Source organism: Schistocerca gregaria, chromosome X (genome assembly GCF_023897955.1).
Source record: "Schistocerca gregaria isolate iqSchGreg1 chromosome X, iqSchGreg1.2, whole genome shotgun sequence".
Taxonomy (NCBI): domain Eukaryota; kingdom Metazoa; phylum Arthropoda; class Insecta; order Orthoptera; family Acrididae; genus Schistocerca; species Schistocerca gregaria.
The window spans coordinates 246,047,302-246,328,929 of NC_064931.1; the positions used below are offsets into that span (position 1 = coordinate 246,047,302).

At 39.0% G+C, this 281,628-nt stretch overlaps 1 protein-coding gene and 1 non-coding gene across 2 annotated transcripts; both read right to left on the reverse strand.

Moving 5' to 3' along the window:
* Nucleotides 1-40,268: 40,268 nt before the first annotated feature.
* Trnap-cgg (transfer RNA proline (anticodon CGG)) lies at nt 40,269-40,343 on the reverse strand. Its single transcript has one exon. It is a non-coding gene; the product is annotated as a tRNA-Pro (tRNA).
* A 23,097-nt stretch (nt 40,344-63,440) lies between these two features.
* LOC126298010 (WASH complex subunit 4) lies at nt 63,441-243,329 on the reverse strand. The gene is made up of 19 exons (XM_049989329.1): nt 243,036-243,329; nt 242,761-242,900; nt 230,467-230,632; nt 216,718-216,908; nt 213,460-213,684; nt 203,821-204,066; nt 193,205-193,390; nt 192,940-193,038; nt 182,812-183,045; nt 182,395-182,727; nt 172,039-172,158; nt 163,007-163,172; nt 148,077-148,231; nt 127,624-127,803; nt 112,705-112,948; nt 100,703-100,920; nt 94,997-95,177; nt 92,632-92,825; nt 63,441-63,740 (listed from the first exon to the last, which is right to left on the reverse strand). The coding sequence occupies exons 1-19, from the start codon at nt 243,085-243,087 to the stop codon at nt 63,618-63,620; spliced, it is 3,453 nt and encodes a 1,150-aa protein (XP_049845286.1). The 5' UTR covers nt 243,088-243,329; the 3' UTR covers nt 63,441-63,617.
* Between the last annotated feature and the right edge of the window lie 38,299 nt (nt 243,330-281,628).

A 281,628-nucleotide genomic window follows, 5' to 3' on the forward strand; every position in this document is an offset into this window, starting at 1 on the left:
AAAAGGTAAATATGTTAAAAATAAGAAACGAAAATGTTAAAATACATTTTTAAAATCTTAAACATATAAATGAGCATTAAATATTATCTTTAAATGTTAGATGTAAAAATCAGCTGTGGAGTAATAAATGATTAACGTTTCCTATACCTATTAACAACATATGACCAAGAAGTTCTTAAAAAGGCAATGAGAAATTGAAAAATTAAGGAACAGTTAACAAAAAGAATGTAAAACATGGAAGAAACAACTTAGAACTGAAAATGAAATTAAAAAAGAGGATCATAATGTTATTGAAGCAACTGAAGGCATAAAAAATAAAGTAATAGAAGAACATCAAATTGACCTTCATCATCATCAACAACAACATTATTTCGAAGAACTTAGTGACATACCACCAATTAAACAAAATGATAGAACTTATTCTCTAACTGAACCAGATAACAAGATTTATTGAATGAATATGAAGAAGAGATGATACAAAAAAACAGTTTCAGAAAAGAAGATCAAGCATAAATATTAATAAATAAATGTAAGTGAATGAAAGCTAGTCCGTATCAGCCATTGTAAAAATTTAGTTTTTGGAATAAGACCTATCAGCATATTTTAAATATATTGTTAGAGTTCCAGTGAAATCCGATACATACATTTTAACAGTTAATTATAGGTCATATTAAGCCACAGATGGATTATTGAATTACAAAACAGATAAAAGTGAATGGTTTGAATGAAAACTTTTATGCTGACGATGTATCAGATTATGTGGATATATTTGCCCTATATTCTGATGCGAAGCCGAATAAAATAAAATGAACTACAGGCCATAAACATTTGGTAATAGAACTCATCAGCATTAATTACTCAAAAAAATCAATTAGGGATTTAAACTAAAGGAAAGATGTAAAATTTGAGGAATAAACAGAAAAAGCAAATTGAAGATATTCGGAAGAATGGTGTAAGAGATTAACTTGATAAATTTTCAGCTACTCATGGTGAAAAGTTGAATGGAAGGAAAAATTATCATGATGGCAAAAATGGGAAGAACATTAATTTGAAGAAATATAGTGATTTAATAATTATTAATTTAAAAATGAATTCCTTATTTAATAAATTTTTGTGTGTAATTTACTTCACATATTTTGGAAGTCAGAAGAATAAGGAAAATGATCACTTAATATTTCAATTAATAAATTATGTATTGAAATCCTGGTTCTTGTGGTTCAGGACTAAAATTAGAACAATGATTATGTAGAGGCGATAAAATAATTTATCGATTAGATGAATCTTGTAAAAAATATAATAGTTCTTATTAAGGTAATAAAGTTGCAGAAAAGAAACATGAAGCATGTAAAGATCTTCACTAAACAGTAATGGAAACAATGTATGCTGAAGGTGCTACATTTCGTGAATAATTAGCAGCGAGAGCAATTAGAATAATAATGTATAGAAAACGAATGTTACGACTGGGTTTAATAGTTGGAGATTATAATTTTTGTAAACAAAAAATTGTTTTAAATAAAACTATTTTACTAACGTTTTAAAATTATAAAACTATTGGCTATTTAAAAAAAAGAGAAAACAGGTTCTAGCTTAACAAAACGTGAATGAGAATATCTATCACTACTTTTAGCTACATTACCATATTTATCTAGTTCTACTATGATAGCTGGTAGTACTACTGTCACAGCAAAAAAACCCAGATGGAATCCAAAAAGATAAATACATATAAAAACAAGGCAAGACATAAATTACAACTGCAGTAGTTGTAACTAGAGTAAAAAAATTTGAAAAATCGTATTTAAAAATTAAAAACTTTATTTAAATTTCGGTTTAGAAAATCTTGCTAAACAATGGATAATAAACAAGCATTTTAGGGGCATATTTATAATTGAAGAATTTCCAAATGAACCAAATAAATTTGATTGTGGTATAATTAATTTATATATTTTTGATAATATTGATACTGACTGGATATATTTTATAAAAAAGCAAAAAATATTATATTTGTTTTTTATTCATTTAGTGGAAATGTACTAAAAATTAATGAATTGTTTGCGGAAGATGATTTATATTATGATGTTGAAGGAAACAAAAATTTTTATAAATTTATTTGCTGATATTTACGACTTAATTTTCAAACTACTATAATTCAATTCTAAATGTAATGATGTTTTAAATTTAATAAATGGGCTTTACTGTGATAAAATAAAAATAGAAAATGCAGAATTAAAAAGATTAATAGTATCAAAAATTAATAAAAAGATAAATTGAGAGGTGCTAGAATAAAAAATTAATACAAAAATTTTAAAAAATGAATTACAAAAAGAAAGACATCTATAAAAAGAAAATTCAATTAAATATTAATTAGCTATGAATCAAAAATTAATAGAAAACTTAATAAGAATGAATTAGCAGAAATATTCAGAATGAGATTTAAATTATTCAATCTGATCGTTTAGATTACAATACATATGGTGAAAGATTTAATTAAAAATTAATTGAAAAGTATGTTAACACAGTTGTTTTATTTTGTAACTGTAAAATAATTATATTTTATCATGAATAGATTAGTCTTTCTCTTCTTTGTCTGTTTTATTATTTTAATTTCGTGTCCCTCTGATTACATTTATCTAGAAGAACATACTTAATAAGGATTAAATAATAAGTAAAGTAAATTATGTACCTTAAACAATAGAAATTTTTGCTGGCATTTTATAAAGATTTTAAAGAAATTATGTGGTAAGATCATTTAAATGTTTTTTTCCTTTACGTTTTAGTGCTGGAGATGATACACTTAAATAGCCTGATAACAAGAGATATTTTAGTTAGAATCAAATACACATTACCTAAAAAGGAAAAATTGTCATCGAAAATATGAAAATTAGATTATGTACTGTGAAATACGATCCTAATTATGAAGTTGCATTTGAACAAGATAGATTAAAATTATGCTAAAATACCAATATCTTTCTTTGAATTTCAAACCATAGAATTCGCCTGATTGAGTTATAAAAATAATTTTGAGATGAATATAATAAACCAGAATTTGATGAGCCTTATTTTGTTTTTATTGCTTTCCAAAAAAAGAAACATAATCAATTTATTGATTCCTGATTATTTCCTATATTAAATTACAGAATATTTGTTTAAAGGCAGAGGGAATCAAATTTTTCCTCGAGAAATGTGGAATTTAGATCCACCAAATAATTTTCTTTAAATCTATCTATTCATTCCCTTATTTTAAATGATTAACGAAATTAAAAGAAGATATTGATATAAATGCATATAATTTCATTAAGAATTATCCTATTTATATTATGACACCAAGATTATAATATTGTGGCAAATCAAAATAAAGCTCTAAAATTATGTGCTACTGTTAATGATAAAATTTCTAATGATAATTTAGCTAATGTAACTTTCTATGGAAAGAAGAATTTAGCTTATGATTTTAACATAGAATAATAACTGAGAAGATTTAAAATGTTTATATCCTTTGGTTAACTATAAAATTCATAATTCTCCACCATATGTCTTGCAGTCATACCCCAAATATTCAGATTCTTTGGTAATTGAATGGAAAACTTCTAAAAATAATATGTAAGCAAAAATTTAATCTTCTAATATTTTGGTAAAATTATGAAATTCATAATTCTTCACTATGTCTGTTACCTAATAATAATAATAAAAATAATAATAATAATAATAATTCCCATTGATGCCCAGGAAAAGAATAGGCCTCCAGTATGTTCTGCCAGTCGTAAAACGCAACGAAAAGAACAAACCACTAATAGGGCTAACCCCCCTTTTAGTGTGATTAGTTGGTTCAGGACAGAACTAATGTTGCCTCGGACAAGTGCTGTCATGTTTCGGGATAACGCTTGAACCCTATGCCCGTCCACAATGGCAACGACATAGCTAGCCACATGGAAAATGATTTTAATCCAAATAGAGATATTATGCAGGATATGCTTCCTGCAAACACTCTAGAAGGAAAACAAAGACAGAGGGTGAGATGGTCAGATGAAGTTAACCGACACCTCATGTTCTGTTATTACCAAGCAACAAACTTAGGAACCAACACAACTGGATACAGATGACAAGTATACACAACATTTATTACCAGATACCCAGAATTAAAATGTTTAACAGAACAATGACCAGCTGATCAGATCCGTGTAATAATCAAAAATAACAGGATACCCCAACAGAATTAGAAAGTACCAAACAACAAGTACAACAAATACTGGAACAAAATAATGTGCAATCAGAAGAAGAAGAAAATACAGTAATGGACTCAAACGTCCCAGAGCACACAAACAAAGAACACCACGCATCGATTAAACAACCAGAGGAAAACGAAATCTTAAGACAGCCACCAGAACAAGCACAAATAGAACATGAAGTAACACACACGTGTTAGATATAGAAGAACAATTACAGCTAACAAATATAGAATACAAAGACACAAATACAGACATTAGACCATTCTTGCATAGACCACCAAATAACCCACAAGTTGAACCAACAATAACAACTATCAACAGAATCATACACAACAAAATAAATGAAAATACAACTATGGAAGAGTTACAACTAGTTGTTTATATAGGAGCACTCACTACACTAGACAGAGATCAGAACAAACCAACACACAGAAGAAACCCACAAAACCAGCTTGGCAACACAGGCTACAGTTCAGAATAGAAAAACTGAGAAAAGACATCAGACAGATAACACAATTCATAAGAATTGAAATATCAGACAAAAAACGAAAAAGGTTAGGTAAAATCTCACAACAATAAGCGATAGAGCAATTAGATGAAAAGAAGCAGAAATTACAAGCATTGGCCAAACAACTTAGAAGATACAAAAAAAGTGGAAATAGAAGGAAACAAAACCAAACATTCAACACAAACCAAAAGAAATTTTATCAGACAATAGATAATACACACATTAAAATAGACAGCCCACCAAACATAACAGAAATGGAACACTTTAGGAGCAACATATGATCAAACCCGGTACAACATAACAGGGATGCACGGTAGATATAATCAGAAACAGACACATACAAGATGATACCGCAAATGCCTGAAGTGATAGTTTTGCAACATGAAGTCAACCGAGCAATTAATTCTACGCACAATTGGAAAGCCCCTGGAATAGATAAAATATCAAATTTCTGGCTAAAGAGGTTCACCTCAACACATTCACATCTAACTAAATTATTTAACAGTTACATTGCAGACCCATAAACATTCCCTGATACACTTAAACATGGAATAACTTATCTGAAACCTAAAGATCAAGCAGACACAGCAAACCCAGCAAAATATCGCCCTGTAACATGCCTACCAACAATATACAAAATACTAACTTCAGTCATTACACAGAAATTAATGACACATATAACACACAACAAAATTATAAATGAAGAACAAAAAGGCTGTTGCAAAGGAGCATGAGGATGTAAAGAGCAACTGATAATAGATGCAGAGGTCACATATAAAGCTAAAACTAAACAAAGGTCGCTACACTACACACACATTGATTATCGAAAAGCTTTTGATAGTGTACCCCACTCATGGTTACTACAAATATTGGAAATATACAAAGTAGATCCTAAATTAATACAGCTCCTAAACATAGTAATGAAAAATTGGAAAACCACACTTAATATCCAAACAAAATCAAATAATATCACATCACATCGAATACAGATTAAGTGTGGAATATACCAAGGAGACTCATTAAGTCCTTTCTGGTTCTGCCTTGCTCTGAGCCCCCTATCCAACATGATAAATAATATAAATTATGGATACAATATTACTGGAACATAACAACACAAAATCACACATTTGCTATACATGGATGATCTAAAACTACTGGCAGCAAAAAATAAAAAACTCAACCAACTACTAAAGATGACAGAAGTATTCAGCAATGATATAAATATGGCATTTGGAAGAGACAAATGTAAGAAAAATAGCATAGTCAAGGGAAAACACACTAAGCAAGAAGATTATGTATTGTATAACAACAGTGACTGCATAGAAGCGATAGAAAAAACAGATGCCTATAAATATCTAGGATACAGACAAAAAATAGGAATAGATAATACAAATATTAAAGAAGGACTGAAAGAAAAATATAGACAAAGACTAACAAAAATACTGAAAACAGAACTGACAGCAAGAAACAAGACAAAAGCTATAAATACCAATGCTATACCAACATTGACCTACTCATTTGGAGTAGTGAAATGGAGTAACACAGGCCTAGAAGCACTCAATGCCACAAATATAGAATACATCACATACATTCAGCAACAGAAAGATTCACATTAAGCAGAAAGGAAAGAGGAAGGGGATTTATCGACATAAAAATCCTACATTATGGACAGGTAGACAATTTAAGAAAATTCTATATAGAACGAGCAGAAACTAGCAAAATACACAAAGCAATCACTCATATAAATACATTGGCTACACCATTGCAATTTCATAAACACCTCTACAACCCTTTAGATCACATAACATCAATAGATACAAAGAAAGTAAATTGGAAAAAGAAAACACTACATGGCAAGCACCAGTATCATCTAACACAGCCATACATCGATCAAGATGCATCCAACACATGGCTAAAAAAAGGCAATATATACAGTGAGATGGAAGGATTCATGATTGCAATACAGGATCAAACAATAAACACCAGATATTACAGCAAGCAAGTTATTAAAGATCCCAATACCACAACAGATAAATGCAGACTTTGCAAAAAACAAATAGAAACAGTAGATCACATCACAAGCGGATGTACAATACTAGCAAATACAGAATACCCCAGAAGACATGACAATGTAGCAAAAATAATACATCAACAGCTTGCCTTAGAACATAAACTTATAAAACAGCACGTTCCCACAAACAAGTACGCACCACAAAATGTACTGGAGAGTGATGAATACAAATTATACTGGAACAGAACCATTATAACAGATAAAACAACACCACATAACGAACCTGACTTCATATGCACCAATAAAAAGAAGAAATTAACACAACTAATCGAAATATCCATATCCAATACAACAAATATACAGAAGAAAACAGGAGAAAAAATTGAAAAATACATCCAACTGGCTGAGGAAGTCAAAGACGTGTGGCATCAGGATAAAGTTGACATCATACCAATTATACTATCAAATACAGGAGTCATACCACATAATATCCACCATTACATCAACGCAATACAGCTACATCCAAACACACACACATATATATATATATATATATATATATATATATATATATATATATATGTATGTATGTATATATTATATATATATATATATATATATATATATATATATATATATATATATATGTATATATATATATATATATATATATATATATATATATACAACTACAGAAATCTGTAATTATTGATACATGTTCAGTTACCTAAAAGTTCCTAAATGCAATGTAAGATATACCGTACAGTTAAAAGGATGTCACACTTGATCAAGGGCCGTGTCACTTTCCATTTTTAACCAGACATAATGTCTGAGACAAGAAAGAGAAATAATAATAATGATCTGCTGTATTTCTTACAGTCATAGCTAAAATAATAGTATGATTTTTAATTTCTCTCAGAATATCCATGTTTATTTCCTCATAATAATTCAAAGTTTTTTACAGTAATAAAATAGTGGGGAATTTTTTTAGATTCTTCCCAAACATCCATATCTGTTTTGTGGCAATTCTATATAACATTCTCAATTCCATCATTATGTTTTTCATTTCTCAAATGTCCTGTAATGAAAGATGGCTTAAAATGATATTTGCAGACAGTACATTAAACCTGTTTCTCTCTTGGTTTTTTGTTTCTTTCAACCAAAATATTTTTGTGAAATTTAAATTTATCGCACTTGTTAGTCATATTTTATTTGTTATAATTTATTAGATTTTTGAAAATAGAAAAGGCCTAGAATACAAGATTTGTTATAATCCAGCCTTTCTGCTTAAAGTCAATCGATGCATTCAGTGTCCTTATTTCTGATTTCTGTGTATTGATGTTTTCACAGAGCTCAATCCCTGTTGCAGACTGTTTTAAAACTTCGTTTAAATCGTTAATATCATTTGCATCAGGTTCAATTTCCACAATTCATTTTTTACCATTAATTTCCAGATGCACTTTATTGTTAGCCTCTGTCATATTTGCGATGGTGTTGTACATGTCTCCAGTACAATCAGCGCTATACTTCAATCTGCAATACTTAAATCAAGTGGTGGAAAGTAATTTGCGTGTAACACAGAAGGTCAGTCTTTTAAAGTCAGAGTGTACAACATTACATCCAAACATCAACTGGTGAATGGACGCTTAATGATCATCCTTATACATCATTTGTAAATGTCAATATGAACATGATGTATAGATGACCACACAGAAATGTATTAAAGTCTCGGTAGCATGGAAAATTGTAGAGTGCATGTGTTCTACCTGTGAAGTATCGTTGTAATTCTTCTGGGAGTTGCAGGTCTCCGAATGAGTCGAAATAATAGATGTTATTTGTGTTTCTTTTTTAACATATGCTACCCATTGAGTCCAGGTCTTCCTGCTACTTCAAGTTCACAATTCCGCATTGTCCTGATTTCCACATAGTGTTCAATAATGTGTTTCACATAAACTCACCTCAGAATCTCAGAATGTTGAATTTCTTCATAACGAAGATCTGTACTTGTAAGCGCCCCATCTGGTAGGACTGCTAGGGGCTTTTTTTGTTTATGAAGAGATCTTGGCCTTTCCTGCGTGGTTTCAAGGATAATCCTTTTCCGTTCACTGCAGCCTCCATCATGCAGTTATGTCTTCCAGCCTCCTTGTGTATTCTTGACTGTCCTGGCAATAGCTGCAGTACACCCAGTCAGTGAACTCACCACTGTGAGACCGGCTAAGGCAGGAATTAGTAAGGGAATGATTCCACCTGACATCTTGGGTCCTGGTAGAACTATGTGCAGCTTAATTGATTTTCATTTTCTTGCTTATATCTGCTCCAGGGCGCTTTTAGCTGTATACAACGCTATCATGATACAGTTCATCATGCATCCTTTGGCTGTTATCTTCTTCTTCAGTGCCCTGCGTGCAGCAACCATAACGTGGCTGAACTTCATTCCCAAGCCCAACTTCACTTTAACACACATAGTTGTTTTCAACTCCAAATGATACATTGCGTTGACCTACATCCATATCCCTTCTCTCACGCATAGCCTTAGGTTTATCAGCTGATATTCGATTGGGGGTGTGACGAGCTTTATTTACTGTGTATGCAATATTGTGTTCCATACACATACTGCTTCATCGAGCAGATTTATCCCCTTATCACCTTGTGCTAAATCGTTTTTGAAGTATTGTTCCAAGTCCACAGTAGTTATTTCCAGGAATGTGTAATTCGACTGGTAGTTTGTCGAGAATACCGCCTCCTCCTCTGATGCATCTCCCTTGTTATGCTACTGAGGTAGTTGTGGTCTGCTCACTATGTTATATAGCAAATTGTTACCGTCGATCCAGCTGTTTTATGATGCGAGAAAACCAATCCATTTAACTAACACTGTATTCCCTCGATGCTATATGGCCCTCTATACGAGGTGCACATGTGGTTCTAAGCTGTTCTGTAACTCTTCTGTGTAAAAGAATCCTGCAGTTTCAGTACCACTGGTGTCCTTTAAGAGGGAGGTCCTAGGATACGTTCTGTGCGGTTTGGGAACTGTGAATATCTCGGTTGACCAGTTTGGCACGAATGACTCCTCAAATGCTGTCTTGTGTTTTGAAATGCGTACTAAATCATCCACATTAAATTGCTGTTTGCGCGGATCTAACATTTTAATACGATTGTATACTTTATCCAGAAGTGTATTATCACGAACATTGATTGGTCTGACTTTTATTGTGCGATGTTTGCGTTGATTATACTGTGCAGTTACTTGCAGTTAGATATCGGTCCATTGTTGTGAGCCACGAAGGTTGAATTGCATCCACATTTGGGCTTTCGCTGTTCTGCTCAGGCGTTGCACGATACTCGCCTTCAGGTGGGTGAATGTCGAGTAGTGACGTATTCCATACTGCTCTGTTAGAGTCTTGAAATATTTATTGTAAAACTCCCCGCCGTAATCTGTTTGAAGGTTGTTTGGACTTCGAGTTGTCCCCGCCTGCAGCAATCGCTGAAACACATGCGCGACATTCTTCCCTGTTTTTTCTTTCACGGCTGATACCCCGACAAATTTAGAATGAGTGTCAATATTAAAATATATTTCAATCCGTTATTTACATGTGAATAGTCCCTCATGTCGACAAGATCCGCCTCCCAGAGGTCGGCCAAACCCTTAATCATAACATAACTTTGAGGGTATGCTTTGCATTCTGGTTTGTGCAATTCTCGAACTACAGTCTTGATTTGAATGAGCTGTATTACTGGTGCAGTTGATGCCATGAGCCGTCACAGCCGATCTATTAGCTCACTGGGATCGTCGTAATGTACACTCCTGGAACTTGAAATAAGAACACCGTGAATTCATTGTCCCAGGAAGGGGAAACTTTATGGACACATTCCTGGGGTCAGATACATCACATGATCACACTGACAGAACCACAGGCACATAGACACAGGCAACAGAGCATGCACAATGTCGGCACTAGTACAGTGTATATCCACCTTTCGCAGCAATGCAGGCTGCTATTCTCCCATGGAGACGATCGTAGAGATGCTGGATGTAGTCCTGTGGAACGGCTTGCCATGCCATTTCCACCTGGCGCCTCAGTTGGACCAGCGTTCGTGCTGGACGTGCAGACCGCGTGAGACGACGCTTCATCCAGTCCCAAACATGCTCAATGGGGGACAGATCCGGAGATCTTGCTGGCCAGGGTAGTTGACTTACACCTTCTACAGCACGTTGGATGGCACGGGATACATGCGGACGTGCATTGTCCTGTTGGAACAGCAAGTTCCCTTGCCGGTCTAGAAATGGTAGAACGATGGGTTCGATGACGGTTTGGATGTACCGTGCTCTATTCAGTGTCCCCTCGACGATCACCAGAGGTGTACGGCCAGTGTAGGAGATCGCTCCCCACACCATGATGCCGGGTGTTGGCCCTGTGTGCCTCGGTCGTATGCAGTCCTGATTTTGGCGCTCACCTGCACGGCGCCAAACACGCATACGACCATCATTGGCACCAAGGCAGAAGCGACTCTCATCGCTGAAGACGACACGTCTCCATTCGTCCCTCCATTCACGCCTGTCGCGACACCACTGGAGGCGGGCTGCACGATGTTGGGGCGTGAGCGGAAGACGGCCTAACGGTGTGCGGGACCGTAGCCCAGCTTCATGGAGACGGTTGCGAATGGTCCTCGCCGATACCCCAGGAGCAACAGTGTCCCTAATTTGCTAGGAAGTGGCGGTGCGGTCCCCTATGGCACTGCGTAGGATCCTACGGTCTTGGCGAGCGTCCGTGCGTCGCTGCGGTCCGGTCCCAGGTCGAGGGGCACGTGCACCTTCCACCGACCACTGGCGATAACATCGATGTACTGTGGAGACCTCACGCCCCACTTGTTGAGCAATTCGGCGGTACGTCCACTCGGCCTCCCGCATGCCCACTATACGCCCTCGCTCAAAGTCCGTCAACTGCACATACGGTTAACGTCCACGCTGTCGCGGCATGCTACCAGTTCTAAAGACTGCGATGGAGCTCCGTATGCCACGGCAAACTGGCTGACACTGACGGCGGCGGTGCACAAATGCTGCGCAGCTAGCGCCATTCGACGGCCAACACCGCGGTTCCTGGTGTGTCCGCTGTGCCGTGCGTGTGATCATTGCTTGTACAGCCCTCTCGCAGGGTCTGGAGCAAGTATGGTGGGTCTGACACACCGGTGTCAATGTGTTCTTTTTTCCATTTCCAGGAGTGTATTTACTGTGGGAGTCGATTACTCACTCTTTTGTACTGAATGTCAGTCCCATGAAATATACGTTTTATAATGGATTTGAATTTCACATTGTTTCAGCTGTTTGCATTCTTGTGTAGATCAGTCTAAAGCAATATTTCACAATAAATTTCCATATCTTTAGGCGAGTAATATATAGTTTTTGTGGGTCTTAGGAAAATAAGGTTCAGTAGACTGGGTGTTCTTTGAAACTGTCTATCACCGATCTGTATTGTTTTTTAATTTAAAGTTATAGGCTATATGCCCAACATGTATGATTTTTCATCACTGACACTGACTGTTTTGTCTAGCCTAGCGTCGCTGTGATCGTTAATGAAATCAGCAATAGCGTCATCATCATCGTTGTGGAATTACGCCAGAGTTCTAGAGATACAGTGACTGGTTTAAAGGTTTCACACAGTGTCTCGTCCCGCTTGAAATGCCTTAACCTCAGCAACTGTAACTTCTCTCAAATGGCCTACTGTGCCTTGAAGACTTTATGCTTAGTTGACAACTGGTATACTAATCGAACTTCTGTGCAGCGTGAGATTTTACACATGCGCTCTTCTTATGATGCTTCCCCTTCTAGATAACAGCTTTTTTCCCTTCAGTTAAGTCGCCTACTTTTTTTTCAATGGCATTAACCCGTTCACACAATGTCCCCCTATCATAATAGCTATTTGCCCTTCATTTAAGTCGCTTACTTTATTTTCGATAGCGTTTACCCCTATCGTTCAGTGTATTGTTCAGTCTCATAAGGATATGACAATATGTCTCCAGTTACTTGCACACACCTACAACTTTACATTCGCGAATTTGAATTTTCGTGTCCATGTAAAAGCGAATGTTTTGTCTATGCGCACCCATCCTATCAGACTGCATGCTTGCAGCTCCTGACCCACCGTGAATTATCAAAAGCGGTGGGTGAGACATGGTTGGTAATGATCCTCCAGTACTTGTGGACGCCCTCCGGGGAACGTAACTCGGGTTTGAGTGCCGCACAGTCTCGTTGATGTCAAACTCCACAACATAAGACCCGGGTCAACTTCCATAACATCTCCGGGCTGTGTTGAACGGTGAGGGTTGCCGTTGTGTCAAGGAAGGACGTAAAACTCCCATCAAGGTAGGACGTTAAACGCCCCCAACCCGAGGCGAAAGCAATAGGTGCGTGGCGCAGGGGAAGCTGCATTACGAGAAACACATCATGTCTCTCATGAGGTGCTTTTTTTTTTTTTTTTTTTTCATGTGGCGAGGGCCTCCCGTCGGGGTATACCGTTCGCCGGTTCTTTCGATTTGATGCCACTTCGGCGACTTGGGCGTCGATGGGGATGAAATGATGATGATTAGGACATCACAACACCCAGTCCCTGAGCGGAGAAAATCTCCGACCCAGCCAGGAATCGAACCCGGGCCCTTAGGATTGACATTCTGTGGCGCTGACCACACAGCTACCGGGGGCGGACTCTCCTGAGTTGAGCGCGGTGGTCGAGCGAGAGTATGAGGGTGAGTCTAACGACGACCCCGGAACCCTGCGGTCTTGCTGCTGCAGTTCCTCACGTCCTAGACGACGTTACAAGTCTCCCAACAACCCAATGCGAAAGCAAAGGGTGCATGACGCAGGGGGAGCTACGCAAAAGGGACACAACATCTGTCCCTTCCGGGCTCTGGGTGGAGCGGCGGTGTAGAGTGGGTGTGACGCATTGCTGGCCTTGGTTGTAACGTGCTGCGCCTGCCCAGCGCTGCTGCTCTCCAGATCGCAGGGACAGGCCACCAGCTGTGTCTCTGCTGCCAGTGGCCTGGTTTGCCGTCATGGGATCTTGTCTGAAGTCGGCAAGTGTGCCTCGCGGCGCCTCTTTGTCTTCCGAGGCATGTTCTGCCAAGCCCAGGAGGTGGTGACACAGCCTAGGTTAGGTTAGATGGGTCCAGACTCCCAAACGACTGGGTGACCGGCCCACCACATGAGTAAGGGTGGGTCCTTGGCCGCAAAGTGAAAGCTCGGGCTAGTAGGGGGCGAAGAGCGACAGGTGCATCCGCCTCTCCGGAGTGCGGGGTGCACTTGCCGATTCGAAACGAGTGAGGTTGGCGGTGACAAGGTGCTGAAGGGGACCAGTGTGTTGGCAACAGTGCTTTGAACCCAGTAGCTTTAAGGGGTCCTTGGTCTAGGGGCGAGGCTGGTGGGTGAGCTGCATTTTACTTCACTCCCCCCATGCCAGAGGAGCCAGTCTGGGGTAAGAGACGTGGCTCCCAATCATTTTGCTTGTCTATTAATAATGATGGCTACTGAAGAGACAAGCCAGTCTAGTGCGCCCATAAGGGCTTGAATGCTAGCCCATCGCTCGCCACATGATGGCCTAGGTCAGGCGACAGAGGACACTATAATGGACAGGCACAAAAGGATAACCCAGTTTCTTGATCAGAATATCAAAAACGGGAAAATTAGACAGGCTGCAGTCCAGTTGCATATGCAACTGCCAATGCCAAACTAGAAGGCAAGATCGAGGAACTTGAAAAGGAAAACGAAAGGCTCAGTAAACAACCCGTCAAAACATGGGCTGGCGTGGCTGCACAAGCGGCACCAAAGGTCCAGTCAACGAAGGACACCATAGCTAAGGTCTCCAAACGGTCGGACACAGCGCTCTTTCTAAGACCAATGCCCGGGCAAGATGTCAAAAAAGTCCAAGAGGTATTCACTACTACTGTAAACCCGACTATGGAAAAAATTAAAATCAATAGGGTCAAGGCTACGAAAAATGTGGTCATAGTAGACTTTGCACAGAAGAGGACAAAAACAAGCTACTAGCAAATCAGAAATTGTGCAAGGCAGTTAAGTGCGAGCCACTCCAGAAACGAAACCCACTCGTTATTTTGTATGATGTTCCCATCACACCAACAAATGAAAACTTATGTGAACCCCTACACCAGCAAAATTTAGTTGATATAGATATAAACACATTCATGTAAGACTTCAAACTAAGGTTTAGGACAGGACCCAGGGACCGAGATGTAGTCCACCATGTCGCGGTAGTCTCGGGAGCTCTGTGGAAAAAACTTACATCCATGGGCAAGGTTTACATAGGATTGCATGCTATAAATGCCGAAGATTATTTAGTGGTACCTCGTTGCCACAATTGCAGCGTCATAGATCATACACATAAATACTGTAGGAAGAAGCCAGCATGCTCCAAGTGCGGGGCTGAGGACGATTTAAGAAAAAATTGTATTGGACCAAGCGTCTTCATACCATGTACGCGTAGGGTCAAAAAGACCTGCAGTGCAAGTGGTAGGAATTGCCCAAAATACAAAATGTTGGAACAGCGATTAATTTCCAGAATAGATTATGGCTGATGTTGTCTCTGAGACCAGGACAAACAAGAAAAGAAACGCTCCGAGTAAGAGGAGAAGGGATGCTGAGAGAGCACGCAAATTTAAAGACTTCCTAAAGTCTCTATCTGAGACGAAAGAACGAAGTATAAAATGGTTGACGTATGTATTCAGACCGAGCCAGTGGCTCAGGCTTCTCTGGGTGTCTCCTCCTCCCTCAACCCGGAGCGTAATCAAACAGAGGAAGCAGGAAGATGTGTTGAGTGACCAGCAGCAGAGGGCCGACCAGTCATAATCGAAGGCGGTCAAGCATCAGACAACGGCTCGCGAGCTAGTATGAGCGTCATATCCGAGCAAGGAAGACTTTCACAACTAATACTACAAGACAGCACAGTTACGAGCACAATGCAACTGGAGGTAGCACAAAGACCTATGGGAGCAGACCCGAAAAGGGTATATCCAAACATAGAGTTTGGAGCAGCCGGCTGTTTTAACATGGGCGCTCAGACACGGCGTACGTGTAGGGCACAAATATCATAGAAAGGTCACCTTTTCAGCAATGGAGACTGTGGACAGGATACAACAGTCGATGAATCTCCCCACTGACTTCAAGACCACGCGTGACCTCCTAAAGAAGGTTTTTGAAAGACGAGGGGAAAATTTTGATTTGGAGGAAATTTACATACAGTCTGTCCTAGCAAACGGTCGCATAGTTTTAGATAGGAAAAAGATATGGCCTGATTGTTATCTTCTTACTTACATTACATAATGTCAAATGAGATAATGCTCAGGCAGATTAACACACATAACAGTCGCTTAGTCTTGCAGAAATTGCGAAGGGTGGTGGAGGAGTGGAGGCTGGATGTAATCTGCCTGCAGAAGGCATACTCCCAAGCTGGGCAAATTTCTTTTATGCGTGCCACCTGGCAGGTAATTCACTCTGGAGAAGAGCCAAATGCAGTTGTAATTGCAGCAAATAAGTCCCTACTGGCCACTACCATAACGCAATTATCAAATAGCCACTGCAACGTCATGGAGTTACAATCACCTGTTGGACTTGTGTACATCATTAACATGTACTTCCAATATGGAGATAATTTCGAAGAATTCTTGACCATCTCATTGGAGTTACCACGGCGTTGCGAGGGCGAAAGATCATCATCACAGCTGACATGAATGTCAAATCCCCCCTATGGTACAGTGGCACTAGAGACGCAAATGGGGAAAAGGTTGAAGAGTTCATCATGGTCTCCAAATTAGTTGTGGCAAATAACCAGGGAATCCCTCCACCTATAGTGGTGAATGCGGACTAGTAACAAACATAGATGTTACTCTATCAATACCAAGTGCCATCAGCAACATCAAAAACTGGAAAGTTATAGATCAAGCCGCAACTGGTGACCATAATCTGATTGTTTTCTGCCTAAGTGACGGAGAGTGCCCCTGGAACCAGGGGTGGGAGGTCCAGTACAATTTCAATAAGACTGACTGGGATCGCCTAGCTCAGGAGTGTGACATTCATCCATTACCTGAGGGTGACACAGACGTAGATAGGTATGCCGAAGAACTGGTGGGGTCAGTGGTTAGAGTGGTGAAAGCTGCTGTGCCGACCAGGAGCAGAGTCGTTGCAGCATCCCCATCACCATGGACTGCTGATCTCGAACGTATGTGCCAGTCTGTGAGACGGGCGAGGAAGTACTACCAGCGAAGTGTTGTCTGGCAGAAAAAAATTTTTGTCTGCAGTAATACCGGGAAGCTAAAGATGTGTTCCAAAAAGAAATTAGGAGGTTAGGATTAAAAGCTGGGAGTTGGGGAGTCCCCTATAAGTTGGTCAGAGAAAAGTAAGGTCTCTCGCAGTTCTCTCGGCATCAGAGATGGAGACTGAATGACAGAGTTCTGGCAGTAGACTGCTGAGATCCTACTGCAGACTCTGTTGCAAGATGATGAGGAAAATGGGGACAATGAAATCCAAAGTCAAATCCGCAGGGAAGATATGAAAAGTACACCAATGACACTGTGGTGTACCCCTTTTCGGAGGAGGAAGTGGCGGTACGTATCAAAGCTCTCAAAAAGGGGAAGGCTCCAGGGCCAGACGGTGTAGTAGCGGAGGTTGTACAATTCCTCGCCCCTCAGCTAATAGCACCTCTCGCGGGGTTTTTTAATGAATGCCTATGACTTGGTAAATTGCCGAAAATCTGGAAAAGGGCAAATGTGGTGATAATAAAGAGAGAGAAAGACAAGGACCCTACGGAAGCCTACTCCTACAGACCAATATGTCTCCTGGATATCTTGGGGAAATTAGTAGAGAAGCTACTAACTGACAGACTGACAGCACACAGGATACTGTGCGTGATGAGCGACAGGCAGTTTGGCTTTCGGTCGGGGCGATCGGCGTCTGAGGCAATTGCCCTGGCAGCCGAAGTCTGCAGCTCAGCCCCGCACAAGTATGTGGTAGGCATCATGGTGGGCATCAGTGGCGCCTTCGACAACCTGTGGTGGCCCTCGCTCTTCTCCTGCTTGCGTGAGAAGGAGTGTCCAGGGCCCCTCTATGGCTGTCTGAGGAGCTATTGTGAGGACAGGAATGTTTGGCTATCATCGCCTAGCGGTAAAATAGGTAAAACCAATACGAAGGGGTGCCCCAGGAATCTGTTCTGGGGCCACTCTTTTAGGATGTAAATATAGATCCATCACTAGAGAAATTGCAACTTAGCAAGGACGTGCTAGACGTGATAGCCTACGCAGACGACCTCCTGTAGCCGTGAGCACCTACAACCCAAAGTGAACAAGCAATAAAGCTCTCGCTGAATGGTGCCATGAAGCAAAATTGAAGGTTGCACCACACAGATCCACGTACGTATTGTTGAAAGGCAGTCTGGTTAGAAATCCAACCGTAAGAATCGAGGGAACGGCAGTTCTTCGGCGCCGCGAGGCAAGATACCTAGGAGTTTTAATGGATGAAAAGTGGAATTACACATCACACATAAATACCGTATCGCAACGAGCCCTATAAGTCTTAAGCAATCTCATTAACATAGGTCATAAAAGATTCCATCTGCCACCCAATCTCATCAAACTCTACCACAATAGCTTCTTAACATCAGTAGTAGGATACGGGTGTGGTGTCTGGGCACACAAGCTCACGAGGGTAATGCCTGCCATGACTGTGAGAATGGTGCAGCGGAACATGTTATTACGCTCTGTTGGGGCATATCGAACCACTCCTGGGGGGGGGGGGGCTTTATTGGTGTTAATGGGGAGTGTCCATTAGATATTAAATCCGGGAACAGGCAGCATGGTACTGGATAACTAAAGGGAAAATTGAAAAGACTAGGGAAATTATGGGGGTACTGATAGATGATAAATTTGCAATTAGAAGAAGGGGGAGGAGCTGTGCAAGAATCACGGGAAAATGAAGAAACAGGGAGAAGGGTATTTCGACTGCTGCCCAATATCAGGGAAAGATTAGAGGTGGGGTACTTTGAGCCAAGCAGGTGTCTACTGCACTTCCTCACAGGCCATGGACCATATCCAACGTATCTACGTGGATTTGGTAAAGGGCTACACCAGCGTGTGACTGTGGCGCTCAAGACGGGACACCCAAACACATAATCTATGATTTACCATTATATGATGACGTGGCGAATGAATTAAGAGTTCAACTACCTAACAGCAACACCTATTCCTTAATACGACGTGCTGACACCTTTCATGTATTAAACAGTTTGGCAAAGGAGCTATCACACAAGATTACGAGGGAATTTATTAGGAACCAAAATGGTTAATAAATAAATAATCGGCAAAGACTAAGGTGCACCTGCCCAATACCGCCGGGCGCGGAATGGCCGATCGCCATCACGACCGAGATCCGCCGCGCTTCAGGACCAGCCAGGCAGCCAGCCCAGTGCCAGGGGCACGCCCACTGGGATTAGCTCGGCGGACAGGGCATAAACAGTAGGTTTGTAGCTTAACTGGCACACTTGTAACGCTGAAGAGTAGATTAGCATTAGTGAAGCTTAACAGATTAGATTAAACTTATCCACAGAATTGTGCCAGTCAATAACCAAGTAGAAGCTGCATTTTGTTATTGTATTAACTAAAGACCCACTAATTAGTTTACATGGTGGGTTATTTTATATAGCTATTATTGTATTATATTCATGTTGTTGTTGTTGTTGTTGTCTTCAGTCCTGAGACTGGTTTGATGCAGCTCTCCATGCTACTCTATCCTGTGCAAGCTGCTTCATCTCCCAGTACCTACTGCAACCTACATCCTTCTGAATCTGCTTAGTGTACTCATCTCTCGGTCTCCCTCTACGATTTTTACCCTCCACGCTGCCCTCCAATGCTAAATTTGTGATCCCTTGATGCCTCAAAACATGTCCTACCAACCGATCCCTTCTTCTAGTCAAGTTGTGCCACAAACTTCTCTTCTCTCCAATCCTATTCAATACCTCCTCATTAGTTACGTGATCTATCCACCTTATCTTCAGCATTCTTCTGTAGCACCACATTTCGAAAGTTTCTATTCTCTTCTTGTCCAGACTAGTTATCGTCCATGTTTCACTTCCATACATGGCTACACTCCAAACAAATACTTTCAGAAACGACTTCCTGATACATAAATCTATATTCGATGTTAACAAATTTCTCTTCTTCAGAAACGCTTTCCTTGCCATTGCCAGTCTACATTTTATATCCTCTCTACTTCGACCATCATCAGTTATTTTACTTCCTAAATAGCAAAACTCCTTTACTACTTTAAGTGTCTCATTTCCTAATCTAATTCCCTCAGCATCACCCGATTCAATTTGACTACATTCCATTATCCTCGTTTTGCTTTTGTTAATGTTCATCTTATATCCTCCTTTCAAGACACTGTCCATTCCGTTCAACTGCTCTTCCAAGTCCTTTGCCGTCTCTGACAGAATTACAATGTCATCGGCGAACCTCAAAGTTTTTACTTCGTCTCCATGAATTTTAATACCTACTCCAAATTTTTCTTTTGTTTCCTTTACTGCTTGCTCAATATACAGATTGAATAACATCGGGGAGAGGCTACAACCCTGTCTCACTCCTTTCCCAACCACTGCTTCCCTTTCATGCCCCTCGACTCTTATTACTGTCATCTGGTTTCTGTACAAATTATAAATAGCCTTTCGCTCCCTGTATTTTACCCCTGCCACCTTTAGAATTTGAATGAGAGTATTCCAGTCAACATTGTCAAAAGCTTTCTCTAAGTCTACAAATGCTAGAAACGTAGGTTTGCCTTTTCTTAATCTTTCTTCTAAGATAAGTCGTAAGGTCAGTATTGCCTCACGTGTTCCAACATTTCGACGGAATCCAAACTGATCCTCCCCGAGGTCTGCATCTACCAGTTTTTCCATTCGTCTGTAAAGAATTCGCGTTAGTATTTTGCAGCCGTGGCTTATTAAACTGATAGTTCGGTAATTTTCACATCTGTCAGCAGCTGCTTTCTTTGGGATTGGAATTATTATATTCTTCTTGAAGTCTGAGGGTATTTCGCCTGTCTCATACATCTTGCTCACCAGCTGGTAGAGTTTTGTCATGACTGGCTCTCCCAAGGCCGTCAGTAGTTCTAATGGAATGTTGTCTACTCCGGGGGCCTTGTTTCGACTCAGGTCTTTCAGTGCTCTGTCAAACTCTTCACGCAGTATCGTATCTCCCATTTCGTCTTCATCTACATCCTCTTCTATTTCCATAATATTGTCCTCAAGTACATCGCCCTTGTATAAACCTTCTATATACTCCTTCCACCTTTCTGCCTTCCCTTCTTTGCTTAGAACTGGGCTGCCATCTGAGCTCTTGATATTCATACACGTGGTTCTCTTCTCTCCAAAGATCTCTTTAATTTTCCTGTAGGCAGTATCTATCTTACCCCTAGTGAGATAAGCTTCTACATCCTTACATTTGTCCTCTAGCCATCCCTGCTTAGCCATTTTGCACTTCCTGTCGATCTCATTTTTGAGACGTTTGTATTCCTTTTTGCCTGCTTCATTTACTGCATTTTTATATTTTCTCCTTTCATCAATTAGATTCAATATTTCTTCTGTTACCCAAGGATTTCTAGCAGCCCTCGTCTTTGTACCTACTTTATCCTCTGCTGCCTTCACTACTACATCCCTCAGAGCTCCCCATTCTTCTTCTACTGTATTTCTTTCCTCCATTCCTGTCAATTGTTCCCTTATGCTCTCCCTGAAACTCTCTACAACCTCTGGTTCTTTCAGTTTATCCAGGTCCCATCTCCTTAATTTCCCACATTTTTGCAGTTTCTTCAGTTTTAATCTACAGGTCATAACCAATAGATTGTGGTCAGAGTCCACATCTGCCCCTGGAAATGTCTTACAACTTAAAACCTGGTTCCTAAATCTCTGTCTTACCATTATATAATCTATCTGATACCTTTTAGTATCTCCAGGGTTCTTCCACGTATACAACCTTCTTTCATGATTCTTAAACCAAGTGTTAGCTATGATTAAGTTGTGCTCTGTGCAAAATTCTACTAGGCGGCTTCCTCTTTCATTTCTTAGCCCCAATCCATATTCACCTACTATGTTTCCTTCTCTCCCTTTTCCTACACTCGAATTCCAGTCACCCATTACTATTAAATTTTCGTCTCCCTTCACTATCTGAATAATTTCTTTTATTTCATCGTACATTTCATCAATTTCTTCATCATCTGCAGAGCTAGTTGGCATATAAACTTGTACTACTGTAGTAGGTGTGGGCTTCGTATCTATCTTGGCCACAATAATGCGTTCACTATGCTGTTTGTAGTAGCTTACCCGCATTCCTATTTTCCTATTCATTATTAAACCTACTCCTGCATTACCCCTATTTGATTTTGTGTTTATAACCCTGTAGTCACCTGACCAGAAGTCTTGTTCCTCCTGCCACCGAACTTCACTAATTCCCACTATATCTAACTTTAACCTATCCATTTCCCTTTTTAAATTTTCTAACCTACCTGCCCGATTAAGGGATCTGACATTCCACGCTCCGATCCGTAGAACGCCAGTTTTCTTTCTCCTGATAACGACATCCTCCTGAGTAGTCCCCGCCCGGAGATCCGAATGGGGGACTATTTTACCTCCGGAATATTTTACCCAAGAGGATGCCATCATCATTTAATCATACAGTAAAGCTGCATGTCCTCGGGAAAAATTACGGCTGTAGTTTCCCCTTGCTTTCAGCCGTTCGCAGTACCAGCACAGCAAGGCCGTTTTGGTTAATGTTGCAAGGCCAGATCAGTCAATCATCCAGACTGTTGCCCCTGCAACTACTGAAAAGGCTGCTGCCCCTCTTCAGGAACCACACGTTTGTCTGGCCTCTCAACAGATACCCCTCCGTTGTGGTTGCACCTACGGTACGGCCATCTGTATCGCTGAGGCACGCAAGCCTTCCCACCAACGGCAAGGTCCATGGTTCATGGGGGGAGGATTATATTCATAAAGAATTAAAAAAAAAATATATATATATATATATATCCATGGTGATGCGTATACTGATCTACTCACCCCTTTCTGTGGCTATATACACTATGTGATCAAAAGTAACCGGACACCAGGCTGAAAATGACTTACAAGTTAGTGGCGCCCTCCATCGGTCATGTTGGAATTCAATATGGTGTTTCCCACTCTTATCCTTGATGACAGCTTCCACTCTCGCAGGCATACGTTCAGTCAGGTGCTGGAAGGTTTATTGGGGAATGGCAGCCCATTCCTCACGAAGTGCTGCACTGAGGAGAGGTATCGATGTCGGTCGGTGAGGCTGGCACGATGTCGGCATTCCAAAATATGCCAAAGGTGTTCTATAGGATTCAGGTCAGGACTCTGTGCAGGGCAGTCCATTACAGGGATGTTATTGTCGTGTAACCATTCCGCCACAGGCCGTCCATTATGAACACATGCCCGATCGTCTTGAAAGATGCAACCGCCATTCCCAAATTGCTCTTCAACAGTGGAATGCAAGAAGGTGCTTAAAATATCAATGTAGGCCTGTGCTGTGATAGTGCCACGCAAAACAACAAGGGGTACAAGCCCCTTTCATGAAAAACTCGACCACACCATAACACCACCGCCTCCGAATTTTACTGTTGGCTCTACACACGCTGGCAGATGATGTTCACCGGGCATTCGCCATACCCACACCCTGTTATCGGATCGCCACATTGTGTATCGTGATTCGTCACTCCACACAACGTTTTCCCCCTGTTCAGTCGTCCAATGTTTACGCTCCTTACACCAAGCGAGGCGTCGTTTGGAATTTACCGCCGTGATGTGTGGCTTACGAGCAGCCTCTCGACCATGAAATCTAAGTTTACTCACCTTGCGCCTAACTGTCATAGTACTTGAAGTGGATCCCGAAGTGTAATGGTCTACATAGATGTCTGCCTATTATACATTACGACCCTCTTCAAATGTCGGTGGTCTCTGCCAATCAACAGGTGAGGTCGGCCTGTACGCTTTTGTGCTGTACGTGTCCCTTCACGTTTCCACTTCACTATTACATCGGAAACAATGTACTTGCAATATAATGAAAGGTAAGAAATAAAAAGCGCATACATGGTTATATACATTTTTATTCAGTAATCGTACACGGGAAACACTATGTCAACAAGTTCTTTCTTTATCTTAACATCAGTAGAGATTACAGAAAAAGAACCTTCTTATAAGCACAGAATTCAGCATGTATTTCTCTCAAATTTATTTTCAGCACATTAATTTTCGTTGACACCATATTGACCCACTTTTTGGAGTCATCTATATGTACACTGTTTGTACTTAGATACTCTGCAATGTCTCTATACACAGCTTTAACACAAGGCAGCCATCTGTTCAGTCTTTCCAACACAATGGATAGCACCATGTGTAGACTGAACAAGTTTGTAACAGGGGAGTGTTGTAGATAAATGAATGTGTCATCCGATTGCACACAGGCTGCAGAATCATTGTACACTGTTGTAATGGACAGAGTCAGAGCAGGACAGTAAATGTCCAGAGGAGGACAGCTCGGATGATACTTGGTGGTTAACTGCTGCTTGATGTAGGCTTTTACACGACACCTCTGTAAACTGCACTCTAACACCTTTAGATGCAATCTCGATCTCTATCGCAACATGCCAGTCTCTGTCTGCAGTTGCTTCTATACCAATATGTAAGTGCTTCGAACCACTAATGGTTAAATTATACACTGAAGTGAACAGTAGTGGTGCATAGGGTGTAATTGGTATCTTCTCGTCCACTACATCCTCACTTTTTCCATACAATATCACTGGAATATTCTGCGATTGCGCATACAAAGGGGTCCAGTAGCAACCTGCATCACGCTGGTAAATACTCCTGGTGCACTTCAGCTAGTCAGAGGCTGGCTGGGCGTTTTCAGCCAACAATAAAAGCTGACTGTTCTTCTTTATCTAGCTGACCAAGTGCACAACAGAATCCCAGGGTGCCGCTACTGCTGTGGGTCCTGACAGGCTGGGACACATCATTGTTGCAGACCTCGACAGGTTGGAGGACGTCGCATTCACTGATGAGCAAACGAGAAATACCGTTACAAGCGATAATAACAGCACAAAGACTTCATCTTCCTCCCACAGCAGTAACACGAGCATTAAGGAAAGGGTACTTACTCTTCCGTGGCTTCTTCCTATTCTGCTGCTGCTGCAGCTGGACAGTGCTGGACGATTTCGGCTGGCACTTCTGCTGACTGACTGACTGCACTGAGGCTGCAGAGCTGCTGAGCCCGCCTTATATCCCTTATGTGATCAGCTGCTGCGTTCCTATTGGCTACTGCCTATTTCAAGTGCCTATGGTGATATAATTGTGTTAGGGAGTGCACTCGGGCTTTCCATCCAGGAGCACTGGGGTTTGAGTCATGGAAAGGGCACTGTCATTTTGAATATCTCGCCAATTCCAGGGTGGGGAAGGATGGTGTGGTGGGACATCAGAACTGCGTTGGGACAGAGAAATTCCCAGCAAAATTCCAAATTCCCACCAACATTCGAAATTCCCGCCAAAATTCAAAATACCTGCCAATAGAATAGGTGGGGGAGAAGCATGGGTGAGGCAAGGGGAAGAGCAGGGATGACGAAAATTCATGATTTCATCTGTTGGGAGTGAGGACGTAATTAATTGATCAATTTAATTAATTTGCATGTAAATTTGGTATCAAAATTGTGCTCGTGCTGCCCTTACCCTGCTACTGTATTACCTCTACGTTCAGAACATAAAGAAAGAATATGCAACTGGTTTCTAATTCATAAACTGCATTTGAATGTTACTTGTTTGTGAGAAGATCGTGTTATGCCTCGTGTAAGAAGGACAAACGTCTACCAACACGTACTGGCGTTCGAAAGCGGAAGAATCGTCGCCTATCGTGACTGCAGCCGAGCGAGGTGGCATAGTGGCTAACACACTAGACCCGCATTCGGGAGGACGACTCTTCAAACCCGCGTCCAGACATCCTGATTTATGCCGGGACGGTTCTTTGTAAGAACACGACCGATTTTCTTCCCCATCCATTCCTAATCCGTCTCTAATGACCTCGTTGCTAATGGGACGTTGAACACTAGTGTCCTCCTCCTCCTCCTCCTCCTCCTCCTCCTCCTGCTACTACTCTTTCTCGAGACTGCAGTTCATCGTTCGGGACTATTGGTGTTAGCGTTGGCACGGATCATGCAACTGTTATGCGAATAGGGAATCGATGAGTTCAAGATAGCAATATTCAGTGCTAATCAGGATATCTTACAGTCGCGACATATACATTGAGTCAGGAAGTTGGCTTTTTTGTAGTAAGACAAATGTTTACACGGGCAGTGCGACGACACTTGGAGGAACAGGGACTATGAGGCGGCGACTATTGTTGTGGTTTACTTCGATGCTGCAACAGAGGCCCGCTGACGGAGGTGCGACCAACGACAACTTTGAACACAGGAGTGGCACCACGTCCTCTTTTCAGTCTGGTTCTGGAAACAGCGTCGCGGTGGACGTATCCGTGTGTTTAGGCTCTAAGGACAACAATTGTTCACAGGCTGTATTTGTCATCGTCACACGAGACCATCACCTGACGTGGTGGAATAGGGTGCTATTGGGTACACGACACGATCACCTCTTCTATGCAAAGTCACTAATTTGGACAGAAGACGCTACGAATCTGACATGTTTATGCCAGTAACATGTGCTCTGTCTTCGAGATATCCGTGATTTTATCTTTCGACAAGAAAATGTAAGATCTCATGTTTCCTGCACTGTCCTGACCTACCTCGATACAGAGAATGTTTCACTGGTCATCACGTTCTATAGATCTCTTAACCATTGAAAACATCGGGTCATGGGTTGCAGAGATACCCACACCATCACACGCTAGCCACTACGACTGATATACTGTGGCACAATTGAAACAGTATGGAATGACATACCCATATCTGTCATCCAGGCTCAGTTATCTCGATACCCAGCGCCATTGGAGTCATTCCTGCTGCCGGATGTGGCAGCTCTATGTATAAATGTCGCACCTTGTATCTTCAAAAATCACCTACTGAATTAATCGTGCGTTCTTTCTACTATATTTTATAGGCACAATACATAAAATTTCCTTATTTGCTACGCTTACTGATGTAGAGTACTTCGCATATCCACAAATACTGAATATCCACATAATTTTGGAAACAACTTCATTTGGCACTTATTATCACAACATGTTTTGAAGGGAGGTTTCGCAGAGCGAAATGGCGTCGTGAATTCAGGAGGAAGAAGGTTCAGCTTCTTATTCAGCACTCCAGATGTAAGTAATTTTCTTGAGTCATCTTACGTGAACGCCGGTGTGGTCTACTTGAGAAGGTCACTGCCGATTTCCTAGTGCAATCAGAGGTTACGTTCCGTGTCTAAATACGTAGCTCTTTACGGAAAGCTAAGCCTTGGATTTCCTTTATTCCATCATCTGTAGCCTCGCTCCATCCGGCTTCAGATTGCCTATTTTGCCTTCACTGGAAAGTGTGGTGTCACAACAACGTAACGAAGCTTCATAAAATCTCCATCAAAAGTAGCCTCCAAAACTCTTACAGGAAAATACAGTACATGGGTCACTCGCACGCGGGTCTGGGATGTTTCACAACGAGATACTGCCACTCCACACGGGTTAAATATGCAAAGTACTTAGATGAAATTAACGGGAATGCTGGTAATGATACAGTGGCCAATAAAACCCGTGCAGAAATTCTCCGTAAAGCCTACAAATCATGAGGAACATGTCTAAAAGGGCTATATACAGACAGAAGATCGAATCTCATAATTTCAAGTCCAAACAACTGACAGAACGGAATCTGAAAATCAAAAACGCATGGACACAAGAAAGGCGAAAATCCATAGCGACAAAATGAAGTTTTTGGCAGGTAATAAGAACAAGAAGAATGAAACTACCTAACAACTTTACTTGTTATTTAAAGGGTTAAACATAATAATAATAATAGTAATAATAATAAGTAATAAAAATTTTGACATACACGATCAAATCACTGCTACATGTTCAGCATTTTTTGAAAGTACTACAAGCCGCAATGAGAGTTTTCATAAATCAGTCGATCTGCTCAAAGATATGTTTGATGTCAGCCTAGAGTATTCCCTACCAGTCGCGGATTTAAAGGGGTCTTGAGGTTCGTGAACCCCCTCCCCCCTTCCTACAAAGAAAACTTTTATTAAAAGCGTTAATATTTTTATGTATCTCAATTGCCAACTTTCTTAGATAATTTTCGGAAAATAAACAGTCGAAAAATGACAAGGAATTATACAAAATTACAAGTTATGTTTAACACTGGACATTTTTCAATTGCTCGCTTGAAGGCTAGCCTACATGGTCGAGCTAGTGGACTAACCGACTGCAGAAAGCATTCCATCCAGGAAAAGGAACACTTCCATAGGCTCGTCATACCTATTGCCAACAACAAATCGGATATAGTTCTTAAGTCCACAGGTAAAACCAGCAAACCACAAGACGTTGCATAGAGCAAGGCAGAAAGGAAAAGGCCCTCCATTAACGAAAAAAAGAAACTGAAACACAGTCTTTTCTGACTGTAAACGGGAACCACTTGATGACACAGAATTCCTCCGATGTACATGTTATCATAACCAATTTTGCAAATTTCTGTTGACAGTCACAGTGCTAAATGAAATGTTGATAGTGAAGAGTACTTGCACCCTTCGTATTTATATCGTGTAAATTATTAATCTTTTAAATTATTGTAAATCGATGTACTAAGTTTCAATGTAAGCAAATTATTGCTATTTTATATATTTTACTGCTTTATTAATGAGTTTTAGGCAACTGTGGTGTGTTAAAGGTGGAAGTGACAGTAAGTTATATTTGGGAGATGGAGTCGGGGAAAATAGGAAACTGTGAATCCTTCTCCCCTCCTTACCGAAGTACTCAGTCCTGGATCTGTGACTTCATCCGAAGTTCAGTGACACGTAATGCGGAAGTAGGCAGTGTACCAGATATCATCCATATCCAGTAAACAAAAGCAGAAGGGTTTTCCTGGATGTTGTGAATAATCTGAGTATCATGTAGATAGACAGAGAATAACATAGATAGATAGTTAAAACTGAAAGTCACAAGTAGAAAGACAGGTATGAATGTGTTGTCTAAGACGCCCATCAGACTGCGGCTGACTGTACAAACATTCTGTAACAAACATCACCAGAACATGTGAAACGTTTCTCTCGCCGAACTTGGTCCCACTTGCGGTTGTGGCAGTGGCGGATACAGAAAAACCTCAAGGAGAGGGCGCTAAGGATATCTTGAGCTCCTTATTCGGTGAATAGTCCGTATTTATAATTCTTCGTGCCGAAGGTCCTCTGGACAACAAAACAGTAGAATATTCGTGACTTTTCTCGAAGAAATATCGGACAGAATAATGTATAGAGATCACTAGAATGACCGCGTCTTTTCTCGTATGTGTTAACTATCTATGTACCAGACAGAAAGGTATAAAATACGATGACGCGGACGCGCATGCTGCATAGGAAAGTACAACTACTCGATAACTCGATTCAGTCGAGTCGACTGACGAAAGAAACGAACGAAGAGCGTGCAGGCTGACTGGCGACGGCGCATGTGTTTTGGAATGCGGGTGGCCTCCGCAGCGGGGAGGGGAGGGGGGGGGGGATGCGCACTCTATATGTATCCGCCACTAGGTTGCGGGCAGAGTGCAGAAGTAACACACTGTTGGCAGGGTGCAACGCCCAAGGCAAATTACGCGAAGTATCGCTCCGCAAAAAAAATTGCGGTTATACCGTAGCGGCGCGGCGAACAAAGTAGCGCCGGTGCTACAGTGCGTGTGATTATGGCTCTGAGCACTATGGTACTTAACATCTATGGTATCAGTCCCCTAGAACTTAGAACTTAAACCTAACTAACCTAAGGACAGCACACGACACCCAGTGATCACGAGGCAGAGAAAATCCCTGACCCCGCCGGGAATCGAACCCGGGAACCCGGGGCGTGTGATTATAGTAGCGGTGCAAGTGGAGCGGCGCGGAGCAGACCAGCACAAAGCAGCGCTGAGCGTGTCAAACATGAGTGTTACACAGAGAGACAACCACAGCGTTCTAGTGACTCCGGCTGTGTTCAGCCAACGCCGGCGGCATTCAGCTACTGCTGCTTGTAGCAGTAGAATAACGTTGCTGGCACGGGGACAAAACCGGGGTATCTGCCCCGGGTGGCAATTTCACGAGGGGGGGGGGGGGGCGCCAAATTCATGTTCTTGAAGAAAAAAACCTTGATTCACAAAGCGCCTAGCATCCAGCGCACTTTGGTCTATCGATTATTCATATGAGTTTGAAATGCATCCCTGTTGCTCTTTGAGCATTTTTAAACACGTTCTGAGTTGATTTCTGAGTGAATCATAAGTTGATTGTTGAATGTGTGAATAGCGTACCTGATATCTCTGCCAGGAGAATCCGCATCTAGAACAAAAAAACTTTGCCGAAGACAAAAGGGGACGGGCTATACGAGCTGAGCCGAATAAACCCGAACAGCTGAATGACAATCGCAACTGCTGTTTGTTTATGTGGTTGATTCGTTGTGCGAATGATAAGCATTGTTCTAATTATTAGCAAAATCCATAGATTCAGATTACCAGAGTGGAAATAAACGACTAACATGGATAATATATAAGGAAGATTACATATTATCATCTCGGTGTAGCCAAAAAAATGAAATTTTAGAACCTTCAACATAGCAGCGCGTCAGCAAACGTTGGTTAATATATTAAAAAAATAAAAACCCGCCTCGATTGCGAAAAAAGCACCTAGTGTTAAGTGTTAACCCAGGTTTCGGTGTAGATAACTACACCTTCTTCAGAACAACAATAAAACCCACAAGTGCCTAATAAGACCTTTGTCAATGATTAAATAATAATAACAATAATGTCGTGTGACGAGGTCCTCCTGTGTGGTAGACCGCTCGCCTGGTGGCAAGTCTTTCGATTTGACGCCACTTCGGCGACTCGCGCGTCGTTGGGGATAAAACGATGATGATTAGGACAACACAACAGCCAATCCCTGAGCGGAGAAAATCTCTGACCCAGCCGGAAATCGAACCCGGGCCCTGAGGATTGACAGTCTGTCGCGCTGGCCACTTTTTTTTCGTTTTGTTCGTTATGGTTCGTTGTGTTTGGTCGTTGCGGACGTCACATGACATCCGTTCAAGTTCGTTTTTGTTGATCCTTTCACTCAGTTTTTTTATTACAGAGACCAACCAGCTCTCTGACCGAACACGCTGAGCTACCGTGTCACTCAGCTACCGGGGGCGGATGTCAATGATTAAAAGAACGCCATAGCTATACATTTATGAACGAAAAAGAAAGGAAAACACAAACAGTACATACGTACAAAGTCAAAACCACTGCTTAATTGTGTACGCTCCACCTCACATCGGCCTATGTTCGATGGGCTATGACCCGCCATAAACTGCAGCTACAAACGGTCACTCACTTACAAGCCTGAACCGCTATGTATGCACATGCGCAAGACAAGGGAAGTTACTTGAATGCGCATGCGCATATGAATATGAGAAAGTTTATCCATGGGTCGGGGCTAAATAGCCCATATATTCCCAACTGTGGATCAACGTATATCAAAAAAATGAAATGGACATAACAAGAGACGAGCTAAATAGGAGATGAAACCTAAAAATAACCGCACACGGTTGCTTATGCTAGTGAAGAAACATATATATGAAGCTACCCATGACAACAGGAGGAACTCTTAAAAACTATACCTAAAGCCAGTAGTTAGCCTGAGGGGGGGGGGGGGGGAGGGGGAGGGGCTGCGGGGACGTAATCTAAGGATTTCGTGGTAATAAAGATATAAGGATAAAACGTGAGGTGTTCAACGGGCTAAAGTCACATTCATCGTAAAAGGAAAATGAGGATAAAAAGAAAGAAGATGAACAGCTTGACCAGCGTGACTGTACAAATGCCCATTAGTAGTGCAGCGATCTGGAAAAAAATTTCTGTCAAAATTTCATTTGTTAAACAACTAAAAACCCGCCTCGATTGCGAAAAAAGCACCTAGTGTTAAGTGTTAACCCAGGTTTCGGTGTAGATAACTACACCTTCAGAACAACAATAAAACCCACAAGTGCCTAAGAAGACCTTTGTCAATGATTAAAAGAGCGCCATAGCTATACATTTATAAACGAAAAAGAAAGCAGCAGCTCCTTAAGTCCTATACTCGGAATACCGCGGAAAAGGCATTGTGCCAACACGTAATGACGCCTAACTGGAGACTAAACGCGGGACAACTAAACTGCTAAGTCTGGCAGGGTTAGTGAAATTAACCGGAGAATAAGTTTTGAAAGTGACAGGGATAGTTACAGAATTAGTTATGACAAGGTTGTTTGTTAGAACGAGGAAGGAGAAGAAACGGGGACATCAGACAAATTGTATGGAAGAATATGACGATTCCACATTTATATAAAAATTTCGTACTACTACTACTTTTCGAACTCATACTTGAGAAACTGGAGCATATGAATGAAATGTTTTCTTAACATAAAACTTTTTGCTTGTAGTAGACCTAATAGGTATTTGAAACTTTTACTTCCTGAATTGTATTCTGTCGTGTTATTTATGTAAATGAGGTACATAAAAATGACCATTTGCCCCAAAACAGTTTCGCTTATTTGGCGTGTGTTACAACTGCTGCAATATTAGAGAGGCTTATTTCATTGTATCTAGTAGACAGTGACAAAATACACGTAATCAAATCGAGAAACCACTCCAGTCTTGGGTACGGCTCGTATTAACAGCTTTTTCAATCTTCAAACAATTTCCGAGTATGCAGCCGGATCCAGTCGGCATTTTGCCACGATATTTCGGCCCAGAGACGTCCGGCCGTCATCAGGTGAGCACACAATTACTGAAGAGAAGACGAAATACGCCGGGAAAATTTCACAAGCTTTTTTAAGTATCAGACAACGACATTTTTATATTTTTCGTGTGGCAAAACGTTTGACGCACTTTGATGGAGTAATAGATTCTTTCGCAGAAAGGAAAGCATACCGTACAAAGCTGTAGCAAGTTTAGAGAGAGAAAAATGTTGGGCCTAAGGATTGAAGAAATGTGTAGTGTCTTGATTGTCTCATGTGTTTAATGGTTTGGTTTTATGTTTCCTATATTTAATTTTATATGGCACAAAAGGGAAAGTTATTAGCTAATCGGCAATAAAATGTGCAAATTTTCTGAAGAATTCTTATTCTCCCGATCACAAATAATCCCACTCAGTATTAATTGCAGTTTTTTTTTTAAAAAAAAAAAAGCTGGTGTAGGATGTTACATCGGCTGACTGGGAGCAGGAGAGTCACCACAGGACATTTTAATTTCCACTGTCCTAAGTATAGGTTTGATGGCTTCCATTACAAAATATATACGTTTGAATGCCACAGAGCGAAATACAGCGACGTGCTATAGAAGAATGCTGTGTGAAGAGGCGTGGCACTGCATTTTGGTACCCTCAAACCAAACAACATGTCTCACATTTCCTCGAATATATGTTTCATATATCAAACTCTTCATAAAGATATGAGCTATAAAATGAACATATTTTTGAAAAACCGATTTTTAAAGTTTTTGACGTCCTAGCTCAAATGCTCGAGGGGGAAGGGGGGGGGGGGGCGCCACTATCGAGTTTTTGTCCTGGTTAGGAAATATCGCAGGTCTGGGGCTGCCTTTATGGGCCCAGTGAAACAACTGTCATTACAACTGATTCATTTTGGAAATTTATATGATGAGGTGACAGCAGAATTACAGACTATAAGTACAAAATACATTTAATTAATCTCGTATTTCTTTCATTGTCTTAAAGCGAGAGGCGTAAATGTTGTGAAGTAGCATAGCTGAGAAAAACACTAAAATCGTGTATTACTACGTGTGAAAAAGTTTTCAAAACTGTCTCATTTGGAGAGCACCGTTTGAAGGTCTGTCAAAGTTTCGTCCTTTGTGATGAATGCCTTGCATAGAATACTCGATGTCTACTGTATGTTGCTCATCGATACTGAGAAATCCTTGTAGGTTAGTGACAGGGTTGTTAAGAACACGTACGTTTCACAATATCATCAGCGAATTCTGGTGAAGTTTTTTTGGTTTCCAAAATATGTTCCACTTAGTGCTCATTATACCAGAAGCACATTCTATTAATCGTTGTGACCTGGAAATGTGTTTGTTGAAATATTCATTCCATGGATCTAAAACACATTGAGTGTAATATTTGATGAAGTGCCTTAAGAATGGATATGTCTAGTCCCCAATGAATACAATCCAACTGATGTACTTAGTAGTAGGGAGTCTGACGGTATAGTCAGCTCCTCTTCTTTCATCAAGCGAACTACACTAGAAGAGTAAAACCTATCACCTTCCTTTTCCTTCCCATGTCCCTCACATTGATTATAACGAATTTCCCCTGAGAATCTGCAACTGCTTGTAGTATGATTGAAAGAAAATTTTTATAACTATAAACCATTGTCCCAGAATTTTCTGGACATTCTAGACGAATGTGTTTTCTGTCAACACTATCGACTGCAGTTAGAAAGTTCTGTATGTTACGTAAATCATTAATAGTATTTAGAAAAAGGCACTCGCATGTGGAGTGGCTGGAGGCAATCCCACAACACTCTGGTTGTTGACTCCACAATACTATTGTAAATGTGGTCGTGGTGGTTAGTGTTTAACGTCCCGTCGACAACGAGGTCATTAGAGACGGAGCGCAAGCTCGGGTTAGGGAAGGATTGGGAAGGAAATCGACCGTGCCCTTTCAAAGGAACCATCCCGGCATTTGCCTGAAACGATTTAGGGAAATCACGGAAAACCTAAATCAGGATGGCCGGAGACGGGATTGAACCGTCGTCCTCCCGAATGCGAGTCCAGTGTGCTAACCACTGCGCCACCTCGCTCGGTATTGTAAATGTCAGAGCCACGTCTCGAAAACTACTACTGGTTTCAAGGAACCTGTAACAATTCTCGCTTTATCAGCTACCCATGGTCCTTAAAAATGATGTTATTTCATTAGAAAAATTTATAGTTGCCAGAATATCAGTTAGATACGGACGAGAGCTTGGGACGAAGCGCTTTACATACGATCCAATTTTCTCGAGACTGATGATAGATAACATTATCCTCCTAAGTTTAAAGAATAGTTCAGCATGTTAGCTACATTTCATATGCAGAAACATATGGTCTAACATGCACCAGACGCAAATTCTTAGCGACCCGTATTTTTCAGTGCATAGTTCCGCAATTCTTACAATAGGTTACTTAATTTTGAAATATCACAATAACTATGAGTATTAATGAAATGATAGGCAGTTCATCATGAATTTGATGAGTAAAGCTATGAGATGTACGAGAATTATTATTATTATTATTATTATTATTATTATTATAACGATTGTTCCCCTTTAGGAGAGCGATTGAACTTGAATTCATAACTTCATCTTCGGATGTTTTTCTTCTTTGCTTCCCAAATCCTCCTCGTCCTCTCAAAATGCTCCTTCTTCCGTTCCTCTGTCCATTTTTTACCAGGCTGACGCTATGTTCTTTCCCCAAACTTCACACTTGTGATTTTATGCCGGCACTCGGAGCGATCTTCGAGATATTTATGTTGATCTGCTGTAAATCCCTCTGGACTTCTTTCAGCCATTCTGTGCCACATTTACTCCTTGTTATAATATTGAATAATTTCTTTGCTGCTCTGGAGTCTTCCATCCTGTAGACGTGTGTATAAAATTTGGCTCGGCGCTTTCTGATTTCATCTGTTACTATGTTGATCTTTCTATAGAGTTCGTTTTGTGGTCTCTTCATCCAAATGCCATTTTTGTTGATTGGACCGTAAATCTTCCTGAGAATTTTTCTTTCCTGCTTTTCTATTTCCTTAATTTTTTATTGACCATCAATCACCATTGTTTAAGCTGCATAGATTGCTTCTGGAAGAATCAGTGTTGTATAGTGCCTTAATTTTGCGTCTGTCGAAATGCACTTCTTGTTGTAATGCGTCCATGTTAGCTTGTAGGCCATCTGGAGCTTGGTGATTCTTTGTTCATTGGCAATTCGGTTTAATTCTGAGGACTGTATAGTTTCACCGAGGTATTTAAAATGGCAGACTTGTGCAATTTTACCATATTTGTTATTAAAGGGAATTTATTTTCTGGCTGCCTTTCCATATATAGGGTTTTTTCATAAGATATCTGTAGTCCGGTTTTTTGTAAAATTTAATGTAGTTTTTCCACTGCGTGAATCGCTTCTATTCTGTTATTAGTGATAATTGCAATATCGTCAGCGAAAGCAAGGCACTTGACTTTAATTCGGTTCTCTTTCTTGATACCAATTTGGATACCCTTTACGTGAGGTTCCCATTCCCTGATTATCTTTCCTAGAACAATATTGAAAAGGGTTGGGGATAGTCCGTCCCCCTGTCGGACTCCAGATTTGATTCGAAGGGTTCTGATACTTCGCCCATGAATTTCAGTTTTGCCGTTGTTCCTGTAAGTGTCTGTTCTGTGATTTTTCGTGTCTTTCGGTCGATCCCAAATTCTTCCATGATTTTAAACAGAGTTCCACTGTCCACTGAATCATATGCTTTCCTGAAGTCGATGAATGTAACTACTGTGTTCCTGCATTTCCTCATTTGTAATATTGTCTTTAAGCACCAGATCTGTTCCGCACATGAGCGTCCTTTTCTGAATCCGGCCTGGTATTCACCAATTAGTGCACCTGCTTGGGATTATATCCTGTTTAAAAGCGCTTTGGAAAGGATTTTGTAAGCGACTGGGAGCAGGGAAATTCCTCTGTAATTGTTCATGTCTGTCTTGTCGCCCTTTTTGTGTAGCGGGTGAATTAGAGCGCATTTCCAGTCCTCTGATATCTGCTCCGTTATCCATATGTCTGACATTACATGGTGTAATTTCTGCATAAGTATAGGATCGTTTAGTTTCCAGAACTCAGCAATGATCCCATCTTCTCCTGGTGCTTTGTTATTTTTCAGCTGCTTGACTATCTCCACAATTTCTTCAACATCTGGGGCATGTGAGCCTAGGTGTGTGAATACTGGAGAAGAGAAGACAAGTTTTTCTTGGGGTGGTTCGCAGTTAAGGAGGGAACTGAAATATTGGGCTAAGATTTTGCAGTTATTTTTCGTATTGGTTTCCAAAGAGCCATCAGATTTCTTGAAGCACAAGCTAGGCGTTTGGTATCCCTATAAGTTTTCTCTGAAAGTCTTATAAAAATTTCTTGCATTATTTTTGATGAAATCCTGCTGGATTTCAGAGAGTCTGTTGTTGTCATATCCCCGTTTTTCTTTTCTAATTATTTTTGAGGTCGGTTATTGGGTTATAAGAAAGTTCTCCCAGTTTTCTTCAGTTGTGTGACTGCTAAATTTTTTCCATGCAGTTATTCGGTTGTCGACTGCCTCATCACAGTGGACAATTTCTGGGAAACCCTAGAAGAAACAACAAATAAAGTACCTAGGCACCATGTGAAAATCTTAGTAGGCGATTTTAACGCACAATTAGGGAAGGAAAAAAAATTCAGAGATACCACTGGACCCCACACCAAACACAAACGTACCAACAAGAATGGTGAAAAACTAATCGACTTCTGCAGAAACTTTGGACTTAAAATAATGAGTACCCAGTTTCAAAAACCTGCACATAAATTAACCACATGGAGATCACCCAGTCCTAGACAGGGTGAATACCAAATAGACCATATCGCAATTTCCAAAGAAAACATAAAAGAAATTCAAAACATCAGAACCCGCAAAGGTGTCTTTGAATCAGATCATCATCTTCTCCAAATAAAAACAAAATTCCAACCTAACACAATGCTAAAAAGGCCACCCAAACCAGATCCGGAATATCTGCAACTCAACAAAGAAAAACTCATCACGCAAATTAATCAGAAAAATAAACAGACTGGAATTATTATTATTATTATTATTATTATTATTATTATTATTATTTTAATGAGTGGTTTCTTTAAAATCGTCTGAGAAAGATTGCAGATCGAACGGCATGCGTATATGCCGTCTACACGGTGAAGCGAGCCTGCCGGCTGCCTCATTGCTCCCCGTTCCCGCTATACCTGGGCACGAAGCAACCAAAGACAGCTCTGCCCGACGCGCAGCTACACTCTGCGCTGTTGGCGTCGCTCCACTGTAATCCGGGACTTATTCTGAAGCGTTTTTTGGAGGATCCAGTTTACTTCTCTGCACTGGCACATTATACAATCAGTTTAAACGTCGCCAGCCTCCCTTTCATTCACGAGGCAGGGTTAAATTTCTTGCTACTCCAAAGTCCGGAAGAAAAAGCCCTGAAGCAGTCCAAGCATTTTCACAAAGAATTCGAGATCCGACGACTGGACTGGAATGTGTACACCACTAACTGTTCATACACAGCCTCCAACTGGTTCATAGCAACCTACGCCTGTAATCTTGTCAATAACAGCGACAAAAAAGAAGGTTCAAATGGCTCTGAGCACTATGGGACTTAACATCTGTGGTCATTATTCCCCTAGAACTTAGAACTACTTAAACCTAAGAACATCACACACATCCATGCCCGAGGCGACCGTAGCAGTCGCGCAATTCCGGACTGAGCGCCTAGAACCGCGAGACCACCGCGGCCGGCTACAACAACAACAACAAGAATACAGTTAAAAGTCAATAGGGACAGAATGACACAAAACACCACAGTCAAATTTCTACGGAAAGGAATACACTTTTCTGTCTTCATTGAAAACCTCACCAAGTCCGTCTCATTCAATAGAACAATAACAGCCCAAATAGCTTCTGGGCTCCACAGCTTAGCTCGAGGATTCTACATACTGATGACACCCACAGTGTGTGTTGTATAAGTATGATTTGTTTTTCCCTTACCTTTCTTTTGCAACGGGCTAATAGCCGCAATAGAATATGCAAAATGCTGGAAACATGTGCTGCTACTACTGGTGAAACTATCACTGGTGTAACGGAGCGCCGGCCGCGATGGCCGAGCGGTTGTAGGCGCTTCAGTCCGGAGCCGCGGGACTGCTACGGTCGCAGGTTCGAATCCTGTCTTGGGCTTGGATGTGTGTGATGTACTACGGTTAGTTAGGTTTAAGTAGTTCTAAGTTCTAGGGGACTGATGACCTCAGATGTTAAGTCCCATAGTGCTCAAAGCCTTTTTTTTTCTTTTTCTTTTGCAACGTAGCGAATGCAAACGTATGAGGAGGTAAATGGAAGACCTACGTAAGCAAGCTGAACCATTACAAGCTGCGGTACAGCAGTCAGGGTCAGGAGAAGCTATAATCGTGTTCAATCTTTCTCCAGCACTTCCTGCTGATTTTAGAGTAATTACTTTGTTCAGATGAACTCTGTATTTTCTCCTTCTGATTCACTTTCTTGGCTATTCTTCTGGCCTTTGTTGTAAGACAAAGCTTACGTAGAGATGGCAGTTTTTCAATGTTAAGAGACTTCCCATGCTTCTGATTTCTTCGATTTGGCTGGATATATCCAAGAACATGTTTGTATTCTTCTGGAACTGACTTGGTATTGGCAAGTTGTTTTAACTGTGGTCTTGTGATCACTCCTGGAGAAGCTACACTATTTTCATTGCTTACAGATTTACGTGATTTGTTTGTTTTGCCGCGCAGGATTAGCCGAGCGGTCTCAGGCGCTGCAGTCATGGATTGGGGGGCTGGTCCCGGCGGAGGTTCGAGTCCTCCCTCGGGCATGGGTGTGTGTGTTTGTCCTTAGGATAATTTAGGTTAAGTAGCGTGTAAGCTTAGAGACTGATGACCTCAGGAGTTAAGTCCCATAAGATTTCACATACATTTGCACTTTTGTTTGTTTGTTTCCTGCGACATTTCTTCAGCAATATCTTCTAGGTCCTTCTTAACAAATACTTTATAACGCCGATTACTTACACAGCTCTCGATCCTCAGCAGCAAATTTAATAACGCCTTTCTTCCAGAAAAACAGCGGAGGACATCACTGTATTAATTAGAGATGTATTATCTACCGTTGAGTTGTGCAGTTGGACGAATAAAACATGTCTGCGCACTGCCAGCTGGTTATCAATTTCGTTGGTGGGGCCCAGATAAAAAGAAATCAAAAAATGGCTCTGAGCACTATGGGACTCAACATCTTAGGTCAGAACTTAGAACTTCTTAAACCTAACTAACCTAAGGACATCATACACACCCATGCCCGAGGCAGGATTCGAACCTGCGACCGTAGCAGTCCCGCGGTTCCGGACTGCAGCGCCAGAACCGCAAGGCCACCGAGACCGGCTAAAGAGAAATCAATAAATTTTATAACGGAACTATTCTCTAGTATTGTTATAGAACTTTCATTTGTCATACTGCTTTAATCATACTCGAAAAATAGTAAGTGTGGTATGAAACTTCCTGGCAGATTAAAACTGTGTGCCCGACCGAGACTCGAACTCGGGACCTTTGCCTTCCGCGGGCAAGTGCTCTACCAACTGAGCTACCGAAGCACGACTCACCCCCTGTACTCACAGCTTTACTTCTGCCAGTATCTCGCTGTGAGTACCGGGCGTGAGTCGTGCTTCGGTAGCTCAGTTGGTAGAGCACTTGCCCGCGAAAGGCAAAGGTCCCGAGTTCGAGTCTCGGTCGGGCACACAGTTTTAATGTGCCAGGAAGTTTCATATCAGCGCACACTCCGCTGCAGAGTGAAAATTTCATTCTAGTAAGTGTGGTAGTTATACAGATATGAATGTAATCCACAGACTACTGTAGCTAATAATAAAGAATACATAGAAGTGAACTCACCATACATTTTTCGTTTGTGTGTGTGTGTGTGTTACTTTTGGCAGACGCCATCACGTCAAGAACGTCGAGTGTAATACACAGTTCGTGTTTTTTCGTATCAAAGTCCCGTCAAACGGGGCAGGAGGCGTTGCTGTTACTTCATATTTCAGGTATTCTCCAAGGTCATCATCGGTACATACAACGCATAGCAGTCGATGATTTGTATTTATTTCGACGACAGTGTCTGTAATCTTGGCCGTTTTAGGCACAAAGGCAAGAACCATAATTTCATTAAGTGGACGTCATTGACCCGCTGCTCTTAGTCGATTGCATTGCACACTGACAGACGGAACGGACACCAGAAGGTTGTTACAGTCTTCAAAAGGAGTGTGTGACCGAAGCCAGTTCACTGCCTTCCCAAAATCTGCCTTATACATTGTGCGCGACTCTCGCTGAGTAGTTTGTGGAGCGTTTATTATTGCTTTTAACCACGACACAAAACAAATATTCTGCCAAAGGTTATGGAGTATAAACTCTTTCGGAGTCTATTTTTTTCAGAATAGCATTTTAACACTGCACAATCGATTATTTTAGAATTTATATTTTCATTTTTTGGCTATAATAGACAGCAATACAAACAATTTGACGGAGAAATGAAGCCAGTCGGTCGTTTGGCCAGTTACTACGGTTACAACTCGAAAATTCCAGTGGATTTTTTTGGGACTTTTGGGAGTTTGGTCTGGACATCATCTTGAGCATTTCTGCCAATTTTCAGGTTGTTTATAAAAGTTTCCGGGTTGAGACGATTTTTTGTCTAATTTGACTGGACTAACTGCATTTCATCGAGAGAGAAGGTTATTTGGAGGGTGAAGGCCGCAGCTTGTATTAATAAATGGTTCAAATGGCTCTGAACACTATGGGACTTAACTTCAGAGCTCATCAGTCCCCTAGAACTTAGAACTACTTAAACCTAACCAACCTAAGGACATCACACACATCCATGCCCAAGGCAGGATTCGAACCTGCGACCGTAGCGGTGGCGCGATTCCAGACTGTAGCGCCTAGAAACGCTCGGCCACACTGGCCGGCGCTTGTACTAATGTCATTTCAAATAAACGTAGGTAAATCGAAACGTAAACTTTGAGCTCACCAACACTATGGGGACAAAAGTCATCGGATAGCGATATGCACATATACAGATGGCGGTAGTATCGCGTACGCAGTGTAAAAAGGGACAGTACAATGGAGGATGTCTGACACGATTATGGCTGCACTACGGGAATTAACAGATTTTGAACAGTTTTAGGAGCAAGACGCATGGGACATTCCATTTCGGGATTCGATAGGGAATTCAATATTCCGACATCCAAAAGTGTCAAGAGTGCGCCGAGAATACCAAATTTCAGGCATTACTGATCACGACGGTCGACACAATGGCTAATGGCCTTTACTTAACGACCGACAGCAGTGGTGATTGCATAGAGTTGTCAGTGCTAAGAGACAACAACACTGCCTGAAATAACCGTAGAAATCAATCTGGGACGTACGACGAACATATCCATTTGGATAGTACGGCGAAATTCGGCGTTAATGAGCTATGGTAGCAGAAGACGGACGCGAATGCCTCTGTTAACAGCACGAGATCGCCTGCAGCGCCTCCCCTGGGCGCGTGACTGTATCGGTTGGACACTATACAACTGGAAACCCGTGACTTGGTCAGATGAGTCCCAATTTCAGTTGATAAGAGCTGATGGTAGAGTTAGGGTGTGGCGCAGACCCAAAGAAGCCATGAAACCATGTTGTCAAGTGGTGGTGGCTCATAATAGTGTGTGCTCTGTTTATACGAAATGGACTCGGTCCTCTAATCCAACTGAACCGATCATTGACCGAAACTAGTTATGATCAGCTACTTGGAGATCATTTGCAGCTATTCATGGACTTCATGTTATGGATGGCAATACGCCATGTCACCAGACCACAATTGTTTGCGACTGGTTTGAAGAACATTGTGGACAATTCGAGCGAATGATTTGGCCACCCAGATTGCCCAACATGAATCCCATCGAACATCTGTGGGACATAATCGTCAGGTCAGTTCATGCACAAAGTCCTGCGATTGTACCACTTTGGCAGTTATGGCTGGCTTAAGAGGCAGCATGGCTCAATATTTCTGCAGGGAACTTCCAACGACTTGTTGAATCCATGCCAAGTCGAGTTGCTGCACTACGCTAGGCAGCAGGAAGTTCGACACGATATTACATCTACATCTACGCCAACATGGATACTCTGCAAATCACACTTAAATGCCTGGCAGAGGGTTCATCAAACCATCTTCACGATTCTCTATTATTCCAATCTCGTATAGCGCGCGGAAAGAACGAACACCTACACTATGTGATCAAAAGTATCCGGACACCCCAAAAAACATACGTTTCTCATTGTGTCATACGTCTGTACGCGACATTTCCACACTCATAAATATCCCTAGGTCCACTGTTTCCGATGTGATAGTGAAGGGGAAAAGTGAAAGGACACGTACAGCACAAAAGCGTTCAGGCCGACCTTGTCTGTTGATTGACAGAGACCGTCGACAGTTGAAGAAGTGTAATAGGCAGGCGTCTATCCAAACCATCACACAGGAATTCCAAATTGCATCAGGATCCACTTCAAGTACTATGACAGTTAGGCGGGAGGTGAGTAATCTTGGATTTGATGGTCGAGAGGCTGCTCTTAAGCCACACATCACGCCGGTAAATGCTAACGACGCTTCACTTGGTGTAAGGAGCGTAAACATTGGACGACTGAACAGTGGAAAAACATTGTGTGGAGTGACGAATCACGGTACACAATGTAGCGATCCGATGGCAGGGTGTGGGTATGGCGTATTCCCAGTGAACGTCATCTGCCAGCGTGTGTAGTGCCAAATTCGGAGGTGGTGGGGTTATGGTGTGGTCGTGTTTTTCATGGAGGGGGCTTGCACCCCTTGTTGTTTTGCGTGGCACTATCACAGAATAGGCCTATATTGATGTTTTGGTTCAAATGGCTCTGAGCACTATGGGACTCAACTGCTGTGGTCATTAGCCCCTAGAACTTAGAACTACTTAAACCTAACTAAGCTAAGGACATCACACACATCCATGCCCGAGGCAGGATTCGAACCTGCGACCGTAGCAGTCGCACGGTTCCGGACTGCGCGCCTAGAACCGCGAGACCACCGCGGCCGGCCATTGATGTTTTAAGCATCTTCTTGCTTCCCACTGTTGAAGAGCAATTCGGGGATGACGATTGCATCTTTCAACACAATCGAGCACATGTTCATAACGGACGCCTGTTGCGGAGTGGTTATTCGACAATAACATCCCTGTAATGGACTGGCCTGCACAGAGTCTTGACCTGAATCCTACAGAACATCTGTGGGACGTTTTGGAACGTCGAGTTCGTGCCGGGCCTCACCGACCGAGATCGACACCTCTCCTCAATGCAGCACTCCGTGAAGAATGGGCTCCCATTGCCCAATTAAACTTCCAGCAACTGACTGAACGTATGCTTGCGAGAGTGGAAGCTGTTAAGGCTAAGGGTGAGCCAACAACATATTGAATTCCAGCATTATCGATGAAGGGCGCCACGAACTTGTAAGTCATTTTCAGCCAGGTGTCCGGTTACTTTTGATCATTTAGTGTATATCTTTCCGTGTGAGTTCTGATTTCCCTTATTTTATCATGGTGATCGTTTCTCCCTATGTACGTCGGTATCAACAAAATATTGTCCGCCCCCGGTAGCTGAGTGGTCAGCGCGACAGACTGTCAATCCTATGGGCCCGGATTCGACTCCAGGCTGGGTCGGAGATTTTCTCCGCTCAGGGAGTGGGTGTTGTGTTGTCCTAATCATCATCATCATTTCATCCCCATCGACGCGCAAGTTTCCGAAGTGGTGTCAAATGGAAAGAACGGTCTACCCGACGGGAGGTCCTAGTCACAAGTCACTTAAATTTAATTAAATATTTTCGCATTCGGAAGAGAAAGTTAGTGATTGGAATTTCGTGAGAAGATTCCACCTCAACGAAAACCGCCTTTGTCTTAATGATGTCCATCCCAAATCCTGCATCACTGCAGTGACAATGTCTCCAAATTTCGCGATAATATAAAACGTTGTGCCCTGCTATGAACTTTTTCGATGTACTTACCTATCTGGTAAGGATCCCACACCGCGCAGCAGTATTCTAAAAGAGGACGGACAAACGTAGTGTAGGTAGTCTCTTTGGTAGATCTGTTACATTTTCTAAATGTCCTGCCAATAAAACGCAGTCTTTGGTTAGTTTTCCCCCCAACATTTTTTGTGTCTTTCTTCCAATTTAAGTTGTTCGTAATTGTAATTCCTAGGTATTTAGTTGAATTTACGGCGTTTAGATTTCCTGGTTTATCGTGTAACCGAAGTTTAACGGATTCCTTTCTGCACTCATGTGGATGACCTCATACAATTCGTTATTTGGGGTCAATTGCTAATTCTCGCACCATACAGATTGTTATTGTTGTGGTCTTCAGTCCTGAGACTGGTTTGATGCAGCTCTCCATGCTACTCTATCCTGTGCAAGCCTCTTCATCTCCCAGTACCCACTGCAACCTACATCCTTCTGAATCTGCGTAGTGTAGTCATCTCTTGGTCTCCCTCTACTATTTTTACCCTCCACACTGCCCTCCAATACTAAATTGGTGATCCCTTGATGCCTCAGAACATGTCCTACCAACCGATCCCTTCTTCTGGTCAAGTTGTGCCATAAACTTCTCTTCTACCCAATCCTATTCAATACTTCCTCATTAGTTATGCGATCTACCCATCTAATCTTCAGCATTCTTCTGTAGCACCACATTTCGAAAGCTTCTATTCTCTTCTTGTCCAAACTATTTATCGTCCATGTTTCACTTCCATACATGGCTACACTCCATACAAATACTTTCAGAAATGTCTTCCTGACACTTAAATCTATACTCGATGTTAACAAATTTCTCTTCTTCAGAAACGCTTTCCTTGCCATTGCCAGTCTACATTTCATATCCTCTCTACATCGACCATCATCAGTTATTTTGCCCCCCAAATAGCAAAACTCCTTTACTACTTTAAGTGTCTCATTTCCTAATCTAATACCCTCAACATCACCCGACTTAATTTGACTACATTCCATTATCCTCGTTTTGCTTTTGTTAATGTTCATGTTATATCCTCCTTTCAAGACACTATCCATTCCGTTCAACTGCTCTTCCAAGTCCTTTGCTGTCTCTGACAGAATTACAATGTCATCGGCGAACCTCAAAGTTTTTATTTCTTCTCCATGGATTTTAATACCTACTCCGAACTTTTCTTTTGTTTCCTTCACTGCTTCCTCAATATACAGATTGAATAACATCGGTGAGAGGCTACAACCCTGTCTCACTCCCTTCCCAACCACTGTTTCCCTTTCATGTCTCTCGACTCTTATAACTGCCATCTGGTTTCTGTACAAATTGTAAATAGCCTTTCACCCCCTGTATTTTACCCCTGCCACCTTTAGAATTTGAAAGAGAGTATTCCAGTCAACATTGTCAAAAGCTTTCTCTAAGTCTACAAATGCTAGAAATGTAGGTTTGCCCTTCCTTCATCTAGCTTCTAAGGTAAGTCGTAGGGTCAGTATTGCCTCACGTGTTCCAACATTTCTACGGAATCCAAACTGATCTTCCCCAAGGTCGGATTCTACTAGTTTTTCCATTCGTCTGTAAAGAATTCGCGTTAGTATTTTGCAGCTGTGACTTATTAAACTGATGGATCGCTAATTTTCACATCTGTCAACACCTGCTTTCTTTGGGATTTGAATTATTATATTCTCCTTGAAGTCTGAGGGTATTTCGCCTCTTTCATAAATCTTGCTCACCAGATGGTAGGGTTTTGTCAGGACTGGCTCTCCCAAGGCCGTCAGTAGTTCCAATGAAATGTTGTCTACTCCGGGGGCCTTGTTTCGACTCAGGTCTTTCAGTGCTCTTTCAAACTCTTCACGCAGTATCGTATCTCCCATTTCATCTTCATCTACATCCTCTTCCACTTCCATAATATTGTCCTCAAGTACATCGCCCTTGTATAGACCCTCTATATACTCCTTCCACCTTTCTGCTTTCTCTTCTTTGCTTAGAACTGGGTTTCCATCTGAGTTCTTGATGTTCATACAAGTGGTTCTCTTATCTCCAAAGGTCTCTTTAATTTTCCTGTAGGCAGTATCTATCTTACCCCTAGTGAGATAAGCCACTACATCCTTACATTTGTCCTCTAGCCATCCCTGCTTAGCCATTTTGCACTTCCTGTCGATCTCATTTTTGAGACGTCTGTATTCCTTTTTGCCTGCTTCATTTACTGCATTTTTATATTTTCTCCTTTCATCAGTTAAATTCAATATTTCTTCTGTTACCCAAGGATTTCTACTAGCCCTCGTCTTTTTACCTACTTGATCCTCTGCTGCCTTCACTACTTCATCCCTCAAAGCTATCCATTCTATTTCCACTGTATTTCTTTCCCCCATTCCTGTCAATTGCTCCCTTATGCTCTCCCTGAAACTCTGCACAACCTCTGGTTCTTTCAGTTTATCCAGGTCCCATCTCCTTAAATTTCCACCTTTTTGCAGTTTCTTCAGTTTTAATCTACAGGTCATAACCAATAGATTGTGGTCAGAGTCCACATCTGCCCCTGGAAATGTCTTACAATTTAAAACCTGGTTCCTAAATCTCTGTCTTACCATTATATAATCTATCTGAAACCTGTCAGTATCTCCAGGCTTCTTCCATGTATACAGCCTTCTTTTATGATTCTTGAACCAAGTGTTACCTATGATTAAGTTGTGCTCTGTGCAAAATTCTACCAGGCTGCTTCCTCTTTCATTTCTTTGCCCCAGTCCATATTCACCTACTATGTTTCCTTCTCTCCCTTTTCCTACTACCGAATTCCAGTCACCCATGACTATTAAATTTTCGTCTCCCTTCACTATCTGAATAATTTCTTTGATTTGATCATACATTTCATCAATTTCTTCGTCATCTGCAGAGCTAGTTGGCATATAAACTTGTACTACTGTAATAGGTGTGGGGTTCGTATCTATCTTGGCCACAATAATGTGTTCACTATGCTGTTTGTAGTAGCTTACCCGCATTCCTATTTTCCTATTCATTATTAAACCTACTCCTGCATTACCCTTATTTGATGTTGTGTTTATAACCCTGTAGTCACCTGACCAGAAGCCTTGTTCCTCCTGCCACCGAACTTCACTAATTCCCACTATATCTAACTTTAACCTATCCATTTCCCTTTTTAAATTTTCTAACCTACCTGTCCGATTAAGGGATCAGACATTCCACGCTCCTATCCGTAGAATGCCAGTTTTCTTTCTCCTGTTAACGACATCCTCTTGAGTAGTCGCCACCCGGAGATCCGAATGGGGGACTATTTTACCTGCGGAATATTTTACCCAAGAGGACGCTATTATCATTTAATCATACAGTAAAGCTGCATGCCGTCGGGAAAAATTACGGCCGTAGTTTCCCCTTGCTTTCAGCCGTACCATACAGATCTCTTTTCTAAATCGTTTTGCAATTTGTTTTCAGCCTCTGATGACTTTACTAGTCGATAAACGACAGCGTCATCTGTAAACAACCTAAGACGGCTGCTCAGATTGTCTCCCAAATCGTTTATATAGATAAGGAAACGCAAAGGGTCTATAACACTACCTTGGGGAACGCCAGAAATCACTTCTGTTTTACTAGATGACTTTTTGTCAGTTACTCCGAAATGTGACCTCTGACACGAAATTACGAATCGAGTCACAAAACTGAGACGATATCCTACAAGCACGCAATTTCACTACAATCCGCTTATGTGATACAGTGTCAAAAGCCTTCCGGAAATCCAGAAATACGGAATCCATTTGAAATCCCTTTTCAATAGCACTCAACACTTCGTGCGAGTGAAGAGCTAATTTTGTTTCACAAGAACGATGTTTTCTAAATCAGTGTTGACTGTGTGTCAATAGACAGCTTTCTTCGAGGTAATTCATAATGTTCGAACACAATATATGTTCCCAAATCCTGCTACATATCAACGTTAATGATATGGGCCTATAATTTAGTGGATTACTCCTACTACCTTTCTTGAATATCGGTGTGACCTGTGTGACTTTCCAGTCTTTGTGTACGGATCTTTCGTCGATCGAACGGTTGTATATGTTTGTTAAGTATGGAGTTATTGCTTCAGCATACTCTGAAAGGAACCTAACTGGTATACAGTCTGGAATAGAGACTTGTTTTTATTACGTGATTTAAGTTTCTTGACTACTCCGAGGTTATCTACCCCTATGTTAGTCATGTTGGCAGCTGTTCTTGATTCGAATACTGGATTATTTATTTCGTCTTCTGTGGCAAATGAATTTCTGAAGGCTGTGTTTAGTAACTCTGCTTTGGTAGCACTGTCTTCGATAGTATCTCCATTGTTGTCGCGCAGAGAAGGCATTGTCTCTTGTCGCTAGCATACTTCACATACGACCAGAATGTCTTTGGATTTCCTGTCAGATTTCGAGACAAACTTTCGTATTAGAAGGTATCCCTAAACTTTTGTCAACTCAGTGTATATTGTTGCCTTAAAACTGCCACAAATGCATAGAGATGCTCCAGCGACATATTAATTTGTGCTAGCACAATATTTCATACTGAAGGCCCATAACCAATCATTTGTAATTATCTCGCAAACAGTTCGTCTGCGAACCTATGTTTACTGGAATGTTTTTGCCTCTATTTTCGTATACTTTCACCCGTATCAGTTTTCGCTACTTATTTTGGTACATCCTATATACCAATTTTGCACTTGGGAGCCTTAAACCGATCCAACTAATAACCACTAAAGGTGTGGCTCGTCGACTTGAGGAAATTGGCGTTATCACTTGTTGCTCCTGAAGCTGTTCGATCTCCATCTTAAAACATTATTGAAGACCGGTTGAAACTGGTTCCGCTTTGCAAAAACATGGACAAGCTGATCCGTTCGCGGGTATAAGCGCAGCGTGGCTATCCACGCGTCCTACCCCTGGCTAGAATATTTGCGCATTTTCTTCATACTGTGTATCGAAACTCAAGAATGATATCACGTCAGATACTAGGTTCGGCTACAGTATCTTTCGCGAAGATAGTGAAGGTGGTCAGCGAAAGCTTGGGGTTTCATCAAAATTTGATGCGGCAAGTTTACCGAGAACTTTGTATCCAGATACTAGACTTACTGAATCCTACATATGGAAGCCAAAAGCACGCTAACCACAATTGTTTAATGCTGAAGGGGAACCTGCTACTAGCAATGTTAATATTCGGTTTTTCTTGCATGTATTCTGCTGTCACTGTAATTTGAGCCTAGAAGTTGCTGCAGTCAAGAACACTCCGTTGTGATGGTTGTAGATTTGGCGAAATAATAATTCTGTATGTTTTCCCATTGATATGAGACACTGGACCAACTATATCTAATTGGAATGTGACACATGTGTTTGGGGCTTCCGTTTACTGATTGTGTATTGACAATGTATTGTTTACATACTGCCGGCTGTGCAGTCTAGTAGGACGAGTGTTCCGAACACATGTCACGTGACCTTGCTTACTACAGCAATGACACATCACGTTCTGATTGGGCTAACGTATATGAGATATTAAGTATTATAAACAGGTTGGATACTGGCGCTGGTGATGCTCTAACAGTAGTTCCTACAGACTGTGACGATGATCTTGATATACTGCTAACAGCTACCCAGTATCAGAGCTGGAGATGGGTGGGGTGCACTTATATTAGTGTCACGTTGGGCGAAAATGTTTTGAGATTTCACGACAAATGGTTTTGGTTATCCTAACCAGTACATATTCTGGCTTCCCTCAAACTGAGACTGGATTGACATATGTGCCTGTGTGGTGGGGTAGGATGCGAGTTCGGCTCATGGAGACTATTTTTCTTGTTACGCCAATGAACTCTCCTTCTTTGTGGTTTGTGCTATCATGTACTGTGCATGGACTGTGAAGACGTTGTCAACAATGATGACGACGTAATCATCAGAATGATACCTTTGTTAGGAGTTTAACTGGAGTACCTTTACTTCCTCACTAGTATTTTGTTGAGCGATTACCGATATTTCAGTTGTGTTATTAGCTGCACAGACTACTTCCAATGTGGGTTTGGGCAACTTTAAATTCTGAACATAAACCTGATCACTGATGACCAGGGGAACTACTACATCTCGAATAATGAAATTTGCGTAAGATCTGTTACACATTCCGTTTTTATAGACTGTATGACACAGCTCTGTTTATGTTACGTGAATGGTTACTTAAATGATGTATAATTTGTCGTTTCTTACAACTGTCACAGACACTGCTTTGGGATGTCTAGTAATTACTCACAATCAGATGGAAAAGTAGAAGTCGTCCTTTGTCACATTGGTCTCCTGAAGACATACCACCTCTGTTCATAACGTATCTACTGTTCTGTATGGCTCTGCATTCACTTGTGTGTTTCTCATAGAACTAAGCTGCAGAATCTTCCTACGCTATGGGTATCTGGAGCCCACTACACAGTTCAGTGAGTGTAATGTACGTTCTAAACACTTTCACCCACGAAGTTCGACAAAATCCTTGCACAGCTTATGGGGGTTGAAGACCCCTTACATGGCACTTGGATACACAATTCTTTTCAGGTCGTGGGGTACATTCTTGACCTTAAGGATCTTCCTAACTAACTGGGATCTGTAGCAAGAAGTTGCACAAGGATATTAGAGAGATCTATGATTAATGCTATTTGCACAGTTGCGCCACTTATCTTAAGAGTTCTGAGTCTCGTCATTGATGAGAGAGGGGAAGCTAGTCCCTCATAATTATAAGAATGCTGTATTATGCTGAATACATTTCTGCATGCTTCTAAGCTAGTAGTTTACTGCCTCAGGAAGTTTGTTGTTTGTTAATCAAATATTCCGGTATCCAGTAACCCTACACCACCATCTCCATAAACGGCCATTTCTCTCGTGAAATGAAACCCCAGACTACAACGATCAGGGACTGTTCATATAAAGTATGCTCACAATGAGAGAAGAGCGGTGGCTGTCTAGTTCTGAACTGTTAGAAGCTGGTAGGAGTCAGTCGACTTCGGTCCGTTCATGTTTTGCGTCCAGCTGTTGCCAACCTCAGCAATCTAATACAGAACATTGCGTATGTAGCCATTATGACGTGATTGTTGTGCTGTATTTAGTTCCGTAGTGAAGTAATACACCTCTCGATAAGTGATGAAGCGGTTCCTAGCCCATCACGGGCAACGCCAGAAACTCCTTCCGCTCCACAGAGAAGAGCTACGGGGTAGCACATTATGGGGTGGTGCTAGGAAAATAATAAAGTCGCTGAGCGCTGCGAGCAGGAGAGCAAAAATAAAGAGTTTGTCCACCCTCTCTGTCACCCAACAAGACGAACCATGACATTACACAAGAGTAAGCTTCAGCTCTGTGAAAACAATTGGCAGATTTTGCAAAAATAATCCTGGCAAACCATAAGAAACTTCTTGTAAAAGGAGTTAAATTTCAGTTCAAATTCTTCTCTTTGAGAGTGCTTTGAGACTGCTTTCCGTTTTGAATTAATTTAAAGTGGCCATTTTGCTGAGTGTGTATAAGAATTTGTCATCCAGTAGGTGGCTGATCATGCAGTAACAAAGTAGATTATTCAGAATCCCCCAATCCGTTTTTTATTGGACTTTTATTGCGAGTCCAATAAAAAAGGATTTTCATACCGCTGAAAGGGTTTCCTATTTTCCGAGAAGTATATTCACACCTGTGGTTGCCCTGACTATTTATATAGTCTTTCGTGATATAAGTGACTGTCATCATTATTTTTATGCAATTAATTAAGACTGTATCATGTGACACCTAGAACCATAACCTACACTACTTGTAAGAGGTTTCTGAAAGTCAGTTGTTCCCCTTGGGACCTCTCCTTGATACTTGCAACTACACTAATCAGCCAGAACATTATGAACACCTACCTGAGAGCTGGTATATCCTCCTTTGGCATGGATAACAATGGCGGCCAGTCATGGGATGGAAGAAATGAGGTCCTGGTAGGTCACTGGAGGGAGTTTGCACCACATTGTACATACAAGTCACGTAATTCCCAAAAATTCTAGGGAGGGAAACACGATCGTCATGAAGGGGTGTACGCAGTTTGCAACCAGTGTACGATACTCCTTGGCCGCCATGGTTCCTTCCACGAGCTCCACTGGACCCATGGATACTCATGTAAGTGTTCCCCACAACACAATGGAGCCACCGCCATCTTGTCTCCGTCTCACAAGGATGGTGTGTCAAGGATCTGTTCCTATGGAAGGCGAGGTATTTGTGTCCTCCCATCGGCATGATGAAGAACGTATCGCGATTTGGCAGACCATGCAACGCTTTGGCATTGCGCCAACTTCCAGTGCTGATGGTCATATGCCCATTTCAGTCGTAGTTACCAAATATGTGGTGTTAACATTGGCACATTCATGCGTCGCCAGTGTTTGGTGCACTGTGTTTTCACACACACTTGTACTCTGTCCAGCATTAAGTTTGATGTTAGTTCCACCACAATTCGCCGCCTGTCCTGTTTTACCAGTCTGCCACACCTACGACATCCGACACCTGTAACAGGTCAAATGAATTATGGACATTTGAAAGGTGGTTTGCATTCGTTGTGATGCTCCAACTAGGGCTGTTGAATAATATTGATATTCTTTTCCAAAAGATATGGATATGTATCGGCGACAATTTTTCCTCAGATACATCGATATATCTGTATTAAAACGGATATCGAGTGCCGATATTTTTATTTTATATTATAATTTTTCACAATTTTCGGAAAATATTTTAAGTCGTTCTTTTGAAATTGTAAGAGGACATAATTTTACTTTCACTGTGTGAAGGATTCTTACTACTTTTTGAGTTTCTATCGTGTCCCAACTTTGTCTCTGACTGTATGAAGCAATTATATGAAGAAGACTGCTCTGCAGGGGAGGGGGGGGGGGGGTGGCAGTGTGAATGGAATAACAAGAAACAAAGAAGCAGCACACCACTTGCGTTAAATAACAATTTTTAACGCATCTCGTCGACATTATTCAAAAACAATTGCTGAAAATTATGAACAAAAATATAAATGAGAAGACTGGCCGTTGCAGTGGGCGGAGACGTGCGAGGGGAAAATGCTGACATAATCGGCGCTACCAACAGAAACTGCAACGTTTAGCTTTACACTTGACACTACAAATGCTACGTCGCTGCCGTTTGTAGAAATGAGGAAATAGGCAAGTCAAGATGAAGCGCTCCTGAAAAATTCGATATGTGACGAAACAGGACGATTGACCCATCAGACACCTTTTATTGTGCCACTAACATTGCTGCTACCATTGTTAGCAAACTGGTTATCGCCAAGCTTGAACGTGCATCGATTTCCTTTCGAATCTTGCTCTAAGGGGGATAGACAGGCCCATAGCTTGATGATTTACAGAATATCTAATAATATATCAATACTTACATATACAGCTCTAAAACCAGCAGAATATTTACAATGTGCAGCCATTATTTGAATAGGCAGGTACGTAGATAGATTTTCCGCTGACATATCGATAATTTCTTCCGATACATCGAGAGCTGATAATGTTATTTTTTTCTAAATATCGATACATCGGAGTCCCGTTATTTTAAAATAACAGTCCCACTACAGAGACCATACTCCATAGTCCATTTCATAAGATTAGATTAGATTAGATTAGATTAGATTAATACTTGTTCCATAGATCATGAATACGACACTTCGTAATGATGTGGAACGTGTCAGGTTAATAAAATATGTCTGTACAAGAAATTACATTACACAAAATATTGCATGACACTAATGATTAAAGTTTTTTTTTTTTTTTTTTTTTTTTTTTACTTACTTTATATCTAAAAATTCAGCCAATGAGTAGAAGGAGTTGTCATCTAGAAATTCTTTTAATTTATTTTTAAATGTTAGTTGGCTATCTGTCAGGCTTTTGATGCTGTTTGGTAGGTGCCCAAAGACTTTTGTGGCAGCATAATTTACCCCTTTCTGTGCCAAAGTCAGATTTAACCCTGCATAGTGAAGATCATCCTTTCTCCTGGTGTTATAGGTATGCACACTGCTATTACTTTTGAATTGGGTTGGATTATTATCAACAAATTTCATAAGGGAATATATATACTGTGAGGATCCCTAGATCCTTAAATAGATGTCTGCAGGATGACCGTGGGAGGGCTCCAGCAATTATTCTGATTACACGTTTTTGTGCAATGAATACTTTTCTACTCAACGATGAATTACCCCAGAATATGATGCCATACGAAAGCAGTGAATGAAAGTAGGCATAGTAAGCTAATTTACTGAGATTCTTATCACCAAAATTTGCAATAACCCTAATAGCATACGTAGCTGAACTCAGACGTTTCAGCAGACCATCAATGTGTTGCTTCCAGTTTAACCTCTCATAATAGACACAAGGACAACACACACGCCTGTATGATGCCAAATGGAGGATGTTTGAATAGCTGCAAAAGAGGCGTGTTACCTGTAATGAGAACCTGAGGAAACAGGATCTGTTCGCTTTAATTCAAGAACATTAAACTGCTAAAAAAAAAAAAAAAAAAAAAAAAAAAAAACAAGTGGCAAAAGAGAAAGGCCCCGCGGTTGTCCGCTTGCCGTCGTATTAATGTTCTTTGAATGCAAATAGAACTGGCATGAGCATAAGTAAAACAGTTGCTTCGGAAGCGAAACGTTTCAGGGGAAATATCCAAACAGAATCTGTTTAAGATTGCAAGTGAATCCCTTGTCAGTAACTGTTGATGACAGTATCCTGTAGGAAGGTCCAGCAACTGGAAGAAGATTACAGAGGCGTGGCAGTGTTACCGAACTCGATATAGACGAAACCATTATTAATACTTGTTCTGCTGAATCTGACAGGAACAACAATAATGCATCATGCACAGATGAGGAAATTAATGAGATTGACTCTGTGTGATTTATGTATACTTACAATTCAGTGTTACATATATGAATAGATGTTCAAAATTTTACTCTCTCTCTTTTTATTGCCGTTTTACTACTGCTTCTTTTTAATTCTGAATTGTTTAGGTGAACTAACACGGAGTTGGTAGCCACAAGCACCATCATTAAACATCAAGCTATGAATTTTGAGCTCATTAAGCCGCTGAACCTTAGCTACGCACCTGTCTCAGTTTTTCCTTGCATAGATGTGCAATATGTAGCAATTGACAGCTGTTATGGTGGTGGCTAATAGGTGGTATTATTAGTGCTACTTGGATCATAAACTGTATGTGAGCACAAGTGTGTTATCAGCCCTGCTTGAAGTTAGCAAGGCTTGTTCCAGCCACACTGCCCCTCTACCATTGACAGATGCAGGGAGTCGCTGGGCGGAGCTTGGTCATTCTGCTCCCCGCACCTGTCTCAGAAGTCATTCTTCTTTTGGTGAGCAAACTGTATTTGTATGGTCCAGACTTGTCAGTCACTGCTGACTTTCATGCAAAATCATTTCTAGGGCGTAGTCATGGGGATGACTTGCACGTTTTCATACTCACACAGTCACACTGCAGTTGATTTTCAAAACGTCACAAAAAATAATCACAATGTAATGCTGTCTATGTAACAGAATTAAAAGAACTTGGCCACAAATGTCATTTCTTTATATAACTAATTAATTGATACTGTCTGTCATGCCCTAGAAGCACGATTTTGCAGTGTGTACTGCAGTGTTAATGACAGCCTATGTGTGAGATGGAAATTCCTTGGTCTGGCTTCTGCTAGTCATTCACTCACACACACACACACCACCACCACCACCACCACCACCACCACCACAGAGGTATAGCACAAAAGAGAGATAAAAAAGGTTTGTCATTGCAAACATATTTAACTGTCAATTGCAACAGTACAAAATAGTACATTACAAACTACGTGCATTCCATGGCATCAGGTGACACCCCAAGAATCCACAGTGATGTGATGTGATGCTAGACGGCAGTCCTCTCCAGGACAATGAAACACATTATGAGTTGAGCAGCCATTCGCAGCATGGATGTTACCTGATTGAACAGCACTCTTACATGAAGATTGGTATTCACCATGGAAGGAATGCACAACAATGCCATGAGGAGCTTGTGGAAGAGGTAGGAAATGCCGCCTTACCGTACTGAACAGTTGCTTGATGGGTAGATGCATTCAGTCATGGCAGAGTTGCAACAGCCAACATGCGTCAATCCGGGCAGGCATACAGACTGTTCTCATACCACCCCATGCTTGAAGAATGACAGCACATGGACTCTGCAGGAATTACTGTGCCATACTGGAATTGAGAAAACAATAATCTACAGGATTTTATGCGACAAGCTACACATGTGTAAAGTTGCAAAGCAGATGTCTCATGTGTTAAGAGAAGTGGACACATTACAAAACCTCTTGTATGGACCTAGCATATTACAAGGACGTGGGAGACAACATGCTTGCATGAATCATAACCATTGATGTAGGCTTGGGCCTATGAGCCAAAACAGAACCACCAATCTGTGGAATGCTGCCATTCAGGTTCACCACACAGGCAGAAATGTCATCACAATCCCTTTCCTGTCAAGTTCATGGTCATCATAGCCTATTTTATACCATTTTGTCCTATATGGACAAACTGTTAATACATTGTACTACTGCTGCACTTTCCTATACCGACACCTATGACAGGCTATTTGGCAGAACATCTAATTTATGAGGACAATGCAAGAGCCCATATGGCAGCGTGTGTACAGAATCTGTTCACCTGACGAGGATGGAAAGCACTGGAGCATCCACCATATTCACCAGACTTGTCACCATGTGACCTCATACCAAAACTGAAAGAGCCATTGTGTAGATCACACTTTCAAACACGTTAAGACATTGCACAGCCTTGATGCATGAGATCTGACGATTCACTCGTGGTGAGGCCATGAGTATTAAGCATTTTCCACAGTGATGGAGACTATTTTGAGGGTCTCTTAAGATGTGACATGTTCATATTCCTGCCCAGTACTATTTTGTACTGTTGCAAGTGGTGGTAAAACACGCTTGCAACAACATACTTTTTTGTGTCATGTTACATCTTTATGGCAGTGTGTGTTCATCCCTCTCCCATATGAATAACCTTCCATTTGCATTTTAAAAAAAATTAAAATAAAAGAGGTTCAAATGGCTCTGAGCACTATGGGACTTAACTGCTGAGGTAATCAGTGTCCTAGAACTTAGAACTACTTAAACCTAACTAACCTAAGGACATCACACACATCCATGCCCGAGGCAGGATTCGAAAGTGTGACCGTAGCAGTCGCGCGGTTCCAGATTGTAGCTACTAGAACCACTTGGCAACCCCGACTGGCTTGCTTATTTCAGAATTTTTTAATTCATTACCATTTTTGAGACAAAAAATAGTTCTGATGACTTTTTCAATGATCCTCATACTGTGTGTTCTCAGAAGGCAGATGCATATGTGAAGGGGTTACTATGACCAGCGTTTGAAAGCCCATCCAAAGTCCGAGAGATGGCACCACCGGCCTGTATTAAGGTCATGTTTAGTTAGTAGTATCTTTGGAAAGAACGCACAACATATTGGTATATTTCTTTGTGTTTGGCATTCGTGTGAATCAAGGAAGTCGAGCGATTCTCAAAAAATGGATAAAAAAGAATTTCGAGTGGTGATTAAACATTACTTTATGAAAGGCCTCAGGAAAATAAATAGAAGCTTGATAAACATTACAGTGACTCTGCACCTTCGATTAGAACAGTTTATAAGAGGTTTGAAAACTTTCAGAGTGGCCATAGGGGCACAAGTGATGCTGAATGTTCTGGACCCCTGTGGAGGTTACAGCTCCAGAAATCATTGATAAAATCCACAATATGGTGATGGATGACAGAAGAGATAAGGTGTGCCACATTGCTAGTACTGTGGGCATCTTGAATGAATGGGTACATAATATTTTGCATAAACATTTGGACATGAGAAAGCTATCCACAAGATGGCTTCCGTGATTGCTCACGCTTGACCAAAAACGGAATCGTGTGAAGTGTTGCAAGGATGATCTGCAGCTGTTCAGGAAGAATCCACAGGACTTTAAGCATCGAAACATGGATACATTACTGTACTCCTGAGACCAAACAACAATCTAAGCAATGGGTTACCAAGGGAGAATCTGCACCTCAAAAGGTGAAGCCCATTCCTTTGGCTGGAAAGGTTATGGTGACTGTCTTTTGGGATTTGCAAGGGATAATCCTCAGTGACTATCTGGAAAAGGGTAAAACTATTACAGGTGCATATTATTCATCGTTACTGGACCATTTGAAAACTGAGCTGCAAGAAAAACACCAGTAAATGGACCACAAAAAAGTCCTTGACAATGCACCAGCACACACCTCAGCAGTTGTGGTCGCAAAATTAATGGAAATAGGATTCCAACTCATTTCACATCCACCCTATTCTCCAGACTTGGCATCCTCAGACTACTATTTTTTCCCAAATTTGAAGAAATGGCTGGCGGGACAAAGATTTTATTCAAACGAGGTGGTGATTGCACCAACTAATAGCTATTTTGCAGACTTGGACAATTCCTATTATTCGGAAGGGATCAACAAATTAGAACAGTGTTGGACGAAGTGTATATACGTCCATAAGGAGACTATGTCGAAAAATAAAAAAAGGTTTACCCCAAACACATAAGTAGTTTTTATTTTTGCATGGACTTTTCGAACACCCTCATATGTGCCTATTGTTCAGCATGACAATCCTCCCTTGTGGTCAACTGGAATCTCCACGAGTATGCCTGCCCTCATTTTCCCATGCAGTCCAACTTCAGGCCACTGTCACATGCAAATGCCCCACAAATCTGGATACTGCACAATTTGACCAGTCAAATGGAGACCCACAATGAGCCTCTTTCAAACTCTGTCAGGTGCTGATAATGTCTCACGCCAGTATGCAGCACCTCCATATCATTCACAGTGGTCATTCAAATATCTAATACTGGTAGCACCCCTTCTGTACGTGTTTTTTTTTTTTTTTTTTTTGTCAAGTAGATTACACATTAAGAAATTTAACAATGTTGGCCACCAGCAGTTCTTTTAGTCTCCTCTTAAACTGAACTTTATTAGTAGTTAACTTTTTATGGATGCTGGAATGTTATTGAAAATGTGTGTTCTTGGGTAAAGGATACTACTCAGGAGCAAAGTGACTTTATATCTTCATGAAAATTATTCTTATTTGTAGTACTGATAATGTGAACTGTGCTGTTGGTCTGAATATGAGACACTATTTATAACAACTTTTGTTGAGGAATAAATATACTGAGAATGGTAGTTCTACCTCCTGTTCTTTGAACAGGCCTGTATGAGAAATTCTTGCATTCACATCACAAATAACAAAAATAATGTGTGTTACCCATGTTTAGAATCTGAAAGCTTAATCTTGGCTTGATGAATTACCAAAAAAACCTGAAGAAAAGCACTTGGACACCCTTATGTAATGTGAAATTAATTGCTAGATGTCACGAGAGGTGGACCTGCTGATGTAAAAGGGGACAGGGAGTACCGTGTTGTCATTGAGAGAAACTTTAACAGCACACTGGATTGCTCAGGAGAGTTGAGTGACTGAACATGAACTAGTCATTGTATTTCATCTGAGAAAGAGACTGTAGACATTTCAATCCTTCTAAAGGTGACCAAGTTGACTGTTGGTGATGTGATTGTGAAGTGTAAATGTGAAGCAACCATAGCTAAATCAAGAGCAGGCAGACCTCATGTACTGACTGACAGAATCCGTGTAGCAGAGCGGAGGGCGATTTAAAAAAAAAAAAAAAGGTGCACAAAGCTCCTCAAAAGCCAGACATTTCTTCAGTCAACCTAAGAAAGACTTTATGTTCTGTAAAGAGCAATGTTGCTGGTCAGTGCATGACTGAAAACAAGTAATTAGGAGAAATTAATCACATTATACCCTTTGGAAGTGTGATGGAAACGTTTGGGTTTGGTGAATGCCTGGAGAAGGTGGTGGTATGGTATTGGGGGTTTTTGCATGGTTGCGGTGTGGTCCCTTTATTGTGCCTATGAAAATGCTAAATGATATGAACACATTTTACAGCAATGTGTACTGAATACAGCAGAGCAGAAGTTTGGGAATGAAGGTTGGTTGTATCGTCATGACAAAGTGAAATGGCATAAAGACACATCAATGAGGCAATGATTTGTACACTATAACATTCCTGAAATTTACTGACCTGCAAAAATCCCTATCTGCACCCAATGGAACACATTTGGGATGAGTTACAACCTCAACTTTGCTCCAGATACCAGCATCCAACAGACACCTCATTGTAAGGACCCTCAGAAGAGTTCAAGCTACCATAAAGGCAAAGGGCAGATGCATTCCATATTAATGTCCACCAATACGGTGTCCAGGTGCTTTGATCAGATAGTGTATGCTATCTTTTTATTTTCATATCACCTTTGCCTGACACCTACATGGCCAAAGCAGATTTGTTTCAGCATTTCAACAGTTTGTGGTATACTGTTCCCAACTGAATTTCTCATCAAGTTGCAATACCAATAAGTTAATACTGCTAACCTTGTCGACTGCTTGCCATAATACTTTTAGACGAATGCTGGGAGAAAGCCTCTACAAGTTCTGAATTGTGTACAGTGTGTGTGTGTTTTAAAAGTTTAATGACAAATCATTGGCTAAGAACCATATATTAACATCCTGGAAAATTTCATTAACTGATCTTTCTAAAACTATACTAGATTTACTATTTATAGCCATGTTTTCATCATCTGCTAACAAAACAAACTTAGCATCTGGTAATGTTATTGATGCAAGTTTAGTAATATACACGAGAAAAAGCAAGGACCCTATGAGTGAACCTTGGGTGACACCACATGTATTTAGTTTTCAATGGATGACGGCCAATAACTTAATACAAGACTCTTTCCTGTTAACACCCTTTGTTTCCTACAACAGAGATACCATGTCAATCATTTTTTGGCATTTTCTGTTACATCATAGTGTTCTAATTTACTTGAAAGAATGTTGTGATCTACACAGTCAAATTCCTTTCACAGACCACAGAATATATCAGTAGCCTGTAATTTATTGTCTAATGAGTTAAGTATATTCTTGCTGAAAATGTAAATGGCATACTCAATGTTGGAAACCTTTAGCAATCTGAAACGTGTGTCTGACAATTGTTATTTGTAATTATATGGTTAAGATACCACATGTATTACCTTTTTCTAACATTTTTGAACTGGCTGGCAAAAGTGAAATTAGATTAGATGGGAATTTGACGCTATTTATCTCCTTTCTCATACAGAGCCTTAACTTCAACCAATTAGGAAATCATCCATTTATGAATGACTGGTTACACAAATAATGTATCATGTTACTAAAATTAAAAAGAAACAGTTTAACTTTGTTGATATTTTATCATAACCACTACAAATTTCTTAATTTAAAGATTTTGTGGTATACATTTTTTATGGTATACTGAAGTTGTCTCGAATGGCTGATCTGACAAATTGCATGGCAGCATCTAATTTTAAAATTATCTCCTGCTCCTCACCTCTGGTTCAACATTGCCTCCTTCACTATATCCCATATTGTCTTTATTTTGTTACCTGGTGCAAAAGCTTTTCTTGTAATGTATTTGCTTCAATGCCTGTACCACTTTCTTCAATATTTTGCAGTATGTCATGTAATGAGCTATAGCATCGACACTGAAGCTCTTTCTAAGAGGTATATTGTTCTACAATATGCCTTTATTCTTTGCGTAATCTTTGGCCTTTTTTTGTACACAGACATTAGAACTTAGGGGCAAAAGTCTTCAAATAAATATGTAGTATTTTCACTCATGCCATCAGCACTGTATGCATCTGCATCAAAAAATGGTCACCTGGTCCAATTGCTCATGCTATCTGTTGGTAACATAAAAGTAAGAAGTAAGGTGAAACCCACTGCTTTCCACCCATATCAATAGGCTGAATAACAGTTCATCTAGATACATGAAGATTCTTGTGTGCCCATCAAGTGAGATGTTGATTGAGTGGAGATGTATCAGGATGGCTCCCCAATACATTGTCTGTCTAGTAGTCCATGCCATAATGTGTCGCTTCCATCATCATGAGAAAGGAGTGGTACACATTATTATAGTGGTGTGCATGTCCACAGGTGGCAGTTCAATGTGTTCCGTGTAGAGAGAGTCAGAGAATACTTTGTGGTGTCACTGGTGTGCTCAGTCTCTGCCCATGCCTCATGCTACAGCCACTGACTACCCTGGTAACTGGGAAAAGTGGGTGGTCGCTACACCTGGCCACTGTTTCTGCTTCTGACCATCCTAACAGAAGCTATATGCAAACAGAACTATCACTTCTTAAGGTAATACTTGTCTATGATTTATGCCCCCCACAATGAATGCTACAGTGGCTAAGTAAACTTGCTATACATAAACCAACATGATAAACAATGCTAAATGTTCTATGAGTACCCCTAATGAGTACTACATGCAGAAACAGCAGAATGACTCTACTGGCTGTTGTGTCATGTGGTACACTGCTCCTTGTCATTGCCTATCACCCCACCACTTGTCTTACATTCACACCACTATAGTTAGATGTGTAATTCAGTTGGTAATTAGTGTATTATACTAAAATACAGATTATTAAGTGAAAAGAAAAATTACACAAATCATTATTTCATCTTTAATGCAAACAATACATAAAATTTCTGTTAAATATAAACATACACCAATAATTCAAACAATCATAATTCTCTCATACAATAACAAGAACATTTCTTCTCCCACAATACTTTACAAAATACATATACGACAGTCGTAAATTCTCAGCTAATTCATATTAGCTGTTAACTACTTCCTGACAAAACGCTCCGAGACCCATACTTAACACTATCTTGTTCCAGTGGTACACTGTCCTTCTGAAAGAATATCCTTGCACTGCTCAGGGTATAGTACAGCAGATCAAATTCCTGAAATTAAAAGATGTATGTTAGTCACCTGATGTCAGCAATAAACAACAATTACTTTGAAGATCACTAATTCTCTAACAAATTAAACAGAAGGCTGGGGTCAGAAACTGAATGAAACAAACTTTTTTTTAAATGTTGACTTATTGTCAAAATGAAGTACACAACCTATTAAAATTTATTACAGCCAAGATCACTTAAAAGTTACAGTGTTCGTTTGACTGGTTTCAGCACTTCACTTCCAGCTTGTGGTGTGATTAATTCACTAATAGCTTCATCAAAATAAGTAAAAATTCCAGTTTAGTGGACTTGAGTCTTTTAAATATGTGAGGATATGATGTATTCATTGACATAGCTCATAAGATTTCATGATGTTCAGAATGCTTAACTGGAATTGTTATACAGGATGTGACATTTAAAACAGATTTAAAAAATGTTGTCATAAAAGTTGTTCATCTCGAAGGGGGACATCCAACAACACCAAACTTGGCTGCGCTGCCCCATCCCCAGAAGGTGGGAGGGTGCCACCTTTGAAATTTTAAATACCCCCCCCCCCCCCTCTCTCTCTCTCTCTCTCTCTCTCTCTCTCTCTCTCTCTCTCTCTCTCTCTCTCTCTCTCTCTCTCTCTCTCTGTCTCTCTCACTTCCCTGCATTGTCCTGTGTTATCCTGCGCCATTGCTCAGAGACCAGTAGCAACCAAACTAGGGAATTAGGGAATTACTGTCTTGTGTGCAGGCTGCCATTAACATCACAACACAAATGCTTACATCTGCAGTGGTGGTATGACCAGGAGATTTGGGCTGCTGATGGATGGCATCACAAAGTGTTCAGTGAAGAATCATGACTCTGCACTACACCAGATGTCTATCGTCATCAAGTATGGTGGTGATCTGGTGAAAGCTCCAATGCTTCCAACGTTTTGGAGAGGCACATCAATGTTACTCGTGGTGTCATGGTGTGGGTGCCATCAGGCAAGACTTCAGGTCACAGCTCGTAGTGACTGAGGGAACTCTGACAGCAAAATGGTACATCACAGATATCTTGTATCCTCGTGTTAACTCCCACATGACATTATCGTGGCACAATTTTTCAACTAGATAATGTTTGTCCACACAGGGCACACATGTCCCCATGAGGTACCCTAGTGGCCAGCAAGATCTCCACATCCGTCCCAGACGGACCATGTGTGGGGCCAGTTCAGATGTCAATTCTGTCCCATTGCCAGTATATATGATATCAATGATCAATTACAACATTTGTAGGCGAGTTCATGTGAGGAGAGGATCCAACGTTTTTATGATACCGTTTCCTACCAAACGAGTGCACACATCCAGGACAGAGGGGGTGCAATGTTGTAGTGATAAGTGGGTTCAAACTGGCAAAACCTTTGTAGATTTGACTTAGTTTTGTAATCTCTGATATAACATCACATATACTCTCAACCTGTGAAGTTTCATTTTGTTTCCTCCTCCCTTGTGGGTGCTTCACTTTTTTATGTCATGCAGTGTACTTTCCGCTGCTACACACTATCACTAGTGACTACTATGGATAAGTCCACCAAGTGATATCTGGCACCTGTGAAGAAATATATGCACTGCTTCACACAGTCACTAATTTTGCTAGCATTGTGACTAGTCACAAATTTGTAAAGATCAAATTCAATGTCCCTTATTCCCGTTTCTAGTTTTAGCTAATAACAGAATAACAATAGATTTTATTTAACCCTACTCGCTGAATCTCATTTCCAATTTTCTTCTATTTCTTACAATGGAAAGAAACCTCACAGAGACTATTTTTCAGACCTTGTGAAACATGAAACAAAAGCTACTCTATTCAATTCACAATGTAACTTTGAACAAATATAAAAACTATTTAACGAAGATGGGGTATGTGTATTAAGTCTGAAGGAAACTATTTGAAAAGTGATTGAAAAGCAGCATTCGTGTGTATCCTTGATATCATAAAATTAGTAATTAATAAATTTATGTAACTACATGAAAATCGCCAATATTGGACTGAAAGAAAAGTTCTCAATTGCTGTCTGGACTGAAGAGTATTTTGATAACATGAAGTTGATTTGATGAAAGAGCATTAGATATTTCAATTGTTTGAAGGATATCATATTCACCAGTGACTGTAGGAATTATTTATTTCACAACTGCCATTGCGGCCTTTGGTCTATTTTCAAGTGGTACTGTGAAAGCTAAAAGAATACAGACATGAAATGCAGACAGTATATACAGAACTGCACAAACATGTCATATAGACAGTAGCACATTACAACAACGGGTAAAGTAATCCATCACTTACATTTTGCTTCAGCACATGTCAGACTTTAAAATCCACCATCAAAAATAAGATTTTTCACTGTACAAATACATCAACATCAAACAAGTGCATAGTTCTGTACATTGTGAAATGATGTTAATTAAGTGAACTGTTACCAGTTAACATCCTTCACCTGTATCGCTCAGCAAGGTTCTAACACACTGTTTACCTGTGAACTAAGGCCACTGGCATGAAAATTCATTCACAATTCAGACTATCTGTGCACTGATCAGAGATAGTACATTCCAGCAATAACAACTAGAAGTTTCATATCATAACATCTTTTTACATCTGCTGACAACATACAGCTTTCTAAGTGATTGTATAGTCCCAAGGTACAAAGTGGACAGGACTGGTAAATTTATTTATGAAACAGCCAAGTAAAAGTTTATACATTATCTGCTTAAATGATAGAAAGGAACATGGCATAAGGACACATTACCTTTCCCATATGATGTGGGTTTACTGCAAAAACATTTTGTATAGAAATGTGTGTACCTAAATTTCATAATATGTATAGTGCTTATGACACTGTTATTTGGTAACAGGGAAGAATCATATGCACCCCCACTTTTATTTTCATTTCTATTTTATTTAATTTTAGAATCTGTTATTTAATGTGATGTATTTCACCATCTCTTCATAAATACCATGTGACAAGTTTTGTAAATGCTCCCAACATTTTCTAATGTATTGCAATTTTTATACACAATTACGGTGAATCAAGTGCAGTACCATACATTTTATTTCTGCAGTTCATTTTATCTAAACTGTCTTTCTTGTCTAATCTATTTTAGTAATGCGACATAATACTGTATAATTAATTTATACACATTTCTTGATAGCATTTTAAGCACTTTGGAATTTACTGTTATGTCTACATACATTTTTACAAAACTACATTCCTGATATTAACACTTGTTAAAAAGACATATCCTGTATTTACAAGGCAGTGTCTTGTGATGTAGTATCCAAATTTGTTGTGCTTCACTGTTGGGTGTATTATCAGCGAGCATTTGGTGCATTCTATGTTTTTTCATCAGTTGGAATGTATAAACAAACAAAGTAATATGTTAGATTACTATTTCCATGTTCTGTATGAGTACCCAATTCAGCATGAGACCTTCAGAAAAGTAACACATGTATTTTTATGCTACTCTGTTATAAATAAAATTTCCTGTTCTATTCTATCCATTAACCATGGACCTGGTCATTGGTGCGGAGGCTTACATGCTTCAGCAATAAAGATATCTGTACTGTAGGTGCAACCACAACAGAGGGGTATCTGTTGAGAGGTCAGGCCAATGTTGGTTCCTGAAGAAAGGCAACAGCCTTTTCAGTAGTTGCTGGTGACAACAGTCTGGATGGATGACTGATCTGGTCTTGTAACACCAACAAAAATGGCTTTACTGTACTGGTATCACGAATGGATGAAAGCAAAGGGAAACAAAAGCCATAATTTTTCCCGAGGGCATGTAGCTCTAGTGTGTGGTTCAACAATGATGGCATCCACTTGGGTAAAATATTCCAGAGGTAAAATAGTCCCCCATTCTGATCTCCGGGCAGGGACTACTCAGGATGTCATTGTTATCAGGAGAAAGAAAACTGGCGTTCTACAAAATGGAGCATGGAATGTCAGATCCCTTAATTGGGCATGTAGGTTAAAGCATTTAAAAAGGGAAATGGATAAGTTAAAGATAGACATAGTGGGAATTACTGAAGTTCGGTGGCAGGAGGAACAGGACTTCTGGCCACATTAATACAGGGTTATAAATGCAGAAGCAAATAGGGGCAATGCAGGAGTAGATTTAATAGTGAATTACAAAAACAGGAACACAGATAGCTACTATGAACACATTATTGTAGACAAGGTAGACACAAAGTTCACACCCACAACAATAGTACAAGTTTATATGCCAACTAGCTCTGCAGATCAGGAGATTGAGGAAATGTATGGTGAGATAATAGAAATTATTCAGATAGTTAAGGGAAATGAAAATTTAACAGTCACAAGTATTGGAAAGGGAGTGGAATAGGCCTATTAGCGTCTGGGACACACACATTGTTCTACAGCTGTGGAGAAAATAATGCTCAGAAGGCTGCCATACTGAAATTTAAGCCTGTTGGTGAAAGAATCTATGTATTACAAATGAAAGCCCACTTCTTCAGTGTATCCTTTGTATGTAAGTATGCTCCAACAGAAGGTGCAGAGCTGGAGGAAAAAGATATATTCTATGAGCAACTGGGACAGGAAACAGCAAGGGTGGCAAAGCACATTGTTAAGGTGGTTATGGGGGACTTCAATGCTCAAGGAGGAAGAGAAATTGCATATAGGTAAGCAGCTGGTAAGTAGAGTGTGCATGAAGCTTCTAACGACAACAGTATCAGACTAACTGCTTTTTCCATGGGCAATAACATGATTATTAAAATCAAATGGATGCACAGGAAGGATACAATGGAAGGATACAAGGGAAGTTGCATGGTGCTCCCCAGATGATGTCACAAAAAATTAGACTGATCATGTACTCATAGATAGACGACATGCTTCAGCTATATTAGAAGTCAATAGTTGTCATGGTGCAGATGGAGATAGTGATCACTATTTGGTAAGAATCAAATACAGACAGAGGATTGCCAATTACAGACAGACCAAGGTTTGATGATGCCACATTCAGAAATGATGAAAATACAGAACAACAGTATAAAACTATTTTGACAAATAGACTTAATGAAACAGAAGAATAGGCAGGAGAGGGTACTCAAGAAAGATGGGAAACAGTCAAAGGTACAATACAGGAGACAGCTGAAACTGTACTGGACACAAAGAAGCAACTGAAACCCAGGTCTGGTTTCATGAAGATTGTAGGAGGAAGACAGAAGAAAGGAATGAGGCAAGAAAAAGAATGCTGCAAAGGAGAACAAGGATTACTGCACAAGGAGAAGAGAAAGGAAGCAAATAAAGAATGTAAGAGGAAAAAGAGAGGATTTGAAAAATGGTGGATTGATAAATTAGAAAAGGGAAAGACTGATCAGGAAATAAGGAAATTCTATATGAGGATGAAAGGTATAAAGAAGCAGTTTACTGTAAAGATAAGGAGAGAAATCTGACTGGAGGAAAAGATCGGATTTTAGACAGATGATGGAGTATTTTAGTGAACTACTGAATAGAGAATCTGAAAACGTAGGTGAAGTAGATGCTGGTGGAGCAGGAAGTAAACAGAAAAAAAGAGTATCACAAAGCTGTCATGGAACCAACAATTTAAGAAGTTAAAGATAGTTTCAAGACTCTTAAAAACAGTAAAGCTCCAGGAGAAGACAATATTACAGCAGAAATGATAAAATATGGTAGAGAAAAACTAATAACGGTTTTGCATGAGATCATAGTGGAAATATGGTGGAAACAAAATATGCTGGAACAGTGGAATACAGCGATATTCTACCCTATACATAAAAAACATGACAAAGCCGACTCTGTGAATTACGAGGTTCATCTACAAAGTAAGTTCCGTTTCTATTTATATCTGCGGATGCGCTACAATCGCAGTTCCAAGCATGTGCGGCAGTTACTCTGACTCAAGTAGAAGACATGTATGACATATTCACATTGCTGCTGCCGACGTGTGCTTTGTAGTGCTTCTTTAATGTCAGTTGTAATTGAAAATGCCGCTGTGTGTGAAATAAGATCTGTGATTCGTTTCCTAATGCAAAGAAAGTTAAACCAAAGGAAATTCATCGGCAAATCTGCGAAGTTTACGGACAAAATGCTATGAGTGATTCAATGGTTAGAAGATGGGTCAGAGTGTTCAATGAAGGACGTGATCAAGTGCACAATGAAAAACGAATTGGACACCCATCTGTGGTTACTAATTAACTGGTTCACACAACTGAAGAGAAGATTAAGCACAGCCGTAGGTTTACACTTAGTGCCCTTGCTATGGAAGTTCCACAAATCTCACTATCCCTAATTCATGAAATTGTTACTGAAAAACTGAAATTTTGAAAACTTTGCTCATGTTGGGTACCCAAAATTCTTACTGAACAACACAAAAAACAATGGATGGGCAGTGCACTTCAGTTTTTGACGTGCTACAATGAAGAAGGCGATGGTTTTCTTTCTCGGATAGTCAAGGGGGATGAATTAAACCTGGGTATTGTACGACACCCCTGAAACAAAATGGCAATCAATGGCATGGAGGCACACTTCATCCCCTACGAAGGTTACGCCTAAGCAAATCTTGACACCTCGAAAAGTCATGTGAACCATTTTTTGGGGCAAAAAAGGCATTTTGCTGATTGATTTCTTACTACAAGGCCAAACAATCAATGCACATGATTACTGCAAGACCATTAAGAGAGTGTGCCGCACAATACAGAACAAGTGCTGAGGATTACTGTCAAAAGGTGGTGTTTTCTTCCACAATAATGCCCGACCTCACACAGTGAATGTGACCGAACAACTCTTACGGGAATTTCACTGGGACACGTTTGATCATCCTCCATATAGCCCGGACCTTGCTCCTAGTGACTTATCTCTTCTTACACCTAAAATCTGTCCATGGTGGCCAACACTTCAAAGATGACGATAACCTGAAAGAACATTTTACCACATGGCTGAATACACAGGCGGCAACCTTCTATGAAGAAGGCATACAAAAAACTTGTGCCACGCTATGACAAGTGCCTACAAAATTTCGGAAGCTATGTAGAAAAGTAGTTTAACAGTTGTAGATTTTTGAACAATAAGTATTTTTTCTGTATCTGTACACGTACGTTTTATATAACCAAACTGAACTTACTTTGTGGACATATCTCGTATAGAGGAATTGCACTGCTCTGTATAGTACATAAAGTATTAGGAAAAATCATGGCAGGGCAACTCAGTACATATGTAGAAGAGTATCCAGGTGACTGCCAGTATGATTTCATAACCACTAGATCCACTATAGATCAGATTTTTACTATCAGAGAAATCCTTGAAAAATGTTACGAGTATAACACTGATGTCCACCAGCCGTTCATTGATTACGAACAAGCTTGATAGTATCAAAAGGGGTTACCTATGGAAGGCAATGCAAGATGCAGATGTCTCCAACAAACTAAAAAGACTGTTTTCAATGACTTTGAGTAGAAAAGTATCTAAAGTAAAGACTGAAGGCACTTTATCAAAGGCATCTCAAGTTAACTAAGGATTGCAACAGGGTGATGTGCTATCCACTATTCTGTTTAATGTCGCCTTGGAGAGGGTAATGTAAAAGACACAAAGTGGCAATCCTGGGGGAACAGTGTTTAATAGAGTGATGCAGGATCTTACCTATTCAGATGATATTGATTTGTTGTCGAGGAGGAAACAGGACCTGGAAGAAAACCTTGAAAAATTAGGAAGATATGGAGCGGAGATGGAGTTGACAAATAATCAGTCAAAGACCAAGTATATGTTAACATGTAGAAAAAGGTATAGTGAACGAGAAAGAAGCAAGACTTTGAATGGGAAAGAATATGAACGCTGTGAGAGCTATAAATATTTTGGATCACTGATATCTGAGAATAATGATAAAAGAGAAAAAATACATGCAAGGATTGCAGCTGGTAACAGGAACTACTTTGTACTGATTAAAGTATTTAAAACAAGAAGCCTTAGTAGGAATCTGAAGCTGACAGTGTATCATACAGTAGTGAGACCTGTGGTGATGTAGGGTTCGGAGACTTTGACAATAATGCAAAATGATGAGTTGTTGCAGAGACGGGAAACGAAGATACTTAGGAAAATCTTTGGGCCAATGAATGATAGGGGGTTTTCGCGAATCAGAAATAATAAGGAGATCAGAAAGTTGTACAACAAACCAGATATGATCACAGAAATAGAGAGTAATAGACTACATTGGTCGGGACATCTAGAAAGAATGGTGGAGAGCAGCACAATCAAGAAAGTTTTCAAAGGAAAACCAGATGGACTTCATATGTGGGGCAGACCAAGGACCAGATGGCTAGACAACCTGGAGGACGACCTGAGAATAATGGGAGTTAGAAGGGCAGCCAGCAGAGAAGAGTGGGCAGAGATTGTCCAGGAGGCCAAGGCCATACATGGGCTGTAATACCAAGGAGTAAGTAGGAATGGGGAACTGAAATTTGATAGTATGAAAAGGAAGAGAAAGAAATGTAGTAGGTGAATATGGACTGGGGGAAAGGAATGAAAGAGGAAGTTACCTGGTAGAATTTTGCATAGAGAATAATTTAATCATAGCTAAGACCTGGTTTGAGAATTGTGAGAGAAGGCTGTATACTCGGAAGAGGCATGGAGGCAAAAGGTGGTTTCAGATTGGTTATATAATGGTTAGACAGAGATTTTGGAACCAGATTTTAAATTGTAAAGACATTTCCAGGGGCAGACATGGACTCTGACCACAATTTATTGGTTACAAACTGCAAATTAAAACTGAAGAAACTGCAAAAAGGCAAGTTTTTACAGAGATACCTGGATAAACTGAAGGAACCAGGTGTTGTACAGAGTTTCAGAGGGAGTATTATGGAATGATTGACAAGAGCAGGGGAAAGGAATACAGTAGAGGAAGAATGGGGAGCTTTGAGGGATGAAATAGTGAAAACAGCAAAGGATCAATTAGGTAAAAAGCTGAGGGCTAGTAGAAATCCTTGTGTAACACAAGAGATGTAGAATTTAAATGATGAAAGGAGAAAACACAAAATGCAATAAATGAAGCAAGCAAAAGAGAATACACACGTCAAAAAAATGAGATTGACAGGAAGTCCAAAATGGCTAAGCAGGGATAGCTAGAGTCCAATGTAAGGCTGTAGAAGCAAATATCACTAGGGGTAAGATAGCTGCTGCCTACAGGAAAATTAAAGAGAACTTTGCAGAAAAGAGAACCATCTGTATGAATACCAAGAGCTCAGATGGAAAACCACTCCTAAGCAAAGAAGGGAAAGCAGATGGAAGATGTGCTTGATGGCGGTATTATGGAAATGGAAGAGGATGCAGTTGAAGATGAGAAGGGAGATATGATACTGCGTGAAGAATTTGACAAAGCACTGAAAGAACTAAGTCGAAACAAGGCCCTGGGAGTAGACAACATTCCATTAGAACTACTGCTAGCATTGGGAGAGACAGTCATGACAAAACTCTACCATCTGGTGAGCAAGATGTATGAGGCAGGTGAAATACCCTCAGACTTCAAGAAGAATAAAATGATTCCAATTCCAAACAAAGTAGATGCTGACAGATGTGAAAATGTTTAATAAGTTGCAAAAAAATTAACATGAATTACTTTCAGAAGAATGGAAAAACTGGTAGAAACTGACCTCGGGGAAGAGCAGTTTGGCTTCAAAAAAAAATGTAGGAACATGCGAGGCAATATTGACCCTACAACTTCTCGTAGAAGATAGGTTAAGGAAAGGCAAACCTAGGTTTACACATTTGTAGACTTAGAGAAAACTTTTGCAATGTTGACTGGAATACTCTCTTTCAAATTCTAAAGGTGGCAGGGGTAAAAATACAGGGAGCGAGAAGCTTGAAAAGCTACTTACAACTTGTACAGGAACCAAATGGCAGTTGCAAGAGTCGAGGGGCACAAAAGGGAAGCAGTGGTTGAGAAGGGAGCGAGACGGGGTTGTAGCCTCTCCCTGGTGTTATTCAATCTGTATATTGAGCAAGCAGTAAAGGATCATCATCATCATCATCATCATTTAAGACTGATTATGCCTTTCAGCACTCAGTCTGGAGCATAACCCCCCTTATAACATTCCTCCACGATCCCCTATTCAGTGCTAACATTGGTGCCTCTTCTGATGTTAAACCTATTACTTCAAAATCATTCTTAACTGAATCCAGGTACCTTCTCCTTGGTCTGCCTCGACTCCTCCTACCCTCTACTGCTGAACCTACGAGTCTCTTGGGTAACCTTGCTTCTCCCATGCGTGTAACATGACCCTACCATCTGAGCCTGTTCGCCCTGACTGCTACATCTATAGAGTTCATTCCCAGTTTTTCTTTGATTTCCTCATTGTGGACACCCTCCTGCCATTGTTCCCATCTACTAGTACCTGCAATCATCCTAGCTACTTTCATATCCGTAACCTCAACCTTGATGATAAGGTAACCTGAATCCACCCAGCTTTCGCTCCCATACAACAAAGTTGGTTGAAAGATTGAACGGTGCACAGATAACTTAGTCTTGGTACTGACTTCCTTCTTGCAGAAGAGAGTAGATTGTAGCTGAGCACTCTCTGCATTAGCTTTGCTACACCTTGCTTCCAGTTCTTTCACTATGTTGTCATCCTGTGAGAATATGCATCCTAAGTACTTGAAACTGTCCACCTGTTCTAACTTTGTTCCTCCTATTTGGCACTCAATCCGTTTATATTTCTTTCCCACTGACATTACTTTCATTTTGGAGATGCTAATCTTCATACCATAGTCCTTACATTTCTGATCTAGCTCTGAAATATTACTTTGTAAACTTTCAATCGAATCTGCCATCACAACTAAGTCATCTGCATATGCAAGACTGCTTATTTTGTGTTCACACATCTTAATCTCACCCAGCCACTCTATTGTTTTCAACATATGATCCATAAATAATATGAACAACAGTGGAGACAGGTTGCAGCCTCGTCTTACCCCTGAAACTACTCTGCACCATGAACTCAATTTACCGCCAACTCTAACTGCTGCCTGACTATCCATGTAAAGGCCTTTAATTGCTTGCAAAAGTTTGCCTCCTATTCCATAATCTCGTAGAACACACAATAACTTCCTCCTAGGAACCCAGTCATATGCCTTTTCTAGATCTATAAAGCATAGATACAATTCCCTGTTCCACTTATAACACTTCTCCATTATTTGCCGTAAGCTAAACATCTGGTCCTGACAACCTCTAAGAGACCTAAATCCACACTGATTTTCATCTAATTGCTCCTCAACTAATACTTGCACTTTCTTTTCAACAATGCCTGAGAAGATTTTACCCACAACGCTGATTAAAGGATACCTCTGTAGTTGTTACAATCTTTTCTGTTTCCATGTTTAAAGATTGGTGTGATTACTGCTTTTGTCCAGTCTGATGGAACCTGTCCCGACTCCCATGCCATTTCAATTATCCTGTGTAGCCATTTAAGATCTGACATTCCACTGTATTTGATGAATTCCGACTTAATTTCGTCCACCCCAGCTCCTTTATTGCACTGCAATCTATTGACCATTTTCTCCACTTCCTCAAATGTGATTCTGTTTCCATCATCATTCCTATCCCATTGTACATCGAAATCTGAAACATTACTGATCGTATTTTCACCTACATTGGGCAACTCTTCAAAAACTGTAGAGAGATGGCAAAAGATGAACACAGTACACAGATTCAGAAGGATGCAGGTTGCAGTGGTTACTCTGAGATGAAGAGGCTTGCACAGGATAGAGTAGAGTGGAGAGCTGCATCAAACCAGTCTTTACTGAAGACCACAACAACATCGTTGAAATGGCTGTAAGCACTATGGGACTTAAAATCTGAGGTCATCATCCCCTTAGACTTGGAACTACTTAAACTGAACTAACCTAAGGACATCACACACATGTCTGAGGCAGGATTCAAACCTGCAACTGTAGCAGCCGCACTGTTCCGGACTGAAGCGCCTAGAACTGCTCGGCCACAGCAGCCAGCAACAACATTGTACTCTACCTTATGACTACATCATTACATAGAAACTGTATGCTATCAATAGGTATAGGAAGATGTTATGATATGAAGCTTACAATTGTTATCACTGGATGTACTACCTGTGGCAAGTGCACTGACAGTGTGATTGGTGATTGAATCTTCAAGCCAACAGCCTTAGTTCACATGTAAACAGTGTGTTAAAATATTCATCTGTAGTGATATATGTGAAAGATGTTAATGTTGGTAATAGTTCACATAATTTATGTCCTTTCACTATGTACAGTACTTTGCATTTGTTTGGTGTTGCTGTATTTCTACCGTGAAAAGTTTTAGTTTTGACGATGACACATATACATGTCAGAGTATTTTAAAACCCAAAGTGCTGAAGCAAAAGGCAAGTGATGGTTACTTTCACCATTTTTGTAATGTGCTACTGTCTATATGACATACTTGTGCAGTTCTGTATACACACTCTGTACTTCATTTTTGTATTCTTTTAGCTTTTGCAGTATCACTTGAGAAGGGCCCAAAGGCCATAACTGCAAATGTGAAATAAATCACTTCTACAGTCAATCGCATATATAATGTCCTTTAAAAAATTCTGCATGGCTGTGAAACCAAACAGGAGAAGTTAACCAAACATTTCAATGGTTTTACAAGGAGTTAACTGGATGGCAGCTACTGAGACACAGTTTGCCTTTCCCACTCTTTGCAGAATATGCAACACATTCCACAGCTTCCACCTATTACACTAGAAGTCTTTTTGAAATTGCTACAAAATTGTAGGCTAAAATGTGTATAAAATATAATTAACTGGTGCCATCTTGTCATGCATTCACTGTTTCAGGCATTACAATTGTATAGGATGTTACGACTATAATCTTTGTTTTAAGCTCACATTAAAATGAATGAATTTCTCCTTGAGCCAGCCGCACAAAATGAACATTGATTTCATGAATAATAATAATAATAGTAACAATATTGAGTTTATAGAAGACTTTACTACAGAGAATGGCCAGGGAATGAATTGATCTGGAATCATTCGGGGAAAACCAAATCTGGAATGAGAATTGGTGGACAAGACAGCAATCCGTAGCCATAAAAAAGGTAACACTGATGCATCCTGAATGCCCTGTACATGTCCAGTGAATATGAACATCGTATCTCATCAAGATGTTCTAGTTGCTTTTTTTAACATGCATGTATTTTGTTCCTCTACTTTGTTATCCTAATATAAAATCTCACTCTACTATCAGCAGGAGCAGATTGTGGACAATGTAAGGCCACGGTGGAAAGTTCTTGTGCAGATGATGGACATTTTTTTCTAGGTTTAATTTGCATTAATTCTTTGATATAGTCCTCTTTTAGTTAAATGTATAGCCTTATTTGAATTCAATGTACTAAGTGTGAGGTTTTTTCAGTAAGTCCATAACATTCCTAAAGTGCAATTCTGGATGATTCACATCTATGAGGATTGAAACTAAGCAACACTATATAACAGTGAACAATTATAATAGTAAAAATTAGAAAATTAAGTTCAGTATCAGACAGAGAATACTCTAAAGTCATTCTCTTTAAAATTTCAGAACACTGAAGTAACTATTTTCAAATATATACTGAAAGTACTTATTATTAAAGCTAGAAAAATGAATCTTTATCCATAGCTACAGAATTACAAGAAAGTAACAACAAAATGTGCCACACTTTTACAAACTGAATATTGGTCTAGTAATTTGATAAATTACACAGTTACAATGGTGCTCAACACAGTGGTTTCTGTTTTGAATCCTGGTGGTGAAAGAAAATTTTATGAACGGTATATTGGCGGCAAGGGGAGGAAATGTGGGTATTTAAAGTACTTGATCAGTCGACTTCACTTCCCTGGATAAAGTCCCCCACCTGCCTGCAGTGTCCCATGGCATCTAGGCATAGCCATAGCTGCCGCCGCCACCACCAAACATATATAAAATACTACCACAGCTGCAGCGATGATAGTCCCTGATTTTTACTGCCAGTTATGTTCACTGAACATCTTTCGAAAATATAAAAAAACAGAGTCAATAGCATGTGCACCAATGCACTCCATTAGAACCCAGGCACATCTCACCTGAGGATGTTCAATGAATGTAACTGGTTTCCTCATCTGCCAGCATTCAGTGAAATGGTCTCAGTGTTTTCCAATAGTGTGTGTCCTTGAACTTAAGAAACTGAGTACTGCAAGTCTGTGCCTAAAGGTAACAGGCATCATTTTTATTTGTTGTTTCCATTGTTTGCTGCTTTTAGTATTTGTAGTGTAGCTTACTGCCACCTGCATTGCCACAGTCATGTAGTTCTGAATATTATAAGGTAACCACTCGCGCTACCATATCTCTGTCAGGTGCCAGCTTCCACTCGTGAACTGCCAGAAGAGTAGATCCTTTGTTTTGTCTGAAAGCATGCAGTAAACTAGTGTCTGTGGCAGACTCAATGTTCTTTCCTTCAAATGGGAAAATATTTCGTTGGTGCCAAGCTACACAGGGAAAAATGATGGTTTGAGGAATCCTCTGCCGGCCACTTAATTGTGAATTGCAGAGCAGTCATGTAAGTGTAGATGCAGACGTAGATGTAGAAGCTTGTGTTCGTGTTTTTAAGTTTGATAGCGCAAGTATTTTTCTTAAAGACAGCAAGGTTCATTTTTATAAATTTTTTACCTATTTTCATCCATAACATCACGGATCGCATTGGAAAAGTACAAGCCAAGTTTCAGGTGGAGACTATTTTCAGACCTACTAAGAAAATTAGTGAGTGCCTAAGATCAACAAAAGATGCTCGTCACCCCTTAGCCACCCCAGGGGTATATAAAATTCCATGTAGTTGTGGCAGGGTTTACATAGGAATTACAAAAAAAGAAGCATCAATACACGTTTGACGGAGCACAAAAGAAACTGTCGCTTGGGACATATCGACAAATCGGCAGTAGTGGAACATGTTTTTAAGGATGGAGATCACAAAATAAAATTCGGTGAGACAAGTGTGCTAGCGAGGACGTCGCATTATTATACACATATGTATAGAGAGGCAATTGAAATCCACAAACATCAATACAATTTTAATCGTAAAGAAGGAGGATTAAAATTGGACAAAATATGGCGGCCGATGTTGCATCAATCACATGACAATCAATTGCCTGCAATCGAGAGAACAGACAATAGCCAGAGATAGCTACATATCGACGCCACGTGACGTGCGGTATCGCCCTCTACGATCTCCATATAAGCGGCGACCCCAGCTCCTAGCAGCCAGTTGTCGACTCACCTTGGAAGATGTTCTCCGTAGTTGAGAACGAAACGTCAGGGAGAAGTAGTTCTACAGATTGACCACGGCAATTTAGCCCAGAAGTGTTTACTGATGAAGACGCCGGCTGTGGAAGCCTACACGGGATGATTTTTACCTATTATTTTTATTTGAAATTTAGCAGTAAGAGGAACAGGAAATGTGTATGCTGTATGCAGGCACAGGAGGAGCTCGCCACAGTCTGTGAACTGTTGGAAGATGCTGTTGTTTGTGGTCAGCACTCTGCAGGCCTTTGGTGTAGAGATGGTGGAGAAAGTGTCATGTTGCATGGGACACCTCAAATGTTGCTCGTTCCACTTTCGGGTTCAGCTGAGGCACCTTCCAATGTACTTGATGTGGGGCAGCCACTATCACCACAGAGTGAGTGGCAGATAGTAGTGTATTTGCGGAATTTGAGGTGGAGACTCAGTGTGCAAACTGGCTATGTGGCCTTGCCCATTCACCCACTGAGTGGACAAATGGCCATTTCTACAGCAGGTCTGAGCAGGCACACAGGGAGAGGGGGTTTGTTAGTTATCAGTAGCTCCAATGTTAGGTGAGTTATAGAGCTCCTTAGGAAAATAGCACCCAGGGCTGGATGGATGTATAATGTACACTCAGTATGTCTGCTGGGTGACCTCATCCAAGATTGGAAGAGGACTACCAGCGAATATCAAGGGTGCAGAGTGCAGTCACCTTTAATTTGTGGCTCATGTTGACACCAATGGCACCTGTTGCTTGGGTCCTGAGACCACCCTCAATTCATATGGTATGCTGGCTGAAGTGGTGAAGACTCATAGTCTCACTCATGGGGTGCAAGCATAGCTCAGAATTTGTAGTTTCGTACCCAGAAACTGATCAGGGTCCTTTGATTTGGACCCGAGTGGAGGGTCTCAACCACAGACTGTCAATTCTGTGATGGTCTTGGCTGCAAATTTCTGAACCTGTGTCGAGAATCGTAGGACATCTCTCAATAGATCAGGTGTGCAACATACAGAGCCAGCAGATACTTGGTTAGCAGCGTCCTTACAGAGTACACAATAGTTTGAAATTTTGTCATGAACATTCACCAGTCAATAAACAGAGAGCAAAATCAGATCACATACAAAATAAAGACTCTTTGAATGTTGAATTTTTAACAGTAGATTGCCAACGCATTTGTAACGAATTTCCTGAATTTAACAACCTCCAGGAAAGCTGTCAATCTCAAATTACACTCAGAACCAAGAGCTGGATGAAACCCAAAGTAGAAAGCTCCAAAATATTTAATGAGGCATGGAATGTATATTGAAAACCCAAAGTAGAAAGCTCCAAAATATTTAATGAGGCATGGAATGTATATTGAAAAGCCTAATTGGACAACACAGGAGGGGGGTGTTACTGCAACCGACTAAAGTATTGTGTCAGCTGAGATCAAAATTGAGTCTGACAGCGAGTAACTAGCCTACGTGAACTCATGTTAATCACTGAATATTTTTACTGGCCACAAAATTCTACTGTAGCAGTTTTAGAATCATTCGAAGAAAGTTTATGCTCAGTAGTACAATATTAGTTGGAGTTTACTTTAACTTAACAAGCAGAAACTAGGACATCTGTGGATTCATTGCAGGTGGTAAGAACGGACAGACTTTTGTAGTAGTTCTAAACATGTTTTCCAAAAACTATCTTTAGCAGCTAGTTCGGCAGCTCATACGAAATGAAAATTCATTAGACCTTGCAGCTAGGAACAGGCCTGACATTAATGACAGAGACACAGGGATTAGTGATCAAAATACAATGACAAAGTTAACATCTGCCAAGAAGGCTAGGGGACTATTTATGCTGGAAATAACAGACAAGCCGTTATCAGCATCCTGTTAAGACAATGAGTGGACATCATTTAGTTAAAATAAGATGGAAATATAGCAGCCTTGGTAATGCATGGCTTGTGAGGTATTCCCCTCCTGAGTGCTTCCTGCTCCAACTCTAATGGCCCAGTGACGTTACAGCCACTCAACCAATTGCAGGGATGACCAGCAGTCAGTGGCGATAGTGACTACGTACTCTCTAACACTCTAAGTGTGAATATTATGTGACATAAACTACTAAAACTTTGATTTTTATCCTGTTATCTGTCTCTTACATTGAGCACATTTAATTAACTGCGTAGAAGAAAATCTACTGCCAAATTACATGTTGACCCAAAAAAAGATTTCATTTTAAGAGTGAAGTTTGCAAGTTATGGGTACCTGAATAACTTCAAAAATTGCACCATTTCTTTTTGTTATGGATACCATGAATGGATCTTCTGTGAACTGCACACTTCCTATTGAGGATAACTTCTATGAATACGAAAACTAACTTTCATTGAATTATTAGTGCAAATTATCTCCAACACTAGACATTAAAAATCTTTAAAAAACTCTCAAACTCATGGAAGACTTCATCAATAACAGAAGTAAATCCCTAAAACTTTGCTCCATGTATTTTTATTTCATTCACAGAAACTCTCGGGAAACAACAAATTTTCCTTGTTTAATTGAAATTTAAACAATACGAGTTCATTAATATTGACAATTTTAAACATGGCTGACATCAGCAACAGTAAATAACTTTTCAATATATAAAGTATACAGCCAACCAGTTGCATAAGTTTGATGTAATAACCTTAACCAGGTTTCGATACCACTGATGATATCTTTTTCAGGCGGGAATCCCCTACATGTTTAAACATATTACAAAATAAACTTCTAAAATACTTAATACTTGACAACAACAACAAGAAGAACACAGAACAAAACCGGTACTTACATAAATTACATGACGTTAAAATTGTAAACATATATGATGTGCTAAGGAGCTCAAGTCCATCAGCAGAAAATATTAAGTCCTTCATGGAAACAATAAAAATTGTTACAATAGGTACAGCTTGTTAAGAGAACAGACATTAGACTGGTCATTTGGCAACTAGTTACAATGACAGGTAAACATGGTGTAGCATGCTCCACTTCCTGGGCACTAGTAGTATAAAATGCTTAACTGTATGCAATATGTAACTGTTACAGTAATACATCAGTATGACACATATTAAGATTTATTTGTATGTGATATAAAAACAGGTTGTATAAAAGATACACAAAAAATAAAATATTTTTTATAAAAATGACTATGACAAAAAGAAACAAAAACGAGTAAAGTGATTAATTACAAACACATGCTGAGAACAAAGAATGTACTGTAGCAGAATTTTTTTTATCAAGATTTTACAACAAGCAAAAAGGAGGAGGAAATATTTTTTACGTAAACTATACAAAACAGAATGTGGTACACAGCACCTTCTGTTGTACAATCTAGAAGCGAGTACAGAGTCCACAAAGGATAGGGAGAAACAATGGTTCTGAAATGGAAGTGAACTGAAACATGAACCAACGTATCAAAGTTGCGAGCAGTGGGTTAAAGGTGTTAGAACGGGTGTCATGTAACTTGGTGGGTGAGGACTGGATGCGCAGTAGCACGGGCGTCATGTGACCTGCCGACCAATAGGAGTCAGTCAGCCGTAGCAAGTGCCCGATTTAATGTCGTTCTGTGCGGAGCAAGTTTACGACTGGCTTTAGCATTGTGTGTGGTGCTTTTTCGGAAGTTATTGCAAGGCATTGTGGTAATATCAGTGGAAACAGCAAATATCACCCAGTATTACACAGACAGGTGAGAGAAATAATATTTCGCATGTATCAGTTCTTTAGACAGGAGCTGGAAGCAGCAGTCACAGCTGACAAAAAAAGCATTGCCCAATGTGAATGACGGAAGAAAATTGCTCTTAGAGAGAAGTGACATTGTAGCAGCAAGAACTGTGTTCTTGAGAGAAATGCAAGAGATAAAACAAGCTGGAAAACCACGTATTTATTATCTCGATGAAACATACGTTAACCAGTACCATTTAAGACCACTGTGCTGGAAGACAAGTGAAGATGTCGGTGGCCTGAAGGTTCCTGTGGGAGAATGGAGACCCCTTATTGTGCTGTTTCTGCAGAAACAAGCTTCATACCAGAGAGTAAATTAATAATTAAAGCATCGAAGACGAAGAAATCAGATGACTATCAGTCTGAAATGACCTATGCTGTCTTCAAGCGGTGGTTTGTTTAATAGCTACTTCCGTACATGGCAGTAGGCTCCTACTTCAAATACCAGGAAGGATGAAATTATTTCATGGGTGTCGTCTAATGGAATTCCTCACACAGTGTCACAGATCAGGGCAGAGTTACTCATGCTCGTAAATGCATACAAGCCTAAATACTACACTTACAATATAGATGAACTGGCAAGACAGCATGGTCACCGAGTAATCAGGTTACCACCATACCACTGACACTACAATCCTATTGAGCTGGTATGTGCGCAAGTTAAAGCCCATATCTCAGAAACAAACAGCACCTTTCGAATTGTTGGTGTGGAAAGACTCACACATGAAGCAGTGAACAACGTAAGCATATCTGCATGGGCAAACTGCATCAGATATTCGGAAACACTCCAGGAAGAAGATTTTAAAAAGGAAATCGAAAGAGACTTGGTGATGGAGCCTTTCACAATTAATCTTCACGATTCGGATTCATCTTTATCAGACAGCTAGGATGAAAACGATGTTTTGGGATACCTGAGACAGTACTGCAATGCTGCAGTAAGCATTTAAACATATATTGTAAATCATAAGCAGTGGCGCCGACTTAGGAGGGGCAAGGTACTTTGTGCCCCCACCCCTCTCCCCAATAGTTAAAAGTAGAGGCCTCGTCCCCCCCCCCCCCCCCCAATATTCAAACATGCATTTTTCACCGCTCTCTCCCCCTTCCTCATCCTTTACTGGGAAATTTGTTAAAACTTGCTCATACATTTTTGCATAATAGTATGTAATGATTATGCAGGAAAAAAATACTGATTTTACGAGCTATTGCGTATTTCTTTCTGTTACTCCTCCAACCTCTGCATATGACGAACTGTCGTGACAGGGTTTGCCCCTGCATCTGTACTATTCACACACTTTTACTGTACGGAGGTATGCGTGGAACGAAAGCTCACCATGAACTCGCAGCGCTTTGGCTGCTAGGACAAGCTCCACTTCCTCCCACAGCAGCCTGCTGGCAACTTGTAAAAGAAACTAATGAGCAATAGTGACACCGAATTTGATGGCGATCGCTAGAAGGACTTGGCAACATTAAAGACTCTTCATTCATTTTTGTAAATTCTATTGACAATCACTAGGTACAACACAACACAAATCAGCACCGGCTCCAGCAATTTTGCTGCGCCGTGTGAACATGTCAAGTGCCCCTCCCCCCCCCCCCCCCCCCTTTCGACATAGTAAACTTTTCCCACAATATATTTCACACGACGCCTTATTTTCACATATCACACTCATTCGTCTCTTTGTTGTGAATATGTCTTTAAGTTCAAAGCAGCAGTCAGTGATATGTTTACAGTGCAATACATTTTAAGCCATTTTTGTTAGAAGAAACGTTTCTTCCATAAATCGGAGAACACTGTTTCTGTACCATAGATAATTTTCAGTAAGACGCTTGATTTTATCACATAATTTGTATTTCCAATTTATTCTCACATTCCTTCATTTATGCAAGATGGATTTGCCACGCCCAAAAATCTGCCGCTCTAGGCGATGGCACAGCTCGCCAGACACAATAAACAATGCAAGTCTGTCTATTATTCTTGCCAATGTTCATAGCTTTTTTTTTATTTTTACACATTTTGTACAACTCCATATTTAAAGGCAGACAATTCGATCACAACGCCTTTCTCACAAAGACGTATAGGTATTATTGCGCTCGTCACCTTTCCTGATGCGCGCGTAGTTAATGCGCATCGGTCAGTAGCCGACAATCGAATGTAGCGGTTACGCATAGTGTGGCTACATTGGCGCAGCTGGCTCCCTCCACCACTAACTGCTGGCTGCGCAGAACTCCCCCACCACCTGCTGAGATACGTGACTCCCACTCTAGCTTTTGTCTTGAAACTATAATTTTTCATATAAGATGAGGCCATTGTAACTCACCATATGTCTAAAGATATAAAGTTCTTGTAAGACAAAGTTTCCCATCCTTTCTTCTATCTATGTAGAATTGCCATTTCATCTATTCTCTCTGGATTGTGTCCCAGGTTTAATAAATGCTCTGTGAAAGTAGAATTGTCAACGTTAGCACCTTTCTTCCCTAGCAAGTGTTGCTTACGTTAAAAACCACACCGGTTTGTCCGATATAAAACACTGAGCAACTATCGCAAGTGATTTTGTAAGCACCTTTCTTTCCTAGCAAGTGTTGCTTACGTTAAAAACCACACCGGTTTGTCCGATATAAAACACTGCTCAACTATCGCAAGTGATTTTGTAAGCTCCTGAGCCACATAAAGGGTCATTTGTCATTTTCAAACTACAGATCAAATTTTTTTGTAGACTATTATTTGTGTAGGAAACAACCTTGCAGCCATATTTTTTTAACTAACAGATGCTGAATCCTATATGACACATTACCCAAGCAAGGTACTGAAATACATTTTCCTTCATCAATACCCTAACTCAGAACGTTACCTAGAGTATTGACTCTTATTGGTTTTCGCTTCGAACATTTCTTCCACTAATGAGGGTTCATAACCATTATTAACGGCCACTGTTTTAATTAAATTAATTTCTTTCCTTGGTTTAACTGGTGATAGTGGTGTGACTATAGTGTGATGAATAGCTGAATGAAAGAAAGCTCTCTTATGGAACAGAAGATGTGTTAAATCTGAAGGCACAATCTGTTCAGTATTCATTGCCATCTACTATGGGCAAATTTAGATCCAAATAATTTAGCTCTCGTTTTTCATTTTGTAACTCGCAGGTGAAACTAATTTTCTACATTCCAAAGAGTTGGTTAAGCTCCTTCATTTGTTCCAATGTACACTCCTGGAAATTGAAATAAGAACACCGTGAATTCATTGTCCCAGGAAGGGGAAACTTTATTGACACATTCCTGGCGTCAACTACATCACATGATCACACTGACAGAACCACAGGCACATAGACACAGGCAACAGAGCATGCACAATGTCGGCACTAGTACAGTGTATATCCACCTTTCGCAGCAATGCAGGCTGCTATTCTCCCATGGAGACGATCGTAGAGATGCTGGATGTAGTCCTGTGGAATGGCTTGCCATGCCATTTCCACCTGGCACCTCAGTTGGACCAGCGTTCGTGCTGGACGTGCAGACCGCGTGAGACGACGCTTCATCCAGTCCCAAACATGCTCAATGGGGGACAGATCCGGAGATCTTGCTGGCCAGGGTAGTTGACTTACACCTTCTAGAGCACGTTGGGTGGCACGGGATACATGCGGATGTGCATTGTCCTGTTGGAACAGCAAGTTCCCTTGCCGGTCTAGGAATTGTAGAACGATGGGTTCGATGATGGTTTGGATGTACCGTGCACTATTCAGTGTCCCCTCGACGATCACCAGAGGTGTACGACCAGTGTAGGAGATGCCGGGTGTTGGCCCTGTGTGCCTCGGTCGTACGCAGTCCTAATTGTGGCGCTCACCTGCACGGCACAAAACACGCATACGACCATCATTGGCACCAATGCAGAAGTGATCTCATCGCTGAAGACGACATATCTCCATTCGTCCCTCCATTGACGCCTGTCGCGACACCACTGGAGGCGGGCTGCACGATGTTGGGGCATGAGCGGAAGACGGCCTAACGGTGTGCGGGACCGTAGCCCAGCTTCATGGAGACGGTTGCGAATGGTCCTCGCCGATACCCCAGGAGCAACAGTGTCCCTAATTTGCTGGGAAGTGGCGGTGCGGTCCCCTATGGCACTGCGTAGGATCCTACGGTCTTGGCGTGCATCCGTGCGTCGCTGTGCTCCGGTCCCAGGTCGATGGGCACGTGCACCTTCCGCCGACCACTGGCGACAACATCGATGTACTGTGGAGACCTCACGCCCCACGTGTTGAGCAATTCGGCGGTACGTCCACCCGGCCTCCCGCATGCCCACTATACGCCCTCGCTCAAAGTCCGTCAACTGCACATACGGTTCACGTCCACACTGTCGCGGCATGCTACCAGTGTTAAAGACTGCGATGGAGCTCCGTATGCCACGGCAAACTGGCTGACACTGACGGCGGCAGTGCACAAATGCTGCGCAGCTAGCACCATTCGACGGCCAACACCGCGGTTCCTGGTGTGTCCGCTGTGCCGTGCGTGTGATCATTGCTTGTACAGCCCCCTCGCAGTGTCCGGAGCAAGTATGGTGGGTCTGACACACCGGTGTCAATGTGTTCTTTTTTCCATTTCCAGGAGTGTATATAAACAAAATATCATTTACGTACCTGGAGTAGCACTGAATGTCAAATACCGTAGCAACTTTGCAAAAAATTTTCTTTTAGTGAATTTATACAAATGTCTGCTAGAAAGCCCACTAACAGATTGCCCATTTCAAGCCCATCTGGTTGTTGAAAGTTTTCCATTAAATTCAAAATAGGTGTATTTAACTACCACTTTCAGAAACTGTGTAAGGTCTATAACTTATTCCTTTGTTATATCTTTTTTGAAGTAGTTTAAATTGGTACATTAGTGCACAAATTAATAATATCAAATGATATTAATTTCATCTCTTGGTTACATTGTAAGTTTTTAATTTTATTCACCAGGATCTGACTATTTGCTACAGAATACTTATTTTGGAAGATGTATGATTTTTTAATCTTTCCATGAAGAAACACAGCAAGGGGTACCATGAATTAACTAGGTATTTCAATACCTTATTTAGGTAATGTATTGTAAACGATTCAGCATCTGTTAGGTAAAAAATATGGCTGTAATATTGTTTTCTACACGAATAATAGTTTTAAAAAAAAGATTTAATCCATAATTTAAAAACAAAAATGACCCTTTACGTAACTCAGGAGTTTACAAAATCACTTGTGACAGTTGTCCAGTGTTTTCTATCGCACAAACCGGTATGGCTTTTGACATAAGATATAAGGAAGACTTGCTAGGTAATATAGGTACTAATGTTGAGAATTCCAGTTTCACAGAGAATTTATTAATCTTCAGACACAATCCAGAGAGAATAGAGAGAAGAAAGGGTGGAAACTTTATGTCTTACAAGAACTTGAGATCTTTAGACATATGATCAGTAACCATGGCCTCATCTTACACAAAGAACTATAGTTACGAAACAATTGTCTTACAAGAACTTGAGATCTTTAGACATATGATCAGTAAAAATGGCCTCATCTTACAGAAATAACTATAGTTACGAAACAGAAGCTAACACCTTTAATCCACTGTTCGCAACTTTATGATTCGTTGGTTCATGTTTCCGCTCACTTCCAGTTCACAACCGCAGTATCTCCCTATGTTTTATGGAATCTGTACTTGCTTCCCGAGTGTACACCAGAAGGCACTGCGTACCACATCCTGTTTTGTATAGTTCGTGTAAAGAATATTTCCTCCCTTTTCCTTGTTGTAACATCTTGATAAAAATCCTGCTACAGTGGATTCTTTGTTCTCAACACATATTTGTAAGCAATCATTTTACTCATTTTTGATATGTATTGTCATAGCTATTTTTATTAAAATTATTTTACTCCTTGTGTATCTTTTAAACATCCTGTTTCTTATACCACACACAATGACTTTTTTTTAAAACCTCTAAAAATGTATCAGACTCATGTATTACTGTAACAGTTACATATTTCAAACAGTTGAGCATATATCATGCTACTGGCACCCTGCAAGTGGAGTGTAACTAGTTGCAAAATGTTCAGTCTAATGTCTGTTCTTTTAACAAGCTGTACCTATTGTAACAATTTTTACTGTTCCCACTGAGGACTTTGTATTTTCCACTGTTGGACTTCAGCCCCTTGCTCATCACACATGACACTATTTTAACATAATATAATTTATGTAAGTACCAATTTTATTCCATGTTCTCCTTTTCAGTATGGTCAAGTATTAAATATTTTAGATGTTATGTTTAAACATGTAGGTGGCTTCCTTCTGACAAAGTCACACTTAGAGGTATCAAAACCTGGTGAAGGTTTTTACATTAAACTTATGCACGCAGCTGGCTGGATACTTTATATACGGAAAACCATTAATATCCATAAAACATAATTATTTAGATTTTATATGAGAAAGTGATCGATTTCCTCTGCATATTATATTCATAATTTTCATTACATATTTTGATATTACGACATTTTACCCACAAAGTGCTCCTACATGGTGCGTCCTGATGAATAATGCAACGAAAAGTTAAACAAATTATTCCCTTTTTCCTTAACTGAGCAATGAAGTCATTTTTGCTACCGACCGTACCTGACGCAGCATCTGTACAAACTGCACAATATTTTTTATAAGCACCAATTTTGTCAACATGCTTCTAACAAGGGCGCCCTCCATACTGTAAATCACAGATTTTGATGCATTTCAAATATGTTGTAGAGGCACTTAACCTGAGTATATGGCTATCCAGTTTTATAGCGACAGGCCTTGGATTTTGAGAAAATCAATTTTGAAGTTCATTGCGCACTTTATATGTGCGTAACATTACATATATTTTGAGCAAGTCAGTGTAGCGTAGTGGTAAAGGTTCAGGGCTACCGCTCTGGAGGTACCATGTTCGAATCCTGCTCGTGCACTTTTTTTTTCAAAATCGACCAAATTTTTCAATTTTATTTCAAAGAACATCAACAAACAGTGTAAGGAGTGCGAAATTATAAAGATGTATACAGTTATTAACTTTTTAGAATATTCATTCTGTTTGTGGTTTGCAGTTGGAGTTCCAAATGTTTGTACAATGGTCGCTTCTTGTATTATCTGAAATCAATCTCCGCCCCTTACCATCCCCTCTCCCGTGAATATCATTAGCCATAACAGGAACCCCAGCTCCTAGGCAAATGAGAATGCGAGTTTCATTCCTTTATATTCGCATCTAACTACAGAGTCAGTTGCTCACAAAGCATCTCTAGTGCCATGTGTTAGAAAAATTCTGTGAAATGGAAGAACCAAATGTTTCTGCAGTAGTGCAGCCAGAAGAAGATCCACAAGTAGAGGAGTTGAACGAAGAATCAAAAAGCGAAATCACAAATGCCATTAAATACGCTGAAAATTTACTCTGCAATTTGAATCTTATAATAAATACACCGCCTAGCGTGATTTCTGCCAATTCCATTGCAATTGGCGATGAGATATGGATCACAATAAAGGATCTCGTGGTCAAAAGACAGATCATTATTGATGATGAACTTATAGATTTCAACGAAGAAGATGAATTGGGAGAATATGATGAGAACCACAAACGGAATGAATATTTGAAAAAATTAATAACAATATATGTTTATAATTTTGCACACCTTATCCTACCTACAGCATGGTAGCCCTGAACCTTTACCGCTGCGCTATGCTTACTTACTTGAAATATATGTAATTTTATGGGTATACAAAGTGTGCAATGAACTTCAAAATCTATTTGTTCAAAAACTAAGGTCTGCCACTAAAAAACCGGATAGCCAGGTCCTCAGGGTAAGTGCATCTACAACATATTTGAAGCGCATCAAAATCCGTGATTTACAGTATGGAGGGTCCCCTTGTAAGCTACATTAAAATTTTGAAACAAGTTGTTCTGAGCAATGAAACTAAAGTGAATAACGCTTCAAGTACAGAAACATCGTCAATTATTATGCAAATAAAAATAAGTAGCTTACTAATATCTGTTCGATTAGTACTCTCATCCACATACAAAGAATACCAACAGTGCGCAATTAAATTGCTTAGTTTCTTTTTTATGGAATGTCCCATACAAAGAATTTGACTTTTTACCATGTATTTGTATTGTATTGTATTGAACTGGGGACCTGGAAATGATGGAGAGACTTCGTTCCCACCATAGCCCTCAGTGGTTCACAACTCCTCAACAGGCTACAGCAGTCCACTCACCCCACCGAATCCAGGGGTATTGTGCGGTTTGGCCCCCAGTGGGCATGACACTGCAATGTACAGGAAAGTGCTGTTGCTGAGTGACTGCAGGGTGATACAGCATAACTTTGACGAGGTTTCTATTTGGTGTGATGAATGACAGCTTGCTCTAAATGTATAAAAATTTAAGGTAACGCAGACAAGTAAGGGGGAGGGGGGGCGGGGTGGACTCCTGTAATATTCGAATAAACTGCTCATAGTGTGCTGCTTCCCACAGTCATGTCAGTTAAGTGTCTAGGCATAACATTGTAAAGTGACATGAAATGGAACAAGCGCAGACAGTTTATAGTAAGGAAGTTGAATGGTAGACTTCTGTTTCTTGGGAGAATTTAGAAAAGTGAACCTCTTCTACACAGGAGATATGACCCATTCTAGACTACTGTTAAAGTGTTGGGGATTGCCCACTTGGATTAAAGGAAGACATTGAAGCAAGTCACAGGTGTGTTGCTAGTTGCTGGTATGTGTGATCAAACACACGAGTATTATAGAGGTGCTTCATGAACTAAAATGGGAATCCCTGAAGAGAAGAGGGCATTCTTTTCACAAGACACTATTGAGAAAATTTAGAGAACTGGCATTTTTGGCTGACTGCGAAATGATTCTCCTGCTACCAACAAACATTTTGCATAATGACCATGAAACCATGATAGGGAAACCACAGCTTGTACAGAGATATACAGACAGTCATGGAATAGAAAAGGCAAGAACTGGTAGTACTCCTCCACCAAGCATCATATGATGGCATGTGGAGTACATAAGCAGATGCCGATATAGTGTACATTAAAGAATTATTAACAGCAGCTGAGGTAGTGTTTTAGATACACTTTACCGTATTAAGAGCTGTGGTAGTACAATGCATAGCACAGATAAAACACTGCATTACACTACACTTTACATACACTATCACAGACACCTGCACTAATCAGATACAGTTGAAGGTGTAACACAATATGCAAAGGAAAGCCACTCCAGTCTCTGAGGAAACAAAAATATTTCCAATTAGTTTTCCCCTTGAAGTGAGGGAGGGGTTTTCCAGAAGGAAAAAGGATTCTTTTAGAAAGCAGTTTAGTTCAATACTTAACTTTTCAGGCTAAAATCTCTAACTTTTGGTACCCCCCTCTCTTTTCAGTGCCTTGACTAATGCAATGAAGAGCAGGCTTCCTTTTTACTGTTTTACATACAACTCACATTTTGTTGTTCTTTATCTGTATTCTAAATATCCTGTTATCTATCTATGATTAACATAACATAGTTTGTTTCTTGTGGAATGTAGACAATATTAAGTTGTAAATAGCAGAGAACTAGTTACAGAAAGCAGAAAATCTACATCAGATAATTTGGATACTTGCCAGATAATGTTATGGAGTGAGATCCAAAGTATGCAAAATGTGTGTATGAAAGGGGAAAGGGAGAACATTCAGAGGAAGAACTGAGGTATGGAAAGTGAAAGAGTAGCATCACATATTTTGAATGGTTCACTGAAATTGGTGAATTTTGCATACAACCTACTTTGACATAACTGCACAATCCAAATTTTTAGTACAACATGCAAGAACCAAAAGATGAATTACAAATGACACTAACCTGCTTGTATGCATCAAGTCGTTTTGCTGTCAATGTCATAGTCTGCTGCAACTTTTCATCATCTTTGGAAACCACTGAATTCTCACCTGTAAGTGCTGCTTTGTCTTTACTATATTTCTCTCTTACAGACTGAAACCAATGTAAAGAATCAAACTCCGCGTGCTGATCCAGGAGTTTTAAAATGTACGCTATTCCTATAATTAAAAAAAAAACAACAATATCAATTTTAGGAAGAAATTATTTCCAAATACGCAAAAAATTAAGAAGAAAAGCAAAATTATGGTTTCTGGCCACATGTATGCAGATAGCCAAATAGATGAAAGACTATTGGTACCATCAATTAATGTACTGGTCCTGTTAACAAACCTGATGTTATCAAGATTATATATATATAAAATAGAAAGAAACTTCCACATGGGAAAAATATATTAAAAACAAAGATTCCAAGGCTTACCAAGCGGGAAAGCGCCGGTATACAGGCACAATAAAATAACACTCAAGATGAAAGGATGTGGGTTTTAAGGGAGAGGGTAAGGAGTCATTCCAATCCCGGGAGCGGAAATGGGATTGGAATGACTCCTTACCCTCTCCCTTAAAACCCACATCCTTTCATCTTTCCTTTTCCTTCCCTCTTTCCTGACGAAGCAGCCGCCGGTTGCGAAAGCTCGAAATTCTGTGTGTGTGTTTGTGTGTTTTATTCATTGTGCCTATCTACTGGCGCTTTCCATATATGAATGTTTGTAGCTTCATCTTTACTTTTTTCCCCACAAAACTAGCTAGAACACTGTTACTGGTAACAGGCTAATAATATCAATACTGTACTTAACTTTCTGTTCCAGTATAAAATGTAGGCCACAACGAAGTCAAACAATATTTCACAGTAAACACCATTACTGTATTTTTATATTAACTCATATAATTAACATTTATGAAAACACTCTAGGGAAAATGGTGTTAACTTCCACAGAAGTGTGTCATTTAGCAACCAGAAGTCTCCAAACACAGGACATTGCATGCAGCAGTGATATAGTGTGAAACAGATAAAAAAATAAATCATAGATAGACTCAAATATACAACAATGACATGACATGAAACTGACTATACAATGACTTGCATACACAACTGTCTTAGGAAGCCATCTTGTCAACAGAGTAGTATAAGACAGCAGAAACTGCCATGGATTCATTACATTACAGTATAGCCTCACATGTGTGATTACTATCACATAATCCATCGTCAGCATTTTGTTGCTCATGCTAGGGAATATGATGTCTTTTACAGGTAAATTTCACTTATTGAAAGTCGTGTATGCAATGGCTGGTGTACTTAGGGTGGGGTGTCTTAAGTTCTTTACTTCAATACATGAAATTGTGTCATGTGGAATTTGCAATATTTATGATATCACGAACATATCATCTTGATGAGAAAAACATTATGCTTATATTTCTGTCAATCAAAGCAACAAGATGAATAATCATAAGGATATAAAAAAAACTGTGTTACTACATAAAAAAATTATATGAAGTAGTCACAAAGTATTTCGTTCAAACATGGAATCTTAATTGCTATTCATTGAAATTATAATAGTGGAGTAGCAGTAGCAGTAACATCGTCATCATCATTATCAACAGCAACAATTATTATTATTATTATTATTATTATTATTATTATTATTTAGTTATTGCACCAAGAAGTCTGGCAATGTAAATTCTCAATTTTATTCTTGACCTCTGGCTGAACATATACAATCATTATGGAGCCAAATAGCTACTTGTCCCAATTGTTTGGATGCTGGATAAACTACTTTGGAAGAAACACTTTTTGTTTTCATATCTCAAATATTTTCACACGCACTTGGGTCTTCTTCACTGTATGCTCATTGATCATTAATATTAAGTTTTGTTCAAGCATGCTGAAGTCTTGAATAAAATTTCAGCCCTGAAAATACACAAGCTGCCAACATAGATGATGCAGTAGCTATGGAAACATGTTTGGGCATAAAAACAGAAACCTAAATAATTTTATCTTGCAATGGTACATATCTTCCAGGACCACTTTTGGGCATTTTTTCCACATCTATTGCTTCAGAATTGGCATTCTACAACCTAGTACATCACTTCCTCACAAATTGGCCCAGCTTGATTTTATTGAAGTAGCAAACTCACTATGGTTAATTCCATAACTGTATGATGAATATGAAATGCTTCCAACAAGTTCTTAGAAATTATAGTACAGTGTATTTGTCAAATGTCTGCATCAGTACAGAGTTCAGAAAACAATATTTCAACCTCACAGTAATTACAGAAAATGAAAGGAAACAGAATGTAGTAATTACTATAAGCTTCAGAATTTACAAGGACATACCCATGGCAAAACCATCGTCAGTGAAGGCTGCTCCAACTTTGTTCTTCTTACTCATCTTCTCTTTAGAAGTTATGGAATGTTCAATAAAGTTGATGGTAAGTGGTGGAATTATGGCAAAAAAATTCCTCAGGTGAATGTTTTTTGGATCCCGAAAAGTAGGTGCAAATACATCTACCAGAAGCTAAAAAAATAAAAAAAAAATTACAGAAATAAGAATGTATACTTTATACAAAAATAAATGTAATGGAATGTGGGTAGACAGAAAACCACACTATAAAACACACACATTGAATGATACAAGATTTTGAATTTTTCATCAAACATTAAAAAAACATTTCAAGATATCAAGCTGAGTTGTCTCCTTCATTCCTAAATAATTCTTACTTCTCAGCCAGAACTTTCCATAAATTTCAAGGTATCACTAATTTACTGTGTTATTGGTGTGTTATTTAACCACTATTTTGAGTCTTACCATGCTCAAAAGATCCAGAGGCACTTGCGAACACATATCACACATTCAGCCCACTGATAAATGCTTGTTATGTATTATTACATGATTTTTTTGAGGTTGTTCTGATACTCTGGTACTCACTAAACTACATTTGTTTTATTGCCAAAAATATGCTGCACTCAGTTTGACTCCAGTACAGATATAGTTAATTTCTGAATGATAGTACACTGTCATACTGGATGTTGTTTGTTACATTATGCTATCCTTTTGTTTTGGAATCGCCATTGCCACACAGTTTCTACTGTGTAGCCATTTTCAAGTGAGTATAGTGTACTACAGTAGAGCTGATTGTTATCATTCAGAAAACCTGTTTTGACTATAAAATACAGTTAATTCCCACAACAATCCAAATAGTTCTTTCACAGAGTCAAGTCTAATTTTACATTGTAGTTAAACTCTTTGCATATATTGTTATGAATTTTGTTCTCTCTTCAAACTAATGCATATTAATATACTACAGAATTTTGTGACTGCTGAAATATTTTGGTATTAGCACAACTGATTACATCTTTCAATGATATAGGATTTGTCAGCTTAATTCAAGGAAAATCATCGTCCATACATACGGAGAATAAACACAGATCTTTGGTGAGGAGAGGACCGGGAGGGGGGTTGGGGGGTCAGTAGAGATTTTATTGAAGGAACCATCCTGACATTTGCTTGAAGCAATTTAGAAACACTGCAAAAAACTTAAATCGTGGTGGCCTGACAGAATATGAACCACCATCCTGGAAATCCTGACAGGTTATGTGTAGAAGCAAGGGAAAGTGTTACCACATGTTACACAACAGTCAACAGTGTCTTTCTGCAGTGTGTGTCTGTTGCACATGCTTTGAAGTGTGCATAGAATATTTAGCATCAATTTTTGTGTTTTTAGGTATGGTAAAAAAGTTTAGCCACTGTAGTGCACATTGGGGGTGGCATAAAAAAAGTACAAGTATTACGTTAACAAGTGACTGACAGTTTTTGAAGCATACAAATTTTCCTGGACCGAATCAGAAGCAGAAACACTAGCCAAACATGGCCCTTCCCCCAACATTGCAATTTTCTAGCAATGGCTAGAGTTTGTGGTGTGGTACACAGACAGAGCACATATCTGCCATTAGAAGGTATACCAGGTCTCTCTCTGCACAGAGAACATCAAGTGACCACCTTCTTACTTGCACACCACCATCACAAATGCACTACGTCATTCATTTACAGCCATGTACAATTTACTTGTGTTTATACTGACTGAACAAGTTAGCTCAATAACATGCAAAATAATCTTACACTGACCAATTTGTCTCTCAACACTTTTCACTGAAATGAAATGAATTTGAAGATCAATAGGCAATGCTGCATCATATATTTAATAGTTTTATATGAGGCATTTTAGAAGCACTACTCAGACTATTTGGTAATCAGTTGGATGATGCATCCTCTTCCTGTGATGGAAACGTAAATTAGCAGTTTGATTCTACACCAGAGATGCATTTCAATGAAGTCAAAGAGGTAACACACTTCGACTCTTTCTGAATGAACATTTGTAACTATAAGCAGTACCTGCAGCTTCACACATTTTGTAGTAAGAGATTCAAGAATATTTATTTTGTGCTACAGCTTATACACTACTGGCCATTAAAATTGCTACATCACGAAGATGACTTGCTACAGATGCAAAATTTAACTGACAGAAAGAAGATGCTGTGATATGCAAATGATTAGCTTTTCAGAGCATTCACACAAGGTTGGTGCCGGTGGCGACACCTACAACATAATGACATGACGAAAGTTCCCAACCGATTTCTCATACACAAACAGCAGGTGAGCGGCGTTGCCTGGTAAAACGTTGTTGTGATGCCTCGTGTAAGGAGGAGAAATGCATACCATCACGTTTCCGACTTTGATAAAGGTCGGATTGTAGGCTATAACGATTGTGGTTTATCGTATCGCAACATTGCTGCTCGCATTGGTCGAGATCCAATGACTGTAAGCAGAATATGGAATCGGTGGGTTCACGAGGGTAATACGGAACGCCGTGCTGGATCCCAACGACCTCGTATCACTAGCAGTCGAGATGACAGGCATCTTACCCGCATGGCTGTAACAGATCGTGCAACCACGTCTTGATCCCCGAGTCAACAGATGGCGACATTTGCAAGACAACAACCATCTGCACCAACAGTTCAACGATGTTTGCAGCAGCATGGACTATCAGCTTGGAGGCCACGGCTGCGGTTACCCTTGATGCTGCATCACAGACAGGAGCACCTGCGATGGTGTACTCAACGAAGAACCTGGGTGCACTAATGGCAAAACATCTTTTTTTCGGATGAATCCAAGTTCTGTTTACAGCGTCATGATGGTCACATCCGTGTTTGGCAACATCGCGGTGAATGCACATTGGAAGCATGTATGCGTCATCGCCATACTGGCGTATCACCTGGCGTGATGTATGGGGTACCATTGGTTACAAGTCTCTGCCACCTCTTGTTCGCATTGACGGCACTTTAAACAGCGGACGTTACATTTCAGATGTGTTACGACCCGTGGCTCTACCCTTCACTCGATCCCTGCGAAACCCGACATTTCAGCAGGATAATGCACGACCTCATGTTGCAGGTCCTGTACAGGCCTTTCTGGATACAGAAAATGTTCGACTTCTGCCCTGGCCAGCACATTCTCCAGATTTCTCACCAACTGAAAATGTCTGGTCAATAGTGGCCAATCAACTGGCTTGTCACAATATGCCAGTCACTACTCTTGATGAACTGTGGTACCGTGTTGAAGCTGCATGGGCAGCTGTACCTGTACACGCCATCCAAGCTCTGTTTGACTCAACGCCCAGGCATTATTACGGCCAGAGGTGGTTGTTCTGGGTACTGATTTCTCAGGATCTATGCACCCAAATTGCGTGAAAATGTAATCACATGTCAGTTCTAGTATAATATATTTGTCCAATGAACACCCATTTATCATCTGCATTTCTTCTTGGTGTAGCAATTTTAATGGCCAGTAGTGTACTTGTGTGATATCTGCTATGTCCACTGCTGTAATTTGATTTTTTTAAACAGCATTTTTCATTCTTGTGAATGTACTACTTTTCAGTGTGGATATATGTAGCATAACATCCTGTGAAGTGCTGCTGTAATTTGTCCACTTTCTGCCAACATATACAACCTAACATGAGAAAACATAGAACTGTCAATTATGGTAACAGGAAATAACAATAAAAATATGGTAACACACTATATTATAGGTACAAATGGTTATGCAAGTGTGAAGATAACATGAAGCTTAAAACAACTGCAAGACATTTAGTCTCATCTTTATCTGCGATAATGAGGGAAGCTGAAGAAATGAATTAAAATTTCTGTGGCGGCTGGGACTCAAATCCGGGTCTTCTTGCTTACTAGGCAGAAATGCTGACCATTACACCACTGCAGCAATATTGACCATAGCGCTGCAGTGGTGTTTCATTTTTTCAAAATGGTTCAAATGGCTCTGAGCACTATGGGACTTAACTTCTGTGGTCATCAGTCCCCTAGAACTTAGAACTACTTAAACCTAACTAACCTAAGGACATCACACACATCCATGCCCGAGGCAGGATTCGAACCTGTGACCGTAGCAGTCGCGCGGTTCTGGACTGAGTGCCTAGAACTGTGAGACCACCACGGAAGGCCTCATTTTTTCAGTTTCCATCATTATCGTATATTATTAAAGCAACAAGTGAAATAGATAAACTTATAAATCAGTGATGCTTCTACACTGCATACCTGCTTTAATTCACTTTCAGCTGATTACTAAACAAGTGACTAACGACTACACCAAACATACACAAATGAACAATTTTAATAAACATTGGCCAAACAGGCCAGAGCTTTACTATAAGATACAAAGAACATACATCAGGTACCGCATGAGCAAAATCAGTCTTCGGCCATCACATAACTTTTAATAAGCATGCCAAAGGGACGGTACAACAGAATTTGCAAGTCCTTCATTATGCTAATAAAGGCATATTATTAAATATTTTGGAAGAGATCGAGATATATGTCCATTATAGAGATGAACCGTCAGTGCTCCTCAATGAACAGTTGGATTTTCTAGAAAAACATTTTTATGATCTCTTTGACAAAATTCTATGAATACGTATGTACTCTTTTGTTCGGAAAATCATAGGACCCAGTTGTATCCATGGCAGAAATGTACCTTAGAACAGAATGTAAATGTTTATCACACAATCTTAAACTTCCAATTGGAAATATTACGAAATATGAGTCAATTTTTAATAAATAAGTTTTATGACATATTAAAAAAGTGTATGTAATATTATAGCACTCTGCAGCTGATCATTCCATTATTACATATATCACCAGTGGCAAATAAATTTAATATAAGACAGACGGACTGAATCAAGCAAAGATGTATACTTGCAGTCAAGTCACAACTCACATAGCGATATGATGCTGCAATGCCAAAGACCTTCACAACATCGTTGACTTTGAAACCATTGTGGTAGTACCACTTTAGCCCATAGATAGAGGGCACACTGAGTATACATCATCTGTACAGCTATTTTAAAGCCTTTAATTGATATTTTATACAATATTTAAATAGTTCTATGGTTGTAAAGAAATATTTTATACATAAATATTTTTATGTTATTATTCTACCTTTTTTTTACGATTATGTGAACCTGTTTTACACTGATTGGTTGACGTGAGTTAGAGGGAGAAGAGGTAGGCGGAACATCTTCATATCTGAGCATATGCCCGTCACTTGCTGGCACCAGTTGACATAACAGCAGCTGAGGAGAGTGCTTCACCTACCATCTTCGAAGGATGCCATGGGTATAACAAGTCTTATTGTATTTTATCCTTATAAGTATTTTGTCATATTTTATTGTCAATCTAGTAAGGTTTCTATTACTTTCTAAATTAAATTACAGGTCTGATGATGGTCATGTGATATGACCAAAACTGGTCACCTATGTTCTTGCTTGTAGCATACGTGGTGCGATCAAGACTGAATTTTAAAAAGAAAAATAAATAAATGGTTGCATGACTGACCAACAATTTCGGCAATCTTAACATACAGCAGCATAACAAAGACAGACAAAAAATTTCAGATATTTAAAATTACTTAATCTTCAAATTTAGTTACATTATATCAGAATAATTTGTCACTTGAGAAGATCAAGTTCTAACCTTGAAGTATTCTGTTCCTTCAGCAAAGTTTCTTGTCAAATTACTAATAACTTGATCAAGTCTCTTAGCAGCTTCACAACATTCACGAGACAAGCCTTCTTCTTCACAGAGATCTTCAAAGTTCACAACATCATCCAGATCAGGTATAAAGCTTGTAGCATTTGAGCAGCAATGAAGTCCACCCGATCTTATCATCTGCACATAACCCATAGCATTTCCTGGAGAGCAAATAGATTTTTAAATATCTAATGTAATTAAAAAATGTCTCTCTACACAAATAAAGGAGAGAGATATGCATGAAATATCTCTCTCTCTCTCTCTCTCTCTCTCTCTCTCTCTCTCTCTCTCTCTCTCTTTTCCCTTAACGTATTGTTACTGCCCTCTGTATACAACATGCTGGGTAGCATACATGTTTTGTTTCTTATAAACACTACAAACATTTTTTTACATGAAGGGAATATCCCTTTGAAGAGCCTCTAGGATCAAAATGGGAAGGTTTGCCATTCTGCTCCATTTAATACTTGCTTAGTACTTGCACTACTATCTTGGGTACTGAAAAAGTAACAACAAATTCACATTTCTTCACTAAAGTAATCGTGAAAAAAGAAACTGATAACAAGGAAAAAAGGGAAAAAACCAACATATGTGAGATGTCCTGTAACAGGGTCATTGTTAAAGGGGCTCATGCAGAAACAAAGAGCTACACATTTTATATACAGATCTCACAAGGTATCAAGATTACAGAAGAATTATACAAAATATTGCAATTTAGAAAGCAGCTCACAGTAACTAGCACAGAGGAATTGCGCAAATGATGATGTGATTATTATTAACCCTCTGATTATCATATGCCTTTATCCTCCACATTCGAAATATGTCTAGTCATGACAATTACACGTGCTTGATGAGCCAGAGGGCACAGGACTCTTCTTGCTAAGACATTTACAGACAGAAGTCTGTTATTTGTTGTTATTAGGTCAGAAGTAGTGTAGAAGAGGAGGCAGTGGGGACTGGGATCAGCTAGTGTTTACTTTAGTGTTCACACACTTATGTTCTCAAATGCTCAACACAGTGAAGCTTACTGACAGTGGATGCATAATGGTTAAGCTTATGGACTCATATTTGAGAGAAAAGAAGTTCAAAACCCAATATGGGCAATCAAATTTAGTTTTTTCTACTTCTGAAAATACCTTTTCAAATTTGTATTTGTGCAATATCTCCAATGATATCACTGAAACAACATTAAACCTGTACCTTCCCTTCCTTATGTACTTCAAAGTTCTAATTTCCAGCAATCATCTGCAGACTGAGCATCTTGTCCTGGCTTGTCACTTCCACTTTCATCCTCTATTAAACACTACATTCAATGTGCCATTGGCTCTGTGACCAAATAAAGCCCTTGTGAACCATCAAGAAGCAAACCTGGCTTCTTAAATATCACAGTGATGTCAACACAGTCAGCTGCCCTGTTAGAAATGGGGATGGAAGACTTCACTTGGTCTACTGCTTCATCTTGGTGGCTGAAGATAGCCTTTTACATAGTTGCATAGTCACCTCAGCTGCTGACTAACCACTTAGAGAGGAAAAGCTGGAGAAATACCAACACCATCATCATGTTTTTCACCAAGCAAAGAAATAATTATGTATCTGCAAGACACTAATTTTGCTATTCTTGGTTTTCTTGTCAAAGGGCGCTTGGACATTTGGACATAGTACATACAGGCTGTCCCAGGAGGTAGGGTCAATATTCAGGGATATGACAGGAATAATCATTTGAAGCACAAAAGGTCAAGTAAACACTGGCTCTAAAATGTATATCTCAAGAGCTACAAGCACTACAATATTGTGAAATGAATCTCTTCTTCTGCAAGCTCTTTACTTTCTACATTTTATGAAGGGTATCGTATAGAAGGGGGGAAAAAAGTGTAATAAACATGGGCTCTAAAATGCTTACCGCCAGGACAATGTGCACGTGTGCAGTGGAACAGGTGTTTCACAGTAGCAAAGATGAACAAGTGCTCACAGCATTTGCATTTTTGAGCCCACATTTATTTGATATTTTTGCTTCAAATGATCATTTCTATAATATAACTGAATACTGACCATTCCTTATGAGACACCCTGTGTACAGAAAACACACACACACACAGATCCATACCTATATACCTCAAAAGGGACACAAAATATGATGTAGCTACTATTATTATAACGAAAACGAAGGATCTTATTCTACAAGTGATCAAACCTAAACCTCAGATTCATATGAAACCTCCCATAAAAGTGGTCAAAAAACATACATCATAGAAATAGTCACACATTTTACAATGAGTGGAATTTGAAACAACATCTGATTATCCTACTGCTTACATTGATTTTCAATCTTGTTCTATAATGTTTATACAACAACTGCTGCTATTCTTGTAAAGAGGTTCTGGATGATGTACTTAATAATAAATTTAAAGCTGGAACCTACATGGTTAATGGAGGCTGATTGTAAATATATTTCTTTGTTTGTTTGTTTCTTTCTTTTTTCAAAAGTTGTAAGTAAAATTTAGGATGTAACTCCATTTTTTATGTATTTTCTTTTTTTTCTTGTTGAACACATCTGCATAACTAAATGAATGTTATCAATCTTCCTCTGATATAAAGGACTCGAAAGCAGTCACATGTAAGCATGCAAAGTATGTTCAAACATTATTGATTACATAACTTTGTTCTTATTGTAAATTACTGGAATGAAGATGGGTTAAAAAATCAAGACAGAGCTGACTGTGTGACAGAGATGGTTTTGGCTACATCTTTTCAACAATACATTCTCAATACTGCCTTTAATTCAGCCTTCTCCTCTCAATGCTGTTAAGATTCATGAAGAACGACATGTAGTTTGGATTCTACATTAAACTGTTGGTCCCCTTTCCCTGGTAGGTTAGGAAAATGCAAGTTTTCTAAGTGGCGTTAATTAAAAGACTTGCACCAGGCTGATGAGTCACATGAAGTAGTAGTAGTAATAATAATAATAATAATAATAATAATAATAATAATAATAATAATAAGTATTGAACTATTGAAATTTCCTCTAGCTTGTCTTCTGCTGTAAAACACAAGGGGAACTATTACAGAAAATCACACAGAAATAAAAGAAACAGAGTAGAATTTGGAGCTTTGGAATCATGCTGAGAAATTCCTCAGACTGGGACACATTGCACCAGGTATAGCTGGAGATCCCAAAAAAATATTTACTGATTTACTGAGCTACAATGGAACCCAATAAAAAGTTGGTGGTGGTGGTGGTGGGGGGGGGGGGGGGGGGGGGAGAAGTAAATACTGTGACTGGGAATGCCAAACAATTGTGATTTCCACTGCATAACCAAAGATCTATGCTGTTCTGTTATTCACCAAGTTGCAGAATAAAACAATCAAAACTCCATCAAAGAAACTGCAACAGGTTGTCTAGGGAAGGATGGAAAATACAAGAAAATGAAAACATACCCACAAATGTTCACATGAAAAAGTCAATACCATCAGCATAACAAAAGGAAAATTTATACTAGTAATAAAACTGTAAAACCATCACATCTGTCTGAACACGCTAATCTCAAAACCAGCAGCTGAATTTTCAAGGTGTCCCCAAATGAAACTTGAGTACAGCTTGGGAAAATGCATAGGCTTTATTTAATCAACATTCAAACACACAAAAAAAGACAGATTGCATAATTTAACGTTTTCTCTAAAATAGAGTGCTCAGCTTAGTAGTTTGGATGTTAAATACTTACATCATAGTACTTTAAAGAAACAATAAATGGCACTGTTAGTAGTTTCGTAGTACACTAAAGAACCAACAGACAGCACTGCTAGGTTTTTTAACTCTGTGACAGATGTAGTTTTGGAAGTTTAATGAGACTGAATTATACACCGTAGTCTTATCCTTATGAATACAATACCACTGAATTTACTTGGCTGGGATATATGGATTTACTGAGTTTGCTTTATGTATTAAAAACTTAATGACATTGCTTTGCCTCTTTTGATAGATCTCATTTTTATTTTTGCTAGGAAAAACGAATTTATTAAGTTGGCTTTTTGATTCTGGTGCATACAAATTACATTTTGATTTAGTTTTGTTTATGAATGGTCAGGTCTTTCTGAATATACCAAAATGGCTAAAAGACTGAGGAGTATGCATTCTCCACAGTCCAATGAAGATTGTAAACAGAGACTTGCTATGGCCCGATAACATGAAGTCTTAATTTGCTCATTGGAAATTCCTTCCAAACGTGAGGCACACCATAACTCAGATTTACACAGTCATGCCTTATCTCACTCCTCACTACATATTACAAACAAGTTGTTCGACAATTGAAACTTAATGCTTCATGTGTGAAGCGGGATGGTTATATAGTTTGTTACATATACACTGGCATCCAAAATTAAAACAACAAATGGAAATTTTGCAGGATTATGTTTATTTTGCCAAAAACAGTATAAACAGGTGATAGTAAAGTAGAAACAATGTAAAGAATACAGAATGTAATCAACTGCAACATGCGTAAAGGTAGACAACAATGTTCTTCATTTTTTTCCAATGTAATGGATTTGCACACACATTCTGACAACTGGTTAATGTGCACACTATAGGGTGTTACCACCTCTGGCATCAATACAGATCTTACAATGACGGGACATGCTGCAAATGGTGTCATCAATCTCATATTGAGGCAATAACGTCCATTCTTCCTGCAGAGCTGCGTGCAAGTCTTAGAGAGTGGTTGGTGGATGCTGACATGATGCAACCCATCTCCCTAACACATCCCACACATGCTATATGGGATTCAAATTGGGAGAACAAGCAGGCCACTCCATGCATGCAATATCTTCTGTTTCCAAAAAAACATCAAACACCCGCACTCTATGAGGTCGAGCAGTATCTTCAATCAATAAGAAGACTGAGCCCACAGCACCTCACAACGACCTGCATGACATCCCAAGGGCCCCTCATGGTACTTGACAGCAATTAAATCTTGCTTATTCACTCATACAATTTCATGAAGAGGTGTTTGAGTGGTCGACATGATCCCTGCCCACACCATCATGTTCCACGTGTCCTCCAGATGCGAATCCATCGAGAATCACTCTCAAGACCAAAAAGGGATTCCACTGTGAAAAGAACATTGTCCCACCGTTCAACTGTCCAGGTGGCATGTCGACGGCTCCACCCTAGATGTTTCCTTCTGTGAAGACACGTCAGACGTAAACGGAAAGCAGGTCTCCAATAATAAAGGCCACTCTGCTAAAGCCTTCTGTACACCATTTGCCTTGACACAACATATGCAGGGAATGCTGTGAGGTCAGATGCCAGTCGTAATGCAGTACTAAGGCGGTACTGCCGTGCCCTTACAGCCTAATAACAGTTCACTCTTTCTGATGTCACATGTGGGTGACCCTGTCCTGATCTCTGCAATACAGTTTCTGTCTCTATAAACTGTCGCTTCATTTGAGAAACAACAGAATGATTCACATTAAGTCGTTGTGACTCTCCTGCTTCCATTCTTCCTATGGCCCTCCACAGCAGAGTGTCTTCTCTGTGCTATACTGCACAGTCTGTGACTGCGTACACAGCAATTGTGGGTGCCCTGACGTCACTGCTGATGTGGTTGCCCACTGACCGGAATGCCATCTTCTGTGCAGAACACAATCTTAACAACATGTGTTGATGGTCTCCATTACTATATTGTGAATTAGACATGCGATGGGGAAATAACAGTTTGTTGCTTTAATTTTGGACACCAGTGTATGTTGAAAGATTGTATGTGGGCAAAGCTATGGGCAAGAAGCTCCTCCTAAACTTGTGAACTGATTTCAGCCCAACATTGTACAAGTTACTATGCAGAAAAAATGTCACAAGGGTAAGAACCAGCAACTTACTATTGGGATGGGGGTGATAATGTGGAGCGAAAAAGGGGAAGAGGAGATGGACTAATAGAAGAGTTGAGTAAATATATACCCAGGTACTCAGCCAGTTCAATCTGATATTGACCCCCCCCCCCCCCCCCCTACACACACACACACACACACACACACACACACACACACACACACACACACACGGTTATTGGTTGGTTGGTTTGTGGGGGTTAAAGAGACCAGACTGCTACGGTCATCAGTCCCTTTTTCCAAATACTAAAAACACCCACAGAAAATAAAAACGATCAACAGACGATAAGACAGACGACACAGACAGACACACGGTTATTCCAGCATTCTGTTGGCAAACATTTTTGGTAAATGTAGGGGCAGATCAAATGAAAAAAATCATTACTACGTTCTGCCCTAAGCTACCCCAGCTTGAGCTTGTGCTCGCTCTCTACTGATGTCATCAACCACAGAATATTAAACTACAATCTTCCAGTATTTTTTTTATTTGTTTACAATCCTAGCCCCACACCCCCTCAAAACCACAGGTAACACAGATTCATAAACAAACATACGTACGTACTTGTGTGTGTGTGTGTGTGTGTGTGTGTGTGTGTGTGTGTGTGTGTGTCATTATTAATTATTGTAGCAGTGGTGGCTCAGAAAGATATGTTTGAGAGCTTCTGTGAAGTTTGAAGTTAGGCTAAAGCCAATGGCAGAACTGAAGCTGTGAAGACCGTTCATGAGTCACGTTTGGATACTCTGCTAGTAAGAGGATTGCCCAAAAAAAAGGCTAGGGCCCAACATCAAATACTGGTATGGCACTTACTTTTATCTGTCAGAAAATTTCACAAAGCTGCAAACTGCTGCAGAGTGAAAGATTCATTCTGTTAGGTTTATCTCCTGTAGACAATAACTGTTTTCTTTCACATGCACATCACACTAAAGGGTGACCAAAATAAAAGAAGACCAAAAAGTGTTTTAAGTTTTTCCATGACAATGTAATATAAATAGCAAAACATATAATTAGAAAACCATCCCAAATGAGTTCAAAAATTAGAAAACGTTGCTCAAGTGAAAGAAAGCTTGCAGCAGACCCTGACAAAAAGACAGCACTTTTTAGTAGGTGGGAATTAAGATTTTTTTGTGCTAGAACATTATAAAAAAGGATCTGCAGTTGCTGTTGTGCAGGAGTTGAAGCTTCCAAATAAACCTGTGTGTGCTCCATTCGACAACTGGTTTTTGAAAGAAGTGGTGTTGGACATTTGGATCTTTACTGTTTCATTTCTTAAGATGTGTCCTGGCTCAGCTGGTCTGGATATGTGAGCTCTCAAAAGATGGGCAATTATCATATTTACACATGTATAAAATGACCCTGATTATAAGACCACATCCTTTTTTTCAAGAAGCTAGAGAAAAATTTATTTTCAGTATATTCTGACTAATCAAAATTACAAACTGTTTTACTGACAAAGTATTCAGCCTAAAAAGTTTTAACATTAACTTCTTCTAAAATAATTCCATTTATTGGTTTTCTACATTTTGATAAAACAAGGAGACACAAAATTAAATTGAAAGAAATCATTTACATTAATTTGCAGACTGCTTTCTTTTCTATACTTTTGGCTTACTAACCATGTCAACTGTGGTGCCACTACTTTTAATAATAATAATAATAATAATAATAATAATAATAATAATAATAATGGCACAGCTGAGAAATTTATATCTTCGTTGTCACAAATATTTGGCTGTTTCTTCCAAAATGTTGCAATTTCTGAGGTCATGGTTACTGTGGGACCTAACACAGCTGTTTCTATCTACATACATATTCGATTTCACTTCTATACTGACCTGAGAATGTTTCAATGTCTCTTCCAAACATATCATCTACCCACTGCTCTCTCATTGGCTGCATAGAACCAGAAGCTGAGACACCCCAGTTCGTTCCCATCATGCCTCATCGTCAGCGTCGATAACATTGTACCGTGAAACACATAAGTATGTCACTTGCCCCTATTTAGATTTTTACTGTCTCCTGCAGAAATGGCTACTACTGTTGAGTATTTGTCCAATTTTAATGTCAATTTAATTCTAACTACAAATGGATGATGTTCCTCAAAAGCCAGCGTAAACATGGTTGGCAACAAGAGGTAATTTTCTGCCTGCTCATGGCTCCCCTCCTCGAACTCCTCTAGTTCTCAGCCAAACTGATATCAGTGTTCCCCTTCAAAACTTTCCATAGTGCTGTGCTTGAGCAAATGTGAAAAACAGACATTAATATCTTCTAGGATGCAAGTCATATGTAACAACAGTAACTAATACAGAAATAAAAGAGAGCAATCAGGATTCAGTCCAATTCTCTTACTTTCACTCGGCCCAGGATCTACTGACATCTATTGGTACTATCTTCAACTTGGCTCTTGCACTGTAATTTATTCTCACAACAATTACAGTCAGTTCAATATGAATGATTTCATTTGTCAGACATATCATTCTGGATTAATTTTCCTTCGTGTTTCAGCTGTCACAACAATTACAGTCAGTTCAATATGAATGATTTCATTTGTCAGACATATCATTCTGGATTAATTTTCCTTCGTGTTTCACCTGAATGTCACAATCATGCTGCAAAGCTGGTAACATTTTTACCCAGTATTCTCATATGTGAGCAGCAACTGAATTTCTGATTTGCAACCTACTTAGTAAATCACTGCAATCTCTCACAATCTAATAAAATATTGCTATGGGTTCAGAATCAAGTAATGTTTTCTGAAGGACAACATTTCTTCTTTTGAATGTTCTCTTTATTTAAAAAGCAGAATTAATGTTTGTACACAGTATCCATACATGTATGAGAACTTTTATTGCAAACCTGTTCAAATACAACAGTTTGTAAGATGCTAGAATGTAGTGGTATTTCCTCCTGTGTTTCACAATACTGTCACATATTTTAAGTAGAGCAACAGATTGTTGTAGTGGCTAGTTCATAGTTTCTCACATATCCCTTGCATTAGTGCCGCATAAGTCAAATTTCATGTGACTGCTCGAGCAATGTTGATACTACGTCATGCGCTTTGGTGTATCGGGAGATGTTGAACCTGTTCAAAATTGAGTATAGTTTCCCCAGTGCTGCTTTTCCGAAATTCTTCAAAATAAATCTGCACATGACCTCAATATCCAGAGCTTCATCTGCAAGTGAAAGACTACCCCTATATACTCTATTTAACAATGAAAAATTGTTAACCTCAGCAGCAATAGTTTAATCTGTGAATGTAAGAAATAACCCGGTATTTTTTGAATGACTAATTTGGAAAAAAACCTCAGCTCATAATCAGATAAATACAGTATAACAGTCATATGAACTCTAAGAACAAGCACTATTACACACCATAAAATCCTCCTCACTATGTTGAGCTGCTGGTGCTTGGTTTTAAGATTGACGTTTGGTGCATTATTGCTGCGTCATTTATATTTGGGACACACAATATTCTAAGTCCACTATATAAAACACTTATTTTGACTGAACTCTTGCTACTTGGTTTGACTTCCTGACATTTAAATCCATACTCGATGTTAACAAATTTTTCTTCTTCAGAAACGCTTTCCTTGCCATTGCCAGTCTACATTTTCTATCCTCTCTACTTCGACTAACTCAATATGGGGAGAGTGCATACAAAACATTTAAAACAACAGGGAAAAGTAAGAATATTACTGGTTGCAGTTTCCTAGGACTTCATAAAAGGACAAAGTCACTCTCACAATTAAGAAATGACCTACATCAATAAATAAAGAAGGGCATTGAGTGATTCAAACATACATGGCACACATAGTGTCTAAATTTTCATGTTTCTTTAACAAAATTTGATGTAAAAACCTGATGATTAGGTCAGAGCAGGGTAGGGATTGCCAAACTGAGCAAACTCTTCCTGATATCCATAGGTCAGAAATACACCAATGTGGAGATGCAGACATAAAATGATAGTTAATCACCAATGGGTACGTGGAAGTTTGGCTGGTAAATTAACACATTTGGGTGTGTCTAGTAGTGTGGTTTTGTCCGGTAAAGCTGATGCTGTGTTATGTTTTGGTTTTTGTACTCTATTGCATTTGTTGTCTTATACTGTATCACACTGGAGTCATGGTGATCAGGTACACAAACAATGAGGAAGTCTAAATTCACACTGCTTACAGGGCAGTGAAATGCAACACTGTGGGTACGAGAAAACAATATGTTGAACATTTTGCAATCAGTAGGTCATCAGCAGTCAACACCTTTAGGGATCATTACTTGAAGAAACAGGCATGTTTGCAGCCAAACAGGCATGTACAGGATGGCTAAGAACAGTGAGGACTCTGGAATATGTTGAAGAGGCACTTCAGCATTGAAATACAATGCCTTCAATCACCATCTTAGCAACAACTTGTGAACACCACGTCACCTATCAGTTTACTTGGAATGTCACAAAGGAAAATGATTTCACAATTAATAAAATATTCCTGGCTATTATGCTGTGGTCGAATGGATTTCACTTTAAAATCTGATGATTCATGCCTCGCAAAATTTTGCTGTAGTCAGTAGCAAGCCAGGGTGTGAATCCCCAGAAAATGTCCTCCGCAGATGGGGACAAAACATTGGGTTTAACCACTCAACCACAGCATACTAGCCCAGAATATTTTATTAACTGTGACAATTCGGGCTGTGAAAGTTTTCATTTTACAACAAGGAAAATATTTACATTCTTACCATGGACAAATGATTCAAGCTTTGAAAATACAAGATTATTGAAGGTGAACAAATTTCTGTGCCTGGGTGTTAAGGCAGCATCAGCATCCAAATAACAAGAATTTTCTCTACTTCATGATGGAATTTTTACTAGTGAAGCAGTACTTTATGACCACAGGTGTCACTGGAGGGCACTTGAAAATCACCATTAAAATTAAAAAACAAAAACAATGTCACTAAAAGAGTTTTGTTGAATGTCTATCTCCTTGATAAAATGGACACAATTATTTACAATATTTAGAAGTGGAATCGCTCATACTTATCAAAACAATTCCTCTCCATGTACACCAAAGGTTGTTCAAACAGAATGGTGATATCCCCTATTCTATTCTGGTGGGCAAGTGATGTTTGAATAAAGTGTTTGGGTGTAGGTTGATTCGATGCAGTCGTCTTCGACAATGGTCTCCCTGACAGTCTTATTCAACAATACTGTAGTTTTTGTATGGGGTTTTATAAAAGACCCCATGTATTAAATGATGGTCACAAGAATTTTTGAGGACTCAACAATAATTTGTAGCACGTGTGGGATTTCAAACGTTTGTTTTACGCATCTGATTTGAGAAAAAAGGGAGTTAAAAATTTATCACAGTTTTCTTTTTCACACTGTCTTAGTTCCAACATACTGATCTACTGTACTTGTTAAAATACACTTTCATTCATGTACTTGTTAAAATAAACTTTCATTCATGATCTCTGTACATCACCAAAAATTAAAACAAATCAGTTTTCAATTTTTCTATTAACAACACCGCACCTTATAGCACCACATGCCAAATATCTTACTGCAGTGCAGTTTCTGCTTACTAATTTATGGCCTTACAGTACTTTTAATGTAGATTATGTAATAGTGAAGCTTTACCCAGTAAACATCACAGAAAATTCACATCAAATGTAACAACCATAGATTAGAATTTAAAGTTCGTCTACCTTTAATTATTGAGTTGAAGCCATTATCTATGGCTAATTTCATTAATAATGGCTCTGAGCACTATGGGACTTAACATCTATGGTCATCAGTCCTAATTTCATTAGTAACGTTGCTCTTTATCATAATAGGTAATTGTTGGAGCAAATAAATTTGAATGTACATACTGTGGTGGACTTGTTTCTGATAGTCATTTTATGACTGCAGCTCCGATTTCCAACCTATTGTTATCTGCAAAATTTTGCTTGATTTGGCTATCCCCTATCTGCTATGATAGGTTTTGTCCTCCACTTTATATAAATGGTCAGTATGAGACTGGTGCAAATACAAAGCATGCAATATTTAATATTTTCCTAATTAAATGAAAAAAAACATACTTACCAATATGGCTAATAAGTGTACGGAACTTGTCTAAATAACTCTGTCCATCAGCTGTCAGTCCCAGTTTCCGAATTCCCCTATTGAATTTTTCTGCTCTGTCAAATGGGTACTTTGATTCCAGCTGGTTCTTGTTTTCACGAAAATATCGTATGTCTTTTATGAGGCGTGACTTTATGTGTTCATCGTACATGAACTGGGAAAAAATAAAAAACTTTTTCCGAAGAAACTGATAGGTGAAGTTAACCTGTAATTAGACATTTACCATTACTGAAACAAGATTTGACAGCCTATTATTAATGAATAAATATTTTAAAATACAGTATAACCCCACTTTTATGACCCCGGAATTAACATTTTTCCACCATTTATGACTTTTTTATCGCTCCCGTCAAATTTCCTATGTTCACATTGATAATTCCATGCCAATTTTATGTTAAAATACCTATAATTTTCCAATGACTTGCTCTTCCTGAAACAATGTTCATGGAGAAAAAGCTGACATAATTGACATACCATGATGCAGGCCTGGCACTGGTCTTTCAGCAGTATTTACAAATGTTATGCAGTTAAGTTTTTTGAAACCAGGACGTACTACTCAAAAGGTCTGAATCAGTAAAAGTGAGTATAATATGTGCTCTATTTCTTTCTGCTGCTGACCTCTACTTGGCATGGTGGCTGATGTGAGTAACTAGGTTCATTTGAATAATGACCTGTCACAACACTTTTTCAGTCTCTACTGCGCATGCACAACCTCATGATTGTTGCTGTCTTAATGATAGCTTGAAAACATATTTTGCATGTTTTGTTGTTTGGCCACTTGTAGCTTCAGTTGCCACCTTTGTGTTGTTCAAATAGTGAAATGCTGCACCAGTTAAGTATTTTTTTCATGCTTAGCGAAATACATTTTGAGAATTCTCACTGACAAGTGCAAATATTTATGTATTGTGATGTTTGACACAAAAACTGTGTGTGTGTGTGTGTGTGTGTGTGTGTGTGTGTGTGTGTGTGTGTGTGTGTGTGTGTGTGTGCGGGGAGGGACGCGCGCACATGTGCTTGCGCAATGCATAATGGAGGGCACACAGCACCTTACAACCTCAAAAGGATGACTAGATTACGAGAGTCTCAGATCAGCACATATGTGACGACATACAAAATACTTAGGCAAGTATCTGTGCATGACAATGGGATGAATTCTCAAAAATCATAATTCTAAGCATGAAAAAATACCTAACTGATGTGGTGATTCATTATTTAAATAATGAACAACACAATTTCAAGCTTTCCAGAAACATCGATTCTGATGAACAGACAGTTAAGTCAATGGGTAAACATAGTAGAAAATTCAGATAACCTGCATTCGATAATAAATGAGTCCTTAACGAGTATTTTGATGTCTTTTATGTATATATATTATCAATAAACTACAAAAATGCAAGGGGTTGATCCTACAAATAGCTTTTATTGCTTAAAAAGTTATTTCCCACATTTTACACCATTTTTTTTAAGTCCCCTGAAAAGTGTAGAGTGGGGTTTCACTGTATCTATAACAATGGATGAAGTGCAACTGGGCAAATGTTAACAGACAGATGTAAAACATGCTATAATTAGTATGTTAAAATGGATAGGTGTTGAGCTTAATATATTCAATGTCTAAGTCAATAGTGTCTGTGCAAAATTACTCATGGACACACGAGCTATTACACTAATAAAGACTTTTCTTTAAATGCATTTAAACAATAATTATAAATTGACTATCAATAAAAACTCCATAAATAAGATAAAAGGTCTTAATACTATGGCAACATATATATATAAAAAAAATCTTAAAAAAGTTAAAATCTATGTCCTAGTTACTTATGAATGAGTGCCGATATCTCTTACAAATTTAATATTTGCACCACATTTGCATGGTCTGGTGAGAAAACCATCATGTGTCTTTGGCAAGAGACATGTCCTATAGGTCCATGTTAGGGACTTCATGGACTACAGCTTAGCTCCAGTCACCTCTGTCCACAGCTCCACAGCTGATACATGACACTTCCTCAGCAGCGACACAGTGCTACAAGATGGCACAGGAATGTACATTGTTTAAATGACATGCCTCATGGGCTGCAATATCTGCCAGTTCATTCCCCTGAATTTCACATTACCTGGTATGCTGCAGAATGAGACATCCTTCCCCTGCGATTGAAAATAAAGGAGGGTATTCTGGGTGTAAAGGAAAAATTTTTCTGTTATGTACAGCTTCTGAATGGCCAGCAATCAGTGGATCAGAACAAATGAGAAATTATTTTGAAAGGAGACATTTCATCCGCTCCAGTAAAGTACTGTGTAAGGTTCAGCATTTGTCTGGTATGTGAGGCATCAATGCACATTTTAAAATTGTGGTGGTTACTTACAGTTTCATAAAATTCTATTTTAAAAATGTGGTTTGAAGTGCAGGATTGCTTATACCTCACCAAATTTAAAATCAACCTATATATATATATTATATATTGGCCATGACATCTTCGTAGATGATTGTTGCAGTGTCTGTGTGTTTATGGATTGCATTTTTTCATATGACTTGTCAAGCCAATGCCAGCACGGCATCTCTTACCGCAATTGTCACAAGTGTATCTGGCTGCTGAGGCAGGAGCAGTGGTAGCATTGCGAAGCTTTTTCTGCCTTCATCATGCTTCGACATTCCAGATGGTATATCGTCACGCCACTCTGGTCTCATGCTAGACCGTGCCTCCCATCTGTTTGTGCCGATTCCAAAGCTCTCCAAATCTCATTTACAGGAGTCCTTGAACCTCAATATAGGACATCCTACAGGTCTTTTGGCTATAGAGATCTCTCCAAGCATCACCTCATGTGGTAATCTGTCAGGATCCATACGGTGGACTTGTCCCAGCCAGCGGAGTCGTCTCTGCTTCAAGATAGCTGAAATACTGTTGCCATTAATTTTAGATAGCACTGCTTCGATGGTCACTCGGTCCTTCCACATTACTCCGAGGATGGATCCCAGGCACCGCATGTGGAAAGCATTAAGGCGATGTTCTTGTTTAGCATAGGTAGTCCATGTTTCCAATGCATACAAAAGGATGCTGAGGATGCAAGTTTGATATACAAGAATTTTGTTGGTCAAAGAGAGTTTGTTGTTTTCCCAAACACGTGTAGAGTGTTTGCCAAAAGTTGTCGCAGCTCTTCCAATACAAGCATCAATTTCCTTATCAAAAACCCAAATAGAAATTTATTCTATTCTTGTACTAATTCAGTCAAATAGGTCAGCCTCAGTTCAATGAGATGCTACATTGTATACATATCAAACGGATGTGTGGTTCCTGGATGGCTATGTACTTGCTTGTATGTTATCTTAACAGGTCTGTAGAACTACGCGAGATAAAGCTGTCATCCCAGGAATTTTCAGTACGTAGTTCACACAATACTGATTAGAAATTTATAAACAAAATCACTGAAGAATTATTAAAAAACAAAAAAATTGTGAGATTATACCTGAATAAGTAACATGTTAAAGAGAAAGTTCTGAATTACTATTATGAACTCCTATATAGAATAGGAGTGTGCCACAAGAAAACCTTTCAACTTGAATTTGAAACCTGGGGTTTATCACTCAATTTTCCCAGTTCTGCTGAATAGTGCATTTCTTTCTGTGCAAATCATATTTCTGTCTACTGTTTACTGAATAAGTGTTACAGTTTTTGATGAATGATTTCATATTGTCAACACCAAGTCCCATGATGGAATATATGAAGAAAGAATTCCAAGACACCTGAGCAACGGGCTACGTGAAGTTTGCAAGCTGACTCCACAGATCAGTATGGGCTAAAAATATCCTTGGCGAGTTTGCGGAGTTTCCCCAAAATATGATACCTTAGGAGATAAGAGTAACAGTAAACGAGCCTTGCTGTTTCAGTGTTGGAGACAGTGGAGATTATTAGTATAAAGGAGATAGCAGTATTCAGCTCCTGGGTAAGATCTTTTACATTATACAAGAAACCAAAAAGTAGAAACAGTGACTTGTCAACAGGCACAACCCCTGCACTCTCACCCTCTTTCCAATGGGTTCCCATTCCTCTGTTCTGCTCCCCTCTCCCAGCCCAGTCCCCCCACCCCCTCCTCCCTGCACCATCACTGTCTTAGTGAGCTGCACAAACTCACCAGTGCCAGTGCCCATGTACCACATTCCTACCCCAGTTACATGGTGCCTCTCCCTCACCCAAAAGCTAGCAAAGTTTTCATTCCTTTTTGAGTATATCAACAGCTCAGCACGTCTACAAGCTTATCAACAGCTCAGCACTTCTACGAGCTTATCAACAGCTCAGCACTTCTACGAGCTTATCAACAGCTCAGCACTTCTACGAGCTTATCAACAGCTCAGCACTTCTACGAGCTTATCAACAGCTCAGCACTTCTACTATTTGTCCAGCTGTTCCCTTTACTACCAAATTATTTATATTCTCCCAGAACCTTTCATACCACATTTACACTCCCAAGAAAGATTCCATCTAATCTGAATCCTAAGAATTTAAAACGGTAAACTTCAACTGTTTGACCAGTTTGGGGCATTAAAATTATGTTTTTATGAATTCTATGTCAGAAGTGTATGAATTACATTTTATTGCAGTAAAGTACTAATCTGTTCTATGAGGAACGAGTGATGTTACCAACTACACTATTAGCTACGTCTGCCTTGTAAGCAAGAAGATACAGGCTTGAGTCCCAGCCGCAACACAAAAATTAATTCACTTCTTCAGCTTCCAATGATATCATTTATAATATGTTCAACGTCTTTCACAACAACACTGAATCATATGCAAAAAAACAATTTTTTGGGGCATCTCCATGTTTAGTGGCAGATCACTGATATACATCAACAAAAGCAACAGATCCAGCAGACAACTCCACGGCACTTCCGACACGACCCCAGCCAGATTCAGACTTCTTCCATGTTTGTTGACACTGGAGGACAATGTACTGCTCTCTACTGCCTAGATATGAAATGAGCCATTGTTGACCTTTGCTGTGAATCCCATAATGTTCCAACTTGTGCTTAAGTATTGGATAGTCCACACCATCAAATGTTTTGTTAAATCAAAGAAAATATCTGTTGTCTTCAACCTATTTACCTGTACTGATAAAATTTTGGTTTAACTCATCAGCTATTTACAAGGTGTGATTATTTAATATTTTGTACAACTCTGATTGACCATTAACAGTTTCATTCTCACACAAGAGATGTAATATGTATGTAATATGCTGGGTACTCCCACTCTGTCCTGATACCTATTTCACAACTGACAATATACTTTTAAATTGTCCTGAGAACTTTCTATTCTATTGATGTAAAGCATTGTTTTAGCCTATTTGATGACATTCGACACTTTTTAGTATTGCCTGTAACTAGGCTCGGATTGTCCTTCATATTATGACACAGCTACTGTTTTCTCATACATGACATTCTAATGCCATTAATTCCACAAATTGGTTGCTTATTAGTATTGTGTATCTGCCTGCAATGTTTGACAGAAAATAACTAGCACAGAAAGTGATAAAAAGGTTTGAAGAAATGCACTGTATTTGTTGTTAAAGTTGTCTGTACTGTAGCCTTCTTGTCAAGTAAACCCTTCAAGGTTGCCTTTAAATGTCTGTTTTGCAAGTGGAAGTATACTCTGAATTCTTTGTTTACTACTTTAGCATATAACTCTGCCTCCATTCCTTTTAGTATTACAATCTGTGCATCATGATTTTACATGTCATTACAAATTTTTCTCACATGGTGCCAATCAAACTAGCAAACAATCTATGAAAATACTGTCTATAGTCTTGCTGCTGTTGTCCTCAAAACTAGTTGGAAATTACATTATGTGTACCAGACTACAAGATTCAAGCAAATTCATTAATGTTCTTCTCTACAGCAAAACATTTCAAAAGTTAGTACTGGGGGGGGATTATGTCCTTTCTTAAGAACTGAGCCTAGCACGACATCAAGTCTGGAGAGCAAACTCATGTAGTCTGAATTGGCGTATATGTAAAGGGCTACAATGAGAAGCTTTGCCCTTGAAAATTCAAAAATTTGATTTTTGTAATATGACTACGAAGTCTTTCACGACGGAGTCCTTGCACAAAAAGTTCTCGGTTTACTTGCTGCGTCAAATTTGGATAACATCCCAAGCTTTCAATGACTACCTCCGTCATCTTCGTCAGGGGTAAAACTGACTGTCATGGACCAGTGAGGCTTCCGCTTTTATAAGCAGTGGATGACATCTCATTGGCTAAATGACATCACGGAAAAAACGGTGCATACCGTGGTGCCGGCCTCTGTATCCATAGCTTTCGTTCGCGTGCTTTATCCAGCGTTGCTTGCAGCGCCATCCATTGCAACAAGCGAAGAACTGCAAGGAATGTAAGAAGTCTCCCTTTGTGCTCTTTCTTTATCAATTGTGCGCTTCCATGCATTGCTGAGTGCATAACTGGAGTCTCAGTTGAAATTATTTTCACAGAATCTAATTTCAACTACTTCCCTGATGACAGAGTCCCAATAGTTTGAAGCGTGAGCAAGTAGTCTTGTTTCATCAAATAAAATCTTATATTTATTTAACAAACTGTACTCAGCCACCGCTGATTTTTCTAGGTACCTGTATTTCAGGTGACGCTGATGTTCCATACAGCGATTGGCAACAGTTCTTATAGGCTGGCCCACATAATTTTTACCACACACACAAGGAATGCTGTAAATTCCCGGTACTCTCAGGCCAAGATTATCTTTCACGGGTTGCAGCATTTCCTTAATCTCCCTGGGTGGCCGGAAGACTGGTCTGATTCCCTGCCGGCTCAGGATTCTGCCGATCTTGCTGGTCATTGCACAGCAGGATGGTAGCCGCGCGATGTGTTGGTCCTCTTGATCTGTTTGAACAGCGTCCATCCCTATCCATTTTTTATTAATACCATCGTCAGATGGTTAATCTCGGAGCTGAGATGATCCTTGTCCGAAATAGTCCTTGCTCTGTGTACCAAGGTATTCAGCATAGCTCTCTTTTGAGCTGGGTGGTGAAAACTACGCGCGTTTAGATATAAATCTGTATGCGTCGGTTTTCTGTACACAAAATGTTCGATACTTCCATCTGATTTTCACTCCACCAGCACATCTAAGAAGGGTAACTTCCCATCCTTCTCCACCTCCACTGTAAATCTTATGTTCTGATGTACACCATTCAAATGATCAACAAACTGCTGCAGTGACTCATTGCTGTGTGGCCAGATTAAAAATGTATGGTCAACATACCTGAAGAAGTAGGATGTACGTAAGGGAGCACTTGTCAACGCTCGTTCTTTGAAATCCTCCATGAAGAAGTTAGCTATGGCTGGTGACAGTGGCGAACCCATGGCTGTTCTGTCAGTCATTTCATATTTTCCACCATAAAAAAAATAGGTAGTCGTCAAAAATGTGTCAAAATAATTTCAGTATTACAGGAGAGAAATGATCAGCCAACAGTTTTAACGTATCTTCCAGTGGAACCTTTGTAAACAAAGAGACCACATCTAGGCTGATCATGATGTCATTCAGACCTATCCTCATCTGTTTTATAATGTCAACGAACATTTTTGAGTTATTAATATGATGGCTACAGTGGCCAACTACAGGTGCTAATAATTTGGTTAAGTATTTTGCCAAGCGATATGTAGGAGGCCCAATAGCACTAACAATAGGTATCAACGGAACCCCATCTTTATGGACTTTGGGTAGACCATATAACATGGGTGGCCTTGGTGCTCTTGGTCGTAGATTCTTGACTAGTTCTTCTGGGAGGCCAGAGTTCTTCAGTAGCTCCCCTGTCTTCCTACTGAGTGCTGCTGTGGGATCCTGTTTAAGTATACAGTATGTGGTATCTTCCAATAATATGGCCACTTTTGTATGATAATCGGTAGCATTGAGGATAACTGTGGCACTCCCTTTGTCGGCTGGTAGTACAGAATTCAATGACAGTTTCTCCACTCTGCATACATTGGACTTAGGAGGCTTGGCTGTTGCTAAAATCTGACTAGTTGCAGGCCTTACCTCATCTGCTGCCTCTTCAGGAAGGTGCCGAATCACTTGTTCTACTCCACTGATAATCTCGGCAACTGGTAGCTTTTGTGGAGCTGGAGGAAAGTTCAGTCCCTTACTGAGAACCGAGATTTATATCTAAACGCGCGTAGTTTTCACCACCCAGCTCAGAAGTGAGCTATGCTGAATACCTTGGTACACAGGGCAAGGACTATTTCGGACAAGGATCATTTCGGCTACGAGATTAACCACCTGACGACGGTATTCATAAAAAAATGGATATTCCGATCATGATACCAGATCTACTCTGGTGAAGAAACCAAGGAAGGACACTGTTCGAACAGATCAAGAGGACCAACACATTGCGTGGCTACCATTCTGTGGTGCAACGACCAGCAAGATCGGCAGAGTCCTCTTACCTGTACCATCACTGATAAGCACTGAGTGTGTTTAGCACAACCACATCATTTCAGCTCTCCAACAGCGTGGATATGTGGATGGATCATTTTTATGCAAGACGACACACCTCCACACATTGCAAATCTAGTTAAGCAGCTGCTGAAACACCATTTCGGAAATGCTAGAATTATCAGCTGCCATTTCCCTACAGCCTGGCCATCCGGATCACCTGGTCTTAATCCGTTTGACTTCTGGCTGTGGGGCTATCTGAAAGACGTTGTGCCAACCGCGGTGGTCTCGCGGTTCTAAGCACGCAGTCCGGAACCGTGCGACTGCTACGGTCGCAGGTTCGAATCCTGCCTCGGGCATGGATGTGTGTGAGGTCCTTAGGTTAGTTAGGTTTAAGTAGTTCTAAGTTCTAGGGGACTGATGACCACAGCAGTTGAGTCCCATAGTGCTCAGAGCCATTTGAACCATTTGAAAGACATTGTGTTCAGTGTTCTGATTTAAAAGTTAGCTGTACTGAAGGCACGCATTCTGGAAACACTTTGATCAGTTGTGGAATATGCTGTTTTTCAATTTCAACTTGTTTGCAGAAAACGGTGGACAGCATGTTGAACATGTTTTGCGCCAGTCACATGGAAATAATCTGTTCTGAGTTTGATTGGTGCTTTTTTTATTGTTTTTGCTTTCAGGCAATTAAAATACCATTTTTCCCATCCGATACAATATGACCTTGCCGTGGTGGATGGGCTTATGTAACTAACAGTATCACACCTGTACACCCATGCACAATGAGTAGTACAGTTTGTTTAATGTCAAATGTACACCTTAGGCATTGCTGTATGATTCATTCGTCATTTCTAGTCGACCACTATTAAATTATTGCGACATTTTGTAACTATTTATTTTTCTTCTATCATCCAATACTCCATTGCAATTTGATGTCATTCCTACCAGTGGTGATATTTCTTCAGCAGTCTGAAAGCTTAACTGTAATTATAATCATCCTGTACACCTGAGGATGGCAGTTTAGCTATATTATTAACTTGTAGTTATGGAATGTTGAAACTGAATTTTGACTTCTTTTTTCCTCAAGGCAGGGTTTGTGTATAACCTTAAAATGACAGATCATATCCTTGTAACTATGATGTGTTGTCACAAATCACACCAAAATTGGAGAAAACAGAAAGTGACAAAAAACCTAAGTTGGCAAAAAGCCAGCAAAACTGGTAAAAAAATAGCACCAAGATTTGGAAAAAAATAGCACAGCATTTAGCCATAAAATAAATTGATTTTTCCCTTTCCCTTTCTATTAGCATTTGACCTAATTTAGCTGTAATTCATGTAATATATTGTTAAAATAAGCTTACTACATCTCTAATCTGCTTTCCCCATTTATTGAACTAACTACCTCAAATGAGGATATCTCCTACCTGACTTCAACCTAAAGGTAGGTCTGCACTCTCAATGTCATCACCAGTATTTGTCCTCGAGTGGTCCCAGACAGTCAATTATACTCTCATTTATATGATTAACCAACCATCTCTGCTCAATCCTATTCAGATTTGACTACGTCTAGTGTGGCTTGAGCTATGGATACTCTTAACTGGCGGCATCAAAATGTGTGCCATGTAAGCAGCCAAAGCCCATAAGCTGTCAATGGGGTTGACTGTAACAATGGAACAGCTGCACAAAGTGATTGCTCGTGGTCTGAATTCTGAGTAGCAATCCTATCATAGCAACTGCCTATACAGAATAATAAGCTCGGTCTCTACCAAGAGTGTTCTCAGCCCCTTTCACTATCACTAAGTGATCCTTTTTAGTAAAGTCCAGCCTCTGCACAGTGTCTGGCTATGAGGCTGCCCTACATGTCTCACTGGCTAATGTGATACCCTGGTGGTGCATTGAGTTACGCATTTCAAGTTACTTACATTGTGTTGACTGATATGTGGTGCAGCCATAATCTGACTAAGAATAAATGGATTGTTTGTAAAACTGAAGTAAGTTATGACCTGGCTGGCTATCAAACTCTCTGTTCTGACGTTCAGAATTACCTGTGTGCCCTTTAAGTCAGGCATCCATGTCAAAGTTCTCAGTAAATACATGGCCCAAATGATGTAATTGTGACAGGTTACAACATGATGACACACAATATCTTTCAAATGAAAATCTAGAATCTGTTTCCCTCTTCTGTTCCTTTACCTTTCGAGCAACCACCACAACTGACATGGTGATGTGAGGCTGGCCAATAAATGGAAAATAATAATATTGTCCAGATGGAGGAAGTGCTGCACAGAGTTTATGACTGTGGTCATTACACAGAATGTCCCACAGCTAGAATAAAATACATTTTTCTGGGCAAAAAAAATTTTTTTTGGTTAAGTGTGTTTTAAGCAAACCATTATGGATTTATTAACCGGTAATCAGATAGGAGTAATGCAGAAGTAAGTTTTATATTGAATCAGAAACTAAGAATGTGGATAAGCTATCAACACTATAATGAATGTATTATTGTAGCCAAGATAGGCACAAAGCCCACATCTACCACAGAAGTTTATATGGCAACTAACTCTATAGATGAAGAAGATATTGAAGAAATGTATGACAAAATGAAAGAAATTATTCAGATAGTTAAAGGAGATGAAAATTTAATAGTGATGGGGGCTGGATTTCATTAGTAGGAAAACTAGTAGGTGAATGTAAACTGGGGGGAAAGGAATGAAAGCGGAAGGCACCTGGTAGAGTTTTGAACAGAGCATATTTTAATCACTGTTAAAACTTGGTTTAAGATGCACGAAAAAAATATATGTGGAAGAGACCTGGAGACACTGGAAGGTAATGGCAAGACAGATATTTCAGAAAGCAGATTTTAAATTGTAAAACGCTTCTGGGGCCAGATGTGGACTCTGACCACAATTTATTGGTTATAAACTGTAGATTCACAGTGAAGAAATTCACAATTAATAAAATGTTCCAGGCTATTATTCTGTGCTCGAAAGGATTTCACCTTAAAACCCAATGTTTCATCCCCATCTGCGGAGGACATTTTCAAGGGGTATGGTAGCTTTTTGAATGTCTGACTTACACCCTGGCTCACTACTGACTACAGCAAAATTCTGCTTCTGCGAGCTTCTGCACAGTGGAGTGACAACACATGTTGGCCACTGTCGACTGCTCTTGCTATCATCCCATGGTGAAAGACTGGTACACATCATCTTCATCTTCAGCACTGGAATCCAAATGCCATTCAATTTCACGCCCTCCACCTACCTACTGAAATTCCTGGGGTGTTTTGTAATCTCTATGGCCTCTCTGTACAGCCCTTCATGGTATCTGCTTGTAGCTGGCAGGACTTTAGTCCTATCAAAATGAATGCGGCGGTCTCCTGGCTGCAAAGCATGTTCTGCAACAGCTGATCTGTCAATCTCCCCTCTTCTTCAATTGCCTTTGTACTCTTCTAGTTGTTTTTGACACCCCACAGCTACACAGAATCCTATAAATTCCAGCTTTCTCAAGTGGCTGGTGAGCATCCTTGGCCGATTTAAGGTGATCTTGTATCTTGCGTGTCAGTGTGTAAATTACTCCATTTTTTCAAGATTTTTTTCTACCCAATCAGTTACGTCCTTAAATGGCAGGAAAACTTTTAATTTCAATGGCACTTTAGCATTGCTTTCATTTCTACGTGGTGGTCTTAACACACTATTCACCTCAGTGAACGAATTACCATTCTTGACTAATGTATTGGTGAGATGTTTTAATTCTGTGTCAAGCAGCTCTGTTTCACAGATTTTCCTTGCTCTATCACCCAACATTTTTATGATGCCTTGCTTTTGTTGTGGGTGGTGGATGGAATCTCAGTGTAGGTAAATATGTGTGTGTTTTCCATAAACTGTGTGGCCCAAGCTACCATCTTATTTCTTGGAAACTAGCACATGAAGAAAATGTAACCTTCCACTTGCTGCCTCCTTCATGGTAAACTGAATCTTCTGATTGACCCAATCCAGATGTTTGTGAAAACAATTCAGTTCCTTCCCGCCACACTGTACAAAACAAACATATCCTCCACACAATGGAACCAGATTTCAGTTTCTTGTTCACAGCTTCCAATGCCTGCTCAGCGAATTTTTCCATAATGAAGGTCGCTATAATTGGGCTTAAGAGACTCCCCACAGCGACACCATCTGTCTGACCATAGAACTCTTTGTTCCATTTGAAATACGTGGTTGTGAGACAATATTGTGAGTTCTTGATGACAGCATTATTACAACCATATGTGAGCCAATTGGATTCATATATCAAGAATTCAGCACATTTTATCAGTAAATTAAATGGCATTGTGGTATAGCTGGAAGACATATTAGTTTTGATGTGGTGTCGCCATTTAGTATGGTTCCATTCAATGAAGTGTTGGAACAGATGAATCGGGTTTTTCCTCCAGATTTTGCAGAATTGTTTAAATTTTGCCTAATAACCATGTATTTCAAATGGAACAGTAAGTGAAATTCCTTGCTCCTTAGCAATTAATTTATGACATATATAAATTACTCTAACTACTGTGTGCACTGGTCAAGTAACCCTGCTTTGAGGATTCTTATTGCTGACATTTTGTAACCGAAGATATTTGAGAAAATAAAAGAAAATGCATTTTTTGGTCACTGATAATATTCCTGAAAATAGCACTGACAGTTTTGTTACAGTGAAACCCATTTTGGACATACTGAAGTGGATATTCTCAGAGACAATAACTCCTACTGAGTATCAATCTGTAAATGAAATGAGAATCCCCTTCAAGGGCACGAGCAGGGCAAAACAGTAGGTTAAGTCTAGATGCAAGAAGTGGGGATTCAAAGTGTAGCTATGCCTTGCTTTTTTTGTGGGTGGTGATTGGAATCTCAGTGTAGGTAACTGTCTGTGTGCGTCTGCTCTAGCTCAGTTGGATATGCAACAGTTTTCTGAGATGTCACAAGGGAAAAAGCAGAAACAGTCTACCACAATATGCCCTAACATTGGTCCTACTAGGAACACTATTGTAAGAATGTGCCACGGGTAGAAGGAAAGACGCAGAGGCTACTTTGTGACAATCTGTTCACAACAACCTCACTGCTTTCATACCTAAAGCAAAAGAAAATTCATGTATTGGAAACCACACGGTTGAACAGACTGCAGAGGATAAACCAACTAACAGCAAAGCTCTAATAAAATCAGGTCAAGTTTCAATGTCTACAGCTACATCTAATGACAATGTCACAGTTGTGCGATGGGGGAACAGAAACATTGTCCATGTGGTATCTACCTTTCCTGATATGGCAACAACTGATAAAGTAAAAAGATTGGAAGTGAAGAGCCATGAACACATAGAAATAGAAAGGCCCTGTGCCGTAGCACGCTACAACAAATTTATGGGAAAAGTAGACATGACTGACCATATGGTGGCACATTATCCTCACACTGTAAGAGCAATAAGTTTTATTTGAGAATATTTTTCTCACTTTTATAATGTTGCCCTGGTAAACACAGGAATTATTTTCAGTAGAGCTTCAAGTGTGTGACGAAAGCTTGGCAGACCATCAAGCACCCCTGACTTTGCTCGCCTGAAGAAAAAGCAACACCTTGGATGTTTTGCAGATGGCCTGGATGTTTTGCAGGTATAAGGTTGGATGGAATAGCCCATTACCATGCAAAGAAGGAATGTAAGAGTCCCCTAAGGGCAGAGATAAAAACTGCAAAAGAAGAACCAAATACGTTTGCAAAAAATGTAAAATGCTAGTATGCCCAGAATGTATGGAGTTCTCCCACAATCACTAATATGAACAATTTCTTGTTGGTTGAATTTTGCCTTTATGATATTTCTTAGTTTCTTTATGTATTCCTTCATGTTTATCCTTATATAACCTGCTTTGCACCATGTACACAAATGTGGCCACTTCTTGTTTTCATTGCTAGACAGTAAACTGTTGCATTTGTACAAACAACATATTTGTAGTGTCTTCCTAACATCTGAAATATAGTGTAAAAATGGTCTGAATTGAAATTATTAATACAATTTATCCCTGAAGAGGTTACAACAATGAGTTCAATGGGTCTCCAAACAAAAAAATTATCACTTAAATTAATGACAACAACTCCTAGGTGTTTCCACAAAAGATTAGTTTAACAGGGAACCATCATCCACTGATGACTGTACCCTTATCTGCATGTCTGCACTTCACAGGAAAAAGTTGCTACTATGAATGACACTGATTTTGATGATGAGAAATGAAGTCATATAATTGCAGTCACGTGGATATTGAAACAGGAAGTGCTAACACACAAAAAAACTATTATTAATATTATTACATTACATACTACAAGATTAGCACAGTTTAAACCACTTACTAATGATACAAAATTACACATTTAATTTACAAGTACAATAAACATATTCTTATATTGTTTATGTCAGTTCTACACATGTAAATAATACTCACTGCAGTGTTCATAATTCCAGTCCCATGAGTTCTGATTGAATTTGCTATATGGCGAATGTTAATTGTGTTGAGATGCTTGTTACTGCTCGAATGCTGAATGAAAATTTGATTGTTCAAATTGTACAAGTACTGGCACACAAATTCATTGATGTTTCTCATTATTTCCAAAACATCCAGACCCTGCACAATAAGTGGAAGTTTTAGAAACACTTTTAGAACATATAGCCTGAGGGTTGAAAAATTCATCACATGTTTTTCCAAAGATATGATATTTGTGAGCTTTTTAAGACCAAACTCAGGCCCATCCAGGGAGAAAATGTTTGCTCTGACTATGTTTAATAACAAATAATGTACTTCGGCAAATGATTATATACTTCATTTTAAGAAGACATGATTACATCAACAACTTAAAACATTTCACATTTTGCTGAAAACAAAAATATTTGCTAATATTTTAGAAAAATTATAGACATATTCACACAACTATTTATAAATGAATAAACTGAACTTCATACTATATATTACTTATACATACTTCTAAAGCAACTACTTATGACATCATAATATAGGCGAACCATTCAATAATTGTTCACATTGACATAAATAAAAAATCAACTCTAACAGATCAGAAAGATCTACAGTGACGCGGAGGAAGGGATGTTAAAATGAAGGAAAATGTGTTAGAGAGAATAGGATACGAAATATAGTAAATTAGTAAGCACAGTGCCAGTTCGCAAATGATAGAAGGGACAATGTTCCATATCAAGATTGATTACAAAATCAAAAACAGAAAGAATAGGCAAGGAAAGAATAACAAAAAATGGGGAAAGGAGAGAGATACGGTGCAGGTATGGGCAGGGAGAGGAAGACGAGTATGGAGGGGTCAAACCAAAATACGGAAACATCAGAAACACATGACATTACCATGACCTACACGGTGTAGGAAACCAGATGGCATTCAAAATAGCTTCCCATTGTCTCAGAATGGATAAATACAGGCCCTGTATGGTTTGCAGGTAATCTTATACCCATCTACGTGCAAAATTGAGGGGAAAATCAGGTAACAATGATGGAGATGGATTGTTGTTGTTGTTGTTGTTGTGGTCTTCAGTCCTGAGACTGGTTTGATGCAGCTCTCCATGCTACTCTATCCTGTGCAAGCTTCTTCAACTCCCAGTACCTACTGCAACCTACATCCTTCTGAATCTGCTCAGTGTAGTCATCTCTTGGTCTCCCTCTACGATTTTTACCCTCCACACTGCCCTCCAATGCTAAATTGGTGATCCCTTGATGCCTCAGAACATGTCCTATCAACCGATCCCTTCTTCTGGTCAAGTTCTGCCACAAACTTCTCTTCTCCCCAATCTGATTCAATACTTCCTCATTAGTTATGTGATCTACCCATCTAATCTTCAGCATTCTTCTGTAGCACCACATTTCGAAAGCTTCTATTCTCTTCTTGTCCAAACTATTTATCGTCCATGTTTCACTTCCATACATGGCTACACTCCATACAAATACTTTCAGAAATGACTTCCTGACACTTAAATCTATACTCGATGTTAACAAATTTCTCTTCTTCAGAAACGCTTTCCTTTCCATTGCCAGTCTATATTTTATATCCTCTCTACTTCGATCATAATCAGTTATTTTACTCCCCAAATAGCAAAACTCCTTTACTACTTTAAGTGTCTCACTTCCTAATCTAATTCCCTCAGCATCACCCGACTTGGTTCGACTACATTCCATTATCCTCGTTTTGCTTTTGTTGATGTTCATCTTATATCCTCCTTTCAAGACACTATCCATTCCGTTCAACTGCTCTTCCAAGTCCTTATCTGTCTCTGACAGATTTACGATGTCATAGGCGAACCTCAAAGTTTTTATTTCTTCTCCATGGACTTAAATACCTACTCCGAATTTTTCTTTTGTTTCCTTCACTGCTTGCTCAATATACAGATTGAATAACATCGGGGATAGACTACAGCCCTGTCTCACTCCCTTCCCAACCACTGCTTCCCTTTCATGTCCCTCGACTCTTGTAACTGCCATCTGGTTTCTGTACAAATTGTAAATAGCCTTTCGCTCCCTGTATTTTACCCCTGCCACTTTCAGAATTTGAAAGAGAGTATTCCAGTCAACATTGTCAAAAGGTTTCTCTAAGTCTACAAATGCTAGAAACGTAGGTTTGCCCTTCCTTAATCTAGCTTGTAAGATAAGTTATAGGGTCAGTACTGCCTCACGTGTTCCAGTGTTTCTACGGAATCCAAACTGATCTTCCCCGAGGTCGGCTTCTGCTAGTTTTTCCGCGTTAGTATTTTTCAGCTGTGACTTATTAAACTGATAGTTCGGTAATTTTCACATCTGTCAACACCTGCTTTCTTTGGGATTGGAATTATTATATTCTTCTTGAAGTCTGAGGGTATTTCGCCTGTCTCATACATCTTGCTCACCAGATGGTAGAGTTTTGTCAGGACTGGCTCTCCCAAGGCCGTCAGTAGTTCCAATGGAATGTTGTCTACTCCGGGGGCCTTGTTTCGACTCAGGTCTTTCAGTGCTCTGTCAAACTCTTCACACAGTATCGTATCTCCCATTTCATCTTCATCTACATCATCTTCCATTTCCATAATATTGTCCTCAAGTACATTGTCCTTGTATAGACCCTCTATATACTCCTTCCACCTTTCTGCTTTCCCTTCTTTGGTTAGAACTGGGTTTCCATCTGAGCTCTTAATATTCATACAAGTGGTCCTCTTTTCTCCAAAGGTCTCTTTAATTTTCCTGTAGGCAGTATCTATCTTACCCCTAGTGAGATAAGCCTCTACATCCTTACATTTGTCCTCTAGCCATGGATAGTGATCATATATTCTTGTATCCTAAGTAAACCACAAAGACTCAACAATATTGAGATCTGGAGGCTGTGGTAACCAGGGGAGATGCAACAATTTATCCTTGTGCTCACAAAACCAGTCCTGGATTATGCGAGTTGTGTTAACAGGGACCCTGTTGTCTTGGAACACAGCATCAGCACTGGGGGAAAAACACTGAATGGTGGGATGGACTCACTCAGTCAAACTGATCACATAATCTTTGGCAGTAATGTGACCTCACAGAGTAATCACAGGGCCCATGGAATACCACGATATGGCTGCCAAAGTCATCACTGAGCGCACACCATGTTTCACTCTTTGGATGTAAACTCGGCAGGAAATTGGAAATAGTGTGAAACAAGACCTTCTAACCAGATTAGTTTCTTTCATGCTCCATAGCCGACATTTTATAGTTTCAGCACCATGTTTTGCTGTTGCAGGCATTTGCATCACTGATGGGTTGTTTAGGAATTCCAGATCGTTCTGCACATCCCCACTGATGGGACTCCCTTTGTGTTGTTTTCATGTTGACAGAATTCACAAGTGCAACACTCAAGTTCTGCAGTGACTTTTGCAGCTTATGGATTTCCAGCACACTGGATCAATAATGGGACAGCAAGTTGTGCTGATGAGTCTGATGTAGAAAACAGCCAGAGCTGCAAGCTTCAGTTTTTTATTTATTTTATGACTATAAAATTGAAATTTTCACTTTCCGTGTCGTAGGATATTTGAAAATTGGTTCAGAGAACCCAAAACTAGTCATTAATTAGATAAACTGAATTTTGCAACTTTGGCTGTTTTCTATGTCAATCTTATTTTTCATCACAATCCTCTTTAATAACCATCTGCTCATGATCAGTCAATACACACTTTTGCCTTCTTTTTTCCCCCTGTACATGGCATAAATCTTCGACAGGCTCCCTTGGATACAGAAGCACCCACCATATGAGCATCAATCATTTATCTACATTCAGATTCACCTGGCTCCAACACAATGCCCTCATAACTACACAGAACACTATTCTGACCATGACTGCTACTTGCAACATATTGAGGACATTGCACATGTGCTATTTATTGTTGGCTCTGAGCACTATGGGACTCAACTGCTGTGGTCATCAGTCCCCTAGAACTTAGAACTACTTAAACCTAACTAACCTAAGGACATCACACACATCCATGCCCGAGGCAGGATTCGAACCTGCGACCGTAGCAGTCGCACGGTTCCGGACTGCGCGCCTAGAACCGCGAGACCACCGCGGCCGGCTATTTATTGTTAAATACAACAATGCAACCTGCATACTTGGCTAGTATCTGCATTTATGTTAAAGCATGCATTTCTCATGGTGTTTCCATATTTTTGTCCCACTCTTTTAAATGAGATGAAAATTCTAACCAACAGCAACACAATAGAAGTAAGGGGGAAAGGGTGCTGGGAAAAGGGGAGTCAGGATTTAATATACCATCAACAATGGTAGATCTGGATCACCGACTCTTACTGAAAAGGAGCGGGGAAAGAAGTCAGCCACGTTCTTATCCTAAGAACTACCCTGCCATTTGCCTCGTGACTTTGTAACTGCAAAAACTAAATCCCTGCGGTCAGGTGAGAATTTGAAATGCTGTCCACTCAAATGTAAGTATAGTGTCTTAACCACTACAGTATCTTGCTTGATCAAGGCCATTTGAGGTTTTACTCAGTCCCCTTTGGGCCAAAAAAGGAGGCAGATGAAAGGAAATATTACATGAAACAAGGGAATTTGAGAATTGTAAGCATACAATGATAGGAAAATTATAGGATATGTTCAATTAAACAAAACAGCGATTTACGTTGGTTTGACAACATCATTCAGCAGTTAAAATGGAAAGCAGTAGAACACCAAGCAGCAGCAGCAGCAGCAGCAACAACAATAACAACAACAATAATACGCACACGCCTACAATCGCGAGGGCAGAGAGGAGAGAGATTGTGTAAGCACATAATGAATCAAAAACACACAGTTAATAATGGAAATTCCAAGATGCATAAGACCACCAAACATACTCAGAAAGGAAATGTTGCTCCAGATTACTATGTTTCAATAGCAATGACTGAATGTAGTGGAGTAGTAGCTTCAAGTGAATTTGGAAAACTATTTACAGAACATTTAAAAGGGTGAGACAAATTCCAAAAACTAGAACACAAAAACCAATGAAACCAACAATCTCCTCTCTGTAATATATACCGTATTCACTCAAATTATAAACTGTATAGAAGAAACATTGGATTTCTATAAAGCAAGGAACAATCTAACTTTAGAAATGTATATATATGAACAGGCTATTTGCAAATAGTGACTGAAATTATAAAGAATAAAGAAAAACTATGGGGAATTGAGACCTATAAAATATCGTGGAGTGACTGCCTCGGTGCGTAATATTTACTGATGATTATAGACAGCTGTTCAAAATTAGATCAAAATAAGTTCACTGAAAGCAAATAACTTGGTGTACTGTATTCGGTACAGATGTTCTACCTGTTGGTGATGTGTCCAATTTGTGCCAGAGTGAGAGCCGATCCTGGATTTCCTGCTTTCAGCGAATGGTCGCGTTACCATTAGGGTATCCGTGCATGCCTCCCAGACTGATCCAAACTTGCACTTTACACTGTCTACATCTCTCTACCCTAGGTTTCAATTCCCCATTGTCTTATTCTCACCAACATGGGAATACATAATTAAGCTGTGGGTATTCAGTGATGAAATTAAGAGACTATGGTATATGGATGTAGACAGTGTGACACATGGAATTATAGGTTGGTACGGGAGGTGTGCACATATAGCGTAATGGAAAGGCAACCACTCCTGATAAGCTCAAAATCTTGGTTCAAGTCACAGTCCAGTACAAATTTTCACAATGCCAACAGGTAGAACACCTGTTCCTAATACAGCTGACGACAAGTTACTCGCATTCAGCGAATGTATTTTGATTTAATTTCGAACGGCTGTTAATCGTCATCAATATAAATATAAAAAATATATAGACAGTGACGTAATGTGAGGTGACATAGGGAAACAGTGAGCAACAGGGATTTACCTAGCTCAAACCCGTAATGGGTAGATAAATCTGGAGGATGCATGGGAGACTTCATGCAGGCATTTAGCTTTTTACAAGTCACTTTGTCAAGGATGTATTGTGAGTATCCTGAATTGAGCAAAACTGCCACTGCAAGAGTCATCTGCAGAGAGCAACAACTTATCAACTACAAGAGTCACCACCAGCTACTATGGATTGTAAACGCAGATAGACTGGGTAATGGGTATCAAATCACCTACTCAATGCAGAAAAACACTGGTGAATAGGAATGCTACCCAGAATCATCACTTTCTCAAGGGCTACATGTGCCTTCAGTTAGTTAATTACATTATAGTAGACATCATTTGCACCAATTTATATTTTAATGCTGTGGAACAAGTGAGTTTTTGGTCAACAAATATACACTGAAGAGCCAAAGAAACTGGTACACCTGTCCAATATTGTGTAGGGTTCCCACGAACATGCAGAAGTACAACAACACGATGTGGCATGGACTTGACTATTGTCTGAAGTAGTGCTGGAGGGGACTGACACTATGAATCCTGCAAGGTTGTCCATACATACGTATGAGTATGAGAGGGTGGAGATCTTATCTGAACAGCACACTGCAAGGCGTCCCGGATATGCTTATTAATGTTCATGTCTGGCTTGTTTGGTTGCCACTGGAAGTATTTAAATTCAGAAGTGTGTTCCTGGAGCCACTCTGTAGCAATTCTGGACGCATGGGGTGTTGCATAGTCCTGTTGGAATTTTCCAAGTCCATTGGAAGGACCAACAGACACGAATGGATGCAGGTGATCAGACAGTATCCCTACATACATGTCACCTGTCAGTCGTATCTAGATGTATCAGGGGCCCCGAATCACTTCAACTGCACATGCACCACGCCATTACAAAGCCTGCACCCTGCTGACATGCAGGGTCCATGGATTCATGAGGTTGTCTAAATACCCATACACATCCACCTGTGCGATACAGTTTGAAATGAGGCTTGTCCGACCAGGCAATATGTTTCCAGTCATCAACAGTCCAGTGTTGTCATCGATGGGCCCAGGCAAGGCATAAACCTTTGTGCTGTGCAGTATTCAAGGGTACACAAGTGGGCCTTTGGTTGTGAAAGCCAATACTGATGATGTTTCATTGAATCATTTGTGCACTGACATATGCTGATGGCCCAGCATAGAAATCTGCAGCAATTTGAGGAAGGGTTGCACTTCTGTCGCACTGAACGATTCTCTTCAGTCGTCAATGGTCCCGTTCTTGCAGGAACTTTTTCTGGTTACATTGATGTCAGAGATTTGACATTTTACCGGATTCATGATACTCACAGTACATTTGTGAAATGGTCATATGAGAAAATCCCATTTCCTTGCTACCTTGGAGATGCTGTGTCCCTCCACTCACGCGCAAGAACTAGGCAAGGCACCTGTCTCCAACCGCAGTATCATATTCTGCCTGTTTACATATCTCTGTATTTGAATACGCATGTCTATACCAGTTTCTTTGCTGCTTAAACATATAATTTTTTATTTGTGTTTATAGCTGCATACTGGCCATTTAAACAATATTAAAAATAGCACAGTGGTGTAAATGAAGTAAAAAATGAACATATGTTCTTTGTCTCTATTCATGTTGCAAATGAAACACAAATTTGACAACAAAGTAAACATATTTTTCTACTACAATACACACACTACCAGTGTTTAGTTAAATATTCGTTTTGGGATGGAAGGAGTTGTCCAGAAAAAAATAGTGTTAGTTTAGAGTAAAAACTTGCTTCAGTACCTGTCATATAGCTTATGCCAGACAATACCTCAACCCATCACTTTCACACTGTTTAAGAAACCTTCATGGACGTAATGATGCTTCTGTTCTAGATTACAGTTCACCTCACCTCATTCCTAATAAACACATCGGTGATGCTGTCGATCAAGATCCAACGCTTAATAACTTTCCAGAATTTCGGATGGTAGCTGAGGGGTCACAATTAAGGATGGTTTCCTATTGCTATTAATGTTTTGTGGAGTCTATTACATGACACACTTTGTTGTCATCTGGTTGAAGTGGGTGCTACCCAGACAGATGTATTTGATTCAATTTGCACATAGAAGTATGTGCTTGTGAATTAATGCTGAAAAATAGGTCAGTTTTCATTGTAACTTAATGGTATACAGATCCCCACTGCGAAAGTTTGCTCTATTTATGAGGAATCTGGATTCCTTACTGTGCTGTCAGACAGCAGCAAGCCTGTGGCAACTTCAATGTAGATTTTCTAAGGGATTCCGACACAAAAAATGATCTGGAAACCTTATTTGGATCCCACAATTTGGACTCAGTAATTGACTTTCCAACACAGATAGATAAAGCCAGTAGGACCCTAACTAATAATGTTTTCTTTGCTGAAGCTCAACGTCAGAAAATAGCTGTATACCGAGTAACAAATGCTCTCTCTGATCATGATGCACAGTTAGTCAAGATAAATAACATGTCTCCTTACAGTACAGATACTCCTCAGTGGTTGTTGTTGTTGTTGTTGTTGTTGTGGTCTTCAGTCCTGAGACAGGTTTGATGCAGCTCTCCATGCTACTCTATCCTGTGCAAGCTTCTTCAACTCCCAGTACCTACAGCAACCTACATCCTTCTGAATCTGCTTAGTGTATTCATCACTTGGTCTCCCTCTACGATTTTTACCCTCCACACTGCCCTCCAATGCTAAATTGGTGATCCCTTGATGCCTCAGAACATGTCCTATCAACCGATCCCTTCTTCTGGTCAAGTTCTGCCACAAACTTCTCTTCTCCCCAATCCGATTCAATACTTCCTCATTAGTTATGTGATCTACCCATCTAATCTTCAGCATTCTTTTGTAGCACCACATTTCGAAAGCTTCTATTCTCTTCTTGTCCAAACTATTTATCGTCCATGTTTCACTTCCATACATGGCTACACTCCATACAAATACTTTCAGAAATGACTTCTTGACACTTAAATCTATACTCAATGTTAACAAATTTCTCTTCTTCAGAAACGCTTTCCTTCAGATTGCCAGTCTACATTTTATATCCTCTCTACTTCGGCAATCATCAGTTATTTTGCTCCCCAAATAGCTAAACTCCTTTACAACTTTAAGTGTCTCATTTCCTAATCTAATTCCCTCAGCATCACCCGACTTAGTTCGACAACATTCCATTATCCTCGTTTTGCTTTTGTTGATGTTCATCTTATATCCTCCTTTCAAGACACTGTCCATTCCATTCAACTGCTCTTTCAAGTCCTTTGCTGTCTCTGACAGAATTACAATGTCATCGGCGAACCTCAAAGTTTTTATTTCTTCTCCATGGATTTTAATACCTACTCCGAATTTTTCTTTTGTTTCCTTTACTGCTTGCTCAATATACAGATTGAATAACATCGGGGAGAGTCTACAACCCTGTCTTACTCCCTTCCCAACCACTGCTTCCCTTTCATGTCCCTCGACTCTTATAACGGCCATCTGGTTTCTGTACAAATTGTAAATAGCCTTTCGCTCCGTGTATTTTACCCCTGCCACCTTTAGAATTTAAAAGAGAGTATTCCAGTCAACATTGTCAAAAGGTTTCTCTAAGTCTACAAATGCTAGAAACCTAGGTTTGCCTTTCCTTATTCTTTCTTCTAAGATAAGTCGTAAGGTCAGTATTGCCTCACGTGTTCCAGTGTTTCTACGGAATCCAAACTGATCTTCCCTGAGGTCGGCTTCTACTAGTTTTTCCATTCGTCTGTAAAGAATTCGTGTTAGTATTTTGCAGCTGTGGCTTATTAAACTGATTGTTCGGTAATTTTCACATCTGTCAACACCTGCTTTCTTTGGGATTGGAATTATTATATTCTTCTTGAAGTCTGAGGGTATTTCACCTGTTTCATACATCTTGCTCTCCAGATGGTAGTGTTTTGTCAGGACTGGCTCTCCCAAGGCCGTCAGTAGTTCCAATGGAATGTTGTCTACTCCGGGGGCCTTGTTTCGACTCAGGTCTTTCAGTGCTCTTTCAAACTCTTCACGCAATATCATATCTCCCATTTCATCTTCATCTAGATCCTCTTCCATTTCCATAATATTGTCCTCAAGTACATCGCCCTTGTATAGACCCTCTATATACTCCTTCCACCTTTCTGCTTTCCCTTCTTTGCTTAGAACTGGGTTTCCATCTGAGCTCTTGATGTTCATACAAGTGGTTCTCTTATCTCCAAAGGTCTCTTTAATTTTCCTGTAGGCAGTATCTATCTTACCCCTAGTGAGATAAGCCTCTATATCCTTACATTTGTCCTCTAGCCATCCCTGCTTAGCCATTTTGCACTTCCTGTCGATCTCATTTTTGAGGCGTTTGTATTCCTTTTTGCCTACTTCATTTACTGCATTTTTATATTTTCTCCTTTCATCAATTAAATTCAATATATCTTATGTTACCCAAGGATTTCTACTAGCTCTCGTCTTTTTACCTACTTGATCCTCTGCTGCCTCCACTACTTCATCCCTCAAAGCTACCCATTCTTCTTCTTCTACTGTATTTCTTTCCCCCATTCCTGTCAATTGTTCCCTTATGCTCTCTCTGAAACTCTGTACAACCTCTGGTTCTTTCAGTTTATCCAGGTCCCATCTCCTTAAATTCCCACCTTTTTGCAGTTTCTTCAGTTTTAATCTACAGGTCATAACCAATAGATTGTGGTCAGAGTCCACATCTGCCCCTGGAAATGTATTACAATTTAAAACCTTGTTCCTAAATCTCTGTCTTACCATTATATAATTTATCTGATACGTTTTAGTATCTCCAGGGTTCTTCCATGTATACAACCTTCTTTCATGGTTCTTAAACCAAGTGTTAGCTATGATTAAGTTGTGCTCTGTGCAAAATTCTACCAGGCGGCTTCCTCTTTCATTTCTTAGCCCCAATCCACATTCACCTACTATGTTTCCTTCTCTCCCTTTTCCTACACTTGAATTCCAGTCACCCATGACTATTAAATTTTCGTCTCCCTTCACTGCCTGAATAATTTATTTTCTCTCATCATACATCTCATCAATTTCTTCGTCATCTGCAGAGCTAGTTGGCATATAAACTTGTACTACTGTAGTAGGTGTGGGCTTCATATCTATCTTGACCAGAATAATGCGTTCACTATGCTGTTTGTAGTAGCTTACCCACATTCCTATTTTCCTATTCATTATTAAACCTACTCCTGCATTACCCCTATTTGATTTTGTGTTTATAACCCTGTAGTCACATGACCAGAAGTCTTGTTCCTCCTGCCACCGAACTTCACCAATTCCCACTATATCTAACTTTAACCTATCCATTTCCCTTTTTAAATTTTCTAATCTACCTGCCCGATTAAGGGATCTGACATTCCTAGCTCCGATCCATAGAACGCCAGTTTTCTTTCTCCTGATAACGACATCCTCCTGAGTAGTCCCCAGCCAGAGATCCGAAAGGGTGACTATTTTACCTTTCGGAATATTTTACCCAAGAGGACGCCATCATCATTTAATCATACAGTAAAGCTGCATGCCCTCGGGAAGAATTACGGCTGTAGTTTCCCCTTGCTTTCAGCCGTTCGCAGTACCAGCATAGCAAGGCCGTTTTGGTTATTGTTACAAGGCCAGATCGGTCAATCATCCAGACTGTTGCCCTTGCAACTACTGAAAAGGCTGCTGCCCCTCTTCAGGAACCACACATTTGTCTGGCCTCTCAACAGATACCCCTCTGTTGTGGTTGTACCTACGGTACGGCTACCTGTATCTCTGAGGCACACAAGCCTCCCCACCAACGGCAAGGTCCATGGTTCATGGGGTAATAATTTAGAATAATTAATGACTTCATGACAAATTTTTTTAAGACTAGTTTATAGGGGATGACATGGGATGTAATTTATAATGAACCAAATGCTAACATAAAATTTAGTCTATTCCATTATAAATTCATATCATCATTTGAAAATAGCTTTCCACATAAACTAATCAGAAAGGACACTAAACAGCCAAGTAGAAAACCATGGATCCCTAGAGGGATTAAAGTATCTGGTGAAAGGAAGATGGAAATGTCTCTTTTAGCAAGAACAAGCAGGCATGCTGCAATAGTTGCACACTAGAAAAACTTCCAACAACAGACTTAAGGTTATATGAAGTGCAGTGGAATGAGATAGGACAACCAGCCACAGAACAAGACAACATCACCACTGAATTGAATGGAAGGGCTATAAATGATAAGACACAGGTAGCAAATGCATTCAACAATTATTTCTTAAATACGGTAGAAAGCATAGGTAGGAACAGTTCAAGAACAAAATTACAGCACTATGGTGAAAATGTGTTTTACATAAAATTCAATCATATGAATATATCACCAACATCTCCTTCTGAAATTAAGAAAATTATATATTCTCTCAAAAATAAAAGCTCATCTGTTTTTGATGGGGTTTCCAACAGGGTACTAAAAATTTTTTCCTATGTAATAAGTACAGTTTACTCTGGAATATGTAATGCTTCACTAACTCGAGGCATTTTTCCAGAAATATTGAAATATGCCCTTGTTAAACCCCTCTTTTAGAAAGGTGATATGAGAGATATCAATAACTACTGACCTGGTTCATTGTCGACATCATTCTCCAAAATTTTTGAGAAGATGATGTATTCTAGAATAGTATCTCACCTTCGCAACAACAGTATCCTTACCAAACAGAGTTCATGTTTCAGAAGGGTTGCACTACTGAGAATGCCATTTACACATTCACTCATCAGATTTTCCAAGCATTAAGTAACAGAATAGTGCTGGCTGGTATTTACTGTAACCATTTGACTGTGTGAATCACAGTATTCTCTTAGATAAATTGTTGTTTTATGGGAGTGATAGTATAGCCAAACAATGGATAATATCCAAATGCAGGAAGTTGTACTTAGTAATTCAACCAATATAGTCCAGGTACATAATTCTGACTCAGTAGAAATTACATATGGTGTTCAGAAATTACGTATGGGGTTCCCAAAGTTTAATTTTAGGTGCACTACTATTCCTGATATATGTAAGCAATCTTCTGTCTAGTATAAAACAACCAGAATTAGTGCTTTTTGCAGATGACAGTAGTATTGTACTCAAGCCAAGCATACATACAGAAACAGAAGAAATGGTAAACGAAGTTCTTAAAAGTATCTTTGACTGGTTTTCTGCAAATATTCTCACTCTCAATTTTAAAAAGACACGACATATTCAGTTCTGCGCATCTAAAGGTATTACACCAATGATAAGTGTAACACATGGTTAGGAAATAAGAGAGAGAGTGGAAACTTCAAAATTCTTACGGGTCTACTGTATTTAGCCGAATCTAAGCTGCACTTTTTTTCTGGTTTTTGTAATCCAAAAAACCATCTGTGGCTTAGAATTGAGTGCAAAGTAAGTGGAAGTTCTGAAAAATGATGGTAGGTGCCGCCACAACTAACTTCTGCTGTCGAATATATGTAGCGCTACACAGGCATGCTTTGTAGCCACAAAGACAAATACTGGCACCAAAATGGTGGAAGACTAGCTTTTCCCCCCCTCCGCCCCGAGTTTTGACCACTGCACTTCCATACATTATCCAACGAAATAAATACAAATTCCGTATTGTTTATCTTTGAATGTAGCAACACTCCAATGCACTACGAAAATCTGACTGGCAAGACTGTTTGGGATGTTTGTCAATATGGCCAACTCTGCGTACTAAATTTCTTCCTATCTGTGAGAAGAGATGGTTGCTAATAGGAACTTTTATGAATTGTGAATCACACCATAAGAATAATATGAATATAAACATTTTGCCATGTATACTTTCGTGTTTGCTGCTATCTCATTTAAATCCTGTCTGCCTAGTAAACCACAAAACTAGAGTGAGACAACAGCAAACGCAGAAGAATATACATATCATGTCATGTTTATATTCGTATTATTCTTATGCCTAATAGTGATACAGTCAGACATGAAGCACGGCAATTGATTAGATTTTTAAATCTAATATGACTAATTTCTGTGCAGAATGTAATGTACTAAAGAGGCGTCTGCAAAGATTTTCAAACGGAGAACAATTTTCGCTAAACTCTCATTCAGAACATCTATCACATGCAGTCTATTATTTGGTTCCTGCTGATCATTATCAAAGAAAGCAGCAGTGTGAGTAACAACAAATAGCAGTCTCCTGCCATTGTTTCGCTAATGAGACGATTCCCCTCTCTCTCTCTCTCTCTCTCTCTCTCTCTCTCTCTCTCTCTCTCTCCCTCCCCCCCCCCCCCCCCTTTAACTGTGAGCGGCAATAGCGCGCTCAAAAGCAACCCATGCAATGAGTGGCGACAGGCTGTAAACACTCATTATCAGAAGGCAACAAACAGCGCATGCCACAGTACAGTAATGCATTTTCAGCTTAGTGACGTAAAAACCTATAACAAAGAGAATGGCACTTGTCAGATCAAAGAAAACTAAGCAATTGATTCAAACGAGATGAAGCACATGAAAAAGAAGGGTACCCGTATAAATATGGACAGAGCACCTGACGCATAGCAATAGCTACCTGGCAACGCTTAACTGCTAAGCTTACGACTTGAACCAAACTGTCCGCAGCTCGTGGTCATGCGGTAGCGTTCTCGCTTCCCACGCCCGGGTTTGATTCCCGGTGGGGTCAGGGATTTTCTCTGCCTTGTAATGACTCGGTGTTGTGTGATGTCCTTAGGTTAGTTAGGTTTAAGTAGTTCTAAGTTCTGATGACCATAGATGTTAAGTCCTATAGTGCTCAGAGCCATTTTGAACCAAACTACGGTAGCTGCATCGTCATTCATTCAACCTAAATTGTGTCTCATATTACAATGGACCAACTTTGTTTCGCTTTGGAAGTGCGGCCTAAAACTTTTCCCTCCTCTTGAATTTCGGGTCTCAAATTTCAGATGCGGCTTGGATTCAGGAAATTTTTTTTCGTTGATTTCTAGTCTCATTTTTCAGGTGTGGCTTAGATTCGAGTAAATACGGCATACTGATCAGAATTTAAATTGGAAAAAAAAAAACACATTTTGGAACTCCTAAAACAACTTCGTTCAGCCACATTTTGCTTAGAATCATTGAAAATCTTGGGTAGAGACAAACCAGTAAGTTTATGTATTTTGCATATTATCATTCAATAATGTTATATGGAATAATGTTCTGGGATACCTCATCTTTAAGAAGGAAAGTCATCATTGTGCAAAAATGTGTTGTAAGAATAAAATATGGAGCTCACCCACAATCATCTTGTAGACATATGTTTAGGGAGTTGGGCATTTTGGCTACTGCTTCACAGTGTATGTATTACATCATGAAGATTGTTGTAAATAATCCATTACAGTTCAGAAGGAACAATGAGATATGTAATTACACCACCAGAAGGACAAATGACATACATTACTCCATATTAAGATTGTCTTTAGCACAAAAGGGGATGCACAAAGCTGCAACAAAAATTTTTGATCAGGTACCCAGTGATATGAAATATCTGACAGACAGGAAACTAAAATTTTATAACAAACTGAGAAAGTTTCTCCTTTGCAACTTCTATTTTGTGGAAGAATTTCTATTATAAAATGTGTAAAAGATATTGGGTAGGAATTACTAACTCATATCTGTGTGTCTTTTTTCTTTTTTACAAAAAGAAACACTTAGAAATGTTCAGATTGTAACTGGGAGTACAAATTAATTTGTGACATGAAAGTAAAATAACTTGTTCCACATTCTTAATGTAACCGTGGGTACAAATTAATTTGTGATATGAAAGTAAAATGACTCATTCCACGTCATTACGATCTATCATGCAAAATGATCCATGGGACATGAAACTAACTAACTAGGTTGTTAATATGCACGGGATCTGAATGTTTTTACTGGACAACTGCAAGAATATAAACAGTGAAGGTGTTAGAACATTATGGCAAGTCAAACTTTGAAATAAAACATTGCTAAATGAGAAAAAAAGAGATATGAAAACTCTATTCCTTCAAGTTAGAGACAGATAAAAAAAGCAATCCAGCAATTGCTATGTCAATCTATTACTTATGACAAGTACAGAAAAAGAATTATTTTATGACATCCTTTGTGAAATATATGTACTAAAAAAATTGCAAAAGCAAGGTGAAAGTGGTAAAGAAGCAGAGCACTCAAGTCCAATGAATAGCAGAGAAGCAGCAGACATTACACACTGAGTGATGGAATTTAATGCCATAAACAAGAGAAATGACCTTAAGACAGAAAAATCAATAGTTAGGTGTGTTAATGAGTTAGACTAAAAATGCAGGAATGCCCAATGTAGAGATAACTGTAATCCATTATGGACAGAAAAGCCAAAATTTCAGTTGGGGGAGGGGGATTTAAGATAAAAGTATTAATACCTGTTGAAATTTTGTCATTCTGCAAATTTCTTTGGCACAAGGAGATGATGAACAATTACTGTTAAGTCTTTAGACTGGAATACATATAGGCATGAGAAAGGAAACTCAACAGAACTGAAACGAGTAATGTGCAACCGTTTTATGTCTGCAGTGTATGGCTAATTACTTTTTTCCTTCTTAGGGGACCAAGCCTATTTCTGCAAGAAATCTTGAAATTCATACACTCACACCCATAACTGAAATAGTACACAAGATCCTAAAAAATATATATATGAAGCATAGCAATAACATGTGTGATGAAAGGTATGGAGCTAACATTATGATACTTGACAATGATATGGATACAAAATATACCAAAAAGCCTGTCATGGGGAACACAAAAAAGTGTTTATACCACCACATCCCTGCCTCCCTTCTACCCTCCCAGTGAACGGTGGACCAGGCTGTGGTGGGGTGGCTTGCAAGCCCCAACAATACAGAAAGCTGTACCTAGATGCCTGTCGACAGGCCAGATAGATGTGTGATCCCTGACGTGCAGCCAGCCACTCTTCACAAGGAACTGCATGTAACCTACAAAACAGGCAACAAAGCATGCATGCATTGCTAGAGAAAAATTTACAACTGGATGGCAGCAGGCCCCTACCACTCAACTTACTGGAAAGTCCATCACAAAGTAATTTTAATTGGAATATAGATCCGTTAATCAGACTGATAGGTTAGAAAATTTGAGAATGTTATAAAATTTGAGAATGGAAGTGAACAGGTTGAAGTTAAGATATAGTTGGAATTAGTGAAGTTCAGTGTATGGATGAATAGGACTTCTGGTCAGGTGAGTGCACAGTTATAAATACAAAATCAAATAGGGGTAATGCAGCAGCAGGTCTAATAATGAATAAGAAATAGGAATGTGGATAACCTACTATGAACAGAGTAGTGTACACATTGTCATAGGTAAGAGAGAGAGAGAGAGAGAGAGAGAGAGAGAGAGAGAGAGAGAGAGAGACAAGAAGTCGATACTCAACACAGTAGTACAAGTTTATATGCCAACCAGCTCTGTAGATGATGAGATTGAAAGATGTATGATGAAATACAAGAAACTAATTCTGTAGTAGGAAGAGATGGTAAAATAGTGTGTGAATATGGACTTGGGGAAAGGAATGAAGGAGGAAACTGCTTGGAAGAATTTTGAACAGAGCATAATTTAATCAGCATTAACACTTGGTTTAAGAAGCATGAAAGAAGGCTGTATATGTGGAAGAGACCTGTAGACACCAGGTGGTTTCAGACTGTTTGTGTAATGGCAAGACAGATTTCAGATCCAGCGTTTAAATTGTAAGACATTTCCAGGGCCAGATGTGGACTCTGACTACAATTTACTGGTAACGGACTGTGTATTAAAAATTAAGAAATTGCAAAAATAGCATGAAATTAAGGAGATGGGACCAGGATAAGTTTAAAGATACAGAAGTTGCTGAGAATTTCAGAGGGAGAATTAGGCAACGATATAGTAAAAGATGAATGGGAAGCTTTGAGAGATGAAATAGTGAAGACAGCAGAAGATCAAATAGGTAAAAAGACACAGCCTTGTAGAAATCTTTGGACATCATAGGTGACATTGAATTTAATTGATGAATGGAGAAAATATAAAAATGCACCAAATGAAGCAGGCAAAAGGGAATACAATCATCTACAAAAATGAAATTGACATGAAATGTAAAATGGCCACACAACAAAGGCTAAAGGACAAATGTAGGAGTACAGAAGTACATAGAACTAGGGGAAAGATACATACTGCCTACAGGAAATTCTGAATACATGTTTGGAAAGAAGAAAAGCAGTATCAAGAGCTGAGATGGAAAGTCAGTCCAAAGCAAATAACGAAAACCTGAAAGCGTAAGGAGTACACAGAGGAGCTATAAAAGGGAAATGAACTTGAAGGTTATGTTATAGAAAGGGAAGAGGAGTAGAAGATAACATAGGAGATATGGTACTATGAAAAGAATTTGAAAGAGCACTAAAGACCTATGTTGAAACTAGGTCCCTCGAGTGGACATCATTCCTTCAGAACTACTGATATCCTTGGGAAAGCCAGCCATAACTTAACTATTTCACCTGGTATGCAAGATATGCATACCAGGTGAAATACTCCTAGACTTCAAGAAGAATGTAATAATTTCAATTCCAAAGAAAGAAGGTGCTGAAAGGGTGCGAATAACTTAGAAGATGGGTTAACAGAAGGTAAGCTTACGTTTATAGCTTTTGCAGGCTTGGAGAAAGCTTTTGACAACATCGAGCAGAATCCACTCTTTGAAAATCTTAAAGTTGCAGGGGCAAAATACAGGGAGTGAAAGCTTATATACAACTTTTACAGAAACCAGATAGCGGGTGGGTGGTTGGTTGGTTGGCTGGCTGGCTGATTTGGAGGAGGGGAGCAAACAGCGAGGTTATCGGTCCCGTCAGATTAGGTAAGGGTGAGGAAGGTAGTCGGCCATGCCCTTTCAAAGGAACCATTTGCCTGATGCGATCTAGGGAAATCATGGAAAATCTAAATCATGATGGGGGTTTGAACCATCATCCTCCTGAATGTAAGTCCAGTGTGCTAACCACTGCGCCACCTCGCTTGGTCCAGACAGCACTTATGAGTGGAAGGACATGAAAGAGAAGCACTTAGTTGAGACGGAAGTGAGACAAGGTTGTAATCTATCCTAGAAGTTATTCAATCAGCACATTGAGCAAGCAGTAAAGAAAGACAAAGAAAAATTTGGAGAAGCAATTAAAGTTCAGGAAGAAGAAATAAAACTTTGAAGTTTGGCGATGACATTATAATTCTGTCGGGGACAGCAAAGGACTTGGAAACACAGTTGAGTGGAATGGACAGTGTCTTGAAAGAGGATATAAGATGAACATTAACAAAAGAAAACAAAGGTAATTGAATGTAGTCAAATTTAATCAGGCAATGTTGAGGGAATCAGATTATGAATTGGTACACTGAAATGAGTACAGGAATTTAGTTATTTGGGCAGCACAATAACTGATGGCCAAAGTAGAGAGGATATAAAATTTAGACTGGCAACGGCAAGAAAAGCATTTCTGAAGAAGAGAAATTTGTTAACATCAAATATACATTTAAATGTTCAGACGTATTTTCTGAAGGTATTTGTCGGAAGTGTAGCCACGTGTGGAAGCAAAACATGGACAACAAACAATTTAGATAGAAGGTATTGAAATGTGGAGAACAAAAGAATGTTGAAGATTAAATGGGTAGAATGTGTAACTAATGAGATGGCACTGAATAGAATTGTGGAGAGAAGAAATTTGTGACAAAAATTAACTACAATAAGGGACGAGTTGATAGGACACATTCTGAGACATCAAGGTATCACCGATTAAGTATTGGAGGAAAGTGTGGGGGTAAAACTTGTAGAGGGAGACCAAGATATGAATACAGTAAGGAAGTTCAAAAGAATATAGGTTGCAGCAGTGATTCTGAAACCAAGAGGCTTACCCAGGTTAGCATAGTGTGAATAACTGCATAGAACCAGTCTTCACGCTGAAGACCGTATCATTTTTACAGACACCAGCCATCACAATACCCCTAGGAACATCATCATACATTGAAGTATGCACTCATATCAAAGTCCTGTCCAATTTCATAACTCTGGCCAGCTCATTTTCATGATATTGATAGGATTTTAATGTCTAAAAGATGGCAGGAATAACACTGTAGGGTAAACGGGATAATACTCCACTGCTCTTGAGTCAACTCACAATAGGCAAAGACTCCATACTCGCAGAGCACTGTGGTGCCTTTGGGGAAGAATTAGGTATCTGGTCGGTCACTGAACAAACAAAGGAGCCAGTTGATACACAGTCTGAGGTGATAGCTGTCATCCTGAGGCTGCAGCAAGGTGTCTCTGCAGATGTGATAAAGCTTAGAATACAGAGCGACACTATGGCATTGTTTTCTTGTGGATCTCTAATGTGTCTTTTATTTTCCCCTCTTTCTTTTTCACTCAAGCCACAGATGAGGGAAAATTTTCTTTTATCTTCTTTTTGCTATGATTGGAATAAACATCCATCAAGTTCAAACATTTATAATTGCATACCTGTTCAAGTGTCTGACTGGGTAAATGGTCTTCCACAGTTACCAGTCCAAACTTATTCCTTGCAAGTGTTCTCATTTCTTTGTAAGTTTTCCAATCATGTAAAGCCACTGTTGTCAGATTGTAAAATGTTTCATCAAGGTAATGCTCCACATAACCTGAAATCCATGCATTAAACTTAGAGGTTACTGTTTCTACACCAATTATTTGGATGCAGCACATAAAGGGGGGTTATTTGGATGCAGTACACACAGGTCACATTTATCAACTTTATCTAAATTCAAAAAGTAGTTTCACTCATCAAACATGCCTGCACAATTATTTTTTTTTTAAATCTCTGTACCATTCTAATTATTGCCATGTTTGAACATAGTAAGACTCTCACTCATACAAATTATCAAGATTTTACAGGAACTTGGAACTAAAATGTTACTGTGGGTACAACTATTTCCTTTGATCTAATTCAGGACTGTATGTTACGGCTGGCCATGTAACATTACACTGGTTCTCAAAGTGCTGAAGATAATGAGTTTTCTTCTTACTTCAGTGACTAGAAGGAGAAGTACAGCAAGAGTGTTAATTTCACTAGGAACAAATATCTCCTCCCCCCCCCCCCCCCCCTCACCCTTTTCCAGCTGCACTTCTTCCCACTGATTTATGTACAAACACATAAAATAGTGAAATGGATGCCTGAAAAGGCATGGCTCTTCATGCTACAGCATGTAGTAAATGAGAAAAATTCTCTTTTGTAACAATTCATAAGCTCCAATGCCCTCACACTTACATACAACTCAGCATTATAAATGGTTTACTGATTTGAAGATGAACTCTGGAGAGAACTATAGAAAATTACTGAATTTTTTCTACTTTTACGCATCAGTATACAGTAAAATCATAATTACCTCTACATCTACATGATTACTCCGCAATTCACATTTAAGTGCTTGGCAGAGGGTTCATCAAACCACAATCATAGTATTTCCCTAACATTCCACTCCCGAACAGTGCGTGGGAAAAACGAACACCTAAACCTTTCTGTTTGAGCTCCGATTTCTCTTATTTCATTTTGATGATCATTCCTACCGATGTAGGTTGGGCTCAACAAAATATTTTTGCATTCGGAAGACAAAGTTGGTGACTGAAATTTTGTAAATAGATCTCGCCGCGACGAAAAACGTCTTTGCTTTAATGACTTCCATCCCAACTCGCGTATCATATCTGCCACACTCTCTCCCCTATTACGTGACAATACAAAACGAGCTGCCCTTTTTTTGCACCCCTTCGATGTCCCCCGCCAATCCCACCTGGTAAGGATCCCACACCGGGCAGCAATATTCTAACAGAGGACGAACGAGTGTAGTGTAAGCTGTCTCTTTACTGGACTTGTTGCATCTTCTAAGTGTCTTGCCAATGAAACACAACCTTTGGCCCACCTTCCCCACAATATTCTCTCTTTAAAATGGTACAAAATGAAGAGCCAGCAAGTATGTTTGCAATGCACTCTTTCCTAAGCTAAGTTAGTGTGAAAATTGTTACGGGCATGTGAAGGAGTCCAGGAGACAACCACATTGTAAGGTATTAAAATTAACCATTCCCGTTTACAAAAGGCTGTATCCCGGATGAAGCCCAAGTGGTCACATTGAGAACAGCCACTTATGAAGAATACATGACAAGTTTTGGCCCTGGCACAAAAAATGGCACTGATATCAGCGATATTTTTTTTTGTTACTCATAGCAAATAAGTTAAGTGTCAACTTAATCTAGAGAATAGTTTTGTTTACACTGCTTTTTAAAGTAGTTATACTGTTCATGCTAATGTGTCATAAGAGTGTCTTTTAGCTTATCTCTGAAGAGATACAAGTTCCTCCATAATTCAGTGGAAGAACAACTGCCCAAATCAACAGGAAATGTGGACATTGCCTTCAGCACAACAATAGACCATTTTTTTTCTGTATTCAAACACACGCACTGTCCCATTTATCTTAACCACTCTAAATAACATAAATGAAGAGGTCTGCTATGGTCAGAATCAGTTAACATGCAACCACATACTGTAACTGACTATAACTGATGAAACTAATGTTTCAGCTACCATTACAGTGGCCTCCTCCTCTGCTTAAATCAGTGATAGTTATTTACAACACGATGTGATAATATACCCAGAAAACTTTCACGTTAAACCGCTTGAAAACACTTTTTGTCCAAAAGCAAAATACAATCTATCAAGCAAATGATGTTTAGGTACCAGGGGTAATTAACTAGCACGATTACCTTTCTTGCAACTTTCTTTGTTACACTGTTACCAACAGCTGTGTGTCTTTTTTAAGTAGCACAGTGCATTTTTTTATGCAGCAGTCCACTGTCTCTTCTCAGAGGACGTTCAAAAACATGACACAGTGTTCCATTTGTGTAATCACAGCATTATTAAAAACATAACACAAAATTGACTTTGACCCCTGCATATTAGCGTGCAGTGCTGGTACCCAGTGCAACACAAATTGTCCACTTGCTAGAATTGGCAGTAAACAAAAGGAAAATGCACACTGGACCTTTGCCTTGACCACTCTAACTGAGTTGTGTTTCTACCTTCTCTTCACTGGTGTAATAATACAAACTTTGAACTAAATCTGACTGACACAATGACCAGTGTGCATTTTCCTTCTTTCCATTTGTTTACTGTCATCTCCAGAAAGTGGGATGAGTAATCTTACTTTGAGTAACTGCACCATCTGCTAGTTAGTCCAGAGGAGTTAAAGCCAATTTTGTGTTACATTTTTAAAAATGTCGTGTTTAGGTGAATGGTACATTGTGGTGCATTTTTCAACAGGTCTTTTGGAGAGTACGTGGTTTACTGAGTAAATATTTCAGGGTGTTATTTATAAAATTTATACTGCTATTCATACCTCTGTAATGAATGAAGCTACAAGGAAGACAATAACATTAGTTTTAACTGTCCCTGGTAATAAAAATTTGCTAGATAATTTTTTATTTTAACTGATTCAACTGTGGGTTCTTGGCAAAGCAATGCATATTTTACTAACCGAACAAAACACTTTTTTTGGCACTGTTTCACAAACTTCACCATTACTGTGTACATATTAGGTTTTGTGTTATATGTCCATAGTCTATATTTTTTATTTTGTTTCCGTACACAGTGTCATGTGGGGTGGTCAAGATAAATGGGACACATTGACTCTGGGTGGTTTTTTTCACACTAAAGTGAAATGTTGATGGATTGGTGGAATAATGTCCCACAAGATAACTTTGAAGTTATAACACTGCTATCTTTTGTAAAACTTTCAGTTGCATGGTTGGATAGTTATTTTTATTTAACAGCCAACATTTAATAGGTTTAACATAAATTTGATCAATAATGTGAATAACTGTAGTGTTGACATCTATAAATATAATGTATTTTCGTTTACAACATAATATTACAAAACAATGAAATTACACAAAAATAAACAATATACAAACTTCATGAATAAGTTGTCAAAAAGTAATATCAATACCGTGAGAAAACAATATGAAATTTTGCAAAGCATAACAACAAAATTGACCATAAAACAATTTTTTTCCTCATACAAAGTAGGCTTTCACAGTTGGTAATAACTTCACTTCTGTGAGACAAGCATCATATCGGAAATATCACATTCTCATACATGCATGTGTAGAGAGACTATTGAGAGTCATAAACATCATAAAACTTAACAAAAAAGGAAAGGTGACGAATTAGATAAAATATGGATGTCACCTTTGCACTGACAGAATAATGATCTAACTCTTCATATATATAAACTGTCATGTATATAAAATTTCACCAACTTTAGTTAATCTGCTGAAGATTAATAATGTCATAACAGCACAGTATTCGAGTAAACATAATTGTTTCTATTGACAGCTGCCAAAATTATTTTATTTATTTATTTCATTAAAATTATGGGTATTATTTAGCTTTGCATGGAAATCTCAAATGCAAATATAAATACAAGCATAAAGAAAGCCACCAGTCCAAACACCAAGTGACTACAATGGTGTGCAAGCCATAGCATACACAAATAAACTTAAGACCTGATGAAAATCACAACAGTAACATGTTTTCTAAGATTTTATTATTTCACATGTCTAGATCTCTAGGACCAAAGCTGTATGGTCATGTAATGAGTCAGAACATCAGGAAAGTTAATAAGAAACAAAATAAAATTTACACGAACCCTATTCAGATGACAAACTGCTGAGTGCGTATAGCATAATCAACTAAAAAAATAACATACATCATTTGTTTTTACAGGAAATCCTAGGCAGAACAGAAGGACTCAGTCATAAGGAAATTCTTCAGTTTAGACTTCAAGGTGCAAGGATTACTGTCAAGATTTCGTAATTCTTGTGATAGCTTGTTGAAAATGGATGCAACAGAACACTGTACACTTTTCTGCACAAGAATTGTGGAGGTGTAATCCAAATGCAGATTGGATTTCTGCCTAGTATTAACTGAGTAAAAGCTGCTAGTTCTTGGGAATAAGCTCATATTGGTAACAACAACCAACGTTAAAGAAATTACATACTGAATGGCCAATGTCATAATTGCCAGACACTTGAACATTGGTCAACAAGAGGTTCACAAACTTGTTCGAATTGTCTTCTTTTGTGCCAAAAATATCCTTTTTGAATGGAACGAGTTATCATCAAGTGTAACACTGTATGTCATAAGCGAATGAAAATAAGCAAAGTAGACAAATGTTTGTGTTGGACTATCAGTTACTGCAGATACCGTTCTAATGGTGAATATAGCGGCATTCAGTTTTTGTACAAGATCCTGAACATGGACTTTCCGTAACAGCCTACTATATATCTGAACAGCCAAGAATTTGGACTCTTCAGACACGCTAATCATATGCTCATCCTATGTAATTGAAATGTCAGTTTTCTAAGAGAGTTATACCACTACCTGTAGAAAGAAAGTTTTTATTTAATTCACCTGCTACATTTAGAAAGTGGTTTTTAAATACTGCAGGTATATGTTACTAACCAGCAACAAATGCATATTGATTAGGTACTGATTTACACACAGGTGACAAAAATCATGAAAAAAACCTGATATCGTGTCAGATTTCCTTTTGCCCAGTGTAGTGCAGCAACTCTGATCAAGCCATAGTTTTCTAGCCACCTAGAGTCCAACCCATATGGTCAAGAGGCCAGGAGAGGCACTGCAGGTGATGATGTGCTGTTAGCAAGGGCACTTGCATGGGTCATCTGCTGCCATAAACCCTTAACACAAAATTTTGCCACACTTTCCTAACAGGTACATTCATCGATGTCCCACATTGATTTCTGTGGTTATTTCATGCAGTGTTGCTTGTCTAATTGAAGGACGTCTTCCAATATGTTGTCCTTTGTGAGAGGCAATGCCTGAAATTTGGTAATCTTCGTACACTCTTGACACTGTGTATCTCGGTATATTGTATTTGATAACGATTTCCAAAATGGAAAGTCCCATGCATCTAGCTCCAATTATCATTCTGCATTCAAAGTCTGTTAATTCCTGTTGTGTAACCATAATCACATCACAAACCTTTTCACATTAATCACCCGAGTACGAATGACAGCTCTGCCAATGCACTGCCCTTTCATACCTCATATACATGATACTACCACCATCTGTATATCACTATCCCACGACTTTTGTCACCTCAGTGTTAGCCTTAACCTTGTGCTGCACATAAACATCCTCTACACATCAAGTTGACAGCTGACGTACATTACTGAACAAGTCTGTTAATATAACAATAGCCGAACTGTGCAGATATTAACGTTGTCTCTGGTCCAGTCTTTCTCCCTGTAGCACTGTAATAGGGTGGACTGTATGAAAATAAAACTATATGCTCAGAAGCCCCATCCATGGTACAGTATTAAGAGTATCCTGCCAGATAGCACTATGGGAAGCCTTGTCATGATTGAAGAATGTAACAGAAAGCTATTGCTGCAAGAGAATTTACTGTATAGGCACCTCAAGCAATGTCAGGTTATCAATAGCAGAATGTTACACACACCCCACATAGTTAGGTACTAGTAAGTTGTCTGTCTGCATAATAAGAGCTAAATAAGGCACTCTTACTCATGTAGCTGGTGGGGCTACAATACAATGGGCATACAAATCTTAACATGTGAAAAGAGATGTACTAAAAATGACTTCTTCATAAGAGATGGCAATGTGTCTGTCTTCTATGTTAAGCTGAAAAGGTGTAGATAATTTTTTTGAGTGGCTCCGTATGAAGTGTTGCAATCTGCCAGAACCTAGCTACCATGCTGAGAATTAGCATTTGTAAACTACATTACAAGTACGACTGAAGACCAAAATGTCTTTGTGGAGGGCCATTTTCAAGAATGTTTCTCTGCTTTGGTTACAGGAATAGGTATGTTCCTCTAACATGATGGAGGCCCTACACATTATAGCCATAAAATATCATCAATCAATAAAAAGATTGCTTTTAAGATGGATAGGCAGAGATGGACACATTTCTAGACTTCACGGTCCTTGGGCCATATCCCTTTCAGTGTTTACATGTGGCACTGGTTGAAAGGCAAAGGCTACAAGCAAAAAAGTAAACAGAACAGACAAAGTGATTATTCAGATTACAAATAGTACTGCCCTCGTCAAAGAATGCCAAGATGATATCAGTAGAGCTACGTGGTGTTTGGGTTACATTCTAACAGCTGTATCACTGTAGACAATAAAATCTGCATGTGTATTATATGGAAAGTTGCATTTGAATTAGTCTCTACCACCAACACCTCCAAAAGATTTTCTATGTCTCCCTAAACATCCTGTATATTCGGGTATCACTTGGGAATTAAACACAAGTGTAAATGTGTCACAGTCTTTTCCCCCTCTTCCTTTTTTTCCCCATTACACTTCCATTTCAGGAAGGTCCCTCCCCTCAATTACTTTGGGTGTTTACTCCCAGTAGATCTCTCAAAGGGCAAGAACTTCTTTCTGAAAGTTATGGTGTTGTGGAGGTTAGTTGTAAATGAACAATCCCTGCAAATTTTGGCAATTGTGACTTGATGAGATCTAGATTCTCTAGTAAAGTTACCCCACAACTAACAAGTAGAGGCCATAACGTTGGGATCACATATGTATTTCAAACTTTGTACAGCTTCAGTAAGCCATTTAAACAACATAATCAGCAAGGAATAAGATGCACTACTCTACAAATTCCGAAAAAATCGTAAGAGAAGTTTTATGTGTCTATTATGTAATGGTTGTATCTGTACATAGGGGCCCGACATTAGAGTTCGTGGTGGTCAAGTGGTTAGCATTCGAGCTACGTAAGACAACTGTGTATGAGGTGGTGGTTTGACTCCTGCTCTAATTTAATTTTTAATGTTTTTTTTTTCGTCACTGGTCATATTATTTAATTTATATGACATTTGAGAGGTAATATAATTAAAGAAAACCACATGTATTTACATGAAGTTTTAGTGAATTTTATGTTATTTGACTACTTACTGATTTTAATTAAATTTAATTATTAGGAGAAACATATTTATAACTATCGACAAGTAAATTAAGAAACGCATGTAGTTCTCCTGAAAATTTATGCCTGTCGGGGATTTACAAAATCCCTAATACATGCAATCTGGTAAGGCACTCTGAACTACTTTGCACTTTGACGCTTTGAGCTGCGGACGCAGAGGCAGGCCCCATTTGTCATTTAACATGTGTAGTGGTCAGATGTTGCTAATGTGGTATGAACGAATAGTGTAGGTGCAAATTTTTCAAGTATCACACAATTTACACTTGTAGTACCAAAATGAAGGTTTCAGCAGGATTCGAACAGTCAACTTCATACACATTCACCTTATGAAGATCTAACACTAACCACTTGACTACCATGAACTCTAACATCTTGCATCTACACACAGATATATCCGTTACATAATAGGATGTGAAACTCCTCTTGCGATTTTCTCAGAATTGCACCGTACTACTTGCACATTATGTTGTTTTAATGGCCTACTAAAGGTGTATAAAGTTTCAAGTAAATCCATGTTCCCAACATCGTGGCCTCCCCTTGTAAGTCATTTTAGTGACTACATCAACATCGTTACTCTGCAATTCACACTTAAGTGCCCGGCAGAGGGTTCATTGAACCATTTTCATATTACTACTCTACCATTCCACACTCAAATGGCGCGTGGGAAAAAGGAACACGTAAATCTTTCTGTTCGAGCTCTGATTTCTCTTATTTTATTATGATGATCATTTCACCCTATGTAGGTGGTTGTCAACAAAACATTTTTGCATTCAGAAGAGAAAGTTGGTGATTGAAATTTCGTAAATAGATCTCGTAGCAAAGAAAACCACTTTTGTTTCAGTGACACCCCAACTCGCGTATCATACCAGTGACACTCTTACCCCTATTGCGCGATAACACAAAACGAGCTGCACTTCTTTGCACTTTTTTGATGTCCTTCATCAATCCTACCTGGTAAGGATCCCATACCGCGCAGCAACATTCCAGCAGAGGATGGACAAGTGTAATGTAGGCTGTCTCTTTAATGGGTTTGTCGCATCTTCTTAGTGTTCTGCCAACAAAGCAGTCTGTTTCACCTTCCCCACAATATTATATATGTGGTCTTTCCAATTTAAGTTGCTCATAATTGTAATTCCTAGGTATTTAGTGGAATTGGCAGCCCTTCGATTTGTGTGATTTATCATATACCCAAAATTTATCAGATTTCTTTTACTACCTATGTGGATGACCTTGCACCTTTCTTTCTTTCTTTTTTAGTGCTAATTGCCACTTTTTGCACTATGCAGAAATTCTCCCTACAGCATTTTGTAATTGGAATTAATCGTCTGATGAATTTACTAGGCTGTACATTACAGCCTCATCTGCAAACAATCTAAGGGGCCTGCTCAGATTATCACCTTGATCATTTACATTAATCAGGAACAGCAGAGGGCCTATGACAATACCTTGCGGAATGCCAGATATCACTTCTGTTCTACTCAATGATTTACCATCTATCACTACGTACTGTGACCTCTCTGAGAAGAAATTATGAATCCACTCACACATCTGAGACGACACTCCATATGCACGCAATTTGATTAATAGTCACTTGTGAGGAATGGTACCAAAAGCCTTCTGGAAATATAGGAATATGGAATCTACACTCCTGGAAATGGAAAAAGGAACACATTGACACCGGTGCGTCAGACCCACCATACTTGCTCCGGACACCGCGAGAGGGCTGTACAAGCAATGATCACACGCACGGCACAGCGGACACACCAGGAACCGCGGTGTTGGCCGTCGAATGGCGCTAGCTGCGCAGCATTTGTGCACCGCCGCTGTCAGTGTCAGCCAGTTTGCCGTGGCATACGGAGCTCCATCGCAGTCTTTAACACTGGTAGCATGCCGCGACAGCGTGGACGTGAACCGTATGTGCAGTTGACGGACTTTGAGCGAGGGCGTATAGTGGGCATGCGGGAGGCCGGGTGGACGTACCGCCGAATTGCTCAACACGTGGGGCGTGAGGTCTCCACAGTACATCGATGTTGTCGCCAGTGTTCAGCGGAAGGTGCACGTGCCCATCGACCTGGGACCGGACCGCAGCGACGCACACCGTTAGGCCGTCTTCCACTCATGCCCCAACATCGTGCAGCCCGCCTCCAGTGGTGTCGCGACAGGCGTGAATGGAGGGACGAATGGAGATGTGTCGTCTTCAGCGATGAGAGTCGCTTCTGCCTTGGTGCCAATGATGGTCGTATGCGTGTTTGGCGCCGTGCAGGTGAGCGCCACAATCAGGACTGCATACGACCGAGGCACACAGGGCCAACACCCGGCATCATGGTGTGGGGAGCGATCTCCTACACTGGCCGTATACCTCTGGTGATCGTCGAGGGGACACTGAATAGTGCACAGTACATCCAAACCGTCATCGAACCCATCGTTCTACCATTCCTAGACCAGCAAGGGAACTTGCTGTTCCAACAAGACAATGCACGTCCGCATGTATCCCGTGCCACCCAACGTGCTCTAGAAGGTGTAAGTCAACTACCCTGGCCAGCAAGATCTCCGGATCTGTCCCCCATTGAGCATGTTTGGGACTGGATGAAGCGTCGTCTCACGCGGTCTGCACGTCCAGCACGAACGCTGGTCCAACTGAGGCGCCAGGTGGAAATGGCATGGCAAGCCGTTCCACAGGACTACATCCAGCATCTCTACGATCGTCTCCATGGGAGACTAGCAGCCTGCATTGCTGCGAAAGGTGGATATACACTGTACTAGTGCCGACATTGTGCATGCTCTGTTGCCTGTGTCTATGTGCCTGTGGTTCTGTCAGTGTGATCATGTGATGTATCTGACCCCAGGAATGTGTCAATAAAGTTTCCCCTTCCTGGGACAATGAATTCACGGTGTTCTTATTTCAATTTCCAGGAGTGTATCTGTGATCCCTTGTCGATAGCACTCATTACTTCAGGGGAATAAAATGCTAGCTGTGTTGCACAAGAATGATATTTTCTGAATCCGTGTTGGTTATGTATCAATAAGTCATTTTCTTCAAGGTGATTCATAATATTCGAGTACAGTATATGCTCCAAAATCCTACTGCTAATTGAGGTCAGTGATATGGGCCTGTAATTCAATGGGTACTCCTATTACCTTTCTTGAATATTTGTGTGACCTGTGCTACTTTCCAGTCTTTAGGAACAGACCTTTCGCCAATTGAGTGGTTGTATATGATTGCTAAGAAAGGCCCTATTGTGTCTGCATACTCTGAGAGAAACCTGACTGGTATACCATCTGGACCGGAATACTTGCTTTTCTTAAAGTGATTTGAGTTGTTTCGCAACACCTAAGATATCTACTTTTATGTCACTCATGCTAACAGCTGTTCTGGTTTCGAATATTGGAATATTTACTTTGTCTTCTTTTGTGAAGGAATAACAGAAAACTGTATTTAGTAACTCCGCTTTAGTGGCACCATCATCGGTAACATTTCTATCACTATCGCGCAGTGACGGTATTGACTGTTTTTTGCCACTGGTGTACTTTACACACAACCAGAATCTCTGTGTGTTTTCTACTATATTTTGAGACAATATTTCATTGTGGAAACTATTAAAAGCATCTCGCATTGATGTTCACACTAAATTTCAAGCTTCCATGAAACTTAGCCAGTCTTGGGGATTTTGTGTTCTTCTGAATTTGGCATGCTTTTTTCATTGCTTCTGTAACAGTGTTCTGACGTGTTTTGTGTACCATGGAGAATCAGTTCTGTCTCTTTTTAACTTATGTGGTATGAATCTATGTATTGGTGTCGATACTGTATCTTTGAATTTGAGCCGTATCTGGTCTACACTAACATAATTAGCTTGGAAGGAATGGAGACACACTCTTAGGAAGGCATCAAGTGAATTTTTATCAGCTGTTTTAAATAGATATTTTTGCATTTATTTTTGGTGTTTTTGGTTGATATGGTTTTGAGCCTTGCTACAATGACCATGTGTTCACTAATCAATGTATCTGTTACGACGCTCTCTATTAGATCAGGATTCTTTGTGGCTAAGAGGACAAGTGTGTTTTCACAACCATTTACAATTCTTGTGGGCTCATGAACTAATTGTTCAAAGTGATTCTTGGAGAAAGGATTTAGTACGATTTTGCAAGATGTTTTCTGCCTACCACTGGCTTTGAACATGCATTTTCGCCAACAAATCGAGGGTAGATTGAAGTCTCCACCAATTATAACTGTATGAGTGGGGTACTTATTTGTAATAATTTGTGCAATGCTCTCTCTGAATATAAAATGTTGATAACTTATCAAAATTTATGTCTTTCTTTTCATAATTGGAAACCTTTCTCTGAACTACTCACTGTTCTCTTACCATTCCTTGTTCGCTTTTAAGTTGTTACTCTTCATTTAGTACCAAAGGCTCTTTTTGTTGAGTGATTGTTGTTACTCCCTTCTTGTGACATTAAAGCTGGTCCCAACTGATGACCCTTGAGTTTGTTAATACCCAACCAATGATTTCAGACTGAAGTTGGTGAGGCATTTGCCACATGCTAACCCTCAAGAAGCACTCACATGATAGGTTACATATGTAATATGACCAATTTTTTCCTGATGCAAAATTACACCACAGCATGTTATAACCTGCTGGACTAGGTGGATGGGAGCATTAACTTTAAAACATTCCTGACCTCAGTCACCTCCAAGATGCTGGAGAGTAAGGACTTGGATACTCATGATCCCCACCTTGAGGTTATGTAACATGGTGCAACGGATCATTCTGTGAAGCAACATTACACTACAAAATTTTGTGTTAAACTTGGTAATCCCATCACCAAAAGGTTTCAATAAATTCAGGAAGGCTTTGGACTTGATTACTTGCCCAGATCACAAGTTTCTGATGGCACAAGTCATTAAAGGACCGAGAAGTGATTGCCAATGAATCCTGCAATGGATGTCCATCAACATTTGGAATTGATGAAAATGTGAAGCACGTGTGTAAGTGTTTGAACTCTAATCAACAGTTGAACCTTCGAACTATTGCAGAAACTTGCAACGTGACAAAGACAACCATTTTTAACACTGTAACTGCATACTTGAACACGAAAAATTTGAGCACCAAACTGGTCTCTTGAGTGTTGACCAACGAACAAAATGACATGCGAGTGCTCCAGTGATAAGAACTCTTGGAAACGTGTGAAAAATAATCCTAATTTTTTAAACTCAGTTATCACCAAGGATGAGTCATGGATTTCTGAGTACAATCCTGAGATAAGGTAGAGTTCAGAGTGAAATACCCCAACATCACCCCTCCTCAAGAAAGCACACATGGCCAAGTAAAGCATGAAAACCACACTCATTGTCTTCTTTGATGCCAGAGGCATTGCCCATGATGAATTTGTACCTACTGTGACCACTGTGAATGAAACTTTCTACTTGGAAGTGCTCCAAAGATTGAAAAGGAGAGCTGTGCACTGTTCAAGTGACATTAGGAACAAGTGTAGACTGCAAAATGACAACGACAACTAATTTCTGGCCAGGACTCGCACCCCATTGGTTCCTCATCCTCCCTGCACACTTGACCTGGCTATCCCAGATGTTTAACATTTTCTCACTTAAGTGAGAGCTGAAAGGGACATTAATACATGATTGAATACACCCAGGCTCATGTTACAGTAGTTTTAAAGAAAACCCCAGAGAAGGCCTTTCAAGATCTCTTCCAGACCCCAAAACACTACTTCCAGAAGTGTAGCCACACAGGAGGGTGCTATTTCAAAAATTTTTGACTATTTGTACAAATACATTCAATAAATGACTTTTCACCAGTTCGGTCAGATTACTTATGGAACCCACCTTGTAGAAGGATTGTCCAGAAAGTAAAGAATGACTGCGCACCATGCCCGGCACACATCCCCCATGATCGCAAGCATGCCAATTAACTCTTTCCATCATCTCAGTGAGAGTCAAGTTTTGTTGTCGAGTTGCCGCACTGCTTTGTTCTGTAACCTTTCAAAATGGTGGCGCCCATTGAAAATCCTGCCAAATGTGAAGTGTGTGGTGTCAGTTGTTTGACCCGTATGGAGTGCATGCCAAGAGGATAAATAATTAAATCAGAGGCCCTTTGTGAAGCTCTATAACAACTTGGGCATGCTATCCAAAACAAGTGATGAACAATGTTGTCAGTAAAGGCATTTCTGAGTCACGACATTGAATGGTCTCGTGGCTCAGCAAGTGCGTGCACACCTTCATGGTTTAACTGGGAAATTTTTGGGCATCCTCTTTACAGCCTGACATGGCCCCTAGTGATTTTCACTTATTTCCAAAACTAAAGGAATTTTTAGGTGCAAAACACACCTCAGAAGAACACAGAATAGCAGTGACATCCTAGCTCAAATGTTTGGTGGCAGAGGAGCACAACATGGAAACTGAAAAATCGGCCCCATTAAGTGCCTTTGCAGCTATGGTGACTACACTGAAAAGTAAGAGTAAGATACTATAACTTAGTAAATAAAGTTTTGTGTTGATACCTTCTGTTTTTATTTATTCATGCCAAAACATTATTTACTTTCTGGACAACCCTTGCATAACTGAAGGAATGGTTACGCGGTTTTCACAACAACCACCCAAGATGTTTTAAAGAGAAATTAACTACTTCAGCAACAAATATCGTATATTCTGATCAGAGATGGAAACATATATTCTTGCACAATTATTCTATTTACAAGGGATGGAGACTCATAACTATAATGTTTCTTGCATTTTAGTGTATAGTTGTGATTCTTCAACTTCTCCTGGCAAATAGCTTGCCAAAATAGTTCACAGGTGAACTGATGTATGCCAGTGTCGAATGGACGTAACATTTAGGCAAATGGCCCCATTACCGTCATCTGCTGAAATAGCGGACCCATTAGATGTTGACATCCAGTAGTTCACATTGGATTATTTCCTAATGTATAGTTGTTTATAATATCTTCTACAACATCCACGTTTAAAGTAGATATTTATGTTCGTATTTAACTGCAACATACTTTATCTTTCATTATATGAAGTAACTACTACAAAACAAACTGTACAACAGTTAGTGTTATGCTTTTACTGTGATACAGATTTTGTGCAGGTGTGTTCCACAATCATGGAGTTTAATTTCTGACTGATCCACGAATGAAAAGTACAGATGTACCACAAATTCATATTGCCCCTTTCCTTTCAATGACATACTCTGCACCAAACAGTAGTTCTAGAAAACAAATGCTGGGAACAGTACACTCAACTGAATTAAAACCCACTTTGAATTCTCTAAGACTTCTATAAACAGCTACACTGATGTATGGCAGTAGTTGTGGATACTCCACTTCTTGTATTTTTTGGAGAAATTAAAAGTAACAATGAATTACTATGTACTGTACCTTTAATGTCAATGTAATAATCCATGAAACGAATTGGCTGAACTTTTAATAATGATAGGTTGTCCTTGACTCCAACATTAAAGGGATTTGAATCCTCAAGTTGCAGATGCGAATGCACATGTAATCTCAGATCTGTTTCAATGCTATGACATAATGGCACCACAATCTGCAGATAAAATGATATTTACACATTATATATACATGTAATACCTCTCCAATTCTCTATATTAACAAGATGTAGAGAAACAAAGTGGATAGAAATTAATGGTAAGCAGACATATTTCACAACAAAATTCTATACATTCTTTAGTGACCTAGAGAGATGCCACCACATAATGAGAACTTGTTTGAGCAACCAGAAACATTAAAGTAAGCTAAATTTAAAATTATCAAGAAAGTAAACATTTCCTATCTCTCTCTCTCTCTTTCTTTTTTTTTTCCAACACACATTAAATACAGTATTTAAAAATTACCACATTATTAGAATTTTTAAAATATGATTGTTTCTATCTTGGGGTAAGACAGCTATTCAGTGGATATTATACTGAAGTGCCAAAGAAACTGGTATAGACATGCACATTCAAATACAGAGATATGTAAACAGGCAGAACACGGAGCTGTGGTCAGCAACACCCACGTAAGACAAGTGTCTTGCGCAGTTCTTAGATTGGTTACTGCTAGTATAATGGCAGGATATCAGATTTAAGTGAGTTTGAACATGGTGTTATAGTCTGCATATGAGTGGTGGGTACAGCATCTCTGAGGTAGTGATGAAGCGGGGATGTTCCCATACGACCATTTCACAAACTGGCCGCGAATATCAGGACTCCGGTAAAATGTCAAAATCTCTGACATTGATGTGACTGGAAAAAGATCCTGTAAGAACGGGACCAATGACTACTAAAGAGAATCGTTCAATGTGACAGAAGTGCAACCCTTCCACAAATTGCTGCAGATTTCTATGCTGTGCCATCAGCAAATGTCAGCGTGTGAACCATTCAATGAAACATCATCAATATGGGCTTTCGGAGCCAAAAGTCCACTTGTGTATCCTTGATTACTGTACAACACAAAGGTTTACGCCTTGCCTCGGCCCGTCAACACCGACTTTGCACTGTTGATGACTGAAAACATATTACCTGGTCGGACGAGCCTCGTTTCAAAGCGTACCATGCAGATGGATGTGTACAGGTATGGAGACAACCTCATGAATCTATGGACCCTGCAAGTCAGCATGCAACTATTCAAGTTGGTGGAGGCTCTGTAGTGGCGTGGTGCGTGTGCAGTTGGAGTGATAGGGGATTCCTGATATGTCTAGATATGACTCAAACAGGTGACACGTACATAAGCATCCTATCTGATGACCTGCTTTCATTCATTGTGCATCTCGATGGACTTGGGCAATTCCAGCAGGACAGTGCAACACCCCACACGTCCAGAATTGCTACAGAGTGGCTCCAGGAACACTCTTCTGAGTTTAAACACTTCCGCTGGCCACCAAACTTCTCAGACAGAATATTATTGAGCATACCTGGAATGCCTTGCAATGTGAGGTTTGGAAGAAATATCCATCCCCTCGTACTCTTACAGATTTATGGACAGCCATGCAGAATTCATGGTGTCTATTCCCTCCAGCACTACTTCAGACATTAGTCGAGTCCATGCCACATCATGTTGTGGCACTTCTGCATGCTGACAGGGGCTCTAAACGATATTAGGCAAGTGTACCAGTTCAGTTTCTTTGGCTCTTCAGTGTACTGCATCTAGTAAAGATTTACACACCTAAAACTTTACTGTACCATTATAGATGTAGTGCTAAGCAACAAAACACAATTTTACACTTCACTGTAAAATAAAACAACTGCAAACTAACTAAAAAATAGTTATAAAAAAGAAATACTGAAGATACAAAATGGTATAGAGCAGCACTGAGAAGTGGACAGGAACATAAATCAAGACTGTTATTTATCTCAAGCAATTACGGATAAGCATACGAGACAGTGAAATTAATTTACTCAGCAAATATTAACAGAATCATTCGCTGGAATTTTAGCTCCCAGTGGCACTTGGAGCAATTTTTTTAAGATTACATCATATTTATATTATGTTAAAACAGTTTTGCTGTATGAAAGTGGTAAGTAAAATTAGCATTAAACATCTATTGCGATTTTTAGACCAGCTATGGAGGTTTCAATTTCTTTGAGTCATGTTATAGTAGTCAATTCCTTCATCATAGCTTCGTCTGCCTGTCACAGCACATTGCATGTGCTTTGTGCATGTTGTTCACTCTTCTTCTGTTTATTTGCCTTTTTCTCTGGGTGGTATCAGAAATGTACATGGGAAAATCTGATCACAAGTTGCTTCAATAGCTGGCTAGAATATACGATTTTATTTATTACTACAACGGCACCACAGATGAAATGAGTTAAACTCAAGACTACTCCACAAAAGTCAGGTGCAGGATGACTTATTTCGTGCCACATCTAAAGTCATTAATATTTTAAAATTAACAGTAAAATAAACTTTTACTGCCAGGACTACTAAATAAATAAAAATTTACAGGATTTTACACTGTGGTCTTATAGACTAAACAGAAAACAGTTTGGTACTAATGTCTGTGCACAGGATGGTTAGAAAATATAGTGGCACATAATGAGTGTAATTTGTCCACATTTACTGGAAGACAGAATTGGTGAAGGCAAGTTAACAATTTTCTGAAGAAGTTTGAAGGTACATGTTCAATGAAAAAGGATTATGAGAGTCTTGTCATTTAAACTCAGGACCAAACATTTTTTTACTGCAGGATTGTAGGAGATGATAACCCAAAATGTGAATGACTGACAAATACCAACTCCAAAGAAATCATTGTGCTGACTTCCACAGGAAGCACTTGTGATTATGCAAGCAAAAACGATTTGGGTTCATGTCTCCCACTTTGATGAATTAGATGATCCTGAACTAGTTAAGAGAGAAACATAGTGCCAATTGTTTCAAAAGTTTTATCATTATATGGGTTCTACAAAAAAGCTCATCATCATTAAGTGAAGAATGTTAGTGTTATTTTTACAAGAACTTTATGGCCTGCAGTTGAAAAAAAAAGGTAAATGAAAACTGTTGTATAGGGTCAATAATTTCAAAATTTTTATTTCAAGTGAGCATATAAACTCTGCCTTTGGAAAACAGTAATTGCAGGTGACATGAATGTGTGTAACAATGATTAATGAAATTTGTATTCACATCTCATGCCACTAACTAATGTAAGTAGCTGTATTTAAATTTTAAGATAATGGTGGTAAGAACTAGAGCACATACTGACCAAATATACTAAAAAATATGTAATGTGTGCATATAATACAAACTAAACCATTCTAACAGTTTCCTTTTGTTATGCACTGAATACTCTTCAGGTCTACTTTGTCAATTCCTGGAATACATCTCTGTGAAATGTCTTGTTTGGACAATTGGTAACTACTTCTTCAGCTGGAGCAGGCACAGCTGATAGTTGAAGACTCTGAAGTGGAGCCAACCCAAAATATATATATTAAAATATATTTCTCAATAACTGATTACAGAATTCAAATTATCAGATGCATTTCAAATATTTCCCACTCAAATATTGACAGTCAACAGTCCTGTAACTATTGATATCAATTGACATTTCTCAAATGGGTAGTAGCTAGTCTTAAGGCTGCACTTTGAAACGCATGTTAGTTCTATGTAGAAGAGCCTTGGGGCCATGGCTTCTACAGAGTACAGCTCTTATTGGCTTCCCGACAGCTGAACTGGCAAAGCCTAAGAGTGTGCTAGTAACTTTCACATTACTCTCATATTCTACTGCTTACGTCAAAAGGAAATGAACAGCATGGCTGACATTTCACTATCAAATCCCTGCCTGTGTATATTACTATTATGCTTTGGTGCATCATTAACCAACGTGTTCTGATTGTTTTTTGTTCCTGTCAATGACAGTTCTATTTGCTATAGGAATGTTTGTAAAGATTGGCAACATTGTCACCACCTAGCGGTAGTGTCATGAATGAATATAGGAAATATGTATGAAAAATGTCCTGTTACTGTTATTAAGAAGTTTCTTTCTTTCAGTGTATTCTGCTTCAGTTCTAGTGAGTTATTTTATTACAAATAACTGCAGCGTACCACAATTCTGAAAAGAGCACATCATGAATTCAGTGTTCACTGTATTAGGCAGAAATGTGGAACATGAGCATGAAAAAGAACTACTAAATCATCCAAATTTAAATGAAACGGTCATAGACCACTTTGTGGGGCAGGTGAGACAAGCTATAAACAAATGAATTAAGGTTAGCAAATTGTGTCTTAATAAACAATACACTTTTAATTTTTTGTTATTACCTATATAGCCTCCTAAGTGAAGTATTTAAAAAATTGGTGGTAACATGTTCATAGGCTGACATCTCATTTTACAATACTTTGGCACAACAGACCATACTAAAAAACAATGCCTTTCAGAGAGAGCTTCAATGTGGGTTATCACTTAAACTACAAATTTTCATAATACAGAAAAATAGATATGATAGCCAACAAATACGGTATGCTAGCTTCACAAACAAATCAACACGACAGCTGCTCAGTTTGCTTCAGTCAGCCAATCACAGCACAACATCCACGACATCATGGAAACTTCACTACTTTATCTTGTGAAATCATAAATGCCATTTGATTGTATAGATACAAAACATCACAAGTCGCAAGTTTAGATTTGAAATCATAAAACACGTTGTTGTTGTTGTTGTTGTTGTTGTTGTTGTTGCTGTGGTGGTCTTCAGTCCTGAGACTGGTTTGATGCAGCTCTCCATGCTACTCTATCCTGTCTAAGCTGCTTCATCTCTCAGTACCTACTGCAAACTACATCCTTCTGAATCTGCTTGGTGTATTCATCTCTTGGTCTCCCTCTACATTAAGCATCCAAAAAAGGAAACACACATTGCCTTACTGATTTCTCTCCAAAACACATCTTTTAGTACAAATGGTTGGGATAAAAGTGTTCGGAAATGTGACGTTGACGTATAGATATGCCACCTGTAGATCTTATCATAGTTTTAGCTTTTGGTGTTATTCAGTAATTGATCATCAAATGGAAGGACAATATTTTATGTAAACCCTCCCCCCCCCCTAAAAAAAAGAGGTTGGTTGTGGAGAAGGACTCATCTGTAGCACAGCTCGAGTAATAGGTTAGTTCAGATAGGTAAACATCACAGCCTACCCCATATGGAAACCATAAGCCATGCCTGAGCTGGAATAAGTTGAGATACTCTGTCCCACTGTCTATTTTATTTCTGATGCAGTGGAATTTCAGTTGAACAAACTTTGACCTTCAGTACTGCTTCACAAATGCAGTTCACAAATGAACATTAGAGTGAATGCTGAATTTGCTACGAATTAACTCTTCCTTCATCTTTGCAAACATGTGAGGTGGACCCATGGATTCTCATTTGGGGGCAGAAAAATTCAAATTTAGGTTTTCTATTATTTATCTGACTCTGTTAAAGCAAAGACAGAAAGCCACTCATGTGCACTCTCACCCCCCCCCCCTCTCTCTCTCTCTCTCTCTCTCTCTCTCTCTCTCTCTCTCTCTCTCTCACTCTCACTCTCACTCTCACTCTCTCACGACAATCTATGGACATTAAAACATACTCATCTTGCCACCTGCCATTTTCCTTCTAACATAATACAATTTCACTAATTCTACTCACTTGCATCACACTGTGTGTTTTGATAAGGCCTATACCAAAAGATGAATTTCTTAGCTCATACTTGTGACCTTTTGCTGTTACTGAATTTTCAATTTTCACTTTTTCCATCATAAATTCTGTTATGTGGCGCAATCCTTCACATACTGCACTATATTCAGATGTCATAGATTCTTCCTGAAATGCATTCAATGATCCTTTGTGTACCACATACTTAAGTTACCCATACACACACAATATACATAACTTTTGGTCTCAATCCTTGAACAAAATATATCCTTGGGGTCAATTTGAGCACACATCTCTGTAAATTCTTTCTCCAGATGAAATTAGCTTTTGAATTTTGTTTATCCAGTTTTCATGCTTACAATTTTAATATTAGCTTAATATAGCATCTTTGGTGAATTTAATTTAATTCTACCATCCTGCCATCTGGGGATCTCTTAGGCATCAGCAGATTTCAAAACTGACATTCCTTTTCAACTATGACATTTCTTGATAAGTAACTTATTGTCAGTCATTGCTGGTAATCATGAGAACATGTACCTCAGAGATAGTTCTTTGTAGAATGTTTCCTACCCCATTCTTCCCTTTGAGTGTGTCTGTGTGTCCTTTAAGTCCTACTCTTGTTGTATTGCCTTCTTAGTTGACTGAAGCATTTCTCAGGTGTTTTCTGTGTAGATATACTGTTTCAGTGACTGTTTGTTAATTTATCTCCATGATGCTGGTTATGGCCAATGAAATTCTTCATGTAGCTAACTTCAACATTGGTGTAACTTCAACATAGCCAGGTGTGCACTATTAAATATAACTGCCTGCAACCAGTCCCTCTCTGACCTTCTACAAACATGGAGTTCTTGGTTAAACTGACCAGACATCAAGTACTCAATATTCCATTTGGAGCTGATACTTCCGGACTTGCAAGTGTTAGGTTAACAGGTTTAGTGCAACTCACAGTTGTCTTATACCTTTTCAGTTCTGAACCCCACGTATTTTGCAATAACACTGTTAAGTCCCACAGCATTTCATCAAAACAACTGTTCAACATATTCAAAGGGTTAAGGCAAATGCTGCTGAGGATGTCAAACATTTGCTCTGATGAAATATTGTGGGATGACTTTTACAGTGTTACCTGGCACATATTTTCAGTAGTTCCACCAGTAACGTCTGAAAAGCTACACTCAGGTCTTTTCTTCTGAATATCATTGTAATTCTAGTCTTTCATTTACCTTATCCATTGTATCTGTAGTTTCAATTTGATTATTTTTTAAGCTAAACTGGTTATCTGTATTTTCATCTTGTACATTATCATGATAATTCTTATTCAGTACTGCAACAAATTATTTTTAAGTTTTGCCCAAAACTCTGGTACCCATGATAACCTGCTTCTTATCCATCTTACAACTGTGTTTTACTACAAATGAATATAATCTTATTTGATAGTTCACATAGTTAAAATGTCATCAATATCAAACTACTCTTGAGAACGGGTTTTTCTATCTTGTGTGTTCCTCTTCTGTCAGGAAATAAACTGAGTTTCTTACAACTGAATGCTTAACATTATAATTTCATTTAACTCTTTTGCTGCTGAGTTCCTGCCAACAACGCATGAGATTTGTGTAGTGTGGCTTGCCTCATCCACAGTCCTTGTTGTGCTAGTCTTGTCTGTTGCTCAACACAGTGTGTCTGCCACACTAAATTATCATTGCTACTGCACTAAGTAATCAACAATGTTGCAGATTTATTTGTTTATTAACATTAACAAAATTTTATGATAAAGAAATGATTTTTACAAATGTTTTGGGTATGGTAAGTTCAAACTATAAAAGAACACACAGGTTCACATAATATTGTTAACACCACCACTGCAGTTCCTTCTACCTGCTTTTCTTGCTGTGAACAACACTTATCTCATGATGATTTTCTTTCAAGATGATTCAACAATGCTTGGAAAGTGCCTCATTCTAAGCTGTAAGGGGGTTTTCCTTTTCCAATTGCCACCCTATGATTTATTTATTCTGAGGCTTCTCTACAATCTTGCAAATAAGAGTCAGATGCCACTCAGTGATGGGTTTTTTCCTGCATGGACTTTGTGAACAACAGTCCAATGTGTGACATATTTTTAAATATGATTTCATTTCATGGTTTTTTTTAACAAAATTGTGCTTTGTCTACTGCTCCCATTGATTGTAGTCAGTCTTTCTATCCTGTTGATCCCATTTCAGCAGTATGATGTGTGGACAACATGCATATGACTCTTCAGTGGCACATCTTCCATATCATTAGCACACTTGTCATGCTAAGCTCCAGTTATCTCCTTTGCAACAATTAGGGTTCAAGTTTTGCTATTATCCCCCCCCCCTCTCTCTCTCTCTCTCTCTCTCTCTCTCTCTCTCTCTCTCTCTCTCTCTCTCTCTCTCTCTCTGTCTGAATAACAATAAAGCACTGGACCTGTATTAAGGAAGAGAGCAATTCAAATTCATGTTTCAGAAAACCTAAAGCACTTACGGTGAATGCCAGGAGGGTTCCTTTGAAAGAGCATTACCAGTTTCCTTTCCCAGTTCGAGTTTATGCTACATCTCTAACTCCATCATCAATACAACATTAAACCATGAGTTTGCTTTCTTCCTCATCAAGTACAAGTACAAATAACACTCTTCATTGTGGTGTATCTAGTGAACAACTACTTAATTTTAAAGTGATCATACCTTCACCATTGACTGCCTATTTTTCTTCATCTGTTATAGTGGCTTCCAAATCTTCAGTTAAGAAACTGAGCAGTGAGGTCAGTATTTTTCATCTAGAAGCCTCAAATAAACTGAAACTTTTCCAAAAAGGCTGCTGAGCTCCAGAATTTATGGTTTCCAGTACATTTTCAGAATCAGTTGGTTCATCCCAGTATTGTTTTTCTTTCAGAAGGTTATGTCAATTGATGTTTCTTGAAACGAAGTCTTTCATTTTTTTTCTGTACGAAACTGTTTTTCTCTTACGATATCCCTTCACCTAACAATTCAACATCACCTGTTAGATGCTTGACGCAATTTGTAAAATGCTGATACCACAATTGAAGGGATGTTCATTAAATGTATTATGAACAGCACAAAAATTATGCCCAAACTCGGAATCATTATACATGCATTAACTGAACCACAACTAATAAAATAGGGGTATGATAACACATCTACTTAAAAATGTCTGTGTTTTAAAATATAAACCATACACTTTTTAAAAGTGAGTGGAGTTACAATCCCACCACACACACACACACAAATAAAAAGAAAGAGAGAGAAGAATCATACTAACACTTTTACGCAGGTACCCACAGACTTCTTCACTGAATGTGTGTTTCAAGACATCAGTTGATGAGTTATGTTTGGTTTTTAGTATGGCGCCAATGCAGTCGTGTAGGGCACAAAACATATACTGAAACAAAGGAAAGACATTCACAACTAATGTAATAAAAATACTTTCATAAAATGAGATTTCTGAACTACACATCTGTACCACAATAAATTTTTCATTCATATGTTATGAAGGATGTTTTCAAAATAAATGTGCAGATGTAAGTGTTTTATTGTTTACAAAAGAGTGGAAAATGGAATGAAAACATTACTTAGTGAGATACATTTTAGTAAACAGTGTCGTCTTGAAGATTTTTTCTGATCAGTGGACCCAGTCAAACAATTTCTGCAAGAAAAAGGAAAGTCTTTCCCTCAACTTGAAGACATACAGTGGTAGTAGGATATGCCTTTTACTGTAGACTGTTAACAAAGGTATGAGCATATGAAAGAGATTCTCAGATATGTTAGTGGCTTCTTAAGTAATAGAATCCAGTGCATTTTCCTCAACAGAAAGGGTTCCTCAGAGGCAAGGGTATCATCAAAAGTACTCCAGAGAAGTCAGTTAGGACTGCTCTTATTCTCTATACACATAAATGATCTAACAAACACAGCAAGCAGCAATCTGCAGATGTTTGCTGATGATGCTGTGATGTACAGGAAGGTGACATTGCCGAGTGACTGTAAGAGGACAAGGTGATTCGAGACAGAATTTGTAGTTGGTGTGATGAATGGTAGCTTGCTCTAAATATAAAAAAAATGTAGGTTAATGCAGCTGAGTAAGAGAAACAATCCCATGCTGTTGAAATACATCATTAGTAGTGTGATGCTTGACACAATTACACTGATTAAATATCGAGGTGGAATGTTGCAAAGCAATATGACTTGGAACATGCAGCTAAAGATGGCAGTAGGAGAGCTGAATGGTCAACTTTGGTTTACTTATAAAATTTTAAAGCAGAGTGGCTTATCTGTAAAGGAGATCACATATAGAACACCAGTTCAACTCATTGTTGAAAGATGCTCGAGTGTTTCGGATCCCCATCACATTGGATTAAAAGAAAATATCAAAGCAAGTTAGAGGCGGGCTGCTAGAATGGTTATTGACAGGTTTGATCAACACACAAGTATTACAGAGATATTTTATGAACTCAAGTGGGAATACCTGGAGGGAAGACCACATTCTTTTTGCAGAACACTACTGAGAAGCTGACTGCAGAATGATTCTACTGAGGCCAATGTACATTTCACATAAGGACCAAGAAGATCATATACGGGAAATTAGGGCTCGTACGAAGGCATAAAGTCATTTCTCCTTCCCTCTAGTTGTGAGTGGAGCAGGAAAGGAAATTACCAGTAGTGGTACATGGTACCCTTTGCCATGCACAATACAGACACTTGCCATGTATGTATGTATGTATGTATGTATGTATGTAGATGATGTTCAGTCTTTACAAATGTTAAACATTTCATTGCAAGGAAACAGAAAACTTATTTATGGTCTAGCAAATGGGAAAAAATGTTTCTTCAATAATGTACACTAATAGTCTCTGAACACTGCAGCTCTCTTTGAATCAGTTTCATAAGTTTGTGACACCCAAAGGTAAGGTTGGTGGTCACCCCTAGGTCTACAGAGAAGAAACAGGATGTAAAATTCTTACAAAGCATGAATGAAACAGTTGTTTCTCTCTCAAAATAGTAATTACAGAAAGTAAACACACAATTATAGCTATAGTTTTAAATGCAACAATCAAGTTCCACTTTTATAAACCAGTTTTAGTGTGCAGAACATCAGAATATCAACCACATGTCACTCCAATGCTGCCACTCATGATGCTTAATACAGAGAATGCAGCAGTGGTTATACAGTAATCCAAAGCCGTACATGAGCTGCAATAACAATGCGATTAGTTTTGGTAACAAATTGACTGCCTTACTAGCAGAAAAAAGATCAAACATAGTGCAATGACATGACAAAGAGTTAAATTCAAACAACAAAACAAAGTTTTTCCTATGTTATTCAACTTCTTTAAATCTTTAAAAAGTATGTTCATACTCGAATCAAAAGAGTGACTTTCATTGAGGGCTAGGAACATTAGGTCATTGTGGTGTACAAAGATGCAAAAAATCTAAATGAAAGCTGACATGAGCTATTAACATTTTTTAAATCAAGACTGTGCTAAAAACCTTGGCTTTGCTTGCCTCACATCTGCCTGTCAAAGGCAAATAGAATTTTAACACTTACTCCTTACTGTGCCATCAACTGCATAACTTTGAAGTTTTTCCTGTCTGCAGTTTTAAACACCACAGCTGAAAAGGCTAATTGCAGACCTCCTTAATAAAATGAAGTCAACACACACTTACTAATTATCATGATTATTATGTCAGTAAATCATAAAACAATACAAGATACTAGTACATTACCAGGGTGTATACCCAGAAGAAAGAAAATTCCTGGATTTTTCTCACATTTCCTGATTAAAAATACACTTTTTTCATTGGTGAAAATACACTCTATCCCTTGTGAAAGTACTTTTTTCTGTGTTAAGTGACAATATATTTCCACTCAGAGCTGTAAAACTTATCAATTACTTGAATGGTGGTGATTTTATACACCAGCATAGAACTTCACACCACTTTAGGTAATGAAACCCACCAAAAAATAAAGATCTTTCATGTGTGGCAAAATGTACATTGCATATTTTTATATTAAGAAAGTATAAACACGAATTGTGTCAAATACAGCATGGTAGCTTCCGAAGCATTGAACTTGAGATTGTGATGTACTTTTGTCATCACATCATATGTCATGCCATGTGATTTCACCAGCCAATGACAGCAGATATTCAGAGTATAGAACACATGATGTAGTAAGCCAATAGCGACATCATTGTTAAATAACATGAACACAGAAATAGGAAAAGTTAACTGTTTCAATTAATACAGATTCAGCATAGCTACAAGAAATGCTAAGATTTCACATATAATTTTGGTAGTAAAAATTTTTTGCTGAGTTGATGAAAAATTCTTTGTTAGAGTGTTATTTCCTACCAGTCAAAATTACAGAAATTTAACTGAAAATTAGACCAATGAAAAAATTCCCCTATTTTTGCTGGATTTCTCCCAGAAAAAAAATCCATATTTCCTGGGTCATACATGCCCTGTAAATTATCATCAGTTGTTTCCATAATAATAATAAATTACAGCAAAAAATATAATAAATCACTGTACTTTTCAGAAATACTTACACTACACACAATTCGCAAATCAATTTCACTGAAGGTGTCCAATAACTGTGCAAAAGTAATATTTTCACTCAACATTGTGTAAGTCATTTTAAACTGAAGTAAGGGGGAACCTGTCACAGAGTGAAGAACAGCAGTGTGTTTGTTACAACTTCAGCTTCTAATTTTAATTTTTCCCCTTCACAAAAAGAAGATACTCAAGTAAAAAGGCTATTAGCTTCATGAGGCATGAGAGAAAAGAAAGAAATGGTTATTGATTTTATATTTTATTTCATTTAAGATTTCTGTATTTTATAAATAACAGAAACATGCTTGCACAGAAAACAAAAAAGGAACACAATATAACAGCTTTTGTGGAGAGTAGAAATACAAGTAATGTTATAAATAGGCAAGAACCTTCAGACATTTGGAGTGAGAGAATGTTTTGGTCTTTAGGTCTTTCCAAAACAGCCTTAAATTGTAATGAAAGTTAAACACAAAAGTAAATAAGTTTTGTATTCCCTTACAATGAAATGTTTAACACTTGTAAAGACTGAACATCATCTACATCTACACATGACAAGCATCTGTACTGTGCATGGCAAAGGGTACCTTGTACCACTACTACTAATTTCCTTTCCTGCTCCACTCACAAATAAAGCCAGGGTGAATGACTGTCTGTATGTCTTCGTACGAGCCCTAATTTCTCGTATCTTATTTTCATAGTCCTTACATGAAAAGTATGTTGACAGCAGTAGAAAAATTCCACAATCAGCTTCTCAGTAGTGTTTTGCAAAAATAATGTTATCTTTCCTCTAGGGATTCCCACCTGAGTTCACGAAACATCTCTGTAATACTTGTGTGTTGATTAAACCTGTCAATAACCAATCTAGCAGCCCACCTCTAAACTGTTTTGATATTTTCTTTTAATAAGATATGGTGGGGATCCTAAACACTCGAGCAGCACAATAAAAGTTTCAGTTAATTAAATGACGAAATCGTCTTTTCACACATGTCAAGATATTCATGGAAATTTTCCATTTCAGTTTATACACAACTTACACTCTGTAACAATACAATAGTTATGGCCCTTTAACAAACCTGTCTCCATGTGTGCTTTCAGTCCTATATAAAAACTGTCGTCCCCCCCTCCCCCCTCCCATGAGCCACGGACCTTAGTAATGGTGGGAAGACTTGCACGCCTCAGCAATACAGATAGCGCACCATAGGTGCAACCACAATGGAGGCGTATCTGTTCAGAGGCCAGACAAATGTGTGGTTCCTGATGAGGGGCAGCAGCCTTTTCAGTAGTTGCAGGGGCAACAGTCTGGATGATTGACTGATCTGCCCTTGTAACACTAACCAAAACAGCCTTGCTGTGCTGGTACTGTGAACAGCTAAAAGCAAGGTGAAACTATGATGATGGTGTCATCTTGGGTAAAATATTCCAAAGGTAAAATACTCCCCCATTTGGATCTCCCGGCAGGGACTACTCAGGAGGTCGTTGTTATCAGGAGAAAGAAAACTGGCATTCTACTGATCGGAGTGTGGAATGTCAGATCCCTTAATCGGGCAGGTAGGTTAGAAAATTTAAAAAGGGAAATGGATAGATTAAAGTTAGATATCGTGGGAATTAGTGAAGTTTGGTGAAAGGAGGAACAAGACTTCTGGTTCAGGTGAATACAGGGTTATAAATACAAAATCAAATAGGGATAATGCAGGAGTAGGTTTAAAAATGAATAGGAAAATAGGAATGCAAATAAGCTACTACTAACAGCATAGTGAACGCATTATTGTGGCCAAGATACATACGAAGCCCACGCCTACCACAGTAGTACAAGTTTATATGGCAACTAAAGACTGATGAAATGTATGATGATGAGATAAAAGAAATTATTCAGATAGTGAAGGGAGACGAAAATTTAATAGTCATGGCTGACTGGAACTCGATAGTTGGAAAAGGAAGAGAAGGAAATGTAGTAGGTGAATATGGAATGGGAGTAAGGAAAGAAAGAGGAAGCCGCCTGGTAGAATTTTGCACAGAGCATAACTTAATCATAGCTCACACTTGGTTCAAGAATAATTAAAGAAGGTTGTATACATGGAAGAAGCCTGGAGATACTGGAAGGTCTCAGATAGATTACATAATGGTAACCCAGAGATTCAGGAACAAGGTTTTAAATTGTAAGACATTTCCAGGGGCAGATGTGGACTCTGACCACAATCTATTGGTTATGAACTGTAGATTAAAACTGAAGAAACTGCAAAAAGGGGGGAATTTGAGGAGATGGGACCTGGATAAACTGAAAGAACCAGGGGTTGTAGAGAGTTTCAGGGAGAGCATTAGGGAACAATTGATAAGAATGGGTAGCTTTGAGAGATGAAATAGTGAAGGCAGCAGAGGATCAAGTAGGTAAAAAGACGAGGGCTAGTAGAAATCCTTGGGTAACAGAAGAAATATTGAATTTAATTGATGAAAGGAGAAAATATAAAAATGCAGTAAATGAAGCAGGCAAAAAGGAATACAAACGTCTCAAAAATGAGATCGACAAGAAGTGCAAAATGGCTAAGCAGGGATGGCTAGAGGACAAATGTAAGGATGTAGAGGCTTATCTCACTAGGGTTAAGATAGATACTGCCTACAGGAAAATTAAAAAGACCTTTGGAGAAAAGAGAACCACTTGCATGAATATCAGGAGTTCAGATTGAAACCCAGTTCTAAGCAAAGAAGGAAAAGCAGAAAGGTGGAAGGAGTATATAGGGGGTCTATACAAGGGACATGTTCTTGAGCACAATATTATGGAAATGGAAGAGGATATAAATGAAGATTAAATGGGAGAAGTGAAGAGTTTGACAGAGCACTGAAAGACATAAGTCGAAACAAGGCCCTGGGAATAGACAACATTCCATTGGAACTACTGACAGCCTTGAAAAAGGCAGGCCTAACAAAACTCTACCATCTAGTGAGCAACATGTATGAGAGGCGAAATACCCTCAGACTTCACAAAGAATATAATAATTCCAATCCCAAAGAAAGTAGGTATTGACAGATGTGAAAATTACGGAACTAACAGTTTAATAAGTCATGGCTGCAAAATACTGACATGAATTCCTTACAGATGAATGGAAAAACTGGTAGAAGCCGACCTCAGGGAAGAACAGTTTGGATTCCGTAGAAATGTTGGAACTCGTGAGGCAATACTGACCCTACGACTTACATTAGAAAATAGATTAAGGAAAGGCAAACCTACATTTCTAGCATTTGTAGACTTAGAGAAAGCTTTTGACAATGTTGACACTGGAACACTCTCTTTCAAATTCTGAAGGTGGCAGGGGTAAAATACAGGGAGTGAAAGGCTATTTACGATTCGTACAGAAATCAGATGGCAGTTATAAGAGTAGAGGGGCATGAAAGGGGAGCAGTGGTTGAGAAAGGAGTGAGACAGGGTTGTAGCCTATCCCCGATGTTATTCAATCTGTATATTGAGCAAGCAGTGAAGGAAACAAAAGAAAAATTTGAAGTAGGAATCAAAATCCATGGAGAAGAAATAAAAATTTTAAGGTTCGCCTACGACATTGTAATTCTGTCAGACAGCAAAGGACTTGGAAGACCAGCTGAACGGAATGTACAGTGTCTTCAAAGGAGGATATAACATGAACATCAACAAAAGCAAAACAAGGATAATGGAATGTAGTCAAATTAAATCGGGTGATGCTGCAGGAATTAGATTAGGAAATGAGATGCTTAAAGCAATAAATGAGTTTTACTATTTGGGGAATAAAATAACTGATGATGGTTGAAGTAGAGAGGATATAAAATGTAGACTGGCAATGGTAAGGAAAGTGCTTCTGAAGAAGAGAAATTTGTTAACATCGAGTATAGATTTAAGTGTCAGGAAGTCGTTTCTGAAAGTATTTGTATGGAGTGTAGCCATGTATGGAAGTGAAACGTCGACGATAGGTAGTTTAGACAAGAAGAGAATAGAAGCTTTCGAAATGTGGTGCTACAGAAGAATGCTGAAGATTAGATGGGTAGATCACATAACTAATGAGGAGGTATTAAACAGAATTGGAGAGAAGAGAAATTTGTGGCACAACTTGACTAGAAGAAGGGATCGGTTGGTAGGGCATATTCTGAGGGATCAAGGGATCACCAATTTAGTATTGGAGGATAGCGTGGAGGGTAAAAATTGTAGAGAGAGACCAAGAAATGAATATACTAAACAGATTCAGAAGGATGTAGGTTGCAGTAGAAACTGGGAGATAAAGATGCTTGCACAGGACAGAATAGCATGGAGAGCTTCATCAGACCAGTCTCTGGACTGAACACCACAACAAAAACAACAACATAAAAACTGGTATAGTACAAAACTAATTACATAACACCAGAACCATACAAAATAGAGGTAGCAGCACTGAACTGAAAAATGCCAAGTGACTGGAAAAAAGTACAGGTGACTTCTGTATATACCAAGGGAAAAAGAATGGACCTGCAAAATAACAGACTAATATCCGTAACATCAGTTTGCTGCAGAATTCTAGGGCATATTCTGAGTTCGAATAAAATAAATTACATAGAGACCGAAATGCTCATGTCCGTGAATCAGCATGGTTTTAGGAAGCATTGCTCGTGCAAAACCCAGCTTGCTTTCTTCTCACACACTATATGGCCAACTATGGATGAAGGGCTTCTAGATATCTGAAAAGCATTCAACATGATACCCCACTGTTAATGAAGGTACGTGCATATGGAATAAACTCCCAGATTTGTGACTGGTTCAATGATGTCTTAAGTAATAGCCCCAGTATGGCAATGGCGAGTATTCATCGGAGACAAGGGTAACATTAGGAGTAACCCAGGTAAGTGTGAGAGAACCATTGCTATTTTCTATATACTGTACATAAATTATCTGGCAGACGGTGTTGGCAGCAATCTATGGTTGTTCGCTGACAATGCTGTGGTGTACAGGAAGGTGTCGAACATAAGTGACTGCAGATTGAGACAAGATGACTGCGGCAAAATTTCTAGTTGCTGTGATGAATGATATGAAATGGAACAAGCATGTGATGATTATGGTAGGGAAAGCGAATTGTCGACTTTATTGGAAGAATTTTAGGAAAGAGTAGTTCATCTATAAAGAAGACCACATATAGGATGCTAGAGAAACGTATTCTTGAGTACTGCTCCAGTGTTTGGGATCCACACCAGGCTGGACTGAAAGGAGACAACGAAGCAATTCAGATCAGCACGCAAGAGTTACTGATGTTTTTTGGGAACTCAAGTGGGAATGCCTGGAGGGAAGACGACGACGATTTAGCAAAATGCTACTGAGAAAGTTTAGAGAACCAGAATTTAAAGCTGACAGCAGAACGATCCTACTACCGCCAATGTGCACTTTGCATAGGGACCATGAAGATAAGATATGAGAAATTAGGGCTCATACAGAGACATATAGACAGATGTTCTTCCCTTGCTCTATCTGCGAGTGGAACAATAAAGGAAACGAATAGTTGTGGTACAGGGTACCCTCCACCACGCACTGTACAGTGGCTTGCAGAATGTGTATGTAGATGCAGATGTAGATGGAGAATGTATCAAAATAAATTATTAAGGACCTGAAAATGTAACATCTGTTGTGGGCAAAATTCATATCTAATTTCAGTGAAACTCATACATAACCTTTTTTCTGTAAATGGTTGGACATACAAATATAAAAAGACTGTCTGCTATGTGACTGAAAACGAAACCTTAGTGCTTTGAAACTGACTGCTAAAAAGGTGGTGATGAGAGCTTTTTGACTGAAATATTTGCTTTTGCAACAACTTTACCAGATTTTTTTTCAAAGAGATCTTTGCTTCTTGTTTTTTTTTTTGGGGGGCTTTTCAACAAATGATTGTTTCTGTTGAGAAGCACCAGCATTTTCCTGCTGAACAAGAATGTGCTTCTGTGACTGAATGTGTTTCTCTACTTTTTCTTTTCGCTCCAACTTTATAATACCAAAATCTGCAGAATATTGATTTCAAACTTTCATGAACATTCATAGCCATGCAACTCACACTTGACAATACTACAGATAGAACCGACTAGGTACTTTGTATACGAGTAGGGGCAGGATTAGGAGTAGGAGTAGGAGTACAACCAAAAATAGCTCTAATTGCATGTTAGGGGAAGACTTTCAGCGTGGTAGAATTATGATGACTGATTATGTTTTCAGCTCCTTTAGTGCAAAGTGGTGACAGTATGAACTGGATGTCAGTTATGAGCAAACGTAAACAAACCGGCAGAAGAGTGGAGATGTGAAGTTTGTAACTGAACTGTGTTATGGCCCAGGATTAGTCTCTTCCCTCATTTCAAAATAAGAGATGAAAACAATGAGCAATACACAACACAAAGGCTACTGCACAGTTGCTTGCTGAGTTTGGCAGTGTCACAAATAAGGTAGTTCAATCCCTAGCCCTACTGGTATTTGACACAACCACTGAACCACAGTTTGAAACAGCCGCCACTTAAAACTGCCACATTTAAGTGTCCACATTACACCTACTTTTGAAATTTTGCTAGCTGACAAACATACAGGTTTATTTGTTATAAGATGCCTGATACCCAGGCAGAGTCCTATCTTGCTTTATGAGGCATGTACTTTTTTAGACCATTCAACAGCAGACAACTGGTGTGGCACCGAAACATCAAGCACACTGATGTCATTTTGTTCATGCATTTTTATTTTGCAAATACAGTATCTTTCCAAACTGGGATTTGCCAGATGACGTGTAATACAAAATCAAAGATTGGTTACGTCTTGAAATTTATGTGCAGACAATAAAGATGAATTCAAACTATCTCTGATGAAATAGTTCTTATAGAAAAAATTTGCTATGAAACAGACTTTACTAAATAATTCACATTTTTGCAGTTTGAGGCAGATTTCACATCTATATTTGTATTTATTGCTAAATGCAAATTATTTACTGCCCTATACATTATAGGACTATAAAAGAAGACATTTTAATATTAAAATTGCTGAAAATCTTCACACTATTAAAATAATTGATACTATAGTATGAACAGTGTTAGAAAGGTATCAAGCACCACTTACCACCACACGATGCAAATCAGCTTTATTTTCATATAAATGTTCAAAGTAAATTGGTAAGATGACACGATGCCAGTACATAAATGAGCAATTACACACTTCAGCAATTCTTTCCTGTAATTCACATATCACATTCAGTCTGTAGACTATGCTGACTAGACTGGCAAGGGAGTCATCACGAAATGTGTGTCCCTGATTTGCTGCACAAATAGCAAGTCGTAGCACCAAACGTCTGTCCTTTGTACCACAACCATGTAGAACTCTTTCAGCAAGCACTAATGCTGAAAGTATATCCAAATGCTTTTCGCTATATCGTTTATCCTGCACCAGACCTTTCTGAAACACGATAAAATGTACTTTATGTACATAGTGATAAACCAGAAGTTTATTTCTTTACAATAAAAATCAGATTTAACATACCTTTACATTTGTAATTATGATTAGAGCTTGATATGACAATAGCTGGAATATGTGGTTCACTGTCTCTGAAGTAGTTGTATAATGTACATGGTAAGTATGCTGTATCCCTTTCAGCAATTCTATCAGTCTACACAGAGCCATCACCTCCGTTTTAGTCATGGGTTTGGATAGTGAAACATGTAAATTGGTGACAGTTTTTACTATATGGTTTATCCAACAAGCATACTGGACACCCTGTAAAGTTAAAAGTAAATATTATTTGAAAAATTGTGAAGAAAACACACACACACACACACACACACACACACACACACACACACCAACTAACTATCCCTCAATTTATCAGTCATCTTCACTTGAGAAACGAAGCTGTTTCAAACTACTTCATAATGTAGTTTTGGATGGTTTGACAATTTTTACAATAAATGAACTGTTCAACATTTTTTTACAATAATTAATTGGATTTCACTGGAATTGGCTGTCTCTTTATGCCTTTATGTTAAGCTTGATAGTGTCATACCCTGATAATTGATTCTTAAGTACAAGTAACAATGTGTCAACATTTGTGTACTGTTCATGTCGCACCAGCCTGATTTTTTTGCAGCAAATTTTCTCACAATCCCACTTCCATATCTATACTTTCCTGCCGATGGTAATGAATTTTAAATTTTGATCATTTTGTGAGTACATTTATTGGATAAGGTTGCCTTCATAATCTAGGGGTCTTACTATGATATAGACATTCCAGTTCAAATTCATGGAGATTAACTTGAATTTTCTACCCTGTAATGGTGTGACAAGTGCACATGCAGCTACTTGCCAGTAACATGGGAGCAGCTCAAATAAGAAAAACAGTGACTTGTCATTTAAATTGCCAAGTGATGTAAATTCAAAGGCTTCTATCAGGCTGAGAAGTACAAAATGTTTTTAGTATGAGCAATTTCATACACTTACCCTAACTCAACATACAATTAAGACTATTGCACGTTAAACCACTATGGTAATATATGCTGGACTTTTTTATCACTGACTTGTATCGTACGTTAATCAGGTCAATACTCACGATCACTAAACTGATAGTAGGAAGGTCTTAATAATTTTTATGCTTTCCTTTGAAATGTTAAGGCAGCAAAAATCTCGTGCAAATCTGCAACGAAGTGCGTTATTTCAATATTGCGGAACACCTTCCTCTGAAGCTGAGGCTGCTAATGCCTCCTTCAGGTATGCGTTTGATTCATGGGTAGCTGGTTTGAAATCAGATGGTGTACGAAATTTTTGCTGCCAATATTTGGGTCACAAGGTTGGACACCTAGTGGTGGAAAGATCCTGATCATCAGACTGTGCGCCCATGTTCTGAATTAAATTCAAAATCTCTCTGCAGTTCCTCATGGAATGTGGGCTGTGGCATTATTTATGCTGGTCTTTCAATCAGCTGGAGAGATTAAGTTTGATGGTCTGCTTGGTGCTATTTGAGAGGAGGTGGCTATGTACCAACATTGTATTTATCCCCTGCCTCCTTTTTAACAACACAGTAAAACGTCATTTACACTTTTTCACTTATATAGGCTTTCCTCGCTTATACTTTCTATAGTGTTCACGAGCTATGACGTCTGGTTTCAGAAGGAGTTGTGGAGACGGTGATTGGTAAGCTCCGCCTATTAAAACAGCACCGTGGAGGGAGGGATGTAGCAGCAATTGCCTGTGTTGTGTTGCCATCCAGAAATTCACATTGTAATGAGCACTCACAGCCATGTATCACCTAATTTTTAATGTGACAGAATTGATATTATTTTATAGATTGACAGATAAGGTTGTTACTAGGTGCAGTAGTAATCTGTTTTCCCAAAGCTGAATGATTTCTGCTGAACCAGCACTAGGGTGCAACTGAACAAGCATTGTTGCGTGCCATTTGGGAGTTACGAAGCACGTCACAGCTTATTAGCGTACCTGCTTCCAGTGAAGTAATATGCATATGAAAGACTGCTATTTTATTTAGGTCTGCTGTATATGTGACCATACCATATTTACTGTATTTCTGATTACTTTGAAACTGATAATATGAGTATGGGTGAAAGAAAGAAGAAAAGCATTTATGATCACTGAAAAACAGAGTTTTGAGTGAGGAGATGGAAAACAGTAATAGGAAGTGAGTGGATATTGTCAAGGAATTGCTACATCTATCTTAAATTCAATTGCAGTGAAGGCAAAGGAAACATAAGACAGTTCAGGTGTGTTCGGAATTTCTACTAGTAAAGCCTGTCTCACGCAATGTAACATTTGCTGCAATCTGAGCAGGTACCTTAGGTTGTTTGCAGATGATGCTTTCATTTATCGTTTAGTAAAGTCATCAGAAGATGAAAATAAATTGCAAAACAATTTAGAAAATATATCTGTATGGTGTGAAAATTGGCAACTGATCCCAAATAATGAAAAGTATGAGGTCATCTACATGAGTGCTGAAAGGAATTATACTTCAGTTAAATAATAAATCAATTGAATCTAAAGGCAATGAATTCAAATAAATACCTAGGAATTACAATTACAAACAACTTAAATTGGAAAGAACACGCAGAAAATGTTGTGAGAAGGCATACCAAAGACTGTGTTTTAATGGCAGAACACTCAGAAGATGTAACTGATCTACTAAAGAGACTGCCTACACTACACTTGTCCATTCTCTTTTGGAGTACTTGTTGTGTGTTGTGAGATCCTTATCGGATACGATTAATGGAGTACATCAGGAAAATTCAAATAAAGGCAGAACATTTTGTATTATCAAGAAATAGAGGAGAGTGTGTCAAGGACATGATACAGTATTTGGTGGGGACATAATTAAAACAAAGGTGTTTCTCATTGCAGTGGGATTTTCTCACAAAATTTCAATTTTCTCATAAAATTTGAACCATCAACTTTCTTCACTGAATGCAAAAATATTTTGTGCTGGCGTAAGTTGTCACCAGCACCCCAGTTGACAAAGATGTAGTGTGAAGATTGATAATAAGTGCTGGATCAAGTGCGCTTACTACGAGAGGCCAGAGACACACCAACAAGCAACACGCCACCAACGCCCTCTCGACAGCATGTATTTGCCACCGCCGCTGACTGGAGGGCCTAACTGACTCACTGACTCTCTCTTCCTGTTTGGCATCTGCCATTTAATCGTAGAGCAGGCTCTGTTCATATCACAGGTTATGACAGAACATAGCAATTAGATTAGTGCCTATACCAGGACTAGCAGTGACATTGAAGTTGTAATAGCGACATTACCGATATTGTTTGCAAGTGGAGTATTACTGATGAGCTTGTATCAGAACACATGGACTCTATTCAAGTTAAGTTTCCAGTGCATGTAAATAAAGAACCTTATTAATCCTCGTGTGCATCTATGTTGTAGAAAGAGAACACTGGTCACCCATAACAACATCCTCTCCTTTGCTTCCTTGCAGTACAAGACTCTACATATTTTGTTGATGCTAATCTACATCGGGATCATCATACTAAAATAATGGAAAATGGATGCAGCAGCCTGGAAGACTTAATTGTTCATAGACAGGTGTGCAACAAAATCCATCCTTAACTTCCTGTTTGAGAAATGTGGCCACGGAATTCTTTCCGCTGAATTGCATGAGTGACCTCCAACCTCTTAACCTTGGACTAATTCATATTTTCAAGTTGCATTATCGCAAAATGCTCATACAGCATGCTATGATCCAGTGTGTAAACTTTTGAAAAAAGGAAGAAATGAAAATAAGCATTTTACAAGTATGATTTTTACTTGCCATTTTTTTTGTTATTGTACTACCACAGCCAAACAACACTTCTGAGAAACTATTAATGAATTTGTTTCTTATGATAGGCAATGCACTACATCGCAGCTTCATGGCACGGAGTTTGAGACATTGTCATTCAGGACTGTTTCTGATAAGCTGGATTGGGAAATGAAGACAATGATCATGGTGGAAATGAAATTACTGATGATATTTCATTTAATGACAAAGAACAGAACTGACTTCAAGAGCAGGCAACACTGACGAAAATATTGTCACTATAGAAGCCACAACTATCTCTGAGATAGTTGAAGATGCACAGCAGGACTTGGACGAGGAAGATAATGATGATGAGAATGATACAGAGGAGCCTTAGCATTCCTCTGTGACTTAATGATGCAGTAAATGCATTAGGAAAAAAATCTACTGAGTCAGGCAGTTCAGCTCTGTCCATACCTCTGCGTGTGCTTAATAAATTTGCTTTCAGCATTAAGCATTAGTTTCTGCTGACTACCTTGCAATCATATTTAGTACCTGACTGTGGATTCTACGTGACAATATTTCTGCCTAACAAGTATGATGACAAAATCATTAGTAATCACATGGACAGAAATGCAGCTCTGGGGAAGAGAATGTGGAAGATCTCTGGCAGAAATTCACACATATTGTAAGCTATGCAGTAGGTAAGTTGGTGCCCTGGAAGATATTAAGGAATGGAAAGATCCACTGTGGTCCAATAACAACATTAAGAAGATACTAAACAAGCAGATTCAGCTGCATATCAAGTGAAACAACTCTTGCTGGCACACAAAAGCTGAAAAAATCAAAACAAGCATCTAGACAGCTATGCAAGGAGCACTAAATTAATTCAAAATTATCTGTGAAACTGTAAAAAAGTTAGTTTTGGTGCTATATAAACTCAACCAATGGAACAAAGTCATCTGTCCAAATGTTTGTTCACAATGATGGAATCTGAATTAAAGATTAAGTGAACGCTAAAATACTTAATTCTGTTTTCTACAGCCCAAACTGCTCGATATAGGAAAGGCCACAGAACCTGATAGGGTGCCTGTAAAGAGTATATATTGATTATGTGAAGGGACTGGTTCCTCTTCTAGCATCGGTTTGCCCTAGGTTGCAGAATCCACAGAGCAGATTGGCACAGGAAAATCCTGCCTATAAGAAGGGCCACAGGGCCAATGCACAGAATGACCAATCCAGTTGATATCATTTTCTTGTAGAGTTACGAAACACCTGCCATGCTTGGGTATGACGACTTTTCTAAAGACTAAGCAATTCCTAAGCAGGAATCCACATGGCTCCTGCAAATATCAACCATATGGAACTTAAGACTGCCATGTTCGTTCATTACATCCAGAAGGCAGCACACAGCTGAGCTAACGTTAATGCCAATTTTCTTCACTTCCTGAAAACCTTTGATACAGTTCCACACCACTGCCAAATAAACAAATATGTGTGTAGAGAATATCTGAACAGATACACACAACTGGACTGAAGACTTCCTTGTAAGCAGAACTCAGTAAGTTGATCTTAATGGAGTGGCACCATGAGAGGCGAAGGTAGTTTCTGGCGTACAACTGCTCTTCACAAAATAATAAACGAATTTCTGGGTGAAGTATGAAGCCTTACGATGCTGTTGGATACTGGGAGGTGGCACCATTAGAACCCAGTTACAAAAAGCACAGGAACCAAGGTGACAATCAGTGTGTGGTGCACTGCTTGGCAGCTGACCCAAAACATAATTAAATGTGGTGTAATGCAAATAGATGAAAGGATCTAATATTGTTTTCCTACACAACTGGCAATCAATCACTGGGATCAGTCACAGCCTTTAAGTATCTGTAAGTTTCTGTCCATGATGATTTAAGGTAGAATGATTACATAACTTTAACCATATGTAAGGAGGGTTGCAGACTCAGATTATTAGAAGATGCTGAGAAAGTGTAATTAATGTATGAAACTGGCCACTTATAAAACTAGTATTTGACCAATGTTTGAATATTCTTCATCAGTCTAGAACTGTTACCAAGATCGAGTAATAAGACGGGAAAGACACGATTCACTGTGTGTCTGTTTAGTCAGGGTGAGAGTCCACAGAAACGTTCAGTGAAATGTTCAATGAACTGCATTGGAATAGGTTAAAACAAAGATGTTATGCTCTGAAGGTAGCCACTGCTTCTCCCAACTACTTCTTCTTCTTCTGTGGCTCTACATCTACATCCACACACTGCAAACTAACGTGGGGAACATGGAATAGGATACATCCCATTGTACCAGTTATTCGGGTTTCTACCCACTCCATTCACATATGGAGTGCAGGAAGAATGATTGTTTGAATGCCTTTGTGCATGCATTAATTATTCTAATCCAATCCACATGATCGCTATGTGAGTGATACGTAGAAGATTGCAGTATATTCCAACAATCATTTAAAGTCAGTTCTTGAAACTTTGTCAATAGACTTTCTCAGGGCAGTTTACACCTATCTTCAAGAGTCTCCCAGTTTGATTCCTTCAGTATCTCTGTGATGCTCTCCCATGAATCAAAAGACCTGTGACCATTTCTCATGCCCTTCTCTGTATACGTTCAATATTCCCATTAGTCCCATTTGGTACAGGTCCCACACACTTGAGCAATATTCTAGAACTAGTCGCACAAGTGATTCGTAAGCAATTTCCTTTGTAGGCTATTGACTATACAGTTCATTGTGGACCCTGGCCTTTTCAACAATTCTCCGTTAGTTATCACAGTTCAATGCTCAAATTTTCCATTCCCCGAAGTCCATTTTCTGTAGACCTTCCATGATTTCATCTTTCCATCTGTTGTTGTCCCTTTGACACCTTGGATTTCTGTTTAATATCATTTCTGTTACTTCCACATCACTCAGCTGTGCTACATGACCTGGACATATCAATCCGGCTGACATCACTGTTCTTCTACAAGGTGTATCTTCACACCAAGTGTCTCTACTAAGAGTCATCAAGTGCATTTTCTATTGTGTTTCTGTAGATATTTGCAATTTCATTTTGCTATGTGTATCTGGAGTCAGCCCAAATAATTACAGCTCGTCAAGTATATTACACGATTCCCTGTGTCGATGGAAAGAAAGCATAGCTTCGTTCCTTGTACAAAAAAAGTTTACTTAAAAGCGAAATTTTATGTGCTCATTCAATACAGCAGTCCCAAATTAGTCTAGTGGGACATTTGTTTCAGCAATATGAGTGAACAGGGATTGTAAAACATGAAGAATAAGCTGTATTCTAGGCGCAACTGAGCAAAAGTGCTGCTGCATCATGGTAGCAGTCAGTACAGGCCAGGGCAATACTTTCACTGCTGAAGTACTCGTTATTCTTCATGTTTAAGCATCCCTGTTAATACACATGGATGAAACAATCATCACACTACACTAATTTGGAACCATTCTATCAAATGACCATGTAAAATTCCGCTTTAAAAATAATTTTGTTTGTAAAGGGAAACAAACCAACGCTTTTCCACAACACGGAGTGTGCCATGAAAGATGTGGTGAGCAGTATTCGTTTGGGCTGCCACACATTGCAAAAATGAAATTGCAAATATCTGCCTAAACACCAGAGAAAATGTGCCTGATGACTTACACGAGACACCATACATATTGTGTATAACTCCTTCACAGGCTGATTTTTCAAAATGCCTTTCTCTCAAAGGCATCTAGCATTCCAATATATTTTGATATTAATGACAAAGTTTCAAGGCATATGTAAGCACTTGTCTTATAAATGTTATATAAATTGTTATAAGTTACAAGCTTTGAGGGAAACATTTTTTTTATGCAAAACAGGTTCTGCTGACTGCCTGTAATCTCTAATTTCATAAGAGGTGTCATCTGAATGGGCGGCTGTCGATCCTAGATATTTAACCCACTCTACTCTTTCCAAAGCATAATTGCCCATTGTTATTAAGGGTGGCATGTCGTCCTTGCAGCCATATATTTTGTTTCCTGCTGATTGATATTCAGTCTCATATTTCTACTGGCCTGTTCAACATATATTGCCTTCAAAGTTCTTGTCACTGTGCATGACTGCCATGGACTAGTATCTGCACTGATTTATGAAAAATCATTGTCCTTCACAGCAGGTCTGCATCCCTAATGACCTTCTCCAAGGCAGTATTATAAAGGGGAGACACCAGTACATCTCCTTGCCTTACATCATCTTGTATATCCAATGGATCAGACATCATTCCTGCCATTCTTATACTACTCTGTACCCCATTCAGTGTCATTCTCACAATTCTCTCTCTCTCTCTCTCTCTCTCTCTCTCCCCCCCCCCCCCCCCCTCTCTCATATGTTGATTTGTAGTAGATGAAGAAGTGACGAGTTTCAATTCTGAATTCAATTGTCTTTCCTAAAATTTGGCTTACAGTGAATATGTCATTTATTATCCCAAGTTTATCAGCAGAGTTCCTTCACAGTTGTCACAAACCAACATAGCTCCTTTCTTGTATACGGGGCATATAATTCCTTCTCTCCATTGCTGGAGAAGTTTCTCCTCAACCCATGCTGAAAAAACGAGTTTCCTCAGCAGCTCCAGTTCTTTAGATCTGCTTTCATCCACTCCCTCATTTTTTGTTTATGGATTCTCTTTTTCAATCCTCCTGCCTTCTTTATAAATTTCCATTACTGCTCCTGTGACACCTACACTGCATTCCTTATCAATCCACACTCATCCTCAATGTTATCATACTTTTGTGACCTGCTAAGGATCTGTGATATCTTTTACTGGTATTGCTTCCTAGTTGCATATGATTCTAGAGCAGTTATATTATATTTCTGATTGTTAGTTTCAGTTCCTTTAGATGTATTTGAGATTCTAGCCCTCACTTGTGCCCAAAATGAAATGTGCTCCAAACCTACATTTGGGCCTCCAAGGCTCCTCACGTACATGAGGTCTGACTTGGGTCTTGTACCAATCAACACATAATGTAGGTGAGAGTAACAGTGTCACTGAATTCTCAGTAAACTGCAATGGAATAGGTTAAAAGAAAGGTGATGTGCATCGAAGAGACTAATCCTCACAAATTTCCAAGGAATCGCATTTCAAAAGGAGTCAAGCATATAAGCTGTTTAGTGGCCACAATATTAAAATTAGAGAAATTTGGACTCAGGCAAAAGGATATCGGCAGTCTTTTTTCCATGTCACTATCCACAACTGGAATAGGAAGATTGCAAAAGTATACTGGTACAGTATGTACACTGCACTGCAGGCATTTTAACAGTCATCAGCTCACCTGAATACCCAATATGGATATTATAATAACTTACAAATGCTAACAAAGTCACTCCCAACATGTCTACATGTGTGAAAGGGATCCATGCTTAATAATAAGCACTTATCTACAGCACCTTTATCCTATTACAGTAATTATGTTCCATTCTAATCGATACCAAAACAGGATTGCATACCTGGACACTCTTCACATGTATGTTTACTCCATCTGAACCAAAGAGTTCAACTGACAATTGACAAATAAAGTACAATGTACTCCCCATTATTCATGTGGGGATTATTCATACATCAGTTGCTGGCCACTAGGGGCAGCAGCGGTCACTAAGCCAGTCTGGCAGTGGAAGATGGATGCACCGTTGTGCTAGAGCGAGTGCAGATGCACCATCTCTCCCACATTATACCGAATGATAGGGAGTATATAGTATGTAAAAGTCCATATAGACAGACTTGATATACCACACAATGTCAAATGCGGAAGTACACCACATCAACTTAGTTCTCGATGAGACAACTGTACCACATCTAATGTTATGAGGCAGTTTATATTGTCACATCTTTAATGTTTCACTGTGTTTCAGTTCTCTGCAATAATGGAATAGAATCTACCAACATGGTAAGCTGAACAAGGGGGTACCCTATAACAATTAGTGATAAAAATGGGCAATCTATGGATAAACTAAATGGAATATGTGGCCAGAAAGTGCAAGAAATATTGCTGAGCTACTGTGCCTATTAAATGTAAGTGGAAGAGATAGGACTTAATATATGAAATTTGAAAACGGGAGCACTATTTTTATAATTATATGAGCCTCTCTCGATTTTAATAGGGGTGTTTAATAAATAAGAAATACATTTTCTTCTGAGACAATGGAAAAATAAATAATTTATAAGTTTGATAATTGCATAAGAAAAATATTGATTTTATGATGGCAGGAATGAAACATCCAAAATAGGTATAAAATACAAAAAAAAAAAAAATTGCACAAATTGGTAGTATTTCATACCAGATGAATGCAGCAGACATCCCATCAAAAGTATTTATATAAAAGACAAAACAATCATGCCAACTTACCTGTAGAAAAACATTGCATCTATGACTAATATCCTCAATTTTGAGATTCTGATGTTCACTTTTCAATAATGCCTCCATCTGAATCATCCAGCAACAAACCTAGAAATAGAATTATTTTTTTTTTGTCTTACTCTCTACTATCCTGTGAAATCTATTTCTAGGTAACACACGCAATTAATGAAATACCAATATAACATTTTCTAATATTTTTGCAGACTTTTGAAAAAAAAATGTAGAAGTAACTTCTTTATGTTAGGCATCTTACCTGAAGGGAAAAGGTGTGTGAATCTTTTACAACACCGACTGTCTTCTGCTGCAAATAATTTAAACGCAAAGATTCCAAGTTCTGTTGTGCCTTTTTATCATACAATTTTGACATGGCTGGTATATGAGTCAATAAAAATCGTTCAGGGTACCAAGTGACATATCCATACAATGATGCCGCAGGTACCTGTAAAGAGGAATTTCTAAATGCTTAACAGACCTATAATTTACAGTGACTTGACTTTAAAACATTGCATGCTAAGAAATACTGACACCTTTTCTTTCTGTGCACCCCCCCCCCCCCCCCCACACACACACACTATGCACGATCTAGTGCTTCAAAGTAAACTGACTGAAGAGGGAGATGTCAGATTCTGTTACAGTATTTCTTAAGTAAGCACAGCACTTTTACTATAATTCATTTTTTTTACTGATACAGCTATAACTTCAAGGCTCTACTCAAATGTATTTAATTCCCACTTAATGACAAAAAATATATATGTAAATGAAGGTATTCACAGAATGTCAATGGAATAAAATTTTCAGATTTTTTCCCATGTAAATCACATTGTGCCTGATGCTTTACAAACGCATATACTATGTTCATATCTTGTGGTGAAGTAACGGGATCTTGGAATCAGTCCCCTTAGAGTGAACAGCAGCAATGAACATTGAAATCCTTGCAATGGTCACTCCATAACTATTTAACCACAGCTGGCCCTGAGTTTATGTGGCCAGCAGCTTATACATACTCTTGTCCATTGCTGCCCCACAAAGTATGCTCTATCTATTATGATCATCTCCTTGCTGGCTAAGTCTTGTGTTGCATATACATTCAGAAGAATGTACAAAGACACAGCACTGTGTACTTTATGGCATCTTAATTCGCTCTTTTCTGCACACTCACTCAGTTCTCTTGGCACTTTCTTAATATTTTCTTTCCTATAGTGGTTGAAAGAAATGGGCTTTGCAGACAATCCATATGCATTGGTTGGGGGACCTAGTCACATATAGTCCTCACCCTGTGCCTCAGTACTGTCAGAAATGACAATTACTATCCTGTGTAATGGCAGCTCATTGCTGGCAGATATAGGTCTGAGACAGTTAGTTTCTTTGTGTGCCTTGTGTGACAAGATACATAAAGTTTATTCTACATGTGGTCTTCCAGAAATGCGAGGTGATGGTTGTTCTCAGCCTACTTTATGATTTTATGAATGTTATTTTTGGTGTTTGGGGAATTCCTCAATAGGTTTCTCTTATGTCACCATGGCATAAACATATCATCTAGACAGCTGCAAAAATGCTTTGGTTGGCGTGGCACAGTCTTTAGAGTGATTTTTTCAAATTTCTCAATGCAGAAGTTCACCATGACAGGTGACAAAAGGGAGCCCATTGGAATCCCATCAACTTCCCCATAGTAGTTCCCATTATGAAGAAAACACATCATTATTATGTAGTGAAATAACAGTCTATTATGCTTTCCAGGTGGTTCATTGCAATCTCATTGAGATCGAGTGTTCTGCTGGTGATACGTATCTTTCCAACATGATATTTTGACCCCGTAACTCAACGCGGCATTCCCTGCGATTGGCTGCCTGGCATCCTGTCACTTCTCGAAGCTTTCTTGCTTTGGTGAATCGTAGGTTAAACAGAAATTCTGCTGTTCCTATATTGGGCTGATGTGGTGTACATCACTTTGTGGACTGACTTCTCACTTCACATTAGTTGTTTCTCCTCTTGTGTTGTGTGGTATGGATCCTCACACAGAAGATTCACCCATCTCATGTTCAGTTGTCACTGCACCTGGTTTCCTAGGCTCCTGATGAGTTGATTATCCGAATCCTGCACTGGCTCATAGAATCTTGCTGCAGTTTTCCAGAATTGTGCTTTTAGCAACAGAATTCTGGCTAATTAGTGAATCTCTCTGGTACTGAAGTCTCCGCTGGCTAATTGGTGAATCTCTCTGGTACTGAAGTCTCCGTACAGGAAAAGCGCCAGGCTGAGAGCCTCGTTCTGTACTGTCTGCAGCATTTCCCCAAACCATGGTCACACACTCAAGCACTGGCCTGATAGTTGTTGGGTACAGTGTGATTCAGCAGTGCTAAGGAACTGTTGTTGTGGGGTTCTATAAGGGGTACAATAGGCGCATCATGCCTAAAGCTTTACCATTCACCTCTTTGACACACATCTTCTGAGTCAGCTGTTGGTCCAAGGTGATAGATATCTGCCTTCCATTAACCACACTGATTGGAGATCTTCTGGAATTCTCTTATGAGAGAGTATCACAGCCAGGCTCTTGGCTGAGTTAAATTTGAGCCGCAATTAGTGGCCCAGGCACCCAGCACATTGCAGGCCAGTTTTAGGTGACTGCGCATAATCTGTGCTTTCATACTTTGCACAAATAATGCAGTATCATCTGCACACAGTGCCAGGTGCACCGTCTGTGTCTTCAGGATATCTGCTGTGAAGACAGAGTACAGAAGGTCTGGTACCACATGCCGCGGAATTTGAATCCCTGCCACACGTCATGGGCGTCGAAGACCCCTAGAAGTTTCTGCACCATCATGCCGTAAGCTGTGGCAGTGCGCATGTCCTGGCCCGCATTTAGTATGAGGGCGCCACAGTGGAGCATGTGGTTCCAGCAGCCAATAGCGGTGTCCCCGATAGAGTATTTAAGCACCTGCCTCTCGCTCAGCCAGCAAGTCTAATCATTGCGCGAGTCTCAACACATCGCCAACAGACAGCGTGTTTATTGTTCTTTGTTTTCATTACTCATGGACGTCTTGGATTCATTTGGTTGTCTCTGTCACTCCGTCGCTTCTTGCGTGTTGTCATCGTAAGGTCTCTCTCCATCGGTCGTCGTCGTTTCATGTCTGTCCTTTCCGTTCGTTCATTTTTTCGCAGGCCACTCTCCGTTTGGTCCCGCCTCGCTTTCTCAGCCACCCCGTGACCATTCCGATCACAGTCACAAGAGATTACAACAGAAGGGAGCCTAGGACGGACCCCTGTGATATTCCCGATCTGATGGTGTGCACTGTTGATGTGCTGCCGTCCAAATGCACATGGAAAGTAAACCCACACAGGTACACAGGGGCAGGCAGGCATGCAATGCAGGTACTACATTGTCAAGCAGCTTGTACAGGAGGCCATCGTGTCACACACTGTCAAAGGCCTTGAAGGTGTCAAGTAGTATGACCCCAACATACTCCCAATGTTCCACGAGTCCCGTCGGCTGTTTCATCAGTTAAAGTAGCTGGTGATGCATTGAGTAAGCCTCATGGAAACCAAACTGCATGTGAGGAAGCAAGCCTTCTTTCCTGATGTGACACTGCAGGCACTTCATGTAAGCCTCTCTAAGGTCTTTGAGAGTGCTGGCAGTCGGCTGACAAGCCGACAGTTTTCTGTCAGCCTGAGGTCTTTTCCAGCCTTAGGAATGGCCACCACCTCAGTATGTCTCCACACAGTGGGGTAAACGCAGGTCGTAAGGATGGAGTTGAATATTGCAATCAGAATGGGAAAGCTTCTGGCAGCAGCTGTTTCGGCAAGACATTGCCCATTTTGTTGCTGCCCTCAGCCTTCCTGAGCTGCAGATTTGTGAATTAATGTTGGATTTTCCCTTGGTATACGTTTGATCACATGTGCATTGTCTTGGTTTGCCACAAATACCAGAAGCTGGTCCTTCACTGAGTGGATGTGGTTTCCATCAATAACATTTTCCACTGTCATAAAGTTAGCTGCAAATGCATTGGCTAGCATGCTGGCTTTGATTTCCAACTCCAATATGATGTCATGACCTGCATGCAGCAGTGGGGTGTGCTGGTTTCATCTCAGGAACAGCTTAGTCATTTTTCATGCACTGCCATTGCTGATCCTGAGAGTAGCAATCTTGGGAGCCCAGACTCAACTGTGGTAATTTGTGACAGCCGCTGAGATTGTGCAGTGAAATCTCTTCAGCAGACTTTTTGTGACAGGTTGTCTCCTGACCTGCCATTCATGGGACAGTCCATTTTTCTCACTGATGGTCTGCAGGATGTCTGGAGGAAGCTGGTGAGAGCTATCCCTAGGCTTCAGTGGTCCGTGTGGTGTGGCTGCATCAGCTGTGTCCCGTGTGCAACATGTGAAAGCTGTGGTTGCTACTTCCATGCCTTCAGTGTCAGGTTCAGGCATAGAGGCGACTGTTTCAGTCAGGTGCAGTCTGAAGTGTTCCAGTCAATGTCATGTAGAGGGCTCCAGCTCTATGGTGGTGCGATCCCATCTGTGTCCACGGTGAAGACCACTGGCAGGTGATCCCAGAAGAGAGAACTGTGTTTGGTCACAAAAGTATTGTGGGTTGTCCCCTTAATGATGGTGATGTTTAGGACGGTCACATTTTGGATAGTGTGTGGGGGTCACACATCAATGTCAATGGCTACTCTGAACAGCCGTCTTCAGCTGGTGGTGGTCACTCAGGAGTTCCATTCTGGGTGTTTGGCGTTCAAAACTCCACCAATGGATAGGTTTCCGTGCAATGCCAGCAGCACATTGAAGTCATTGGGTTGCTGGATGCATTCCAGCTGTTGATATGCAGCAATGAATGCCACTTGGCCCTCCAATTTGCTGACAACTGTGATACTGGTTTCAAAAGTTACCATTTCCAGCAACTGTATTTGATAGTGGCACAGATGTATACTGCCATCCTTCCGCCTGTCATTCCTCTATCTGTGTGGTAGCAGCGGAAGTTTGTTGCTCGCATGTTAATACCAGTGCTTAGGAAGGTTTCACTGATGAGGCAGACATTCACAGCCTCTTCTTGCAGAAACTGCCAGAACCCTCCCTCCTCTTTGGGTGCAGAGGATGCAGGTGTGGTGATGGCCTGGACAGCCACCTGCAATGCAAATGTGATCAGCTGCAGAAGCTTCGCAATTTCTGCCATCACCAACCTGAGTTCTGCAGCTTCAATATTCATGGCTGGTTTCTCTGGGTGTGCAGCTGTCAGTTGAGCCAATCATCAGGCTATGAAGAGGTGGAGTCATGGACTGGGTGCACTCTCTGACAGCCCACTCATCCAAGCCTGGCTGGCACAGGGTGTTCCGCTTTCAGTCCACTGCCATGCCTGCTTGTTATGGCTGGCACAGGCTGCTCCTACTGTATGTCAATCTCCTGGACATCTCCTGGGGCAGACTGTTCTTAATGTGCTTCTCCTTGCAGTTGGAGCATGTTGGCAAGTCAGTCTTTGGGATTTTGCAGTCGCTACTAAGGTGATCCCCCATACACTTAACACAGTGTGGGAGCATCTAGCAGAAATTGGTAACATCATCCAAGCTCTGACAGTTGAAGCACTGTGGTGGCCTCCTCCTTCTGTGGAGTTCCTCCACAGTGATTGCGACATCTGCCATGTGGAAGACCTGGAAAATCTTCCTATTCGCTGCACTGTTGTCAAGGATGATCAGGACGAGTGGCATGTCAGAGGTGTCCCTGGGCACCTTCCTGCATGACACAGCGTGAATGGGGAAGACCAATTGCTCGAGCAGCTCTCCGAGATACTCAGAGTCCAATCTGAAGGGTAGCTTGCGAAAAATGACCTTCAGTGTTTTCTCCGGCTCTGAGGTAAAAGACAGGATCAGAACACATACACAGCACCAGGCAGCGGTCACCACTACAAAAGATGACCAAAGTGAGTGTGGACAGAATGGGGGAAGTGGGGAAGTGCATCTTGCACGTGTGGACCGAAGTAGGGACACCCAATTCGGAATAGATGGCAAACGGAATTCCATGCACAGTCCAGGCATAAATATGGAGCCCAGTCAGCCAGGCAGCCATTCACACAGAACACCTGATGAAGTCATTGAGTTACGGAGTAAAAATATTGTGTGGGAAAGGCTTGGACCACTGGCAGAACACCCGATCTCAAATAGATGATAGTGATGTAACACTACAGTTTCTTTGGGTTACAGCGCAAGATATCATGAAATGTTTGAAGCCACAGGCACCAAAGCCACCTTGTCTATATGGTCCACCAAAGGTACTTAAGAAGAGAGTATCACTAGGGATAACAGGCACTCGCACTGTCAAAACATCTGGCTACATTGCTGAGTGCCCATGTGGTTCACTGCAATCGCCTCATCTGAAATTAAATCTATTTGTGAATATTCTAAGAGCAATGAAACTGTTAAACTGAAGTGAGATGATATATTGATAAATTTCAATGTCACTTTACTGTTCACCAGAATCCCCCACCCCCCAATAATAATAATAATAATAATAATAATAATAATAATAATAATAATAATAATAATAAAAGAACAAAAAGGCTGTTGCAAAGGAGCACGAGGATGTAAAGAGCAACTGATAATAGATGCATAGGTCACACATAAAGCTAAAACTAAACAAAGGTCGCTACACTACGCGTACATTTGAGTACCGAAAAGCTTTTGATAGTGTACCCCACTCATGGTTACTACAAATATTGGAAATATACAAAGTAGATCCTAAATTGATACAGTTCCTAAACATAGTAATGAAAAATTGGAAAACCACACTTAATATCCAAACTAATTCAAATAATATCACATCACAGCCAATACAGATTAAGCGTGGAATATACCAAGGAGACTCATTAAGTCCTTTCTGGTTCTGCCTTGCTCTGAACCCACTATCCAACATGCTAAATAATACAAACTATGGATACAATATTACTGGAACATACCCAAACAAAATCACACATTTGCTATACATGGATGATCTAAAACTAATGGCAGCAACAAAGCAACAACTCAACCAATTACTAAAAGATAACAGAAGTATTCAGCAATGATATAAAATGGCTTTTGGAACAGACAAATGTAAGAAAAATAGCATAGTCAAGGGAAAACACACTAAACAAGAAGATTACATATTGGATAACCACAGCGACTGCATAGAAGCGATGGAAAAAACAGATGCCTATAAATATCTAGGATACAGACAAAAAAAGGAATAGATAATACAAATATTAAAGAAGAACTAAAAGAAAAATATAGAAAAAGACTAACAAAAATACAGAAAACAGAATTGACAGCAAGAAACAAAACAAAAGCTATAAATACTTATGCTATACCAATATTGACCTACTCATTTGGAGTAGTGAAATGGAGTAACACAGACCTAGAAGCACTCAATACACTTACACGATCACAATGCCACAAATATAGAATACATCACATACATTCAGCAACAGAAAGATTCACATTAAGCAGAAAGGAAGGAGGAAGGGGATTTATCGACATAAAAAACCTACATTATGGACAGGTAGACAATTTAAGAAAATTCTTTCTAGAACGAGCAGAAACTAGCAAAATACACAAAGCAATCACTCATATAAATACATCGGCTACACCACTGCAATTTCATAACCACTTCTACAACCCTTTAGATAACATAACATCAACAGATACAAAGAAAGTAAATTGGAAAAAGAAAACACTACATGGCAAGCACCCGTATCATCTAACACAGCCACACATAGATTAAGACGCATCCAACACATGGCTAAGAAAAGGCAATATATATAGCGAGACGGAAGGATTCATGATTGCAATACAGGATCAAACAATAAACACCAGATATTACAGCAAGCATATTATTAAAGATCCCAATACCACAACAGATAAATGCAGACTTTGCAAACAACAAATAGAAACAGTAGATCACATCACAAGCGGATGTACAATACTAGCAAATACAGAATATCCCAGAAGACATGACAATGTAGCAAAAATAATACATCAACAGCTTGCCTTACAACATAAACTTATAAAACAACACGTTCCCACATACAAGTATGCACCACAAAATGTACTGGAGAATGATGAATACAAATTATACTGGAACAGAACCATTATAACAGATAAAACAACACCACATAACAAACCTGACATCATACCCACCAATAAAAAGAAGAAATTAACACAACTAATCGAAATATCCATACCCAATACAACAAATATACAAAAGAAAACGGGAGAAAAAATTGAAAAATACATCCAACTGGCTGAGGAAATCAAGGATATGTGGCATCAGGATAAAATTGACATTATACCAATTATACTATCAACTACAGGAGTCATACCACACAATATCCTCCAGTACATCAATGCAATACAGCTACATCCAAACTTATATATACAACTACAGAAATCCATAACTATTGATACATGTTCAATTACCCGAAAGTTCCTAAATGCAATATAACATATACCGTACAGTTAAAAGGAAGTCACGCTTGATCAAGGTCCGCGTCACTTTCTACTTCTGATCAGACATAATGTCTGAGATAAGAAAGAAATAATAATAATAATAATAATAATAATAATAATAATAATGCTGTCTTTGCTGGAACAACATTTTGATTATCTTACGTTAAGTTTGTTCTGTAGCAAGTAAAAGTTGTTGACAATCTCATTATCAGTGATCCCAGTCCAATACACCCAAGTGTATTCATCAGCCAGCAGCATGAACAGGTGTTCCTGAGAAAACTATTGTGCATCATCAATGTATTTCTGCATCAAAATGCTGTCTCTCGGCATAAGCTGCTGATCTACTACTGTCTGACAATAGCCTGCAAGAGTAGCACAGGCTATACCCTTCTGAACAACTAACCCTATTCAAAAGGCATCTTCATTGTGAACAGTCGAATGGCATTCATAAATAGTGATATTAGTTGCTGTTTGGCAATCAAAATAGGATAGTATATAGGAAAGACCAGCCGAAGAAACTTGCAGTTTAGGTGCAGTGAAGAGGACCGCTCTTGAAATGCCTGTTTTATAGTTGTATCTAGTGTTCCAATCTTACACTGCATAATATTCAATAATATTTTGTTCAAATTATCTTTGGCTATGGAAGCCTATGTATGTATAAAGAATGACAGAGTTTAAAATCCATTGACTTCATGTGACGTGGAACACACTTCATAGTTGGGAAAAGATGGGAAGGAAATTGACCACGACCTCTTTTTAGAAACCACTTACGCATTTGCCTCAAGTAATATAGGGAGACAATGGAAAATATACAACAGGATGGTCAGATTAGTATTTAACCTAAAATATTGAACCAACTTTCTCAGTAAATTTGTCAACTTTAAAGAAGTGTTTAAAACACTAGCTAATAAGTGATATGTTCAGTCCCCTAAGCCAAGAAACCAATTTGTATGACAGTTTATATTATATCATGTAGGACCTCCTTTATAATAGCATAGTGTAGCAACTCAGTGCAATATGGACTCAAGTCACTGGATGTCCCCTGCAAAAATATTGTGCCATGCTGCCTCTACAGCTGTCCATAACTACAAAAGTGTTTAAAGTGCATGATTTTGTGCACAAACTGATCTCTAAATTATGTCCCATAAATGTTTGATGGGATTCATGTCACTCAATGTGGGTGGCCAAATCATTTGCTCAGATTGTCCAGAATGTTCTTCAAACCAATCACAAACAACTGTGGCCAGGTGATGTGGCTTATTGTCATCCATAAAAATTTCATTGTTGGTCGGGAACATGAAGTCCATGAATAGCTGCAAAAGGTCTCCAAGTAGCTGAACATATCCATTTCTAGTTAATGATCCATTCCATGTAAACACAGCCCACTCCATTATGGAGCCACCACCAGCTTGCACAGTGCCTTGTTGACAACTCGAGTATATGGCTTCATGGGGTCTGTGCCATGCGTGAACTCTACTATCAGCTCTTACCAACTGAAATCTGAACTCATTTAAATGGATCACTGTTTTCCAGTTGTCCAAGATCCAACTGACATGGTCATGATGCCAGGAGAGGTGCTTCAGGGAATGTCGTGCTCTTAACAAAGGCACTCCCATCGGTCATCTGCTGTTATATAGTCCATTAATACTAAATTTTGCCGCACTGTCTTTAAAGGATATGTTCGATGTATGTCCCACACTAATTTCTGTGGTTACTACATGCAGTGTTGCTTGTCTGTTAGCACTGACAACTCTACACAAATACTGCTGCTCTTGGTCATTAACTGAAGACCATCAGCCATTGCATTGTCCGTGCTGAGAGGTAATGCCTGAAGTGTGGTATTCTTGGCGCATTCTTCACACTGTAGACCTCGAAATATTGAATTCCCTAATGATTTCTGAAATGGAATGTCCCATGTGCATAGCTCCAACTACCATTCCACATTTAAAGTCTGTTAATTCATGTCATGCGGCCATAATCGCGTCAGTAACCTTTTCACATAGATCACCTGAGTGCAAATGACATCTCTGCCCATGCACTTCCCTTTAATACCTTATGTATGCGATACTACCGCCATCTGTGTACGAGCATATCACTATCCCATGACTTTTGTCACCTCAGTATATCTACTATCATTCTGATCTAAACTGTGTGCAAAATGCCATTACCATGACTGATCATTGTCAATATCCTAACCTAGGGTTTGATCCATAAAATTATTTTCATTGTCTTACCTTTTTATGATGGGACAAAATAAATAGTTTAAAACACAATGAAATAAAAAAGTACACATTAGAAATACTCAATGGAAGGATCTGGAAGAAGGAATGCATTTTTAAAGTGAATGTAAAATAACACTGGTCATCTAATGGCACAATAAACAAAGACAGGATCACTTTTTTACCTTTTTTGAGAAGTCCCACAGTTGTTTGAAGACCTTCTTATCCAGTGATCCAAATAAATGAAAATTAAGAACATACAATGCACTTGTTTTCACCCAGAGTAATGCTGACTCTGAATCTAGTTTTTCTGTCTGCCTCGCTTCCAATTCAGCTGAAGTGCTACGGAGATATGCATCAAATTCTTCAGCTAGTGCTGTGTTCTTACTTATTGATGCTTTTCTGTCATCAAATGCCTGTTCCACTGCTCTCTGTAAAGACGGCAATACTTATTAATAAAGATATGAAATATCATAGATAAATACAATTGAACAGAGAGATTCATTAGTGTACACAAAATTTAAAAACTTTTCTTGGTATTTAAACAGTAGTATGCAATCACACATCCATCCGCTGTATAAATGACATGTTGAGCAACAGAAGGCACACAATAATAATATTAAAAAATGAGCATTACAAACTAGTTCTTGAATTTTCATTCTTCTTCATGGGTATTCATTATTTCATGCAGAGCTTAGTACACATTTTCCACAAAAGCAACATTTATACTTTCCTTCGGAAAACTACTGGTGATCTTCAGTCTGAAGCCTTGTTTGATACAGCTCTCCATGCTAATCTATTCTGTGCAAGCCTCTTCATCACTGTACAACTACTGCAACTTTATTATATGTAATCCTGCTTACTGTCCTCAAGCCTTGGTCCTCCTCCATAATTTTTACCCTCACACTTCACCATAAGAAAATGATGATTCCTTGTTGCATCAGGATACACCCTATCTACGGTTCTCTTCCTTTAGTCAAGTTAGGCCATAAACTTTTCTTTTTCCTCAATTTGATTCAGTACCTCGTCATAAGTTATTTTGATCTACTCATCTATTATTTGTGATTCTTCTGGAGCACCACATTTCAAGAGCTTCTATTCTCTTCTTGTCTGATGCGCTGACTGTCCACATTTCACTTCTGTACAAGGCTATATTCCAGAAATTTACCTTCAGAAAGAAATTCCTAACATTTCAATTTATATTTGAAATCAAACAATTAATGAGCCAGTCATCAATTTTGGAACAAAATTTCATGTTACACAAAATCATAAAAGAAGCGTTGAATTCATCTATTTATAACTAAAATAGAACTTAAGTGATCTCCTAACTTCAAGCTGCATTTCTGTTAGAATGTAGAATATGATAAGTTAATGTCAGGGACACTAAAATTACTATACCGTAAATGCAGTAAAATCCTTTTTACACTTTTCAGGGGACTTTAAGAAAATGATGTTAACTGCAGGAAAATGTAAACGGAGTGGACGGATGAATTTTCAAGCGCACATACAAGTTTCACATTTCATGAACACATTAAGAGCTTATATCTTTTGACATAATATGAAGAATTATACTCATTTCCATTTCTTCTGTTGAATTTTTCTCTATCTTCTTTTCTAGTTCATAAATAGGTTCTAAAGTTTTGATGCCTCTATCAAAAATTTAGCAATTTTGAAAATGATTACAAGACTAGGACATTATACATCTCAAACTGTAGACAGGAAGCACATTTAATTTCAAATTATAAAACTCACTACATCATACATTAAAAATGAAAATTTTAGAAAAATATGGCAAATACAGGATAACATATGGCGTTCTATAACTGTCATCAAGAAGTTAAATGGATATAGATATGCACTATTCTAATCAAATATATTTCTGTCAGACATGATATAGAGCAGAATGTGCAGTACAATTTTAGCTGTGCTGCCAGGTTTAAGCTCTTGCCCCAAAATTTTAAGAGATCTGACAATAATCCTAAAATTTTATTATCTGACTATACAGTGATAGACTTTTTTCAGCCACGATCCCACAAAAACATTGAACTAGTGCCTAACTATACTTGTAACTGTAGTAATTTAATATCAAATTAATCATATAAAAGGATGAAGTTCCTTTGAAATAAAAGATGATGTCTTTCAAGTTAATTTATTCATCCTCAAACAATGGAAAATTTGCTTACCTGTATCACATTCATTCCTTTGATGATACTGACAAATTTTAAAGCTAATGCACTCCAAAAAGCCACAAATGAGTCAACATTCTTATTCCAAGTAAATATTTCTCTCAATGCACTGTTCTACACACTTTGTATTCATTTGTGAGCATTTCTGGCTCAAAACTCGTCTATTACATGTTCACTCGATTGACTCTGCTCCACTACTGCTCTCCCACACTCGCTACTAACTCACACTGTTGACCCAACCTGACAATGCCATATCATCTGGTAAAGGCAGGAAACTACAAAGTTCTACAAGTTAAGGCTCACAAGCTAGCACTTGCTGCTATGTAGCTCACTGGCAAGCATATTGATCAAGGTATCCTTAACAACAGGATATAGATATGCACTAGTCTAATCAAATATATTTCTGTCAGACATGATATAGAGCAGGATATGCAGTACAATTTTAGCTGTGCTGTCAGGTGTAAGCTCGGATATTGGGATGTATGCTCAAACAAGTGCTGAACATATGTGACAAATTAAGGTGGTGACGAACTGTCCGTTGGCTGGCATCGTCAAAACTTCACCCTCTACTGCTGGTGGTGAACTGGAGTCAAGCTGGCAGCCACAGACTATATGTACCTGGAACACCAACTCGTGTTTGTGTACTTCTATAACTTCTCTGAACAACTGGTTGTGATAGCTCTTCTCTACAGCCAGAACTTCCGTGTCAGTGAATTTTACTATGTGGTCGGCCACACACAATGTGTGCTCTGCCACGGCCGATTTCTCGACCTACCTCAAGCTGCAATGTCGCTTCATGGCCGATTTCTCCACCTGCCCCAGCCTGCAAAGTCGTATATGTTCTGTGATCTTGGTGATGATTGCTCATCCAGTCACTCCAATATAAACTTCTCCACAGATGCATGTTATGCAGTATATTGCAGGTGGGTCACTTTTCTCCTTTGCTGATCTGAGACACACTTACATTTTCTTTGTCAGTTTGTAAATAGACTTCATGCTGTTTTTGCCCAGTATACATCCAATTCTTTCCATCACTTTGGGAATGTATGGCAGACAGGCTGTACCCAACATTTCTTTTTCTGATTATGTCACTTCGCCTAGTGTTTGACTATGTTACACTGCTAATATAACTTGTGGAGAACCCATTGCTCCTCAGAACACCTTCCAGGTGTTGCATTTTGTGTCAGAGGTGCTGTGGCTCACATATTTGTCTTGCTCATGTTACAAGTGTATTAATCATGCCTCTTTTCTGGCTTGGGTGGTGATTTTACAGATTGTGCAGGTACTGCTCTCTCTCTCTCTCTCTCTCTCTCTCTCTCTCTCTCTCTCTCTCTCTCTCTGTGTGTGTGTGTGTGTGTGTGTGTGTGTGTGTGTGTGTGTGTGTGTGTGTGTGTGTGTGTGTGTGTGTGTTAGTTTTCATTACATACTGTGTGCCAGGTTTTCAGCATCCCTTGTGAGCAATATATCTAGAAATGGTAGCTGTTTGTCCTTTTCTACCTCCATGGTAAATTTTATGTTCAATTGCCTTAAGAAGGTATCATTGACATATCTCTACCACACCTTAGGTTTGCAAGCTGTCAAGTCCAGTACTTGTGCTTTGAAATGTTCCATGAAGAAGTTGGCCACCACTGGACTAAGAGGACTACTTACGGCAACACCTTCCAGCTGTTTGTGGAAGTTGTCATTCCATATAAAATAGCTTGGTGATGTCTTGCAGGAAAATGGAATCAATGTCCACGAGAGAGTTGCTGAGTGGCAAAATCGTAAACAAAGAAACAACATCAAAGTTGAGCAGGATGTTGTTTGGTGCAAGTTCTATTTTCTTCAGCTTGTTCATGAAATTTCCCGAGTTCTTTAAGTATGTATCAGTCTTCCCCACATGTGGCTGGAGCAGAGAGGCCAAGTGTTCTGGCAGTTTATACGTCGGTGAGCCAGAAGTGCTAACCATTGGTCTTAGTGGAACGTTGTTCTTATAATCTTTGGTAATCCACACAGGCAAGATATTAGGACTTCTGTGTCACGGAGGCTCCTCTGCATATCAGTTGGCAGAAAATATACCTTGATTAACAAATTCATATTCCGTGTGACAAGCTGCATTGAATCTGCACTTAAGTTTTCGGTACGTCGTCAGATCTAATAAATTCCGAATCTTCTGCTCATAATCTTTGGTCTTCACTACAATGGTTGCATTTCCCTCATCGTCAGGCAGTTCCAGTATAATCTTGTCGGAGTTATGACTCTTGATACCTTGTACCACTTCCTTCTTCATTTGCAAGCTGGTGGTTACCTGGCTGTTTCAGTGTGTGTTTCCTCTGCTGTTTCACAAGGAAGGGTCCTAATAGTTGCTTCGGTATTAGCAATGACATCCTCCATAGGTATAGTTCTAATGATGATACTGAAATTCCCTCCTTTTTGAAGGACAGATTCTTCTTCTTTGGTCAGTTGTGATTGGTGAGGTTGACCACTGTGCGTGACATGTTGTGGATTGCTTTGTTGATCTGCTTCCAGCATCTTGCAAACTTTTTCTTCTGTCACTCAATGCAGCACTCAAGTTCATTCTGCATGCTCCTGTGAGTGATTCTGTTGATCTCGTCCCAGTCATCTCGATGCATTCTGCTTCTAATTTGATAGAAAATGTCCAAAAGTTCCTCATGCTGTCTTGTAAAAAGTGGCCAAGAAAGCCTTAACAATTTTTTATTATGCCTCTATGGGGAGCAGATTTGCAGATTGTACCAACACCTTGACTAATGACAGAAGAAGGAAGCACAAATGATATCCTCTCTCACCTTTCTGTTGTGGTTCTGGGATGAAGGTGCTACATCGAAGTTCTTGAAATGTAAGCGCCTATTCACCACCACCCAAGCACGTCGAATGTACAACAGAATGGAATAAGATTTCCTTCAAGAGAAAATTCACACAACATGGAGATACTTAGCAAGAATGAATGACAAACTTTTCAACATTTTCTATCAACTAACTAGCAGAATGCACTGAGATGACTGGGACAAGATCGACAGCATCACTCACAGGACCATGCGGAACAAACTTAAGTGCTGCAATGTGAGACACAAGAAAAAGTTTGCAAGAAGCCGGGAGTAGATTAACAAGGCAATTCCTGACGTGTCACGCACAGTGGTCAACCTCACTGAATGACAACTGACTAAAGACGAAGAGTCTGTCCTTCAAAACTGAGGGAATTTCGCTATAACCCTGATAACTATACCTATGGAGGACTTCATTACTAATCCTGAAGTGGCCATTTGGACCCTTCCTTGTAAAGCAGCAGAGGAAATACCCACTGAAGCAACCATGCTAAAGTCCTGAGCAGAACCACCAGATTGCAACCTGAAGAAAGGTGAGGTAGAAGGGATCAAGAGTCTTAACACCAAAAAAAGTATATTGGTACTGCCTGCTGGTAAGGGAAATGCAACCATCACAATGAAGATCAAAGATTATGAGCAGTAGATTCAGGACCTATTAGATCCGATGACATACCGAAAACTAAGTGCAGACTCAACACAGCATATTACATGGAATATGAATCTATTAATCAAGCATCTTCTCTGCCAGTTGATATACACAGGAACCTGCACAACACAGAAGCCCTTTCACCTTGCCTGTATGGATTACCAAAGATCCATAACATGACTGATTGTAGCGCTTCTGGCTCACCGATGTATGAACTGCCAAAACGACTTGGCCTCTCTGCTCCAACCACAAATGGGGAAGACTGACACATATATAAAGGACTCAGGACATTTCACTGAGAAGCTTAAGAAACAAGAACTTACACCAAATGACATTCTGGTTAGCTTTAATGTTGTTTCTTTGTTTACAAAAGTGCCTCTCAGTGACACTCTACAGCACATTGGTGCCATTTTCCCGCAAGACATCATCAAGCTCTTTCATGCATATTTCACTGTGAGCTATTTCAGGTGGAATGATAACTTCTGCGAACACCTGGAAGGTGTTGCCATGGATAGTCCTTTTAGTCTAGTGGTGGCCAAATTCTTCGTGGAACAGTTCTAAGCACAGGCAGTGGACTTGGCACCTTTTAAACCTAAAGTGTGGTACAGATGCTTCGATGATATGTTCCTTGTGTGGAGACATGGTGAGGAACAGCTCAGTGACTTCCTAAGACTATAGAACAGCCTCCATGGCAATGTAAAATTTACCATGGAAGCAGAAAAAGACAAACAGCTACCATTTCTAGATTAGCTGGTCGCAAGGGATGGTGAAAACCTGGGACGCAGCTTGTAACGAAAATTGACACACACAGACCAATACCTGCATAAACTGTCAAATCACCACCCAAGCCAGAAAAGAGGCACAGTTAATATGCTTGTAATGCGAGCAAGATGAATATGTGAGCCACAGCACCTCAGACATGAAATGCAACATCTGGAAAGTACTCTGAGGAGCAATGGGTAATCCCAAGTTATATCAGAAATGTAACAGTCACACACTCAGTGAAGTGACATTATGGAGAAAGGAATTCTGGGTATGGTCTTTCTGTCATACATTCCCAGAGTGATGGATAGAATGAGCTTGGCTCCAGTCCAGCTCCAGCAATGGGCATTAGAAGTGGGGTGACAATTCAACAATGACAGTCACCCGTGCTGGTGAAATGTCAGGAAAATCATCAGACAAACATTGGCTGAAGACCCTGAGACAGAAGCCAACAGGCAGTTTGTCAACAAGTGTTCATGAAAGCCTTAAAAATTTTGAATTATGATTGTATCTCCCTGCAACTAAAAGTTATTGACTTTTTTTTCAGAGTAATGTGCCAAAAACTACCTTGGAGTTTATACTTTTCTTGCAAGAGCCACGAGGTCTGTGATGGTTCAAACATTGTTTATTATCTGGAAGAAATGCTACCATAGCTCTTGTTTATCACAGCCAACTTTTTGCCCCATTTGGACTAATTCTGGAGTTTTAGCCAAATACAACACTTAATTTGATAACATAACTACTAAAAGCACTACACACACTGTAGTAGTTGTTAGGGTGACAGTGCTAGGAGACAAGTACTAGCAGCATGAACTGTTCCAACTTTTAACAACTTCTGTCGATTCAAAACTAGAGAGAAAAAGTGGAATGTTTGTCAACACTACATAAAAGCTAATGCCTTACGAGTTTCATTACAACTCTGACATTTTTATATTGTTTTTGTTTCTCTCCATTAACTCTGTTTCATTAAGTGTTATGATGGGAAATTAATAACTATGATAATGCAAAAGCAAGTGAGAATTAACATTCTGAACACAGAGAATTTGAAGAGATTGACAAAAATGTTGTAAATAACAAGAAAACATTAATTCTGGGAACATAAATGCCAGGTCATACTGCGTGATAGATCCTTCTGCTGGAACAGGAATCAATATTTCATAAGGCAGTTTTACCCCTGGGGCTCATTGCAATAAATTTGTCTTAAAAGGCATTTAGTGATAGGGGCATCATATTTAACACTTACTGTGCCTTTCTATGGGCCAATTATCCTCTGTGGCATTACAGGTTGATAAACCTTTTACAGTTTCATTAATTTCTTCTATTCAACAAAAACAATGAGGATTTTTAAATTTATGAAAAAGAGGCTATGTAAGTAAGAAAAATTTTTGCACTGGCTTATTTCGAACAAGAATATTGTATTTCTTGCCAACCACTGTCTCAAATCCATTTATTACACACAAGGGGAATGTTGAGTCAACTTTACATTCAAAACATCAACTCAAGTCAGTCATATTTTGGCACAACAGTCTCAGCTGTTTTAGAGCTGGTATAACACAAATGTGTGAACTTACTCCCTCTGACAGTGGAATCAATAAATAGTTAGACAATCTGAACTTTGTAGCATGTAAGAAAGGTTACAGCCCTTCACTGATCGACTGTTTATACAAAGAACAAAAAAATCTGTAGTCTCCACTAATAAATCTTCATTTACACCCGCAGCGCGCAAAAGCACATGTGTGGCTATTCCATTTCTTGGGCCATTTTTCTACAACTTGGCTAAGCTATTTTGGTATATTAAAGTTAAACTCGTTTTTTCAGAGCTCTCCCATGCTATACACGTTCCCCCATAATAAGCAACCTATCAGGAATTTATTCTCTTAAGTCAGGTGTCTAAAAAATTAGGTGTACAGAATGTTCCACCAAGTATATCAGTCAAACAGGTAGATCTTTTCCTGTTAGGTTTAGCAAGCATCTCCTGGAGGGTGGGTGGGTGGGTGGGTGGGTGGGTGGGTGGGTGGGTGGGTGGGGGGGAGGGAGGGAGGGAGGGAGGGAAGGGGAGGGGGGGGCAGGTGAAAAAATTTTCCTCCTTTGCCCAGCACCTCAAATCTTCTGGCCATTGGCCCCAAATCTAAGCAACCTTAAAATCCTTCATGTGGCCAACAAATGCAAGAAATTGAAATTCTTGGAAGAGTTTGAAATTTCTAAGCATATCTATTTCAAATCTCTGAATCTAATAAATGATCAGGTCTCTTTGAAGAATTAAACATTTTTGGATATAATGATGTGTATCTTTAAATTGGGTTGCTACCTGTATACTTATTATGTTTAAGCTTTAGCCATCAGTTATGTTTTAGCACACCACCTTGAGGGTCTTTTCTCGCTACAGCTGCACAGGGCCTTGACACTTGCTTGGCAGTCTAGTTTTTGGCACAACAGCTCGTACTCACAGTATTGTGAGCAGACCATATTTGTGTTCAAGATGCAGTTTCTTCACATGTAAGTTACCATCATTACAGTTAGTTTTCCAGTTTAGCATTGCTTCTGGCTTTGTTGCTTCATACTTTTACTGAACATTTTAGCTGTTTCTTTATGCTTATTAGTGCCCTTTAATTTGCCAAAGATTTATTAGCCTAGCCATTATATGGGCATATTTTGAACTCCTTAGTTTTCTCTGCTCACTGAACATACCTATCTGCGTAAGTTAGGAACCTCTTCCATGCTTTAGCAGCTTTCTTTTTCCTACTCTCATTACCTTTTTTTTGTGTTGCTTCTAGGCGATGTAATGAAGTATTGACAGTGGCTATCTGGCTGTTACTTCGCATTTCTATGAAACTCTCAATTACAATGCCTCCATTATGATTAGCAAGAATTTTTATCAGTAAACTGAGTTGTGGTGCAATACTTTATGAGTTGAATTTATATCCCTCACCAACCCCTGAAACACAAATGTGGCCCTGTGCTCCATAGTCCAATCTGTGAATGTCTTCCTCTTGCTATCCTCAATTTAGTCATTTATTATTGTCTTTAATAGCAATTTATAACTGATACCAGTTTGTAATTTCCCCAGATTGTCTGATGATGTCAAGAAGAGGTAAAACATGTCACATGTGAAGTTTAAATAAACCTATCACGTGCAAGTAAGACTTTTTTCTGTCCTAAAGACAAAACCTTATTTGATAAGTAAGTGTTCCTCTGTCTTATGAATGTCTCCAATGAATGTAATGTTACGCAAAAATATGCACTTGTGAAATGCCCCCCCCCCCCCCCCCCGAAATTTTTGGCATAAGGAGTGGTAGAAGTCACTGCATAAACAACTACTCAATGTACGAAAATAAATGCTATTATTATGCGGGCTAGCTTTGTACTAGTTAACATCACAAACATTTTAATATTGTATGCTGCTGTTACCTGAAATATTTTTCCTGTGAGTAATTGGTTTTCCAGTTCACACAACATTTTCTCAAAGGTCTTGAGTTTTTCTGGAGGAACACCAAATTTTGTTGGATCATGGTGCACAGATTTGATCGTGCGTTTGAACAGGCTCCAATGATTATGTAAAGTACTCTGGGTGCTTATAATCTCATCCAGAGTCACCAAAATCAAAAGCAGATCTCCTAAATGCTCAAAAACATCCTGAAAGATAAATAATGATTTGAGTGTCTGTCATTTAAGTGTACTTATGAAGTTCTTCAAAGACTTCAGAAGACTAACACATGTAACCTCCCCCCCCCCCCCCCCCCCCCCAGACACACACCCTCTTTCTTTGTATCAAGTAACTTCTGAATACATGTGTAAATCTATTACTCCACATGCTTAGGACAGGAAAGTTGCAACAAAATTGCTCCTTTCATTAAATAAATATTTCATTCGAAAGTGTATATATCATAATGTACGCCTTGACATTAAAACTACCTGCCTGACCAAATCACGAGTGTAGATAGCACTGGTATTTAAGAATACCTTCCTGCTGATTCACCTACCCTGACATGCTTCACAACTCACTCAGTATGAGCGTTGCCTCCAAAATACAAAGATATTGGTATAGCTCTCATCCCCTCATCCTTATATGAGGCAAAAAGGGAAAGGAAACAAGCAGCATTGATCTGAAATCATGCCAAAATCATTGTTTCTTTCAATCTACTATGTCTTGATCATAAAAAGTTTAACACTTTGCTTGAAGTTGAAACAGAGATATACAACATTCATTATTTTGAGATAATGTAAAACAATTACAGCCTGTCAAAAGGTACTAGATTCATCTGTAATTGCATCAGTAACTAGAGACTATTAGCAAATACTGAAAGTACTATCTTTCACTTCTCTTTTGACAAACGGACGAGGCCATGAAAAATTTCTCTGTAGTCAGAACTCTAGTATTCATATTTACAAATAATTTACTGTACTACTGGCAAAATGATAAATATCAGTAGTACAAAATAAAATTGTAATAACAATTACTGTTAACAAAAATGAGAATTATTGTAGGCACATCTACATTTACATCTACATCTACATCTACATGACTACTCTGCAATTCACATTTAAGTGCTTGGCAGAGGGTTCATCGAACCACAATCATACTATCTCTCCACCATTCCACTCCCGAACAGCGCGCGGGAAAAACGAACACCTAAACCTTTCTGTTTGAGCTCTGATTGCTCTTATTTTATTTTGGTGATCATTCCTACCTATGTAGGTTGGGCTCAACAAAATATTTTCGCATTCGGAAGAGAAAGTTGGTGACTGAAATTTCGTAAATAGATCTCGCCGCGACGAAAAGCGTCTTTGCTTTAATGACTTCCATCCCAATTCGCGTATTATATCTGCCACACTCTCTCCCCTATTACGTGATAATACAAAACGAGCTGCCCTTTTTTGCACCCTTTCAATGTCCTCCGTCAATCCCACCTGGTAAGGATCCCACACCGCGCAGCAATATTCTAACAGAGGACGAACAAGTGTAGTGTAAGCTGTCTCTTTAGTGGACTTGTTGCACTGTGTGAGACTTCGTAAAAATTTCTGCAACAAGCCCAAGCATTACTAGAATTTGCATTTAAATGCTCTTATAAATATAAAGAAGGAAACTATTCTGAATTTTTAATGTCTTGTAAGATACTTTTTCTTTCACATTGTGTTTTATGAAGAAATTTCATGCCAGTACAACATTAATGAACAAAACTGCAATTATTTCTTTTTGTTTCATGGTGCACTTTTAAAATGCTGCAGTGTCTTTTCTGAAATAATGATTTCAGTAAGTCAGTGTAACATTCCCATGAGCCAGTCTTTACTAGAAACCCAAAAGAGACAGTTACTACATGTAAATTCTTCTGTGCTCCATTTCGGGTGCTGAGATCACCCTGGACACCAGAAAACATGAAGAGTGTTTCATACACAAAAATATATGCTTTATGAGAAAAATACAATACCCCACATAATGAAACCATAAGTTGTTCAGTCCTGGAATAATACCCTAACACTTATTTCAATTAATGTGTTGTGTATTTCTGTTTTAATGAGGCACTGACAGTGGAGATGTTATAAATGGAGTGATATCTATGTTCTAGATTATATGGAAGGAAATGCACTGTGAATAATCTACAAAGATCACAAAAAACCTAAAGCCGCACAGATGAACTGGAATTTGAATTCCAGACATACTGTCACAATTTTAGAAACTAAGAAACATGAATTAAAAACAAATTTATATTAAAATTTTTCCAATATTTCCAAAAATACCATTTAATTGTCGTTACACTAAAAAAATTGTAGCGCTGAACAATTTTATATTTATCATTGCAAACATCATCTCCTTTGCAAATGCTGAAGAAGTATTTTCTCACTGTAACAATATTGCATGCATCAAATGCACATAAACTTCATGCCTATTACAGTAAGTCAGTTCTCAGTAATACTTCCTACTGACATTACTGTACATTATTCTTTCCGCATACACAACAGGACAATGGCTTATCAAAAATCATTCATTTTAATAAACTGAAAGCTATATTCACATATGTGCAATTAGTAAGATTAACTTTAGCTTCATTTAAGACTTCTTGTGATTTATACAAAACTATATATGATCTGAATCTGAAATCTGCATATCTGACAACATTTCATGTGAAGTGTATAATTTAAAATGAAGTTTTTACATTATTTGGATTGAAAACTGGATCTTTCACTAATCTTTGAGAAACTAACTGAAAATGTAGTCTCGTACAGGGACTATTAGTATTGTACAATATGAAACATATAGGACATTTCGCATTAGTACAGACCATGCACAAATAAAAAAATCTGTACTGCCAACTACCACAATCTTCAAAAATGATTTTATTTTTCATTTCTTAACTGTAATGTCCATTAAAATTTTATAACAGCACAGCAGTTTATTTCAAAGGGAATATCACTTCACATTCCTGATGAAAGGCAAACCTGTAAAATATTTAGGATAGCAGAGAATATTAAAATGTGCAATTTTAAGTTTCTGTACATCTAATATACATATGCTTTTCTGTTGTAACAGAAAAGCTATCCACCATACCTAGGCTCATAACCTATAAGGCAGAATAGGCAGAAAACTTTTGTTCTTTTACTTCAGTCTGCAATAATTTTTCTTTCCTTCTTAAATCCCTATAAATTAATATATTTTTCTATGTACTCTACCTGAAAGTGGATGTCTGTTGCATTTATAACCTGAGGTACATCCTTTGTAGTTGGATACAGTGCTGCAATTTGCTGTATAATATTTACTTCAACTTGCTCACAACGTTTCAAAAAGCATGATAAACTTTGTAGATCGGGTAAAAGACGGCTAATCATCAACTGTGCAGCTTCATTCTTTGTCCCTTCTTCAACTGCAAAAGAGGTTGACAAAACATTTCAGTTGTGAATGGTCTTCATTTCACATCGAAGGCTAAAACACTGATTGAACAGAATGTAATAATGAAATGGTGTGTGTGTGTGTGTGTGTGTGTGTGTGTGTGTGTGTGTGTAAAGTAAGGGGAGACACCCAGCCACTCTGAGCCCAGTTGAAGTCAGTGATAGTAACTTAGTGAACAGCCTTGAAATCTCACAGAATGTTATAATTTACACTACACTTGTATGTACCATAGTCACCTACAATAGAGCTCAAGTTCATATGTAATTGTGGTACCACCCTTTTGTCAGCAAAGAACATACTGACTGAAATGCGGCATGCCGAGAGGGATAAACCACAAGCACCACATGCTGGTGGGTCCTCTCACCAGAGGAGAAATCTATGTGGCAGGGAACTGTGTCCAGTGTGGACATGTTCCTCTACACCTGGGAATCCAGCAGAAATGCATCATCAAAATGGTTCAAATGGCTCTGAGCACTATGGGACTTAACTTCTGAGGTCATCAGTCCCCTAGAACTTAGAACTACTTAAACCTAACTAAGCTAAGGACATCACACACATCCATGCCCGAGGCAGGATTTGAACCTGCGACCGTAGCGGTCACGCGATTCCCGACTGTAGTGCCTAGAACTGCTCGGCCACCCTGGCCGGCAAAAGCATCATCCTATCTAGATGCTGTAGGTGAAGGAGGGTGTTTTGGATGCACCAGTAGTGGTTGGTTTGTAGTGTATTCATGGAACCGGAGCAGATTAAGAACTCCATGGTCTGAATATCACCTCTGCTCCAGTGCTCTAATATCACCGGTACCCTGATACCTCTCCATCATAACTTTGAACTCTTGCAGTAATATTACCCAACAAAGCAAGCTGATTATCTGGCAGGGTGGCAGTGCCATCTTGTTTACACACTAAGAAACAAGGGAGGCAGAAAAGGCGTACACTCTTGTTTCTTCAATTTGGGGAACATATTAATGTCTGGTATGCTCATATCAGGAATTTATGGTGGGTGAGGAAATATTTCCCATCCATATTTGTCACACATGTCTCTCACTGGTACAGCAATACCTGGTCCTGCAGTATTGTGCAAAATGAGGATACCAGCTGCAAGTAAGTCAGGTGTTCTTCAACGAATTCTCAGGAGCAAAAAATTCTGCCAGAACAGCTTGTACTACACAGCTATTGTAGACGTTCCTTGCAGTGTACTATTTGCAGCTATGACTCTGTTCATGTCGTACACGAAGGCAACATCAGTTTCACCTCTGATAGTTGGTGGTGGAATTTTTGCAGGTGTGGCATTTTGCCACTGTGATAACTGAGTCTTCAGTTATGCCTCAAAACCTCGTACCCAGGCTTCATCAAGTGCAACAACCCCTTCCCGAAACTGTTCTCTTCCTGTTTCATAATGATGGAGCTGTTCGTCTGCAATTCATCTGTGATCTTTCTGCTCTTCACTCACATCATGTGGAACCCATCTAGTAGCACCTTTTCTCATCTTTAACTTTTCAGTCATGAATCTGTAAATTGAAGTCACACACATTCTGCCCTCATCTGAATTTCGTCACTTTTTCATTGTTCGTCTCACAACTTGAGAGGTGTAGCCTGTTGCAGCTGATGGCGTTTCACTTCTCGGGTTGTCCTCAGTGTTTAGCTGACCTTCATGGAAACATGCAGACCACTGTGATACTGTGCTATGATTCTTACAGCCCTATTTCATGACCTCATTTGAATTCAGTGAGGTGTTGACAATGACCTCTATTTTGTATTAAAGGTGTTCTTGACTAACATCAACTCACCACATCCAATCTCAAAGGTAACTACCGCTCATACCCATTACAGCATGTATCTAAAGCAAACATGGTCTGCATCCTCACAGTGGCACTACTAGTGCTGCTCTTAAGCGACTGGTGCAAAATTTGAATAGACATCATCTTTCAGATGTAGAAACACATCTACCAACTTTCGCTTATGCTGCACAACTCCTCCTCAGTGTTGTGATTTTTCTTCTGTCAGTTTATTAAAAAAACACTTGCAGTCACATACACATTGTGACAAACTGTCAGTAGAAATGTTGAGGTAAGTCTAAAGCTACATTTACACCGGCCATAAAAATTGCATATTGTCACCAATATAACTTGACAATGTTATTGGAAAGAAACCATAGTACTGCCACAAAATAGACGAATAAGACCTAGTGGAAGTGAGTGTGGCTCTACTGCTTTTACATACACAAGGAATAAAGTTTGAAAGAGTAAGCGTAATCAGGCTTTGAGGATTTGTTCTATTCCAAGTTAGTGGAAGCTTCAGAAAATTTAAATCGTGAACTGATGCTCGATATATACCTTTCCCAGAATTTTAATAGACTGTCTAAACAATTTCAAATATGTTGTAGAAACAATTGGTCTGAGAATTTCTGAAACTTATGTAAATATGAGAATGTATACCAGTTACCACCAGACTTGTGACAATTCTTTCAAGTTTTACACTGGAGATATGAATTAAAAAATGCCTTCAGTCACAACTTCTCGTGTTTTATTAAGTACACAATGTATTTTGGATCCTGTGGGTTTATCATTAGGTGTAATTTGTCTTAATAAAACATGAAAAGCTGTGACTGAAGGCGTTTTTTAATTCATACCTCCAGTGTATTGAATACAGTCGTTTGAAGCTGCGAAACATGGACAAAATTCAATTTAAGTTTTTAGCTACTTGTAATTCATGAAGGATTTCACTAAGTTAAGTTTGTAATAAGAAAACAATTTTTATTTATATTTTGTTCACCGACATATGGAAACAAATGTTATAAAGCTCACAAATTAAATCAAGCACAATTCCGATCCCAACAGCAACATCTTGCCAACACTTCCGATGACCCACAGTTCTGGTAGTAGATGATTCACATTTATGAAATTCTTAATCCTTTTGTTTGTCTACTTCTCCAGTGCTATAAAGAGCATGAAATGAAATGGTAATATAGGATTATTGGCCAAGAGGCACCCTATGGGGTTGTTCGGTAGCCTGGTGCACTTCTTTCTATTTGATGCCACCTTTGTGACTAGAGCCTTGAAAATATGTATTGAAATGATTAGGGCAACACAAACACTAATCCCGATGCTAATAAAATCCATCTGGTGTGAAATCGAACACTGGACCCATGAACTAGAGAGAGCAACACTAACCACTCTGCCATGAGCTACAGAATGTACACAACAAACTGAACAGGTGGTTATATGTGCAGGCACAAACTTTCAAACAAAAGTGAAACAATGTTATTTATTCTCAGACATGTAATTGCAGTGTTGTTGGTAAGAAAAGCAAGAAACAAAGGTGAGAGCAAGTGGGAAGCAATTAAATGCAATGACAGAGTTAGATTTTGACCTGCAATATGAAATATACTCCACAATTTGTAACAACACCGGTAACTCTTTAGCAATACTTCAGCAACTCACTGCATCAGCTTGCAACATCAGCACTACTGCCTGGCCATAACACAAAACTGATGTTTATTGTAGCCACATTGCAGCTATGTTAATGGCAAAGCTATCTGGGCTAAATATTGCCATAAAATATGGCACATGTAAACGCACCTTAACAAGGATTGTCATCTGTGGAGTATCTGAGTGTCACACAATAGATGGAAATTACCCTATTTTATCCAAACCTCAGGGGATACCAGCCTAATATCACGTAGGGCCCCAGCAACATGCAGCAGTGCTGCAACTCGACATGGCATGGACTCGACTAATGTCTGAAGAAGTGCTGGATGGAATTGACACCATGAATCCTGCAGGGCTATCAATAAATCCCCAAGAGTATGGGGGAATGGTTATCAATAAATCCCCAAGAGTATGGGGGGGATGGAGATCTCTTCTCAACATCGTGAGGTCTGGCATCCCAGATATGCTCAATAATGTTCACATCTGGGAAGTTCGGTGGCCAGCAGAGATGTTTAAACTCATAACAATGTTCCTGGAGCCACTCAGTAGCAATTCTGGACATGTGGGGTATCACACTGTCCTGCTGGAATTTTCCAAGTCCATTGGAAGGACCGCTGGACACGAATGGATGCATGTGATCAGACAGTATCCTTACATACGTGTCACCTGTCAGAGTCATATCTAGACATATCAGGGGTCCCATATCATTCCAACTGCACATCCCTCACACCATTACATAGCCTCCACCAGCTTGAACAGACCGCTGCTGACATGCAGGATCCATGGATTCAAGAGGCTGTCTCCATGCCCGTACACGTCCATCCACTTCATACAATTTGAAATGAGACTCAACCTGTCAGGCAACATGTTTCCAGTCATCAACAGTTCAATGTCAGAGTTGATGGGCCCAGGTGAGGCATAAAGCTTTGTGTCATGAAGTCATCAAGGATACACGAGTGGGCCTTTGGTTCCAAAAGCCCATATCAATGATTTTTTGTTGAATGGTTCGCACACTGACACTTGTTGATGGCACAGCATAGAAATCTGCAGCAATTTGTGGAAGGGTTGCACTTCTGTTACGTTCAACAATTCTCTTCGGTCATCTTCAGTCCTGTTCTAGCAGGGTCTTTTTCCAGCCACAGCAATGCCAGAGATCTGATGTCTTACCAGATTCCTGATATTCACGGTACAGTCGCAAAATGGTCATATGGGAAAAATCCCCACTTCATTGCTACCTTGGAGATGCAGTGTCTCATTGCTCATGCGCTGACCAGAACACCACGTTCAGACTCATTTAAATCTTGATAACCTGCCATTGTAGCAGCAGTAACCAATTTAACAACTGGGCCAGACACTTGTTGCCTTATATAGGCGTTGCTGACCGCAGTGTTGTATTCTGCCTTTTTACATATCTCTGTATTGAATACACATACCTATACCAGTTTCTATGTATAAGGGAGGGAGCAGGACCGCACAACTCTGTACGCAAGTAAACAGAAAATAATAATGACAAATGAAACTAGTATCTTTGTGGCCATCTACAGATCTCCGGCTATGCTGCAGATCAGTTCATCACCTCAACCAAGATTTCAGTTGCATATTGGTTGCCTTTGCTGACTCTCAACCACACTGTCACCTTGCAACCTAACCTTACAAGACAGATCTGTAATCAAAATGTAGATCTCATTTTTGGGACAAAATATTTAATAATATTTCAACACACAAATAACAAAAGTGTTGAATATATCAATTAAAAAAAAAAACTCCTGCAAGCATGAAAAACATTAAACAAATGAAGATAGAGCTGCTCACATAGCATACGTAATTCTTATCATTTTGATTCCCGAAATTAACTTTATAACAATAGAATTATCAATACAAGGAAAAAGCAAAATGTGAAGGATGGGCTGTCTACAAAATGTGATTAAATCGTATGTTAACTACGTGATGACCAATCTAGTTACCACTCATTCACTGGCTGCCTTCAACTTAACACAAAGGTGGGTTACCAGCATCTATTGTTTACCACAAACTAATGCAGCACGTGGTCATCCCATTGTAAAGTTTAGCTGATTATTTTGAGCTTATTATAAATGACTTTCAAACATACTTTATGAAGGTTTTTTCTTTTTTTGTCGAAGTGGATCTTCAGTAGTGGGAAACAGTACAATGTAATAAACAAAAGAAAGGTTGTTCACATACACAGATGAGCCAAAACAATATGACAACCTGCGTAATAGCATGTTGCTCCACTTTTATAACTTAATACAGCAGCAATTCTGTATGGCATGGGTTCAACATGTGCTTAATCCTCTTCCAGAGGTATGTGAGACAAGATTTCTAAGCCCTAGCCCACACAGTTCCTCTAAATTACAGGCAAGTGGTTTGTGAGAATGGAAGTGGGGGCCCAATTGCATCCAATGTGTGTTGCATTGCATTCAGTTCAGAGGGGTTTAGTGGCCAAGACATCAATATGAGTTCACTATCAAGTTCCTCAAGCCACTGTAGAATAATTCTGCCTTGTAACATGGAATATGGACAGTTATACTGTTGGGAGGTGCCATTTGGCATAAAGAGATGGAGCTGGTCTGTAATGTGGTTAATACTGCCCACAGCTAACATGGTGCTTTTGATTACTACAGGCACTATGGAAGCCTACATGAATGTCCCCCATGGCATTACAGTGGCTGCAATGGTCTGTCTCTGTAGTACAGTGCATATTTTAAGCATCCATTTGCTTGGATGATGGCATAACCAGACATAACCTTTGGACTGATGTTTAAAGCTTTCCCAGCGTACTGATTGTTCCATAAAAAATGGGAGAACTGCCGGATGTCAGTAATGTCCTGCGACGATATTTCGGCGCAGAGTCTTCTGGCCATCTTCAGGTGGGTACCACTGTAGTGGTACTGGCAAGTACGCGCTGAGCTCTGCTATTTAAAGCCATACTGAGGTGACATTGCGCATGCACTGCTCAGCATGCGGGTTCATAACAACTCTGTGCACTGCGCCTTGCACCCTCCACAGTGAAAGCTTGGTGTATCGATATCAGGTCGATTTTCATCTTTATGCACATAACTATATCGACTACAAAGTTTCTCTATAACAGGATTCCAAGCAGAGTTTAGCTGATAACCGCTATCACAGTTGATGAGAGTCTCATTGTCAGACTATCTTATTTCCACAGATTCATTGATAATCGAGCTCCAAAAGTTTGTTGAATGGACCAAAATTTTTGTGTCGTCGTAATTCATGGAGTGGTCCGCGGAAATACAATGTTCGGCGATTGCGGACTTGGTGGGTTGGAGAAGGCGAGAATTTCGTCGGTGCTCCACAATGCATTCATGCACAGTTCGTGTTGTTTGCCCTATATATGATTTGCTGCATTCACACGGAATCTTGTAAACACCTGATTTATGCAGGCCCAGGTCGTCTTTAACGGATCCCACCACTGATGAAATTTTGGAAGGAGGCCGAAAGATGATTCACTTGATACTTTCTCAATATTCTGCCTATCTGTCAAGAAATATTCCCAATAAATGGTAGATAAGCAGTTGACCTGAAGGCCTGTTCCTCTTGCTTGTTCCGTCGTTTGTAGGTCTGCATCACTCTGTGCACTTCTCCAGTTGAAAAGCCATTCTTCAGAAACACTTTCTTCAAGTGTTCCAGTTCCGCTTGAAGACTGTCAGCATCAGAGGTGGTATGGGCATGGTGGAATAAGGTTTTGAGAACGCCCATTGTTTGTGCTGTATGGTGGCAACTAGTAGCTTGCAGATACAGGTCTGTATGAGTGGGCTTTCTGTACACTGAGCGAACAAGTGTGCCATCACTCTTATGTCGCACCAAGATGTCTACAAATGGCAAGCAACCGTCTTTCTCTATGTCCATGGTAAACTTTATGTTTTTATGTATGGAGCTCATGTGATGTAAAAATTCTTGGAGACGGTCCAAAGCATGAGGCCACACTACAAAATTGTCGTCAACATATCACCAAAATACTGTCGGTTTAAAGTGGCAGAGTTGAGTGCTCTCTCCTCAAAATCTTCCATAAAAAAATTGGCCACTAGGACTCCCCATGATGACACCACCAGATTGTTCGTAAAATTCGTTGTTAAATATAAAATATGTAGGAGAGAGAACGTGTTCAAACAACGCTGCACCAAACATATTTCCTATGAGGTGTAGTGAGTCCACAAGAGGCACCTTTGTGAAAAGAGAAATCACATCAAGACTGACCAATAAGTTGTTACTTTGCAGCTGCAGTGACTGAAGTCAGCTGATAAAAATCACTGGAATTCATTATGTGATGTGCACACTTGCCTATCACTGGCTTCAGCAAAGATGCCAAATATTTTGCTAGGTCATAAGTGGCTGCTCCAATGTTACTCACCATTGGACGTAACAGCACATTTTCCTTGTGGATCTTAGGCAGTCCATATAGCCTAGGTGGAACTGAGCTGTTTCGTTTCAGTCTCTTGATGACCTCCTTCTGTAGAGAACTATTTGATAAAAGTTCTGCTGTTTTTCGCACCACTCGGATTGTGGGATCCTCATTGATTTTGTGATACGTTGAGTCACATAATAAAACATTCGTCTTATTAATATAATCATCCCTTGGTATGAGGACAGTAGCATTTCCTTTGTCAGATTTTAAGACTACTGTATCCACATCTGCTCGTAAGTTACGGAGGGCTATTCTCTCCATGGGCGAGATGTTACTCTTCATTGGCGCACTTGAGGTCAACACACAGCAAGACTCTCGACGAACTTCCTCCACTTTATCTGTATCAAGACAGCATACAGCCTCTTCAATGGCAATGACGAAATCCACTAGTGGCGGTAACACAGGTGTGGGAGCAAAATTCAGTCCATTTGCTAGCACAGACACAGTAGCGGCATACAGAAAGCCCACTCATACAGACCTGTATCTGCAAGCTACTAGTTGCCACCATCCAGCACAAACAATGGGCGTTCTCAAAACCTTAGTCCACCATGCCCATACCATCTCTGATGTCGACAGTCTTCAAGCGGAACTGGAACACCTGAAAAAGCATTTATGAAGAACGGCTTTTCAACTAGACAAGTGAACAGAGTGATGCACACCTACAAACGATGAAACGAGGAAGAGGCCTTCAGGTCGACTGCTCATCTACCATTTATTGGGAATATTTCTTGACAGATAGGCAGAATATTGAGAAAGTATCAAGTGAGTCACCTTTCGGCCTCCTTCCAAAATTTCACTGGTGGGATCCGTTAAAGACGACCTGGGCCTGCATAAATCAGGTGTTTACAAGAGTCCGTGTCAATGCAGCAAATCATATACAGGGCAAACAACACGAACTGTGCATGAACGCATAATAGAACACCAACGGCATACTTGCCTTCTCCAACCCACCAAGTCCGCAATTTCCGAACATTGTATTTCCACAGACCACTCTGTGAATTACGACAACACAAAAATTTTGGTCCATACATCAAACTTTTGGAGCTCGATTATCGATGAATCTGTGGAAATAAGAGTGTCTGACAATGAGACTCTCATCAATTGTGGTAGTGGTTAACAGCTAAACTCTGCTTGGAATCCTGTTATAGAGAAACTTTGTAGTCGACATAGTTATCTGGATAAAGATGAAAATCAAACTGATATCGATAGGCCAAGCTTTCACCATGGAGGGCGTGAGGCGCAGCGCACAGAGTTGTTATGAACGTGCACGCTGAGCAGCACATGCGCAATGTCACCTCAGTATGGCTTTCAATAGCAGAGCTCAGCGCGTACTCGCCAGTATTACTAGAGTGGTACTCACCTGAAGATGGCCAGAAGACTCTGCACCGAAATATCGTGGCAGGAGGTTACTGACATCCGGCAGTTCTCCAATGTTTTTATAGAACAACCTTTGGACTGTTTTAACAAGAAGCATGATTCATCCAACTAGGCACTCATATATGGTCAATTCCAACAAACCAGTGCCCACTGCAATCATCATTGATTTTGTCGTTGGTTCAGCATAGAAACATGTAGGTGTTGTCTGCAGAGGAGCCATACATTCAACCTTGTACACTGAATGATGTGTTCTGAAACTCTCGTTCCTGAGTCAGCATTGTATTCTGTTCCCAGATCTGCCACACATCACCATCTATACTGCTTTCCAGACTGAGCAAGCCTCTGACCTTTAAGTTATGTGATCAGTCAAGGATGTTCAGCTCCTTGTCACATGGTCATAGTTTCACTGTCTCAACCACTCTCTACAGATGCACACTACACTAAAATACAAACAGTCAATTAGATTCATCATTGTCAAGACGTTCATTCCCAGGTTTTGGTGTGTAACAGTCTGCCCTTTATCAAAATCACTTATGACTGGATTTCTTCATCTGTGGTTCATATCATCAATAGAATGATACTACATTTGTCCCTGCTCTGCTTCCTACTTTCCTTATCAAAGTTACATGCCTGCGACAGAACCAGGTGGCATTCAATCTCACGGTGGGCAGCAATGTAATGTTTTGGCTCATCAGTGTATATTCCATTAATGCTCCTGCTTTCTTTTTCTCGGTTAAAAAGATTTGAAAACCTTCCCTGTGGCTGCTGAAAATAGCTTTCGTAACGTGGAATCACTTTGCCTGACTTCTTTAATTTTAGTGCAGATTTTGTTGCAAATGAACTGAAAAACTTAATTCATGCAGTAGCTGTAATTCCCACTCATTGATCCTTTCCACATTTCATTCAGAACTTGCAAATGTGCACTGTGTGATAAGCACTTCTGAAGTACATTTGTTCCATTTCTTGACTGACCGTGATTTCTTTATGTGGTTGGCAATGATTTTAGGTGGTGGTGATTTGTGGGGCACTCAAAATCATGGTCATTAGTACCCATAAAAGTTCCAAATCTTTCCATTTCCAGTCTTGGTACATCATGAATGATGATGATGACAACACAAACACCCAGTCCCTGGGCGGAGAAAATCCCCAACCTGGCTGGGAATCGAACCCAGGACCCTATGACGCAGAGGCAGCAATGCTAGCCACTAGACCACAAGCTGTGGACAATGATTTTGGGGAATGACTTATAAATTATACACAGGGGCTAAAATGTCTTTAGTAAATGATTTTGTTAAGTTTGTTTCGTATTACTTTTTCTTCGACTGTAGCCATTTCCACTGTAACACTATCAATCTGCAGGCACTGTTTCTTTGTAAGTATCTTTAATGTTCTTTTACACAACATCCTGTATCATATCCAGAATGTCATTATTTTCATTATTAACTACCTGTGTTTCTGATTCAACTTTTGAACTATACAAACTCTAAAAATCAATTACACGAGGTTTCAGGATTGTAGCTAGATGACATTTTTTCCATGAAATTCTGACTGACAGATGTTTAGCTATCTTCACACTATAAAACTCATATGAAGATGCCTTAAAGTTTATCAGATAAAATTTTATGGCAAGACATCACCATCATCCGGCTGCAATCCCAAAACCTCATGGAATACTCATTACACCAGGAAAACTTTAAAAATTACATTTCAACATAAGTTTCTGTTTTATTTCCTTCATACTGTCCTTGCACACGAATTCTTCTCTTGTCAAATATTCACTGTAAAGTCTCATTTGCTCTTAAGAAATGTCCACACAGTTTTGTTTCATTCAGCATATTACATCATGTTCCTTTTATTTTTTTCTTCAAACTTGTGGCTTTTCTTTGATTGTTGCCTTTTTCTATTTGATTATTTGTTCTTTTGCTTTCTTTGCACTAGCAATATGTTTTGCTGTTTGCATAATTATCACTGTTAAATTTGCTCCTTTTATCTTAGTCCGTAAAATCTTCATTTTATAAAATGATGTACTTACTGCTTACATTAATGTGGTGTACTTCATGATCCTTAAATACGTTACCATAATTTACATTTTTGGTTTCCTGTCCAACACGTTTCTTTCTTTTTAGATTTTTGTCCTCATTTGCATCTTACTATAGTCTAAGTGGCATAAGAAGACATCTGATAACTGCCGTGGACAGGTTGTGGCAGCTTCACTTGCCTATCTGAACCAGTCACCTCATGCAATTGTGTCTCTATGGCAAGGCCGCAGGGTTGTCACAGTCCTATAGAAGGCTGTTATCTCACATGCAGCCATTCGCACTATGTACCTGAAAGCTGGCAAGAGTGCTCCTAGATGTCGGTGATCATCTTGCGCCATGACAACTACAGTATATTTAATTTCTAAAGGGGTTAAGGACAACCACATACCACGCATTTTTTTTAACTCCAAGATAGGAGGAAGGGCAGCATCAGTTGTAAATTTTAATTTGTTTACTGCAGGTCAATTTCAGCTACTGTGTGGCTATCTTCAGTGTAGTTATCTCCAAGTTATGACGACTCTCACTGCTTGTTATCTGTACCATCAATGTGACAACATTTACAATGAGTCATCTTGACTTTTGATATAACTGCACTGAAGATACACTATGTGATCAAAAGTATCTGGACCCCTGGCTGAAAAAGACTTACAAGTTCGTGATATCCTTCATTGGTAATGCTGGAATTCAATGTTTGTTGGCCCACCTTTAGCCTTTATGACAACTTCCAGTCTCGCAGGCATACTTTCAGTCAGGTACTGGAAGGTTTCTTGGGGAATGACATTCCATTCTTCACAGAATGGTGCACTGAGGAGAGGTATCAATGTCAGTCGGTGAGGCCTGGCATGATGCTGGCGATCCAAAATATCCCAAAGATGTTCTATGTGATTCAGATCAAGACTCTGTGCAGGCCAGTCCATTACAGAGATGTTATTGTCATGTAACCACTCTGCCACACGCCATGCATTATGAAGAGGTGCTCGATTGTGTTGAAATATACAATTGTCATTCCCGAATTGCTCTTCAACAGTGGGAAGCAAGAAGGTGCTTGAAACATAAATGTAGGCCTGTGCTGTGATAGTGGCACGCAAAACAACAAGGGGTGCCCTCCATGAAAACCACGACCACACCATAACACCACCACCTCCGAATTTTACTGTTGGCACTACACACACTGGCAGATGACGTTCACCGAGCATTTGTCATACCCACACCCTGACATCGGATCGCCACATTGTGCACTGTGATTCATCACTCCACACAATGTTTTTCCACTATTCAACCGTCCAATGTTTACGCTCATTACACCAAGCGAGGTGTCATTTGGTATTTACTGGTGTGATGTGTGGCTTATGAGCAACCGCTCGACCATGACACAAGTGACACCTTATCACCTGACCATGTTTGTAGTCCACGAGTTCCCCAGAGCACCCCATTCTACTCTCTCCCGATGTCTAATGACTACTGAGGTCGCCGATAAAGAGTTTCTGGCAGTAGGCGGCAGCACAATGCCCCTAACATGAAAAACATATGTTTTTGGGGGTGTCCGGATTCTTTTTATCACATGGTGTAGCTACACAATAGCTGAAATCTATCTGCAATACACAGATTAAAATCTATGACCGATTCTGCCCTTCCTCCTATCTTGGATCTCATTAACACAATTGTGGAGCATGCTGTTCCTGATGGATTTTTTTAAACTGATTGATAAAATATAGTTACTTCCATGTTTAGACACAGAAGTGGCTGGACACATCTGATGGCCTACCTAAAGCCATTGCCTGAGTTTTCACATTTCACTACTCCCAATTGTGTTTCACCCCAATTAGAATAACAGACATCCCAGAAGCTCTCACAAGGCAGTACAGCATAAAATCACATTAACCACAGTAAACAGACTTAAGAGTTTGGCAAGATAAATAAGCTGATATAAACCTTAGCATAGCTATGCTTACAATCATCTCAGCCCAGTCTTGGAGTCTGGGAATAACAAGACTATCTGCATGCTGATTATGTGCCAGCAGCAACTACCAGGAACATGACAACAGAGACCTTTCCACAGTTTCTCTCAGTCACATATTATTGAAACTCTCAACAAGAGAACAGATTTCTTACTGTTATTTATTGTTCCTGGAATAAATGGTCTTCTAGTAAGTCTTATTGTAAGCATACTGCAAGACATAACTAACAATGAAAGATTCCTCCAAAAACATTTACATTAGGTACATGAACAACATTAACATACCTCCTTCACCATAAAATAGAAGAGCATTGTAGTATTTGTCACTTGCATCAGCTTGCAGGCATCTCACTTCTTTGCACAATGAAGCAAATACAGTGACAACTTTATTCAAAACTTTGTTATCTGTATCAATAATTTGCAGCAATGATGTATTTTCATGTGGTGAAAGCTGGAAAATAATGAAAAGTCTGTCACTGTATGCTGATGGCAAACTAAAACTAACTGCTCTGTTCAGTAAACTAAAAATGAAGTTTCTACCAAAATTAACTACACGAGATATAAATTGCAACTATGATCAGCATTTAGTTCACAAAGATTTTGTGCACTTTAAATCTTAAGATTATTGTGTTAGCACCCATGCTGCATTTGTTACAATATGCACTGCCCAATAAACATTAATGTGACCACTTGTACAAAAGCCCGAGTAACCATCTTTTGCAGCATGGTCTACTGCGAGGCACGGAGGAGGAAGAGAGCGACGAGTTCTGGAAGGAGCTGACAAGGACATACAGCCATGCTGACACCAGTGCTGTGGCCAGCTGCACTACCTTTCTTGGTTGAGGATCCAGGGTGCAAACAGTCCAATTGAGGTGGTCCCACAGATTCTCCATTGGGTTTACACCTGGGGAGTTTGGGTGCCAGCATAGTAGAGTGAACTCATTCAAGTCCTCTTTTAACCATGCACATACACTGTGGGCTGTGCGACTCATTGAACTGTACTGCTGGTAGATGTCATTGTGCCAAGGAAAAACAAACTGCATGTAGGGATGGACATAATCTCCAAGTATAGATAAGTACTTGTGTTGATCCAGTGTGACTTCCAGAATGATGAGATCACTCAGGGAATGCCTCAAAAACATTCATCCATTCACCAGACCATAACACTCCCTCCTCCAGCCTGGACCCTTCCAATGACAGTTGTAGAGTGTTTTCTTTCAGATGTTTCAGGCCAATGCAACATAAAACACGATTCAACTCAAAATATTACCTGCTGCCAGTCAATTCATGTCCAGCTGCAGTACTGGTGTGAAAATTACTGCCTCTGCTGTCAGTGAACAGCAGTCCACATAGCTACATGAACCAGGTACCTGCTGCGGAGGACCATACGCAGCAATATTCACTGAATGGTTGTTAAGGAGACACTGTTGGTAGCCCCTTGGTTCATCTCGGTGTTCAGATGTTTGACAACTGAACGTCTATTCACGTACAAATCACCACAGCCGTTATTCGCTCATAATCTATGACCTGTGGTGAGCCATAGTTGCCTCAGCACTGGTTACGGATAGTGCCAGTTTGCCCTTATACTTCAACCCTGGCAGCACACAAACAGTTCACAAAACTTAGCCATTTCAGAAATGCTTCCACTCTTAGCCTGAAAGCCAATGATCATGCCCTTTTCGACACCAGATAAATCACTCTGTTTCTGCATTAAGAAATTGACTGCATTGTTTTCCATGTCCCTCAGTCACACTTAATATGCCCTTCACTGCTAATGCTGCCACTGCTCTCTCTCTCTCTCTCTCTCTCTCTGCCTCCATCCCTCCCCCACACCTCCTCCCCTCAGTGCGCCAGTGTGCACACACACACGTGCGAGAGAGCACAGGCTCTTGCAATGTTCATTCACTTCTGAAAAGTATTTAGTTCCGTTTAGTAATGTCACCTATTAAAGGTAATATAAACCGAATATTGGATGTATTGAGTACTTCCTCACCGATGAAACACAGCATGTTGTTTAGGTGTACCCCAAGGGAGTATTGATAGACAATTACTGTTCTTAGAATATGTAAATGATCCACAACATCAACAAATAAGCAGAAAGACACTCCATTGTTCAGCCAGATGACTGGTGATCAATCCATAATCAAAAAATATAGGTAAGAGTATGTGTGAAGAAGGGTTTTAAGTGGAATAGAAACTAGTTATGGAAAATAAAAGATACCACACTGAGACTCCTTGGAGGATTCTTTAAAATCTCATCCACTAAAAAGAAAACTTATGGAACCCTCATTTGACTGATTCTTGATTATTGCTCATCAGTCTTGGACCTTTACCATGTAACAATAAGGAAATATAGAAGACCTAAAGAATAGCAGTAGCTTGAGTATCACTTCACACACATTTTTATATGTACCATGTATTGTGAATATCCGCACTAGTGTCTTTTCTTGTCACAACAGAAAATATTTGGCATATTTGCATTGCATTTAGGAAATATCTCTTGCTTTGAATATCTGTTTAGGTGTGGCTTCTGTGTAATATTTCTGTTTAGATACGTCTGATGCAACTAAATTAATGATACATTATCCGAGGTTCCTTTCTTTAAAATAATGAAATAACATAATACACCTCATAATATTCCTTTAGTTTAGCAACAGTGTAGGAAAAGAGAGGTTGCTACTTACACACACACACACACACACACACACACACACACACACACACAAGCGCGCGCGCCCGCGCAGAACGGTGCACACGCTCATATGTCAGGCCGGAATGCGTTACGTGGGATGCAAGCAGGAATCTGGAGAGGGTGGGGAAGGGATAATAGTGTACGGATGGGAAGAGAGACGAACACTGTCTGGTGGAGTGTAAAGGGACTCTACTCCACTAGGTGCAGCATCACGAGGTTGTGGGGCAGAGAGATGGGAAAAAAAGAACAAAAAATGAGAGGAGCGGGGAAAGATGGGTGGATGCATTGTTAAAGGGCTGCAAATAAACAGGGCGGGAGATGAGAATGGGGAGATATGACAGGGCATAAGGGTTGGAAACTTTTGGGTGCAGGCTGTGGGGACAGTGTTACTGTTGGTCGAGGACAGGATAATTATGGGAGCCGAGAATGTGTTTTAATGATAACTCCCATCTGTGCAGTTTAGAAAAGCTGGTGGTGGAGGGAAAGATCCAGATGGCTTTGGTAGTAAAGCAGCCATTGAAAACAAGTGTGTTATGCTCAGCTGCATGTTTTGCCACATGGTGGTCTACTTTGCTCTTGGCCACAGTTTGGCGGTGGCCATTCATCCTGGTGGACAGCTGGTTGGTAGTCGTACCAATACAAAAAACTGTGCAATGATTGCAGCAGAGCTAGTAAATGACGTGGCTGCTTTCAAAGGGGGTCTGCCCCCTAATGGGGTAGGATAAACCTGTGACAGTACTGGAATAGGAAGTGCTGGGCAGGAGGATTGGGCAGGTTTTGCACCTGGATCTTGCACAGGGATATGATCCTTATGGCAAGGGGTTGGATTGGGAGTGGTAGAGGGATGAATTAGGATGTTGTGGAAGTTGGGTGAGTGATGGAACACCACTTTAGGAGGGGTGAGAAGCATCTCGGGTAGGATGTCCCTTATTTCAGGGCACAATAATAGGTAATAAAAGCCCTGGCGAAGGATGTGGTTTATTTGTTCCAGTGGGTGGTCGTGCTAGTTGATAAAGGTTGCATGCCTTTGTGGCTGGTTTCTGGGGGTGGTGGGAGGATTGGGCTTATGAGGGGAAATGGCTCATGAGATCTATTTGCAGACTAGGTCTGGGGGATAGAGTGCATCTATGAAGTCCTTGGTGAGACCCTCAGCATACTGAGCAAGGAAGTTTTTGTCACTTCAGATTCACCATCCCCAGGTAGCCACACTATATGGGAGGCGGGAGGCGCAGATTTTTTTGGTGTGAAAGGGATGACATCTGTCAAAATGTAGGTACTGTTGGTGGGTTTAATGAGGACAGAGGTGCAAATGGAGCTATCAGAGAGGAGGAGGTCAACATCTATGAAGATGGCATGCTGGGTTGAGGAGGACCACGTGAAGCGAATGAGAGAGATGATGATGAGGTTGTGAAGGAACAAATATAGCGTGTCTTGGCCCTGGGTCCAGATCATGACGATATCATCAATGAACCTGCACCAGACTATGGGTTTGGTGTTTTGGGAGAACAGGAATGTCTCCTCTACATGGGCATAGGGTGGCATAGGAGGGTGCATTGCAGGTGTCCATGGCTGTGCTGCGGATTTGTATATATTCCTTTCCTTCAAATGAGAAGTAGTTGTGGGTTACGATAAAGTTAGTACAGTGTATGAGGAATGAGGTAGTTGGTTTGGAGTCTGAAGGACACTGGGAAAGGTAGTATTCAATAGTGGTAAGACCATGGGCATGAGGGATGTTGGTGTATAGGGAGGTGGCACCAACAGTAATGAGTAGGGATCCAGGGGGTAAAAGGGTGGAGATGGTGGGGAGTTGGTGAAGGAAGTGGTTGTGTCTTTAATGTGGGATGCTAGATTATGGGTCATGGGATTATCCTACCCCATCAGAGTCAGGCCAACTGTGAAAGCAGCCATATCATTTACCAGCTCTGCTGCAATCATTGCACTGTGTTTTATATTGGTATGACTAGCAACCAGCTGTCCACCAGGATGAACGACCATGGCCAAACTGAGGTCAAGAGCAAAGTAGACCACCCAGTGCCAAAACATGCAGCTGAACAACTACAGTAACACACTGTCCCCACACCCTCCACCCAACAGTTTTCACCCCCTATATCCTATCATCACCTCCCCATTATCACCACCCACCCTGTTTATTTGCAGCCCTCTAACAATGCATCCACCCATCTTTCCCTGCTCCTCTCATTGTTTGTTACTTTTCTTCCCCCATCTCCATGCCACACAACCTCCTGATGTTGCACTTGTTGGAGTCTAGTTCCTGCACACTCCACCAGACAGCATTTGTCTCTACTTCCATCCATACACTACTATCCCTTACCCTTCCCCACCCGTCCAGAATGCTGCTTGCATCCCACAAGATGCATTCTGGCCCGAGATGCTGGAGTTAGCAGTCGTGTGTGCGTGAGATGTGCTTGCTTGTGTGTGTGGTAAGTAGCACTCTACCCTTTCCTACACTGTTGATAGTCCTACCTGGAGTTTCCATTGTTTGATATTACTTTAGTTTCACATATTTAATTGTTTTCTTTGCTACACACATTTTATTTGACCAGGAGCGCAGACTGTGTTAGTTGTTGATGGAAAGTAAGTAGTTCTGTTCTTACATTAAATCAGTAAACAGCATATCCAGACACTCTGGAATGATGATGGCATTGAAACAGAGGATGACACTCATAAAGCTGGAATACTAAACACCTTTTTCCAAAGCTGTTTCACAGAGGAAGACTGCACTGCAGTTCCTTCTTTAAATCCTCACACAAACAAAAAATGGCTGACATCGAAATAAGTGTCCAAGGAATAGAAAAGCAACTGGAATCACTCAACAGAGGAAAGTCCACTGGACCTGATGGGATACCAATTCGATTCTACACAGAGTACGCGAAAGAGCTTGCCCCCCTTCTAACAGCCGCGTACCGCAAGCCTCTAGAGGAACGGAAGGCTCCAATTGATGAGAAAAGAGCACAGGTAGTCCCAGTCTTGAAGAAGGGTCATCAAGCAGATGCACAAAACTATAGACCTATATCTCTGACGTCAATCTGTTGTAGAATTTTAGAACATGTTTTTTGCTCGAGTATCATGTTGTTTCTGGAAACCCAGAATCTACTCTGTAGGAATCCACATGGATTCCAGAAACAGCAATCCTGTGAGACCCAACTCGCTTTATTTGTTCATGAGACCCAGAAAATATTAGATACAGGCTCCCAGGTAGATGCTATTTTCCTTGACCTCCAGAAGGCATTCGTTACAGTTGCGCACTGTCGCCTGATAAAGTAACGCCTACGAAATATCAGACCAGCTGTGTGGCTGGATTGAAGAGTTTTTAGCAAACAGAACACAGCATGTTGCTCTCAATGGAGAGACGTCTACAGACATTAAAGTAACCTCTGGCGTGCCACAGGGGAGTGATATGGAACTATTGCCTTTCACAATATATATAAATGACCTAGTAGATAGTGCCGAAAGTTCCATGCGGCTTTTTGCGGATGATGCTGTAGTATACAGTGAAGTTCCAGCACTAGAAAATTGCAGCGAAATTCAGGAAGATCTACATCGGATGAGACACATGGTGCAGGGAGTGGCAACTGACCCTAAACATAGACAAATGTAATGTATTGCGAATACATAAAAAGAAGTATCCTGTATTGTATGATTATATGATAGTGGAACAAACACTGGTACCAGTTACTTCTGTAAAATATCTGGGAGTATGCATGTGGAATGATTTGAAGTGGAATGATTATATAAAATTAATTGTTGGTAAGGTGGCTGGTACCAGGTTGAGATTCATTGGGAGAGTCCTTAGAAAATGTAGTCCATCAACAAAGGAGGTGGCTTACAAAACACTTGTTCGACCTATACTTGAGTATTGCTCATCAGTGTGGGATCCATACCAGGTCGGGTTGATGGAGGAGATCCAAAGAAGAGTGGCGCATTTCATCACAGGGTTATTTGGTAAGCATGATAGCGCTACGGAGATGTTTAGCAAACTCAAGTGGCAGACTCTGCAAGAAAGGCGCTCTGCATCACAGTGTAGCTTGCTGTCCAGGTTTCGAGAGGGTGCGTTTCTGGATGAGGTATCGAATATATTGCTTCCCCCTACTTATACCTACCGATGAGATCACGAATGTAAAATTAGAGAGATTCGAGCATGAACGGAGGTTTTCCGGCAGTCGTTCTTCCCACGAACCTTACGCGACTGGAACAGGAAACCGAGGCAGTGACAGTGGCACATAAAGTGCCCTCCGCCACACACCGTTGGGTGGCTTGCGGAGTATAAATGTAGATGTAGTGGGATGTATTGTGGGAGCTGCAGCAAGTGGTTTCACTAAGGGGAGTCTAGTGGGGAGACTGCGACCCTCTCCTGGAACTGCAGAATACACAGCAGAAATAGGTTAAAAGAGGGGCAGGAAAGAAAGAGCTGTGCTCCTGAGGCACATTTAGATCAAGATAGGACAAATATAGTGAGAAAGGAAGGCAATGGTGAATGGGTAGGTGGGAACTTGCAATTGATAGGAAGGTTAGCAGGAGCGGGATGCAGTCTGACAGCTTTGTTGTGTCTACCAGCAACAGATTTGAGTTGCCAGAGTTTAGGGGCAGACTATGTCAAGAGTATGAAAAATATGAAGGGCGCAAATGTTAGGAAGAAGAGTACTGCTGCTACGTAGCAGTCATGGCAGAGGAGTAGGCTCTCAATCACAGAAGCAGTTAGGAAAGAAGGAAAATTCATTAACATACTGTTGACAGCATGGTAATTAGAGTCAGAGCACAAGCTTGGATTACAAAAGGATAGGGAAGGAAATTGGCCATGCCCTTTTCAAAGGGACCATTCCAGCATCTGCCTACAGCAGTTTATGGAAGTCGTGGAAAACTTAAATCTGGCTGGCCTGACAGAGATTTGAAACATTATCCTCCTGAATGCATGTCTGGTGTGCTAACCACTGTGTCACTTCACTCACGAATATAGCTTGTGGTCAAGAAGACAACACAGAAATTTAAAAAGAAACACGAAATCAGCAGAAATAGATGAGGTTCTACTTTATGTTCTAAAGGCTTGCACTGACTGCCTTCAAGCCCCCATTAACAAACACAAAAACAGAGTCCTTCACTACAGGTATTTTTCCAGAATGCCTAAAGACAGACTAAGAAATTACTTGTATAAACACAAAGTAAGCAAAGCTTGGTTTCCAAAGTGGGAGAAGTACAATGTCAGACTTTACAAAACTGATACTTGGAGCTCTTGATATGGATGACTGTCTTACAGACATATTATTATATCTGACTAAGGCTTTTGACCACAAAACACCACTATACAAGTTAGAAGAGCTAAGTGTACAAGGAACAGCGAACAATTAGATCCAGTCTTACCTGAAACACAGGGTGCAGAGGGTAGATGTAGTTCAGACATGTGACAAATTTTCAGTAAAACTATTGTTAGACAAGAAACGAACGAACGAGCGCGCGCAAACAGAACACAGCATGTTGTTCTCAATGGAGAGACGTCTACAGACATTAAAGTAACCTCTGGCGTGCCACACACACACACACACACACACACACACACACACACACACACACACACCGATGTTCCTCACAGTAGTGTACTGGGTCCAAATCTGTTACTGGTATATATCAATGGCTTTCAGAGAGTACAATAAATAGGGGAAAAATTCCCTTTGCTGATGGGCTGATGACAACAACATCACAGTCACTGATGAAACACCAGAGTTCCTATTACAGAAAGCAAATGAAACCCTCAAGGATGATTATGACTGGGCAGTATGTAATAAATTTTCACTCAAGAGAAAGAACACAAACAGCATGCAGTTCAGCGTAAAAAATATTTGTGTTGCATTAAGCAAATATGATAAATCTATAGACTGTGTAACAAGCACAAAGCTTTTCGGGGTGAATACTGATTATCAGTTAACATGGAATGAACACAGAAAGATACTGGTTAAAAGAATGTCATCAGCACATTACTTTCTTAGGATTTTATTATCTGTTTATAGCAGCCAATCTCTTGCAGTGGCAAACCGTTTCTATGTACACTCAGGACTCAGCTATGGGTTTATTTTCTGGGGTTCGAAGGCACAGAATGTGCACACAATTTTTAATCTGCAATAGAGGGCCATAAGAATAATAACAAGTAGTAGTAGCCCAGTTCTTCCACAGTGAAACAATTTCAGAAGACCGAATTCAGTATTTTGGCCTTCTCTCTGTTATCTTCCATTTCAGTGCCAGTATGGTCACTGAGTGAATGAAGACATGATTTTGACCCACTTACTGACTTTACATATGACCAAAACCTCTTAAGAGTTTTTACCCAGATCCCTTGACAAAGTTTTACTTTCAGTCACTGAATGCTTCTCTCATTGCTCTCCTTATGCTCATTTTTGCTTCATTCAGCTTTTTTTTGCCTACAAGGTTTTGACTTTCCTTGAATCTGAGATGAAGTTCTCTTTGTTTACAATTAGTTTTCTAACATAGCTGTTTAACCATGGCAGGAGTTTCTCATTCCTTAAGACCTTACTCAGAACACACTTGTCTGGGTAATACTGCAAAATGTCTTTGAATTTTTTCCATTTGTTCTCCAGATCTTCATCCTCATCACCAAGTATTTGATGTTGACTGCTCAGATACTCTGAAATTTGTATCCTGTCACTCTTGCTAAGCAAAAATATCTTCCTATCTTTCTTAATATTCTTTGTAAGACTCACTGTCATAGATGCTATCACAGCCTTATGATCACTGATACTTGCTCTATGCTAACTGATTCGGTAAGTTCAGGTCTGCCAGGAGGCCTTTCTTTATCAAGGCCATGGTCCGCCATCTGTCACATCCTCAGAGCAATGCTACAGTCACCTGTATTTTGGGCTACTGATTTTCATTGTACTACCTTTCCAATTCCTACATCATTGTAAGATGATCCTTAGATGAATAAAGATAGATAAATAATATTGTTCAACAGTGGAAAAGCACATTTACATTTGTAGTATGGTTACAATCCTTCACAAATAGAGTATCACAGTGTGTCCCACACATAATGTAAAACATAAATATTTCATCTTCAACTGCTCCAGAAACATCGTAAACTGAATTAATAGTGACTGAGGCACACAGAATCTTAGTTTGAACTACAATATACAGTGTGCTTTGTTAATTAAAATTCACATTTCAGGTGCACTACCTACAACTACAAAAGGGAAATCAGCAGAAGAGCAATGCCCTTTCAAAACGATCATACTGGCATTCGACTTAAGCGATTTAAGGATACAGAGATAACCACATGGGAATTTGAAGTAAAATCCTGTCAAACAAGAGTTCACAGAGTCTTATCACTGCACCACCTAGTTCAGTGGCTGGGGCAGCCTGAGTACTGAAATATTGGTGAGGGATTGTCCACACATTCCCAATGTATGTCTCCACACTACAAACAAATTAAAGCCTGAACATCACACAAGATACTGTCTCCACTATGCCGAGGTACAATGAGGACATTTCAGTATGTTCAAAGAAAAAAACTGGGTTAAGTGCTTATCCTTTATTGCAAAATACAGTTGCTATATTGCCATTCACTTTCTCTTAACTCATAAGACCCAACAGGCCATGTCTAATTCTGTATGGAGGAGAAACTGTGCACCATAAACTGCGCAACTCTTTGACCTAAAGTGTAATTTTCTACATTTACCACAACTGGTGACACCTTACATACCAATGTGGTATGAGATACTGCTGCCATCTTAGATTACTAAACAGAATGGTCAAGTGAACCTACTGATGCTGAATGTCTCCTTTGTCTCACGATGAAATGACATTGTAGCATCTTATGCATGTGCAAACAGGAAGAGAACAGGACACTGATAATATTTTTTTTTTATCCTTCCATGTTTTGTTTTCGGATATACATCTTGTAGAAACACTGACCTATGGTGCAGCTTGATGTATAGGTTAGGTTGAAAGGTCACATGTGGCTGAGAATTGGCAAAGCCAACAAAAGTAAATATGAAAAGTAAGTTAGTTGTAACATTCTGAGTGTCAAATGAAGTATTTTATTCCAGAAGGATTTTGTGTTTGGTATTTTTCGGTATTGTTTATTTTACAGTCTTACTACATATTTAGCTTGTGCCCTCCAAGGCCCCTCTACTTTCTGCCCTTTTACTTTCATTTTATTGTTGAAGCGAAATATTTTGCATAGTTAAATATCTTTGTTTGTGGGTGTATTTTGTGAATTTATGATTGCCATATTGTATGCACTGGGCATAGGGGTGTCGGCCACCTTGATAATGTCACTGCCCCCTCCCCCACACACACACACATCACATGAGGATTAGATTACGCTGAAAGGTGACAGTTCTGTTGCAAGTTGGCGAAGTGGTATCTAAAGCTTCAATTAATCTGCATATGGTACAGTGAGCACACAAAATTGAACAGGCTTTGACAAAACCGACATATTTCACTCTCTCTTCTGTTTCTCCAGAGACTCCTGTAACTTGTGTTGCAAAAATAATAATTCACTCTTCAATATCAATCCAAACACACCCATTGGCCACTAGAAACTACATAATGAAAGTCAAGGGACTTCTCAGAATAAAATAATGACATTTTGTATCTCAACTTTTCTTGGCTAGTTCTTACAAACAAATCTTAGTATCTGGTATGCTATTCACTGGTCCTTTTACCTTCAAAACACCGGTTTCTTGATGGCAATATCACTCTTATTCATTACATATAGAGGTAGTACCCCATTTCACGCACTTCGAAAAGTCATTATATCTCTTTTCTTAGCAACATTTTCTAAGAAATTTTCCAGTCCCTCATAATTAATGATTGTAAAGAGTGTTCTGGGAACTTATACACATACTAGAATACATGGCACAATAGTGCACTATTTCAAAACATACTTTGTTAAACTTTAGAACCAAACATAGTACAGAAATTAATTCATCATGGAATCACTTTTACAATAATATAGGCCCTGACAGCTCAATACAAAGAAGAAAGAAAGTCATAGTCAGGCACATAAATAGCAGAATGTGCGTTTGACAAGAATAACACAGTTGGTCAGCCATTGTCTTATTGGAGAAACCATCCTGGTATGACATGTTGGTAATTCTTTCTTTACAAATAATTCACTTTTATGCAAACAAGTATAGCACGCCAGAATATATTCCACATAGATCTCTAGCCACGTTAAAAACAAGGAAATACTTATATGCTCTATACTGACTACGTAACAAAGCACAATCTTCACCATCTGTCCATAAGTATCTCTGTGTATGCGAATATGCTTAAGGCCTCAGAAATTTGTCAAAACTTATGAAATTAATATGTAATTACAATAAGTATGCTTGACAGTCATATAATCTTTTGGTTCAGCATGACAGTAACATGTCCCTTTACTTTGTGATATTCTCATAAACAGGAAACTATCAGGCTCTATGTCAACATGGGGGCACCATCTCGTTAGAGTTCTCCAACCATCGTAAGTACCAACTATAAACATTTACCTCACTCTGTACGTAACAGGCCACCTCTTTGTGTAGTTCGTGCAATGGCATCAGGTAGATGGTTATGAATAATACTCATACATCATACGCAGCAGCTCTCCCCAAGGTACTTACTACACTATGCACAGATCAGTTTACATGCAAATATACGGAAATGTGTCTAAAGTGGGATGTACTGAATATCATCCAAGTCAATATACCAACGAGTAAAATGATGTTTATCGGTTCAACTGTGCGAGCTCTCTTAACTAATGGATGAACACTAATATTCGAAAGGGACAGTTTATGATTCAGAACACAACCGTACCATCATTGATCAGTGCACAGACATTTAGTATAATCTTAATGAATAAGATTGAGAACACAAACCTTGATTCCAACAGGGTCAGTTCTGCAATCTAATGTGCTACATATGCTTTCCGCTAATGCTTCTTCTATTCCTTTCAACTGATTCCCATAATCTTCCAAAAACTTGCCGTACTTGCGCAGTTGGAGTTCACCAGCAATTTCTATCAAGTAATAAAACGCAAGATGTTATTTACAAAGAAAATAGATCTCTAAATTCCCTGATAGCTACAGCACACAAGAAAATCACATAGTCCTCGAGTTATTGAAACGAAATATCAATAAAAACAAATACACACTTTGACTGCCATCTTCTGTTTTGTCGTAATCCCAGTCGGGACCTACAAACATTATTTTCTATTTAATCACAAATCATTCAGCACGTTACATGCCCTCTCCTATTATCACTGCGAACTAATTTTCACATTTTTCAAAATATGTATTATCGACAATTTAAACACAAACAACACCATAACCAAACTTTTTCATGACATCGGAATACCACGATTGTGTACTGTCAAATGAAGCCTCTCAGAGAGCCAACCTAACTACCGAAATATCTCTCTGGGCGAAATATTTACTTTCATTGAGTCGCAGTGTAAATGTATAGCCCACTTATTATTAGAACGGTCAAGTGCAGTTAAACAACAGACAGAGTTCTTGTCTTAATTTTTATAAGTCTCTATTGTAAAACAGCATATAACACAGTTGTTATCACTGGTAAATACTAATGACTGTAATGTAGGAGGTTTTCACATTCTGTCCTACTGTGAGTTAAAAATATTTTTCTGGTAATTCTGTTACAAACCCACACTACGACTCAAAGGAATCTAATTACTGTCAAATCCTCGTATATTTCATATTGAATAATACGTTAAATTTCCAGCTTCTTGAATCGAGTGTGTGTCTTACACTCAATGTATCCACTAAAGTTAAGATAGAGATTAGATTTGTAAATAAACATTATGGTTCTATAAAGCCACAACGACGCGGTCATAACCTTATTAAAATACTTGCACATGGTTATGTTCTATGAAAAAACTCTGTGTCTTTTCCATAAACAGTGAATTAATAGGAGAATGGTCTAAAATTTACAAACGGTCGTCCACGCTCTGTGCTTGGCTGGCAATGCGTCACTGTGACAAATTGGGAACAGCCAATAGGAGGATACTATGTGCTACGGGGATGAAACTCAAGTAGGGACTTCCAGTAACAAGACCTTGTTTCACTGCAAGGCCACTTGGAGCGTTGTAAATTTTTAATTAATAAGTCCCTACATAAAGAAAGTAGTGACAATTTTTTAGGCCAGTTCCCACTGTCCGTCACGTCACGTCACGTCACGACACCGTGACTGCTGACATTAACATCCATAGCTGATTACGAGACCCAAGAGCTCATCGCTCTCAATACGCGCCCTTGCACTCATCTCCATTCTTCGTCCCATCGAGCTTTTCGTGGTTGATATCATTTGTTATTCTATGTCTTCGGTTATTCGTCGTATATATATATATATATATATATATATATATATATATATATATATATATATATATATATATATATATATATTATAAATTGTTTTGTTCCGTTATTTCTTTTGTTAAAATTTATGATTCTATAATGAATGACGAAAGAGTAATTGAAGCAATGAGGTAGCAGTCTTAATTTTTGACGTGAGCGTACTAAATTACTTGCCATCTATTTAATAATATAAAAATATGTTTAACTCACAATAGGACAGAATGTGGCTACATCCTACATTACAGTCATTTAGTATTTATCAGTGATGACTACTGTGTTATATGCTATTTTACACAAGAGACTTGTAAAAAATAAGACAAGAACTCTCTCTGTTGTTTAACTGCACTTGACCATTCTAATAATAAGTGGGCTATACATTTAACTAAAGTTACACTGTGACTCAATGAAAGTAAATATTTTGCCCAGAGAGATTTTTTATATGATACCGTATTTGATATTGTACAATGAAATGGACTGCAGTATGGCTGCAACTTGAACTGAAAAGAATATTGTGGGTAAAATCAGATAGACTGTTTAGTGGAATTTATTTTTATGTGGTAGGACATTTTTAATGTTTGAGAAAGAAATTGACTGGAACATCCAGAGACTGCAACAGATGCAATTTTTTGTAAAGCATACACCAAGTAATGTATTAGAGTTCTTTATTTAAATTTGCGTTTGTGATAGGCTTATTTATTGTTAAGGAGCTTTCTTGACTGAGCGTGAAACAGTTTTGCTAGCATCAGCGCTCATTATTCATGTGGTTTCGCCATTAAATCCTAGTACAAATAAGACACTGGGACTATTAAAAGCCTGATACCAGATGTAAAGAAAACCGAGATATATTGAAGAGAACGGTACTGAGGAGGATATCACTATTACTCAAAAACTTACACTGGACAAGCGACTAAATCTTCAACAAGCAAAATTTTAACAAAGTGTGATTGCAACTCTAACAATGTGTTCCTTTTAGTAATTCTGGATTCAATCTGAAGTAACAAATGAAAGAAAAAGCTTGGTGCTTCGACTTTCTACAGTGTGAAATGCAGATTCCCCATCTGTACCACACACTGACATTTTTCGAACTCACACCTTATTGTGCTGTTTCACACTTCTGTCTTCCTTCTCTGATATACAAGCTATCTCTGCAAGCTGCAAATCATTCGATAACTGTCATTCTCATACAAATGTGGACTCCAGCACCCATGTGTGTGTGTGTGTGTGTGTGTGTGTGTGTGTGTGTGTGTGTGTGTGTGTGTGTGTGTGTGTGTGTGTGTGTGTGTGTGTGTGTGTGTGTTTGTGAGGACAGAATTGAAATCAAGTAACTTCAATTGACCTGATGTGACTGGAAGTCTAACATGACAGCCAGGGTAAACTTACCTCTATGTGTGGATTGCTGAGAACTGAACGCTGCCAATGGTAAGCTGAATGTCATGTGGTACAAGGCAGCCATTTTGGATCCAATCAGGATATGAGAGTAAGCAGTAAAATTGATACAATTAGCCGTCACCATAGTATGTAGAGGTGTGCGAAGCAGATTCATTTTATATTAAATTAAGAGTCTAACAAAATGTGCCAACTTTTCTATGGTAAAGAATGCCTTACATTACTGTTATGCAGTAAAATGCTGTTTGGGGGTAGAGGAAGGTAGCAGGATTCCACAAGGCGAAAGGATTGTGGTAAATGCAAAATATGGCTGCATCGAATTGGAAGATAGGACACATTTCCATGCAAGTCTGCTAGACTCTGTGAAATAAATAAACATTTATCTCATTATGGATTACTTAACAGTCAAATTATACAATCCATTATCTAGTACCTTCCATATGTTATCACTTACACTGTAATTAGTAGGGTGTTGGACTTCAAACGCTAGATTCACAGGATCGATTTTCATTGAGGGCAAGTTTTTTCCTTCTTTTTCCTTCCAGTTTGCGTAATATTACTATCTTCGTAAGTTTACTTTATTCGCAATACTGTTACACAACAGTTTAAAATTCCATATCATTTAGACTTTGAAACCTATCTTGGTTTAGTAGTATCATTTTACATTTGATCAATTTGAGATTAATCATAAAAATTATGTTAAGAAACTGTACTTCCCACCTGATGTATCTGAGAAACCATTTAACAATCTCAGACCATTATTCTTCCCAAACACATCGTCAAAGACAATAGTTTGCCACTTCCAATTGTCTCTATTGGGTCTGTTCTAAAGGTGTATGATTTTCGCAAAGAGAAAAATAATTGAACAATGTTAGTTAGTTAGTTTTATGTTCTATGGATTATTTTGCATGATAAATCAAATGATATGAAATGAGTCATTTTACATTCACATCACAAATTAATTTGTAAATATGGCTAAATACTAAACATTTATATGTTTTTTTTAAATATGGATGTGAGTTAGTAATCACAACAATAAGTGAGAGTAAGTTTTAACTGCACTATGAGGAAAATAAAGTGGCATGATTTCAGTAACAGATTTACGAAATTCGTCATTTCAGTCACTTTATATTTCCATTAAAAACTAGGACAAAATTAGAACTGTCGATCATTGTTTACTTTATGCAAGATGTTATTTCATTCACATATCGCCCCATTCACTTCCTCATAAGTGAGAATTTAACGATTCTATCCACTGTGCTGCTGTGGCCACTTGGGTTAAAAATGGCGGCCGTGGCCGATTTGGCGGTAGGCTACTTTCTTCATTTAGGGCATTATTAACTAAGCCACCATACCACTTTCTTATTTTAAAATTTAAACTCTTCCATATTTGTTTTTGTGGAATGGTAAATGGAAGCTGACTCATTGTACTGTATTTCTGAACAACTTCTTGGATGTACTGCACTCTGAATTGAATTTTAAATACTTTCCTCGTATTCTGTCTGATTTCTGATCGTGTCTTTAATACCGGGCAGAGTAAATGATTCCATATTTGTTTTAGTGTTATATGAAACAGAAACTGACTTCGTCACATGGTGCTGCGTGAACTTTACATATTTGTTACTGTTTATGAATCTGTGTGTGAACTGTTAGATTTAAATGCCTTAAGTACATTTCTTTTATTCTACTTTATTGCTGTTTGCATCTGTTGTCTGTACTTCATGTTAGGAGCTTTTGTCAGAGTTAGGAGCTTTTGTCAGAATTGGCTTTCACTTTCATTACAACTTGTCAGAGAACGAGTATGTATTTGTACTTTCATTGGTATTGCTCTTGCCACTGAGTATGCTTTGTAGTGTTAGTGAACGAGTACCTAGTTATTGTACCAGGTACTATTACACAGTAAAAATTTTCTCTGTGAAAGTGTATGTTAGTATGGTCAGTGTACTGAACTCTACTACATTTAGTAAACTGATTACACAGATTTCACTATTAGATCTAATGATGGAAGCATTGTTAGATTTTAAATCTTCATTAGAATGGAAGGATGATTGTAGAACATTGATATTTGCTAAAATGTCTTGTTTGTAGTAACTAGTAGTAATGTGTGAATATATTTGCTTGACTACTGTTGAGGTTTTAGCATTTTCAGGGAAGAATGCCCTATTCACTAATACTACAAAGCATAGCGAATGGCAGCAGTAACAACATTCAAAGTATAAATACATACTCATTCTGTAAGAAAATTTAATGGAGTTGAATACCAATCCTGTCAAATGCTGTTACCATGGAAATCTCTATGGTGCTGCTCCTTTTAGTGCTGGCACCATAAGCTGTACTTCATCCATCTGTGAATGCAGACGTCACACACGGAAGTAAAAATCGCTTAAATGTTCTTCTTAAAAGGAACTGGAACGTTTTATATATGAACATGTTTAATCAAGATCCTAACTGCAGCAGTTATGTACACTTATTGCAAGGGCAGGAGACAGAAACGGTACAAAATACAATAAAACACTATGAAGAAACACAGCAACAACAATGGCACAGCACTGTCAGCTAGCTAATGTTACTGTGCAAAGCTTTCCGGCTGTTACCTGTTATGACTTTCTTGTATGCTGAGTGATTGTTCAGTGGATACAGAAACGAGGTACAGATGCTGTTCATGAATAGAGAATTCAGATATTGATTTATTGTACATCGAATATCAAATAGTGAACAAAAACAACTTTGTTGCTGTATTTGCAGAGGCAGTTTGTAATTGTAGATCTGAATGTAGAAGTATCTATAGATGCAAAGGGTCTATAAATCTGTGACTCTTCAATACAATACCTATGCCCACTACGAAAATCTGTATATGTTATTCAGCTGGCAAACACACAAAATGTTCAAAGTTAAGTATACTCACCGAAGGAGCTCCAGAGAGAAGATGCTTGCATCTCATTGACAGCAGCATAATTGTTCGTGGCAGCACCCTTGAGGCTCGGTGAGGACTGTAGGAAACACTGACTGGCAGTGTGCCTATTTGAAGGTGTGGGTAACCTTATAGTAGCCAATAACTCAACCCTCCCCACCCAACTTGGGAGGTGGGGCAGGACGCCTGCAGTGTGGATAGTGATGAGGCTGATTGCTTGGCTGGGGGCAGAGCTGACCCAACATTGCGCCTTGTGAGTGCGGGGTAACTTCCCAGAAAACGAGGTGCAGGAAGCATCTGATGGCACAGGTAGGAGCATGAAGGAGACTGCAGAGGATACCAGCGACTAGCTGAGGATGATGGCGCAGGAGAGAGGACCTGTGGCATTCGCAGAAAATGGTGGGCAAGTCGAGACTTCCACCAGTGAGACCGTCAAAGGTGGAGGCACCCACTCAGTAAGCTGCTTTGCTGCCAATGGGTGTCGCTGTGTCATGGCAGTAGGACATCATGCAGTGTGGAAATCTGAAACAGTTTGATCTATGGCAGGATCACTTTATTCATGGAGCATAGCTGATTTTGGTGGCGCTGAAGCATGACAGCAAATGTCGAGAATAGTATACTGTGCTCTGCCAGCTGATTGGAGAACAACGATGGATGCCCATAACTTGGCTTGTTGTACACTCAATATCGAACACTGACATTCGAGTGAAACTTTGTAGGGAAGTCTGAAGCTAGAGCAGAGCAGTAAGGATGAAGTAAATGCAACAAGGTCCAATGGTGTCTCCCATGTAAACGTTCTGCTAGAGAAATGTCAGGACCAGGTAAAGTATGGTACAAACTCAAAAACATCAGTCAGTCATCATCAAATTAACGTGAAGCTCAAAGTTTTAACATTTCCATCTTGAATGTTCAAATGAAATGTTCGGCCATATAGTTACAGCGTGGAGAGTATGGTGCTGTCCTGACATTTTATATTCTATTGTGTTTGAAAAACTGCTAATTCCTTGGGAAAAAAGGAGTTCCATTGTCAGAAAAAATCAAGATAATATACATAATCCAGCGCCCTGATAGTGTTGGCAGCATTCACAGACTATAATGGTATAGCAACCGGGTGTTTGCTGTAGCCATTGACGATAATCAACGAATGTGTTTGCCAAAAGGGGCCAATGAAGTCTATATAGAGGCCTTAGTCGACATAAAATGGGGCTACCAGCACACATTTCATGTGCATCCCCATTTTATATCTACAATCAACCAAATTCCAAATCAGTAACATGTACTGCACATTTATTTCGGCAAAAGTGGAATGAACAAGTGAATTTCATAAATAAAACATCAATACAAATAATTCTGTCAAGTGAATATAAAAATCATCAACATTAACTGAATATGAGAATAAATTGCTTACTTAATAAATGGAAGTAATTCAGACTTGGAAAAACAGATTTCTAAAAATTGCAAGATTGAGAAATGGATTGATAAGTTCGCTTTATATTAATATACGAAAGCAGATTACAGAACAACATGTAGATCTTGTTTAAAACAACATCATAAAAATCTGTAATAAAAAAATTCTTTGGGTTTGTGAAAAATAATATTATAAAGAACATTTAAAACGAATTCCATGTGAAAAACATAAAAAATATTATTATCATTGGAAAATATAATATGTACTGAAAAATTGCATAAATTGTCAAGAAATTCTGAATTTAAATTGCTTTTATAATAACCCAACAACTAAAGACACTATTTTAATAAATGTAAAAATCAAGTATTGTGTACTAGATTAAAAATGTAAAAATTCCATATTAATGTGTCTTTTTAATGTTTTAGAAAAATCAGAAAATTATAACACAAAATATATTTTAAAAACACCAAAATGTTATTCAATAAATGTAGGAAAAGATTGTTTATTACACCCACATATTACATTGAGAAATATGAAAAAAAGTTTTTCACATTTGATTCATGTTTACAGATTAAAATGAAAAATATGATGGTTCTGAATATATGTTTTAGTCAAAAAACATTTAACTGCTTTTTTTGAAAACTTTAATATAAATTGAAAGTTATATAATTATTGAGTTAATTAATGTCCATACAATAATGCATCTACTTTATTTTCAAAGGTATATCTTTTATTATCATGTGGACTCAATATTTTTTTCATTTAAATAGAACAGGTTTCATATTTAAAGTTTTATATTTGATATTGTTAACATATTACATTTCTTGCAACAAGTCTGTACTACTTTTGATAATTTGTCTTCTTTTCCATCAACTTTATAAGCATACATTTTCTATCTTAAACCACAAAGTTCTTCCATGATTTTTCTTCTACATTCATCTTTCAATTTTCGTATTACTTGTTTATTTAATACAGGTATAATGGAAATATTATTATCTGCATAGTCATTGGTACAAAAATAATCAATCCTGGAGTGCATAAGACTCGTCAGTTTTTATACCATACATATAACTGTCAGTATCTTGCTAGCAAATTTCAATACTTTTTCTTAATTTTGGTGTCCCTTACATTATAGTTAAAATCATACATAATTTTTTTCGCAAAATCAGTCACAGTAATTCAAATATAAATATGTTCATTAAAAAGAACTTGAGTTTCATTCATATAGACAGCAATTACATTTTTATTAAATACAGTTGTATTCTTAAAACTAGATTTAGCGATTAACTTTATTGTATTTTTCACCATCTGAGACTAATTTATATCTACTATGTTTCTTATATTTACCAACATATTTTGAAATAGAGCATTAGCCATCAAACGAATAATTCATTTCATTCTCATTTTTGTATTTAAATCTGTATACTTTTCTAACCAATCAGGTAGTTTGAATTTTAACCTAGTTATAATTTTTTTTTAATTTCATTCCTAGAGACTGATACTGGTTAAGATTTCTGTAATGAACAGCATAATTATATTTATTATATATAGACATTAACAATATTTATCCATTAGTGTCTGATGCAATGTTATTTTTGGGAGTAATGGTTAATTTTTATGTTACTAATGTGAATTTTTACGATACTACAAATCTGTTTCACAGTTATAACCATTTTAGAAGTTTTTGACATTTCACTTTTTTTTAGAAACGAGATCTTTTGATTCATCCCATAGAAATTAACCATATGGTAAACATTAACTCATAACATTACCATATAAATTATTTTCTTGTAAATATGCTATATAATCCTATACAATATTTTTATCACAAATTTTCATAAATCTTATTTTTTACAACACTGTGTGCACCACCTCTTATTCCTTTTTCAACCATTAAAATCATTTCATAATCAGGTAATAACTGAATCAGTTCTTTGGTTATTTTTAACATAGCCTAAAAATATACACCTGGTGCTGGATCGTACCATGATAGACCTAAGCTATAATTTTCTATACACGTTTTTCTAAAATTTGAAAATCATCAGCTACTTTAAATTTGATTTGTGATATTACTGTAAATTTTTTACATTAAAATTTACAAAATTAGTTTAACATATTTATAAGGTTCATCACTAATATCAGATTCGTTTAATTTGTTTTTAAATTCTTCTTTTGGTGGGAGCGTCGTCTCTTCAATTTTTTTTCCATTCCATAAAAATCATAATGGTAAACCACCTTTTTAATTAGTAAATTTATTAGTTATTTTGGAATTTTTTTTACATTTTTCATTTGATTCTCTAGAAATTTCAAAAAGAATATCAAGTCTTCTTGGCATTAATCTATATGTACCAAGAAAACACTTTATTAAAAATGTTTTAGTTCATTTGCCAAAAGCTATTTCTTTATTTTCATTATTTAATATGGAATATATTTCTTTTCTACTGTAACTAAGTTCTTTACATAAAATGAGAATCATATCCTGACAAATTATGCAAATAAAATAGGACAAACCTAGGAGTTTTTAATTGTAAATAACAATTTTCCGTAATAGGTTTGTATACTTTCCTATTAAAGTGTCATGCTGAAGAATCTCTTTTTTGTTTTGCCTAAAGAACAGATGTTAGATTTACTATGTCTACATTGATCTTCTGTTGTTAGGGGTTTCATTTCTTCAATTTAAGAATAAATATTTGAGATTTTTCAACTTCTTCCTCTATACATAACAGGTACTTTCTAGTGACCATTTAAACGATTACGAAAATTATTCTCTTGTGGCTCTGAATATTGCTAAATTAATTTAAATATTTTAGAAATTTGTGAAATAGGTTAATAATTATCCATTTTAATAATAAACATACAAAAATGACATAAACAACGAAAGAAGGTTTTTGAGTATACTTATAAGTAGTAATTTCTATATATTCATTTTTTCTGGTAGTTCTAATCTATCATCTTATTAATTAAACCGAAATACATAAAAATATAATTTTAACTCACTACTTTTTTATAACAGATTAGAATCACTCTTAATTTCAGTCTAATTCATGAGGAAACACTTATAATTATTTATGATAATTTATTTAGAAATTAAAAATGAGATTTGGTAGAAGAAATTTATAAAATTAAAAATATATTAGATACAGAAGAAAAAAAATTATTAGATTTTTAGAAGTTGTTGGGTGTAAACATCAAAACCATATTTGTCATTATTTTTGTATTTATATTTTAGTCTAATATTTCCATTTTGAAACTAGTTAAAATCATATCCAATAATTTCTTCATTTTATCTATCTGAAAAAAGTAATTAAATTTCGCTACTGAATCATAAGCAAAGATTTCCACCATATATACAGTTTAAAAATTCGCAAGTCGTAACATGATATTAAAAACTTAATTCAATCTCATTAATTTTTTTACATGAATTACAATTAGTTACATTGTTGACTTTCTTAGTAAATGTTTCCATCTATATAATGAAAAATTATCACAGCAATAATTTTGATATAATTAAGTAACTTGTAAATTAACTGTTGCAGTAGTGCCATTAAAATATTTCAATTATTATATTTATCATTTATATTTATTTCTTAACCACAACTTTTTGTCCCACAAAATGGAAAAAAATTATGGGTCATAAATAACAACACTGTCATAATTTAGGTTTAAAAGAAGCAATAATATTAGTTTCTTGATGAAAATATTTTTTTTCTACAAAAATACCAACAGATAAAACAAAATTTAAATTCATTGCTTGAGAAGGTATGGTAAATTGTCAGTAACAGTTTTTTGACTATCTTCAATAATTTGTTCAGTAAATCCTAAATTTTTTGCAGTATATTTATATCAATATACACTCCTGGAAAAGGAAAAAAGAACACATTGACACCGGTGTGTCAGACCCACCATACTTGCTCCGGACATTGCGAGATGGCTGTACAAGCAATGATCACACGCACGGCACAGCGGACACACCAGGAACCGCGGTGTTGGCCGTCGAATGGCACTAGCTGCGCAGCATTTGTGCACCGCCGCCGTCAGCGTCAGCCAGTTTGCCGTGGCATACGGAGCTCCATCGCAGTCTTTAACACTGGTAGCATGCCGCGACAGCGTGGACGTGAACCGTATGTGCAGTTGACGGACTTTGAGCAAGGGCGTATAGTGGGCATGCGGAAGGCCGGGTGGACGTACCGCCGAATTGCTCAACACGTGGGGCGTGAGGTCTCCACAGTACATCGATGTTGTCGCCAGTGGTCGGCGGAAGTTGCACGTGCCTGTCGACCTGGGACCGGACCGCAGCGACGCACGGATGCACGCCAAGACCGTAGGATCCTACGCAGTCCCGTAGGGGACCGCACCAACACTTCCCAGCAAATTAGGGACACTGTTGCTCCTGGGGTATCGGCGAGGACCATTCGCAACCGTCTCCATGAAGCTGGGCTACGGTCCCGCACACCGTTAGGCCGTCATCCGCTTACGGCCCAACATCGTGCAGCCCACCTCCAGTGGTGTCGCGACAGGCGTGAATGGAGGGACGAAAGGAGACTTGTCGTCTTCAGCGATGAGAGTCGCTTCTGCCTTGGTGCCAATGATGGTCGTATGCGTGTTTGGCGCCGTGCAGGTGAGCGCCACAATCAGAACTGCATACGACCAAGGCACACAAGGCCAACACCCGGCATCATGGTGTGGGTAGCGATCTCCTACACAGGCCGTACACCTCTGGTGATCGTCGAGGGGACACTGACTAGTGCACGGTACATCCAAACCGTCATCGAACCATTCCTAGACCGGCAAGGGAACTTGCTGTTCCAACAGGACAATGCACGTCCGCATGTATCCCGTGCCACCCAACGTGCTCTAGAAGGTGTAAGTCAACTACCCTGGCCAGCAAGATCTCCGGATCTGTCCCCCATTGAGCATGTTTGGGACTGGATGAAGCGTCGTCTCACGCGGTTTGCACGTCCAGCACGAACGCTGGTCCAACTGAGGCGCCAGGTGGAAATGGCATGGCAAGCCGTTCCACAGGACTACATCCAGCATCTCTACAATCGTCTCCATGGGAGACTAGCAGCCTGCATTGCTGCGAAAGGTGGATATACACTGTACTAGTGCGGACATTGTGCATGCTCTGTTGCCTGTGTCTATGTGCCTGTGGTTCTGTCAGTGTGATCATGTGATGTATCTGACCCCAGGAATGTGTCAATAAAGTTTCCTCTTCCTGGGACAATGAATTCATGGTGTTCTTATTTAAATTTCCAGGAGTGTATAACGTAATAACACACACTATAACAACTTTATTTATATTTTCTTCTTTTTGTCAGTGAATATTTGGATTGTACATGAATAAAATTCTCTTTAGTTATTTAACAGTGTTGACCAATTGCATTACTTTAGTTTTTGATCATAAAATAATTTTTCATTTTGAAGGAATATTTGAAACTAAAATAGTTGTGTAATAATAAACTACTTCAAAATTTGTATAGCTATCTCTTATAGGAACTATTTATCTTTTTAAGAAATGATTAATTAAATTTAATGGAAATAGTGACTCATTTAACACTAATAAAAATTATTTTACATGAAAAGAACCGCTTAGGAAAAAATGAAAAATTCCAGAAAACATTAAAAATAAAGTGAAAAAATTTTAACGATCTTTTTTGAATGCGCAATAATAGGCACAAGCTGCTGAAGAAAAACGATATTAGTCACAGATTAATGGATTTTATCTTCTGGATGGAAAAATTGATATAAAATTAATCATCTGCATATTTCTTTTTAAAGTTTATATCAATCAAAATTCTCAGACCTTATAAAATGATGCGAAAACATTGAAAACAAACATAATGAAAAAAATTCCTGGTGTTCTGAAAATTATGAACTATTACATTAGATGGATGAGAAGATAGTTCAGTTGTTTTGTTTGATGATTTTACTGTGGAAAATCAATATTAATCTAAGGAAAATATTTCTAGAGCAAGAGCTACAGAAATAGATTCATTTTATTTAGCTTAAATATACTCAAAAAGACAAAAACAATTAGTTAGATTTGATTTTAATTATCTAAAGACTTTTACACAAGATGGTACGAATTTAAATCATCCATGCAACGAGTTTGTGAGTGGCTATTTTAAATTGACAATTTTAAGGAAGTATTTACTAAATGTTGGAACGATGATAAATATTATTAGGTTACAATACACATGACTAGAAAACCAAACCAAGGGTAAGACAGCAAATAAAATATTTTTATCAATATAAATGTAAAGTAAGTTTTTAAACACGAAGATTAAAAACGTTTTTTGGAACATAAACAAAACAAAAAACTTAAAAAATTTGCTAATAATAGAAATGTTAAATGGACAACATTGTAGAAGAAATCATTAATGTTTAACAAATATTTCAGAACATTTATTTAAAAACTGGAATAAATGATATTTTTCATCAAGAAAGGTGGAGTTAAGTTCTGTGAAATAATATTTGAATGCTTATATGATTCACATGGTGATTTCAAATGAGCAACTCTATAAAAGGGAGATATTGTTATAAATCCACATAATTTCATTAAGTTTTATGTCATATAAATTATGTCATAAATATGAATCAAAGAAAAAACATTATGTGAACACAAAAAAACTAATATTATGTGCAACTTTTAATGATAAAGTCCTGATACTGTAACCTATACAATTTTAATTGGAAAAAGAGTTTAAATGTGCCATTCAAAATAGAATATTAATTGAAAATAATTTTATACTTATAAAAATGCACACTTTTGTAGTTTTTATCAAATTACAGTAATCAAGATAACACAACAAGTGGTTACGATTCATATGAAAAATTTTCTGCACTACAGTTAAAGGTGAAATTTTGTGACACCATACATTAATGCCAGGGCTTACTTCTTCAGCTGACTATACTTAATGTGAGGACTTTTGAAATTTTGGAAGCAAATGCTGTGGGACAGTATGTTTTTCCAATTTTGTGGAATAAAAGTGCTCTGGTGCCATTTTATGAGGCATTGATTACAAGAACAAGTGGTTTGAGTGGATCATAATACATAAGGCAGGGTTGATGAAGCAATGCATTTTTCAGTTTTTGGAAAGTTTGTTCATAGTTTTTGTCGAATTGGGAGGAACATTTTTACATACAAGGTGGTTCGCAAGCGAGACAATTTGGGGTGCAATAAGATAGAACTTTGTGTAGTAATTCAATTTTCCAGGAACTGCTGGCAGTTCACATTAATTTTAAGTAGAAGGCAGTTGCTGAATTGCTTACAATTTTTTTATTGAAGGACAAGACCCATTTCTGTCTATGATATACCTTAAGTACTTGGTCGTTTGTTGAGAAAAGAAAATTTCTGCAGAATACATTTGGGTCTAGCCTAATTTAAAATTTGAAAAAGACTGTTCAAATCTTTATGGTGTCATTTGAGTGTTTGTCCAGAAATGGTTATGTCATCAAGAAAATTAAAACAAGAAGGATGTTGGACATTACTTGTTCGAGAAATTTTTAGAAGAGTTGAGTTGCAGAAGCACTTGCAAAAGGCAGGTGTTGATATTCGAATAAGTGGATAAGAGTATTCACAACAAAATTTTCTTTATCTTTTCGTTTAATGGTAATTGCATATTTACTTTGTGTTTGAAATTAATAAAAAGACGATTCTTCCCATTTGGTTTAGGAATGACAACTAAGGGCAATGGCAGCGGCGTAATCTTTCATGTTAACGCCCTTGGGCCGCGGTGTTAGCTGTAGGAAACGAAGTGGCGTAATTGGCGGCAGGCATATTTGAAGGTGTGGCTGACCGGATAGTGGCCGATAACACATTGCCGACTTGTACCGATTCAGGGCTGGGAGGGTATGGCCAACTTGGAGTTGACATACTGTACAACAAATTTGCCCCTTTTATTTTGAAATTTTACTAAGGATTTCGTCTGAATTGTGAATTTTGATTGTGGTGAGAGGATACGAAATACCCGTGATATGTGGATGGCCCCTTCTCGATATTCTGGTTTTGCAGCTGATTGTCATTTCTTTCCTTGATATGTACATGATTTCACCTGAAAGCCAGAATTTACATTGTGGTGGGAGACTCAATTGTAGTGTAGAGGCATGTGTGTGTTAACCTGAAAGCTGATAGTTTCAGTTTCCTTCATATTCAGTTTACTACCATCCAGAGTCCGGCAGTATGTATACCAGCAGCATAAACACCAAGATGTGGCAATAGCATATTTGTGTTTATTTTACACTAGAAACGAAGTGTTCTTCTCCGAAAATACGTTTTGGTCACATTCTAGCACCTATTCTGATAAGATTTTTCTTACATTAAAAGTCTGATATTACTCCTGGGAATGAATCTAAAACATTGTTAGATAAGTAGCTATAGCAGCTCTCTGGGCTATATGTACTTTTATGAAACAATGTGTATATAACATGTGATGTCTGTTCAGTGGCAGTGAGCGAGAAATGAATGGACAATGCGTATAACCGGTTTATACTACCACAGGTCGAACTTCAGGCAAAATGGGATGGGAGTCTGCACGATAAAATACTCTTACAAGAGGACCTATCAATCCCGGGAATTAAGTTCAGGATGAGACTTAGCAGGCTGGTGGTATACCTCAGGGCTGTAGTAAAGTGCACTACAAAGAAAATTCCGAGAAAAAGAGCTCTTAAGTTTTAAGCATAACTAATACGCAACAGAGGTAGCATTCTGGCAGTTAGGTGAAATAGCTCATCAACAGCGTTCTTGAATGACACTGGCATGGTAACTCAGAATATTCGGTCAGAGAGCTGGCTACTCTCTGTAATAAAAGAAACTGAGTGAAGGGATCAACATCGAAGTTCAATGGAAGTCATGTGAGGTCCGCTATGACCAAATACAACGATTAATAACGAACAAAATGCAAAAAAAAATATATGGCCGACGTGGTTTCTTAATTGTTTTAAAAATTATAACAAATTTTAAGTAAAGTTAATGACCTAAAGTATTATCAGTTAAATCATAAATAATTTCATTTTCTTTATGAAATGGCTGTCACAGGAGACTTAAAATGAGAATTACATTTGTCAATATTTTCCTTTTATAAAGGTGAATAATTTCAAATACTTTTTAATGGAAGGAAACTAGAGCATTAATTACTGTCATTACAATGTTATTACAAAATTGGGCGATATTATAAAGTGTGTTGAAGTTATAGATATTCTTTGTAAATTCAAGGAACTGGTGTCTTCATGTAAAATCAGAGTATAGCTGTTGATCTAGTTGTACATACAAATGGGCAGACGATCAGAACGCGGCAAGGCTGGCACAGAACTAATCCAGCAATGGACCTTACCTGATACAGTGTCAGCTCATTCCTGACTTTTGCAGAGATTGAAGAGTTCTGTGCTGTGAAATATTATGGGAATTTTTACAATACTGCGATTTAAGAATGTCTGTCAATGAGGGAATTGGGAAAGTATCAGAAGCTGCACATTCATCATACAGTGAATTGCTGAAGGTGATGTTGAAAGATGCAGTTGTTCATTAAAAAAGCTTGCTTGCTGCAAATAGTTTGATTGCAATCTTGCACTACAGTTTCTTGTGAACCACTGTTGATGGGTGAAGGAATTTACAGAAGTACTATGGACATGTTGGCTGAAAAAATACTTGTACCTGATGATGAACTTGCACACGAAAGTGAAAACTGTGAAGGCGAACCTTTCGAAAAGTACAAAGACAACAACTCATCTAATGAATATGAATCAGAAGAAAAGAAGGCAAAAGAACTAGGTCGTCATTCTTTGGATTACAAAATCAACGTTGTTAATACTGCAAGGGCTCATTCTATGGGGAAACTAGAAACATTACAAAAAATAGGATGCTGCCGGTTAAGGAAGAAGGAATATTTATCCAAAGTGGAAGAAGAAATAAAAAAGGAGGCAATGAATTTGATAAGTATGCAACAATCAGTTTCTGGCCGTATGCTGGTTTTGTTCATAGCAGAAGCACAATGGTTTACAGATTTTGAATTTAAAGCTTCTGACAGCTGCGTTCATCGCATCAAAAATAAGCACGAAATTCGTTAGCAAAAAGTACCAACATTTGTTTCAAGAAAAGAAAGACAGACGATCGAAGAAATCTTGGCTGCTACAGACACTTTTCGAACCCAGACGTTAAAATTGATACCGAATTTCAACAAAGATTTTGTTATCAATACTGACCAGGCAGGTATTTCTTGTAGGTGTTTAAAAATTTATTTAGCTCTTTATTTTTACGATTCTCTGACAAAGTACTTCTGTTTCCGTTGTTTCCTCTTTTCAGGATGTCAGTATCAGTTGATCAGTTGGTGTACAACACGCCTCTGTCTGTCAAAGGAAGCAAAACTATTTTCGTTTGATGGCATGAATAAAGTGACACATAGATATATCCCTCGATATGCTCTCACTCTGTCTGGAAACAGCCTACCTCAAGTGTTTGTTCATTTACAGGAGGCAACTGATACCTTTGGTCCCTGAGTTCAAAAAACAGTAAAAGAACATGAGCCAAATTGTATAAATCTTGTAATCAAGTCTTCCAAATCTGGGGAGCTAACAATGGAACCGACTTTCTCCACCAGTGATTGAACTCTCGTGTGGGTCAAGAACGTTTTCTGTTAATTATGGACTCTTGGGGTGGACAAGCAAAGCCTGAATTATAAGACGAAATCTTTGAGGCTGATGAGAAATCAGAAACATGTACAATTAAAATGATTTCTCCAAGATGTACTCCAGTTGTTCCGCAATGAGATGTCTATTTCTACAGACAAGTAAAAAATTTTATAAATTGTACATAAAATTGCGCTTAACTTCTTTGAAATAATAGAGAAATAAATTCTTGTGAAGATTGCATAAAAATACATCCAATAGTTCGACATCAGCTGTCATCGCCAATTTTTCAGGTATATATCCAGGCGTTCTGAAGAGAGAGAAGTTTTCAGGAATGTCAACAAAGTATGTTTTTCAACAGAACTTTTAACAAAACGTTGTTCCTGAAAACAATAGTCCTTCATCAATTGTACAAGATGCCAAAATATAAAATACTTTTGTTTTCAATGTTTCTATGATATTTACCATGCTGGTTCATCCACATAAAACACATGCATATGTTATGGTAAAAAATTTCATATGATTGAATCTCCAACCAGAATTTTGTGATGGTTGTAATTAATTTACCCACATTAACAATGCCTTTAAAATTATTTACTTTTTAAAAAGAAAATACTGATGAGTGTAATTCACATTTTAAATAGCATCAATGTTGCAACACTAGAATCTCATTACCTGAATATACAACCAGTACTGCGTTAATTTTCAGCATTTTTAGCATAAAGTGAGCAACTGTGAAACCACAAATCACCTCGCTTTAGTTAAATAATACTTGATTATTCACTCACAAATTTTTTCCTTGCATCATGTATTAGAAACACCATTTTCTTTCACCAGATAATTAACCACTGTGTCATGCACCCAACCACTGCAGCCTAGTAAACCATACTGAAAACAACTTGTTTTGGAGAGAATCTTAATGTGATGTATCACCAGAATTACAGATATTTGTAATACAGACGTATAAATATGAAAAACTTAAAATACGGCATGCTAACTTCAAAGGCAGCGACCCATTCTGAAGCTGTGGAGTAGTGGGAGAGGTAAAGTGGAATCATGCAATCAAAGTGTTTTTAACTTTTGTGACATGGCTAAAATTGATGTCACATCTTTGGTGATGCCACTGAAGTGATGGCCAAATGGTATCATTTTCTTTACATGTGAAAAACCACCTTATTATATGCACCTGTTGCTGCAGGGCCAAGTATACTGCCATTGTTATACTCAGGTAACACACCATTGTCTAGATGGACATACCCATGGTAGGAATGTCAACAGCAAAATCTCACGTGGGAGTCATGCTGAATAAAGAATGTTTATACTTAAGTAGAGACCAGTCCTGATTCTGTGTGGGTAGCACTAATTATCTACAGTCGGAAAATTTATATATTGTACTGGTAATGTTTACAAGCCACTGTGTAGAGTAACGAATAAAAATCAACGAAAATTGTTCGGTAAGTGCATATCATAACATTCATATAACAAGTAGTACAAACCAGTAAGGTCCTTAGGGGGCATAATATTTAATTGACATTGAAGTCACATCTCATGGTAACAATGAAGCACAGTAAATTAATATGCTTGCAACCAACATAAACATAATACCTGAATCGTGGGTGTACCACTTGTGATTCAATGTTTCTTTTAATTTGTAGCATATGATGTAGTGGAGGCTGGCTGAGAGGAACATGTCTGAAGACCAGAAATAAAATGAATGAAGAAAATAAAAAAAGGCCAATATCTGATCTAGATTACTAGTCAATGACAGCACTCATGTTGCAAAGGTTACTGTCCACTGATTCACTGTGCAGAGTCATAGCTATAATTATTTATCACACAGTCTTTGTGGTAGAATTTTTCGCCCTGCCATGCAAATAAGTGTGTCTGCATATAGATTTAATTGAAGGAAAGCGGGAAGCTTAATGCTAAGTCATCTGCTACACTGCTGAAAACTTCCTTTATGTAAATGAAGTAAAGCTTAATTCCTTTTCTGCGGTACCATCTGGTTATAACTAAACTGATGTTGTTCCACATAAAGCTGTGTGGGTTCTGCATACCATACAGGGTGCTGAAAGAGGGGGGGGGACTATCAAAGACATGATAATGGAGGGTCTGGCACGTTATTAGAATTTGATCACAAGTTACGACATGTGTGTAATTTGGTCCACAGACTCAGTAATATGCTGCATCTGTATTACAGGGTGGTCTTGAGTTGCTCGTACATCCAGTGTAATCAGAGTAACATGTCATCTCATGCTATCCTTCAGATAGCAAAGACTCTGAATACATGCCTGACAGACATGATCATTCGGAAATCTCCACAAGCAGAAGTTGTGTGGATTTAGAGCGAGGGATCTGGAAGGCGACTCATAAGTACTATATTTATGAGAGTTCTGAATCAAAGAGCATACCAGACAAGAATTTCAGGATGCAAACCAAGATTCTAAAGTCGCAGTATCTCCCCCCACAAAAAATCTGTATATACCCGCAAAACGAAATTTTCATTTAATATTCGATATGAGCACCTAACCTGACCTATTTAAAATTAAAAGCTAATGTTCAAAAATACCTTCGAACTAGGTAACATGAATTCTACGATCCTTATTTGTTTTCTACCTCGATGAATAAAATATAATCCAACAAGTTATCTATTTTATCATCATCATTTGTAAAGATTTTAGTATAACGTTCTGGAAGATTAATTTTATATTTATCATCTAAAAGTAATAGAACTTTATCCACAAATTGGCCATGTAAAATTTCATATCTTGAAGTGACATTAGATTTATGTTTTTTCCCTCTGAAAATTTAGTGAACACTTCTGAACAATCATTTCTATTATTGTTAAGTTCAGTTAATAGATTTTCAATGCTACCTTTCATCTTCATTTTGATTTATGTTTATTTATATAGAAAATTTCAGGAATCAAAAAATGAAAAATTTTTCAAACGTTTTAATATTTGCATATCTAAAGTTCTCAGTAGTTTTATGAAAATATTTAAAAAAGAAATGCAGACATGAAGTTAAAAGGTCTTTAATTTTTTCTAATTTCTTGTTCACTTATGTAATTAGAGATTTTCAGTATGGATGTATCGGAATCATAAGTCATATCCTTCTTACCATACATAATAACATATGCAATTTTGTCATTAGGTATATTTTCATCAAAGAATGCACATAATAGCATTATTATTTTGAGAGTAGTTACAACATTCATTCTCTGAGACATATTAATTACATAGATAGGTTAATTTTCAACAAAATTGAAAGGAGTTACTTTTACATCGTTAGTTAACAGAGGTTTTCTCTTAAAATTTCTATAAGCATCATAAGCTTTAAAGAAGTTATTTGGTGGATCAAGATTCCATAATTCTTGAGGAAAAACCTCATTTCTTCCATTTTTGACAAAGATATTTTGTAATTTAACATGATCTAATAACGAAGAATCATTAAATCGATTATTTTCTCGATTACTTTGGGAAACAACGAAAATAAAGTAAGGCATATCAAATTCAGCAGAACTATAGTAATAAGTAATATCTAGTTCAAAACTTTTCTTTCCTTGTAATTCAGAAAATTCAATTGTTTGCAATTTAGAGAACCAAATTGGAATTTTTGGAGTTTTAAGTATTTCTTGTTCTAGTTTGAATGAATATCCTGGTTCATATGTAACAACTGCAATTTGAATGTCCATACTTTTAACAACAATTTTACCTTATTTAGGAAGTGTACTATTATCATTATCAGTAGTCCAATGAGGTTAATAATCTTATTGATCTTTTCTTGAACTACAAGTAAAAATACAGTGAAATCCACATAAGCATAACTTCTTTATATTCTTTAAAAATCCATCAAATATTTCTATATGACAAAATACTTAATTTTGATTGGTTTTAATTCTTCCATTGTTAAGAATATGTCTTTCCATATTTAATTCATTTGATAAGAATGAATTAAATCAAATAAGTGTTGACTAAGAAATAAGTGGACATTCAATTCTAGATAAAATATTCTTTCCCTTTTTAATTGGAATAACTTCAAAAAATTTTAGAACATAATTATCACTTAGTTTAATATTAGAGTTACCATCACATGAAGAAAAATCGATTCCATCTGTGCAACATCAGATGCCATATAATGTTGCCAACAACTAGGATGAACGCAACCATCACCAATATTAATTTTCCCACTCAATTTTCTCACTGACAGGAAATGATTAAAATTGACAACTCTCGATTTTTCCTCGACTTATTAAAGGGAAAATTTATTAATTCATTTCTAAAACAACTGGTACACAAGCACCATTTAAATAAATAAAATTATCAGCTTTGCCACTTATAGTTATTTCAAAATACTGTAAACTATCAAAAATTGGACTAAGTATAGTATGATTTGGATCATAAATTTTTGGACCAGCAAATTCAGCATTAGGTTTGAATGAAGCAATAAAATTTGTTTCTCAATGAAAAGGATCATTATGTTAAACAAACATTCCAAGGACCAAATTAAAATTTACATTAATTAATTCAATTTTAATAATCTTACGAACATTTTCAGTAACAGTTTTCTTGTTAGCTTCTACACTTTGATTACTAAATGCTCAAACTTGACCAACACAATCTTCTTTATCCACAAACAATTTAACATCACTTTGAATAACAACTCAATTTAAAATTTCGTCTGCTCTAATATGCAAAATTGAATAAATTCTTCTAGAGTTTTCAGACTATATTGCCTAACAGGAATTTCTATTGTTTCTGCATCTCAGTAAACATTATTTTTTTTGGTATAACACTTGGAGTTAAAAAAATTGTATAATAACAAATTAGTGAAACACTTTTTGGAATTTCTCTTATTGAAACAGTTCATCTCTTTTTCAGCACACATGAACTATCAGTCAGTTGAAATAAAATACTAATTTATTTTAGTAAAAAATAGGTTTATAAATGAGAGATTGGGAACCAATAATAAGAACTACAGAGAAGAAATTAAGAAATAAACATGTTTAACATTTACCAAATTCTATTTGCTGTGCAGTTATAGGATCAAGTGGTTGTGGAAATACAACATTACTGACTGACAATTATATTCTGTAAGTTTATTCAAGAAGTTTAGCTCATTCAAAATATCAATAATCTATAAAAATGCGGGCAAAATAGAGGATAAAATTAATGAAAAAATTGTTACTGCAATTACAAATAATAATAAAATTATTCAGTCAGATGAATTTGAAGATAATTCAGTTGCAGTTGTTGATGCCTTTATTCTCGAAACCCCCACCCCCATGAACCGTGGACCTTGCCGTTGGTGTGGAGGCTTGCGTGCCTCAGCGATACAGATAGCTGTACCGTAGGTGCAACCACAACAGAGGGGTATCTGTTGAGAGGCCAGACAAACGTGTGGTTCCTGAAGAGGGGCAGCAGTCTTTTCAGTAGTTGCAGGGGCAACAGTCTGGATGATTGACTGATCTGGCCTTGTAACAATAACCAAAACAGCCTTGCTGTGCTGGTACTGCGAACGGCTGAAAGCAAGGAGAAACTACAGCCGTAATTTTTCCCAAGAGCATGCAGCTTTACTGTATGATTAAATGATGATGGCATCCTCTTGGGTAAAATATTCTGGAGGAAAAATAGTCCCCCATTCGGATCTCTGGGCAGGGACTACTCAAGAGGATGTCATTATCAGGAGAAAGAAAACTGGCGTTCTACGGGTCGGAGCGTGGAATGTCAGATCCCTTAATCGGGCAGGTAGGTTAGAAAATTTAAAAAGGGAAATGGATAGGTTAAAGTTAGATATAGTGGGAATTAGTGAAGTTCGGTGGCATGAGGAACAAGATTTCTGGTCAGGTGACTACAGGGTTATTAACACAAAATCAAATAGGGGTAATGCAGGAGTAGGTTTAATAATGAATAGGAAAATAGGAATGTGGGTAAGCTACTACAAACAACATAGTGAACACATTATTGTGGCAAAGATAGATACGAAGCCCACACCTACTACAGTAGTACAAATTTATATGCCAACTAGCTCTGCAGATGACGAAGAAATAGAAGAAATGTATGATCAAATAAAAGAAATTATTCAGATAGTGAAGGGTGACGTAAATTTAATAGTCATGGGTGACTGGAATTCGGTAGTAGGAAAAAAGAGAGAAGAAAACGTAGTAGGTGAATATGGACTGGGGCAAAGAAATGAAAGAGGAAGCCGCCTGGTAGAATTTTGCACAGAGCACAACTTAATCACAGGTAACACTTGGTTCAAGAATCATAAAAGAAGGCTGTATACATGGAAGAAGCCTGGAGATACTGACAGGTTTCAGATAGATTATATAATGGTACGACAGAGATTTAGGAACCAGGTTTTAAATTGTAAGACATTTCCAGGGGCAGATGTGGACTCTGACCACAATCTGTTGGTTATGACCTGTAGATTAAAACTGAAGAAACTGCAAAAAGGTTGGAATTTAAGGAGATGGGACCTGGATAAACTAAAAGAACCAGAGGTTGTACGGAGTTTCAAGGAGAGCATAAGGGAGCAATTGACAGGAATGGGGGAAAGAAATACAATAGAAGAAGAATGGGTAGCTTTGAGGGATGAAGTAGTGAAGGCAGCAGAGGATCAACTAGGTAAAAAGACGAGGGCTAGTAGAAATCCTTGGGTAATTGATGAAAGGAGAAAATATAAAAATGCAGTAAATGAAGCAGGCAAAAAGGAATACAAACGTCTCAAAAATGTGATCGACAGGAAATGCAAAATGGCTAAGCAGGGATGGCTAGAGGACAAATGTAAGGATGTAGAGGCTTATCTCACTAGGGGTAAGATAGATACTGCCTACAGGAAAATTAAAGAGACCTTTGGAGATAAGAGAACCACTTGTATGAACATCATTAGCTCAGATGGAAACCCAGTTCTAAGCAAAGAAGGGAAAGCAGAAAGGTGGAAGGAGTATATAGAGGGTGTATACAAGGGTGATGTACTTGAGGACAATATTATGGAAATGGAAGAGGATGTAGATGAAGATGAAATGGGAGATACGATACTGCGTGTAGAGTTTGACACCGCACTGAAAGACCTAAGTGGAAACAAGGCGCCAGGAGTAGACAACATTCCATTAGAACTACTGACAGCCTTGGGAGAGCCAGTCCTGACAAAACTCTCCCATCTGGTGAGCAAGATGTATGAGACAGGCGATATACCCTCAGACTTCAAGAAGAATATAATAATTCCAATACCAAAGAAAGCAGGTGTTGACAGATGTGAAAATTACCGAACTATCAGTTTAATAAGTCACAGCTGCAAAATACTAACGCGAATTCTTTACAGACGAATGGAAAAAACTAGTAGAAGCCGACCTCGGGGAAGATCAGTTTGGCTTCCGTAGAAATGTTGGAACATGTGAGAAAATACTGACCCAACGACTTATATTACAAGCTAGATTAAGGAAAGGCAAACCTACGTTTCTAGCATTTGTAGACTTAGAGAAAGCTTTTGACAATGTTGACTGGAATACTCTCTTTCAAATTCTGAAGGTGGCAGGGGTAAAATATAGGGAACGAAAGGCTATTTACAATTTGTACAGAAACCAGATGGCAGTTGTAAGAGTCGAGGGACATGAAAGGGATCCAATGATTGGGAAAGGAGTAAGACAGGTTTGTAGTCTCTCCCCCATGTTATTCAATATGTATATTGAGCAAGCAGTGAAGGAAACGAAAGAAAAATTCGGAGCAGGTATTAAAGCCCATGGAGAAGAAATAAAAACTTTGAGGTTCTCCGATGACATCGTAATTCTGTCAGAGACAGCAAAGGACTTGGAAGAGCAGTTGAATGGAATGGATAGTGTATTGAAAGGAGGATATAAGATGAACATCAACAAAAGCAAAACGAGGATAATGGAATGTAGTCGAATTAAGTCGGGTGATGCTGAGGGAATTAGATTAGGAAATGAGACACTTAAAGTAGTAAAGGAGTTTTGCTATTTGGGGAGCAAAATAACTGATGATGGTCCAAGTAGAGAGGATATAAAACGTAGACTGGCAATGGGAAGGAAAGCGTTTCTGAAGAAGAGAAGTTTGTTAATGTCGAGTATAGATTTAAGTGTCAGGAAGTCATTTCTGAAAGTATTTGTATGGAGTGTAGCCATGTATGGAAGTGAATCATGGACGATAAATAGTTTGGACAAGAAGAAAATAGAAGCTTTCGAGATGTGGTGCTACAGAAGAATGCTGAAGATTAGATGGGTAGATCACATAACTAATGAGGAAGTATTGAATCGGATTGGGGAGAAGAGAGGTTTGTGGCACAACTTAACCATAAGAAGGGATCGGTTGGTAGGACATGTTCTGAGGCATCAAGGGGTCACCAATTTAGTATTGGAGGGCAGCGTGGAGGGTAAAAATCATAGAGGGAGACCAAGAGATGACTACACTAAGCAGATTCAGAAGGATGTAGGTTGCAGAAGGTACTGGGAGATGAAGAAGCTTGCACAGGATAGAGTAGTATGGAGAGCTGCATAAAACCAGTTTCAGGACTGAAGACCACAACAACAACAACAACAACAAGAATTCTCGAAAATCAAGATACAACTAGATAACACTTTACTACGGGTAGACTTAAAGGAATAGAACGTTTTTATTTAAATCAATCATATTCAGGAGGAACAAAACAACTAGTTAGTGATAATTTTAATTTTTTAAACATTTTCTGACAAGATGATACAAATTTAAATCATATTTATCACAAGTCTATTGGTGGAAGATTTTAAGTGTGCTATTGTTAAAGAAAAATGTAATAAATGCTGGAAAAAAGATGAATTTGCTTTTACAACAATAGATATAACAAGAAACATTAGGGACAGTAAATACCAAGAAAAGATTTTTTAACATTGAAATTAAACATTCAACATAAATATTAAACATAAACACTGAATGTAAACATGAAACATAAACATTGAACATTAATGTTAAACATAAATGTTGAACACAAATGTTGTAATATATATTGAACATACATATTGATTGTAAATGAGTGAATGATTATTGGTTTTTATCCTTAATAAATGTTTGCTAAATATGATTCAAAAGATTTAGAAAAGCCAGACGAAATAGAAGAGTATAGGAACAATTAAAATAACAGTTTACGAAATGGAAAAAACCATTAAGAACAGAATATGAAAAATTTATAAAAAAAATCAATCACTTAATGATACAATTGAAAAAGTTAACGAAGGAACTGAGGGATTTAGTGGAAAGAGTTTTAATCCACTTGAAGGAAATAGAGAAGTCGAAAAACAAATGGTTCCTTATAACTGACATTATTTTGAAGAATCTAATGATATTCCGCAACGTGTTTATCTGGTGTATGATATAGAGGATATACAATAATTCTTTCTTCATCTTCATTGCTTTCATATGCATAAATATTAATTCAAATATTTGAATTCTTTTCCAGTTTTTGATATCTGATTACTGAACAGGAAAATTAAATTTCTCTTTTCAAAAAATTCATCTAATTATAATCGAATATTTTTATAATTATCAATTATTTCTGCATGGACATTTGCTGGATATAAAGCTGATTTTATTGACTGAGGAAAACATTTATTATCTGAGTTTTTAAGATTAACTACTGCTTTTTTTTCTTTAACAACTTTTGGCAAATCGATATAAGAAAAATCAAATTTTGATTGTGTTTATTAACATTTAATTCTAAACTAACTATACAAAATTAAACGCTAACCAGATTTTTTCCTTTACCTTTCTTCCATTGCAGTTAATAATTTATTCACTGATTTTTGATAATAATCTTCTCTATCAGTTATTCTAAATACAACTAGATTAGCTGTCTTAAAATCAAATTCTTGCATTTCATAATGACTTTTAAAAATTACAATAAAGTTCATGTTAACTTTAATCTTTAATCACCCTTCTTTAATTTCATTATTACTACTTCTTTAGTTTGATTAAAAAATTCTTGTGGTGCAACAATATTGTCACTATTATTAATTCCATAAGTTATTATTCTAGACTTGAAAGCAGAAACTTTTCTATAAATTCGTTTAGGTGATTTGAAAAAATCTTCAACATCTGGGAAAAATGAAACCTTGTAATATTTTTCATATTTTTGCTTAATTTCTTGCCTAGAGGCTTTTCAAAATAGTTCGCATTATCGATATTATTAATTTTACTCTCAATTACATTGATAAGCTCGATTAATTTTTGTTAATAGAATCTAGAATAGTTTGTTAAGTTTTTTGTTTTACAGATTTTAGGAAGATCATTTAGAAAGTTTTTCTCAAATCGTTATTCCTTAAATTTTTTATTTTAGAAATTTATGAAGTTTTTTAAGAATTTGTTTAATTCACATCATATTCGTTTTCATTTTTATTAATACTGTTAACTAGATTTACAATAAGATCGATTACCTTTGTTAAGTTTGGAATAATTTTTCATATTTTCTGTTTTATAAATTGATCGTAGTTTTTGTTATATTTGTGTTGTAGTTCTCTCGTTTTCATTGCTTTCACATTAAAATAACCAATACATTCCATCAGGTCTTGTCTCATTAAATTTGATTAACCATATGAATAACTATTTTCCTTACAACTATTTTTTAAATCTCTATAATTCAAGCTATACTTACCTTTACTATAATTTTCCAATTTCTAAATAGCTCGGCTGCATAGTTCATTTTGTTTTGTTTCGGGGTATATAGAACGAAATTTGAGTTTTATTTATTAAAACGTTTATGGTTAGAATGTACCTTTGAGATTTTTAATTTAAATTTCAATCAATGATATAGAGAGGCAAGTTTTGACAGATTTTATTTATGAAGAGAAAAATTTAGACTTTAGTTTTTTGGTGAAGAGAAACTAGGTTTGATGGCTCTTATTTATAAAGAATGAAGTTTATTAGATTTGTAAATTATCAATTGAGAAATTGAAAATTTGATTTTTTGGTAAGGGCAAATGAGATTTGGTGGTCCTTGTTTATAGAGAATAAAATTTATTAGATTTGTATATTTTACATGAGTATTTAGTTTTTTGGGTATAGGCAAATGAGATTTGGTTGGGGAATATGGTGTAATTGGAATTTTGGTTTATATCGTGGAATTTTTAATCCAATATGCTCTGTAGTAAATATACTACTCACATCTTCTAATTGCCTAGAGATGATGTCGTCATTACCAAAGGTTTCTCGAAGTAAATCTTTCACCTGGCAAGCGACATGTGGTGTCGCCTCATCTTCCTTGAAAATAGTGTTATAGGTACAGCTGCGTTCTTGCAAAGCTGGAATCACGTATTGTGCAAGGACTTCCTTATAACGTGCAGATGTCACTATAACCCTAACAGGCCCGCAAAGAAAAGTGGAGTGAGAATGAAAGAACTTGTGAAACCACACCACACCATGACTGCATGACTACATGACACAAAGGGTTACTCCTCGCCTGGGCCAGTCAACACTGACATAGTGATAAACGGTAAATCATCGAGTAGAACAGAAGTGATATCTGGCGTTCTGCAAGGTAGTGTCATAGGCCCTCTGCTGTTCCTGATTTATATAAATGATCTAGGTGATAATCTGAGCAGCCCCCTTAGACTCTTTGCAGACGATGCTGTAATTTACTGTCAAGTAAAATTATCAGACGATCAATTCCAATTACAATATGATCTAGAGAGAATTTCTGTATAACGCAATACGTGCCAATTAGCATTAAACAAAGAAAAGTGCGAGGTCATCCACATTGCTACTAAAAGAAATCCAATAAATTTTGGGTATACGATAAATCGCACAAATCTAAGGGCTGTCAATTCGACTAAACACCTAGGATTTACAATTATGAGCAACTTAAATTGGAAAGACCTCATAGATAATATTGTGGGGAACAAGGACTGCACTTTGCTGGCAAAACATTTAGAAGATGCTGTCTATTTAGATAGACAGCATACATCACACTTGTTCGTCCTCTGCTGGAATATTGCTGCACGGCCTGGGATCCTTACCAGGTAGGATTGATGAAGGAAATCGAAAAAGTAGAAAGAATGGGAGCTCGTTTCATGTTATCATGCAATAGGGGTAAGAGTGTCATTGATATGATATGGGAGTTGTGGTGGCAGTCACTGAAACAAAGGCAGTTTTCTTTGCGGTTAGATCTATTTACGAAATTTCAATCACCAACTTTCTCTTCCGAATGCATAAATATTTTGTTGACACCCACCTATAAGAGAAATCAGAGCTTGAACACAAAGATTTAGGTGTTCCTTTTTCCCATGAGGCATTCGAGAGGGGAATGGTAGAGAAGTAGTATGAAAATGGTTCTATGAACCCTCTCCCAGGCAGTTAAGAGTGAATTGCAGAGTAACCATTTACATGTAGATGTAGATGTAGACATTGGACTGTTAATGACTGAAAACATGGTACCTGAGCAGACGAGTCTCATTTCAAATTGTATCCAGCAGATAAATGTGTATGGGTATGGAGACAACCTCATGAATTTATCGACCCCACATGTCAGTAGGGGACTGTTTAAGCTGGTGTTGGCTCTATAATGTTGTGGAGCGTGTGCAGTTGGAGTGATATGGGACCCCTGATACATCTAGATACGGTTCTGACAGGTGATACATACCCAACCATCCTGTCTGATCACCTGCATCCATTCATGTTCATTGGGCTTTACGACGGAGTTGGGCAATTCAAGAAGGACAATGCGACTCTCCACACGTCCAGAATTGCTACAGAGTGGTTAAACTAACACCCTTCTGAGTTTAAACACTTCCGCTGGCCAACAAACTCCCCAAATATGAACATCTGGGATGCCTTGCAATGTGCTGTTCAGAAGAGGTCTCCACCCCCTCGTACTCCTATGGATTCATGGTATTATTTCCCGCCAGCACTACTTCGGATATTACTCGAGTCAATGCCACGTCGTGTTGCGGCATTCTGCGTGCTCATGGAGGCCCTACACGATATTAGGCAGGTGTACCAGTTTCTTTGGTTCTCAGTGTATCTTTCCTCTAGTTATGTATGCATCTACAGCCTCTTCCCATTCCTCCATCATCTTTTGGGACTTCCTGTTAATCTCTTTTTTATACATCTGTATTCCCTTTAGTCTATTTCATCTACTGCATTTTTATAATTTCTCCTTTCATCAATTAAATTCAATATCTCCTGAGTTATCGAAGGATTTCTACTAGGTTTTGTCTTTTTTACCTACCGGTAAATGATGCTCTGCTGCCTTCATTATTTAATCATTCAAAGCTACCAATACCTTTTCTATTGCATTCCTTTCCCTCATTTCAGTGCAACATTGGCTAATATTCCCTCTAAATTCTCAACTTTCTCTAGTTGCTTCAATTTATTCGGGTCCAATGTCCTTTATTTGCAAGTTTTTCTCAATTTATTCAGCTTTCGTTCGCTGTAAATTATGGTCGAGTGCCCCTGTAAATGTCTTAGAGTTTAAAATCTGGTTTTGAAATCTCTGACTCACCGCTGTAGTAGATAATCAAACTGAAGACACCCAGTGTCCCCAGTCTTTAACAAGTATACAAACTTGAGTGCAGTGGATGTTCCCACACAACAAGTGACAGAGTAGAACCCCATATGTGATAGTTCTGTGCATTCATGGCACAGTGCAGAGTAAAATATGCTTCATCCGTCCAAAGAATATTTCCCAGCCACATGGCATCCATTTCCATGGATACCAAAGAGCGAATGGCAGATTCACAGTATTGTAGCTTACCTTGGGGCCTTTTTTTTTTTTTTTGGAGATCCTTAATCTTGTAGGTATAGCAGTGTAAAATGCGCCACAGATTTTTTTGAACTGTTACCAGCGGAGAGACAGTTCCCATGACACAGCTCGAGCACTGCAGAATGTGAGGCATATGCTGCACTTGTCACTTATAGCTACAGCTACTTCATCAACAACTATCATGTGGATGGGCCACATCCGTCTCACTACTGCCCCATCTAATTCACCTGCTCCTTCAAATTTCTTGATCATATTCATAAGCTCATTTATTGACATGGGGCATTTTCGCAGCTCTGTCTGTCAGCGATATTCCCGCAATGCAGCGCTGCTATTGCTACCATTCTGATGAAAAGAGCCTTACCAGCAGCGCACTGTCTGTCTTCTCAATAGCTATTGCGTTTTGAATGGGAAACTTCAACTTTCTTCACCCTTTACACCAGTAGTCGCTTCGCAAACCAACACCCATCGCCAGGCAATAAACGCATACTGACGTAGAAACCAGAAACATTCCACGTTCTGACCGCTTCAAAAATGCTTCAAATGGCTCCAAGCACTATGGGACATAACATCTGAGGCCATCAGTCCCCTAGACTTAGAACTACTTAAACGTAACTAACCTAAGGACATTACACACATCCATGCCCGAGGCAGGATTCGAACCTGCGACCGTAGCAGCTGCGCGCTTCCAGACTGAAGCGTCTAGAACCGCTCGACTACTGCGGCCGGCTCTGACCGCTTACAGTGATATTTTTTCACCTGGTGGCAGAAAATAGACCTATTATTTTTTCAGCATACTACGCTGGCACACCGATTAGTGAACGTACCTAAGATGTTTCAGCGTCCTGCAATGTACACAACCCACAGTGGAGCACTTGGAACACCATCCATTTATTTATAATCTCCCGATAGTTTTGTCGAAAATGTACAGGTTTTTGCTTGAATAATTAGAATCTACAGATTTTGGATTGCTTGTATTTTCACTATTCACTTGTTCTCAAACGGTTTCAGGGAAACTAATCGGTATAATAAGTGATTTTTTTCGCATTTTACGGTCTCATATCGCAGCTTGTGTGTATGTATGTATTCAACAGGGGACCTAGAAACGATGGAGAGGCTTCAACCCGTCGCATTCCTAAGTGGTTCACAACTCCACTATAGGCCACACAGCAGTCCAGCCAGCCTACTGCCGACCAACACCGAACCCAGAGTCATTGCGTGGTTCGACCCCCAGTGCCCCCCCCCCCCCCCCCCCCTCTCCGGAACGTCTCATGCCATCATGCCAGACGAGTGTATACCCAGTGTTTGCTTGGTAGAATAATTATGGTGTACGCGACATTGCAACTTGATGATGAAGCGGTTGTCTCGAAATGCCTGTCTCAACCATCTGTAGAAGTCTTTCGAAATCCTGTATAGTCATCCACAAGGAATTTGTGAATCCCATTTCATCCTCTATGTTTACAATACCAAGAAGATCATGCCTACGTCTGTTTCCTTCGGACAAATAATACCGGAATACATTAAACTACGTCCACACTGAGCTCACTGCTCCGGACACGTTCCGCCTGTTGTTTGTACATCAAACAACGTGGAGCGACTGCACTTAGTTTGATTGGGGCTGGGTCGCCCCGTGCAGAGCTGTGCTTGCAAGAAGTCTTGCCGTTCACCTCTAGGTGGGAATGGTATAGCTTTCAACAGCAGATGTGGAATTAAATTTATCATAGTTCAGCCAATTTACACGAAATACTTATAAATTATGTATATAAACCTTCCTTATGAATCAGTCTATCTACTACAGAAAACTGTGTAAGAGTCCCTACTGTAGCTATTGATATTAACCCGAACATATCGAAAGAACCGTGACGGGTTGACTTCGATTTATCCAGGTACTAGTGACCCAGCCCTGTTTTGCGAGGGTAATGTTAAGTACCTACGGCCAGACGACTCGACTGGCTCAGACTATTTTATTTGTGGGTAGTGAACAAAATTATTGAGAGGACAACGTTAAGTAAGTGAACACTATCATTTTCATATAACGTACGTGATGAAAGCAGCAAAGTTATCTGGTGCCGCGAGTGTTTCGTATTCCATAAATAATTGGCTTTTGGAATGACATCTTATGGCAATGGTGGCAGTACATCGCCGGCCAGGGTGGCCGAGCGGTTCTAGGTTCTACAGTCTGTAGCTGCGCGACCGCTACGGTTGCAAGTTCGAATCCTGCCTCGGGAATGGATGTGTGTGATGTCCTTAGGTTAGTCTCAAGCTTGATGCGCACTGTGATGCATTTTTGGGACTCAGTGCCGCAATTCTTTGTCGTGGACACTTTATGGCAGACTTCTTCGTAAAGCCACGCAAAGAATCGTGGCCACAATTAGGTTTGATTAACAAAAGCAAAAAGCTGAAGGCTCAGTCATCTCCTGCGCTGCCAAGAGAATGTACTTACTGCATGTAAACGAAGCAGTATTTTTTCGGAAAACGTTTTACTCGAAGCATAAAACAAATTGTAAGTCTCACATCACATGATGAGGTGGTTAACTTTTCGTTATTTGTCACATTTATTGGAATGCTTGAAATGGTTCAAATGGCTCTGAGCACTATGGCACTTAACATCTATGGTCATCAGTCGCCTAGAACTTAGAACTACTTAAACCTAACTAACCTAAGGACATCACACACATCCATGCCCGAGTCAGGATTCGAACCTGCGACCGTAGCGGTCGCGCCGTTCCAGACTAAAGCGCCTAGAGCGCCTCGGCCACACCGGCCCCTGCATAATTTTAAAATGTCCAAACAAATAATATCTTTCGCCCCACGACGCAAAGAATCGCGTTCGCATCTGTATTTGAGTCAAGGAAACTAGAAAGCTGAATGTTGAGTTGCACTGCTGTAAAACTTCCTTGTTGTTGTGGTTTTCAGTCCTAAGACTGGTTTTATGCAGCTCTCCATGCTACTCGATCCTGTGCAAGCTTCTTCATCTCCCAGTACCTACTGCAACCTACATCCTTCTGAATCTGCTCCCTGTATTCATCTCTTGGTCTCCCTCTACGATTTTTACCCTCCATGGTGCCCTTCAATACTAAATTGGTGACCCCTTGATGCCTCAGAACATGTCCTACCAACCGATCCCTTCTTCTGGTCAAGTTGTGCCACAAACTTCTCTTCTCCCCAATCTGATTCAATACTTCCTCATTAGTTATGCGATCTACCCATCTAATCTTCAGCATTCTTCTGTAGCACCACATTTCGAAAGCTTCTATTCTCTTCTTGTCCAAACTATTTATCGTCCATGTTTCACTTCCATACATGGCTACACTCCATACAAATACTTTCAGAAATGACTTCCTGACACTTAAATTTATACTCGATGTTAACAAATTTCTCTTTTTCAGAAACGCTTTCCTTGCCATTGCCAGTCTACATTTTATATCCTCTCTACTTCGACCATCATCAGTTATTTTGCTCCCCTAATAGCAAAACTCCTTTACTACTTTAAGTGTCTCATTTCCTAATCTAATTCCCTCAGCATCACCCGACTTAATTCGACTACATTCCATTATCCTCGTTTTGCTTTTGTTGATGTTCATCTTATATCCTCCTTGCAAGACACTATCCATTCCGTTCAACTGCTCTTCCAAGTCCTTTGCTATCTCTGACAGAATTACGATGTCATCGACGAACCTCAAAGTTTTTATTTCTTCTCCATGGGCTTTAATACCTACTCCGAATTTTTCTTTCGTTTCCTTTACTGCTTGCTCAATATACAGATTGAATAACATCGGGGAGAGACTACAACCCTGTCTCACTCCCTTCCCAACCACTGCTTCCCTTTCATGCCCCTCGACTCTTATAACTGCCATCTGGTTTCTGTACAATTGTAAATAGCCTTTCGCTCCCTGTATTTTACTCCTGCCTCCTTCAGAATTTGAAGGAGAGTGTTCCAGTCAACATTGTCAAAAGCTTTCTCTAAGTCTAAAAATGCTAGAAATGTAAGTTTGTCTTTCCTTAATCTTTCTTCTAAGATAAGTCGTAGGGTCAGTATTGCCTCACGTGTTCCAACATTTCTATGGAAGCCAAACTGATCTTCCCCGAGGTCGGCTTCTACTAGTTTTTCCATTCGTCTGTAAAGAATTCGTGTTAGTATTTTGCAGCTGTGGCTTATTAAACTGATAGTTAGGTGATTTTCACATCTGTCAACACCTGCTTTCTTTGGGATTGGAATTATTATATTCTTCTTGAAGTCTGAGGGTATTTCACCTGTCTCATACATCTTGCTCACCAGATGGTAGAGTTTTGTTAGGACTGGCTCTCCCGAGGCCGTCAGTAGTTCTAATGCAATGTTGTCTACTCCGGGGGACTTGTTTCGACTCAGGTCTTTCAGTGCGGTGTCAAACTCTACACGCAGTATCGTATCTCCCATTTCATCTTCATCTACATCCTCTTCCAATTCCATAATATTGTCCTCAAGTACATCGCCCTTGTATAGACCCTCTATATACTCCTTCCACCTTTCTGCTATATCTTCTTTGCTTAGAACTGGGTTTCCATCTGAGCTCTTGATGTTCATACAAGTGGTTCTCTTATCTCCAAAGGTCTCTTTAATTTTCCTGTAGGCAGTATCTATCTTACCCCTCGTGAGATAAGCCTCTACATTCTTACATTTGTCCTCAAGCCATCCCTGCTTAGCCATTTTGCACTTCCTGTCGATCTCATTTTTGAGACGTTTGTATTCCTTTCTGCCTGCTTCATTTACTGCATTTCTATATTTTCTCCTTTCATCAATTAAATTCAATATTTCTTCTGTCACACAAGGATTTCTACTAGCCCTCGTCTTTTTACCTAGTTGATCCTCTGCTGCCTTCACTACTTCATCCCCCAAAGCTACCCATTCTTCTTCTGTTGTATTTCTTTCCCCCATTCCTGTCAGTTGCTCCCTTATGCTATCCCTGAAACTCTGTACAACCTCTGGTTCTTTCAGTTTATCCAGGTCCCATCTCCTTAAATTCCCACCTTTTTGCAGTTTCTTCAGTTTTAATCTACAGTTCATAACCAATAGATTGTGGTCAGAGTCCACATCTGCCCCTGGAAATGTCTTACAATTTAAAACCTGGTTCCTAAATCTCTGTCTTACCATTATATAATCTATCTGATACCTTTTAGTATCTCCAGGGTTCTTCCATGTATACAACCTTCTTTCATGGTTCTTAAACAAAGTGTTAGCTATGACTAAGTTGTGCTCTGCGCAAAATTCTACCAGGCGGCTTCCTCTTTCATTTCTTTGCCCCAGTCCATATTCACCTACTATGTTTCCTTCTCTCCCTTTCCCTACTACCGAATTCCAGTCACCCATGACTATTAAATGTTCATCTCCCTTCACTATCTGAATAATTTCTTTTATGTGATCATACATTTCTTCTATTTCTTCGTCATCTGCAGAGCTAGTTGGCATATAAAATTGTACTACTGTAGTAGGTGTGGGCTTCGTATCTATCTTGGTCACAATAATGCGTTCACTATGCTGTTTGTAGTAGCTTACCCGCATTCCTATTTTCCTATTCATTATTAAAGCTACTCCTGCGTTACCCCTATTTGATTTTGTGTTTATATCCCTGTAGTCACCTGACCAGAAGTCTTGTTCCTCCTGCCACCGAACTTCACTAATTCCCACTATATCTAACTTTAACCTATCCATTTCCCTTTTTAAATTTTGTAACCTACCTGCCCGATTAAGGTATCTGACATTCCACTCTCTGATCCGTAGGACGCCAGTTTTCTTTCTCCTGATAACGACATCCTCTTGAGTAGTCCCCGCCCGGAGATCCGAATGGGGGACTATTTTACCTCCGGAATATTTTACCCAAGAGGACGCCATCATCATTTAATCACACAGTAAAGCTGCATGCCCTCGGGAAAGATTACGGCTGTAGTTTCCCCTTGCTTTCAGCTACTGAAAAGGCTGCTGCCCCTCTTCAGGAACCACACGTTTGTCTGGCCTCTCAACAGATACCCCTACGTTGTGGTTGCACCTATGGTACGGCTATCTGTATCGCTGAGGCACGCAAGCCTCCCCACCAACGGCAAGATCCATGGTTCATGGGGTAGGAAAACTTCCTTATAAATCATAAATGAAGCAAAGTTGCATCCCATGCTGTGTTTTACATTATACATAAAGAAATAATAACCACAAGTTTTGGATTCACATCTTATTGCCGCTTTCCGGTTGTTCCGAAACGACTTAATCAACGGGATGTCACTTGGGCAATTTGTATATCTCTGTACATGATGGCAGCCAGTCAAGGAATATATTAGGGAATTAGTTTAAAAAATGTATTTCAAAGGCCCAGTGGAATCTTTACAAGTTTTCTCTCAGAGTAATTCACGCCGTGTCCACGTGACACAAGTCGATTGCCTTTCCAAACCGAGGCAGTGCTGTCCAGTTCATGCTGCTGACAGGGGATGCCTTGAGACCTCTGCTGAAACTGCTGGCGAATTCACGCCATTGGTTTTAGCTAATAGCGTGCACGGGATACCGATCACGTGTGTGGACGCTGGAGTCTTGTGCGGTGTTGCACACAGTTGCTTCTGTCTCTTAGAATCCAGACTTAGAGCAGAACAGATGTCTTCTTGGAAGGCAGAGCCTCTGGCTCTGCTCTTCGCGACCGTCCACCAACGTAAGTCAACATGAACCGCTTCCCTTTCCGTTGCCCATTTCATTTAATTGTACGACCTCCTATACTGGCCTAAACCTGCTAACTTCGGACTCTAGGTGCGCCTTTTGTACTCCGTATATTGAAATATATTGTACTTAATTTCCTGTTTTGTCATTTAACGGCAGGCCTGCATGCCCACTATTAAATCCTGACCTCTCGACCTCCTGCACACTGCCGCTACGAGGCATATTTAACAGCCTTCTTCCTCCTTCCCTACCATTGTATACATTAACATTGGTGTCAGAAGTTTCTCTCCCCGTCAATGTAATGAGATGTCAGTTCTAGTATAATATATTTGTCCAATGAATACTCGTTTATCATCTGCATTTGTTCTTTGTGTAGCAATTTTAATGGCCAGTAGTGCATATGGCTCCGCGCGACCCCTCCATTGTCACCCGCGTGGCCCCCACCAGTCAGCCCGCACGCTATTCGTTCCTTTCGTCAGTCGACTCGACTGAATCGCGTTATCGAGTAGTTGTACTTCTCTATGTAGCATTAACATTTAAAATTAAACATACTTTTGCCCTTACAACTACTGAAATATGACGGTAATGATCTGGCACATAAATTAAATCCGTGCTTAACTGTACTACCGT

What these genes read in the sequence shown, in the direction of transcription:
- LOC126298010 (XM_049989329.1), bottom strand. Translation starts at nt 243,087, where the DNA reads ATGTTTGTAGGTCCCGACTGGGATTACGACAAAACAGAAGATGGCAGT. An exon ending in CTGATTTGCATCGTGTGGTG is followed by an intron (nt 172,159 to 182,394) that starts GTAAGTGGTGCT and finishes CCTTTGTTTCAG; the next exon opens with TATATGTTTTGTGCCCTACA. An exon ending in GTGGGTACCTGCGTAAAAGT is followed by an intron (nt 163,173 to 172,038) that starts GTTAGTATGATT and finishes TTTTATCTGCAG; the next exon opens with ATTGTGGTGCCATTATGTCA.